At 52.2% G+C, this 279,596-nt stretch overlaps 7 protein-coding genes, 1 long non-coding RNA gene and 2 pseudogenes across 49 annotated transcripts; 4 read left to right on the forward strand and 6 right to left on the reverse strand.

Moving 5' to 3' along the window:
* Positions 1 to 6,071: 6,071 nt before the first annotated feature.
* On the reverse strand, positions 6,072 to 10,958 carry BAG5 (BAG cochaperone 5). Of its 3 annotated transcripts, none has more exons than XM_047737210.1 (2): positions 10,691 to 10,958; positions 6,072 to 8,264 (listed from the first exon to the last, which is right to left on the reverse strand). In XM_047737210.1, the coding sequence occupies exon 2, from the start codon at positions 8,234 to 8,236 to the stop codon at positions 6,893 to 6,895; it is 1,344 nt and encodes a 447-aa protein (XP_047593166.1). In that variant the 5' UTR covers positions 8,237 to 8,264; positions 10,691 to 10,958; the 3' UTR covers positions 6,072 to 6,892. The 3 variants fall into 3 exon arrangements, with proteins under 3 accessions (XP_047593166.1, XP_047593165.1, XP_047593164.1); XM_047737209.1 differs by lacking the exon at positions 10,691 to 10,958 and adding an exon at positions 9,881 to 10,016; XM_047737208.1 differs by lacking the exon at positions 10,691 to 10,958 and adding an exon at positions 9,426 to 9,852.
* Positions 10,118 to 37,388, forward strand: LOC125104613 (cytochrome c oxidase assembly factor 8). Of its 2 annotated transcripts, XM_047737223.1 has the most exons (5): positions 10,187 to 10,376; positions 25,368 to 25,565; positions 26,289 to 26,352; positions 32,141 to 32,231; positions 37,004 to 37,388. In XM_047737223.1, exons 1-5 carry the CDS (start codon positions 10,254 to 10,256, stop codon positions 37,119 to 37,121), a joined length of 594 nt encoding a protein of 197 aa, XP_047593179.1. In that variant the 5' UTR covers positions 10,187 to 10,253; the 3' UTR covers positions 37,122 to 37,388. The 2 variants fall into 2 exon arrangements, with proteins under 2 accessions (XP_047593178.1, XP_047593179.1); XM_047737222.1 differs by lacking the exon at positions 32,141 to 32,231 and having other exon boundaries at positions 10,118 to 10,376.
* A 21,534-nt stretch (positions 37,389 to 58,922) lies between these two features.
* On the forward strand, positions 58,923 to 117,355 carry KLC1 (kinesin light chain 1). Of its 24 annotated transcripts, none has more exons than XM_047737185.1 (17): positions 58,923 to 59,060; positions 78,533 to 78,631; positions 79,025 to 79,286; positions 81,996 to 82,226; positions 84,964 to 85,042; positions 85,511 to 85,736; positions 89,652 to 89,739; positions 90,335 to 90,436; positions 92,868 to 93,041; positions 93,181 to 93,280; positions 95,544 to 95,593; positions 95,673 to 95,740; positions 97,653 to 97,761; positions 99,764 to 99,925; positions 107,033 to 107,163; positions 110,714 to 110,780; positions 111,825 to 114,643. In XM_047737185.1, the coding sequence occupies exons 3-17, from the start codon at positions 79,026 to 79,028 to the stop codon at positions 111,888 to 111,890; spliced, it is 1,914 nt and encodes a 637-aa protein (XP_047593141.1). In that variant the 5' UTR covers positions 58,923 to 59,060; positions 78,533 to 78,631; position 79,025; the 3' UTR covers positions 111,891 to 114,643. The 24 variants fall into 24 exon arrangements, 22 of the variants coding, with proteins under 22 accessions (XP_047593141.1, XP_047593145.1, XP_047593148.1 ...); XM_047737189.1 differs by lacking the exons at positions 78,533 to 78,631; positions 111,825 to 114,643 and adding exons at positions 116,651 to 116,723; positions 116,923 to 117,355 and having other exon boundaries at positions 58,930 to 59,060; XM_047737192.1 differs by lacking the exons at positions 78,533 to 78,631; positions 111,825 to 114,643 and adding exons at positions 116,651 to 116,723; positions 116,923 to 117,355 and having other exon boundaries at positions 58,930 to 59,060; positions 99,764 to 99,898.
* Positions 99,932 to 102,868, forward strand: LOC125104616 (uncharacterized). The gene is made up of 2 exons (XR_007128666.1): positions 99,932 to 102,448; positions 102,687 to 102,868. It is a non-coding gene; the product is annotated as an uncharacterized LOC125104616 (long non-coding RNA).
* Positions 102,855 to 102,937, reverse strand: LOC125105723 (uncharacterized; annotated as a pseudogene).
* On the reverse strand, positions 114,896 to 128,965 carry XRCC3 (X-ray repair cross complementing 3). 6 transcript variants are annotated; one of them, XM_047737215.1, is made up of 8 exons: positions 128,690 to 128,965; positions 125,591 to 125,705; positions 124,877 to 125,134; positions 122,976 to 123,113; positions 122,401 to 122,613; positions 118,244 to 118,398; positions 115,758 to 116,137; positions 114,900 to 115,657 (listed from the first exon to the last, which is right to left on the reverse strand). In XM_047737215.1, the coding sequence occupies exons 3-8, from the start codon at positions 124,929 to 124,931 to the stop codon at positions 115,429 to 115,431; spliced, it is 1,170 nt and encodes a 389-aa protein (XP_047593171.1). In that variant the 5' UTR covers positions 124,932 to 125,134; positions 125,591 to 125,705; positions 128,690 to 128,965; the 3' UTR covers positions 114,900 to 115,428. The 6 variants fall into 6 exon arrangements, with proteins under 6 accessions (XP_047593173.1, XP_047593171.1, XP_047593170.1 ...); XM_047737214.1 differs by lacking the exon at positions 128,690 to 128,965 and adding an exon at positions 127,598 to 127,636; XM_047737213.1 differs by lacking the exon at positions 128,690 to 128,965 and adding an exon at positions 126,000 to 126,888.
* ZFYVE21 (zinc finger FYVE-type containing 21) lies at positions 127,885 to 138,883 on the forward strand. 4 transcript variants are annotated; one of them, XM_047737218.1, is made up of 8 exons: positions 127,888 to 128,080; positions 134,479 to 134,529; positions 134,834 to 135,002; positions 135,301 to 135,376; positions 135,459 to 135,550; positions 136,056 to 136,109; positions 138,001 to 138,143; positions 138,316 to 138,883. In XM_047737218.1, the coding sequence occupies exons 1-8, from the start codon at positions 127,943 to 127,945 to the stop codon at positions 138,349 to 138,351; spliced, it is 759 nt and encodes a 252-aa protein (XP_047593174.1). In that variant the 5' UTR covers positions 127,888 to 127,942; the 3' UTR covers positions 138,352 to 138,883. The 4 variants fall into 4 exon arrangements, with proteins under 4 accessions (XP_047593175.1, XP_047593174.1, XP_047593176.1 ...); XM_047737221.1 differs by lacking the exon at positions 127,888 to 128,080 and adding an exon at positions 130,638 to 130,734; XM_047737219.1 differs by lacking the exon at positions 134,479 to 134,529 and having other exon boundaries at positions 127,885 to 128,080.
* Positions 138,884 to 139,829: 946 nt separating this feature from the next.
* Positions 139,830 to 229,275, reverse strand: PPP1R13B (protein phosphatase 1 regulatory subunit 13B). 8 transcript variants are annotated; one of them, XM_047737180.1, is made up of 18 exons: positions 229,134 to 229,275; positions 193,806 to 193,953; positions 186,137 to 186,256; positions 181,099 to 181,175; positions 158,517 to 158,618; positions 156,582 to 156,756; positions 155,648 to 155,844; positions 153,029 to 153,169; positions 149,638 to 149,818; positions 148,305 to 148,409; positions 146,273 to 146,442; positions 145,417 to 145,918; positions 143,623 to 144,398; positions 142,869 to 143,009; positions 142,659 to 142,792; positions 141,929 to 142,095; positions 140,803 to 141,002; positions 139,830 to 140,135 (listed from the first exon to the last, which is right to left on the reverse strand). In XM_047737180.1, exons 2-18 carry the CDS (start codon positions 193,951 to 193,953, stop codon positions 140,094 to 140,096), a joined length of 3,378 nt encoding a protein of 1,125 aa, XP_047593136.1. In that variant the 5' UTR covers positions 229,134 to 229,275; the 3' UTR covers positions 139,830 to 140,093. The 8 variants fall into 8 exon arrangements, with proteins under 8 accessions (XP_047593136.1, XP_047593134.1, XP_047593139.1 ...); XM_047737178.1 differs by lacking the exon at positions 229,134 to 229,275 and adding an exon at positions 228,188 to 228,348; XM_047737183.1 differs by lacking the exon at positions 229,134 to 229,275 and adding an exon at positions 227,365 to 227,621.
* Positions 166,849 to 169,423, reverse strand: LOC125103768 (single-stranded DNA-binding protein, mitochondrial-like; annotated as a pseudogene).
* A 41,703-nt stretch (positions 229,276 to 270,978) lies between the features above and the next one.
* Positions 270,979 to 275,905, reverse strand: ATP5MJ (ATP synthase membrane subunit j). Its single transcript, XM_047737224.1, has 4 exons — positions 275,770 to 275,905; positions 272,512 to 272,635; positions 271,767 to 271,790; positions 270,979 to 271,156 (listed from the first exon to the last, which is right to left on the reverse strand). The coding sequence occupies exons 2-4, from the start codon at positions 272,633 to 272,635 to the stop codon at positions 271,122 to 271,124; spliced, it is 183 nt and encodes a 60-aa protein (XP_047593180.1). The 5' UTR covers positions 275,770 to 275,905; the 3' UTR covers positions 270,979 to 271,121.
* Positions 275,906 to 279,596: the final 3,691 nt, after the last annotated feature.

Genomic DNA, 279,596 nt, shown 5'->3' on the forward strand with positions numbered 1-279,596 from the left:
CACCCCATCCCTCTCCGCTGTCCTCCTGCCAGCTCCGGTGGGGGCCGTTTGCAGTCCTTCACTCTGACAAATAGTTATGGGTTGGTCAGGTGCTGTTCTAGGAACTGACGATCCTGCCAGGAAGAAACCAGTTTTGTGACCTTAGAGTCCATATGGAGACAAGAGTGACCAGCCATGTGCTGTGGCTTCGGGCCGCGGGACTCCCCGCCGAGCCCGGCTGGCTGGATCGCCACTAGTCTTGGCAGGTGGTGCGTGCTGTCGGTTCCCGCTGCCCTGGGGGTTCGCTACTGGCCGCTCAGCGGTCAGACAGGACGTGCTGAGGACCGGGGACTGGAGCCAAGGAGCGATCCTTTCTGCAGGGCCGGCCAGGAGGAGGTCACAGGGCTGCCTGTAACCAGGCACAAGATGGGATCAGTTCCATTCTCTGCCCTCCCCAGGGAAACAGAGCGACCCAGACGGTGAGAGAGAAGGGTGGCCTGCACCCAGACCTCAGGGGTCCTGGGGGGACCCTCCAAGCCCATTCCCATCCCCGTGAGCTCTGGTACAGTGTCCCTCTTGGCAGAGGGTTCCTGCCTCTACCTGACACCCTGGACCTTGGGCACCTTGCTGTCTGGCCCCGGACTGGCCAGGAAGATGACAAGACCAAGGAGGCCACAGCGTGCTCTCCTGGGGGAGGGGCTCCCTTCTGTGAGGGCTGCCTGTGTCCCTTTGGCTCCTCACCTGGCTAGGTGCTCAGCCAAGGGCAGTTGGCCAGTGGCGGGGGTAGCAACACAGCAGCCTGGCCAGTCCTTTCACCACACAGGCCCTGGTCTGGGGGCCCCTGGGCAGGGGCATGAGGTGGTGACTATAGGGCAAGTTCCTGACCGCGACACCAGGATCCCAGCTGCAGGTGCAGAAGACCAAGTTTCTTCGAATCCTGAGGAGCCGAAAAGCAGGTGATTTTATTTAAGATTTCATTTTCTAAGGGGGGCCTGGGTGGCTCAGTGGGTTAAGCCTCTGCCTTCGGCTCAGGTCATGATCCCAGGGTCCTGGAATCGAGCCCCGCGTTAGGTTCCCTGCTCAGCAGGGAGACTGCTTCCTCCCCTCTCTGCCTGTCTCCCTGCCTACTTGGGATCTCCGTCTGTCAAATAAAATAAAAATCCTTTAAAATTTTTTTTCTTTTTGCAACATGGTGCTCACTCCTGCGCCGAGCACGAGTGTCGTCTGCCCTACCGACTCCGCCGCCAGGCGCCCCGAGGCAGCTGATGGTGAACAGCCCGTGGAGCTACTGGAATCTGGGATTTCCCCCTCCTATTCAGCAAGTTCTTGAACAGGCGTTATGCAGAGAACAGTACTTCCCAAGAAGAGTTCACTGAAAGGACACGGTGAGTCTGGCAGGCAGCGTGGGGTGGGGTGGCCTGGCGCCCGCAGTCTGGCCAGGTAGGAAGGTGACGGGACCATCCAGCTCTGCGTCCCAGGCCCCTGGAGGACTGGGACGGGGACACTCATGTCAGCGTGAGGACTGGCCATGTTCGCTTGGGAAACAGGCTGCAGGGGAAAGGCTCAAGAGTTTAAAGATTTTATTCTGAGAGAGCATGTGAGCACGGGGAGGGGCAGCGGGAGAGAGACAGAGTCTCAAGCAGACTCTTTGCGGAGCGCGGAACCAGACGCGGGGCTCGATCCCACGACTCTGAGATCATGACCTGAGCCGAAACCAAGAGTGAGACGCTCAACTGACTGGGCCACCCAGGCGCCCTGCAATGTCTCAAGTTTAAAGGATTATTGTGTAAATCAAATGGCCTGTGTCGTGACTGTGCAGTGAAGACGAGATGTGGGGGCAGGCAGTGCTGCTCGAACTAGGTGCCACGGCCTCCTGGCAGCTCAGGAACGTGCTCGGATCCAAAGAGAAGTAGGAAGGAGCTATTTTTCCGGTTATAATTCACAATGAAGAGCCATGAGGACAGAATAAGACGTTGGTTTGAGACAGTATTTCTTTTGAAGTTTTCCAATTAAAAGGGATGCAGGGCGGGGGCAGGGAGCCTGGCTGGCGGTTGGTAGAGCACGCCACTCTTGATCTCCAAGCTGCTGTTTGAGCTCCATGCTGGGTATAGAGATGACTTTAAAAAAAAAAAAAAAAAATATATATATATATATATATATTTAAAAGATTCTATTTTTTGAAAGAGAGAGGGAACACAAGCAGGGGGAGCGGGAGCAGGCGAAGCAGACTTCTCGCTGAGCAGGGAGCCCGATGCGGGGCTCGATCCCAGGACCCTGGCAGCGTTGAAGGCAGAGGCTTAATGACTGAGCCACCCAGGAGCCCCTTAAAAAAAAAAAGGCCACAGGGTTTATTGATGTTTGGAGCCTAATGTGGTGCTCATGAGCCAGAGGCCTCCTCAGCTGTCAGCGCTAAGGGCCCACTTTGTGGGAAGACACTGAGACTCAGCCGGAGAGCTGAGATTCCGGCCCCAGCCAGAGCTCTCAGCCGATCCCCCAGGCGGGCCGCCGAGTTCCCGGGCTGTGCACAGTGCGCCCAGGAGCACCTGCAGGTAGGACCTGCCCTCCAGGTGAACTGGAGCAAGACTCTGCTGAGCGGGTGCTGTCCCAGACATGTGTGCCTTTCCTAGGTGCCCTGGACGCAGGGCAGTCCCCTGGGCAGGTCATGTCCGGAGTGTCTGATTCATCCAGGAGACACGCTGAAGCTGCCTTGGGGCACTCCCGAGAATGAAGAGTGTGTGAAACACCTCACACAGGGACTGGTGCGGGGGCTCGGGCCGGGACGGTTTGGGAAATGAAGCACTTACAGCGAAAGCAGGGGCGCCTGGGTGGCTTGATCAGTAAGCATCCGACTGGATCTCAGCTTGGGTCTTGACTGAGCTCGGCAGACGGTATGCCAGAGACAGTCGCCCTCTGCCCCCGCCCCTCCCCGCTCGCTCTCAGATCAGTCACAGCAGAAGCCACCATCACACACGTCCTGACCACCTGGGTACCCTCAAACTCGCACCCAGGGGCCCAATCTGGGCCTTGCCCCAGCCCCCTCCGGGGTTCCTCCTGAGCCCCCTCGCTCGGCCTCCCTGGCCCATGACGCCCCCTGGCCTCAGCAGAGCACACTCCGCACCCTCCCAGCTCGTGACGCCGGAGTCAGATGGGAGCGCCCAGCACGGCACGCCCTCTGCCACCCTGGCCAGACTGTGGTTTCTTCGGGGCCACACGGTGACGGACCCGCTCCGACCGGCAGCACAGCACGAAGCACGCAGCAGCAGCTTGACGCATGGGTTCCGATGTCCACGAGGAGTGAAAGCCTAGTGTGCTACGGTGCCTCTGTGTGTGGCGGAGCGTTTATTTAAAAATTTCCAGTTTCCCCCAAAGTATCCTTTTTTAACCTGTACAGTTTGTTTCTTGTCACTTCTGGGCCTCGGGCTCATTCGCATGGCTGAGTAGGCTGCCCCCGTCTCTATGTGGGTCACCTGGAAGACCTTCGCAGGAGAGGCGGCAGCAGAAACGTGCTGGCAGGAGGCTAGAAGCAGAACAAGGTCCTGCTTTCATGTAACAGGCGGAAAACGGGCAGGGAAACGGTCCCAAGTGAGTGGGACTCATCCTTGCTGGAGGCGGAGCAGGGAGGTGGCCGAGGGCTCAGGAGCTCTAGAATTACCTGGTCAGAAATACCAACTCTCTAACGCGAACATGAGCTTCAACAGCACACCCTAACTCATGCCTTTTCTCCAGGGAGAGGAGCTTCCCAGTTTCCCCACTTTGCTACAGGTAAGGTCACCTCCTGCGTGCATGGGCTCGGGGGCAGAACGGGAGACCACATCTCCCTTGGGCCCTTCTCTGGTCCCCACACTTCTGTGACTGCTTACGTGAATGGCCACCCCTTCCTCTGCCACAGGACTCTGATCCGTGCTCCGTGCTGTCACCTCCTTAGGCCACTGCCACCAACTGGACCTGCGACCCCCTTCCCCATGCCTGGCCCATTCTGCCAAGAAGACATCATTCCTCACCCGGGCCGGACAGCAAATGAAGGTGCATCAGAACAGAACTCACACCTCAGACTCACATCCTTTCGCCACTGCAAAGATAAGCTAAGAGATTTTTATTGCATTAATAATTAAGGGTATACTAATATCTCAAAATACTGATTTCAGACATACGATTACAATAGTCATACAGCGAACAGAGTGGGGACAGGAACCAGCACGCTGGGGGGCACATCCGTATTGTACATCAAAATCAATGGCAAATATTTCTCCAATTATTCTTAGAAAAATACTAGACACATTAGAAGCTGAAAAGCTTTGCTTAAAGACATCCTGTAAATACAGGATGAAGCTTAGACCTTCAAAAACCAGGTAAAAATTGGCAAAGTAAAACACATGAGAAACACTGGTTAAAGGTCTCACACATACTAACCAGCAGCAGATACTGTACCAAGGCATCGTAGCAAAATAAAGCCTCCCACCGCCCGTAGGAGACTGGTTCGTTCCGTCTGTCTTCATCACTACTTCGTTACAGGTAGACTGACTTTAGTCTAACTTGGGTCAGGACTGACCTGAGAGCAAAGCTGTCTCACGTGAGGTAAAGAAAGCAAACATTCCCAGCCAGTTTTTGCGTGAACATGGATTGTACTGTTTAATGCAGACCCAAGGCCAAACATTTTTGGGGGTAGGTTTTACTTCTATTACAGGTTCTCTTCATGTAAGATCATAAAAATACAATACAGTGTCACGAGCCCGATTTCAAGTTCCATGCGGCAGCCCCCTAGGAACACGGACAGCTCCCAGCTGCGGACAGGGAAAGCTCAGTCCGGTGTCGCCAGCGTTCCTTACGGGAGAGTCATCAGGTGCAAGAACTAGAACAGGTCGGACAGGAGACGTCATGCCTGAAGTCACGCAAGGATGACGTGATCCCCTCCACGACCGAAAGAACCCACACGAGAGCGCGCACTGGCTCCCGAGACTCCCCTCACTCACAGGCGCAATCAGAGCTCACGTCTCTGGAAAAGCTAGGGATCACCTTGTTTGAAAGGAAACAATGGATACTTTAAAAGGAAATGCTGACACTTAACTTTCAAATCTGATTTTGAAAATGAAGTCAAGCCTGGGGCAGCACAGGCCTCAGGCACTTGAGTTTAGAAACTCCACGATTTTAGGAGCACCCAAGAGCGAGGTTACAGAAGGGCAGTCCTAAAAAGGACTTCGGCCAAAGTGAGCTCCCAGTGGTCTGCACCGGGACCTGCAGGCGCTAGGGGTGGGATGGGCAAATGGGAAGGGCTCGAAGTCCAAAGACACAAAAATGCCCTTTGATTCCACGATCCGCTGAGTCCTACTGCAACAGTTCTGGCAGGAGAGACACATCGAGGGCTTTTAGTTATCGGGCAACGCTGAGACAAAGCGGAAATCTCGAGGGCCACATTTTATCCTCCTTTCAGTAGTCAGGGCTATTCCCTTATCTCTTATTTTTAGCTGCCTACAGTTACCAAATCAGTATCTCTGAAAGAAAATGACAGAAAATGACTGCCGGAGTCCAAGAGCCGTCTGTCCTCTAGTAGGGTTATTGGGTGAGAGGTGACAACAGCAAGTCTGTTCGCCACCATGCGGGGACCGACACGTTATCAAGGCACTTGAGAACACTGGGAAATTCTTTTCTTCCCATCAACTGGCAGCCACAGAACCGGGTCCCCAGAAAGCAAGTATAGACACCTGCATGCCCTTTAGCGAAAGGGAACCCACCACGCGCGGACAGACCTTACTGGCTCTTTCCGGCCCTTGAGACACCTCCACGTGCCACTGACGTGAGCTCCTAAGCCCAGCGGGTGCTCAGAGCTGCTGTCACTGCTCACCCGGGCGGGAGATGTTCTGATGCCGGGGCCGCGCCCCTCCTCGGGCAAGCTGGCGAGGTCTGGTCCCGCAGAGCTACTCGCCGCCACTATGGAAGAGCACGGGGTGTGCACAGGGAGTCCGTTGGCGACGGAGCCTCGAACAGCAGCAGCCTGGGACGCACCACACTCAGGCACTTCCGGGAGGCTTAGCGCCACCGGACAGCGGCAACTAATCTCCAGCTTTCGGGATCTTGCCACAGGGATGGGTGTTTCCTTTTAAGGTCTCCTAACGTCACTTAAATGTTCCCAGCCTTACTGATGACCACTGAAAACTGTGAATTCAGAGTTTACAACAAAAACTTGAAGGTAATAACTTGGTGTTTTTTATCCCTTCTTCAGGGCAGTCTCAAAGGTTTTTTTTGCTACTAATTTTCATAATTTTCTTATGTTGCACAGGAAATAAAAGAGTTTCCCCTCTAAAGGCAGAGTATGGGGGAAAATACAGACACCATTTTCCAAACAAAAAACGCTTATGAAAAAAAAAAAACAAACAGAAAATCTGAAAACAAACAAAAAACCCCTCACCCTATTAACTTGGGTTGAACCAATCAGGCCTCGGAAACAAAGGAGAAAGCCCCCAAGCTCTGTGCTGTAGGTAGCACAACAGAACATACCATGTCCGCTTTACGTTTGGACCTTACTTCTAACCAAACATCTCCCCGTCTCCTAATCGTTCCAGCGTCCTGTCAGCCTACGTCTGTATCTAGATCCTGAAAGGCCTGCACCCCAGTGCTTGCACAGCCCCCTTAAAAATGACAAAAGCTGCCCGTCACTTTCTGATTTAAACCCCCCCCCAAAACCACACAACATACGGATAACGATCCAAATAGAAAAGTTAATGTGCTGTAATGACATTTGTTTCGCAACATCAAAAGCAGCAGATACTGAATATAATTTGCTTAAACCATAAAAACGGAGACTGAAATCTGCATGTATAAATCACATCTAGGCTCCGCGAACTGACAGTTCTCCACAAACACGTAGAAGTATACATAAAGTGCAAAACAGGAAGTACCACCTGCGAGACGGCAGCGTCTAGTACTCCCACTCGTCGGACTTCAGGTCCAGATAGCTGAGGATGTTCTGGGCGAGCTTCACCGCCTGCTTCCTGGCGGCCTTACACCTTTCTTCTCCTTGTGGGTCCACGGCGTCCAGGGCCAGCAGCTGCTTCGTGAGTAGCTCTTCTAGCCGGATGTAGTTCTTATCGGTTCGGTTCCCATCAAACGAGAGAACTTCGCCCTGGATCTCGGACAAGTTGCCCAGGATGTCCCAGACCGCTTTATGGGCTGGGTGCTCCTCGCAAGCCAGCGTCTTCCTCTTCTCCAGGGCCTCCTTCAGGTCAATGTAGGTTATCAGGGTTTGCACCTCAATGACCGCCCTCCTCCGAGCCTCCCGGATGCAAGGGTTTTTCTCGAGACTGACCTCATCCAACTGCCCGATCAGAGCCTGCAACTCCATCTTGGAGCTCAGGTACAACTCGGGAGGATTCTGTGCTTGAAGAAGTTCATTTTTTATTTCTCTCATTCTCTTGAGGACCTTTTCTATTTTTAAAATGGAATGATTCTGTCCCAGGTCGAACGCGTAAGTAGTATCTGCTTCCTCTTCCAAATCCAAATACTTCAGTAATTTGTTGATATCTTCCACCACCTCGCGCCGGTAGTTCCTGATTTCCGTCCGCCCGCACACGTCCAGCGCGTCCAGGTCCGCGATCAGGCCCGAGAGCACACAGGATAGGTGCCTGCAGGTCTCGTTACTGTTCACTCCCATGAGCAGTGCGATCAGGGTGCCCCTGGCCTTGTTCACCTCACACATCACCGAGTTGATTTTGGCGACGGAAGGATGGGCGTCCTCGGAGAGCGGCAGAGAAGGCTGCTTCTTCACGCAGTCTTCAATGATCTCCTGCACCGCACATATTTTGGTTAAAGTGTGATACCTCGCTTTCCGCAAGGAGATCTTCCCTCCCGTTTTGACGTGTGTCAGCCTCAGGATGATATCCTGGATGCCTTCTTCAAATTCGTCAGTCACACAGTTGCCCCCACTGTAAAAGGGCACAATCTTCTCCTTCACCAGGGACTGGGCTTCTTTAAAGATGTTCTCTATTTCGATCCGGTGGGGGTGGTTTGCGTTCTGCTCCAGCTCTTTGAGAAGACGCTCTGTCTCTTGGGCCGCCCTCTTCCTCGCTTGCTGAATATCTCCTTTTCCTTCAGTATCTACAGAATCTATTTCAAAAAGTTGTTTCGTTAGAAACCTCTCCAGTTTCTTGTAATTCTTGTCATCTGACAGACCACTGAAGCCAATTACTTGCTGTTCTATGCTTTTTACTTCCTTTTGGATTTCCTGAAGCCTACTGATAGCAGGATGTTGGTTTCCCATATCCATACTTTTGTTGTGTTCGGTTTTACAAGCACTATAAAAAAAAAAATTGACGAGAATGCCAAATTACACAACATTGCTACAGAAAGATAACCGTATACTCATTTATTCTGAAATTCTCTTTAAAAAGATATATTCAAGAAAAAGGGCCCATCATTACTGCGATCTAAGCAGCCATACTTAAGTAGAGACAGTGACTAATCCACTTTGCTGAAAAGCACCTTCACACAGCCGTGATTAAGAGCAGACAGGAGGGGTGCCTGGGTGGCTCAGTCGTTAAGCCTTTGCCTTCGGCTCGGGTCATGGTCCCAGGGTCCCGGGATCAAGCTCCACATTGTGCTCCCTGCTCAGCGGGAAGCCTGCTTCCCCCTCTCCCACTCCCCCTGCTTGTGTTCCCTCTCTCGCTGTGTCTCTATCAAATAAATAAATAAAATCTTAAAAAAATAAAAAAGCGGATAGGATACTGCAGTGGGGAATGAGCTGGAGCTCTGAGCCTGTGAATGTCCTGTGTCCTCAGCCAGAGCAGAGTAGTGTCTGTGCGCACGAGGTCAACCCCTAGTTTGGAAACAGTATAGGAATCTCAGGTAACGTTAACCTCGGCCCTGGTTGTTGGCAGGAGCTGGGCACCTTTGTCGATGTACAACAGCAGCTCGTTTCACCTTCAAAGCTAACCGTGCCATCCCAGCACCTCCCTGGCCCAAGAGCTATTCCTAGTTTCCAGGAAAAGGAGCTCTAGGTCGAACAATTAGCAGCAGTCACCCCCCAAGAAGTCCCGCTTCTGCGTTCCTCCTCACCCTTCACATGCTTCTGCAAAGCCACCGTTTCTCCCCGCCTGCTGAGTCGCTCACAGATTGTCCCTCCAATGGAAAGGAAAGGCGACTGGCACCGTGTTCAAAGTACCACCTTGGCCTCTGGAGGGATAGGACCTCCCCAGGCGCCACCATGCTCCCTTCCCCACCCCCCACCTGTCAGATGCGACAATCCATTCATTAGCCTCCCACTGAGAGGCCGGAGTGGCTCAACGCATCCCCCCAAGCTCTGAGTTTCTCCCGCCGGCTCACGGAGGAGGACGGACGATCAGCGGACACCAATCCCTTGTGGGTGTCCCGGCCAGGAACAGGCCTCCGGAGGCCCCCAAAGGGCGGGCTGCCCGGCTTCCTTGCCCCCTTCTCGCCCTCCCCTGCCAGCACTTTACCCAGAAGAAATCTAAGCTGGTTTGGTCTTGGTTTCCCGTGGGTGAGGTGGCGAGGTGGAAGGTCAGCCCTTTACGGGGTGCGGCACCGGAGCTGGGCCCCTAGCTGCATCCCTCTCACCCCTGCCGGCTAGGTCTGAACCCGGCGGCCGGTGAAGGGGCCGGCGGTGGCGCGGCAGCTACTGGCCAAAGCGGCCGCTCCGGGGGTCTCACTCGGACCCCCGATGCGCCCGCCGGCCCTGACCTCACAATGGCCCGCGCGGGGAGGGGACGGCCGCGCTCGGCCGGGCCGCCGAGCCCCCCGGGCGGGCGGAAGCCCCGAGAGGGGGGCGAGCGGGCCGGCCCGCGTCGGACGCAGGCAGGACGCTGTGCCTGGCCGAGGACCCGTCCGGCGGGCGCGGGAGGCGCGCCGGCGCAGGGGTGGCTCGCGGGCCCTCCCGCCGCCGCGCCGCGCTTACCTGTGCCGCCCGCGCCATCGCGCGCTGCGCCGCCGACGCCCCGCGACTCCGCCGCTCCCGCCGTCGCCCTCCCCGCGGCCCCGCCCCGGGCCGAACAGCGCTCGCCCTGGGAAATCGTCCTCCGGCGCCGCGCCGCGCCCGCGCCGAGCCCTCCACTACCGCTTGGCCCCGCCGCCCGGAAAGGCCCGCAGCACAAGAGCAGCCACCGGCCTCCCGCCCCCGCGCCGCGTCGCCCGCGAGGCCAGTCTTACGCAGGGAAAGCGCACGGTCGGCCGCGCCGTTTTCTCCCGCCGGCTTTGCGACCGTGCCGTAAGGCAGCTCCTCGCGCCGTCGCGGCTCTGCCGTGCGCTGCGGCCATCGGGGGACTTTGTCCATGGCGGCCCTGCGGCCTTCGAGGAGGGTACTTGTCCCTCCGCTTTGCCGCGTCTTCGCTGGCCTCGGCTGTCAGCTCGCCCCCGAGCGCGGCGCGGAGCGCAGGGATGCGGCGTCCGGCCGGGTAAGCGGGGGTCTTGCAGAGGGCGGGCCGGGAGGGTGAACCGCCAGTGGCGACGGACCCAGGGACACCTGTGGGCCCCACACCCCTTTGTGCCCGGCTGCGGCGTCAGCCGAGCTCTCAGGGAGCAGGGCCCGCGGGGGGCGGGGGACGGGGGCGCGGAGAGGGAGCAGTCGGCCGCTTGAGGGGTGCCCGACCTCCCGGCCTCGGAGCCCCCAGGTCTGGAGGGTCTGGAGCCGAGGTGTCGCCGCCAGCCCGGGGACTGTTGACAGAACCTCCGCTGTTGCGGCGGAGGCCTCTGGCGAGTGTGTACGCACCTTCTGTCTTCTCGAAGATGGTTGTTAGAGTGGAAGAGCGCCTCATGGGCGCAGCGTGTTCTGTCGTTTTGGTCTGCGTTTTCACGTCCTCCAGATTGCTAGTGGCTCCCTGCAAGCGGTGGCACACCTCGCCGCGCCTTGTGGGAAAACCGCTCGGATAGTTTTCCTTGCCCTGAAGCTGCATACGTGCGTGTCGCGGATGGCAGGTTCATGTCCATGCCTGCAGCGACAAAGAATGACAGTTCTTACTAGTCGCACGTCTTTGGGGAGGGATGTTGTGTCTGCGGGGTCCTGGGCTTTGAGTCCAGCCTCCCGTGACAGTGCTCCCCGAGGTGCGGAATGGGCTGCAGATAAGCTGTTCAGACAAAGCCCACCTCTGCCAACAGCCTGAGGATGGAGGCGGGAGAACCTGCGGTAAAGAGAGCCGGTGAAGAATTCCAGAAGGCGTCCGCCTGTACATTTTCATTTCCGCGAGTTTGTTGCTGTTAGCATGCTTCTGTAGACCCAGCTTCCAAGTTCCGTCTAGCTTCCAGTTTCGGCAAGAAGTTAGCCGGAGGACTGGTCACCGGCTCAGTTCCCAGTTACAGCGGCCGCAGCTGTGACTTACATTCCCGCAGCATAGAAACCGGCAGCGTCTCGGTCTTTGGGCAGGAGCTTATTCTGCATGTATTCCAAACCGCATCTACAGCTGCCCCGAGAGTGAGGACTTACTTTAACTTATTCCAGAACTAGTGCTGGAAAAAAGAACACACAAGGGGCTCCTGGCTGGCTCCGTTGGTGGAGCATGCGACTCTCGATCTGGGGACTGGGAGTTCGAGCCCCCACGTTGAGTGTAGACGTTACTTAGAAATAAAATCTTGGGGGGAAAAAAAAAAAAAGAAGGTAGAACCCACACACAGTTTTCTTTATTGCTCCCTAGCCTTTGGTTAAAGCAAATCTTACCGTGGGTCTAACCCTCAGGGTGAGACCTTCCCATTGTAGTCCCAAAGTGACTAGGGAGCTGGTGTCTAAGCCTGTGACGGTGTTGATTGTGATGATGGGGAGTAGCTGGCCCAGGACTCAGACCTCGTCCTGTTCTATCATTGTGACCTGTGGTGTTGTGTGTTTTTTGTTTTTTGTTTTTTAGGATGTGTGCCCTGTTATGCTACGTATGTATGGAACTTAAAGGAACAGTTTACTTTAGGGCATTGTGTGTTCCTTTGTGTTTGGTCTTGTCTTTGAGTGTTTGCGGAGTACACGGCTGGTTCTCCAGATAATTAAATTCCTGCAGCACGGAGAGATTGTTGTCTTTCAGACTTTGATTTTAAATGTTAGGTCTTCTCAAAAGTAACATGTTGTAAACCTTCTGTTTTCTTTATTTAAGTAGATATATTTCAATCCTGTACGTTTAGTTCACACAGCATATTTTTAATTACGTTTTTAAATTTAATTCTAGTACAGTTACCATACGTGTTATTAACTTCACGATATAATACAGTGATTCAGCACGCCCACACGTGACCTGGAGCTCATCACAGGTGTGCTCCTTAAGCCCCATTCCCCACCCACCTCTCCCCTGGTAACCATCGATTTGTTCTCTGTAATTTAAGAGTCTGTTTCTTGGTTTGTCTGCCTCTTTTTTCTTTCCTTTGCTCACTACTTTTTTTCTTTTTTTTTTTTATATTTTATTTGAAAGAGAGAGAGAGAGTATGAGAGGAGAGAGGTCAGTGGGAGAAACAGACTCCTTGGTGAGCAGAGAGCCCGACGTGGGACTCGATCCCAGGACTCTGGGATCATGACCTGAGCCGAAGGCAGTAGCTTAACCAACTGAGCCACTCAGGCGCCCCTAATTTTTTACTTATTTTTAAGATTTTATGTATTTGACAGAGAGCACAAGCAGGGGGAGAGGCCGAGGGACAGGGAGATGCAGGCTCCCTGCAGAGCAGGGGAAGCCCCATATGGGACTCAATCCCAGGACTCCAGGACCATGACCTGAGTGTAAGGCAGTGGCTTAACCAACTGAGCCACTGAGGCACCCCATCTAGTTTTAGAATAAATAAATAAATTACAAAACAAATCAGCTCTTAAATTAAGTGTTCTCTAGTCACTTCACACCTCTTTATTCTTTACCTATGGAGGTTACATCTTTGGCTCCTAAACTTGTTTACACATTCAGAAGACTAAAAAAAAGATGTGATTGGTCTGGGATGTGGCCCTGGCCTCAAGATACTTATTTATTTTCTTGGTTTGGCTATTTTCCCCGCCCCTCTCCCACCCAGGTTCATTGAAGTATGACATCAGGATTTTATGGGGGTGTCTAATATGGGTCACAAGTTAGAGAACCGCTGGTTACATGATATGCATTCATATTCGCTTGTAGTCCTGAATCTCATTAACATAGTAATAATTAACATTTATTGAGCATTTGCATGCCCCGCTCTGAAAGCTTTGCGTAGTTTTTAAATTTTATTTTATTTTAAAGATTTTATTTAATTATTTATTTGACAGAGAGAGAGAGAGAGAGAGAGAGAGCGAGCGTGCACACAAGCAGGGGGAGAAGCAGGCTTCCTGCTGAGCAGGGGGCCCAGTGCGGGGCTCCATCCCAGGAACCCGGATCATGACCTGCGCGGAAGGCAGAGGCTTAACCAACTGAGCCACTCAGGAACCCTGAGCTTTGCATATTTAGTTTCTTTATTTTCACATATCAATGAAGGAAATGCTTTTATCATCCCCATTTTACACATGAGAAGATTTAAAGCATGGACAGATTGAAAAATATCCTCAGGATCACAGTGCTTGCACATGGGGAGTATCTGTGTTGTACTTCCTGTATCTGGAAGATAATGAAGTAAAATTTTTCTTCTAGTAATTGTGGATAAAAAAAAAATAACAAACACGCCCTCAGCATGGAGAGGCAGTATTTACAAATGAACAGTAGATGTGCTGATCCCCTGTTTTGCTTACATTTGCATTAAAGAGAATGATCTTCAGCCCACACCCCCAACACACAAGTGTAGATTCCCAGTAAATATGAGGAAGTTAAATGCCAGATAAATGAGAAGCTGGTGAGAGGATTTTAAAATTAACATGGATATTTCTAGTATTTAAAAAGCTTTCAGTATGTTTGTTGGGAAAAAAATGAAAACTGGGGCAGAGGACTTTAAAATCCTGTGGTCAGGGGCCCCTGGGTGGCTCGGTCAGTCGAGCTTCTGACTCTTGATTTCGGTTCAGGTCATGATGTCAGAGTCCTGGGATTGAACCCCACATCCTGTCAGGCTCTAGGCTAATGGGTGGTCTGCCCGTGAATTCTCTCTCTTCCTCTCCCTTTGCCCCTCCCCTCTCTCAAATACATACATAAATCTTAAAAAAAGTTATATGATTAAACTCCATTATTCTCAAGACAAGGGTCCAGGGCCCAGAGAGGTGGAGTGACTGGCCTGGTGTTACCCAGCAGGGCTAAAGGGAGCCATTCTCACTCTCAGTCTGGTGTTTTCGTTTCCCCATGTGCTTTTTCATCAAGTGAAGCAGTTACAGGGTTTCCCCTTATTCTGTTAATGTGCACAGTTGCACTCATTTCTTTTCTTATTACTTACAGGAAATTTAAAACATGCAGAATGGGCCTCTTGGGTGGCTCAGTCATTAAGCGTCTGCCTTGGGCTCAGGTCATGATCCCGTGGTCCTGGGATCGAGCCCCGCATCAGGCTCCCCGCTCAGCAGGAAGCCTGCTTCTCCCTCTCCCGCTCCCCCTGCTTGTGCTCCCTCTCTCGCTGTGTCTCTCTGTCAAGTAAATAAATAAGTACAATAAAAAAAACCAACAACACAACCATGCATAAATGGAAGAATATAAAGAATTGCTCCCTGTACAGTTAGCTACGGGGGTGCGTTTATCTCATCTTTACCCCACCCATCCCCCTCCCAGATCGTTTTGTGGCAAATACCGGAATGCATGTTTCATTTGTAATTGTTTCCATATGTAATAACTAAAATATTAAAATTCCTTAATTCCAGCAAATATTCACTGTTCAGGTTTTTCCAATTGTGTTAAGGATGCAAAGAAAAAAAAGAAAAAAGGATGCCGACAAGGTCTGCACATTGCAGTTGATTGATATTCTCTCTCTCTTTTTTTTTTTTTTAAATTTATTTATTTGATAGAGAGAGATCACAAGTAGACAGAGAGGCAGGCAGAGAGAGAGAGGGAAGCAGGCTCCCTGCTGAGCAGAGAGCCTGATGCCGGGCTCGATCCCAGGACCCTGAGATCATGACCTGAGCTGAAAGCAGAGGCTTAACCCACTGAGCCACCCAGGCGCCCTGATTGATATTCTCTTAGTTCTCTTTTACTCTGTAGGTTTTGATCATCCGCTTCCATTTTTCAAAGCAGTTTATTTGGGAGCAGGGGCAGGATGTGTCCTGTGGAATCCCCACAGTCTGCACCTTGCTCTTGGCGTCCCCCTGGTCTGATTTATGTCCTTCCATCTGTGTGTTTTCTGTAAATGGAAAGCTGTAATCGAGAGCCTTAACCACGTTCACATTTGACTTTTTTTTTTTTTTTTTTTTTTTGAGACGACTGCTTCTTAGTTGGGGGTTTGTCTTCTTCCCTTAGGATTGACTGATTTTCTGATGTTAAGTTTTCACGCGCAGTATAAACGCGTTTGGTCCTGATGTGCTGGTCTTTTTATGTACTGCTGACTGTGGTGTGCCGATCTGTCTAGCCTCTGTCTGGATGGGAGATGGGGGACTCCAGCCCTCCAGAAGGTCAGACTTTCAGTTCCCATCTTTGACGTGTCTGGATGACAGACCAGGAAACACCTGCAGGAACGCTGAAATTTGCCAACATTTGCTCCTTTCATCTTTGCCCGCTGGTTGCCCCAGTGGCCGATAGTGGGACACTTTAACTCAGGAGCTTTGTGGTACTTACGGCCCGTCTGGGAAGGAGGGCTTGGGGGAAAGTCTTCCATCCCAGATCCTGCCTCGGGGTGGTGCGCAGCAGAGTGGGAGCGTGTGGGGAGAGCTCGGGGGCCTGCTGGAGGGCCCGAGGGATGGAGAATGCGGCTGGGCGTATCAGCAGGACAGAGCCCAGCTCGGGACTGCCTGGCTGGCAGTTTGCAGTCGGGAAAGTGCGGAAGGTGAGTGCCCACCAGACACATGACGGGAACAGTCTGACAAGCAGGTGCACGCACGCTCCTTCCTCTGTGAAGAGGGAGCGAGGGCCAGCTGCTTGCCAGCAGCGCTGCTGCGAGGTTCCGGCTTGCACCGCCCGCCTCCCATCCTGCTGAGACGGCTGCGCTGCTCTGAGCTGACTGAGCTTTACAGGCCGATGCTGTGAGAACCATAAATTACAGTGATTACTCCGACCTCAGAGACATTCTTCCTTTTACAGAAGGACTTTTTCCTCCCCCAAGCCCCTTCTCCTCCCTTTTAAATAGCAGCTCTGGGATGTGCAGAGACAGAACGTGTATTTATAGGGGAGAGCGGAAGAGGGGCCTCTGCCACAGTTGAGATGGAATCGCTGGGATGACAGTGGAGAGCTGAGCACGGCGGACACAGCCCGCCCCTCGCCCGCAGCGCTCGTGAAGCTACAGACGAGGAGGACCTGAGCTCTCCTGGGGCCTCTTTGAGCTGCCTTCATCCCGTGTGGGTCGCTCGGAAGAGCCGTGAATTGTCGGGGTGACTCCTTGACACTTCCTGATATGCAGCCTGCAAGGAGAGGCTGGGGTATGGGTCTGGAAGGTGGTAGAACTGGTGGAGCACGGTTGGGGTGACACCTGTCCATCTGTCTGCGTGCTGCTGTCTGTCAGTATCCTCGGTCAGCTTGGGGGAGGGGAGGAATCCCCGGCTTGGGATGGAAGTCCGCAGGGGTGAGCCTGGGGTGGCCATCTCTGTTTCCACCCACTTGGTCCCTTTGTCTGAATCACCTTTAGTTTCTAAGACTAAAGGCTTTGGGGCAAAAGCCCAGAAATATTCGTGGAGGGTTTTTCTTTTAAAGGCTTTTTCTGAAACAGTGGAAACCACAGAGATCATGTATTGTTCTTAGAATGCGGAAGAAATGTTAAAGATTGGCGGCACGCCGTCTCGCTGTAGCTGAGAAGGACTGTCAGGCCAGGGTAGTATCAGATCCGTGTCCAATGACAAGCAGCAGTTTCAGGGCTTAGGGAAGCAGATCAGGGTGTCTTTCTGCCAGCAGGGCCCTGCTGCTGTCTCCCAGCAAGCAGGAATTCAGTCCCCTCTGTGGAGTCGCCGCCCCTTCATCTGGAACTTTCCACCTGGCTCTGTCTCTTGTGAGGCGTCCAACTGCATGAGAGAAGCACTTTAGAAGTACGAGGCCGAAGAAAACATGATCCGGTGTGAGATGTCTGAACCTGCAGGAAGAAATGAATGTAGCATGAAGTCCGACCGAGCACGGCTAGGGTGCAGCAGGCCACGGTCTGTTGGGGACCTGCAGCAGTCATGGCCATGCAGGGGTGACGGCAGTGGCTGGGCTTGTCCCATCGTGCCGCCCCCCCCTCAGTCCGCCCGTCAGTCTGGCTCCCACATCCCCTGCAGCTCTGACCGGTCCGCCTACACCAGCCCTGCCCTGTTCTCCCACTGTGTGTGAATCTTGCTCCAGAATGCTCACCGAGGTTCCGCTTCTCTGACTCTCCAGACTTTGGAAAGTCTGGAAACTTGTCAGGAACTAACAGTTAACCATCCTCAAGAACCTCAAATATATGGGCGCCCGGGGGGCTCAGTCATTAAGCGTCTGCCTTCGGCTCAGGTTATGATCCTGGGGTCCTGGGAACAAGCCCCACATCAGGTTCCCTGCTCGGCGGGAGGCCTGCTTCTCCTTCTCCCACTCCCTGCTTGTGCTCCCTCTCTCGCTGTCTCTGTCACATAAATCAGTAAAATCTAAAAAAGGATGCAAGATGTGAGGGACACTGGACAGCGATGGTATTCGGCGCCTCAGAACTTCTGGACATTGCTGCGGTTCAGCAATTCCGATCTCTGACTTGTTGGCTGTCCTTCCACCAAACAGTTCATATAAATTGAGCTTTTTTTTTTTTTTTAAAGATTTTATTTATTTGACAGAGACGCAGCAAGAGAGGGATCACAGCAGGAGGAGTGGGAGAGGGAGAAACAGGCTTCCCGCCGAGCAGGGGCCCAACGTGGGGCTTGAGCCCAGGATGCTGGGATCATGACCTGAGCTGAAGGCAGACGCCCAATGACTAAGCCACCCAGGCGCCCCTAAAGTGAGCGCTTTGAAGATGGAGTGGATTTCTTGCATAAACAGAGAGAGAGTCAACAGGAATGATTAAGCCTGGGAAGAACATTGTTCTGACAAGTGTGGGTCCCGACTGGAGAACAGACAGATGCAGTCGGGGCCGCCGCGGGCTCACAGTCTGGAGCGAGAAGCAGGAACGAACAAGCGCTGTGGGGAGCGTCGGGAGCGCCTGGAGACCTGTCCTTGAACCTGAGGTCTGTGACCGTGAGCAGGAGGGAAGGGAGCAGGGAGAAGTCACAGGTCGGGAGGGGCTGAAGGAGGCTCCTGTGGGTGTGGGCAAAACCCCAGACTGCCAGGCCACGGGAGGGGTTCGACTCTGTCCCGAGGGTAATGAGTAACCACTGAGGTTTTAAGGGAAGGGGGAGCATGGCTTAATGGGGGTTTGGACAGATCGCTTCGCTGTCTCAGTGGCTGTGGAGCCCGAGTAGACGGGAGGGTGTGGTCCCCAGGCAGCTGGAGCGGCTCAGACCAGCCCGTCCCAGAATTGTCTAGGGGACGGAAACCCGGTGCTGACGATCGTGCTGACGATCGCTGCCTCACACACTGTGAGCCTCACGGCAGGAGAAGCTGGGTGCGGCTGTTGGAATACTTGAGTCCTGGTGTGTGGGGGGAAATGCCACGGTTCAGTGTCGCCTGGGGCCAGGGCGGAACCCAGGCCAGAATTGTGCAAAGCTTATTGTTCCAGCCCTAGACACTAAGGCTTCTCAAAGGATCGCATGTGACTCTTTCTAACTTTGATCAGAGGTCTTGCCTCTGCGAGAAAGTTCCAGTTACGTAAGTGAAAATACCGGCCGCGATCCTGCCGTAAGCTAACTTGAAACAGAAGTTGTCAGTCGCCTAGCGTGGTGCTGCAGAACCCCAAAGGTGATAACAGGAGAAGTGTTGGGGGAAGCCACGGAGTGTGCTGAGAGGCATTGCTCAAAAAGTGAGGTTAGTTGGGCAGATCTTTTTTTTTTTTTTTTTTTAAGATTTTATTTATTTGACAGAGAGAGATCACAAGCAGGCAGAGAGGCAGGCAGAGAGAGAGGAGGAAGCAGGCTTCCCGCTGAGCAGCGAGCCCGATGCGGGGCTCGATCCCAGGACCCTGAGATCATGACCTGAGCCGAAGGCAGCGGCCTAACCCACTGAGCCACCCAGGCGCCCCATTGGGCAGATCTTTTAAGGCAAAAACCACACAGTTAGTTTTAGAACTGTGTCTTTAAAAAAGTTTTTCCTTATTCTTTTTCTTTTTTTTTTTTTTAAGATTTTATCTATTTATTTGACGGACCTCACAAGTAGGGAGGCAGGCAGAGGGGGGGGAACAGTCTCCCCGCTGAGCAGAGAGCCCGATGCGGGGCTCAATCCCAGGACCCTGAGACCATGACCTGAGCCAAAGGCAGAGGCTTAACCCACTGAGCCACCCAGGTGCCCCTGTTTTTCTAATACATATACACTTAAATGTTGGCTTGCTTCTAGAAGACATACAGGAAACAAACTTTGCCATTATGTTGATAATTTTGGAAGTCTGTTGGGTTTCATCTGTCTTCTCATAAATTGTATTTAGGAAGATGAAACCATTCTAGGTATGTGAACGAATGGTGTGAGCTGTGGTTCTCCACGGTGCTGAGGGTGGGGGTGGGGGGGACATGCCGCTTTCCAGGCCGCTTGGCATCTGGTATCAGAGAAGCAGTAGGTGCTAGAAAGAGTGGTTTGACCCCTTCTGTTCTTCCAAAAGGCCCAACCTCAAGCTCCTGGTGAAAGACACCCTCCCTCTCCCGGGAGGGAAGGAACCTTCTTGATTAAAATAATTCTCATCTTCCTCTAGTCTCCCATGTATTTCAGTTACTTTTCCACAGTTGGTGCTTTTTGTTCAACCTGGTGTATCAGCCCAGGCCACTCTCTGGGTCTTCATTTCCCCCGGGGGCCTGGGCACATGTGAGACTTGGGTGTCTTTTTTTTTTTTTAAGATTTTATTTACTTATCTGATAGAGATCACAAGTAGGCAGAGAGGCAGGCAGAGAGAGGAAGGGAAGCAGGTTCCCTGCTGAGCAGAAAACTGGATGTGGGGCTCAATCCCAGGACTCTGGGATCACGACCTGAGCTGAAGGCAGAGGCTTTAACCCACTGAGCCACCCAGGTGCCCCAAGAGACTTGGGTGTCTTGTGTGGATTTGTCTTAGATCAATTTAACTCTCAGGTCCAGCTGCAGACCGCAAGGGGGGTATGGGAGGGAAAGCTCTGCCTTCTGCACAGTATAAAACTGTAAATATTTAAACTGCTTTTTGACTACATTTCCATAAATCTTCTTGAGTAACCTGGTTAAGGAGGTGTGCAGGGTGTTATGCGCCCTGTTGAAGAAAGGCAGTGGGGAACTGGGGTGACCAGGCGAGTGCATTTGTGGTGGGATCCAGAATGGGGAGTGTGTGCAGGCACGTGTTCAAGGACGCACTTAGCACTCACACCCCACTGTAAAGAGAGCCACTCGCTGCGTTTTCAGGAATTTTGCTAATAAATGGCCGTTACTGATAATTATATACTGAAATAAATTCTATTAAAAGCAAAGATAATATGTACTTAAACTCTATCACTTCTGTTTATTTTACTACATTTTACAATGTTCTCTGCTTGTGAGGTTGTTTATGACTGTTGTATCTACATGGTAGAAACACCATATAATAATAGGCTGCTCGAAACTGTCCATGGTGGAGGTATTTACACCATGGAAATCCCCAAATGTGCTAAACCAGGGCTCAATTTATTACTTGGTTGATTGACTTGACCTAGGGAAGTGAGGGAGAAAAGCTAGGAAGAGAGCTTGAATTAACAGGTGTGTCTTGTCTGTTACCATTACACTGTGAGAAGCCCCAACTGAGGAAGTACTCTTCTAGCGTTCGGAAACAAATTTCTCATGTCATTGGCAAATATGGCTTGTTTCATGTTTATCTTGTCCTTTTTTTTTAAAAAAAGATTTTATTTATTTATTTGACAGATCACAAGTAGGCAGAGCAGCAGGCAGAGAGAGGAGGAAGCAGGCTCCCCGCCTAGCAGAGAGCCCGATGAGGGGCTCGATCCCAGGACCCTGAGATCATGACCCGAGCTGAAGGCAGAGGCTTAACCCACTGAGCCACCCAGGCGCCCCTTTTCTTGTCCTTAATACCGAGTAACCTGAGTCTCAAGTACACTCACTGACACTAGCACTCACAGGCCTGGGTTGGCTAGTAATAGATTTCGGCAGAAATCAGCGAAGGAAGGCAGTGAGAGCGCTTCCCGGCTCCGAGGACAGCTACGGTGAGAACAGAGGTACAGTAGCGTGTACGGAGGAGTGCTGACAAGGACGCAGAGGACACGGAGGGATGGGAACCCTGTGCACAGCTGGAGGGAACGTAAAATGGCGCCGCCGCTCCGGGAGAGTTTGGCGGTTTCTGAGGTACAGCACAGAGCCGAGTGAACCAGCAGGCCTCCTGCCGTGTGTGCGGCGCGCCACAGTCTACCTGAGCGGCCGCAGCAGCACTGGCCATGATAGCCCGCGGGGCGCCTGGCTGGTGCAGGCCGCTGGGCATCTGTCTGACTCTTGGTTTCTGTGCAGGTGGTGGTCTTGGGGTCGTGGGATCGAGCCCCCTGCCCGACTCCGTGCTCAGCTTGGCGTCTGCTTGGGATTCTCTTTCTTTCCCTCTGCGCCTCCTGCTGGTGCGTGTGTGTGCTCGCGCTCGCTCGGCGCTCTCAAAAGTAAACAAAAATCTTAAAAAAAAAAAATAGCCCCCTGGAAACAATCCAGATGTCCTCAGCTGATGAATGGATAAAACAAATGTGTACATCCATGCTATGAAGTATCCCTCAGCCATAAAAAGGCATGAGGTACTGATGTGTGCTACAACCTTGAGAACCGTGGTGTGAAGGACGCCTGGAAAGAGCACAGACTGCACTAGTCCATGTACGTGAAATGTCCGCGATGGGCGAATCCATTCAGGGGCAAAGTGGGGCTTTGGTTGCCAAGAGCTGGGGAAGGAGAATGGGGAGTCACTGCTGGGAGAGACAGCTGCCTTCTTGGGGCGGGGACATGTTCACGATTGGCAGTGGTTGCACACCTCTGGGAACACGCTAGAAACACTGAACTGCATTCTTTAATGGGGCTAATTGTATAGTATGTGAATCCTTTCTTACCAAAGCTGTTGTTAAAACAGTTGATGAGAACAGTTTGTAAGAATCAATTGGCTGTGGAATTTATGAGGAAGAGTATCATAGTTCATTATTATTTGTGAAGTGTGTGCCGCACATCCCGGTACCAGCCAAGTTATCTTCCATGTCCCTTAAACATGTACCAGCTCACTGGTGAGGGGCGGCCCCACCGAGTCCTCACCGTTGCCCCATGCTACTCTCTACTCCGCGGGCTTGCAGCCCCCAGATCCACCCCCAGCCACAGCAGAGAAAGGCTCCTGGCCCCTCTGCCCCCACAGAGTCCTCGCATCGCCCTGGAGCAGGCCTGGGGGTGAGGTCCCTCCTCGCACCCCTCTGGGGGCCTCCTGTGACGTTGCTCTGGAAATGTTGAATTGCAGGAACATCTGCACATCTGTCTTGGCACTTTTCCAAGCATATTTTTTCCGTGAAATAACAATACTTTAATCTGTGATCTTTGACATGCATTTAAGTTAAACATTTGTATAACAGGCTTTGAGTGACCATTTTCTCAATTTAAATTCAATGAATCAGCGTAATGTGTTACTGGTTTCCGAGGTGGAGGGGGGCGATTCATCAGTTTCACAGAACACCCAGTGCCCGTCACATCGATGTGCCCTCCCCAATGCTGTCACCCCATTACCCTGTCCCGGCACCCCACACACGTGGTTCTTCAGCTCACTTCTCAAGGGCTGAGTCCAGGGGCCTGAGTGAATGTGCGCCCACACTGGGACAGGAAGGTGCGGACGAGATGTGGAGCTGAGCGTCCGGGAGCGCTTTTGCTGGGGCCTCTCCTTCCTTCCCTGCTGCTCGTGCCAGGTGGGCCGTCATCAAACCCCGGCCACATTCTGTGGGCAAAATGATTAGCTTTTATTTCTGCTATTCCCAATTAAATTGTCACTGAGTAGCCACGTAGGCAAAAAATCTGCTGTAGGTTAACATTTGCGAGCCCTGCATCTGTTCTTAGTTCCTTGCATCTAGAAATGGTGAGCCTGACGTACTGAGATGCCCTGAATGCAGCGCCTTCCTGAGGGAAGAGGAATGTTCATCGTGTTCATTGTGATATTTTTTCGGGGTTTGTAAGTTTTAAGCATTCTTTTAATTGACTTTGAGGTGTAATTTGCATACAGTGAAATGAATACACCCATTTAAAATGTCCATTTGGTGAGTTTTTTTTTTTTTTAAGATTTTGTGTATTTATTTGACAGAGATCACAAATGGGCAGAGAGGCAGGTGGGGGCAGGCGGGGGGTGGGAAGCAGGCTCCCTGGTGAGCAGAGAGCCCAGTGTGGGGCTCGATCCCAGGACCTGAGACCATGACCCGAGCCGAAGGTGGAGGCTTAACCCACTGAGCCACCCAGGCGCCCCCTTGATGAGTTTTGACAAACACGAATCTTTGCAGTTTTCGCCCCAGTAAAAGAGTGAGGCCCACCCCCCCCCATCTAGCAACCACCCGTCTGATTTTTTCTGGAATGCCACACGATGCAGTCCCAGAGCACATGGTCTTCCGTGCCTGGCTCTTCCAGTCTGTGTATTGTTTGCTGACTCCTCTGTGCTCCTTTCTGTTGCTGCGGGGAGGGTGCATGGGAGACACTCTGTTATTGGAGGTAGAAGGCAGGGTCAGTAGTGTGTTGTTGTTTTAAATAACGTAGAAGAGATTTCTAGGGGCACCTGGGTGGCTCAGTGGGTTAAGCCTCTGCTTCCCCCTCTCTGCCTGCCTCTCTGCCTACTTGTGATTGCTGTCAAATAAATATATATATATATATATATATATATATATATATATATATATTTAGAAAGGAAGGTTTAGAAGAGATTTCTAAATTGAGTGGTATTTTCCCCATGAGTTTTGGTTACATTGATCTTTTAACGGACAAATGAAAGGCTAGTCTTTTGATTATTCAAGTGATCTTTTTATTTTAATATCGAGTTTACTGAAGCCCAGTTTATATACAACAGTACTCACTGCTGACAGAGGTGTGCACCACACTGCAGTTCAAGGTAGAGAATGTTTTCATCAGCCCAGGAAATTCCTTGCTAGTCAGCCCCTCCCTCCACCCCAGCGCCTGTGGCCTGTCTCCCCACAGGGTCCTATGAGTAGAATACCATGGTACGCAATGTCTTGATGGTCTTGATGTGGCTTTTTCAGGGAACACGAAGCGTCTGAGATTCACGTGTGTTGCACGTAGTTCTCTGCTGTTGAAGAGCACCCATTGTGTGGACACACCGTGCTTTGTTTTCCACTCACTAGGCTGTTTCCAGCTTTGGGCAGTTATAAATAAAGCCACTTCTAGCAGTCACAGATGGGACAGACATTTCTGTGAACACGCGTATTTGTTCGTCTGGGATGAGTAGGTAGGAGCGGGTCGCTGGGTTGTGTGTGAAGTGTGGTTTGCATTCCCACCTGAGATGTGGAAGAGCTCCTGTGACCCGCGTCTTCAGCAGCCCTGCAGCGTTTCTGGGCACTTCCGGGGTGGTCTTGGCTGTACTGAAAGATGTGTGGTGGGCGCCTAGGTGGCTCAGTGGGTTAAGCTTCTGCCTTGGGCTCAGGTCATGACCCCAGGGTCCTGGGATCGAGTCCCACGTCCGGCTCTCTGCTCAGCAGAGAGCCTACCTCCCCCCCCACCCCGCCTCTCTGCCTACTTGTGATCTCTGTCTGTCAAATAAATAAATAAAATCTTTAAAAAATGTGTGGTGTTACCTCATCGTGGTTTGGATTGGCATTTCCCCAAGGACAGTGATTCTGGCCATGCTTTATGTGCTTATTTGCCATTTATATCTCCTTGGAAGAAAGTTTTATTTGGCTGATTTGCTCATTCTTTAATTGGATTGTCTGTTTTCTTGTTATTGAGTTTGAGAAATTTTATATATTCTGGGAACAAATCCTCTTTCAGATTTGCGTGTGTTTTCTCCCAGTCTGTGGCTTGTGCTTTTGGTGTCGTAGCTAAACAGTCATTGTCCAGGGTAAGGTTGTAGACACTTTCTACTGTTTTAGAAGTTAGAGGTTGTTATAGTTTTAGAGTGACCCACTTTGAGTTTGTTTTGTATATGGTGCAAAGTAAGCCCGAGATGGTTTTTCTGCGTTCGGGCTGAACTAGCCTGGCGCCGTGGTAGAGCGTGCTGTGCGCGGGACTCGTGTTAGTAGTGTCACGGTTATCTCAACTTGGATGTCCTCTGACACATGGTCTTAAACAGAGGAAGCCAATGAGGGACTTTAATAAGTCTAGACTGTTCGTTATATAATGCTAGGGATTCATTTCGTTTATGTTAAAACCCTGTGCATTTTGTTAAAGGTCTCAGGATTCTGCCCTCCAAGAAAATCTTGCCATGATTGGATAGGACCCCCAGATAAACATTCAAACCTTCGACCCGTTCACTTTTACGTCCCCGAAAACGAATCACCGTTGGAACGAAAGCTAAGACAATTAAGACAAGAAACACAAGAATGGAACCAACAGTTCTGGGCAAACCAGAATTTGACATTTCGTAAGGTAAGCTTAGAGCAGAGGCTGGGTGAGGAAGAACGAACAAGGGTGGCCACGTGGGGGCACTAAATCCTTGGTCTTTGCTTTTCTGCCACTTGGTCCTGCCTCCTCCCTTCCTCTCCACCCCCTTCCCTCGCTCCCTCTCGCCTTTCTCTCCCCACCTTCTCTCATACAGCAAACGTATGTGAGTGGATGTATGCATATGATTTTTAAGTCAGTATTGTAACTGTATGTAGAAATAGTGATCATTGTAAAATCACAGATTTTGAGACTTTCAAGTATTAAAAGAAGTAGCAGAGCCAGAACTAGAATATGTGTGTGTGTGTGTTTATGAAAATACAGGTTTTTGTGATGTGATTTCATTCTGAGAATTCAGAACTCTTAACAGCATATTGTTAATGAACTATATGAGAAAGAAGTAGAAATGCTCGAATCCAGAAGGAATGTATTTAAGCTTTATATGTCCTACTGTTGGGGCAGGCTACGTCAGATGGACTATATTCATCTTACTCTGTGGATTTATAAACAGACAGAACCTCCCAAAGTTTATTAAACATCTTGTTTTCAAATCGTGCTTCAAGCATGGGACTTTGAACCAAATTCAGTTGGCTTAAACCGGTTTGCAGATGGGTCCTTTCTCAGAAATCTCCAGAACACTTTGAGCTGCGTCCTAGCCTAGGAAAGACAGCAAGACGAAGAAAGGGCATTCTGATGGTTGTCTTCTTTTAGGAAAAAGAAGAATTTATTCGCTCAAGACTAAAAGCTAGAGGCCTGGAACCCAGAGCTGGATCAGGTTTGTTCCTTTGTCCTTTATCTGCTAACGTGGTGTGTGTTTGAGGAACTGCGTAAGATAAAAAGAAAGGATGTGAGGGGCGCCTGTGTGGTGCAGCTGGTTGAGTGTCCGACTCTTGTTCATGATCTCAGGGTGGTGAGACCCAGCCCCTGACCGTCGGGCCCCACACTTCGTGGGTAGTCTGCTAGAGATCCTCTTCCTCCCTCTGCCCCTCCTCCGTGCCCCGCCCCCCAAAGAAAGGATGTCCGAGGAAGGAGAGAAAACCCAGGGGGTGAGTTGTGGTCTCCTTTGGAACAGGTGCTCTGAGCGTGTATGGTGGATCTGCTCTCCTTCTGCTCCCTCTTTTCCCCTTGGGGGAGATCATCCCTCTCCTGATTTTAGGTCTTGCTGATCGATGCCTTCCCTTTGACCTTTGAGCTTATGTCCCAAGGTCCCATGGTTCTGTAGCCTTTGCTGTGGAAGAGCGCCGTTTCTCCCCTGGACCAGCTCCACTCCATGCCTTCTGACCTCAGCTCAGGGTGGCGCCCACCAGCCCCTGGGAGTCACAAACGTCACGGAAGTCCTCCTCAGAGCCCCCCCCTTTCCTCTGTGAGGATTTCCTCATGCACATTTCCCAGCACTCGGACCGCTCCCTGACTTTGATACATCGCTTTCGTTCTGGTGCTTGCTAATTCTGTGACCGCCATGGTAGCTTTCTGATTGGTTCTGTGACCTCCAGTCTTTAAGTCAGGAGTCGGCGAAGTTCCTGTAGAGGGCGAGATAGTAAATAGTCTCATTTTCTGGGCCGTGTGGGGTCTCTGTCTCGGCTCTTAGGCTCTGCCGCTGTGTGAAAGTGGCCATGGAAAATACGTAGACTAATGGGCGTGAATGTGTCCCATTAAAACTTTATTCTGAGAGGACGGGCCGTGGGCCGCATTTGGCCTGCGGGTGTAGTTTTATCAACTCCTGCCTCAGATTCACTGTGCAATGTAGCCAGACCATCCTTCCCCAAGTGCAAATTTGACATTTGTTGCTTAGCCTGGGTTTTCAGACTCCGCATGACTACAGAATGGTGGCTGTGCTCTGGGTCCAGATTGAGGGCCCCTGACTGGCTACTCTCCGCACCTCGTCCCCCGTGCCGTGTGCTGGATGTGGCGAGAACGCTGTGCTCCTTCGGTCTCTGCCCCCTGAGCCGCCTGCTCTTTTCTGGATAGAAGATCCAGTGCTCGGAGTAACTTTGATCATTTTCTCTTGCCGTCGGTGTTAGGCCTGAATAACATTTCATACTGTTTGTTTAACAGATTTCTACTGTCAAAACGTGATTCTCATGGAAAATCAGAAAACCATTGACCCTAAAAGTCATGTCTCTCGTTGGGCTAAAGCGCCGTTCCTTCTCTCTCTGCTAATCCTTAGCCTGGCCAGGATCTGTTCAGGATAGAGAGCTGGGGAAGCTGGACCGCACTGGTGGCAGGCTCTGCCATTGGCTGTCATCAAGGTGCTGTCTTGGCGGGCTGGAGCCGGCGGGAAAGGATGCTGGGTCCTGACAGTAAGTGGAGAGTAACGGCTCACAATTTCAGACCCCGGCTGTGCTGGGTGCTACGCTAAGTCCTTTGCCTGGGTCATGTGTTTTAGTTCCACCGTGACCCAACGAAGTGGGTCCTGCTACTTTTGGCATTTTAGAGATGAGGAACCTGAGGGCAAGGTATGTAACCAAAATGACACAGTAAGTAGAGGGGCCTAGATTCTGGCCTAGTGACTTGGGTTCCCGGCGCCTGTCTGACGTCACCTTGCCATAGTGGCTCTCAGCTTACGCTGTGCTGTCCTGGCCCCGGACCGTGGTCACAGTCGCCACAGCCCTAAGGGAGGGGCATGCCAGCCTCAGGAGTGTGCCGTCAGGATCGTCAGGGTCAGGGAGGCTGTGACATAACCATTCTCTTAACAGATGGGAGAGGTGGTTTTGAGTCTTGTTACTAATATCACAGAGTTCCTGTTGATGGCATTACCATGTACTGAAAGGTTGGGCTTAAATCAGATCTTTTAATTAACTTGGTAATGAAACAGGAAGGAATATATCAAGGGAAGGGACACATGAGGGGAGGCACCCACTCTCTTAGCATTTCGACAGTTTCCAGGCTGCGGTGATGGTAATGTGGGGGGTAACACAGGCATGTCGCCTCCATGGGACCAGAGTACACGAGTATAGGGGTCCTGCAGACTGAGGGAGGAGGAGGTTTGTTCTAATTAATGATGATGGAAAATCTACTTCTGGCCCAAAAGAGTAAATTTGGATTCATGGCCCCTATAATACAAATAGATTCCAAATATTTCAAGAAGTTAATTAGTAAAAATCAGTTATTTATGGATTAAAAGTTAAATACGGTATTCTCGATTGTAGAAAGTTTTGTTGTTTTTTTTTTTAAAGCTTTTATTTACTTATCTGACAGAGATCACAAGTAGGCAGAGAGGCAGGCTGGCATGGGGCAGGGAGCAGGCTCCTGCTGAGCAGAGAGCCCAATGCGGGGCTCAATCCCAGGACCCTGGGATCATGACCTGAGCCAAAGACAGACGCTTAACAACTAAGCCACCCAGGTGCCCCTAAAATTCACATTTTATTTACAATTAGTAGTAGTCAGCATTCACAAGATTGTGCGACCATCACCATATTTCATTCCAGAACATTTTCATCACCCACAAGAAACCCCATTTCCACTGTCAGTCACTCCTGTTTTCTTCCTCCCACCAGGTCCTGATGGCCACTTATCTACTTCCTCTCCTTATGGACTTGCCTGTTCTGGACCTTTCCAGATAAATGGAAACATATATTATGTGGCCTTTGTGTCTGCTTTCGCTCTTTCTTTCTGTCTTTTTTCTTTTTAAGATTATGTTTGTTTATTTGAAAGAGGGGCAGTGCGTGCGAATAGCAGGGCGGTGGGGGAGCAGAGGGAGGGGACATGCAGACTCCGTGCTGAGGGCAGGGCCTACCATGGGTTCAAGTCATGATCCAAAATCAAGAGTCGGACATTCAGCCGGCTTAGCCACCAGGTGCCCGTATGTCCGCCTTCTTTCACTTAAGCGCATGTTTTCAGGTTTCGTCCATGTTGTAGCATGGACCAGGATTTCAAAGATTTTTTACGGCTGAATAATACTCTCTGGTGTGGATAGACCACATTTTGTTTGTCATCAGTTGATGGACATTTGGGTTGTTTCTGCTTTTTTGACTGTTAGGAAGACTGCTGCTGTGAGCGATTGTGTATCATACCTACAAGTGGAATCGCTGGCTCATATGGTAACTCTGTGCTTAACTTTTTTTTTTTTTTTTAAAGATTTTATTTATTTGTCAGAGAGAGAGGAGAGCGAGCGAGCACAGGCAGACAGAATGGCAGGCAGAGGCAGAGGGAGAAGCAGGCTCCCCGCCAAGCAAGGAGCCCGATGTGGGACTCGATCCCAGGACGCTGGGATCATGACCCGAGCCGAAGGCAGCTGCTTAACCAACTGAGCCACCCAGGCGCCCCTGTGCTTAACTTTTTGAGGAACTGCCAGGCTACTTGCCATAGTGGCTGCCCTGTATCACGTTCCCCCCGGAAGTATGTGAGGGGTGAGGGTTCCGGTTTCCCCATGTCCTCCCCATCATGTCTTACTACTGTCTGTTTAACCATCCTAAATTATGGTCTACGATTATAGCTGTCCTGGTGGGTGTGAATGGTATCTTACTGTCTTTATTACTTGAATTTCCCTGATGACTAGTGATACCAAGTCTCTTTTGTGCTTTTTGGAGAAATATCTATTCAGTTAATTTGCCCATTTTTAAAGTGGGTTATTCTTTTTTGTTGTTGTTGTGATGTTGGTTTTTTTTTTTTTTAAGAATTTTTTTTAAAAGATCTTATTTATTTATTTGACAGAGAGATCACAAGTACACAGAGAGACAGGCAGAGAGAGAGAGAGGGAGAAGCAGTCTCGGAGCCCAATACGGGGCTCAATCTCAGGACCTTGAGATCATTACTGGAGCTGAAGGTAGAGGTTTAACCCACTAAGCCACCCAGGTGGTGGCTTGCCACCTTACCACCCCAAGAATTTTTATTTATTTATTTGACAGAGAATGAGAGAGAGAGAGAGAGAGCACAAGCAGGTGGAGTGGCAGGTAGAGGGAAAGGGAGAAGCAGGCTCCCTGCTGATCAAGGAGCCCAATGCAGGGCTCGATCCCAGGACCCTGGGATCATGACTCAAGCTGAAGGCAGACACTTAACTGACTGAGCCAGTCTCTGTGATCTCTGTCTGTCAAATAAATAAATAAAATCTTAATTAAAAAAATGACGGTGTGCGGCGCCTGGGTGGCTCAGTGGGTTGAAGCCTCTGCCTTTGGCTCCGGTCATGATCTCAGGGTCCTGGGATCGAGCCCCACATCAGACTCTCTGCTCAACGGGGAGCCTGCTTCCTCCTCTCTCTCTGTCTACTTGTGATTTCTGTCTGTCAAAGAAATAAATAAAATCTTAAAAAAAAAAAAAATGACGGTATGGTGCTGACACAAGGACGGACCTCAGAGTCCAGAAATAACCACAACCATTCACGAGCAGCTGATTCTCAGTGAAGGTAGCAAATCAGTTCAGTGAGGCTGGTGGTTGTGTGTGGAGCAGCCTCTTCAACAGATGGTTATGGAATACTTGAAGGCCACATACAAAAATATAAAGCTGGTTCCCTACCTCACACCATATACAAGCACAACCTCAAAATGGGTCAAAGACCTAAATGTGAAAGATAAAACTAAAAATCTCTTAGAAGAAAACAGACAAATTTTCATCTCCTTGATTTAGTCAGTACATTTTATTTTATTTTATTTTTTTTAAAGATTTTATTTATTGGGACGCCTGGGTGGCTCAGTTGGTTGGACGACTGCCTTCGGCTCAGGTCATGATCCCGGGGTCCCGGGATCGAGTCCCACATTGGGCTCCCAGCTCCATGGGGAGTCTGCTTCTCCCTCTGACCTTCTCCTTGCTCATGCTCTCTCTCACTGTCTCTCTCTCAAATAAATAAATAAAATCTTTAAAAAAAAAAAAAAGATTTTATTTATTTATTTGTTTGAGAGAGAGAGAGATCACAAGTAGGCAGAGAGGCAGAGAGAGAGGAGGAAGCAGGCTCCCTAAGCACAGAGCCCAATGTGGGGCTCGATCCCAGGACCCCAGGATCATGACCTAAGCCGAAGGCAGAGACTTAACCCACTGAGCCACCCAGACACCCCGCTTCCTTGCATTTTTACATGAATTTTAGGATCTGGTTGTCAGTTTCTGCCAAAAGCCAGCTGGGATTCGAGAGGGATTTTATTGAACCTGTGTGTCAGGTTCATCTCAGCGGTGTGAAGTCTTTAAAACCGTGAACATTGGAGTATCTTTCCATTTATTCATGTCTTTCATTTCTTTTAGCTGTGTTTTGTAGTTTTCAGTGTGAAGGTCTTACACTTCCTCTCAAATTTATTCCTGGGTCCTTTATTATTTTTGACTCTATTATAAATGGAATAGTTTTCTTCAATATGTATATATGTATATATGTTTCAATTAAGTAAACTGTGCCCAACATGGTGTTCAAACTCATGACCCCCAGATCAAGAGTTGGATGCTTCACTGAGCCACCCAGGCGCCCCTGGAATTGCTTTCTTAATTTCATTTTTGGCTTGTTTATTGCTGGTGTGTAGAAAAATACAGTTGATGTATGTATTTTGATCTTATATCCTGCAACCTTGCTGACCTCTGTTAGATCAATAGTAGTTTGTGGGTTGTCCCCATTAAATCTTAATGTTTAAATTGAAATTAATTTTCAGGCCAAAAAGCAACATTAGATGCAGAAGAAATGGCTGACTTCTACAAGGAATTTTTAAGTAAAAATTTTCTGAAGCACATGTGTTATAACAGGTAAGTATTTTTTTCTTAAAATCTGAATATTATATCTGTATAGGGTAGGATTATTTTATTATTTGTATTTAGTGAGATTTATGTTTATATTAAAGGTAGATGTTGCCATAAACTTAGTTTTTACACTTTTTTTTTAAAGATCTTATTTATTTATTTGACAGACAGAGATCACAGTAGGCAGAGAGGCAGGCAGAGAGAGGGAGGCAGGCTCCCTGCTGAGCAGAGAGCCCGATGTGGGGCTCGATCCCAGGACCCAGAGATCATGACCCGAGCTGAAGGCAGAGGCTTTAACCCACTGAGCCACCCAGGTGCCCCTAGTTTTTACACTTTTAAATAAAATTGATAGCTTAAAGATACTGGTGTGGCAACCTTATGACAGTTTGTACCCCTTGTGCTTGGACAGTGCTTTCCACTAAAGGGAACCTGGGCTCCTTGGAGAAGCTGGTCTGAGGTGGGAACAGCGCAGGATGAGTTGAGACACCTTGTGTGTCCAAGTGCGGAGGCTTAGAGACTAGCAGGGTCACAGGAGAACATCACAGGAGCCAACTGGAGGGGCTCCCGTAGGCCAGGGTTGAAGCCACTTCAGCTGTGTAAAGGAAATGACTGCTGTGGATCAGGTACGCATCAAATACGCAGACGTCTTTGCAGTCATAACAATATTGAAAAGCTCAGTCATCTCTGGGAATAGCTAGGCAGCCAGCTGTATTCTTTGGATTCTAAAAATTCATAAATAGGGGCGCAGTGGGTTAAGCCTCTGCCTTCGGCTCAGTTCATGATCCCGGGGTCCTGGGATCGAGCCCCACATCGGGCTCGCTGCTCAGCGGGGAGCCTGCCTCTGCCCCCCCCCCCCCCGCCTCTCTGCCATACTTGTGATCGATCTCTCTCTCTCTCTCTCTCTCTGTCAAATAAATAAATAAAATCTTTAAAAAATAAATAAATAAAAATTCGTAAATAAAAGAATCCAAAGAAAACACACCTTTCTTAGATCAACTGTATTTCTGGGTAACCACATGAAGGAGCATTTTTCTTTGTAGAAGGATGACAGCTAATGCAGAAGGAGTGGAGGAATTAGAAAGTTAACATTTTCCAGGGGCGCCTGGGTGTCTCAGTCGTTAAGATCTGCCTTCAGCTCAGGTCATGATCCCAGGGTCCTGGAATTGAGCCCCACATCAGGCTCCCTGTTGAGCACGAAGCCTGCTTCTCCCTCTTTCTCCCCCACTGCTTGTGTTCCCTCTCTCACTGTCTCTCTCTGTAAAGTAAATAAAATCATTAAAAACATTTTTTTTAATTTTTTTTAAGGATTTTATTCATTTATTTGACAGAGTAGGCAGAGAGGCAGGCACAGATAGAGGAGGAAGCAGGCTCCCTGTGGAGCAGAGAGCCTAATGCGGGGCTCGATCCAAGGACTCTAGGATCATGACCTGAGCCAAAGGCAGAGGCTTAACCCACTGAGCCACCCAGGCGCCCCCATTTTTTAAAATTTTTAAAAATTTTTGAATTTTTTTAAATTTAAAATTAATTTTTTTTTAAATTTTAAAATCTTTTAAAACAAATTAACATTTTCCCAGTGAAATAATGGATCTGGGTCACAGTCAGTCATAGCCGCTATAACCATCAGGTAGGAAAGCTGGTGGGGTTTTATAACATGGGGGTCAGGGTGACGGCTCCTGAACCCTGGAGTGTCTTCTCGTTGTACACAGTGGGGCATCTGCCACTGCGTCTCTGTGAGATGCAGGAGGAAGTGGGGGTACCACCTGTGACATGTCCTTTACGAAAAAAATGGAGAGGACTCTAGGCAGACTTCCAGACTTAATACCAGTTCACAGGAAAAAGGTGAAGGGTGTATGGGGTGGGGAGTGAGGGGTTCATAGAAGATCATGTTTAAAATGATAGCCTGAAGGGGCACCTGGGTGGCTTAGTGGGTTAAGCCTCTTGCCTTCGGTTCAGATCATGATCCCAGGGTCCTGGGATCAAGCCCCGAATTGGGATCTCTGCTCAGCAGAGAGCCTGCTTCCTCCTCTCTCTCTACTTGTGGTCTCTGTCAAATAAATAAATAAAATCTTAAAAAAAAAAAATGATAGCCTGAAGATACAGTCACAAAATGTTGGAAATTTTGGAAGAACAAATGATCTAGTTTCAACAGGTTACTAATATTTTATTTATTTTTTTATGAAGATTTTATTTATTTGAGAGAGAGAGCGCAAGCAAGTGGAGGGAGAGGGAGAAGCAGACTCCCTGCTGAGCAAGGAGCCAGATGCCGGACTCGATCCCAGGACACCAGGATCATGACCTGAGCCGAAGGCAGACACATAACTAGAATTTTAAACAGGAGGGGGATCCACTTCAGGTTAAAAGAGGCTTCGTGCAGTGTACAGTCCTTCTTTGTGTCCTGATGCAAACAAACCACTGTAAAAGATACTCCGTTAGAGGAAATTGAACAGTGGCTGTATATTAGTCTGTACTGATCTGTTATTGTTCATTTGACCAGATGCAGTGGTAGTATTGTGGTTACATGTTTTTAAAAAGTGTGTGCTTTTTTTTTTTTTTTAAAGAGAATCTTTTTAAAAAAATTTTATTTATTTATTTGACAGATAGAGATCACAAGCAGGCAGAGAGACAGGCAGAGAGAGAGGGGGAAGCAGGCTCCCCGCTGAGCAGAGAGCCCAGTGCGGGGCTCCATCCTAGGACCTGAGCTGAAGGCAGAAGCTTTAACCCGCTGAGCCACCCAGGCGCCCCTAAAAAGTGTTTTAATGATACATAATATGTATTTTCAGATGAAATGATAGGCTATGATGTTTGAGATTTGCTTTAAAAGGTAATAGCGGGGGGCGCCTGGGTGGCTCAGTGGGTTAAGTCACTGCCTTTGGCTCAGGTCATGATCTCAGGGTCCTGGGATGGAGCCCCGCATCGGGCTCTCTGCTCAGCAGGGAGCCTGCTTCCTCCTCTCTCTCTGCCTGCTGCTCTGCCTGCTTGTGATCTCTCTCTGTCAAATAAATAAATACAATCTTTAAAAAAAAATAAAAGGTAATAGCGGCAGTGTCAGGATGGGAAAGGGGGGTAAAATCTAGAGAAGGGTGGTAGTGGTGGAGGCCGGGCGAGCCCACAGGACCAACATGCAGGCGGTGAGATCAGTCTCGCAGCGTATGCATAGTGGGGCTAGTGCAGTCATGTTACCCTGAGCTCATGAAGTTACTCAGTTGAGCCAGTATTGGTTCTGTTTCTCTGGACCTTTGATTTCTGATGTGGCCCCGTAGCGTGTTTGAAGCACGGCTCGTCTCCGGTGAGCTGGGTACGCACCATGTGGGGTTCAGAGCAGACAGGACCAGCCTTACCCGAGGGCGGGTAGCCAAGGAGCCTCAGCGTCCCCTCCTGTGCTCTCGCTGCCTCCTGACCCCGCCTTCCCTATGGAAACGGGAGGAGCTGAGTTTCCCTGCACTTGTCAGAGCGTTGGTGGAGTGGACCCGGCTCTTCCTTAGTGACGTAAGAACCGTCATCTCGATGGGTTGGAAACCTTTCTTGTTCATTTAGGACACTGCTTCCCACTCACAACATCACTGAAGGGGATAGGCACATAAGGTCGTTCCCCTGAGGAGAGGAGCTTTCTATCCAGCCAGTGCAGAGGCTCCAGAAAACAAGTGCTTTTACCTCTTGCCGTTGCTTCTTTGGAGCCCTTGGTCCGTCTCCTTCTGTGCTGAGACCCAGTAAACCGTTGGAGTCTGGTCTGAAATAAAAGTCCCACGTGCCCTCGCTAGCTCATTCACCTGAAAAGCACTGGTACTTACTGGCATTTCAGCTTCCAGGGGCTTAGCATCAGAAGAGTCTGGAGGGGCACCTGGGTGGCTCAGTGGGTTAAGCGCTGCCTTCTGCTCAGGTCATGATCTCAGGGTCCTGGGATCGAGCCCCGCATCAGGCTCTCTGCTCAGCGGGGAGCCTGCTTCCCCCTCTCTCTCTGCCTGCCTCTCTGTCTACTTGTGATCTCTCTCTCTGTCAAATAAATAAATTTAAAAAGTCTTAGTATATGTGCTGCAGAAGCGAGCACAAATTTAAAAAGTCTTAAAAGAAGAGTCTGGAATGTGTGCATTCTGTTTGGAAAACCTCCCGAGCTTGGCCCATTCAGTAACATGCAATTTTCCGGCATGTTTCGTACAATAACTCAAGGGCAGGTGAGCTCGAGACTGTGAACTCTATCCCAGTATTTGCACGAGCAGCTCTGGGACTCTCTGCTTGGAGACACAAGTGGCACAAACTCAGATCATTTAGAAAAGGAGGGTGTGGAGTTGATGGTGCCGGCACGTGTGGTGAGTTAGCTGACGTCCGCAGAGTGCTCTGTCTCGTGCTGCTTGTGCACATGAAGGACCGGGATGGTCCCTGATGAGTCTTGCCAGCCATTAGCCCAGGGGTTATGCTCCCATCACGCAGCAGTCATCTCTCTCCAGGAATGCCATGGGACTCTGGGCGCCCCAGGCTTCTCTCTTGGAATCTTTTAGCAAAAACTAGAGGACTGCAGCAGAATGGGAAAAGGTGGGGGTTGGGGTACACGGGACATTCACTTTGTGGAGCCTTATTCTTGGTCTTATTCAAACCGGTGGGGGAAGGAAGGCTCTTATGGCCCATTTAGTGTTAACAAGGGCAGAAAGGGGAAGGGACAGTGGAGAGAGGTGGAGGGTAGTCAGAAGGACTTGCCTGTTGGCTGGGAACTCCCCTCAGAGGCCTGGGCACTAGTCCGCAGTTACTGGGGAGATGTCACATGTGTCTCTCCTGTTTCTCTGTAGAGACTGGTACAAGCGTAATTTCGCCATCACCTTCTGCATGGGAAAAGTGGCCCTGGAGAGGGTTTGGAACAAGCTTAGGCCAAAACCAAAGGAGACGGCACCTAGGAGCCCACCCTGACCTGCCCACTCGGACCCACCCACCACCGGTGTCCGAGTTTCCTGGAGAAGCGGCTGCTTTGGGAATCCATTCCACAAGGGCTCTAGAAACTTGTAAGTGAGCTGAGTCCCACGCCTGCTTTTGGGGGCCCCTTGGCTTCTGTCAGCACAGGGTGGACTGGCAGAACAGGGGGCCTGGTGAGCCATGGGCTGTGTGACTGTCCTGACTGTGGATTCCAAGCTGGCCCTGGGTCATGGACATGATGTTAAATAAAACCCAAGCACCGTGTACCCGTGTTCTGTGTTTTTTAATTTACCAGTTTAAAGTAGAACAGTATAAAAATATTAGTGCACGCTGACGTGCATGTTCGACTCCACTGACGGGAATGATTTGGAAACCGGCCGCTGAGTGCACCGGGAGCTGGCTGCAGTCACACGCAGTGTGCTGTCCTGTGCCCAGCGGGCTGTGAGTCCTGGACACCCCAGTCCGTGCCCTAACGATCCGTAGCTGTCCGGGATGCTTGCACCTGTGGATGTGGACGCAAGTGTGGCTCCTCTGTCAGAGACGCCTCAGGTGATGGTAGAGGCCCCTTGGAGCACATTCGCCCGTTTACTCTAGTGAGGTAGAGCCTCAGTTTCCAAAGCTTTACTGAACAGCTGGCTACTGGATCATGTCCCTCTGGTTTTCAAATTTAAAAAAAAAAAATTGGGTGGGGGGTGCCCGGGTGGTTCAGTCGATTAAGCAACTGCTTTCAGCTCAAGTTTTTTGTTTTGTTTTTTTTTTAAAGATTTTATTTATTTATTTGACAGAGAGATCACAAGCAGGCAGAGAGAGGAGGAAGCAGGCTCCCTGCCGAGCAGAGAGCCCGATGCGGGGCTCGATCCCAGGACTCCAAGATCATGACCCGAGCCGAAGGCAGCGGCTTAACCCACTGAGCCACCCAGGTGCCCCTCAGCTCAAGTTTTGATCCTGGAGTCCCGGAATCGAGTCCCGCGTCGGGCTCCCTGCTGGTGGGGAGTCTGCTTCCCCCTCTGACCCTCCCCCATCTCACGTGCGCGTGCTCTCTCCTCTCTCTCATTCTATTCCTCTTAAATACATGATTTTAAAAATCTTAAAAATTTTTTTTTAAATTTTATTTATTTATTAGACACAGGGAGATCTGCCGAGCTGAAGGCAGAGACTTAACCCACTAAGCCACCCAAGTGCCCCTAAAAAAAATTTTTTTTAAAGATTTATTTATTGGGGCGCCTGGGTGGCTCAGTGGGTTAAAGCCTCTGCCTTCGGCTCAGGTCATGATCCCAGGGTCCTGGGATCGAGCCCCACATCGGGCTCTCTGCTCAGCGGGGAGCCTGCTTCCTCCTCTCTCTCTCTGCCTGCCTCTCTGCCTACTTGTGATCTCTGTCAAATAAATAAAATCTTAAAAAAAAAAAGATTTATTTATTTGCGTGAGAGAGCAAGTAGGGGTGTAGGGAGAGGGTGAAGGAGAGCGAGAATGTCAAGCAGACTCCCCGCTGAGTGCAGAGCCTGAGACAGGGCTCGATATCACAACCCTGAGGTCATGAACTGAGCCGAAACCAGGAGCCAGACTGACTGAGGCACCCCTCAAAATCTTTGTATTTTTATTTCATTTATCTGTTTTTTTAAAGTAAGTTACACACTCAACATAGGGCTTGAATTCAGGATCTCGAGATAAAAGTCACATGCTTACTGACTGAGCCAGCCAGGGGCCCTTAAATTCTTTTGAAATCAGTATTATTATTATTATTATTTTTTTAAGATTTTATTTATTTATTTGTCAGAGAGAGAGAGGGAGAGAGAGCGAGCACAGGCAGACAGAATGGCAGGCAGAGGCAGAGGGAGAAGCAGGCTCCCTGATGAGCAAGGAGCCCGATGTGGGACTCGATCCCAGGACGCTGGGATCATGACCCGAGCCGAAGGCAGCTGCTCAACCAACTGAGCCACCCAGGCGTCCCAAAATCAGTATTATTTAAAATAGGAGTGTATGGGGGTATCTGTCTGGCTTCATTGGTAGAGTATGTGGTTCTTGATCCTGGGGTTGTGAATTCGAGCCCCACGTTGGGGGTAGAGTTTACTTACAAAATAAGATGGCATATTATAAAATGCTGAGGCTCTGTATTAGATCCTGGAGCCCTGTGACATGGGGGCGTCACTGCCTGCAGGAGAAGGAGACACCTGCCTTGACCGCAGGGAGTGGGCGTTCGGAGCCAGGCCTGTTAGCAAGCCTGCCCTCTGAGGCCTGAGTAGTTAACTGGACTTAACCAGAAGCTACTTGGTGAGCAGTTTCTGTTGCAGAGCGAAGCACGATAATACAGTCTTAAGCCCCGATTTCTTCTGTGGCTTCTAAAGGTGCTGGGAGCAAAGATTATTTCCACAGAGAAAACTCAGAACCCAAAGGAAGCATGTCACCCTCTCCTTCCAGGGACATTTTCAAGAGCCTGTGGCTGAATGGGGTGTGTGTCTGCCCAGGAGGACCTCGGTGCTGCACGCCACCAATGCTGCAGCGTGTCCCCGGGAAGCTGTGTGGGCACAGCCATGCCCCAAGTTCTAACCCGGGTGCCCAGAGGGTGGCATGTGTGCACCCGACTGCGTGGAACCTGGGGTTCCGTAGAAATGCCCGGGTCCTTCCTTTACACCATACTGCGGAGCTCAGATTCTCAGCCGGTCACCAGAGCATGGGGTGCTGGGTGAGTCCTCAGACAGCTGAGAGCGAGAACTGGCAGGGCGCGAGCTTCTCATCCTCCTGTAGCCCATCAGCTTCACTGGCTGGCCTGAAGGTCATAGAAGATCGTCTCTGTCCGGGGCGGCGTCACAGTGGCATGCGTGGCAGCCTGCGGTGTGTCGCTGCTCTTCCTCCTCCTCTCCCTCCTCTCCTCCTCGCATGCCAGTTCCTCGGGACTCTGAGGGTGACTTTCTGTAGGAACAGCGAAGCCAAGTGGACCATCCGGGCCCTTGGGGGGCTCAGTCAGTCGGGCATCCAGCTCTTGGTTTCAGCTCAGGATCAAGGCTCCGAGCTCAGTGGGGAGTCTGCTTCTCTCTCTCTCTCAAATAAATAAATCTTTTTTAAAAAAAAAAAGGACAAGTGGACCATCTGAAAGAAAATCAGTCTTCCAGGAAGTTGAGTTCCAGCCGGTGGTCGAGGTGTGTGTGTGAGCGCAGTGTCACAGACGGTGCAAGACACGCCGTGTTCCGTGTGACTCTGCGAAGGCAGAGGGATGGTTGGAAAAGCTCACGTATCTTGTAGCCTGTGGGACTGTTGAACAGCCATACGTGTGTGCTGTTGGTGAAAGGCCTTTCGGACACAGGTGTGTCCTGGATCCCACTCTGAGTTGCTGAGGTCGTGCTGTCTCGGGGTTCTCAGTTAGCCGGTGTTCCAGAAAACTTCTTTCCTGGACCTTGAGCCCACGGCCGCTGCCTTTCGGCCGGTGGTGTAGAGCTCCAGCGTCCGTATTTCCCTCGTGTGAGAGCTGTCCCCAGCTGTCACTCTTCTCGGCAGTCTTCCCAGTTTACTCCCTGATATCCTCATGGGGCAAGTGTCTTGGGATTTCAAGGAACAGAAACTTACTCAAATGAGCTCTGGTCACAGGCAGGGGGTAGGTGACCATTAGAAGCCAGAGACCTCCAGGGGCGCCTGGCCGACTTAGTCGGAAGAGCGTGGGACTTTCAATCTCAGGGTTGTGAGTTTGAGCCCCACTTTGGGCTCATAGAGATTACTTAAAACAAACAAACAACAACAACAACAAAAAACAAACTTAAAAGAAGCAACAGCCAGAGATCTCCAGAAACAGAGCACCCAGACCTCTGTAGTGGGAACGTGCGATGCCCCGATGTCTGTCAGGGGCATGGATCTCTTGGGCCAGCTGCTGCCTTCTAAGAGTGGGCAGGCCTTGGGAGGGCACAGGGTAGGCAGAGCGACCGAGGTGACAGAGGGCTGTGCGTAGACTCCAGGTCCTATCCCCATCAGGACCCCTCAGCTCTGAGGCCACAGGACCCCGTCATAGTTCCAAGGATGCTTGCTTTTAAGAGTGACTTGAGGGGTGCCTGCGTGCCTCAGTCATGAGGCGTCTGCCTTCCGCTCAGGTCATGATCCCAGGGTCCTGGGATCAAGCCCCCTATCGGGCTGCCTGCTTGGCGGGAGTCCTGCTTCTCCCTCTCCCTCTCCCCCTGCTGTGTTCCCTCGCTTGCTGTGTCTCTCTCTGTCAAATAAAATCTTTTTTTTTAAGTTTTTTTTTTTTTTTTTTTTTTTTTGGACAGACAGATCACAAGTAGGCAGAGAGGCAGGCAGAGAGAGAGGAGGAGGCAGGCTCCCTGCTGAGCAGAGAGCCCGATGCGGGGCTCGATCCCAGGACCCTGAGATCATGACCTGAGCCGAAGGCAGCGGCTTTAACCACTGAGCCACCCAGGCGCCCCTGTCAAATAAAATCTTTAAAAAAAATAAAATAAAATCTTAAAAAAAAATAAAGTGAAAATTGTAAAAGTGAAGCTTCCTTTGATAGTTGCTGGTGGGAGCTCGCCCTGGGCTGGGAGGGGGGAGGCTTGCTACATCTCCACACCTCTGGGGTGGGATGATGGGGGCGCTGGGGGTGCGGGTCGGCTGCAGGTTAAGAACTGAGCCATGGAGTGCCCACAGGTCCGTTTGCACCGACCCAAGGGGTTCTCTTAAATTGTTTCCACTTGACATAAATTACACGGTAGTTAGTCAGTGAGCACTGGCGGCGGAGTCCAGGCGCCTCAGGACCTAAGGCAGCCGCACTCCTGGAAATCTGGGTACTGTCCTGCGGCTACAGTCACATTTAACCTGACTTGTACTGTTTACCTGTTGCGAGGTTCTGAGTGCTCTGAGTGAATGAACGGGCAACAACGGTGCTCATTTCTGCTTTCTTGGATCTTAGACATGTAAGTTTAAATGATTGTGGTAAACGTTACTTTAGGTCACAAATAAATGCAAATGTTTCATTATTAAGGTGATTTTGACCCTAAAATATGTATATTCAGTTAAAAAAATTAGGTTGTTTTAAGATGATTTTTTTTTTTTTTTTTTTAGATTTTATTTATTTCAGAGAGAAGACAGAGACAGAGCACAAGCAAGGGGAACAGCCCGTAGAGGGAGAAGCAGGCTCCTCGCTGAGCAGGGATCCTAATGCCGGACTTGATTCCAGGACACTGGGATCATGACCCAAGATGAAAGCAGACACTTAACTGACTGAGCCACTCAGGTGTCCCTTAAAATAATTTTCTACCCTAGCCATATTCATGTAAAGTATTTTTGTAGGCTTTAAATAATTACAGAATGAAGATTATCTCTGTGATGTATTTTATACTGCTTTTCTCTGAATGTGTCTCTGATAAATTAATGTTTCTGGGGGCACCTGGGTGGCCTAGTCGGTTATACCTCTGCCTTCGGCTCAGGTCATGATCCCGGGGTCCTGGGATTGAGTACCGCATCAGGCTCCCTGCTCAGCGGGGTCTGCTTCTCCCTCTGCCTGACGCTTCCCCTGCTTGTGCTCTCTCTCTCTTTCTCTCTCTGACAAGTAAATAAATAAATAAAATATTTTTAAAAATTAATGTTTTGGGGGGCGCCTGGGGGGCTCAGAGGGTTAAGCTTCTGCCTTCAGCTCAGGTCATGATCCCAGGGTTCTGGGATCAAGCCCCGCATTGGGCTCTCTGCTCAGCAGGGAGCCTGCTTCCTCCTCCCTCTCTCTCTGCCTGCCTCTCTGCCTACTTGTGATCTCTGTCAAATAAAATAAATAAAAATCTTTAAAAAAAATTAATGTTTCTGTTTTCTGAGATAAAAAGTAAAATAAAATTGAGTTTCTCCCCCTCTATGTGTTAGGTGCTATTTGTAGACATCGTATTTTGTTTTGTTTTATTTTAGATTAGATTAGATTTTATTTGGATTGATTTTTTTTTTAGAGAGAGAGCTGCAGAGAGCATGGGTTGGGGGGGCCAGAGGGAGAGAGAATCCCAAGCAGGCTCCATGCCCTGCACAGAGCCCGATATGGGGCTCGATCTCATGCCCTGAGATCATGACCTGAGCGGAAATCAAGAGTCAGACGCTTAACCAACTGAGTCACCCAGGTGCCCCATGATTTTATTTTTGAGTACCCTCTACACCCAACATGGGGCTCAAACTTAAAACCCAAAGATCAAGAGTTACGTGTTCTACCGACTGAGCCAGCCTGGTGTCTCCCATTGGTTTCTTACTTGCTCCTGTTTCCCCAAGAAAAGAAAATCCAGGTGTAGCCATCAGAAGTACAGGGACTTGGAGGTCACTGACAACAGGAAGTCTGATTGCAGTGTTGTTTCTTGTTGGGTTGTAGTCCTGGTATCTTGGACAAGTCTGCCTCTGAGAGGTACAGTGACGTGTCCTTGTAACACAGTGCCATCGGACTGGCCTTCCAGAGCAGACTCATTTGCCTCAGGGCCCATCAGCAGGCCTCGGCTCCCTGGTTTGTGGGGGTACACGGCTGGCTGACCAGCCGGCAGGACTGCCCTGGTGTGTGGGTACGTGTCTGGCGTTCAGCAGCCTTCCCACAAACACTCACTGTAGAGTGACTAACAGAGCTGTGCCAGAGGGCTGGTTTCTGAGCAGGGGAGGGTGGAAAGCCAGCTGCTGTCAAGAGTCAGGAGGCCTGGCGCCAGTCCAGAGTTCAAGCGGGATACACCGTTGGTCCCCTGTGTGTCCCAGAGCTGTCAGCACACAGTGGATCTTCAGGAATCATCCACCAAGTAGCAGAGTGTGGGAGACGCTCCTGTTAGCCCATCCCCGCATGTCCCCACGCTTGCACTCACTCTGTGCTGGCGACGTCACACCAGCTCCTTCTAGAAAACCTCGTCCTGGTTGCAGAGAAGCCTTGTGCTCAGGAATGGGGCTTAACTGGCTTTGGCTTTGCGTGATCAAAGTCTCTGTCCCTCCCAGGGCGCAGCTTGGACGAGCCCTTTTTCCGGCCAGCCCTCGAGGCTGGTCCCTGGAGAGACAGCGGCTGTCTGTGGGAGAGGCTTCCGCCACCAGAGGAGGCGGAGAGCAGAGAACCATCCTGGGTCCTGCACAGCAGCCCTCTGTTCTGTATGTTTCCGAAGACTTCTGATTAATGGGGAAATAGCAAAACTTACCGGCAATTGGATGGTAACGTTTTGTATTCGACGATTTTCTTCCCCCCATGGCAGGACACCTTGCTTTTTTCTGTTTGTGTGTGTGTGTGTTTAAAGATTTTTTTTCTATTTATTTGAGACAGAGAGCACGAGTGGGGGAGGAGCAGAGGTAGAGAGGGACCCAGACTCCCCACTGAGTGGGGAGCCAGAAATGGGACTCAGTCCCAGGACCCTGGGGTCATGACCTGAGCCAAAGGCAGACAGATGCCCAACCAACTGAACCACCCAGGGACTGCTACGGTTTTATTTTTAAGTAAAATTAGCACTCCCGAGATCCAGCCACGTGCTCTACCAACTGAGGCAGACAGGCATCGCTGCTTTTTTCTTTTTTTGTAAACAAAGTAAAACACGATTAGTCACGTTCTGCTGACCCTTTAACAAGGTCTCCGGTGAGGAGATGTGCAGGAAGGTGACCACAAGGGGGAGCTTCCTTTACGAGCCAGTTTCCCCGGAGGGAGGCTGGGGGTTCTTGCTCACAGAGCTCACATGACGGGGGACCCGCTGGGAACTGTGGGTTCGTGTCATGGCCACATTCCCCCCGCTGTCGGGAAGTCCCGTGAGATCCCCTCAGCGCAGTCGGTGGTGCGAGGCACATTCATGCTGTCATGCAGCCGCCACCGCTGTCCCTTCCCTGAACTGTCTCCTTTTCCCCAAATTGAAACTCTGTCCCCATTAAACACTAACCCCTGTCCCCCTCCCCAGCCTCTGGCCACCCACACTCCACTTTCTCTGTGAATTTGAACATGCTGAGGACCTCATGTGAGTGCAATCACACAGTATTTGGTCTTTTATGTTTATTTCTTTTTCAGTAAGCTCTACACCCAACTCGGGACCTGAACTCAGGATGCTGAGATCAAGAGTTGCGCGCTCTACTGACTGAGCCAGCCAGGCGCCCCCAGTATTTGTTCTTTCAGGACTGGCTTATTGCACTTAGCATGACGTCCTCAGTGTCCCCCATGTGGTAGCGTGGAGACAGGTTTGTTTACAGATCGGCCGACTGGGCCCCCGTCTCCGCTCTGGCCTCTAACCCCCCAGCCTCAGACATTCCGCTCGGAGTTCTGTGAGGACAGCACGGTCTTCGCGTCCGCATTTCCTCCAAAAATGCTCATGAGCACCTCCTGGGTGCCAGGGGCCATCTTGGGCCCCCTGCCCGTCTTGTGCCCCCAGTGTCCTGTGCCCACGTGGTGGGGACAGCCACGCTCCCTGCGGGGCAATGCCGCTTCTCAGACGGTCTTCCAGGAAACTCATTTCTGTCCTCTCACCGCTGAGAAGGAATCGATCGGTCTTGCAGGAACGTTCAGGCTGTCGGAAGCTGCCTTTGTAGCTGCCTTTGTAGCTGCTCAGCTATTGATCTGCAGTGATGAGCGCCCACTTTGTCCCCAGTCCGTCCTGGGGTGGAAAAGTACAGGAAGAGCCCCCGGAGGAGGGAATGAGAGAGGCGGGTGAGGTCGGTAGATTTCCGGACGGGATTTCTGTGCAGGTGTGTGGGGGCCGGGAGCCCTGCCCCCACCGCAGCACACACCCAAAGACAAGTTTGCCGTCGGAACAGATGCACGGTTTGGTGCAGAGTGGGAAGATGAACACTGGGCCAGAGCTGTAGGCCGTGGGCACAGGCTTGTGAAAGGTTAGTCCATTTGCCGGGAAAACCAGTGGGCAAACGAGACTTTTATTTATTTCATGTACATGTGTAGGTATTGTGGATTTATTTAGGACTCCTGGGTGGCTCACTTGATTAAGCGGCTGACTCTTGGTTTTGGTTCAGGTCATGATCACAGAGTCCGGGAATCAAGCCCCCTTTGGGCTCCGAGCTCAGCAGAGAGTCGGCTGGAGACCATCTCCCTCTCCCTCTCCCTCTGCTTCTCGCCCGCTCACGCTCTCACTCGGAACTCTCTCTCTGTCTCCCACAGTCAGTAAATACGAGAGAGCGCGACAGCGCATGCAGGGGGAGGGGCGGAGGGAGATGGAGAATCTCCATCGGACTTTGCTAAGTGCGGAGCCCAGCGAGGGGCTCCATCTCTGACCCCTTGAGATCATGACCCGAGCTGAAACCAACAGTCAGATGCTCAACTGCCTGAGCCACCCAGGTGCCCCAAGATTTTTATTTTAGAAAGAAAGCACCACCCCAGCCTGTCCTCGATGCCTCCCCAGGCCTGGCTGCGGTGGTCGGGATGTCCACTCTGACGGGAACATGGCAGGACACCTCTCAGAGCCACCTGCCCGGACCCAGCTCCTGCACTGTGGACAGAAGGTGGGACCTCGTGCCTGCACAGGGTCCCGCTACATCTGGCGGCCTCCAGAATCTCACCATCTGGTCATGGAGGCGTCCAGCCCGGAGGACACGGTCCCTGTGGGGGCACAGTTGTGGCCGCCTTCACCTCTGTCTTCCCCGCCCCCACCCCGGCCTCCGAGAGCTGCCTGGGCTGCCTGGCACAGTGGACCTTGGCCATTAGAGGTGCTGGAGGAAGGCAGCTGTGGCCCCTGGCCCTGTTCCCAGTTACCGGAACAGGAAGCAGCTGTTGCTCTCTGCCAGGCCCCATTCTCAGAGCTTTATTTACTTGGAGTCGGGGCACCCCCGGAATTCCCGGAGGTGTCCTGAAGGCCTCTCCACCGAGCCTAGGGCCTCTGGCCAGACCCCTCTATCCAGCTGCAGCGTGGAGTCAAGGCTGTGGGCACGGGCTGGCTCAGGCAGCAGAGCATGCGACTAGGGCTCAGGGCTGTGTTCAAGGCCCACACTGGGCATAGAGCTGACCCTAATAAGGGCGGGGCGCCTGGGTGGCTCGTCTGGTTAGGCAGACGACTCGATCTCAGCTCAGGGCTTGATCTCAGGGTTGCAAGTTCGAGCCCCGCATTGGGCTCCATGCTGGGTGTGGAACCTACTTTAGAAAAAATTCTGGGGGTGCCTCTCTCTCTCTGCCTGCCTCTCTGCCTGCTTGTGATCTCTGTCAAATAAATAAATAAAATCTTTAAAAAAATCTGCTGAAGAAACAACAACGTGTATGTAAATTACTAAAGTTAATTTCATTTGCTATGCCTTTTTTACTGTGGCTACAAGGCCACTTTATTTTTTTAAAGATTTTATTTATTTATTTGACAGAGATCACAAGTAGGCAGAGAGGCAGGCAGAGAGAGAGGAGGAAGCAGGCTCCCCGCTGAGCAGAGAGCCCGATGCAGGGCTCCATCCCAGGACCCTGGGATCATGACCTGAGCTGAAGGCGGAGGCTTAACCCACTGAGCCACCCAGACGCCCCTACAAGGCCACTTTATTTATTTATTTATTTATTTTAAAAAAAATTTTTATTTATTTATTTGACAGAGAGAGATCACAAGTAGGCAGAGAGGCAGGCAGAGAGAGAGGGAAGCAGGCTCCTCGCAAAGCAGAGAGCCCGATGCGGGGCTCAATCCTAGGACCCTGAGATCATGACCTGAGCCGAAGGCAGAGGCTTTAACCCACTGAGCCACCCAGGCACCCCTACAAGGCCACTTTAAATGACACTGTGGCTCACAGGAGTTTCCCACTGGGCCGTGCTGCTGGAAAGGAGCTGGGCGAGTGTGACCCACACGGAGAGACTCACCCCAGAGAACCCTCACCCCAGAGAGCCCTCACCCCAGAGAGCCCTCACCCGACACCAGGACTGAGCTGCAGGAGGGCTTGGCCTCATGGGGTGACACTCCAGCCGAGCTTCGGCAGGGGAGCTCCTTAGCCCGTCACTGAATATTTCCAGATTGAGTCCCCCACCCCAGCCCCTGGCACCTGCCAGTCTACTCTCTGTTTCTCCTAGGAGTTTCCTCCACAGGCGTGGCCAACATAGGAAAAGCAGCCCTCGGCTCACCTTCCCGGAGCAGGCAAGGCAGCATCTGACCGTCTTGACTGTCCCCAAAACAACATCTGCCAGGACAAGCCGGGGACAGGTCACGTCCCAGGCTCTAGGACAGATCCACACTGAGAACCTTCCACCTCTCATTTGCCTCATCTGTAGAATGAAGCGTCACCAGTCTGTTTCCCGGAGATGGGCTGACCGTAGTGGGACTCCCAGATGTGTCCCTGTCCTGAGTCCTGTACCCAGGAGCATGCCCTCACCGGGCAACAAGGACTCTGCAGATGTAATTAAGGATATCGGGATGAGATCATTCTGGATTTAGGAGGGGCCCAACATCCAATGACAAGTGTCCTTAGAAAGGAGAGGGAGATCTGTGACACAGGTCCACGGAAGGCCATGTGACAAGGAGAGAGGCTGCACTGATGTGTCTTCGGAGCCAAGGGGCTCGTGGTACCACCAGGAGGTGGACGGGCCTGGAACGCTCCTCACTTCGAGCTTCGGAGGGCACCAGTGCTGCCTGCAGCTTGGTCTCTGAGGTCCGGCCTTCAGAACTGTGAGAGGACAGACAGCTGTTGTTCGGGTGCCCCTGTTTGTGGCCGTTTGTCACAGCAGCTCCTGCAGACCTACTCTGACGGTTCCCGACTTAGAGCTAATGACCGTGGCAGAAGGAGCTCACGGCGTTTTGGAACAAGGTGGCGTTGATGTGTAGTCCTGGGAAAGGGGAACGAGATTTATGTCTGATGGATCAGCAGCTTCTAGAAGGAATCAATAGATGAAAATTTCCACGAGCCCTGCCAGATCTCTTTCTGAATCTCGCCTCCAGAGCTGAGGACGTGGGGAAATACTTTAATCTTCCCGAACCACTGAAGTGGGCCCTCGACTTTGGTCCAGCCACTGGTCTCCCCTCTCCTACCCTCAGTTTCTCCATCTGTAAAGTGGGATGGTGCTCATGGAGAAAGGGTGTGAGCACACAGGACAAGGGTTGTCTGTGCAGAGCTTCTGTGTTCTGGAAGTGGACAGGGGCCCAGGCACAGCCCAGCCAAGGGATGCTTGCCCCCAGACTCTCTGGAGGCTGGGGTTTTTCCTTTTTAGCCCGTTGTGAGAATATATGCATTTGTGCATTTCCTTCCTTGGTGTCGACCTTGTTCCCCCTTCTACCCCGCAGAACTGAGCAGAGCCTGGCAGAATTCGTCCCAGGATACCAAATGCATGCTGGGCTGACAGCCAGCCTTCTCTGGGGGCGGCTGGGTCTGGGTCTGCCTGGCTTGGTCTCCCCAGGCCTGGCCTTTACCTCTGCGCAGGGACACGTGCAGTGGCTGCCTGGGTGGGCTGGGCGTCCGCTGCTCCCGGGGCGACCCTCGAAGCCCATCTTTGGCTGGCCTCCTGCCCCCAGGTCCCCTTTCTCCTGAGCATTTCTGGAGTCATGTGGCCTGGGCTCGGCCAACACAGAGACAATTCTGATGGGAGGAGGTAAGTGACCATCTTCTTCCAAGCATGATTGTGAATCCACCAGAGCATACGGGGACCAGGACATCTACTAAGAGAAGAAACTTGTGTGAATGGTATTCATGGGCGCCTGGGTGGCTCAGGGGGTTAAAGCCTCTGCCTTCGGCTCAGGTCATGATCTCGGGGTCCTAGGATTGAGTCCTGCCTCGGGCTCTCTGCTCAGCAGGGAGCCTGGTTCCCCCCTCTCTGCCAGGCTCTCTGCTTATTTGTGATCTCTCTCTCTGTCAAATAAATAAATAAAATCATTTTTAAAAAGAAAAACAAACCAGTGTTCATAATTGCACTTCCTACGTAGACAGGCGTGACGGGCATCCAGGAGCTGCGGGAGGGAACGAGGAAGCCAGCCCAGGGTGGGACACGGGCCCCAGGGGGCTTTCACAACCCAGCTGGGTGAGCCAGACCAGTGTTGGCGTGGACAGTCTGGTCTTGGAGGTGCCCTGCTGCACCCCTGCCCCTGGGATGCTGCCCGAGGGAACAGGGCTCAGTGAGCTCAGAGAGCCACCTGCAGGACTGTGGCTGCCCCCAGCCTCCCCTCCCCGTTCCCCACCCTGCAGCAGCCCCTTCCCAGGGTGGGCCCCATCAGCTAAGTCAAGCAGTGCAAGCTGTGCTCCTGGCCAGGTGGGGGTCCCAGTGGGCTTCGGACCTGGGACATTGATTGATGGGTGGGGGGTGGGAGGCTCCATCCTTCCGGTTTGAGGTGCAAAGGTGTGATGCTGGGACTGCGGTAGCAATTTCTGCTCCCACGAAGGGAGCCAGGCTGAGACTGGATAACATACCAGCTAGAGGCAGAGGCTAGAAAGCCACAGGACACAGAGCCCCCCACCCCCTTGGCAGGATCCAGAAGTTCAAGGCCCCCTGCAGGTGGAACTGGGGAGGGGTGAGCAGATGAAGACCAGGATTTCCATCAGGAGGTGTGAAATCCACTTCCTGGGGTGTTCTTGTTCCCCTTTTCATTCAGCTGAGCTCCACTTACTGAGAAGCTGCCTAGGCCCTGGGGAGGGGCAGGAGATAGCAAAGGGATTACGTGTGGTCTGTGCCCCAGAACACTGAACAGCTGGGAGGGACCTGGTCTGAGGACCAGGAAGAGCAGGGAGGAGGCTGTGTCCTGCGGAGGGAGCACCTGGAGCCATGCGGTCGGCAGCTGTCAGGCACTCAGCGATTAAAGCCCCCCCCCTCCGAAGTCGCCTCCTCGTAGAGATGGATAGCATCCGGGCCAGGAGCAGCCTGTGCTGATTCGGGGACAGACTTGGCACCTGCGTGGCTATTTTTGTCTGAAAACTGGAAGGCGCTCTCCATCTGTGCGTCTGAAGAGCCCCGTTCTGTCCCTGAGCAGATACTGTCCCTTCTGGAATCACAGCCATCGAAGGCGGAGACGGGGTTGGCTAACATATTGTGGGGGCTTGGGCTCCAGAGTTCTGCAGAAGCAGAGCCTGTGGGGTGCCTGATAAGCAAGAGAATCCTCTCTGGAAAGGCCTGGTGACCACCCTCTGGGGCAGCCTTCTGTGGGGAGTGCAGAGCGGAGGCCAGCAGGGTCCCTGGGAGAGAGGACTGGCAGGCTGCCTGGAGGAGGTAGATAGGAGCAAAACCGGGAGAGGACCCAACACAGTGAGGCCCATGAGTCCATCTGTGACCTTGGAGGCGAAGGGTACAGGGCAGTTGGGGCAATAGCCCTGGCTTTGGAACCTCCTGCCGTCCTTGGGCTCTGGGCCCCAGACAAAGAGCAGCCCCAGCCTGCCCCAGTGGTGCAGTGGCTATAGGAGACTCCAACTTCTGGCTGAGCCCCTTTCCCCAGAAGGCACCCCCAAGCCTCAGCCATTGGCACAGGTGCCCCCCAGGGGTTGGGGTGGAACCCAGGGCCAGTTCCTGCCCACAGACCCTCATGATGTTCCTAGGAGGCAGGTGGACAGGGTGATCACCCCCACTTTACAGGGGAACAGATGAGATCACACCATCGACAACTAGGGCTGTGGCCCGATCTCCTGATTCCAGCCAAGTGTGGGTCCTCATGGGTCCTAATTCAGGACAGAATTCAGTTCCATTCTCTTTCTGCTGCTGCCTCCTTTAACACTTTCTGTGCCCATCACCTCACCACACATCTTGATGGGAGCCACAGAGATCAGCCTCACCTCTGCCGTGGAGGGGAGGAAGTTGCTGGGGTTGGGGCATCTGGGTGGCTCAGTCTTGAAGTGTCTGCCTTTGGCTCAGGTCATGATCCTGGGGTCCTGGGATCCAGCCCCTCATGGGGCTCCATGCTCAGCGGGGAGTCTGCTTCTCCCTCTCTCTCTGCCTGCCACTCCCCCTACTTGTGCCCTCTCTCTCTCTCTCTGTCAAATAAATAAGTAAAATCTTAAAAAAAAAAAAAAAAGGTGCTGGGGCGTCTGACAGGGTTATTTGTATTCTTTTTTTTTTTTTTTTTTAAGATTTTATTTATTCATTTGACAGATAGAGATCACAAGTAGGCAGAGAGACAGGCAGAGAGAGAGGAAGCAGGCTCCCCGCTGAGCAGAGCCCTATGTGGGGCTCGATCCCAGGACCCTGAGATCATGACCTTAACCCACTGAGCCACCCAGGCGCCCCGGGTTATTTGTATTCCTAATGGATGTCCCCTAACCCCCAGGTGGCGGCTCACGAAGGGCCATGTGCTGGGAGTGTGCTGGGGGAATGGAGAATGTCAGACAATGTGCCAGTTACTACCACTGTAACAAACCATCCCAAACCATCCCTCTGAGTTTGTTGGGCTCCGACTGCGTGGTCAAGGATTTGGAGTGGACACATTGAGGACTGCTCCTCTGTCTCAAAGGCTGGAGCGACACAACCGTGGGCATGTTCACTCACATCTCTGACGGTGACACTGGCTGTCAGCGGAGCACCCGCACAAGCGATCTCTACGTGGTCTCCCCGTGTGCCTGCACGGGCTTCCTCCCAGCAGTGCGGGGCTGACTCCCAAGAGCGAGCTTCCCCAGAGAACCAGCTAGAGACAGGGGCCCCCTTTAACTGTGTCACTTCCACTGTACGCCAGCTTACCCAGAGTCAAGGAAGGGGACAGAGACTCCACCTCTCCATGGGAGGCGTTTCCAAGTCACATTGTAAGAAGAATGTGTGGGATGGAAGATGTTGATGGACTTGGCCATGTTTGGAAGATGTCGTCAGGCATGGGAGGGTCGGAGCCTTTGAGTGGTGCCCACCAGAGGGCCCATCCTAAGTCCGCCCACTCGTTCTCTGTCTTCTCTCCCAAGATGGTGGCTGGTGGAGCACGTAGTCCAACATTTTAAATCATGGCTTTGCAGGGGCTTTTGTACCTCAGGGGCTGGGCTGTCACTGAGGAAATCTGTCCCTTCCTAATAGGAAGCTTCCAGGCTCCCAGCCACCATGTGTGTCGTCCGGGGGTGGGGACCCTGCTCCAGCCGCTGAGAGGCAGCCCTCCGAGCCTCTCCCATTCCTACCTGCTTGGGAGCCTTGGGAGAGGAGGTGCTGACTATCCCTTGTGGTAGGACATCTCTTCTAGGATGTCCCATACAGCAAGCTGCCATGCGCGGACTGCTTCTGCATCACTGCCAGGTCGGGAAACTGCCAGGTGCTTAGGGAAAAGGTCTGGAAGTCTCTGAGAAAATGAAACATACACCTCCCGGTGGCTAGTAGCTCCATTCTTAGAAATTCACTCCAGAGAAATGAAAACGTGTGTTTCCCAGAGACTCAGGCAAGGGAGCTCAGATCAGCTCTATTCTTTTTTTTTTTTTTTTTAAGATTTTACTTATTTGGGTGCCTGGGTGGCTCAGTGGGTTAAGCCTCTGCCTTCGGCTCAGGTCATGATCTCAGGATCCTGGGATCGAGCCCCGCATCGGGCTCTCTGCTCAGCGGGGAGCCTGCTTCTCCCTCTCTCTCTGCCTGCCTCTCTGCCTACTTGTGATTTCTCTCTCTGTCAAATAAATAAATAAAATAATAAAATCTTTTTTAAAATTTATTTATTTATTTATTTTACAGAGAGAGAGAGAGAGAGATCACAAGTAGGCAGAGAGGCAGGCAGAGGGGATGGGGGAAGCAGACTCCCCGCTGAGCATCGAGTCCGATGCAGGGCTCGATCCCAGGACCCTGAGATCATGACCTGAGCCGAAGGCAGCGGCTTAACCCACTGAGCCACCCAGGCACCCCGGTCAGCTCTATTCTTGTTAAGCAGAGCTGGACTATATACAGGGGAGTGGCAGGACGGGTGGGCACAAACGCTGCAGGCTGAGTGACAGGGGCTGGGCCCAAAAGGCACACACTGTGGGATTCTCTTTCTGTAAAACGCCAGAGCAGGCAAAACTAAACTAGAGTAAACAAAACAGAGAAGAGAACAGTGACTGCAAAGGGGCGTGAGGGAGGGGTCAGCAGTCCACCTCTTGATAGGCTTCAGGGACACATGTCAGCTGGATGGTAACTTTGGACGTGTGTGTTTCACACGCGCTCATCGTGGAAATGCTCCCCGAGAAACAAACGCCGGGCTCCATTCATGAGACACACACGCCGGGTGTAGGGGTGGAGCGGGAGGGCTGGAGAAATCAGGGACAGGATAAACGGGGCGAGATGTTGACTGTAGTGCACAGTGTGCACTCTACGTATTTTTCTACACGTTTGAATATTTTCATAATAAAATGGGGGGGATCCCCAAGGAGAATGTCCGTTTTCCACGACCTGTGCCTAATCCCAGGTGCCCAGCTCCCAGTGCTGGTTTCTCATCACGTCCATCACACTAGACCCCGTTGTTTCTGTGACAGACGCTCTGCCCGCTCCCAGGTGCGGGCGTCACCCTTTCAGATGGCCGCATAAAATGGCTCAGGTCTGCAGGCCACGTACTGAGGAAATCCAGCACGTCTTCTCATTTGCCTCGTGGTTCTGTGAGAGGGCATGTCATAGGCTAGTCTCCTGGGCACTGGGAGTGCCACGGCTCTGGTGCAGAGACACATTTGGCTCCCCAGTGGGTGCTGAGTGTGCAAACACACACTCGACGGTGGTGCTGCTCCTAGAGCAGGACCGCTGCCCTTCTTGCTTGCGTCCGAGCGTCAGTCCCCATCTGGAGACATCCTGGGCCCTACGCACAGGGCTGTGTGAGGGGCTGGACCATCCAGGATAGCTTCCCTTACGGCCTGGCGTCCCCAGGGCCAGCCGGAAACGGGCTCTGGGCGCCAGGATGGCGGGGCGTCTCTGCAGGGCAGTGCAGGGTTTCACAACAGTGAAGAGCTCCTGGCTGGGGCCAGGAATGGGCAGCCTCACTCCTGGGGAAACAGGCTGGCCCGGACTGTAGGAGGGCAGGGGCGAGTCAGCAGTGCCGTGGGCCTGGGTCATTCTCTCTGGGGACCCTGGGCACCCCTGGGCAGTCAGGCTTCCCCAAGCAGGACCCAGGCCTAACTTGCCCTACATTCAGAGAGAAATGGGAGCCAGAGAGGCTCAGGGTCCTCCTCCTTCCACCCAAAGTGCTGCTGTTCTCGCTGGCCCTGCGACAGCAGTCCGGGCAGCTTAATGTCCCTGCTTGGGCTCCAGTTCCTTAAAGGAAAAACACCCCGCAAATCCGGTAAAGGTTGTTTTCCGAAGCTGAGCCTCAGGACCAGAGAGGGTGTGACCTGGGCGGAGAGCGAGGCTGCCCAGCCCAGAGTAGCCCCGGCCCGGGTTCCGGTCCCGATGCCAGGCCTGGCCGCCCCTCCCGCGCCTGGCGTGCCGGCCACCATGTCCGAGTCTCACGGAGACCTGAGGGTGGCCAGACTCAGCTTGGACCGGGGTGGGGTGGGGGGGTGGTCGTGGCGGCTCCCGTGCTGGAGGGGGCGTGGAGGGGCGGTACTCAGGCTGGAGGGTGCCGGGGGAGGCCCCCAGATCAGGGGTGTGTGTGGGGGCGGTCCCCAGGCTGGAGAGGTAGTGGGGGGAGGTTTCCATGCTGGAGGAGCGGGAGGTGGCTCAGCGCTGGAGGGGCATGGTGGGGCGGTGCCCTGGCTGAAGGGGTCCTGGGAGAGGCTCCTAGGTCAGAAGTGTGCATGTGGGCGGTGCCCATGCTGAGGGGGCGAGGGGAGGCTCCCAGGTCAGGAGTTGGGGGGCGGTGCCCAAGCTGAAATGGGGCGGAACCGGGTGGGAGCGTCGAGGAGGAAGCACAGCGGGACCCGCGGGAAGCTGGGGGGTGGATACCGCCCACACAACCTGCGCTTACCCTCTTCCTTGCCTGTCTCTCCAGGGGTGCGCGGGCCCCCCTTCTCTGGCCGGGACCGCCCGGACAGGTCGCCCCAACCAGATCGAGGACACTCACCCAAGAATGACTTCCCACCCCCCCCCACGCTGCCGGCTTTGGGGACTCCTTCCCCCCACCCTCTCCTCCTTAGACCCTAATGGACTGGGGTATCCACTGGGCAGCAGACCCCTGGGGATCAAAGGGAAATCCCAGCATCCCATTCTCCTCCAAAGGGCTGCTCCTGGATAGAGACATCCACAGGCAGTTACAGTGAGAAGCAGGACCCCTCTCCATGCTTCAGCTGAGACCCATGATTGACTGTGCCCTTCGTTCTGTGTCGGACCGGTTTCCTCCCTACACTTCTATCACTGGGCTTCAGCGGCCGGGTCCTTCCCTCTTGCCATGTCAATGTCCTTCTTCCAAGGAATCCCCTGACCCTTGAGGGTCACAGAACCACCCACCCGCAGCATCTGAGACAGTGCTGAGCTTTCCATCTCAGCTCCACAGCGGCTGGCCCGTGTAGGGGTGTCTGTTCTCCCCCTGCCCAGCTTCACACCTGACACCAGTGGGACTCAGTAAATCTCGGGAATGGAGACTGTACACTCCTGAGTCATCCCTGACTCCCAGGTGCCTGGTCAGCAGCAGGAGTCTGGCCTGTGGCTGTTTTCACTCTTCCTTGACCAGGGGACTTCAGCCTTGGCTTCATCTGGGTCCTGTAGGCGCCTCCAAATCTGTACTCTGCACAGCCCCAGCCCCAGTTTTAGTCTCCAGGCTGTCTGCTGATCTCTCTGCTTTCACAACTGAGAAATGAAAGGGTCAGAGAAGGAGGGTAAGGAGGGCAGAGGACAAGGCATCTACGTTTGGGGAAAGCAGGAGGAAGGAGAGACAGAGACAGAAGAGGAGAAGGAGGTGGCCCACTTGTACAGGCTGCCTTTTTTCAAAAGGGGAGAGCGCTTAAGGGAGCAAGGAGGGAGCCTGCTCCAAAGGTCCAGTGCTGCCCTGTGGACCACAGCCCCACCCTCCAGGACCCTGGCTGACCCCCTGGGACCCTGGCTAGCCCAGCAGGCTCTTGGTAACAAGGATGCTCAAGGCCACCAGGACTCGTGCCAACCGGTGTGTGCTTCCCAGGGCCCCGGTCCTCTAGGTTTGTGGGGAGGACAGAGAATGGATTTGCCACCCCCGAGTAGCCTTGCTGAGGCTTTCCAGCACAAAGGCTCTCCTCAGCTCTGCTAGTGCCCACATAGGAAGTGTAGAGCGGCTCCCTTCTGATTCCCAGAGCCGAGTTAATCCTTGGGAGCAGCAAGCAAACCATGGGAGTAGCAGTGCCTCTCGGAGTTCCTGAGGATCAGAGGATTGAAAGCCGCTGAGAATGCCCAGGGCTGCCCAGCGATGGTGGGTGATTGTTAGTGTCGGTATGAGACTCTGAGTGAGGACGGCCCGAAATGCCTGTGCCCCAGCCCCTGGCCCCGGACGATGGGTACATGACAGCATTTCCACGAGGGAAGTAGCAGGATCCCATTCAGGGGACCTGCAGAGGTGGTGGATGAATTGGCCTTTTCTCCCTCTCCCCATCACTCCAGACTCATCCCTGCCTAAGGACCTTTGCCTGGAGTGCTCTCCCTCCCCGTTTAGCTCAGTTTAGGCCCCTTCTGGTCACTTAGGCGTTCACTCTGCCCCACCCTTACCTTACTTTTCTAGCGCAGCAGGCACTGTGTGAGCTGGCGCGGGGTCTTACCTATCCTCTTTACCAGCACACCTTGGCTCTCATGGTGGGGATCACTGCTGCTCAACAAGTATTTGTTGAGACAATAAAAGAATGAGATAATAATAAAGCCTAAACAGAGTGACAGCAGTGGGGATGGAGAGGGATGGACCTCAGCAATATGCAGGAGACGACTCATTACAAGAGGACATCAAGCATCTCAGGTTTCTGGGTGAGTGGAGGGGACAATCGCTAAGCCCAGAGTCATAGAGAAAGGAGCCTCCCTGCTCCTCTCTTCTCTAGGGCACCTGATGGCGGCCAGTGCCCAGCCCCTCACGGCCTGTAGAAGAGCAGGTGGCAGCCTCGCTGCCGTGGGGCCAGATCACTAAGGGAGCGTGGGAAGGTGGTCTGACTGCTTCCCCCTCGCCGCTCCCGGCTGGCCTTTCCGCGCTGACACCATAGACCATAGCGCTGACACCGTGGTCGCACCCCCTGACTCGCGCGGAGACTGTGTCACTCCAGGGCCAGAATGGCCGCGGGGGCCGGGGTGGTCAGTTTGAAGAGCGCAGCGGTTGGACAGCAAGTGCGTGGCCGAGGCCTCCAGGCGAACAATGCCGCAGGGCCCCGCACCTGGCGCGGCCGCAGCGCCCGGGGGCGGGGGGGTGGTCGGGTGAGCTCCGCCGCGCCTTCCCCGGAGCCGGCCGGCGTGCTCCGGGCTGGCTGCTGAGTCAGGCGCCTGTCGCGCGAGGATGCAGCGGCCGGAGGCCGGGCGCGCTCTCCGGCCTGCAAGGACTGCCCTTCAGGCGGGGGCTGCAGGTCGGGGCGCGGCCGCCATGCGCGGGGGGCGGCTGCGGGGCCGGCAGCTCTGCCCTGGCCAGGCCCTGGCAGGGCGGCTCGTGCGAGGCCTGAGTGGCCGAGGGGAGCGCCTGGAGGCTCCTCTGGAACTCTGATTCTCGAGGATCCTGGGGCAGCGAGGGACCAACGATGTGCGCGCGGCCCGGGTCTCGACCCAGACTCCCTTTCCCGGAGAGGCCTGCGGGGTAGCCGGGCCGTCAGGGCCCCTCCTGCGGGCTCCCGGGAGTCGCACGCGTGAAGACCGGGCTTGGCACACAGTGACCAGCCCTCGGGAGACGAGCGCGCAGGAGCGAGGGACGCGGGCGCAGCTGTCCAGGGCGGTGCCGCCCCGCCCCAGCGCCCCCTTCCTGCGCGTCCGCGGGGCTCCGCGCCGCGCCCCGCCCCCAGCGGCGGGCCGGTGACGTCACGGCGGCGCGCGGCATTGTGGGGCGGGAGCGCCGAGCCGGGGGAGGGACGCCGAGACGCCATTTTCGGCGGCGGGAGCGGCGGAGCAGCAGGCGGGCGCGGGGCGGCGGCTGCGGGGAGGAGCCGCAGGGGACAGCGCTCGCGGGCGGTCGAGGATGCTGCGGGGCGGCCGCGCCGGGGCCCCTCGTTCGTGACCGCGGCGTCGCGTCTGAGGCAGCCGAGGCTGCGGGCCCCGCGCGGTCCTGCTCCGCGCACGCGCCCCGCGACCTCTCGGAGCTGACAGCGCGAGCGCGCGGCCCCGCGGGAGCAGCACGGTGAGTCCTCGGCCCCCTTCCCGGCCGCGCCCCTGTCCCCCGTCCTCCCGCACGGCCGCTCCCGACTGTAGTCGTCCGGCCCCCGCCCTGACCCCGTCCGCGGCGGATCTTCTTCCCCGGCTCGGCCCTGCCCGGGTCCTCCTCCGCGGTCCTCCCCCGCGGCGCGGCCCCTCCGAGACTTCACCCGCGGACACAGCCCCTTCCCCAACCCGGTCTGCGGCCCCGGCCCCTGCGCGTGGACGGTCCCTTCGGCGCGTCCCCGGCCCCGCACCCCGGCTCGGGCGCGCTGCGCGCGGGGCGGCGGCTCGCGGGAACAGCTGCGGACCCCCGGGCGGCGCGACTGGGGCGGTGAGTACGGCAGTCCCTGGGAGCGCGGCGCGCGGGGAGGGGCGGCCGGCCGGGTGGCTTTGTCCGAGTCCTCCCTCTTCCTTCCGGCCCCCGCCCTCTCCCGCGGCACCGCCCTGGGCGGGCGCGCCTGTCAGCTCGCGGGGACGGGCTGCGGACGGGCTGCCGGGCGGGCGGGGAGCGCGCGGGGTCCCTGGCGCGGGGCGGGGTCCCTGGCGCGGGGCCGGTTTCGCGAGCCTCCTCGGCGATCCCCGTCTTCCAATTGCCAGACGCGAAACGCTTCGTCCGGTGTCCACCTGGGCTGGCGTCGCTCGCACCGCTTCGCTTGCGACCTCCGCGAAGCGGTGGCCAACTCGGTGCGCCTCTGCCCGTGAAACCCGACAGCATCGGAAAAGTAGCCTCAGTGCCTGGGGGTCGGGGTGGTTTCCTGAAGATCGTAAGGTTTGTAGACCGGGCAGTTCCGTGATGGAGCTGTTGAAACAGCACATCGGGAATTCGTGTTCAGCGTTGGATAAGGAGTATTTGCAGAAATGTCTGTAAAAAGTGTGAGAACACGGGAAATTGCGGTACTCTGTTTACACTGTCTTGTAGAAGGGCAGTTCTTTGATTCCCTGCTTTGGTTAAATTCTGAGGATTTCTGGGTATAGCGTGACTAAGCTATTGATCAGAGTCCTTAGCTCAGCGTACATGGCACTAGTTGGGTGAAGATCCGATGGGAAACTGGGGCGAGGTTCTTAAGTCTCCTGATCTTGTTACAGTTCTGGATTTACCTCTTCCAGGGATTGGCAGCGAGCTTCCATTAGGGTGGGAAATGCGGTTTCATTGTTCTGTTTCCTACCTATGTGTAAGCATACAGTGATACTAAATATTAAAAAGTTCATATTGTGGGGAGCTGCATGTGGGAGGCCAGGCCCTCCTAAGAGCCGGTTTCTCCCTCATCAGAGAATGCAACATCATGGTGCAGTGGAGCCTGGCAGCCCTGGGGTGTTAGCCAGGCGGGCGGAGGGCCGGGGGTGGTAACTTCACCGTGACCTGGCGCATTCACTCTGCCTGGAGGTGCCTTCTGGAAACACTAGACAACACAAGAGAAGGTGGAAGGACCTGCCTGAGAGTCAGGACAGAACCTACAGGAAGGATGAGGGGGAAGATGCCACTGTGGAGGGGGCAGATAGTATCTTAAGTATTTTAAAATAAATAAAAGCTTAGCTTTAGATATTTAAAATTATACATTTTGCTTTTTAATTTTTTAATTTTTAATTTTTTATTTATTTCAAAGAGAGATTGAAGTTGGCAGAGAGACAGGCAGAGAGAGAGGAGGAAGCAGGCTCCTCGCTGAGCAGAGAGCACGATGCACGGCTCCATCCCAGGACCCTGAGACCATGACCCGAGCCGAAGGCAGAGGCTTAACCTACTGAACAACCCAGGCGCCCCTAAAATTTTATGTTTTAAAAAAGTATATATTTTTAAGCATGTTTCATAATGTTGATAATAGATAAGCCAGTGTGTATATTTCCACATGGGACTATAAAAGTCAAAAATTGATTAATTTGAAGGATTTGTGTAACATGGAGACATAAATGAAATATGATAAGAAACCAGAACTTTATATAACAAGGACGTGATCAGTAATATCCCAAACAGAAGTACAGGCAGGTTTTAAGTGTCAAATTTCAGGACGTAGAATAAAAATGATTAGCCTATTTAATGGTGAAAGCATGGTCTTAAGTGGCTGTTGAGAACCAGCTGAATGACGGGTGCTGTGCTAAGTAGTTGGGGACACAGAGATAAAAGACCCTTGCTGGCCTCTAGGAGCTCATAGTCTGGTGGGAGAAAGGAAGTGGTTGGGGACCGCAGGTGAGGTTAGCTACTGTGCTGAGTGCCCTGAGAAAGTGGTTCTGGGTATGAGACACGAAGAAAAGAACAGTTGGCCAAATGTGAGGGGTGGGATTTGGTAATGGCCATCCTGGAGGACATAGGCCTTGAATCGGTGCTGGCGTATAGGGGACTGAATTTAGGAAGGGTGAGAGTGGAAAGGAAAGATCAGGGAAGGAAGGCAAGGAGGATTGGGGGATTCTTTTTTTTTTTTTTGTAAAGGATTGGCGGATTCTTGAGTGCGGTAACAGAGCTAGTATGGCAGGTGATTTGAACCAAATGAGACTTGATGAGAAGCCGTTAGCCCCAAGTGAGGACTGAGAGCTCCTGACTTAAGCGAGGGATGATAGGAACAGTGGTACAGATGGACTAGAGAGGGCTTCATGAGTTACGGTGGCCCTGACTTGGGAGTGACCAGTCTAGAGTAAGGGCAGGGCTGCAGTCCAGAAGAGATGGAGAGGCCGTGTTCACAGCCAGAGCGAGCTGCTAGATCTAAGTTGGAGTGATGTGTCACTCCTCTGCTAAGTTTTGGCCGGTGTCCTAAAAGCACTCGGCCCCCATGTCTTCCCTCAGGTACGCACAGCAGGCTCATCCCGAGCCTGCTCTTCTGCGGGTCACTGGGTCCCCGCCTCCCCACGCACCGTAGCCCTTCTCACTACAGTATTCCTTACCATTTTACTGTTGGTCTCTTTGACTTAACACCCATGATCTCCGCTGGGGCAGGGATTTTGTAAATGCCTAATAAATGTTTATTGAACGAATGCATCTAGAATTACTTCCCTTTCTCTAACTTGGGTGGCTCACCGGCTGGTGACACCCATCAAAATGGGGAAAACAGGAGGAGGGGGAGATGGTGAGCTTGGTTTTGGATAGATTAAGTTGGAAGTGCTTTTGGGGTGCCCAAGTGGACCGGTAGGCAGTTGGAGATGGAGGTCTGGAGCTCAAGACAAATGTTTAGGCTGGAGATCAAGACTGGGGAGACCTCATCACCTTGTTGAAAGCCAGGGGCTCTTCCGAGAGCTTCCGACACTTAAAGACGGCAGAGTCGCCCTGTGTGCAGGTGGAGGAGGAGGTCGGTGTCAAATTGGCTAAGAGATCAAGGAAGATTTGGATGGACAGAGCTCTTGGATTTGGCTTCTGGGAGGTTATTAGTGGCCTTTAAAATTTTTCCTCAGTATATTACCTCCTAAGGCAGGCGTGCTAAGGCATCCTTCTGTCTTTCGGCCCTGCAGCCTCACGGTTAATATATTCTTCCCTCAAAATTAATTCAGAATTTACTTTTGTCTTAACTGTTTTTAAAAAATGTACTTATTTTGGGACACCTGGGTGGCTCAGTTGTTAGGCATCTGCCTTTGGCTCAGGTCATGATCCCGTGGTCCTGGGATCGAGCCCCGCATCAGGCTCCCTGCTCAGCGGGAAGCCTGCGTCTCCCTCTCCCACTCCCCCTGCTTGTGCTCCCTCTCTCGCTGTGTCTCTCTGTCAAATAAATAAATGAAATTAAAAAGAAAATAAAAATAAAGTACTTATTTTAGTTGAAGTTTAGTTGACATACAGTATTGTATTAGTTTCAAGCGCACGGCGTATTCAGTGGTTCCGGACGTTACAACATGTTCACTATGAGAAGCATAGTCACCATTTGTCAACATACAGAGTTATTACAGTATCATGTTTTAATTAGTTTTTGAAGGCAGATGAAAGCAATTTGGGTTTGTGCTTTTATTTATTTTAAAAAAGATTTTATTTATTTATTTGACAGAGATCACAAGTAGGTGGAGAGGCAGGCAGAGAGAGAGGGGGAAGCAGGCTCCCCGCCGGGCAGAGAGCTGGATGTGGGGCTCGATCCCAGAACCCTGAGATCATGACCTGAACCGAAGGCAGAGGATCAACCCACTGAGCCACCCAGGCGCCCGGGTCTGTGCTTTTAAATACGTTTAGTATGTTGCCCATACTTCATAAAGTGAGTAGGTGAATATCAATAGAACAAGCATTTTAAGCTGAGTTAAGTGCGTATGTAAAGTAGACATTTCCTTGTTCTAAAATACTGCAGTTACCTCAGTTTTAAACATGGATTGTTCCCTGGCTGATTGCATAACATGGAAGTTTTTGTCCCAGCTTCTCTGAAGCTCACTATACCACAACTAATAAAACCAGTAGTAGTGAAGTTAAGACTGAACCAGGTAAAATCGGTGCTATAATCCCCCATTCTACTGTGGGTGAAACTGAGGGCAGAGAGGGCAAGTTACTTAAGCCAGAGTCCAACAGCTGTGCTGTCAGGCCTCTAATTCAGGTATTTGTGCTCGTGCATTTCAAGCTGAACCACTTGCTGTCAGGAATCACAGTGACGCCAAGCTCCAGTTGCCTTCATCGGGGAAGTCCTTGGCCAGCTCTTCCGTATCAGAAGCCCAGGTGATGCCGCGTGGCTGCGGTGACTCCGTGGGCTTGTGGTCTCACGTGGACTGTTCCAGGCACCGCCTTGTCACTGGACTTGTGTTCCCCACTGAGGCTGGCTTAGAGTAGGTGATCGGTAAAAGCTGATTGAGCCTTCATTTCTGTGGTGAATCCACAAGGGGGTGTTTTCTTAAATTCACTTACTCTGCCTATTTAAAAAGGATTCGTATTAATCAAACAGGAGAGGAAATGTTAATTTCTATTCTTTTACAATTGTGGTAAAAAATTAAGTATATTTACACGGTTGTGCAATAGATCACTAGAACCTTTTCATCTTGCAAAACTGAAACTCTGTGTCCATTAAATAACAACTTCCCATCCTCTACCCCTACCCCCAAACACAGTTCTACTTTCTGATTCAATGAATTTGTCTACTTTAGATACCTCATATAAGTAGAATCATACAGTATTTGTCTTTTCTTTTTTTTAAACATTTTATTTATTTATTTGACAGAGATCACAATAGGCAGAGAGGCAGGCAGAGAGAGAGGAGGAAGCAGGCTCCCCGCCGAGCAGAGAGCCCGATGCGGGGCTCGATCCCAGGACTCTGGGATCATGACCTGAGCCAAAGGCAGAGGCTTTAACCCACTGAGCCACCCAGGCGCCCCAGTATTTGTCTTTTTTTAAGCTTATTTTATTTTTTTAGTAATCTCTGCACCCAACATAGGGCTCGAACTCCCAGTCCCAGAACGAAGAGTAGAGCATTTGATCTTTTGTGACTATTTTGATTTAGCATATTGTCCTCAAGGTTCATCCATAATTTCTTTTATTTTTGATAAAATATTAAGTTCTAAAGCTTTTGTAGTATGAAATTTGTATTAGATTTCTACTTATTATGGAACATATTATTATAATTTTAGTGGCTTAACACAGTCACGTTTATTCCAGTTAACTGCGGGTGAGCAGCTCACGTGTCTGCAGTTGTGTGTTGGGCCGCATTTGTCTTCCGAAGCTCGCAGGGCTCTCGTAGGCTGTTGGTGTTGTGGCAGAATTCAGTTCTTCTGGTTGTAGGATTGGTGTCCTACTTTCCTTGTTTCCTGGCTGTCAGCTGGGGACTCTCTCAGCTCCTTGAGGTGGCCTCCTCCATCTTCGAAGCCAGAGTGGAAAAGCTCCCACACCCTGAATTCCTCTCACACTTTGAATCTCTGACTTCTTTTGTGGCTTCTAGACCCAGATTTAAAAGGCTTATATGAAAAAAAAAAATAAAGGGCTTATATGAGGGATGCCTGGGTGGCTCAGTCAGAAGAGCATGAGACTTTTGTTCTCGGGGTTATGAGTTTGAGCCCCATGCTGGGTATAGAGATTACTTAAAAATAAAATTATTAAAAAAAAAAAGCTTAAAAAATACATAAAGGGGCATGTGGTTAGGTCAGGTCTACCAGGATAATCTTCCTGTCTGTTTTTGTTTTTTTTTTTTTTTTAAGATTTTATTTATTTATTTGGCAGAGAGAGATCACAAGTAGGCTGAGAGTGAGGCAGAGAGAGAGGAGGAAGCAGGCTCCCCGAAGATGAGAGAGCCTGATGTGGGGCTCGATCCCAGGACTCCAGGATCATAACCCGAGCCGAAGGCAGAGGCTTTAACTCAGGCACCCCTAATCTCCCTTCTTAAGGTCAAGTGTTTTGGGGCCTTAATTACATCTGCTACAGAATCCCTTTACAGCAGTACCTAGAGGGACTTGATGAACTGGGAGACGTGTGTACGCAAGGGCCCAGGAATCTTGAGGGAGATGAGGCATCTGCGTACCACATCTCATTTTATTCTGTTCTCGGAACAAAACCATTTTTAAAAAAAATTTTATTTATTTGTCAGAGAGAGAGAAAGAACACAAGCAGGGTTAGCAGCAGGCAGAGGGAGAAGCAGGTTTCCTGCTGAGCAAGGATCCCGATGCGGGGCTCTATCCCAGGACCTTTGGGCTCATGACCTGAGCCGAAGGCAGATGCTTAACCAACTGACTGAGCCACCAGGCGTCTGTGAACAAAGCCATTCTTTTTTTAAAATTAATCATTTATTTAAATATTTTATTTATTTATTTGACAGACAGAGATCACAAGTAGGCAGAGAGACAGGCAGAGAGAGAGAGGGGGAAGCAGGCTCCCTGCTGAGCAGAGAGCCCGATGCGGGACTCGATCCCAGGACCCTGAGATCATGACCTGAGCCGAAGGCAGCGGCTTAACTCACTGAGCCACCCAGGCGCCCTCTTTTTTTTTAATTTAAAAAAATTTTTTAAATTTTTTTTTTTTTTTTAAGATTTTATTTATTTATTTGTCAGAGAGAGAGAGGGAGAGAGAGCGAGCACAGGCAGACAGAATGGCAGGCAGAGGCAGAGGGAGAAGTAGGCTCCCTGCCGAGCAAGGAGCCCGATGTGGGACTCGATCCCAGGACTCTGGGATCATGACCTGAGCTGAAGGCAGCTGCTTAACCAACTGAGCCACCCAGGTGTCCCAAAAAATTTTTTAAATTTTTAAAAAGATTTTTATTTATTTATTTGACAGACAGAGATCACAAGTAGGCTGAGAATCAGGCAGAGAGAGGAGGAAGCAGGCTCCCTGCAGAGCAGAGAGCGTGATTCTGGGCTCGAACCCAGGACCCTGGGATCATGACCTGAGCTGAAGGCAGAGGCTTTAACCCACTGAGCCACCCAGGCACCCGAACAAAACCATTCTTAACCATCTTTCAGTTACTGTTGGGAGTTAGGATTGCTGAATATGTCCAACAGTCCACAGCCATACCACCCTTAACGTGATCTCTGAATATGTTCAACATTAATGTTAGCAAGTTCTGCTTTTTAAAAAAAATTGAGGTATAATTTACATACGGTGAAGTGCCAAGATCTTAAATATATTGTTCATTGTTTCGATAAATGTGTATCAAGATACAGCCCAGAAAATTCCTTCATGCCCCTTGCCAACATCTGTCACCCCCCACTACTCCTTGGCAACAGTGATCTGGTTTTTATAACTGCAGGTTAGTTCTGCCTATTCTAGAATTTCATATAAATGAGATGATACAATATTATATTCATTCTGCTTTTTTCACTCAGCATAACAGTTTTGAAATTCATATGTGTTGTTGCCTGTGTCAGTGGTTGGTCCCTTTCTAGTCCTGAGTAGTGTTGTGCTGTATGGACCTATACAGTTAAGCCTGAAGCACGTCTTGGGGGGCCCTTGTTCTTGTGGGAGACCACGTGGACAAACATTTTAGTTTCTTCTGCATAAATACCTACGTGTGAGGTTGCTCGCAGGATAGATGCAGCGTTAACTCTCTTTATTTATGTAGAGAGCTAGCGCGTGAGCAGAGGGAGAGAGGCGCCCCCCCTTATTAGCTTTTTTAAATATACCTGCTTTTTTGAAGTGTCTGTTGCATCTTTTACCTTTTTACAAAGTCAGGTTGTCATTTTATTATTTTTTTTAAAGATTTTATTTATTTATTTGACAGACAGAGATCACAAGTAGGCAGAGAGGCAGACAGATAGAGAGGGAGGTGGAAGCAGGCTTCCTGCAGAGCAGAGAGCCCGATGTGGGGCTCGATCCCAGGACACTGGGACCATGACCTGAGCCGAAGGCAGAGGCTTTAACCCACTGAGCCACCCAGGCGCCCCAGGTTGTCATTTTATTATTGAGTATAGGAATTCCTTATGTATTTGAGCATGAGTCTTTTTGCCAGGTACATAGGTTGCAAATATTTTTTCCCAGTGTATGCTTTTTGGCTATGCCTTTTAATAATTTTAAATTTTGATGAATTCCACTTCATCTATTTTTAAATTTTTTTAAATATTTATTTATTTATTTGACAGAGAGAGAGATCACAAGTAGGCAGGGAGGCAGGCAGAGAGAGGAGGGAGCCTGTTTCCTCTCTGCAGAGCGGAGAGTCCGATGTGGGGCTCAATCCCAGCACCCTGGGATCATGACCTGAGCCGAGGGCAGAGGCTTTAACCCACTGAGCCACCCAGGCGCCCCTATTTTTAAATTTTTTATATGGTTTCCGCTTTCTATTTTGTGTGTTTTGAAATCATTAAAAGATGAATGCTCTTTTGGAAAAACTCATGGTTCAAAAAGATATAAAGGTGTGAGTTGTCTGTTTTCTCTTTTTCTTTTTTTTAAGTTTTTTTTTTTCTTTTTAAGATTTTATTCATTTGTTTGACAGGCAGAGATCACAGTAGGCAGAGAGGCAGGCAGAGAGCAAGGGAGAAACAAATTCCCCGCAGAGCAGGGAGCCTTGAGGAGCAAGAGATTCCTCAGAGGAGCCCTTGAAGATGTCCGGACCCTGCAATCATGACCTCAGCTGAAGGCAAACGCTTCACCGACTGAACAGTGCAGGCACCCCTCCCCATATATATATTTATATATACACTTGTGTGTGTGTGTATTTAAGATTTTATTTTATTTTTTATTTTTTATTTTTTTAAAGATTTTATTTATTTATTTGACAGAGAGAGTTCACAAGCAGGCAGAGAGGCAGGCAGAGAGAGAGGAGGAAGCAGGCTCCCTGCTGAGCAGAGAGCCCGATGCGGGGCTCGATCCCAGGACACTGAGATCATGACCTGAGCCGAAGGCAGCGGCTTAACCCACTGAGCCACCCAGGCGCCCCTTTTTATTTTTTATTTTTAAAGATTTTATTTATTTATTTGACAGAGAGAGATCACAAGCAGGCAGAGAGAGGAGGAAGCAGGCTCCCTGCTGAGCAGAGAGCCCGATGTGGGCTCGATCCCAGGACCCTGAGATCATGACCTGAGCCGGAAGCAGCGGCTCAACCCACTGAGCCACCCAGGCGCCCCATTATTTTATTTTTTAAAAGATTTTATTTATTTATTTGAGAGAGAGAATGAGAGAGATGGAGATCATGAGAGGGGAGAGGGTTAGAGGGAGAAGCAGATTCCCTGCTGAGCAGGGAGCCTGACGTGGGACTGCATCTCGGGACTCCAGGATCATGACCGAGCCAAAGGCAGACGCCTAACGAACTGAGCCACCCAGGCACCCTTTAAGTTTTTATTTTTTTATTTATTTTATTTTATTTTATTTTTTTTTAAAGATTTTATTTATTTATTTGACAGAGAGAAATCACAAGTAAGCAGAGAGGCAGGCAGAGAGAGAGGAGGAAGCAGGCTCCCAGCTGAGCAGAAAGCCCGATGCGGGGCTCGAACCCAGGACCTGGGATCATGACCTGAGCCGAAGGCAGCGGCTTAAACCACTGAGCCACCCAGGCGCCCCTAAGTTTTTACTTTTAAGTAATCTCTACACTCAGTGTGGGGCTTGAACTCACAACCCCAGCATCAAGAGTCTCATGCTCCGGGCGCCTGGGTGACTCATTCTGTTAAGTGTCTGCTAGGTCATGGTCTCAGGGCGGTGAGATCGAGCCCGGTGTTAGGCTGGGCACTCAGTGGGGAGTCTGCTTGACATTCTGCACTTCCCACCATGTGTGTGCGCATGTTTCTCTTTCAAAATACAAAAATAAATCTAAAAAAAAAAAAGTCTCATGCTCCTGACTGAGCCAGCCATCCACCCCTTAAAAATATGTTAGTTGCCTTTCTTTAGTTAGGAAAGAAAACTATTCCATATATGTATCTTTGATTAGCACTTTAAATATGTAAATTTTGTGTTATGATACTATGTTTTGTTTTTATTCACTGTTTAGTAAGAGATCCTTGAAGTCTTTTTTTTGTTTTGTTTGTTGATTTTATTTATTTGACAGGGAGAGACACAGCGACAGAGGGAACACAAGCGGGGGGAGTGGGAGAGGGAGAAGCAGGTTCCCCACAGAGCAGGGAGCCCGATGCAGGGCTCGATCCCAGGACCCTGGGACCATGACCTGAGCTGAAGGCAGAGCCTTAACGACTGAGCCACCCAGGTGCCCTGTTACGATATTATGTTAATTTGTTTTTCATTTTGAAATAAAAATGGTGCTTTTTTTTTTTTTAAGATTTTATTTATTTATTCGACAGACAGAGAACACATGTAGGCAGAGAGGCAGGCAGAGAGAGAGAGAGAGAGAGAGGAGGAAGCAGGCTCTCCACTGAGCAGAGAGCCCGATGCGGGGCTCGATCCCAGGACCCTGAGATCATGACCTGAGCCGAAGGCAGAGGCTTTAACCCACTGAGCCACTCAGGTGCCCCAAAAATGGTGCTTTTTAACTACATAATCAATACTCTCTATATTTATTTTTTATTTTATTTTATTTTACTAACATGTAATGTATTATTTGCTTCAGGGGTACAAGTCTGTGAATCATTAGTCTTACACCATTCACAGCACTCGCCATAGCACATACCCTCCCCATTGTCCATCACCCCACCACCCTTTCTCTCCCCTTACTCTCTGTATTTATATTTTTTTGCCCCGGACTCCCATAACACCCTGTTTTGTAATCTGTTAGTCACACTGTCCGATGAAGGTGTTTTTCCTTTTTGTTGGCTCAACCAGAGACTTGTAATAGAGACATCTGCAGCATTTGGGCTTACTCATTCATGACTTAGGAAGAAGCATGTTCTCTGTTTTCATGTAGTTCCCTGTAGTTTGTCATGCTTAAAATTTGCATCTGAAGAGATGGGTCTGTGGGGCAGATTGAATTACTTAGTCCACTGTCTGGCTATGGCCAGGAGCCATTGCTCAGGGGTGCGGTGGTGGGGGGGGGTGTTAGGCACCTGATCAACTGTGGGGGACATGGCCGCCTTGAAAACTCTTTCCTTAGGTGCAGCATGGTCATTGACAAGCGAAGTGAACTCTCCCTGGGCTGCTTGCACACGTCACACAGTAGTGTGGTTAGGTTATCGTGGAGTACATAGAGGTGGCGGGTTTCAGAACAGCCGCATGCAGCCGCCTCCTGAGCCTGACTGGGAAAGGGACCCAGGGAGTCCTGACAGCCTTTATTCCTTGGGTTCTGCAAGGGCGTTGGCGACAGACTCATCCGAGAGGCAAAGGCAAGCTTTTGTTTTATCCAGTGGGTTATAGTTTTAAGATGGAAACAGGTTCAGAATGGCTGGTGTACTTACGGAGTCTTTAGTATTAAAACATTTTGCCTTTTTCTCTTGTGTGTGCAAAAAGTATAAATTTATTGCTCCACAAGTAAATTTGTATTAAGTCACATCAGTGTTTTTCTCAGTCATACTCAAACAACTCAGGATTTTCTAATCTTTTTCATGTTCCTTTGGGCATGATTTAAGTTCCAGGAACATACATAAGGAAGGCGTTTGGCATTTTATGCTGGCATCTGCTGAGAGTTATGCCTTTTTTTTTTTTTTTTTTAAAGATTTTATTATTTATTTATTTGACAGAGAGAGATCACAAGTAGACGGAGAGGCAGGCAGAGAGAGAGAGAGAGGGAAGCAGGCTTCTCGCCGAGCAGAGAGCCCGATGTGGGACTCGATCCCAGGACCCTGAGATCATGACCTGAGCCGAAAACAGCGGCTTAACCCACTGAGCCACCCAGGCGCCCAAGAGAGTTATGCCTTTTTTTTTCAAAAATTGTTTATTTAAATTCAATTTAGTTAACATATACTGTGTTACTAGTTTCAGGGATAGAATATAGTGATTCATCAGTTGAATACACCTTACAGATTTTTGTGATTTTTAGACCAGTATGATTCATTCATTCATTTTATTCTTGTGATTTAAGTTTAGAAGAGGAGATAAAAGGGTTAGATTACATTAGGTTAGGTGAGGTTTGAGGAAGATGAGATTGGAGGAGATACAGTGGTACAGGTAGAAGCTGATGGGTCGATAGTATTTCCGTTCCGGAACTGCTTTGTGGCCGGCCCTGTCTCTCTGCTGCCTCTGGCGGTTTGTGGTCCATAGATGAAGTTTCTGGTCAGGACTCCCCGGATGGAGCACATTCTCCCTTGAGTAGAATTTCCTGATTCTTATTTGGGAAAGAGTAGGCAGTGTATAGTTGGGAAAGTACGTTTGTTATTATAATACAGTGTTATATTTAAAAAATAAAGTGACTCACTGTTGTAAGCCTACAAAGGGGTATAACATTTCTATTTTTACCCAAAAATGTCATGTTTTGGAAATGATTGAGACCCCCAAGGAGACCTTTTTGGATTTGGCTTAAAATATGAACCCTAACTTTGTTATGGAAGCTGGGGAAGTGACACTCCTCCTCCACACACTGTAGCCTTACCTATTTCACCAAAACAAAAACTAAACATCAGAAAATTCAAGAATTGTTTTTTTTCCCTTTTTTTTTTTAAGATTTTATTTATTGATTTGACAAAGATCACAAGTAGGCAGAGAGAGAGAGAGAGAGAGAGAGAGAGAGAGAGAGAGAGAGAGAGGGGCTCCCCGCTGAGCAGAGAGCCCAATGCGGGTCCCGATCCCAGGACCCTGAGATCATGACCTGAGCTGAAGGCAGAGGCTTTAACCCCCTGAGCCACCCAGGTGCCGCCTTTCCACTTTTTTTTTAAAGTAATCCCTACACCCAGCGTGGAGCTTGAACTCAAAACCCCAAGATCAAGAGTCACATGATTTTCCAACCAGTCAGGTGCCCCAGTTTAACCTCTTCTTAAGCAAGTAATATTCTTCTTTTGACTTTGCATTATGTAATTTTTGTTCTGGGGCACCTGGGTGGCTCAGTAGGTTCAGTGTCTGACTCTTGATTTCAGCTCAGGTTATGATCTCAGGGTTGTGAGATCGAGCCCTGCATCAGGCTCCGTGCTGGGTGTGGAGCCTGCCCCTCCCCCCCCTATAAAATATGTATATATAATTTTTGTTCTGAAACTTCAGAACCAAAAACATATGTACATTTTTACTTAAAATATTACCATTGGTCACTTTGCTTTTTAGTCACAATAGGTAAGGTATTATGTATTTGGAACTTTCTAAATAAATTGAAGAGGGCTTGAGACTTTCATTTATCAGAAGGGGAGCATAGGATTAAAAAGATTGAGAAATGAAGTTTTCTGTGATTTCATGACAAAGCTAAAATAGATTACATCCCAAAGTTGGGTTTTATGTTTTGTTTTCTTTGGTGTGCATCATTAATTAAAAAAAAAAAAACAAAAAACTTCTGCATCTGTTACTGAAATATTTATATATGAAAGAATTCACCAGGTACTCAAACCCCCAGAAGAAACCCTGATGAACCAGTTAACAGTCACTCACCACCCATCTCTCCCTCCAGCCCTTGGTGCCTCTGATCTGTTTCCTGTCTCTGTGGACATTTCATATCAATGGAATAACGTAATACGTGGCCTTTTTTTTTTCTTTTTTTTAAAATAATTAAAAAAAAATTTTTTTTATGAACCTATAATGTATTATTAGCCCCAGGGGTACAGGTCTGTGAATCGCCAGGTTTACACACTTCACAGCACTGACCATAGCACATACCCTCCCCAATGTCCATAACCCCACCACCCTCTCCCTACGCCCCTCCCCCTGGCAACCCTTAGGCCTTTTTTTTCCTTAAAAGATTTTATTTATTATTTTGAGAGAGAATGAGCAGGGGAGAGAGGGAGAGGGAGAAGCAGGCTCTCAGCTGAGCAGGGAGACTTGGGACTTGATCCCAGGACTCTAGGATCATGATCTAAGCCAAAGGCAGACACTTGACGGACTGAGCCACCCTGGAGCCCCAGAATGTGGCCTTCTGTGTCTGGCTTGGTTCACTTAAGTAAATGTTTGTGAGGTCCAGCCGTGTTGAAGTTTGTATCAGTATTTTGTTCCTTTTTTTTTTTTTTTTTTTTTTTTTTTAAGGCAAATACTACTATTCCACTGTATGGGTAGACCACATTTTGTGTATCCATTCATCAGTTGATAGAATTTGGGTTATTTCCACATTGAATAATGCCAAAGTATGGGTGCAAAAGTTCTGCGGGGCGCTTGGGTGGCTCAGTGGGTTAAGCCTCTGCCTTCGGCTCAGGTCATGGTCTCAGGGTCCTGGGGTGGAGCCCCACATCGGGCTCTCTGCTCAGCGGGAGACTGCTCCCCCACCCCCTGCCTGCCTCTCTGCCTACTTGTGGTATCTGTCAAATAAGTAAATAAAATCTTAAAAAAAAATATTTTATTTATTTTTATTTGTTGGAGAAAGAGAGCACAAGCAGGAGAAGCAGCAGAGGGAGAGGGAGAAGCAGGCTTCCCGTTGAGCAGGAAGCCCAACGTGGGGCTCAGTCCTGGGACTGAAGGATCATGACCTGAGCTGAAGGCAGACGCTGAGCCACCCAGATGCCCCTGTCTCTATGTGTGTGTGTTTAAACCTTATTTACCACATCAGCTTTTTACTGCTTCCTGGCAGAATTTCACATGCTAAAACCAGGGAAGTAAAGTAACCAAAATGATGCTCTTTCCTTCTCTGGCCTTTGCTTTCTTTTTGTTAATTTTTTTTTTTTTTTTTGGACGCAAGAGAGAGAGTGAGCACAAGTAGGTAGAGCAGCGGGGAGAGGGGAGAGGGAGAAGCAGGCTCTCTGTTGAGCAGGGAGCCCGGTGTGGGGCTGGACCCCAGGACCCTGGGATCATGACCTGAGCCAAAGGCAGAGGCTTTACCGACTGAACCACACAGGTGCTCCGTTAATTCTTTTTTTTTTTTTCTTAAAGATTTTATTTATTTATTTGAGAGACAGAGAGCATGTGTGTGTTTTCACACACTTGAACTGGGGAGGGGTTAGGGAAGAGGGAGAGGGCCAAGCAGACTCTTCCCAAGTGTGGCCCAGTCGAGGGTGTGGGGGCAATCCCCTGACCCCGGAATCACAACCTGAGCCAGAATCAAGAGTCCACTGCCAGGTGCCCCTCTTGTTGTTAATTTTTGAGAGGGGGGTAAGGTTCGGTAAAATTTGTCACACTGTTGAAAATTGTATTGCCTGTTAATTTTTTTTTTTTTTTTAGGGTTTTTTTTTTTTTAAGATTTTTTATTTATTTATTTATTTATTTGACAGAGAGATTACAAGTAGGCAGAGAGGCAGGCAGAGAGAGAGGAGGAAGCAGGCTCCCTGCCGAGCAGAGAGCCCGATGCGGGGCTCGCGGGGCTCGATCCCAGGACTCTGAGATCATGACCTGAGCCGAAGGCAGCGGCTTAACCCACTGAGCCACCCAGGCGCCCTTTTTTTTTTTTTTAGTTTTTATTTGTGTATTTGACAGACACAGCGAGAGAGGGAGCACAAGCAGGGGGAGTTGGAGAGGGAGAAGCAGGCTTCCCGCTGAGCAGGGAGCCTGTTGTGGGGCTCGATCCCAGGATGCTGGGATCATGACCTGAGCCGAAGGCAGACACTTAACATCTGAGCCACCCAGGCGCCCCTTATTTATTTTTTTAAAGATTTTATTTATTTATTTGACAGAGAAACACAGCAAGAGAGGGAACACAGGCTGGGGGAGTGGGAGAGGGAGAAGCAGGCTCTCCACCAAGCAGGGAGCCAAAGGCAAACTCTTTTTTTTTTTTTTTTTAAATATTTTATTTATTTATTTGAGAGAGAGAGAGATAGTGAGAGAGCATGAGCGAGGAGAAGGTTAGAGGGAGAAGCAGACTCCCCGGGGAGCTGGGATCCCGATGTGGGACTCAATCCTGGGACTCCAGGATCATGACCTGAGCTGAAGGCAGTCGCTTAACCAACTGAGCCACCCAGGCGCCCCAAGGCAAACTCTTAATTACTGAACCACCCAGGCGCCCCCCAGAACTTCCCATTTTATTTGGATTTTACTAGTTTTCTCCTAATATCCTTGTTCTGTTCCAAAACTCCATCCAGGACACCACATCATGTCACGTTTAACCATCGTTTTTCCTGGGTTGTGGAATTTCTTAGACTTCCCTTGTTTTTGATGGACTGAGTCACCCCAGTGCTCCCTTAATATAGTATTTTTAATAATTAGTAACCTTTAGGTATAATTTAAACTATAAAACATCCAGGGGCACCTGGGTGGCTTAGTCAGTTAAGTGTCTGCCTTCAGCTCAGGTCGTGGTCCCAGGGTCCTTGGATGGAGTCCTGTGTTGGGCTCTAATATCCACAGTCTGTGTTGATGTAGATGAGAAGTAAATAAATGAAGGACGAGGCAGAGAAAAGACACTGTCCCATACAGAACTCCAGACACCTCATCCTCCCTCTTTAGGAGATCCACTCTGCCCAGCTCTCTGAGTGTGGGCTGCTTTCTAAAGACAGTGTGGGAAGGAGTGGATGTGTGTAGCAGACGGAAGCCTGCACAGCCTGCCCCAGCCAGGTGATCAAGACTTGGCTTGGTCAGTCGTGAAGTCGGGGGGTGGGGGCCCACATGCGCTCTTGCTGTGATGTGACGAGAATGGTACACATGCGGTTTTCACAGATGGTTTTGTAAGTGTGGATTTATGCCACTCCCTTGCTCCCCCTTTCCCTCTCCCTAGAAGTAACTGTTTTTACTACTTTTAAGTGAAATCATTCTTTTTCCATAATTACCACCATTTCTAATGTTTCTGAATAACAGGCTTATTATATTACCCAATTATTATTTTTTTAAGATTTTATATTTTTAAGTAATCCCTACACCCAGTGAGGGGCTCACACTTAACAGCCCTGAGACCAAGAGTCACATGCTCCACTGACTCAGCCAGCCAGGCCCCCCAGATGATTTTTACTGTTTGACTTCCCGTTCTAGATATTTAAGACTTATGTCTTTCTTTGCTTCTCTTCACCACACAGGTGTACCCTTTGCAGCTCTATAACCTCCCAATAAAATTCTAATTTTGTTTTTTTTGTTTTTTTTTTTTAAGATTTTATTTATTTATTTGTCAGAGAGAGAGAGAGAGCGAGAGCGAGAGTGAGCACAGGCAGATAGAGTGGCAGGCAGAGGCAGAGGGAGAAGCAGGCTCCCTGCTGAGCAAGGAGCCCGATGTGGGACTCGATCCCAGGACTCTGGGATCATGACCTGAGCCGAAGGCAGCCTCTTAACCAACTGAGCCACCCAGGCGTCCCTCTAATTTTGTTTAGATCAGTCTTTTTGTTTGTTTGTTTTAAAGATTTTATTTATTTATTTGACAGACAGAGAACACAAGTAGGCGGAGAGGCAGACGGAGAGAGAGAAGCAGGCTGTCCACCCAGCAGAGAGCCTGATGCGGGGCTCGCTCCCAGGACCCTGGGATCATGACCTGAGCCGAAGGCAGAGGCTTAACCCACTGAGCCACTCAGGCCCCCCTTGTTTTAAGACTTTGCTTATTTATTTTGGGAGAGGGTGTGTGTGTGCATGAGCGGGGCAAGGGGAGGGAGATGGAGAAAGTCCGAAGCAGGCTCGGCTAAACTTGACTGGAGGGGGGTGTTGATCTAAGGACCCTGATATCACAACCCAAGCCAAAACCAACAGTTGATGTTTAACTGCGCCACCCTGGCATCCCTTGCTACTCCTCTTTAAACCTGCCCCAGCTGGTACAGCCACTCTGGAAAACATTTTGAGTTTCCTCAAAAGTTGAAAATAGAGCTACCCTACCACCCAGCAAGTGTACTACTGGGTATTTAGCTAAAAGATACAGATGTAGTGATCCGAAGGGGCCTGTGCACCCCAGTGTTGATAGCAGCAGCGTCTACAATAGCCAAACTGGAGAGAGCCCAGATGTGCATGAATGAATGGATAAAGAAGATGTGGGGTGTGGAATATTGCTCAGCCATCAGAAATTGAAATCTTGCTGTTTGCATCCATCCACGACGTGGATGGAACTAGAGGGTATTATGCTGAGCGAAATAAGTCAACCAGAGAAAGACAGTTGTCCTGTGATCTCATTCGTGTGGAATTTGAGAAACAAAACAAACAGGATCATAGGGGAAGGGAGAAAAAAATAAGGTGAAATTGGAATGGGAGACAAACTCTAAGAGGCCTTAATCACGGGAAGTAAATGAGAGTTGCTGGAGGGAGTGGAGTGAGGCAAAAAGTATATAAAATTTTTCCTGTGCGGGGGAGGGGGTATAAAACCCTCTGCCCCTCCCCATTCTTTTCTGTTTTTTATAAACAGAACTCCCTCTCTTCCCTTCTTTGCAGAGAGAGGACACTGTTTTTACAGTTGATAGGATTTAATTTTTTTTTTTTTAAGATTTTATTTATTTGACAGAGATCACAAGCAGGCAGAGAGGCAGGCAGAGAGCGAGGAGGAAGCAGGCTCCCCGCTGAGCAGAGAGCCTGATGCAGGGCTTGATCCCAGGACCCTGGGATCATGACCTGAGCCAGAGGCAGAGGCTTTAACCCACTGAGCCACCCAGGCGCCCCAGGATTTAATGTTTTTTAGTAAAGTTTTGAATTTTAATTCCAGTATAGTTAGCCAGTGTTCTGCTTCAGGCGTACAACGTGCTGATTGAACCCTGCAGGGGCTCCGCACGCGTGTGCTCCTGAAGCACGGGTTTGGTGCTTCGGCGTCCTTTCCTGCGTGGGCTTCTGTCTCTCCGTCCAGGCCTGCACCACGCGGTCGGCCAGGGCCCAACACCGTCCTGGGGATGTGATGTAGTGGGACGGGTACAAGATCGAGGCCTTGCCTTTCCGACAGGGCTTGCATTCAGGGTGGTACGAACGACACGTGACCGCACACGGGACCTCGGGGAGTGCTGAGTGCTCCGAAGGGAGTCACGCTGACCCGCAGTCTGACTTCAGTGCTGTCAGTCTCCTGAGCCGCTTTCATGCTCACCGTGACCTTTTCTTCTGTTTAACTTAATTAGGGGGTTTAAGACCTATTAGTTTCAGCAGTCACGGGTGTGCTGACACTGTTTTATATGCCCCTTTCCTTTTTCTTCCTCATTTTATTATTTTAAAGCCAGTTCCAGACACTGGAATTTGGTGGCCTCTCGGCTAGTCGGATCCCATAGGCATGCTTAGCCCTCGTCCTCCTTGCGTCTTTACAGTGCTGATGGCCCTGCTCACGCCACTCTCTTGCCGTGTTTCAGACGGACCTAGTCCTTCTCCTGCTACTCGGGTTGTTCCCATGTTCCTTTGCTGGTTTTCTTCCTTCTTCCAACTGTGACCACTTCTCAAGGCTTTTTCTGGTAAATATGTTACCAAGAATTTACTGTCCCTTCTGCTTTTCATTAAGGGGGAAAAAGCTTGCAGACATTCAGAGAACTCCTGTTCACTGAGGCTTTGTGCTGTAGAAATGCCATTTGAATGTTTTGGTATTTTTAATCTTTGGCATTAATTTCAAGTGTTGTCATTTTTCCCATTAAAAAGAATTCAGGCATAAGCCAGAAAAGTAATTAAATTGGTCTGCAGAGGGAAAAGAGAAACAGTACAGTATTTCAGCAAGTCACAGATAAACACATTTATTATTCACCTATAAAAATGTTAATCTAAAAGTCTTCACACAGTGTATTTTATTAGAGATGTATCATAAATGACACCTGTGATGAAATGCCTCATCTGTTTTCCTTCCTCCATTCTAGAATGTACGACAACATGTCCACGATGGTGTACATAAAGGAAGACAAGTTGGAGAAGCTGACACAGGATGAGATTATTTCTAAGACAAAGCAAGTGATTCAGGGGCTGGAAGCTCTGAAGAACGAGCACAATTCCATCTTACAAAGTTTACTTGAGACACTGAAGTGTTTGAAGAAAGATGATGAAAGTAATCTGGTGGAAGAAAAATCAAACATGATCCGAAAGTCTCTGGAAATGTTGGAGCTTGGTCTGAGTGAGGCACAGGTATGAATGAAGTCACCTCCGACAAGAATAGGAACTTGACAGTCTGGAGAACGGAGATTTTGTTTTGAAATACGTGGTTTAATGAAACTAGAGGGAAGATACTTCTAGGATAACAGAGATCAGCTTGTACAGTATATAAATGATGATTGATTTGGGCATGTCTAAATTTTAAAAAGCAGAGCCAAAATAGAGGTAACCTTGTCATTTTGGATTTGATTTGGCTGCATGTATCCAAAAACGAAATCAGTGGCTTAAACATCGTAGACATACATAAAGAAATACCGAGGTAGGCTGCGCCCGGAAGGGTTGTGTAGCTGCATGGTCGTCAGGGACACACAGGCCTCTGCATTGCGGTGCACACAGTCTTTTTTGTGGACTAAGATGGAGCTCCAGCCACAGCCACCTGACCCCATTCTAGGACAGGAAGGGTATACCTCCTCCCTTTACTTCCTCCAGCTGGTGCACAACACTGTTTACTCGCCACACCCCGTTGTGAGGGAGCCTGGGGAATGTTGCTCTGCCTACTTCAAGGTCCACATTCTTAGGCCTAAGGGAGAAGGGAGAATGGATATTGGCCAACAGCTAATAGTTTCTGCAGTTCTCCAAGACGAGATTGTTATATATATTTAACTAAACCTTTGTTTTTATCATGTGGGACATAGAGGTGAAAAAATTAGAAACATCTGGGGGGCGGGGCACAGTTGGTTGAGCATCCAGCTCTTGGTTTCAGCTCAGGTTGTGATCTCATAGTGAGATTGAGCCCTGCTTCGTTGTGGGGAGTCTGCTTGAGAGTCTCCCTTTCCGTCACCCTTCCCCCTAAGATCAGTCAATCCGAAAAGAAAAGAAGCCTCTTGTGGTAGCCCTGCCCCTTGATAATGTGTGGTTCTGCCAGCATGTTTTAGGCAAAATCACATATAGTAAAATTTGGCTTTTTTCTTATTAGCTTTCCTCTTTTTTTTTTTTTTTTTTTTTAAAGATTTATTTATTTGAGAGAGTGCGTGCATTGTTGGGTGGGGCAGAGGAAGAGGAAGAGAATCTCGAGCAGATTCTGTTGGGAGCGGGGAGGCCTCGATCCCAGGACCCTGAGATTATGATCTGAGCTGAAACCAAGAGTCAGACATTGAACCTGTTAGTTCCCCCCCAGGTGCCCCTTAGCTTTCCGCTTTTAAGCGATGAAAGCTGAATAGGGCTGCTGGGTCACTAGTTTCCACTTTCATGTAGAGAACACAGTTTGTCATAGTAACCGTCCAGACCCTGATTTTAGAGTTCTTCATCCCGACTCTGTGAAAGACCTCATTGTAGAATTTTAACTTTGCTTGGTTATTGTGAATGTATTATATGGCATTTTCTGTTACTGAAAAGTGATGTGAATACGGATTTCCTTTTTAGTTGGGCAGATATTAGAGTTAAGAAAAGGAGGAGGAAAGAGCCTCACCTTCTGGAGTTTAGGTCTGAAAGGTAGGAGGATAGTGGAGGGCAGGGCAATTGTGTTGTCTAAAGAGAGAACAGACTGGAGCCAGCTTTGCCCAGGTGTTTCTGCTTATACACTTCCCAGCGGCGTGCTGATGCCTCAGGCAGGTCTGGTGTACTCAGGCAGAGCCCTGGGACAGTCACCAGATTTTGTGACGTGGTCCTAAGCTTAGGGATACACCAGTGTGTTCTGATTAGGCGGCTAGCTAAAGATTTCTTCCCTTACCTTGGAACATCAAAGATTTGTCTGCATGCCCTTCCTTAGCTCTGTCACCTGCCCCTCCTGGAGGGACCGGCACTCTGTACACAGTGCGTGCCTGTGCACACACTCTTACATGGAGAAGCGCCTCTGAGAAATGATGTCGGAGCCACCTAGGTAGAAGGAGAGAACATAGAGTCTTGTCAGAAGAGTAGCTGTGTGTCCATCACTGGTCCATGTGAGATGCTGTCAAACAGAAGAACAGCATCTAGTTTCTGTAGATGGTCTGAGCATGTGATACTCTTTTTTTTTTTTTTTAAAGATTTTATTTATTTATTTGACAGAGATCACAAGCAGGCAGAGAGGCAGGCAGAGAGAGGGGGAAGCAGGCTCCCTGCTGAGCAGAGAGCCCGATTTGGGGCTCGATCCCAGGACCCTGAGATCATGACCTGAGTCGAAGGCAGAGGCTTAACCCACTAAGCCACCCAGGCCCCCAGCATGTGATATTCTTTACTGTGGCCCCCTCTGTAGCTGAGACTGAGGGTGACAAGGGAAGTCATTGGCATTTGTACCTGTCTGTCAGAGCACATGTGTGCAGTAGAAGTGAGAGCTGCAGGCCCAGGATGCCTGCGTCGGCGGGGGTGAGAAGCGTGGGAGCGACGCTGCAGCCCGTCAGCGTTTCTTTTTTTCTTTTGAATATTTTATTTATTTATTTGACAGAGAGAGAGAGATCACAAGTAGACATTGAGGCAGGCAGAGAGAGAAAGGGGGAAGCAGGCTCCCCGCTGAGCAGAATGCCGGATGTGGGGCTCGATCCCAGGACCCTGAGATCATGAAGGCAGATCATGAAGGCTGAAGGCAGAGGCTTAACCCACTGAGCCACTCAGGCGCCCCATTTTTTTTTTTTTTTAATATTATTTGACAGAGAGAGAGATCACAAGTAGGCAGAGAGGCAGGCGGGGGGGGGGGGGGGGGAAGCAGGCTCCCCGCTGAGCAGAGAGCCCGATGCGGGGCTACCGTCAGCGTTTCTGTCTCCCCAGGTCATGATGGCTCTGTCCAACCACCTGAACGCTGTGGAGTCTGAGAAGCAGAAACTGCGTGCGCAGGTTCGTCGACTGTGCCAGGAGAATCAGTGGCTGCGGGACGAGCTGGCCAACACGCAGCAGAAGCTGCAGAAGAGCGAGCAGTCCGTGGCTCAGCTGGAGGAGGAGAAGAAGCACCTGGAGTTCATGAATCAGTTAAAGAAATACGATGACGACATCTCCCCATCCGTAAGTGGCTCCGTGGGAGCGCAGCGCTGACAGCTGACCATGTCGTCAGCTGCTTTAGTCCAGCTGTGTTGCCCTTCTCTGATGATTGCGTTGAGCCACCAGAGGTTATGGGTCTTGGGGCTTAGTCCCTGGGCAGGTCACATGCTTTTCACAGGTGTGTTTTAGCGCAGTGATCAGACACGTGCACACAACCACTACGGGTAAGGCACGATGCAGAGGGGCACCTCATGAGGTTTTCCCCGCTTGAGAACCCATTGAGTCTGGCTTCCAAGCTCATCACGATGCTGGAACTTTCCTCAGGTCGGTGTGCATCCCATCCTGTTGTCTAGAATCCAGACTTGGGACTCCCCCTGTAGCCGGTGGTGCTCCGGACACCTTTCTCTCTGAAACTCTTTCTCCTGCTGCTGGGACTCTACCTGTTTCTCTTGCCTCACCCATGCCGCCTCCTTGGTCTCTCTTGCCCACTTACTGTGTGTTTGGAATATTCCCGAAGGAGCTTGGTTTTCTCCTTTTTCTCTTGGCTCTCAGGCTGTTCTTCTTGGTCTTGTTTTTTATCTACCGTTTATATCTGATTCAGTTAACTGAAAAACAATTTTTTAAATACAAATTTTGGAGTAATTTTAGATTCACAGGAAAATTGAAAAGATAGTAAAGAGAATTTCCATACATGCTTCACCCAGACTCTCCTCATGTTACATCTCCCATCGCCAGAGTGCGCGGGTCTTCATCAGCTCGGGCCATTGCGACGGAATACCACAGTTGCGCGGCTTATTCCCACAGTTCCAAGGTCAGGATGTCGGCACGGTTGGGTTCTTGGTGAGGGCCTTTATCCTGGTTGTGTCCTCACGTGGCCTTCCTTGGTGCGTGCAGAGAGAGGGAGGTATCTAGTGTCTTTTTTCCTTTTTGTTAAGGAGACTAGTTCTATTGTGGTGGCCCCATCTCTGTGACTCCATCTGACCCTCATTACCTCCTAAAGGCCCACCTCCACATGCTATCGCCTGGAGGGCGAGGGCTTCCGTTTGTGGTTTTTGGGGGACACGTTAGCCCACAGCACCTTGCTTTATTAGCCCGAATGTAATTCTCCCTTGCTTTTGATTTAGAAGACGTATTGCTGTGGGTTGCTGTGGGAATAAGAATAAATGAGCTACAGATGGCAGCCCGTGATTCGCCTAGAATACTGGATGATGTTGTAGGGTTTTGTTGAATCAGAGACTTTTAAAACTTGTTATTTTGAGAAAATACTGAGCTTGGAGAAGAGAGCTAACAGAGCTAATTCTGCCTGTCCTTTCGGGGTGTACCTGAATGATGGTTTCTTCTGAATGCATTGGAGTAGGCAGCACAGGTCATGGCACACTCCCCGGCTGCTGCTGGGCGCATTTCCGTGGCATGGGGACGTGCTCGTGTGTAGGCGGGGCCGGCTGTGGTCCGAAAGTTTCACATGGACACGGTGCTCGTCTGCACGGTGTCCTCCTCGTCTTAGCGGAGCCCATCATGGCCTTCTTTCACCATGCCAGGAGCTGGTCCGTGACCCTATGTGGCACTCAGCTGTCACGTCTCCTAGGCTGGCTTTCATCTGAAACAGGTCTTTTTCAAACAGAGAAAACAGTTTTTCTCTGCCTTTCATGACACAGATGGTTTTGAAGAGTACACGGGTCAGTTACTTCGTGGGTTCCTCAGTCTGGGTTTGTCTCATGTGTCTCTCTGTGTTTAGATCATGCGTCCCAGACAGGAGTAGTATCAGGATGAGTCTGTGTACGTCTCACGTGACCCCTTCCAGAGGCAAGGGAGGATGATGCTGACTTTCCACTTGGTCAGGCTGTTGTCTCTTCTCTCCCATTGTGTCGTCGTGGTTTTTATCCCTGCACTAATCAGGGATCTGTGGGGAGACTCGAGGCACAGACTTAAAGCCAGCAGGTTTCCGGGGCACCTGGTGGCTCAGTTGGTTGGGTGTCTGATTCTTGCTTTTGGGTCAGGTCATGGGCTCAGGGGATCTTAGGCAAGGGATCCAGCCCTGCATCGGGCTCTGCACTGGTCATGGAGCCTATGCGGGATTCTCTCTTTCTCTTCCAGTAAATAAATAAAATCTTTAAAAAAAAAAAAAAAAAGCTGGTAGGTTTTAGGTTGCTCTTAGGAGTCCTGTGGTGGTGGTGTGCAGGGAAGGGGGACTTGAGCCCTCCAGTTCTGTGGCGTTCAGTGATGGGCCATTTTAGTCTGTTTTTACATATTTGGTTTCCAAATAAAATTTATTTCAAGGAAGAGTTTCCCTGCTGTATTTGAACTTCTCAGAATGTTGTGAAGAACCTGAGGCATAGAGATGCCGTCATGGTCGTCGGCTGCCCTGTGGTCTGCATCTTGGGTTTGAGTTCTAGTCTAGCAGGCTCTTTATTACTGTCTTCTAAATCGGTAGATAAGCCAAATTGTGGTTAATCCCATATTTGATTTACTTTATTTTTAACGATTTTATTTATTTATTGAGAGAGAAGGAGAGACCGAGAGAGCATGAGCAGGGTGAGGGGCAGAGGGAGAAGCAGACCCCCTGCCAATCCAGGACTCTGGGATCATGACTCAAGCGGAAGGCAGTCTCCACCCACAGCCACCCGGACGTCCCTATATTTGATTTTTAAAACCGGTTATCCTTTCTGAGATTGTTTTGTTAAACTGATATTTGTATGAAGGATTTCTGGTGCAGGATTTGTAGTACTGGTAAGGCTGAAGTTCTTCCGGATTGGTTTTACAGGAGGACAAAGACACTGATTCCACCAAAGAACCTCTGGATGACCTTTTCCCAAATGACGACGACGATCCCGGTCAAGGAAGTAAGTTGGCGAGGGGGAGCGGTTACATGGCAGCATGTACAAACAGAAGGTGGCTTGTCCTGTCCTGATGTGATGGCCATAATTAGTGGGCGTCCTGGTGCCGGTAGCTGCTTCCCAGAGGCACGTGCACACTGGTCACCCAGCATTTCCCAAGACAACTTCAGGTGTTTCTTACCGGGACGCAGTAGATGTTGGACCAGCCCCTACGACGAACCTGGGGCCCGAACCAGCAGTTCGCGTGCAGTGTGTGCATTCTTGCAGTGGGAGACAGGCAGAGTTGGTCGGGTGCTGAGGGGAGCCTCCCTGCACTGTTGGGGGCATCACACTACCTCGACACGTGACTTGCAGCCCCCCGCGTCAGCGCAGCTCGGGTTTGCGCAGCGTGGGGGCCAGGCATCCCCCGAGACCGGAGCTAGGGAGGAGGGGTCTGACTGACGCTGTCGCCTGGCTCCTGTTCCTTGTGTGCAGTCCAGCAGCAGCACAGCAGTGCGGCGGCGGCCGCGCAGCAGGGCGGCTACGAGATCCCGGCGCGGCTGCGCACGCTCCACAACCTGGTCATCCAGTACGCCTCGCAGGGGCGCTACGAGGTGGCTGTGCCGCTCTGCAAGCAGGCCCTGGAGGACCTGGAGAAGACGTCCGGCCACGACCACCCAGATGTGGCCACCATGCTGAACATCCTGGCCTTGGTGTACAGGCTAGTACTCATTCTCTGCTCTTGTTTTCTCTACCCACAGTATTTCTGATGAACTTGGAGGGTTTGAAGTACGTTTCTGTAAACCTGTAGAAGCCTGCTTTGCTGGCTTCATTGGTCACGTCTCTTCACACAGCCGTGGGGTTAAATTCAAAATACTGAGCCAGCTCTGTGGCAGAGTTACCGCCCTGTGCGACACAGACTGCCCAGATCAACCCCGTCGGCCGCCTGCAATAGCCCACGTGCGCCCTTCACTCGGGCTAGACTGAACCTCTTGCCTTTTTCCGCCAGGTCCTGTGTACCACGTTTCTTTTGTCCGGAATAGCCTTCCCACCCTTCTAGGGCCTTGTTAGCTCTCTCCCCGTTCTGAGTCTCGGGTCCCACTTGCCCTTTGCCCCTGTTGTGCCCCCAGAGCCCTTAACCCTTGCCTCTTCTCTGGCACTTCTCACTGTGCTTGGCGTTGGGGGTTCTCTGAATTTTGTTCCGTCTTCTCCCAGAACAGTGTCCCTCAAAGTTGGGGACCAGCTTGTGTCCTGTCCGCACTTCTCACCTCACGCTAGCGTGCTTCCTCTCTCAGGAGCCCTTGGTGAACACCTTGAAGGGAACTAAGGAATTTTCCCTGTGGCACAGGGAGTGATGTGTTGGAGTCTTTTGTGTGTGTCTTTCAGCTGAATTCAGCTGCAGTGAGTCGCGACGGAGAAGGGAGTGGTTCTTCGCACAGCAGGATCGGTTTGCTGTAGCCCTTCCAGTTTTGTGGGTTGGGATGAACACATTGGTGTTTCTTCTCTGGTTTGATTGTCCCCATTTGACATTTTTGTCCCCCAAGTATGGGTCAGACTCGGCTGCTTCCCGTGGGGCCCTAGAGATGAATGCGTGTATGGTTCCTGCCCTCGGAGAAAGTAGGACATTGATTTTCAAGTCAGGAGAATTCAGGTTCTGTCTCTGCTAGACGGCCACAAGACAGAAGATGTTGTCCAGAGCCCTTAGCTTTCCTGAGCCTCAGTTTTCTTATATCTGAAATGGAGGCCGTTGTACTGTCCACTCAGAGGTCCAGGGGAGGACTGGGGACATGTGACGCGTAGGGTTGCCTGGCAGACGTGAAACGCTCACAGGACGTTCTCAAGGAACTGATGGCCTCGTGTCGAAGAGAGGCTCTTTACATTCGTGTGCAGTTATAGGAGCAGGAGACCGGGTTCTGCTAATAGAATAACACAAAAGTTTTCATGGAGCAGAAAGATCCCTTCCAGTTGAGGGGCTAAGGGAAGGATTAAGGGAAGGATTAAAGGAAGGGCGGGAGCAGCACTCGGCCGGGCCTCGGAGGGCTGGTGGCATTGGTGTGCGGTGTTGGGTGTGTTTGGGGCTTACTCCTGAACCTTGCTGGCAAAGCTTGACGGCACCTGAAGGACAGCGGTAAGAGATGGGGCAGGGAGAAGCGGGGCCTGACCGCGGAGGTCCTGCGGGCAGTGCTGAGGGGTGCTGGTGGGGAGCAGTGGGCCCCTGCTCGGGTGTTGCCAGAGTCCCTTTGGCCTTGTGCGTAGGATGGCGTGGTGACTGGGGCCTGGAGGCAGGGCAGGATCCTAGGGATATGGAGCTGGGGTCTGAGCAGGGATGCGGACGGTGCAGAGGGAGAGGACAGAGAGGGGCTCAGGGAAGAGAAACAAACTGCTGCAGCCGTTCCTAGAGATGAGTGATTTCTTCACAAAACAACACCAGAAAGCAGGCAGCCTTTCCCAGCATGTCCGCAGCCCTGGCCAGGGTCAGCCGAGGTCTTCTGGGCAGCGCAGCGCACTCTCGCGGGTAGTCTGGACCTTTCTGAGCTGCCCTGTGGGTGGACGTTGAGGTGGTTCGAAGATCTTCACTGTTAACGTAGCGTAGGGACTCGGGGATTTCATTCCACTTTCATTCCAAAGTTTTAAAAATGTGTCTGCACTGGGGTGCTGGCTGGCTCAGTCAGTAGAGCATCCGACTCCTGATCTCAGGGTCGTGAGTTCGAGCCCCGTGTTGGGAGTAGAGGTCATTCAAATAAATGAAGCTTAGAGCAATTTGTGTGTGGTAAAATGAAGACTTTTAGCCAACAATAGACATTACTATTATAAATGAGTTAAATAAAAAATGCACGTAGTGTTTCTGTTGTGGGTTGTAGGCGTGCTGCTTCCTCGTTTACAGTGTCCGGCAGCGGCAGTTTCCGGGCCTCGCTGCAGTCTGGCGTTTCCCTTCGTGCTCTGGCCAAGGGGTTTGGTCCATCAGAAGTCAGAAACAAGTGCAAAGCCATCTGCACGTTCACGTTCTCGTTCAGGACTGCACCCCGGGGCTGGCCTGTAATCTTCTCCGCTTTCTTGTGTTAGGGCACGTTTAATTTTAACTCTTTGGGGGAAGAGCATAACATACTGATAAACGTCTTTAGAAGTTTTGTCTGAGATTTTGGCTTTTTGAGAATCGGTTCCTGCAGTGGGTTAGCGTCTGCACAGTCTACACCTGGTACCTGTGGCCACACTCCTCAGGCCGGGGGCGTCCCCTTTCCCTCTCCTGCTCCAGCCGCGTTTCCCGGTGGGCGGCGAGGTTTGTCCCCGCGCTTCAGCAACGGGAAGCACGGCCTTGTGGTTGCCTTCGTGCTTCCCTGTTTGGATATTTTTAGTCATTTTTGTCCTTCTGTGACTCTTCCATAATCTTTCGCATTTTTCTGTTAGGATTTTCCTGCGTGCGGCGGTGTAACTTCTGTTTTCATTTTCAGTTTGAATTTCCTGGTCAGTTGAGTGCAGACCCCAGCACCAGAGTTCCTGGGGCGCGGCTGGTTTCTTCGTGTTCCGGCTAAGGGCGACGATCGTGGGTTTTGGGCCACGCCTGGGAACCAGTGCCGTTGCTCTTGGTGTCCTCTCGCTTTGGCTAATTAATTAATAGCCGCTGACATTTTCGGGCCTGCTACAGTTTGGAAAAGTGCTTGGTACCCCTTGCCTCTTTTAGCTTACACAGGCTTTTAGGTAGTTCTTGTTAACTGGTTTTAAGTGTCTCTAGTAGTTCTCGAGACTTTCTGTCATACCTGCTGATTTTCACAAAATGTTTGAGCCAGTTTGTCGTGTGTTGTAGGGTATTGGGAGAAAACAACCTCAGCACCCTCGGCCAGAGTTAGCTTCAGAGGTTCCGGGGGTGCACTGACCCTTTGCGTGTCCCGCAGGGGAGTCTGGCTTCTGCAGGGCAAAGCCTTGCCGGGCAGCTCTTAGACACAGTTAAGGAGCACGTGTGCTGGTCTCACGGAGCGAGTAACTTCTGTGATCACGTTGTCGGTACCAAAGCAAGGGGTCAGAGGCTGGGGCTGGGCTTCTGTCTTAACGGCAGTCAGGAGCCGCCACCTCTCTGCTTCCTCAAGCACACAGTGGCAAGGTGTGTCGCGGATGAACACACTGTGACGTATTGTATTTATTTTTAACAAGGTTTTGCATTATATGCACAGCATATCATTAGCTTCTTAGAGCAACTCTGTGAGTTAGGTAAGACACTTTCTAGACGGGTTGACTGGGACTGTGGGGGGCTGCTTAATGTCCCAAGGCCTTGCAGGCCTTAGCTGGCAGAGCCTGGGATTGAACCCTGGGATCAGTTCTGTCTGATAGCAGGTGAAGCTCTGCCCGGCCTTCTGGACCAGCTCCCATACTCTGCAGTACAGTGCTGTGGTGTGGGGGCAGTGTCGTCCCCGAAACCTGGACGGGAGGGCCAGGTTCCAGAGCTAATTGGGTCTGATTCCAAGTTCCCGTTCATTGGTGGGATCTTTTTCTTTTACACTGGCGGTATTTCTGATCATTTTAATAGTGGACTTTTATTTTTTAAATAGCTCAAGTTTAACTTTTATTTCTGTAGTTTCAAAATTGCATTTTAAAAAAGACGTAAGTTATATCCAAAACACTTAACGTGTGCTTTTCAATGTAGAGACCAGAATAAATACAAAGATGCCGCTAATCTGCTGAACGATGCCTTGGCCATCCGCGAGAAGACTTTGGGCAAAGATCATCCTGCGGTTTGTATATCTGGTTCTTTCCTTTTTATATTTTATTTTCCCTAATATTTTTTTTTTTACCCAACTCATTTTAATATTAAACTCAACAGGGAAGGTTTAAGAGCTGCCCTTTGACTAGAGGTGCAGGTAGGAGTCCTCACTCGCTCGGTCCCCGCGCTGAGCTCCGGCCCTGGAGGCTCTGATGCTCGGCCTGTGCGCGCACATGCTAATCTGTTCATCACCACTACTGCCTGTGGATCACGTACTGTATTTTTTTATCCGAAATCAAATTGCATGTACTTCTCTAAATTTTTTTCTAAAGAATTTATATTTTTCTTAAAATCTGGCCAGATTTGCAAGCAGATCTATATTTGGGTTGGCTTTGTGGCTTCCAGTGAAATTAAAAAAAAAAAAAAAAATCAAGATCACGGTGTTGTTGATTGTTTAATTTTAGTGTCTCTGGTTCACTTAGTGTAACCTGTAGCGTGTTGTGAACTGCCCTTTGTTTTTCACTGAAGTCCTGTCCCCTCGCTCCATGGAGAGCACGTCGCCGAGCGCGAGACAGGTCCTGGCGCTACCGCTGCTTACAGGTCTCTGCTCATCCCTCCGTTGGCAGGTGGCGGCGACTCTGAATAACCTTGCGGTGCTTTACGGCAAGAGAGGGAAGTACAAAGAGGCCGAACCGCTGTGTAAGAGAGCCCTGGAGATCCGAGAGAAGGTGCGGGCAAAGACGCGCGCTCATCTTGAGAGGCCACGTTTGTGCTTTCTAGTATTTCAGGTTTTGTGTTTTGAGGAGTGACCCCTGTGGTACGTTGTGACTGACCATTTCCTGGAAGTAACTCACCTGGTAAAAGCTGAGGTGGATGGCCCACAAAACGCAGCCGGACGAGCCCACTCAGACTGGGGTTCAAAAGGAGTGAGTGGGTGTTCAGGGACGCTGCGTGGTGCAGTCCTTAAGCATCTGCCTCTTGGTTTTGGCTCAGGTCGTGATCTCAGGGTTGTGAGATCGAGCCCTGCATCGGGCTCTGTGCTCAGTCTGCTTGCGATTCTCTGCCCTTCCAGCTCGTGCGCACATGCAGCTCCCTCGCTCTCAAAAACAAATAAATAAATCTTAAAAAAAAAAAAAAAGGGTTGGGGGAGTGGGTTCGGTCTTCGTGCCCTGCCTGCCTGATGCGGCTAGAAATGACTGCAGGAGGAGGAGCCCCCGAGGACTGGACGTGGAGGGCATCTACCGTTTGACAACAGGGCATGTACTTGTGGATAAGAAAAATATTGAAATTGAAAAGTGAAGTCACCAAATATGCTTATAAAGCTTAAAAAATGAAGTGATTTTCAGAACTAAAGTTTGGCTGAGAAGTACACATTCCATCGCTGTCCTGGGTATTAGTCCAGCGGCTGCAGCCTGTGCTAATTAGGTGTTGGGGAAACGTGGCTTGGTAATCTCAGCAGGCAGGGGCTCTGGTGTTAGGTCCAGGCCATGAATGACCAGGGGTAGTATTTTAAATTGATATTTTCTGTGATTATTTACCAGTGATACTGCAAGGTCATTTAATTTTTGGCCGTATGGTGAAATTGGGAAAGGGGAAATAAAAGGGGCTCCTCATCAAATTATACAGGAAAACTTTTCTCATGCCACCATCTGCATGATACCTACGAAGTAAAATGGTCAGATTTTGAGCTGACTGGGGTGAAGTCGAAGACATGTAAGTATCCAGTGAAGGATCATGAGCTCTGTTCAGTCATCTGCCAGGTTTATTCATGCGTAGTTGCTTTCGTTCACTCATGTAGTAACGCGTGCAGAGGGTTCTGGTTGGTGAGAGCTGGTGGGCCTGCTCCTTGCATGGGGCTCGGCTGCACGGGCCTCTGGGTTAGAGCTCTGGGAGCGTGCAGAGCAGGGACTCCTGCAAGCCCAGGGTGTGCGGGTGCACCGGGGACGGCTTCCCACAAGTGCTGAGTGTTGGAACTGGGTCTTCGGTAAGTCCCCCAGGCAGGGAGGGGAAGGGCATGCAGAGAGCGATGGGCAGGCAGCATGCCGCACTGGGGACATCGGTGAGGGCACGAGGTTGAGAGAATGGATGGGTTTTCAAGGTAGTAGGGAGGTGGTTTAATATTTATTCATCTGTGAGTCAGCACTCTTCTAGGTACTGGGGTTACGCTGCTGTAGGAGATAGAAATTGTACTGTTGTGGCTCGCATTACACGCACTGGGCAAAGCCGTACCACACAGGGGAATAAGATAGTTTTGGGTGGTGATACTTGCAAAGAAAGAACAACCAGGGTGCCTGTGAGTTGACCCGGGTAGAGATGGGCTGAGGCTCCCTTGAACTGGATGGAAGGAGGTGTCCCCTCTGAGGGTTGAGCAGTTAGTGGGGGGTATAGCTGGGGGGCCTGGGAGAAGGACACCAGGCATGTGGGATGGGAGCTCCAGGAGCCCTGAAGGTGGAGTTTGAAATATAAGGGCTGTGGTTTGGGGTGGGTGCAGAGGACCTTCAGGTCTTAGTGGGAAGGGATATGTAGGCTGAATTCGAGAGCTGGAGATTCCCTTCGAAGGTTTGCATGCATAGGAGAGAGTCAGGTGCGATAGCTCGGGTCAGAAGGGGCTCTTCCAGAACTTGGGCGTCATATCGATATAATTTTTATACAGCCATTTCCTAGTTTCAGGCCATGAGTTCTAATGGCACCTGTGCTAGCCCCCGTGTGGAGTTACTGTAAGGATGAAAGGTTGAGAGTGTGTAGGGAAATCAGTATAGTCTCTTTTTACCCAACAAGAGTATGAGTTCTGGCTGTTTTTCTTTCTCTCTCTTTTTTTTTTAAAGACTTTATTCATTTATTTGACAGAGAGCCCAAGTAGAGGAAACAGGGGCAGAGGCAGAGGGAGAAGCAGGCTCCCCACCGAGTAGGGAGCCCAATATGGGACTCCATCCCAAGACCTTGGGATCATGACCTGAGCTGAAGGCAGCCGCTTAATTACTGAGCCACCCAGGCGCCCATCTGGTTTTTTTTCTTTGTGTATAGTGCGGGACTGTGGGCCTGGACGGTGGGCACAGCCACGGTTGTGTTGAGAAAGGACCCTTCTTGTAGTGGGTGGAGAACGGACTGGATGGCACTAAAACAAATCGATGCATCTAATATACTCTTTTTTCTTCGCAGGTTTTGGGAAAGGATCACCCCGACGTTGCCAAGCAGTTAAATAACTTGGCCTTACTGTGCCAGAATCAGGGCAAGTACGAGGAAGTAGAATATTATTATCAAAGAGCCCTTGAGATCTACCAAACAAAACTGGGGCCTGATGACCCCAATGTGGCCAAAACAAAAAATAACCTGGTATGTGGACAGAAGTGCACTCTGTAGGTAGAGCCCCAGTGCTGCCCTTTTGACCTCTGAGCTTTGTGTCACTTAACCTGTAGACAGGAATGTGTCTTCTCTACATATGAAGTTACTAAGTACTTTATTTTATTTTAAGGCATCCTGCTATCTGAAGCAAGGAAAATTCAAGCAAGCAGAAACACTGTACAAAGAGATTCTCACTCGTGCACACGAAAGGGAGTTTGGCTCTGTAGATGGTAAGGACCCTGCTTTCGCTTCTGAGCAGACACAGTTGTTCGCGTGCATTAAAAATGGTGATTCCCAGCTGGAACTCGGTAATACCCAAGTCATCGTCTCATTTTCAAGGTAGAATTTAATTGAATTTTAGAAATGATTTTGCCGATAGCACTTAGAGGAGAGGATGCGACACAGTCTGAGTGTCATGGGCTCATTCATTCATCCGCCATCCAGTGAACACGCGTGGTCACCAGGTACTCAGTGGGTCGCGTGCCTTGTGGTCAGGGGTGATGGGCCAGCTGCGCCCCGTCTCTCTGCGTTGCCCTCTCCGGAGTCCAGGCTTTGCTCTTGCACAACTCATAGCACTAACTCCAGAAAACCTCTCCGGAGGCATCGGTGCTCTGTGGATTTACTGTTATCCTGGTTCTCCCAGTGCCAGCAGGGACAGTAGCATCAGCACCACGTGGGACCTGTTGGAAATGCAAACGGTTGACCCCATCCCAGGCTTGCTGGGTTATTTGACTGTCTAAAAGAGCCAAGGCCTGTCTCCATATTCCTTAAAGTGCTATGGGTACTTAATATACAGTTTTGGGATAAATATTTTAAAAGATTTAAAATGTTTAATGCAACAGTTTTATTTGTGTGTTAAGTAAGGCATTTCCCCCCTGCGTCAGGTGTTCCGTAAGGCGTTGGGAATGAGGAGTGTTGTTACTGGTGTGCAGGAAACCTGAGGCTGCACAGGGAAAGCGGTTTTGCTTAATAAATGTTTTTGTTTGTAGAGAGTTTCTAGAAACCACTTGGGAAAAGTCTTTGGAGTGTATTAGTTTTTTTCCCTCCTTCGCTAAGTGGAACAGTAGGTCCTTTTTACTCTCCGTGCACAGGAGGCCGCCGGCTCAGGGCGGGAGTCGTGGGCGGGGGCAACAGCCCGCCCCCAGCCCCAGAGGCCGGTGCATTGTGTAGTGATTCCAGGGCATTTCCTTGATGCCTTTTAAAAAAAAGCTCTGTTCTTGGGGGATACTTGTTTCCATAAGATTCGCTGGCTTCTTTTCTAAAAACAGAAGCATAGAGTCCAGTTGAGTTCTAGTGAAAGCGGCTTTCCTGTGTTTGCCCTCCGTACAGATGTCACATGCAGGACACAAGGTGCAGATGTGTCCTGTTGCCGTCCACGGGTGCCCTTTGGGCTCCCGGGCCTGCTGGTCATGGCGCGCCCGCGCACCGGCGTCACTCTTGGGGTCCCCGCCCGTGCACCCTTAGCTTGCTGCGGGTTGGCTGCCGTGGCGGTTCGCGTCGCTCGATAGCTCCCACTGCGCTCCGTGCTGTTCGTAGGCCTCAGATACCGTTCGCTCTCCTATAGCCGGTATTGGAATCGGGTTTCAGCTTTCTCCTGTGACGTGGCAAGTCCTGATCACACGAGGAGCCGTGGACTGGTCTTCCCAGGAGGCAGTCTCAGTGTGTGAGCGTGTTCACTCTTCCAAACAGTCCGGTGAATTTCAGGAGCGAGGATGCGGTAGCCGAAGTGGCTTGTCCGAGGTCTGGTCGTCAGTGAGGACGGTGTGAGCACTGGTTTCTTCCTCTGGAACTTGAGATCGGTGCCTGTGGCAGGAATCCTTGAAAGGTCACGCAGAGATGGCACGTCAAAGTCACCCGTGATGTGGTGTCTTTCTGTGCTGGTTGATTTACGTGCTTAAGCCGCACTTCACTTACAGTCATGTTTACTTATCTTCTTCATACTTGCACCTCAGGCATTTTCCCTATCAGGAAAATTTGTCAGAAACTTCACTTTGAGCTTGCTTGTGCTCCATGGTGTGGGCACGCTGCGGGTCGTGTAGAAACTTACAGAGTGTCATGGTTAAGGTTCTCAGAAGTTAAGACGACTTTAAGAGAATATCGATCAGTATCTTTCTCCACTCTGCTCCCAGCATCTTACCTTCTCTTAGCCCCTGTTTAATGCTGGCGTTCGGGAGTTCGGAGTAGCCACAGCGGTGTGTGAGCATTTTAGGGGTCCCAGCGTATTTGTCCACTTGTTTGACAGCTGCCTGCCCTGTGTGGGTACACGGGCTTGTGTCTACGCGTGTGTCCAGGGCGCCGCACGTGGACAGCCGTCTGCTTGTCTCTCCCGCCCTCGTAGGCCCACCGTGAACTCCTCTGTCCGGGTCCCAAAAACGAACGCCTAAGGAGGCTCATGCAAGAAACGAGAACTTGGCAGTCGCTGAAACTCGGCAGCCTCTGCTCGTGGGCTCTGTTGTGCCGCACTTTGATAGTATGGTGTTTTTTCTCCCCTAGATGAAAACAAACCCATTTGGATGCACGCTGAAGAAAGAGAAGAATGCAAAGTAAGAATACACTATTTTGAGAGGTTTTCTAAATTGGTTATATTGTTTTTAAGGTAAATATTCATTTGTTACGATTTAGGGAAAGCAAAAGGACGGCACATCTTTTGGAGAGTATGGCGGTTGGTACAAAGCCTGCAAAGTTGATAGGTATGTCTTTTTTTTTCTTTATAAAAAATTTTATTCACTTTGTGGGGCGCCTGGGTGGCTCAGCTGGTAAAGCAACTACCTTCAGCTCAGGTCATGATCCTGGAGCCGAGAGACCCTGCTCGGCAGGGAGTCTGCTTCTCTCTCTGACCCTCCCCCTTCTTAGGCTCTCTCTCTCAAAGAAGTAAAATCTGAAAAAAAAAAAAATAAAATTTTATATATTTTAGATTAGATAGAGCAAGAGCAAGCAAGTGAGCAGGGGGAGGGCAGACAAGGAGGGAAGGACAAACAGACTCCATGCTGCGTGCAGAGCCTACCACAGGGCTCGATCTCACGACGCTGAGATCATGACTCGAGCTGAAATCAAGAGTTGGACGCTCAGCCGACTGAGCCACCCAGGCGCCCCAATAGGTACGTCCTTTGGACTGAAGAAACAGAACTGTCCTGGAAGGTGCTCGTGCTTTAAGATTACCTTGTAAATGACTGAACATGGCAAGTTCCTTCAGGTGGTTCGTGTGCACAGTCTCCCACGTTGTTCCCAGATTCCAGTCAGGAAACCCGTAACTTTGTAATGAGGTCATGTACCTACACACAACTCACTGCAATGTTGGTGAAATTCGGCTTCTGTCCAGTACCACGGCTCTGCCCGAGGCCAGCTGCCAAAGCACAGGAGGAGGAGGTAACGAAGTAGGAACCCAGTATGCAGGGTGGCCTTGGAGCAGACTCTGGAGACTGCAGGACTCTGCAGTCACGTGTCTGGCACACAGCAGACCCCTACTCCTCTCCTCGCAGCCCTTCGCATCTCTGGGGAGTGTGCAGCTGCAGGGGGCAGTGTGAGACCCTCCCCTGCTGCCCTGTGAGCCTACGCTGCCCGCACCTCTGTTTTGTCTCCCGACTTGAACACCTTCCTGGCAGACTTTTCCCTCTCATAACTGTAACTTCCCCTAGAAGATCAGTCTGCCGGTCATCTGTTCCCGGAAAGTTCTCTGAACCCTCTTCTGGGTCCCCCATAGCACTTAGCATAAGATCCGAAATTTATAGGCTTTGTGTTTTCCATTGCTATGTAAATGTCTCAGAGACCTGGGGTATAGCTTCTTTATTTCTGTGCCGTAAGCGCTTGTCATGAACAAGAAAAGAGAACTGTGGAAGGACGCATGTATACGAAAAGCACCTAGGTGTATTTTTAGGTTTATTTCTAGCTTTTTCTAAGATTGCTGTGAGGAGTACAGCAGTGCCCATCCCCATGCACACTGTTCGCTCTTCACATGTGTGGCCCTCGCCTGCCTCCGGCCCTTTGCGCTTGCTCTCCTTCCCCTCTGCTTGTGGACAGGGGGAGGTGTAGAGCAGCATCAAACGCCGCATCCTCTTTACTGCCCACCGACAGAGCAGCTCTGCTCCGGGGCAGGCACGATGGTCCTCAGACCTAGCACACACACTTCTGTTGACAGGGGCTGGCGGATTGTGAGAGCAGCTGTGGCCTGCAAAGAGCACACGAGCATGTCGTGCTGGTTGCGGGGCTCAGCACAGCGGGCCCTGGTCCTGCAGAGGGCGTGTCGGGGGCAGCCCCACTGCTGAAAAGTAGGCAGGTGGTCCTTTGGGAGAGAAGAACTTTTCAGAGGGACGCCTGGGTGGCTCAGTTAGTTAAGTATCCAACTCTTTATCTCAGCTCAGCTCTTGATCTCAGGGTCTTGAGTTCAAGTCCCGAGTTGAGCTTCATGCTGGGCGTGGAGCCTGCTTAAAAAAAAAAAAAAAAAAAAAAGAAAGAACTTAACGGAATTTTATAGTTTAAAAAAGTACTGTAGAAATTTAAAAAATACTTCTCACAAACATGTTGGTTAGTGCTTTAGATTTTGTGCGGTTAATAGTAGTTCTAAAACTTGTATTTAGTAAGTCTGTATCTTATGCTTTCTTACAGTCCAACTGTTACAACTACTTTGAAAAACCTTGGGGCACTTTACAGACGTCAAGGCAAGTTTGAGGCTGCAGAGACATTGGAAGAAGCCGCCATGAGGTCCCGTAAACAGGTCAGTGACCTGCTTCTGTTTTTAACTCACCTGTTGGGCCTTCGAGGGTAATGACTCTCTTCTATATGACTCGTCAAAAGCTTGATTTAGAAACAGAAAATATTTTAGTTTGCGCAAGGAAAGTTATATTGTTTAAAAGGCTTGACTGTGACACCAAAAGCATAAGCCGCAGAAGAAAAACTCGATCAGTTAGATTCACCAGCACGAATTAGAAATGTTGGTGCACTTAGGACACAGGAAGGTGAAGACCCCCACAGAAATGGGTGGGAGTATTTGCAGATCACATCTGATGAGGACCTAGTACCCAGAATGTGTAAAGATAGAAGGATCTCCTAGTTTAGAAATGAGCGACGGAGCTGGATAGACGTTTCTCTGCTGACGGCACACGAATGCCCCCACGCGTGTGAAGAGATGCTCCGCGTCCCTCGTCAGCAGGGACGTGCAGATCCGACCACTTCACAGCCGCTGAGGCTGGGACGGCGCGAGTCCAGAGCAGACAGGAAGTAGCAGGTGTGAGGGCAGGACGGAGTGGCAGGAGCCCCCGTGCGCCGCCGGTGGGCTGTCGTGGGCTGGCGCGGTCACTGCGCACTCAGCGGTCCGCTGCGAGGTCGGACTTGGGCTGAGATGCCGTCTGTGGAAGCTCGGGAACGGCGTGCTTGCTGCCCCGTAGCGGGGAGGCTGCCGGGTGACGAGGGAATGCACTACTCTGCGCGCGTGCGCGTGCCAGCAGGCGAGACTACCTAAAGGGGGTTTCTTTTCGGTTTCGGTTTCTCTTTGGAGGATCGGAGAGGCAGGTGTGAGTTTTCCCCCTTCCTCCGTGGTATGTGTGTCGGTCATTGTGTGTTTGTTTATGGCCACTTTTTGTCTGAGATTAAAATAGCCCATTTATGCCTGAGAGCTCTTTTCTTTCAAAAGAATCTGTGTAGTGATGAGGGCAGACCCGGTAGCAATGCTGTCTCCCGCCCGTGCCCCTTTCTTCAGGTCTGTCACCCTTCGGGGGTCCTCTGGCTCTAGAGGGCTGCGTGGGGGAGAGCGCCCTGTGGCGTCGGCAGCCTCCTGGGGGCCTGCTGTGTGCGGGCCGTGCTGGGGAAGCCGGGTGGCGTAGGCCGTCCTGGTGCTCAGCCTGGCCCGAGGGTGTGCCCACCGCTCATCTTCAGGAGTCTTGCCCGTAATCCGGGCTTCGTTCTCAAGTGCCGGGATAGTGTGTATCCGATGAGCCAAGTCGGGGGCCAGGAGTTGCAGGAATTTAAAGGAAGGGGTTGGCCATGCTTTACCGGAATGATGCCCTCCTGCCGGCTGAGGGGCCACGGTCTGCCTTACTGTCAGAGTCCCAGCGGCACGGCGTCTGCTTGAGGTGTGTGCCTGTTGGGGAGGAAACTCTGAAAGTCGGTACAGGTGTCACATTTGCAGGAGCTGCTGGGGTTAAAATCCCACTTAGAAGAGGGAACGTGTCGTGTCTGGGTCTTTTGAACTGAAATGCGCGCGGAGAACAGTCTCGGCCATGTTCGTGGTGCGGGGATGTTTTAGCCCGCGTGTGCGCGGGGCCCTCCCTGCCGAAATGAGGCGAGGGCTTGCTGCTCTCCTCTCTCCCTGGTGGGAGTGTTTCCCAGCATCCTACCGCGAGGCTTGGCGAGCAGAGAAGTGGAGGGAATTGCACGCTCGCACGCCTGCCTCCCCGGTCCCGTCGTGGATGTTCATTGCTCTCGGGCACAACACCCCCACTGCTCTGTCCACCGGGCCTGTTCTGGGCACAGCGTTTCCTTGTGAATACTTACGTGTGCAGATCGCTCACGGGGGCCCAGTATTTGCTGTTCTTTTAAATCTGAGGTAAGCTCTATGAAGAGTGAAATGTCTTTAAGTGTATGTTTCTGAGAATCCCTCTTCTGTGTTTAAGTGCTGTTTCTGGGTGTTTCTTCCCGGGAGAAGCTCAGCTGTCCTAGAAGTCCTTCGTCAAGCTTCCTTCTAACGGCTCCAACCCTTCCCCCCCTTGCCTGGCTCACAGGGTCTTGACAATGTTCACAAACAGAGAGTAGCCGAAGTGCTGAATGACCCTGAGAACATGGAGAAGCGGAGAAGCCGGGAGAGTCTGAACGTGGACGTGGTCAAGTACGAGAGCGGCCCTGACGGAGGGGAGGAAGTGAGTATGAGCGTAGAGTGGAACGGGGTAAGTACAGTACACAGCCGCCGGCGTGCTCAGGCGGGCGCCGGTCTGTCGCCGGGAGGCCGCCTGGCCCCGGTGCCCAGCAGGACTGCTGTCCTGCCATTTCCTCTGGCTCACGTGCTAGACACTGTCCTTTTCTCAAATTAAGTATGAATTAAGCTTTCTGTAAGTGCTTGCCTTCTGCTAATAACGGAGTCTGCTACTTGTTTGAAGTGGTCATTTTCTTCTCTGTAGGGACCCATGAGAGCTGTTTGGCTTCCCTTTGAGCACTGAAATGCTGATTGAGTGTCCTGGTTACTTAAAGCCATGAGCCATAATCCGTAACCTGGTTTTATTTTAATATTAGGATTAATGTGGCAGAAAACTAACTTGCTTTTATCACTTAACCCATTTTCATTGCTAACTCCAGTGCTCCTAATGTCACTGACCAGGCTGCTGTAGATTTGTGAGAATTACTCTAAATTCCTTAAGGGGAAGTCCTATTTCAGACAGAGCGGGCCTCCAGATGAGAGCGCTTGGGGCGGCCGCTCTTCACGGCCCCCCTCGGTGCTGACCACCGTGTTCCCGCTGAGGGTCCCGTGGCTCATCTCCGCACAGTCCTCTGCTAGAGGTTTCGGATCCAGAACACGTGCCCGGGTTTGGAACATGTCGCTCCTGGCCAGGCTCTGCCTCTGGGTTTCCCTCGTTTGCCCTTGTGGAGGTTCTCACCACTGCTGTTTCCCCAGTGGTCGCCGAAGAGTGCGTGGCCTCCCGGACATTGTTTCCAGCAAATGTCGGTCACACGGGGCAACGCTTTTGTATGTTGAGCTGGTGTCTTTGGAATTTTGCTTTTACCAGGGAGAGTTGAATGCAGGATTAGGTGCCCCATCAAAACGTTGTATTATTTTTCTTTGAAGTTGCAGTAGGTGCAGTTCGATTAGGTAATTTTGCAGATGTTTTGCCAAATAGTAATCTTGGGCTTTCTTATACTCTTACCTTTTGAATGTATTTATTTGGGGGATTTTCTGTAGCTGGAGTGGTTTGGTGAGGATACAACATTTTCTACACAATAGCAGAGGCCAAAATTTCAGGGAGGGCGTCTTTTTGACGGTCTTTATCTGGCGGCCGCCTTGCTTCGGTGTCTCCCATGCCAAGACAACCAATCAGCATCTGCTCTTGCGTTCCCCCAGCGGGCAGTAGTCTAACACATCAGCGACAGTGGCCAGGCCTCCTCTCCTGCGTCTGGCCACACTGTGTACTGTACTGCCCCTGTGATTCCTGTCGCCCTGCATGCCTCGCGTAAAGGGTCACATCCCTTCCCTGGTCTGTAGACGCCAGGCTGCAGGCTTTGGTTCTCTTGAATGAAGTTCTGGAGGAACTTTTTCTTGAGACAGTATTTCTAGGTCAATCCTGTCGTGCAATCCCGTAAAATAATTTACATTGCAGAGTTCTGTTACCGTCTTCAAGGCTGAGACTCGGGTGAGGCAGAGCTGGTTTCCGCCCAGTGTGCAGGGCTGGTAGGCGGCTTCCTGTGGGCTTCCTGTGGGGCCTACTGCCGGAATCACGGGTGCAGAGGGCACAAGCCGTCTCTCCTCTGAGTGCATTCTTGGCCCTCCTTCCATTTCACATTTTCTGTCTCGCTTTGGACATGCTCACTTAGCACACTCACACGGGGTGTGGGCACCTTTTTACTTGACTCTTGGACACTAGAGGCTCTGCGTCTTCCCCAGAGGCCATCGCAGGGCTTATCGGTGGGTGGCGGTGGTCCACGGGATGAAAAAACGTAGATCCCAGATCTTAGGTCATCCCGTACAGTGTTCCGGACTTTCCTTGAGCCGCAGAAGGGGCCCTTTCTTCTCAGAGAGTCTGAGATCAAGCAGCAGGCGACTCTGGACCTGCCTGGGGGTAGCGCCTGGGCTGCTGTGCTCACCGCCGGCCCCTGCGGCCCCTGCTCAGACCCGGCCCAGGCCAGCCTTTGCGGGAAGGCCCGGCTCGCTGGTTCTGAGGAGGTGGTGCTGAGCTCTCCCGACTTCAGGCCGGACTTCCATTTTCAGAGCGTACTGTGCTGGTTTAAGAAGGGGCAATACAGGCAGTGCGCACACCAGGACTTTTTTCAAGTCTGCCTGACGGAGGTGGAGGTGTCTGTAGCTGAAGGAGCCCCGTGTGGATGTCGCCTTCAGTCTGGATGTCTGCACTGCGCCCCATGTCAGGCTTTGCCCCGGTGTGAGACTGAGCGATTCAGGCCCTCAGAGTGGGAGTAAGGCGTTCCCTGTGGTGACGAGGCACGTGGTTGAGAGCAGCTGCCACCCGCATCGTTTACCTGTACACGATTTGGGTGCCGGGCCATCCAGACCAACTGGGAACAAACTGGGAGTTTAGGTGCTGAGGCTAGACCCATCTTCTGTAATTTCGTATTTCAACCTGGTGTTCTCTAAAGGTGGCTTCACAGTTCTCACTGGTGCATGTTATTCTAGAAACTTGTCACACACTTACAGTGAGAAAGTGCCACCTAGATTGTATCTTATATTGGAGTTCACTAGATTTTAGGTTTGTTTTTTTTTTTTTTTTTTTTTTTTTTTTTTTTTTTTTTTTAAAGATTTTATTTATTTATTTGAGAGAGAGACAGTGAGAGAGAGCATGAGCGAGGAGAAGGTCAGAGAGAGAAGCAGACTCCCCGTGGAGCTGGGAGCCCGATGCGGGACTCGATCCCGGGACTCCAGGATCATGACCTGAGCCGAAGGCAGTCGTCCAATCAACTGAGCCACCCAGGCGTCCCAGATTTTAGGTTTTTAAAGAAGGATTTCGGTGCCCTTTAAAAAGTTAACTGCTATCGCAGGGAGAAGCCTTGTGTTGCCGTGTGGGGCAGGCGCTCCTGCGGCGGGGCGGACGGCAGTCCCGTTCTGTTGGCGTAGCCGTGTGCAGGAGCCCGTGTATGTGAGGGAGTGTGGTTGGTCCCACCATTCAGAAGTTTTCAATTAGCAATAATTGTGCCTCGGATAAACCTCAGTGGCTACGATACTGCCACTGCGCAAAGCTCCAGCATTCAGAAGTAACATGAAAATCAGAGGGCAGTGCGGGCCGAGGTCGAGCAGTCTGGGTTCTGATTGTGCCCTGCAGCGGCCAGGAGTCCGGGTCCGCACAGAATTCCGTGCTGTTAAATACCGGAAAAGTAAGGTTACTGAATATACATAATCATTCATATGAAATTTCTGGATCAGGTTTTTAGGGAAGTGCAGTTCTGTTAAGTACATACCATTAAGATGGTGATTAAAGGACTGGAAGATGTAACTTCCTCACGCTTATTTTTGTATAAAGTACACAGAGCTGAAAGTCATTGTCAGGGTAAGTCTGAGTTCTCTCTTCTGGTCCCATTAAAGATGCAAATTTGTGCACAGGAATCCTGTTTGGCCAGATTGGATTCCCTTTACTTTACCCGCTGTGCATATGGCTGCCGTCCCCTCTGAGGGCTGTGGCCACGTCCCTGGAGTCTGGGCCCCTCGTATGCATGGGATTCCCGTGCTGTGCCATTACGCAGCTGTCCCACTAGGGCCCCAGGAAGCATCACATCCTCCATTCCGTCTTCTCTACTCTGTCCTGTTTCTGACTTGCCAGTTCCCAGCAAGGCCCTTCTGGAGGAGCCCACCCCTCCTGCACCCATGGGAGTGCTTCTTTTCCCAAAGATACTGAACTCGTGCCCAAGATGACCGAGGAATGGGATAGTACAGACTGTTAATTAGAAATGGAGTTAGTTTTAAAAACTGTATTAGGAAGGGGCGCCATCCTAAGCATCAGTCGGTTGAGTGTCTGCCTTTGGCTGGGGTCGTGATCCCCGGGCCTGGGATCCAGCCCTGCATCGGGCTCCCTACTCAATGGGGAGCCTCCTTCTCCCTCTGCCTGCCTCTCTGCCTCTGCTTGTGATCTCTGTCAAATAAATAAAATCTTTTCTTTTACTAAATAAAATCTTTTAAAAAATTGTATTAGGAAGACAACAAGAGTATAACAAAGAAAAAGAACAAAGAATTACTGCCCTTCGTTTCTTTCTTTTTTTTTTTTTAAAGACTTTTTATTTATTTATCTGACAGACAGAGATCACAAGCAGGCAGAGAGGCAGGCAGAGAGAGAGGAGGAAGTAGGCTCCCTGCCCAGCAGAGAGCCCGATGCGGGGCTCGATCCCAGGACCCTGGGATCATGACCTGAGCCGAAGGCAGAGGCTTAACCCACTGAGCCACCCAGGCGCCCCTGCCCTTCGTTTCTTAGCTTATACGCTACAGTGTTCATTTCTGTTCAGAAACCCACTTCTTTAATGTTAAGTATTCTTTCTTGGCAATACAGAGAAGTAGACTCTTTTTGAAAGAGTTAGAATGCGGGAGACCTCCCAACTCTCCAGCTTTTACTGAATAGAAATCCACCCGGGTTTGGGGTGGGGTTTGGGGTGGGTTCTGCTGTTGCTCCCACTGGTTCTGGAGGGTGAGTGTGAGGAGGGGGGTGGGCAGCCTGCTCCCCCCCACCTTCCCCAGCCAGGTGCTGCCTCCGGAGCCCAGCTCCCGTGCACCTGCTGCAGGGCGAGGGATGGGGCCGGGGAAGTCTGTGTGTGTCCCACATGAAGTGTTTCCGGAATCGGGTCACTCCCCTGTAGTCTGCAGAGTGGCCGGAGAGGGATAAGGAGCACTGCTGTAGTGTAGCGATGGATTCTGAAACGAACTGCAGAATTGTACTGTTTGTGGAATAACAGTTGAATGTTCTTTCTCCGAAAGAGCAACAAGAACTTATGTTTTCTTGTCCTCCCAGCATTTGCGGGGAGTTGGTAACAAATCTTATTTTTCCATTTTAAAGATGAGAAAAATGAAGCTCGGGCTGGTTAAATGATTTGCTGAGCGTCCCATGGTGAGTCAGAGCGGGCGGGGGCTCGGTCCCTGCTGTCCGGGGCTTCCATCCGGGACCACTGGGGTTCCGGTCTGCTAGATGGTGCACTGCTGCCTGTGGAAATCCATTTCCTAGAATTAATCTTATTTTGGATTATCAACTGCATGTTTAAAATGTGCTAAAGACTAAAGTGACTGGTTTTTTCAAGTTTTTGAACTGTCTAACCGGTTAGAGCTCTTAAGAGAAAGTCCCCTCTGATGGCAGAAGTCCACAGGAGTTCAGGGGTGTGAAAGGATTCCTCATGAAGTTAAAGGTTTGATGAACGGCCTCTTACGTGCAGCCTTAATCTTTTGGTCACTGTCGATGTTTCTCAATATGGAATCTCCTTTCTGTACAGTTCCTGGACCTCGTGATAGTAAGTATCCTGGAGATTTCTAGCACAGTGCTAATCCACGCTCTGGGCGCGGAGTGTTACTTTGATGACAAGAGTGACTAGTCGTAAAAGGCAGCAGACGGCCCTGGTACCTCTTGGTACTGGGCTGGTAGAAGCAGGCGGAAGGTGATCCCGGATACTAGAGGGATGAGAAGCACTGCCGAGATCTGTGACCTAGAAATACTGTAAGCCACGCTGCGTTCCGTGGGGGCTGGCTCTGTTCTCACAGCGGGCTCACTGGGCTCTCTCTCCGTTTCTGTCTGACAGGCCTAGCTGCCTCATGTGACGCTCACACTGTCTCCTGCATGACGGGCGGCTCCTCCTCCAGCTTTCCTTCTCTCTCCAGTGCTGACTGCTGTGTTTAGCAATCCCCTAGGATTCTTGTCAGAGCGCCACCTCTCTGTGACTGGCCATTCCTTTCGGTGCTGCTGTCCTTTTTGGGGGGTTCCTTATCTCTGTATACATGTAGCTTTGCCAGATATGTACTTAGTAATATCAACTGTGTTAATAAAAACCATTTACTGTGTGATACATGAGTTTAAGAATTAAGAGCGATTAGTCGTTCACTTTGATCAAAGGTAGTTAGAAGTCTCCTGCAGGTGTTAATGCCGTGGCATGACAGTGACTGTGGAACTAGCTAGGCCGTAGGAATAGGGCATGTACTGCTCCCGTTGCCCTCTGAGACCCGGCGGGGCTGCCCGTGCCCCGGGCTCTCCCCTTAGGATCTCGCTCAAGTAGCATTTGCTGTGTAGTCTCTGTGACATTTTGGCAATTTTGCTTTTCTCCACTAATCTTTAAGTGTTCAGTGATTTGTGTATTTGTGTCTTTCTAACTTCTAATAAACTCACTCCAACTGACCCGTGTCTTGGTGTCTGTCTGCCCGGTAGAACGTCTCACTCTCTCCGTGGAATGCGGCACTGCGTAGCTTCTTGAAGGAACGGGGCTGCTCTTAATCTCACTGAGTGATTCATTCTGAGAATAAAAGTTGCTCATACACACAGTTTTTCAAACTCTGGTTCTTGATTTTCATACCCAGATACCGCCAAATGTTTCACTGAGTACCTGGGCCACTTATGATGCCAGCTGGTCACCTCCTACAAGGTGTCAGGGGGGTTCAGTTACTGTATGGAATGACTGTTTTATTTAATTTCCAACCACACTTACAGTCAACATTTAATAAAACTTTTTCAGAAATGTACCAAAGGGGCACCTGGCGGGCTCAGTTGGAAGAGCGTGTGGCTTTTGATCTGTGGGGCTGTGAGTGCAAGCCCCACATCGGGTGTAGATCATGCACGCGTACACGCCTCAGTAAACCTGATGAAATTTACGGAAGAAGCAGTACACCTAAGTGTGCTGCCTGTACATGCCTGTACACGAAAGTGTTAAAAAAAGCTGTCTCTGTCAGCCCTCACTGGTGTGGGTCCAGTCCTGTTAAACGGGGACCAGATGCTTCTGTTTTTACTAAATGTGGAATTTGATTCGGGTGATCTTCCAAGAAGCAGCCTTAATTTTCTTGAGACTTTTTCCATGTGTGACCTTTTGTTTCACCAAAACAGCGATATGATTTTTGGGGATATTACTTTTTGTTTGAACTTCTTCATGGTCAGAGGTTTTCGTGATCATCGGATTGTCTTGACTGAAATTTAAAGTGGGTAGATTTCTATTAAAGTGTATTTACAGACATGGCAAACGTAATTTCTATAGCAACCGTATTGCCAGCAGGTCACAGACAAGTAGGCCAGCCGTGGTGTGAGTTCTTGTTTGCATTCAGCTTTGCCTCTCAGGAGGCCAGGACGGGCCGTCTGCAGTCTCACATGTGTTCACGTCTCTTTCAGGACGGCTCGGGATCTTTAAAGCGCAGTGGCTCCTTTAGCAAACTCCGGGCTTCAATTAGACGCAGCAGTGAGAAGCTGGTTAGGAAGCTGAAGGGAGGAAGCTCTCGAGAGAGTGACCCAAAGAACCCCGGGTAATTATCTCCCTGCAGCCCCTGCTGACCGCCCCGCCGCGGCGGTGTCCCCGCTGCTCCTCGCGTCCCCGCCCTGGGGCTGGAGCGGCTCCCGCGTCCTCTGGGGCTGGCAGAGAAGCGCCGTGAAGCTTCCGCAGAGGCTGGGAGGGCGGGGCTTCCCGGCCCGTGCGGTTCTGCGGTTTTGTTGCTGCTGGTCCAGAAGAGCTGTAGCACCGACCAGTGGGAGCTTTGTATGAAAACACTGAGCACGTTCACTTGTTTACTCTCGGTAGCTGTTCCTTCTCTTTTTAAATTACTGTTAGTGTAAATCCTTTAAAATTAGCTTTTAAAATCTTTTTAAAATCGTACCAGTAGCTGTGGCTATAGGAGACTCACAGGCATTAATGCAGGGAGAGTAATGGTTTTAGGTAGGAGCGCAGTTGGAGGACTGGAGTGGAAGGAGTTCCTTTAGGAATTGAGAACCACAGCCCAGATTTTCCATGTGTTTAAAGGACGTAGACTCGTGAGTCTTGGAGTCTTTTGAACAATAGCATTGAAGTTGTCAAAGGACTTTGGTTCGGAGGCACTCTGTTCTTTGCAAGACGCAGCGGAGTGTTAGCGGTCTGCCCCGGTTTCTGGGTTATTTCTGGCGTGAATAGCGTCTTGTTTGGGACGCGTTTCTCACAGAGGCACTCTTTTGTCCGCTGTTTTGTGAAACTCTGAATTCCTCAGTGGTGCCTCCTTTTTAAAGATGGAGTCGAGTAAAACTCTGTTGTCCAAGTGACTCCACTTCCCCGTCCGTGGGCAAGGAGTCTCCCGCTGCTGGACTGGGAAGCGGGGCCCCTTTGCACAGCGTGTCAGAGACCGGAGGTGACAGGCTCTTCCAGCTGCCTGCTGTGTCATTTTGAGGGGCGTCCCGTCTCGTTCTGGTCTCCGTCAGTGAGGGCCTACCTCCTGCACCCCTGGGCCCCCCAGTGCTGCTGTGCAGGCTCAGCCCCCCAGCTGGGGAGCAGAGGCCCAGGTCTGCTGTCCGCCCTGTGCCCCCAGGTGTCTCTGCTGCTGGACACACACATTTTTTTGATGGCGTGTGTGGCAGGACAAGGAATTTGATTTGACTAGGTGGCTGTCACCCTGCTTCTCAAGGACGTTTCCAAGCCTGTTTCTGAAGAGGGAGTCTGTGAGCGCCACATGTTTGTTGTGAAACTACCTGGGAGATGCAGTGTTGAAAGCCAGCCGGGGCTTCTGGAAGGATGTGGGGCTGAGCAGCAGACTGCTGTCCTGTCCTTTTTTTTGTTGTTCTGTCCTGCTCTCGGCACCAGAGCCTGCCGCCCGATGGATGAATGTGCGTCCGGGAAAGGAAATTGCCTTTGGGATAAAGTGCGTGTTTTAAAAACTTATAGAACTAAACGAAAGGTCACTCTCTGCCCCATTTTTGTTTTGTTTTGTTTTTGTTTTCTGGCCACGTTACGAGGATCCGAACAAACCGTTGAACAGTTGCGTAGCGTATGTTCCTGGACTGGATCTGATGTGCGGAAGTGACCTGTCCCCGCGGTGCTCTCTGTGCGCCATTGATTGGCTCCTCCAGGGCAGACACGCTGTGGCCCTTGGCGGATCTGGATGTTCTGGAGCTTTTTAAATGCAGCGTCCAGTTCTGGCACTAAGTCCGTGACATGGACCTTCCTTCCCACGTGACAGAGCTCAGTTCTGTCTCTCCCTCCTGTGCCGCCTTCCGTCTCGGCTGTGACGTGGCCGTGCAAGTGCTCCCCGGCATGGGGCTGGCCACGCGCGTGCACGCACGTCGTCACGTGTAGTATTGGAGGTGGGCCCTCACTGAACTTGATGAAAACGTCAACGGCTCTAGGAATTTTGTCCCATAAAATGCATAAAACTGAGTCCTCTGTCCAGGTAAGAGTAACTGTGTATTCACTGGACCAGTGGCTCTCAGACCTGAGCATCAGCGTCTCCGGCGGGGTCTGAACAAACCGCTGGGGCCCCAGCCTTCAGTTTATGGTGCAGTGGGCCTGCACCCCCCCACCCCTCACACCACTGACCTTTCTAGCAAGTTCCCAGCTCATGCCAGCACTGCTGGTCCAAGACCACATTTTGAGAACCCGCAAGTCGGTGTTCTTCCTGTTCTGTCCACCATGGTGGAAGGGAGGGGTGTGGATGTAGCTCGCTGCGCCAGGGGGAGCCTTGCCGGCAAGGTCAAATTGTCTTTACTTGCGTCTTGTAAGGAAAAGAGTGTGAGGAGGAGTAACTCTCTTAGAAAAAGTCCATTGGCCACTTAAATAATAAGAATTAAGTGTGCAAGTGCACCAGTGTGATTTGGTTTGAATTTTGCTTTGTTCTTGAGTAGCGCTGTGTAGAGGAAGCTTGTGCAGAATCTAGCTGCACTGACGTAGAATTCATGGGGTTGTCGTGTTTGTGTTTGTCCTGGCTCGGGGATTTTGGGAGTGAATTTTACTTGAGGTTAAGTGAATTAAGGTCTTTGCTTTTGGTGGAGCTCATTCAGTGAGAACGTGGTAAGTACCCGCCTTTCGCCGGGTGCGGTGCCCATGGTGCTGGCGGCCACTCGGGTGGGGACCTGGGCCCGCGTGCCCATTCCCGGCGCTCAGACGCGTCTGGTCGTGCTGACCCTTCACGCGCGCTCGAGCCTCACCGCCGCGCGTCAGCTCCCAGAGCAAATGCTCACACTGCTTGTGTCGAAGTCGCTTCACCGTTGTATTCCTGTTGCGGACGTTTAGAAAGAACCCTGGATATCCGTTCTTTTATCTTTCAAAGCCAAGGTGGTTTTCTGTTGGAGGGCGTGCCTGCTGGCGGTGGGCGAGGATGGTAACGTGGCCGGCCCCCGTCACGTTCAGGGTGTAGGTGATTTGCAGGATGGTCCATCAGGTATTCTAAGGGTGTCAAGTGGGAGAAAAAGTAAATACACATTTAAATGACTAGATTTCCTTGAAGGTAAAGCCATGAAATTTGTTTCAAATTTTGGTTTGAAAGCAGAGAAATCCTAGCTTCTGAGTTTATTTGGCTAATAAAAAATGTTTCCTTTTAAGATAAAAACATAGTGCATGAGCACATAGATATGTATCAGATCTTAACACTGAGCTTCAAGAGGTCTTTTACATGGTCACAGGGCGAGCAGTGAGTTTGGGGGAAGCGCCAGGCTCCCTCCTTAAAACTGACCTGACGTGCCCTGCAGACTCAGGCCTAGCCAGAGGGCTGGATGGGCAGAGCTGCTCGGCTCCTCCGCGAGCCAGGTGTCACATGGGGGACGTGTAACCACGTGTGGGGTTTCCACACAGTGTTTCAGACAGTACGTCGCTGAGACAGACACAGGGAAACTGCTTTTTCTCTACTGGAGTTTACATACGGATACCCCTGGGGCGTCCCTGTTAAGAACTGGGCAGACCCCCCAGTCCCAGTGAGATAAAGGCCCACGCTCCATGAGGGATGGCTCCAGGGACTCCGCACGGTGACAGAGGCCTTGGAGGGGTGTCTTTGCTGTGTTTGCTGCTCTCAGTTGACTGACACGCTGGTTTGTCCTTTTGCATGTCCACTGCCCTGTTCACAGCATGAAGCGGGCCAGTTCCCTGAATGTCCTTAACGTGGGTGGCAAGGCCGCTGAAGACCATTTCCAAGTAAGGAGCCCTGCCCCACTCAGTGCCCTTGACTACCTGGCTGAGGCTCGCTGGGCAGCCGCAGGCCCTTCCCGGCACCACTGCCACCTCCGACGGCCTTGGGGACACTTAAGTGTCTCTGGGTCTTAGAGAGGTGGCATAGTGATATTTCCGGATTCTGCGTTAATTTGATTGCGTGAATTGTGGGAATGTGCGTGTCATGAGCGTTCTCCACATATTCACGATCTTTAAATGGTTGGATTAAGCCAATTAAAATTTAAATATTCTGATAAAGTAGTATCAGAACTTGGCCACTTAATGTGTATTATTAATTTGTATGATTTTTAGCCTCTGGTAAGTTTGTAACTAATTCATTGTCCATTTAAGCTGTTGTTCAGTGTTTTAAAACCATTAGACCTTTACTAATGTTGTAACTGACATATTGTCACTTTCACACCCAGTCTTGAGCACTTTCTTTGGTGTCCCAAGGCTTGCATGAACCGTCCCCTTCCCATTTGAAACTGTTGGTCCCTTCTTCTATTCTGATGTTCCATTTCTTTCAACATCTGGTGTGACTGTCCGGGTGTGGCCAAGGGTGCCGAGCGGACCAGGCGGTTGAACCGGCAGCCGTACTTCCGGCAGGGAGAGCCTGACGGAGCCGGTGACCACAATTCCTGGCGTTGCACCTCTTAGCAGCCCCGGTCCGGCTGCTCACCTCTTGGACACTCGCTGGCGGTCGCAGGCCTCCCTCCTCAGCCCCCAGCACCTTAGGAGCTGGCTGTTCCCAGGGTGCTTTCTGCCAGGCCCCCGGGCAGACGTGAGGTGCTGGCAGCGCTGGGCCGTGCGCCCGGAGCACGCCTGCTCCTGAGAGCGGAAGTTGTGGTTGTCCCAGCGGTCCCGTGCTCATGTCTCAGTGCTGGCCTGTGCCTGGGAGCGTCACGGTGCCCGAGTGCTGACTTAGGAGGTGTCCTGCTGTGATGGTTAGTGCTCAGATCCCTTTCGCCGGCTTCCTTGCCCTCTGGAGTACGGGTGAAGTGTAATTTTTTCATTTGTTTTTTCACGCAGGAACGAAATACTTGTCTGGCAGACTCGCGAGCTCTGAGTGCCAGCCACACTGACCTGGCCCACTGAGGGCCGAGGCAGAGCTAGCTAGAACCCCCGAGACTAACGAAGCACTGAGGCCCGCGGGCTTTGCCATGCCCCTACCCACTCAGCAGGGGCCCCCCACTCCGGGGTTGCTTCCTTTTCTAGCTAGTGCTGTCCGCCGCCTCTTGGAGGTTTGCCCCGAATTCTGTTAAGCTGTCGGCGCTACTAGCGACCAAGAGGGGCCGAAGTGTGAGCGTGAGACCGGCCGGGCGCGGAGGCCCGCGGAGGCCCCGGCAGGTGGCTGCAGCTCGTTGGGAACCAGCCGCTGCTCCCGGGACACTTGTACGCTCTGCCACTACACCAGGATCGGTTGTAAATGTTCACACTGTGTTAAGGCTGTAAATTCAGGCTTTGGAACCTCGCACTGCACCCTTCTACACTATGCATCTGATGGCCTCTGGCAGCGCCCCCGGGATTCAGATGGGTGTTTGGGAGCAGGAGAGATGGGTGACGCACTGGTGGGTTTGGGTCTCGGCTGAGCCCCGCTCCTTCAGTGAGGCCGCTCTGAGCGCCAAGCACACAGGGATGTGGGTTTATTTTTCAAAAGGTTTTCTTTGTAGAGTTAAGTAGCATGGGGTAGGTTTTGACGGGAATGTGTCCCGGTCCACCCTGCAGCCCTCCCCGGGAGGGGCTGCGTGAGGCTCCCTCTTAGGTTCAGAACATTCTGAGCAGATGACGGGGTTTGTGACTGCAGATGGCAGTGGTGGTGAGAAGGGGGACGTCCAGGCCAGCAGGCGGGAACGGGGAGATGCAACCTGTAGGGGAGGGGATCTGGGAGACGTGGTGCTTCCCGGTGACATGCTGCAGGTTGTGACTTTAATGTTATGTGGTGTCACCGCCAGGACACGTGCTTTTACCTGTTCCCAGCCACCTCTTCCTCCTGAACTGCACTTTGCCTGGGTACGTGTGAGGGGGTCTTCCTGGGGGTCCCCCGGTACTATACGTGTCCTTTGGGGGCTGCGGGCTGGGAATTTGCGGAGCGTCCCATCATTTAAGACCACAGGAGCACGTGGCTGTGTGCCTGTTCCTGCCCAGAGATCGGTGCTCTGTGTTCTGCCTGCAGGTGCCCGTGGGTCTGGCTGGGGGGCTTCCATGGCCGCCCCCCCTTTGCGCAGCACCCGACTGTCCAGTTGCTGCAGGTTCTGGTGGTCCGGGAGTGCTCTCCAGGGTTGGTTTGCACGTGGGATGGGTTGTGAGATGCTCAAGCCAAGAGAACAGCAGAGCCGTGTCCTCGCTTCCCTTTGAGGCGCAGGGGCTGCCGGGGCGTGATGTGACCAGTGGGGAGGGCCCTGGGAGCTGCCCTGTCCCCTCTGTCCGAAGGGCTCTTCTCAGGCCACGAAGCTGATCTGGTGCCTTGGAAGCCTAACCTGTTTTCCTTAGCAACACTTGTGTCTGGAGAACATGGGGCGGAGAACAGGATTTAACGTCCCGCTGGCAGCAGGGGGGCCTTTGTTGAACCCTCCCCGCCTGGGAGCCCTCGGCGCTTGGTTCTCTGAGGGCCAGCATTGCCTTGTGGGGCTGTGAGGAAACGCAGCTGGGTGAGAGAAGCCAGACGGCCTCCCGAAACCCAGGTCATCGAAACTTCCATGTCTCTGGGGTTGCTGCCTGGAAATCTGTGATGTCTGATTTCTGAACTTGTATCAAAACAGAATGAGCCCGGGTATCCCTACTTCGTGGATTCGAACATTCTCGAAGAGGGCAGCAGTGGGGGTGGCTGTCCCTCCTCCACAATGTTTTCTTTTCCCAGTGAGGGGACCCTTAGAGTGGCAGCCAGCACCCACTGTACGTGCTTCCTGTCCAGTTCGAGCCCCTGGCCGGAGGACAGACAGGAGCTGGCCACCGTCTGCAGAGCCCCCTCCACGGCCTGTCAGAGCGGGGGAGGCAGTGGGAGGCCTGGGTCTCCTGACCCTCCCGACTTCCCCACGGCAGCCTGTGGCGCTCGTCTTGTGTTTACAGTATCGTAGGGAGTCTGTTACTTCCTGGAATTGAAAAATTCCCGTCATTTGTTTGTTCAGAAAGCTGCTAGAAATATCATGTAAGAGAAATTCAGCGTTTATGGTGACATACTAATATTGCTCCAAAACATCCTTTACGGCTCCCAGAACGTATCGTCCATCACTGTAACCTCATAGGATGTTTCTGGAGGCACGTTGCATAGATGAGGCTGATTTCTGAGATGTTTCTATCTGCCCTTCCTGCTGACCACCGCACCGTGTAGTCCTCAAACTCCCGAGAACTCGAGTGCGGTGAAGCAGCGACCAAGGGGGAGCTTCCCGTCAGCCGAGGGAGTCTCGTCAGGGCGTACCGGCATCCTGCGCGTGCCTGGGGCAGGCAGAAAGACGTGCACCATTCCACATTTGTCCCCATCGTCCTGGGGGAGAACCCCCGGGAGGGACCCCAGGTCTGCGAGGCCTGTGCGATGAGCCTTGAGGAGAGCATGGGATGGAGGGGACGGTGCAGGGCCCCGGCCACAGAACTCTTTGGGGGTCTGGGCCGTCTGTGTCGCGGAGAGACGCGCTACTGCAGGGGCGTCCCTCTGGGATGGGTGGGCAGGGGGCCCAGTACTGACAAGAGTGTGGTGTGCGCCCCCCAGGGGGAGGCCTGTCTGGCACGTGTACCTACAGTCTGCGATCGTAGTTTTCTCACTGTTCGTGTGATTTGCTTAGAAAATAATTTGGGATTGTTTATATTTAATTACAAAAATAAAATGGTTTATTTCCTGCTGCGAAGTTCCTGCACTTGTACAAAGGCTCTTTTATAAAACTGCAACCCTAAAAGGCCTCTTTCCTATTTATACCAGCCATTCCTGACCTTTTGAGGGCCACAGACTATTTTAAAAATGGGATAGAAATTACAAATGAGGGACGCCTGGGTGGCTCAGTGGGTTAAGCCGCTGCCTTCGGCTCAGGTCATGATCCCAGCGTCCTGGGATCGAGTCCCGCATCGGGCTCCTTGCTCATCGGGGAGCCTGCTTCTCCCTCTGCCTCTGCCTGCCATTCTGTCTGCCTGTGCTCGCTCTCTCTCCCTCTCTCTCTCTCTGACAAATAAATAAATAAAATCTTTAAAAAAAAAAAAATTACAAATGAATGTTTCTGCTCTAGAAAACGTCCAAACAGAAGGAGTCTGCCCAGTTCCAGGGACCTCTGCCTCCACCTCCAGTACTGGGTCAGGCACGTGCCTGTCTTCCCGGCACTAGCCCGGGCGGGATGATGGCCAAGTCACTTGACTGTTCTGTGCCTCAGTGGCCCCGAGACCACCCCAGGGGCGGTGGAGAGGACCTGCAGCTGTGGGGAGGACTTACTACCTAGGCCAGAGCCTGGCAGAGAGTGAGCTGTGCACAGCAAAGGGGTCCAGGGTCCACCGTGGGGAGGCCTCGCCGGTGGCTCTGTGTGCACTGCCTCCCTGCCGTGGTGGTGGTCGCCCACCCAGACCCGAGTCTCCGTCAGGCCCTTGTGCCTGCACAGCGGGGAGGGCTTGGCCAGCATCCGCCACTGATCTGGCCATGCACTCCATGGGCGCTGTGTCAGCAGGACTCGGTCCCCGGAGTCCCTCGCACTCCCTCTGCGTTGACTGTGTAGGAGCAGGATGAGGGGGGCAGGTGGGGGGCGAAGATCACCCTCAGGGTGCGGTCCGGGCGGCCAGGTGCGGCGCGCCCCCCATCCTCCAGGCGATGTCGGCTCGCCATCAGCCTCATCAGGAGCTGGTGGGACCAGGTCATTCCGAGAGCCGGGGAGACGCGCTCGTCCCAGGGGCTGAGATGGAAGACAGGGCCAGTCGTTACTTACAGAACTGTGGGGGTCCCAGTCCCCCACCCTGCACCTCTGCACTGCCCTCCTGCGCCTCTCCACTCACCTCTGTGGCCCGGGTGCCGCGCCCTGCTCCTCTGTGGCTTCTGTCACCTGGAACGTGCAGACTGGGGTTAACTGCTGCAAAGACCCCACTGCTTCCCCCCACCCCGCATCGCCCCTAAACCATCGGCTGAGGCTGTCTGTGGTCCGGGGTGCTGGCCGGGCACCCACCTGGTTGACGCAGAGCACCGGGCTCCGGAAGGTGCAGCTCAGCCAGCGCAGGGCACCGCCCAGCGCCTGCAGACGCCGGGCCCTGGGGACCGAGGCTGCGCCGTCAAACTCACAGCGGAACGGGGCTGCCACGGAGTCGATGACCACCAAACGGGCCATCCCCCGAGACAGCAGCACAGGCACCTTCTTCCTCACGCACTCCAGCAGGGCATCCTGCAAGCCGACGGTACATGGTGTCACCGCCTTTGCCGCCCGTGTCTCCTCTTCTGCCCTGCGCCAAGGGACCCCTCATGTCCGTCCCCTTCCACTTCTCAAGTCCCCTGTGGGGTTGACAGCCCCTCGGGCCATCACCATGACTTGCCCTTCTCCTGTGGCCCCATGCCAGGCACTGACCCTGGATGCAGCACCACCGGAAGGTGGACTCGTGACCACCACGGTCCTGGGGTCATAACTGCTGTCAGGCAGGTGTGGGGGCAGCACTGTTCCCTGTCCAGTGGAGGGAGACAGTGGGGTGGGGCTGCTTCTACTGGGAAGACCCTGGGCTGTGCCCAAGCAGGGGGACAGGTACAGAAGGCCCCCCACCAGCCCTGCCCATCCTCCGGGGCCTCAGGTCTGTTCCTTTGGGGCCACCTGCCCTGCTGGCTTGGATTCGGGGCCTGGTGCTAGGTGACCACACATTGGCAGTCTACCCCCGAGTGAAACCCCGTTCTATGCTTCTGTCTCTAGGGTGTCCCCAATAGAGCCTCTTTTTGTGGAAAATGACAGCAGCAGCAGTGGTCTCGAGGACGCCAGCGGTAATGTGAGTTCCCCCCTTCCTGTCCCCACGGGTGCCCCAGCCTGTCCCCCATAGCAAGGGAGGCCCTACCAGCGCCACCAGCCCCTGCCAGGTGACACGGCAAGACGGTGGGAGCTTCCTGCTCTTGAGCTGTTTCTGGAACCGCGCTCAGGCCACCATGGGTCTTGGTGGCCCTGGCCCTGACTGCAGTCTCCTCTCGCAGTGAAACCACATCCGGCCTGGGAGACCCAGAACCATGCTGCTCGTGTGTGGCCAGAGCCAGCCCTGTGACGGCCAGAGGACAGCCATCGAGGCTGGAGGGCCTTGGAGCTGGGAGCCTGCAGCACTAACCTCGTCTTCTGTGTCCCCGTGCCCCGGCGCACACGGTCCTACTAATAACCGCGCTGCTCGGCGGGGTGCGCGCTGCTTGCAAAGTCATGGCCACGCTCGGCCCCTACAGGAGGACAGGGTGGGCACGGCCTCCCTCCTGGGCTGTGGTTCTGGGGAGACCTGCAGGCCAGCCGTGTCCTGACCCCCCGTGGAGGAGGCTGCAGCTGTGGGCCCCATGGGCCACAGCGTCCTGGGTTACTTCCCCAAGCTCTGTGTGATATCCTTTATTGTAAATTTTTTTAAAAATTAAAAGTTTATATGCCTTATCCTTTCTTTGCAATTTTTATAACAATCCTTAAATGGGGGGAAAGCCCACTGGGATCTGGGGGCTCCCTCCAGTCGAGTGGACGTCCGGGGCAGCGGTGCTGCGGGGGGAGGCCTGCCTTACTCTTTTTGGGTGTGCTGGTTTAGTCTTCCCACCTTTCCTCGCGATCCTTTCCACTCCTGGCCATCCCTCCACCAACTAGTGTGCCACGTGGAAGCTGGCCGGGTCCCGGAGCCGCTCTCCCTGCCTGCTGGACCTGCCCTGAGCTCCTGGCCCTCGGCCCTCTCCCAGAGGACTCCTGCACTCTTATCTGTCCACAGGCAGGGGTGTGTCTCTTCATGGTGCTTCCAGATCTGCCCCCCACACCCGTGCTGTGGCCAGGTGGCAGTCAGCCATCCGAGGGGCTTGTTGGAGCTGGGGGCCTGCTAGGTCCTGGCCAGATTGGGGGGGCTCCCGTGTCCTGACAGGGGGCTTTCCGCTCGGTCAGAGACAGAAGTAAAACCCAACACAGGCTGCTTTGGCTGGGACGGCTGGCCATGGGTGTCGCAGGGTGGCCAGAGAGCAGGAGGCGGTGGGAGGGGGTCCCCTGCAGCTGCGGCCTTTTCAAGGGGAAGGAGCGCCGTGGCCAGGGGTGCGGGTCAGGGTCTGCAGGCGGCGTGCTGAGCATCCTCGCTCATGGCTGCCCTCCCCCGCTCCCTGTGGGTGGGGGGACGAGTCCTCCAGAACGCCCAGTCTGACCTGAATTTCGGGTATGCGATCACGTGGACTTACACGTGTGGCCCGTGGCAGAGGCGTCTGCTGACGGCTACATGGGGTGGCCCGGCTCTCGAGTGCGGCTGTCGCACTGGACTGACTTCCCCTCGGAACTTGGGGCCAGAGAGACACTCACCACGTCGGCCACGTGCTCGATGAAGATATGGTCGCCAAATTTCATCCTGTCGACCACGTCTCCTGGGACGTCAGTCCGCAGGCGCCGCTGCTGAGCGATGAGCTGCTGCAGACGCGGGTCGGGGAAGACGTCTTCCGTGCAGATGTACACGGCCCCTGGGGAGGCAAAGGGCCCCTCCTTTCAGACACCCTGCCCCCTGCTGACAGGATGCACCCCCGGGGACCCCGGCCTATCTCGAGTGGAAGCCAGTGGGGCCTTTCAGCAATGCCCCCCCCCTGCACACAAGGGGACGCTCGCTCTGAGGCCCCACTCAGGGCGCCTCCCGCCATCCTGGGCCATACGGTGACAAGCATGCCTGTGTGTGACCGGAAAAGCCGGTCGGCTAGCAGCAGGCCCCGTGCTCCCAACAGCCCAGACACCCGGAGGCAGCAGCCCGGCCCGGGCCTGGATCCCCACACGGGGAGCGGACCCCAAGACCACAGCGAGAAAGAACCGGAGGCCGTCCGAAGTCAACCCGAGCGTTGGTGGGAACGGATTTTCAACCACGGTCCCCGGCAGTTCAACGACAGGAAGAACGGTCTCTCCCACAAGTGGCGCTGGGACAGCTGGGTCACTGCCACCGGAGGATGGGATCGGACCCTCCTCTCTCGGCCTGCGTGGGGGCTGCCGATGCACCCCAGGCTCCGAAGATGACACGGGGAAGCCTCCGCGACCCCGGCTTCTCGGATGTGACTCAACAGCGCAGGAGCAAAGGCAGAAACCGGACCCGAGCAACACGCCACCGTCAAGGAAGCGAAGGGACGACGCATCTGGAGAAGACGGAGAAGACGACGTGTAAACCCCGCGCCCGGGAGGACCCGAGCAGCCGCAGCACGCGGAGGCCTCACGCTCACCACAAAGCGCGCCCCGAATCGGAAACCGGGCAAGGACCTGAGCAGACCTTTCTCCCCCGGAGCCGTGCGGAGGGCCGGCGGGCCCACGGGCAGAGGCCAGACGTCCCGGTCACTGGAAATGCCAATCAGATCCACCGGGGGACGCCACCACCTGCCCGCGACTGGGGCTCAAATCCCCACGTCCCGCGTTGGTGGGACGCGTCCAGCAGCCCCTCACCTGCTCGGACACAGCACTCGCATGGACCGCGCGCTCCTGGGCGTGCGTGTGCTCCCGAGAGCTGCGGACGCCCGTGCTCAGAGCAGCGGTGGCCACAGAAGCCCGGGCACGCAGCGAATGACACGTTCCGACAGAACCGTACACACATCGCGCCAGGCGAGGGGAACCCGGGGAGGCCACGACACAGGAGTCCACGTCCAAGAGATGTCCTGAACCGGCGAGTCCCTGGAGCAGGAAGCCGAGCTGGGGCTGCCAGTGGGCAGTGGGGAGGCCCGTGAAATGATCTAGAATCAGGCAGTCGTGACGGAAGCACGGCTGTTTGCGTGCACTAATGGCACCGCGTCGTACGTTTGATTTTATGGCACATGAACCTCGTCTCCACTTTTAAAACACGAAATGGCCGGTGTCCGGTGGAGCACTGGCCGCACCCCCCAGGATCCCGAGTGGACCTTTGTGTCCCTCACCTGCGTCGGTCCCTGCAGACCCAGGCAGGGAGCCTGGACGAGCCGGAGGACGCACAGCACATACGCGCCCGCGTGTGCCTGACCTTTAACTCCGGTGTAACCGTGTTTCGGCAGAATCTCAGGCCTGCGGACGGACGCGTGGCGGGACAAGAACCATCCGGTCTGTCCGGAGCGAGCGGCTGACCGTCAGCCTCTCCTTAACCTCTCTGGGCACGATCCAGACTGTACTTCAGCGGAGACGCTGCCTGGAGACGCGCCCTGGAGACGCGCCTAAGCCCCGACCCTGGCTGTCCCGCGGCAGCTGGGAGGGAGCGCGCTGGCCCGTCCGCGGGGAGCGGACTGGGCGGGAGGTTCCAAGCGGAACCAGGTCTGTGTGCGGCCCCGAAGCCCTTTCACCCGCCTGGGCGTGTGGCTGGGAAAGGCCTCGCTGTGCCGCCCTCACCTGCGACAGGCCACGGTGGTGTCTCTGGGGTGGCCGCAGCACAAGGTGGCGGTGGGGGAGGGGCTCCACGAAGTGCAGGATTCCAAAGTCTGGAGGACCTTCGCCACCTTTACAAGATTAGGGCTTTCAGATCTCATTGGGTTAAAGGAGTTACTTTGTCAGGAAAAGGGCATGTTGGACCCAACCTTTAATGTTGGTAACCTCGGGGCTGCCTCGGGGGACGTGCCCCTCTGAGACACCCGTGTGGGCGGCCCACGGCCTGGCATCGGACGGATGTCCCCAGAGCCGCCTCGGCCACCCAGCAGCTCGGCTCCCCACAGCCTCACGTCCGCTCTTGGTTCTTGACGCACTTGCTTCTGTCTGGCAGACGTGGGGGGCTCCGTGCCCTCTGAACCCCAGGGCAGCCCACGTGATGTGACATGGCTGTCACCGAGAGTTCCTGGGTGGCATGGTGGCAGTGGATTGAGATGCCCCCCGCCCCCGACCAGCAGTGGACAAGGCAGGCTTCTCCAGCGGCAGGGCCGCCTCAGGCCGGGCTTGGAGCGAGCGTGCAGGCCACTGAGGGGCCATGCCGGGCCTGTCGTGTCTCGGGATGGGGCACAGGCTCTGCTGCGGGACATCTTCGGGGCTCTGGCGCCAGGACGGGTGCAGCTCTGGGGACCCGCCCTTGCAGTGCCCTTCCCACACCCCCAACCCAGCCTGCACCGGATACGGACCCAGCCTGGACACAGACGCCAACGGTAACTGCTCGCGTGACCCGTCCAGGAGAAAATGGATCTGCAGGGACCCCGCCAGGGCAGAATGGCGCAGACCATCATGGAGTGAAGGAGACCAGGCTGGGAGAGCTCCGCGGTCCAGACTGCGTGGCCAGCCCTGCCCTCCACCCTCAGCCTGTCTGGGGCGCAGCCCCCCACTGGGCCCGGCGGACACGCTGGCGAGCACAGGGATCAGGGCGCCCAGCTCGTTTCTGAGCAGACACAAGTCTGGAATCACTGCAGCACTTTTGTGGCGTAGACGGACGACCCACTTCCGAGGCCAAGTGCATCTACCCAGCACCAGTGTCAGACGCCTGCCCCTTAGGCCCTCCTGGGCTGCGCCCTTACCCAGAGACGTAAGGACAAGAGTGACACACAAACACCTGGCTCTGGTGGGAGTAGCTGCTCCACACAGTCGGGAGAGCCCTGCCCGTGGCCAGGGGACCCTGCCCCTCACAGCTCACGGTGCTAACGGGACGTGGGAGAGATTGCAGACGGAGCGGCCCGTGCCCCACGGGGGCGCCCGCAGCCACATGGACCAGCGTGTGTTCCCGGCGTGTGTCCCCAGCGCCAGAGGTCTGGCCCCGGCCGCGTCCCCAGTCCACCACGTGGCCCAGCCTGTCCAGGCAGCAGGGTGAGCACGGTGGTGTGGCCGGGAGGGACCCTGGAGTGTGGGCGGCGAGGCAGCCATGTCACGAGCACTCTGGTTACCTCACGCTTGGTAAAAACAATGTAGATTCTGAGTGCTTGGGAGACCAGCACAGGCAGCCTGAAAACGTCCCCCTGCCGCTTTGCTTGTGCACATGTCACCCGTGCGGCAAGCAGCGCGAGGGGCCCGGTCCAGCCCCCGCTACTCTGGGGCTGCAGCCCGCACGCCTGCTCTGGAAGTGGCGGAGCGAAACACGGCTTGCCGGGCCTCCACCTCTGAGCCCAGTTGGCTGGCAGGCTGGTGGCGTGAGTGCGTGTGTACGAGTGTGCGTGTACGAGCACGTGTGTGAAGCTTGGTGGTGTGCATGTGTGTGTGAGTGCGTGTGTACGAGCGTGTGAGCGAAGGCCCAGGAAGCCTCGGGCCAGGCCCGCAGCCTGCGAGGGGACGGTGCCCAGCCGGAGCCAGCCCTACGGGCCACCAGCGAGCAGGAACAGGTGAGCGGCCACTCCCAGAGTGGACAGGTCGCCGCGCCCGTGGCCCTGGGGCCCCCAATCTCCTGGTGGGTAGAGGGGGGCAGAACTGACAGCAGATGTGAAGAGGAAGGCAGAAGCTGGGAAGACCCCAGAGGCACGTCGGGCACAGGTTCCGTGGAGGGCAGTGTGGCCCCCCCGAGAGCTACTGGGCAGGGCCCCCCCAAATTCCATCCCCCGCCTCAGCGGCGGGGGGCAGCCACTCACCAGACTCCAGGCCCCCGTGCCGCCGCGGGAACTGCACGGTCAGGCAGAGCTGCAGGGCCAGCTGGGTCTTCCCGGCGGAGCTGGGGCCGGCCAGCTCGGTGAGGCCGTCGGAGGGGAGGCCGCCGCGGAGAAGCCCGTCGAGCACGGGGCAGCCCAGGCTCAGGCGCTGGGACCGCGCGGGGCAGCTCTGGTTCTGCCGGTACAGATGCAGCGCTGGGAACGCAGGGGGGGCCGTAGGGGGTGTCAGGCACCACGTGGTGGGAGGACAGGTGACCTCGGTCACATCGGGGGTGGGGGTAGGGTGCCGGCAGGCAGGGAGGAGGTGGTCCTGGCCGGGAAGCTTCTAGCGGCAGTGTCTTGTGGCACCTGTAGGCGCTGGGCTCTGACTGCCCACTCACCCCGCTTCCCGCAACCCTGCGCCGGCTCCCATCTCTTTTGGCCCCAGAGCTGACTCTCCGAAGCAAGGGTCCCCAAGGCTCCCCGTCCGCCTCACAGGTCCCCACCCTGACGCTGTGACCCGGCCCTGCAGTCAGTCCTCCCCAGGCACCAGGGCAGAGCAGACACTCCGCGCCCACCTGTGAAGACGCCGCAGCCGCGCAGGCATGAGGAGGCCGTTCTCAGCAGCTGCTGCACGTCGAGGCTGGACAGGCGGGTCAGTCTCTGCAAGTCTGGTCCGGAATAATGCAAAACCTCCTTCGCCGACTTCAATTTGGCTGAAGTTATACAAATAAATTACAGGATGGGCTCAGACTAATACAAGGCAACACAGCAAGTTTCAGGACTACTGTCCTCCAAATCCGGGCACCTGACAGGCAGGCCCATCGATCCACTTCCCAAGGCTCTGGGAGCCCCTGGGTAAAGTGTGATGACAACAAGGAAGACGGAGGGGGTTGGGGGTGGGGGGGTCCCATGTCGCAGCAGGAGCAGCAGGAGCCAGAGATGAGGGGCCTCTCCCGAGGGCCCAGAGCAGTGGCTGCCACCCAGTTCCCTATCCCAGAAACATCTCTCAAGAAAGGGGGTTTCTGTGGCCAGGCAGGCCCACAGGTAAGGGGAGGCCAGAGGACGATCCCAGGGCAGGGTGAGGACCATGCGTGAGGGAAGGGGCACAGGAAGGAAAGCTGCGCCGAGTTCCAAACACGCATCCCTGGTACCAGACCACCGGCCTGGTGGGGAAGGCGGGATGGCCGGTGGGACAAACAGCAAAGAAGCCGTGAGGGTTACAATGCCAGCGGGCGACAGCTGGGTGGGGAGTGTTAGGGAGTGAATGTGTCCAAAAGGTCTGGTATTTGGGCAGAAGAGTGGATAAATGAGTTTTGAACGTGGATAAATACAATACTTCAAACTAGTAGAAAAAAAGAATGCTGAAAATATACCCAATCGATCCAGAAGAAGCCAAAAATGGGAAACTACCACAAAAAGAAACAGGAAAAATAGCTCCGCATAATAAAGCAGACTTCACCCCACACTATCAGGAACTACCGTAGGTAAGCATGCGCCGACACTGCAGTTCAGACAGACAGACGGACCGCGTGAGAGGAAGAGCAAAGCCAAACCACCCACGAGCTCTGCGAAAACCAGGAGCCAAGGATGAAGAAACAGGACCAGGAGGTCGCGCCCGTGCAGGACATCCCATGCGCTGCACCAGCCCACACGTGTCCTTGGGCGTCTGTGTGATATGACCAACAAGCATCCTGATGCTGAGGCTTCCCCGGCGAACGCCCCAGGGGACGGCAGGGGTGGAAGGGATCCCCGGATCCCGGCTGGTACAGGGTAGCCGGGTGGGTGCGCCAGGACACAAACAGAACGGGTGAGCTGTCCAGCCCTTCGAGCATTCAAGGACGAGGGCCGGGTGCTTGAGGGACATACCGGACAATGAGGGCAAAGTCAGTAAGACATACACAACAACAGCACTGGAAAGAAGGAGGCAACGGACAACTTTGGGGGAAAGTAACAGATGGTACAGGAAAGGAAACCGTCTCAGCCTCCCAGGTTAGCAGCAGTTGTTCCGTCCCCGGTCAAAACCGTGATGGCCCAAACTGTTCCAGTTGTGAGGGGAGGAGTGGGAGAAGCAGGGTCACAAGCAAGCCAGTCGTCATCAACGTGACGCACACCCTGTGAGTAATTGGGCAGACAAACCGAGCACAGCGACATAACCACACGTTTAGAAACCCGGACGCAAACACAGAAGAAATCGGTAATAGACTCGTAAGTGGTGTGCGGAGTTCCCTCTCAGTTTTTAGACAATAAACATATATTTCCTTTGATGAAAATAAAATTAACTTTAAAAAGGCCCTCAGTGAAACACACACACACGACTAAAAACCCGCAGCGCTCCAGCGTCTGTCACTGATGGAGACCGGCCGTCTTGGGGAAGGGGACGTGGACAGGCGCTCCTGTGGACTTGTTTCATGTGCCCTGTGCATGCGACCCTGCACACGTCTCATCCAGCTGCCTGATCCACATATCAGTGACCTACCTTTCTTGACCGCAGCGATGATTCTGGGGTTCAGGTCCAGTTGGTCCAAATCCATCTCATGAGCTTGACCACGAAGGTGTGTAACTTCCCAGGGACACGAATTCCAACCCTCTCGCTGTCACTGCAAAAAGTGCCCAGAAGCCGAGCACAGCAGAGTGAGGGTGGCCTGGGTACACAGTCCTCTGTGAGACGGGTTCCCCGTCAGCCCTGAGGCTGGAGGAGAGACTTCACTGTCGCAGGAGAACCACCGAGGTAAGTCTAAGGCAAAGCGTTTGTTCGAGCAACCACTTGGTAACTTAGAAACCATGAATTCCAGGGGCGCCTGGGGGGCCCAGTGGGTTAAAGCCTCTGCCTTCGGCTCGGGTTGTGATCTCAGGGTCCTGGGATCGAGTTCCGCGTCGGGCTCTCTGCTCAGTAGGGAGCCTGCATCCCTCTCTCTCCACCTGCTGCTCTGCCTACTTGTGATCTGTCAAATAAGTAAATAAAATAAAATAAAATAAAATAAAATAAAATAAAATAAAATAACCGTGAATTCCAACACACAGATGGATGTGTTTGAAGACGTGCCCCCGGGTCACCTGAGTCCTAAAGGCCTACACCCTCCGTGGCAGGCCCGCTGCAGCCCCTGCAGAGGGGCAGAAATGAGCACGTGCTCCCGCCCCAAGGCCCGGCCGGGGGACCCGGTGTCCAGGCGAGCACCCTGCCTGGACCCACCTGTTCGGAGAGGACGACGCAGGCAGGTGGAGATCACGCGTGCTGCGCTCGCGGGAGTGAAGTGTCTTCTACGTTCTCCAGTTTAATCTCCCCCAAGTGTGTCTCCAAGGAGAATCTGGAAAGAACCAGGAGAGTGAATGTTGAACCTTGTAGGATACTTGCGAGTCGGGAGCTCCACAACCACCAAGCTGTTTCGGCGGGGGACAGTGGACACTGTCCCGCCCGCCCCTGGCCGGCAGCCCTTTCCTGGCCCAAGCCCTAAAAGCCGCAGGGCAGAAGCCTGCCCCCTCCCCTGCTGGCGGCCCCACGCAGCCCGGGAGCCCAGAGCAGCGAGGCCGAGAGTGCAGCAGGGCGTGCAGGAAGGCCAAGGCCCGCAGCCACTCAGGCTGAACCCGGGGTCGATGTCTACCAGCAAGGCCTCTGCTGAGGGGAAGGTCACTGGCCCTGACGGACGTAGACATCACCATGTTGATTTTAGAGCTCCAAGAACCACGTCACTTGCACCGTCCCATTTGCAGCCACCCAGGGAAACCGGTCTGGCACTCAGAACTGATGATACGGTCAGGGATGGCCACGGAGCCTGACGCCCAGGCGTGACCCCACCCTGTGATCATGACCGCGGCTGCAGGAAGGCGCTCACGAAGGCGCTCACGCTCCCGGGCCCACCCCGGCCTGTGGCAGCGCTCCCAGGCCAGGGCTGAAATTAATGTGGCGGACGCTGGTGAGGACACCGCAGAGGCCCCGGTCCCCCGTGGCCACCAGGACCGCAAACTGGAGAAGGATGGTTGCATCTCCGCCAGAAAGAGGCGCCTGAACCCAGGGCCCCAGGGCCGGTTGCCCACAGGGAGAGGCGACGGGGACTGCGGCCAGCTCCAAGAGGTGCCCTGAGCGTGGGGAAGGTGTGACGCTAGATTTCTAAGGACAGACACAAGCAAGAGTCTCGGCCGCAAGAGCAGCAGTAAGTTGTCAGAGGGGCTGCGGCGCCCTCCTGGCTGGGCAGGGGGAGGAGCTTCAGGAGTCCCGAGGCCCAGACAGGAAAGGGGAGACCCGGGGAGGCACCACCCAAAACCACCTCCAGGTCAGCAGAACACCCGGACGAAACACCAAGCCGCTGTTTCCAAATTCTGGAGAAAGTGTGTGTCCTTCCCTTAGACCCGGGGAAAGCCCGGGAGTGACCCCCCGCGGCAGGCTGGGCCGGGATCCGGTGGTGAGGAGGGATGGCCGGTGGAGGAAGGTTCTAGCTGAGGCTGCCCCGGCCACCCGTGGAGAGCCGCGAGGCTGGGAGGAGACTCGGATCCAGACTGGGATCCTGACCAGCAGCTGCACGCGGGGCAGGAGACAAGCCAGGGGAGCGCCGCGCCTCAGCCTCATGATGGGGGAGCAGGGCATCGGGGAGCAGCATGACCACGGGGGCGGGGCGCAGGTGGGTGCCCCGACCCCCGCCTCCCTGAGGGGTAGGGGCCGAGCCAGCCCCCCGGGCCCTGTGCTCCTCCCACGGGCGGCTTCGCGAGCACTTCGGTTACTGCTTATGGGGGACAGGGACCACCACGGCCGCTGGGTGAGGGGACAGAGCTGCCTCAGGGAGCCACGGTCTGCATGAACGTTAGGGTCCGTGTGACTGCGGAGAGCCCTGCGGGGAGGCCCCTGTCCCCGGGCTCCCTCCCTCCCGCTTCAGGGGACTCGCGGCAGCGGGTCCCACGCGCCGCTCGGCAAGCTCGGAGCTCGGAGCGGCCCAGCCGCACTCCGGGCCGGGACTCGGGTGTCCAGCAGCCGCCGGAGCCTGCAGGAAGGCGCGGCCGCGGGACCCGAACCTGCTCCAGGGCCGGCCCCCGCCCCGCCCCCAGCTCCGCGCGACTCCCCGCCGGCCGCCCCCACCGCCGCGGGCCCCGCAGCCCCCTCTGCCCGCTCGCGAGCTTCGCCGGCGTGGACGACCCGCGACCCCGCCCGGGGCCCCGCTCGCCGCGTACCCACCCCGCACGGCGACCTCGCAGCCCGCCGCCAGCTCACCCCGCGCCGCGCTCGCAGCCTCGCGCTGCCCCGCCCCTCGCAACCTCCCTCTCCAATACGAGCCCGGCGTCCCGCGTCGGAATTGCCAATCAGAGAGGAAGCGGAGCTACGACGCAGACTAACGGACCAATCCAAAGTCTCAATCGCCCCAGGGGGCGGGGCGTGCTTGGGCGCGTCCTCCCTGCCGATTGGTGGCCGACCGCAGGGCTGAAGACCGCGGCTCCGATTGGCCCGCGCTCCGGGCCGGGCGTGGCGATTGGACGCGGCCCGTGTCATCCACGCGGGCAGGGCGGGGCTCCTGGCGGGGCGGGGGTCCGGGCGGCTGGCGAGCGCTGTGGCGGCGTCATGTCCTCCGAGGTGGCCGCGCGCCGCGATGCCAAGAAGCTGGTGCGCTCCCCCAGCGGCCTGCGCATGGTACCCGAGCACCGCGCCTTTGGCAGCCCCTTCGGCCTGGAGGAGCCGCAGTGGGTCCCGGACAAGGAGGTAGGTCGCCGCCGTCCGCCGGCTTCCCGACCCCCGTCCGCGCTCCGCTCGCCCGGGACCCCCCGCACCCTCGCCGCGCCCCCCTTCCGAGCCCGAGGGCCCCATATATGCGCCGCGGGACCCCCCGCAACCCCCGTCTGCGCGCCGGGACCCTCTTCCGCGCCCGGGACCCGCGTCCGCGTCCCTGCAGCCCGCACCGCTGCTCTGGCTCCTGCTGGCCTCCCGGGCACCCCCACGGCTGCCCTCGGCCCCCGCGCTCCCGCCGCCCGCGCTCCAGCCCTTCCGGGGCCTTGGGCACTGCGCCCTCCGCCTGGTTCCCTCTCGGGGAGCCTAGGCTCGCGCATCCCCACCCCCCGCGCGGAGAGCGCCGGGCACGGGCAGCCCCTCCCGCCCGGTCCGGGCTCTGCCCACCCGCGAGGTCCGGCGGGGCTTCCGCTTGTTGGTTGAGCCGCTGAGCGGGGCTCGCGCTCCGCGGGGCGGGGGGGGGGACGGCGGCCAGGCCCCCTGCGCGCCCTGGGGGGGCCCTTGCGCGGTGCGAGCGGAGCGCGGGGTTTGAGCAGGAGGCTCCGGGTGGACGGTGAGGAGGGCGTCCCGGTTAGGGGACCGCACCTGCTTGGAGAGGCGGGAGCAGCTGTGGCGGGAGGGCGAGGCCGGGGTGGCGCCGAGCAGTCCCCGTTGGCCGGGTGGGTGCGGCTCCTTCGCAAGGCCGTTCGGTGTCCACAAGCCAGCAGCTGTTGATTCCCGGGGGCCGGGGGACAGACGCCCGTGCGTCCTGTAAATCCCAGGCCCCGGAGGGAAGTTGGCAGCCCCTGATTGTCGGGAGTGCGCTAAGTGACCCCCTGTGTCTGGTCAGCCCCCAGCCCCCATAGTCGCTGTCGGGCCGCAGGCTTTCCGCGCAGGAGTGAAATAGGTGTCTGGTGTGGGAGGAGGGCAAGCGGCCAGAAGCTGGGGAGTGGCCCGGTGCAGGGCCGCGGGGAGGAGGGGCCAGCCTGGAGGTCAGTGGCCCTGCCTTGGGCCTCCGGGGCCTCCGCCCCTTGTTGCCCTGTGTGAGCGCGTTCTTTTCTGTTGTGCCCTCGGAGCTCCTCGGCGCTCCTCCTCGGAACTGCATGTACCTTTGCTCGCAGGGCCTGCCTGGTTAGGGCTGTGGAAGGATGAAAGTATCATGTCTCCCTCCCGGTCATACCTGAGTGTGAAAGTTACTGCGCTCCGGGAAGTCCAAGTAGCATGGCTCGAGGTGGGGACAGGCAGGTGACCCAACGTGCAGACGGGGGTCGCTCGCTTCCGCAGTGGGGGAGGGGTGGTCATGACTTCGAGGCCGGACTCTGCACCTGTGCACACATCACCTGAGGCCAGATGGTGATCTGGTCGCCCATGTGTCACGGAGGTGAGGGAGTGGGAGGCAGTATTTTTCCATCAAGCCGCCCCCACCCCGTAGCTGCAGGAGACATCCTGTCCCTGACCAACCCCCCGTGAATTCCCCGTGAATTCAGGGACCTGGTGGCCGGCAGTGAGAGCCATCTGGACAGAAGCACTGTGGGCGGCCACACTGGGTTAGCGGCTGGGGTGACTGCTGCCCCCCTGGCTCTCTCCCGCATTGTGCCGTTTCCCGGAGACACCGCCTGTGTTTTCCTGCCTCTTGGCCACTGCTGACCACAAAGTGACAAGAGGGGTCTTCTGGCGGGTGCTGGTGCGCTGGGTGCGAACACTCGAATCCGGGAGGTGTCCCTCCTTCTGCAGGACGTTGGTTCCGGAGCTGAAAGGGTGGCAGGCGTTGCTCCAGAGCGCCCCCTGCCCCCGGTTTGTCCATGGAAGAGTCAGGCCGGGCCCTGGAGGCCTTCCCGTGGGTGCAGGGGGTGGGGGAGCGGTGCTGGGGGGGGTTGTCCGAGTTTCAGGAAGTAGAGTTTGCAGCCTCCTGGGGCATGATCCAAGAGTCCCGAGTTTTTAGCAGAGAGTGTTCTGGAGGAAAAGAACGTTGGCATGGGGCAGGCAATGTGGGCTAGGAGCCTCCGGAAGCCTTGGGGAGGGGTGTGGCAGCTCCTGCTCTGCCACCAGTCCTGGGCCTGGCATTGTGGAAGGGATGCCCCCTGCTGTGCGCTGCCCGCTGTGCTTCTGGACCCCCTTTGTGTGCAAGGGGGACACAGAGCTTGCGGTGCTGGTGGTGAGAAACCGGTTTGTTTATCCGTGGTGGCTGGGGCTGGGGGTTAGGGTTGGGCAGACGGGGCTGGACGGTGTCCGGTAGACCCTCCACTTCAGTTAGCAGCATTGACGTGTTAGTGGGCGGCCTTCCGAGTGTCATCGTGGCTCTGTTTTCCACTGGGTCACCCTGAGGCCAGTCCAGTCCACGTCTCTTGTACTTTGTAGCTGCCTGAGCCCATGCCAGGTAGTTAGTTTGGGCCTGTGAGGGACATCCTTTAAAAGTATTACAAATTTGGGGAGCGTGTATGCCGTGCATGCACAGAGAGATGGTCTGTAGCCCTCCGCTTCCCCCGGGGGTTCCCGCGAAATAACCATTGCTAAACCCCGCTGGCGGGGGCTGGCAGGTTTGCGGGGAGCCTGGCAGCGGCCTCGGACTCACGTGAATGGTGGTGGAGACGGGCTTGCGGTGGGCTCCCTGGGCACGCGGCCGGAGGGATTGTCACGAGCAGAAGGAGATGGTGAGTTTCACCCTTAAGAACCCTGCGTCTTGCCCGCGCCCCCCCCCCCCCGCCCAGTCTTCAGCCCCGAGTGTAACCAGTGATGACGGCCGCTCTGTGTTCTTGTTCTGACACTTGGATTCTCTGTAGACACGGAACTTGGGAGGGAGCACGCGGGGGTCAGGCAACCCCGAGCTAGGAGAGGTGGTGCTGGATGGGGCTGTTGGCGGCCCGGGAAGGAGCCGCGGCTGCGGGAGGGAGACCTCGGGGTCCACCAGCGTCTCAGGCCAGGCGGGAGGGACCCCAGGCGGGCGGAGGCCCACGTGGAGGCAAGGGCAGTGTGACCCTACATCAGGGGAGGCGTCAACCCGGGTTGATAAAAGGATAAAAAGAGTTACTTTTATTAAATCTCAACCCTGAGTACACAAATGTTTAATAATCTCCATGAAGAAATGCACGGTTCACCGCTAGGCCTTCTACTGCCCCGTGAAAGGCAGTGGCTGCCCTGAGCAAAAGTACTCGTGCAACCCACTGTTTGAGTTACAAGCTGAACTAGCCACTTAGTTGACACAACACCGCTTGGGTTTTTTTGTTGTTTTCTTTGTTTTTTTTTAAGATTTTATTTATCTATTTGACAGAGATCACAAGCAGGCAGAGAGGCAGGCGGAGAGAGGGAGGAAGCAGGCTCCCCGCTGAGCAGAGAGCCCGATGCGGGGCTCGATCCGAAGGCAGAGGCTTAACCCACTGAGCCACCCAGGGATTATTATTTTTTTTTAATTAAACATTTTCTTTTTAAGCAATGTCTACACCCAGCGTGAGGCCCAAACTCATGACTCCAAGTTCAGAGTCTCCCGCTCTTCCTCTGAGCCAGCCGGGCACCCCTAGACAGGATTATCTTTCAATACAAGTATTTTAAATTTTATTTTCTGTTTGCTTCTGAGGAACCTAAGACACAGCGCTGTGTGAGGGTCGGAGGGTCTGGTCCTGGCGGCGGGTTGTGGGTGTCATGGGGTGTGGCACGGGGGTCCCCTGAGCCCTCAGGCTCTTCTTGTGCAGTCGCCTTTGTTGACGCGCCTTCAGAGGCTCCCAGCCCCGCGTCTTCTGACTGTTCTGATGTGGAGGGGAGACCCTCCGTCACCTGTGTGCTGGGACTGCTTCTGGAGGGGCCCCTCGCGCCTCTGGGGGCTCCTCCTGTGAGGGTCGGGCAGCGTGGCAGGCCTCTCGGCCGCGCAGAAGCGCGACCCTGGGGTTCCCGAGGCGCACTTGTTCCAGGGCCCGGGCTGCTCTTGGCTCCTGCATCCGCCACGGGGCCACCCAACCTGCCAGGAGTCCGAGGCCCCAGAGCGGGTGCCGGGCCGGGAATTCCGGCCCCAGCCGCCCCCTCCTCCGCGGTGCGCAGAGCCCCTCCAGAGGCCACCCCTCACCACCAGCTTCCTCCATCCAGTCTGCCGGGTGAGAGGCCCTGGGCTGAGCGCGGGGCCCCAGGAGGCCAGGCTGGAGCCTCCTGTTCCCCGGGGCTGTGTCCCCGGGAGTGGGGGTCGCAGTGGGTGGCCTGTGCAAGGGCTCAGGCAGCACAGGGGGCTGTGGGCACATGTGCACCGTGTGCATGACCCTTCCTCAGTCCCTCATGGGGGGCCTGCCCTGGAGATCCCGTGTGTCGGAGCCTCAGCCCTCTCCCACCCTGGTGGGGACCACGCAGGCCAGGCCGTGGGGGGCGGGGGCGGGCCGCACGTGCTTTCCAGGGCCCCGGGCCTTGGAGTCGCCCAGTCTAGTTCGGTGTCACCACTGTGGGGCTGGGCTGGTGCCTGTCGTGTTTGCTTGCTCTGGGGACAGTTTCTCAGACGGGGCATCTGGTGTTTGGCCGTATTTTTACTTTGGTCTTTTTGCCTGTTGCTTTCTTGATTTCATTTTCTTTAGATTAAATTGCTCTGCTGATCATTTTCAAAGTTGAGTCTTTTCTGTTACGTGGTCAGCAAACTCCCTTGTTGAACGGCCGGTTTCCCGGTCTCCTCGCTGCTGCCTGATGAACTTCTGTGTCACTTACACTGTCAGGGAGCATGTTTTAAATTCTGGATGTGATTGAGTTCAAAAGTTGGCCCTTCAACTTGCCCGAACACCCCAGCCTTACGCTTAGAAGCGAGAGACGGAGGCAGTGGGGAGGGAGAAGGAGGGCGGCACAGGCTTCCTGGTGTGCCCTGGCCTCGCTGGAGGCTTTCTCCGTGGATTCTGTGGCTGGCACTGCGGGGGCCACGTAGAGCCCGCATCCTGCCACATGTAGCCTTCCAGAACTCACAGAAGGGAGAGCAGTGCCGGGGATGGAGAAGGGAGAGGCAGTGGCAGGGGATGGGCAGATGCAGCCACGGTGCGGTGAGCAGCCAGCTCACACTCAAAGCCGCGGGGGACTCCGTAGATGGTTCTGGAAGGCCAAGGTGGACCAAGACCTGTGTCCCAGTCCAGAAGGCAGTGTAAGGACAAAGAGGAAACGAGAGAATGTGAGTCAGCGGATCTCAAAAGGCTCAGACACCACTCCCGGTGCGCGGGCTGTGGCCGCAGGGTGGCCTCTGGGAAGGACAAGGGCCCAGGCCCCTCCGGGAGTGGCTGCACGAGGCTGGCGCTGCCGGACTCCGGAGCCACACAGATTGGCAGGACTGGAATCTCCCCGGAGCTCGCTGTTTGCCCGGCTTGGGGGAGGCCAAGGCCCAGAAGGACTCGCAGAGCAGGTGCGGGGAGGGCGGTTTGAGCCTGGGGGTGGCACGGGCTGGCGAGTGGCCCGGCTGCCCCTGTGGCTGAGGGCGTCTGACCAGAGTGAAGACGGTCAGTGGGGATGAGGGAAGGCCCGGCTGGGCAGGACTGGCTGTCCCCGAACCGATCCCGCTGGGAAGCCCTCCTCCCTGCCTGGGGGGTGGGGTGTGGGGACCGTTGCCCTGAAGCCTCCCAGGGGTGCGGGACCGGCTTTCCCACTGTGGGGAGCCAAGCTTCCTCCAGGCCCGGACCGCCCTTTGGGGCTTCTGGCAAAACCGGAACCAGCTCTGTTCGCTTGTGTTAACGGAGAGGCCTGAGCTCGTCCCCTGTCCTTGGTGCCCGAATAGGGCCTCCTGTCCCGGGAGTGCATGGGTGGGGAGGCCTCCCCTCTGTGCCCAGCGCCCTGGTCTCTGCCCTTCTGGGGCGCCCATTGCCCTGAGCCCCGGTTTGGCTGCTGTCGTTCCCTCTGGTTCCTTCCTCCGAGGAGCGTCCGGGAGCATTTCCAGGCCTGGCAGTGACTGAGGCGAACCTGCCTCCAGCCCACACCATCTCCCGTCCCATGCGGCCTCTTCTGCACACACGTGTGGCCGCGTGCGGGCCGCTGCCGGCCGGGCCTGCCCCTAATGTAGCCGCAGCGGCTGCTCCCGGCCGTGCTGTCTTGTGGTCCTGTGACACGGTCCTTGCTTCCAGCACCAGGACAGCCCCAGTGTGGCCGTTTGGGCTCTGACCACTGCCCTGGCTCGAGCACGCTCCAGGGTCCCCGAGATGCCATCTGAGCCATTCCTTGCCCAGAGCTGCTTGGGCTCGGACTTCACTCGTGCCCTTGGTGTCCCCCCACGAGCCCCCACGGCCTGCGGCTGGGGGGTCACCCGGCCTGTGGGGCTCCTGAGCTGGTGGCCAAGCCTGTCGCCCTGTCTCCGTCACGCTGGCAGCCACCCCAGCATCTGGGCTGGGAGGGGCGGGAGGGGCACTGTCCCCGCCGCTCAGAGCTGTGGCCTGATACTTAGTCGTTTTCCCTCCCAGTGCCCGAGGTGTATGCAGTGTGACGCCAAGTTTGACTTTCTCACCAGAAAGGTGAGCTGAGGCCACTGGGGGGGGGCCCAGGCCACATCACACCACTGCCGGGGGCGGGGGGTGCCGCGTGTCTGCCTGAGGAGAGCGGACCGGGACTCGGCCCGGGGCCCGAGCGCAGCTTGCACACCCGTGTGACCGTGCCAGGCGCGGCCACACACGCGGGTCTTGCTCTCCGAGGGGTGTCCCCTCCGTGGAGGTGGGGCGTCCCGGCGGGTGGGCAGTGGGACGCAGAGCGGCCCTCACGGCGACCTCATCGCTTGGTGGGGGCCGGCCCTCTGCCCCCTCACCGCCGCCCCGCCCGCAGCACCACTGTCGCCGGTGTGGGAAGTGCTTCTGCGACAAGTGCTGTGGCCAGAAGGTGCCGCTGCGACGCATGTGCTTCGTGGACCCCGTGCGGCAGTGCGCCGAGTGCGCCCTCGTGTCCCACAAGGAGGCCGAGTTCTACGACAAGCAGCTCAAGGTGCTCCTGAGCGGTAAGCCGGGGCCTGCGGGCCTCCTCCCGCCTCCCCCTGCCCTCCGCCCCTGCCCCCTGCCGCCGGAGCCGGGGCCTGGCCTGCGGGTGGAGCCCCTGGGGCCTTCTGGGAAAGGACGGACGGTTCCTCGGAGCTTTCGGGGTGCACAGAGCCTCTCCCAACAGCCGCGCCCCTGTTCGTCCTCCATCGCTGTGGTCTTGCCTGGGGGCGCGCGTCCCCGGGAGCAGCCTGGCCGGGCCAGGGAGGGCGAGGCGCGAGAGGAGCCGCTGTGCTCTCACGTTTGTTCTTCTGCTCCCAGGAGCCACCTTCCTCGTGACGCTGGGAGACGCCGAGAAACCAGAGACGATGGTTTGCCGTCTGTCCGGCAACCAGAGGTAAGAGGCAGGGCACGGCTGGGCAGGGACGGCACTATCGCCGTGACCCCGGGTGACGTGCTGTGGTCGCTCTGCTCCCTAGGTACTTGCTTCTGGAAGGGGACAGCCGCCACGAGATTGAAATCGCGCGCATCTCGGCGGTGCAGGTCCTCACGGAAGGCTTCCCGGCCGGAGGTGAGCGCCGCGCGGGCGGGGAGGGCGGCGCGGTGTGCGGGACCGGGTCTCGGGGCCTCGTGCTCGCCCGCCCGGCGTCCTCCTGGGCTTGTGTTTAGTGTCTTCAGGAACCCGCCCGGTAAACGGGGCTGCACGCGTCCGGCAATGAAGGCGAATCTGCCCGGACGCGCCCCGTTGCTGTTGGCCTCGCGCCGAGGCTCAGGCTCCCGGCGCCGCTGGCGTCGCCCTCGTGCTCAGAAGGCCTGAGCGGTGGCTCGTTGGGCACCGGGGCTTCTGCTCCTGTCAGGTGTCTGTGAAGTGAGATCCCCTCACGTTTCCCTGGGGAGCTTCCAGAGCCTTTCGGGCCGTCTGGATCGTTCCATCTCGCTCTGTGCTTCGGTAGCGGCTTTCCGCGGGACAGTCCGCGTCGGCCGTGCAGCGTGCGGGGCGCCCACGCGACTGACCCTCTCGCTCTGCTTTCTGACGGGCGCTCGTTCTCTCCTGCCTGCCTGCCCTCTTGACGTAGAAAAAGACTCTCCCGCTTACAGCAGCCTCCCGGGGAGCCAGCCCGTCTCTGAAGGTCAGCCCCCCGCCGCGCGCCACTCTCCCCGCAGCTCCGAGACCGCGCCCCGGGCTCTTTCCTGCGTGCGCGCGGTTCGGCCGCGGGTGTCCGCGCCGGTTCGGGAACGAGATCTCGTCGGACAGCGGGGGCGCGGGGGCGCGGGGGCGCGGGGAGGGCAGAGGGAGAGGGAGGAGCGGGCTCCCTGCCCAGCAAGGAGCCCGAGCTGGGGCTCGTTCACGAGCCCCGGGATCACGACGTGAGCCGAAGGCAGCTGCTCGTGTCCGTTGACTTGAAAGGGGTTGGGCCCAAGACGTGGGTGCGCCGCGCCAGCGAAGTATCCCAGCGGCAGGAATGTAGTTCGTTTGCCCCGTTTCGCAGTCCCAAGGGCGCAGCTTTCGCCAGTATTTCGCAGCCGTGCGTCCCCGAGCTGGCCAAGGCCGGGGCAGCGGGACGCTGGGGGCGGCCTCCCTCCTGGACGCTCCCGTGCCTTCTCGGCCTGCTCCGCGCCTCCGTGTGAGCCCCCGAGTGGGCAGTGTTCCCTGCCTGCCCCGCGCACAGGGCGTGAGGCCAGCACCACGCCGGCTGCCTGGGGCAGGTGGGAGTCGCAGACACCCAGGTACAAAGGGCAGGGTGTGGAGAAGCCCGGCTGCCCCTCGGCCTGCCTCCTGCTAGGAAGCCCCGCCCAGGCCAGGGAGAAGGCCGCCCCCTAGTGGCCTGCTGAAGCCCCGTCCTCTTTCTGGGGCCGCATGCCCCCTTCTGGCAGTTTTGGGGGTGCAGTGAGCCCTGCTCTGTTGGAAGTTTTTTTTTTTTTTTTTTTTGAAGACTTTATTTACTTGACAGAGAGATCCCCAGGAGGCAGAGAGAGGAGAAGGCAGGCTCCCTGCCCGAAGTTTTTTAAAAGCGGAGAACGCGGTCTTCCCCGGGGTGGGTGGCGGGGCGGCACGGTTCCCAGCGGGCGGCAGTCCGAGGAGCTGCTGGGCGGTCGCCGTTCTCGGCTTTGCCAGCTCCGTGGATTCTCACAAAGGGCAGGAGCAGCCAGAGGCGACGGGAAACAGAGCTGGGGCTGTGTGCCACGTAAAGCCAGAGCCATGGTTGGTGCCCCCCTCCCACAGAAGTGGGCACTCCCATAGGGGCCCGGTCAGGGACTGGCCTGGCGACACGCACAGACCGAACGGGGCTCATGAGAGGTTAGCTGAGGTGGCCGGGACAGTGCTTGACCGTTGCCATCGTCTGGTGGCCAGGCCCCCTCAGCCGTCCAGTGCCATCCCCAGTGCACAGGCCTGGGGGAGAGGCAGGCGCTCAGGTCTGACCGCGAGAGCCGTGTCTGACGGAAGGACTCTTCCGCGGGCCGGACTCCTGCTCAGGACGGAGTTCTCGTCCTGCATCGCAAAGTCGAAACGCCGTAGGTAGACTTGGCCGTGAGGCTCGGCGTGCGCGGGCTTCTCTGACGAGCCGCAACTGAGCGCGCCGGCCTGTTCGTGAGTGGCGGGTCCTTGAGCTGCCGGCCTGGCCGTGGGGGCTGCTCCCCGCCATGGCATCTTCGCAGGCGCTCACGCACGCGGGCGGTGTCGGCACTCCTCTGGGCCTTGCTATGGCCGGTGTGCCGCGGCCACGCGGGACTGGTGCGCGCACGGAGCCAGCCAGTTGTGGGGGCTTCCCACCCGCGGGAGTCCCCACGCGGGACTGGCTGTCGCAGTTGCGGTTCACTGGGCTCAGGGACGGGGTAGGATGCATCCCGGGCCCTGGAGGGCCAGTCGGGGAGATTTCTCGCCCGTCCTGTGAATCCAGGGTCGTCCACCAGAGGGCCTCCGGCGCCGGCGCGAGCGTGGGAGGCAGGCGCGCGAGGCCGGGTGGAATCCTGGGTGGTTGAGGTCCCCGTGGGCCTTCTTGCTTTGTCTCCCTTTTCCAGGAGGCAACGTACGGCCCACAGGCATGTCCCTGCAGTGCACGGCACCAGGGGCAGAGGGCACGACCCAGCTGAAGCTGACGGCCGGGGAGGACGCCAGCGCCAGCCGAAGGCAGTCGACAGCGTGGCTGGCGGCCATGCACAAGGTACTTGGGCCGAGGCAGGCAGGGCGCACGGGGTGGGGTGGGGGGGCTGGACCGTTCTGCTTCGAGCGTGGGCCCACTTTTCCCCGAGGCGGCCCTGCCAGACGCAGAGGGGGTGCCCACACCAGCTCCAACCAGGCACAGGCCCAAGCATGCTTCTCTGGCCCCGTTCTAGGCCACCAAGCTCCTGTACGAGTCACGGGACCAGTAACCGCGCAGGACGGCCCGCCGGCGTGGAACCGCGGGGCCTGCTCTCCGCACGCACAGGCAACTAACCCGCCACGGGCTGGGACGCGCAGCTCGAGTGTTGGGGAGGCGAGCGCTTGCTTAGCCGGTGCAGGTTCACGGTTTACTGATGCCCTGAACGGCCTCACGCTTTAGAGTTCGTCACCTTGTCGATACTTACCTGGAGGTGGGAGAGGTGGAGTCACACTACTGCCAACTATTTTTAGCATACCTTAAACCACGTTTTTATGGGTGCCCAGGTTTACTAGAAGGTTCTGGTCCCCCCGTGGTCCCTGGCAGCACGAGGACACATGCTGCTTTCTGGGTGGCCCGAGCCCGATCGTAGGCCGCTCGCTTCCCGCATCACTAACCTGGGCTACGAGCAAACCTTTGATACTCACTGAGGGGGAAGAGCCAGCTTTGCTTTTTGTACTTTTCACTTACCGTTTCACTTTATTAAAGTAATTGTACAACAATTTGTATATAAAGCTTATGATTAAAACCTATTTTGAAAATACGGATCGGGTCTCGCCTCACCATGTCCCCAGCCCCCGCGCTTTCCCGCTGCCGCCCCGTCGGGCTCCCGAACACAAGACTCGCAGCCGCGGGGGAGAGACAGGCTTTATTGGGCGTCGTTACAGGGCGGCCGCGGCGGGGAGCTCGCGGGGGGGGGGGGGGGGGTCCTGGTAGGGGGGTGGCGGCCCGGCACACAGTCCGTGCTTGAGGGGGCCTGGCTACAGCAGCGGCTCTACAGTTAAATTATACACAGGACTCATACATGGAAAATAAAGCCTAAGGGCCTGGCTTTTAATGAGAAAAAAACATTTCCAATATTATTCTGGTAGTTTCGAATGGTCTAGTCAAAAAATACTTTTGGTATAGAAAAGTCTGTCTGTACGTACAGTTCCACCTGGAGTCTGGATGGGCCAAGGTTATCACATCACAGCAGGCCCACGCTGCCCCCCTGCTGTGCAGCCCCCCCCCCCACGTGTGCCCCACCCCGGCCTGTGGGCTGCTGCAGGGAAGGCAGTGCTGTGAGCAGAGGAGGGGACGGTGCCATCTGGGGGCTCCTGTTTGCCACTTGGTATCAAGGGCTCTGGCGCCTGGGCCGTGGTGACCCGGTCCAGCACCATCGGCCTGCGTGAGGGTGACTGACAGCAATGCCCGGACACACGCATCAAGCACCACCACTGACAAGTTTCCACACAGGGGCTCCTTTGGTAGGGGAGGGAAGAGATGTGCGTGGTGAGGGTGGCAAGGGCGGTGGGGTTGCTAGGACTTCGGTGACAGGAGGGCAGGCTCGAGCAGAGGGCACACCTCACTGTGGGTGCAAGTTTTCGGTGTTGGGGTGGGGGTGACACTGGGAACGAAGGACGGCCTTGGGGCCAAGTCAGAGGGTTCATCTTCATTGGCAACCAGCCAGGGATAAATTATAGGGCTGCTTATTGGCAAAAGGGACAGTTGTTTAGAAAGCTGGATATTTATTTGGATTTACAGTAATTGGCAAAATTCAGTCTTCTTGGAGGCGAAAGTACCTCTCCCAGTTATGGGCAAACTGAAGACAGGGCCTCACCCAGAAGCTGCGGGAATTTCACATCGCGGACGCCGTCTGCTAAAGTGAGCACCATTATCAACCGTGTCCGGCTTCAGCTTTCCTGGAGAAACGGCGGAGCGACCTCTCTGGCGGCCCCTCGGCTGGCGAGCCCGGGCAGTGCTCCAATGGCAAGTTCAGGCCAGCGTGCGCTGTCGGGGTTTGATCCGCGGATACAACTGGGAATCAATGGGGACAGTCAGGACAAGGCCATGGTCCCACTGAGCAGGAAGGGGCGCCCAGAGGGCCACACGGCCGGCCGCCCTATCAGGCCACCTGCCACCCCAGGTCCCGACTCCCTTTATAAGCTGTGCCCCTGCCAAGGGCAGCCTCTCCCAGCACCGGGTACCATCGAGAACCCGCGCTGCTGGCTGGAAGGCTCCCCGGTGCACTTCGGCACAAGGAAAGGCGCACCCTCCCGCCTAGCTAGGCATGTGGGCCGAGTGCAGGCGCACCTGCTCTGTCGCGGGGTGGAGGACAGTTACCAACACCACAGAGGGAGCAGCCGGCCCGCTCCCCACCCAGGGACGCTCCCACCCAGAGACTGTCAGGACTGCAGACAGTTGTGGCGGGGCGGCGGGGGGCTGCTCGCCAAAGCTCCTCTGTCAGGGTACTTGTGGCTCCACAGCACCCACCCCCGTGGCCCCTATGGTGTGGTGTCCCCACCAGCCAGAGCCTCCTGCCGCCGCTGCAAACTCGTCCACTAACACAGATGACACTGAGGGTGGCAAATGGCCATCTCTCCCCACAGGATCTGCCCCTACATGGAACCCCAGATGGGAAGAAGGGGACAGGACCCCCAGGCTGCCCAGGCCGACCCCGGGGCAGCGAGCGCACAGTGCTCACCCCCAGCAGGTTCTTGGGCACGTAGCCCTCCCGGTCCCCGAGGCGAGCCCACCACCACTCCGTCTCGCTCTCGTCTTTGCGCCGCAGGATGGTGATGGCGTCCCCCTCGTGGAAGGACAGCTCATCGCTGTTCTGGGCCTCGTAGCCCCACAGGGCGTACACCACTCCTTTGTTCATCACGCCTAGCTTCTCCTGCACCCCTGGGATGAGAGAGCAAGCAAGTGGTCAGGGGGCGGCAGGGGTCCCCCATGCTCTCCCCACCCTGTCTCTGCATGGCAGGAGTCCGGCTCCTGGAGTGCTGGGGCCTGAGGCAAAGGACGAGGGGCTCCCTAAGGTCATCCTTACAATTCCCACTGGGGACAATTTCCCAAAAGTCAACTAGACCGTTGCCTGACTGCCCCTGGGTATGGGGAGCCCTCACAGTGGCGGCCGCCACTCCCCGCCGCCACACCATGGCCACCAAGCCGGCTCCTGCATGGAGTGACTGCAGGGTCCCTGAGAAGAGCTGGGGGCTGACGGCCCCGCCACCTGCTGCCGTCCTTCTCCTGGCATGGCTATTACTGCGACTGGGGCCTCGGGAGCCTGGGGCCCACTTCCCTTTGTCACGGTGTCCCCAGGGTCAAGTGTAGGGCTAGGCCCGAAGGTTCTCGAGTTAGGTGTGGAGGAGACGACCCGCAGGTGTTTAACCCCAGGACAGAGGGCTGCTCCGATCCCGAAGTCTGACCCCTTGCTCAAGTGACGGTACACCAGAACGAGGCTTGCTCCTCAAGCGGCACACTCGTCGTCGCCCGTCATCACAGGATGGGGACAGGGGCTCCCACCCTGGAGTGCCCTGGTGTGCCCCAGAAGCGGACAGACGGCTGCTGCCCAGCCCCCCGCGCCCAGCGGCGGCTCCGCCGGGGGCCCGTCGACCCAGAAGCAAGTGCTTCTTTGTCTTTAGCGATTTGGCGAGAATCTTCCTGACAACGTGGGTTTTCAAAGACGTTTTTAGGAATGGGCCTAAGGGACAGCGCGACCTCCATTCTGACGAGACCGGTGACGGATGGGGGGACCGCTCGCCAAGCGGAAACAAGCTTCTCCCAGGCCAGCAGCAGCACGCGCACGCCGGCGCCGTGCCCCTACGTACCATACAGGAACTGGGAGCACTGGATGTAGCCTTCCTCCATCTCCTCACACTTGTCGGCGGCCGTTTCGATGTCGCTGATGGTGGAGGCGAAGATGGCGGCGCCGCTCTCCACCAGCTGTTTGCAGAGGTGGACGCTGTTGCAAGAGGCTGCGCAGTGCAGCGGCGTCCTGGAACGGAGAGCGGGTGAGCTGGCCGGCGGCCTCCAGTCCCACGGGTGTCGGCCTTGGCCTTTTTCATGGCCTGGTGTCTCCTCACCCCACATCCCAGACCGCACGTGTGCCGCCCAACAGGCCGGGCGCCGAGGCCTGCAGAGCAGCCCACGACGTGCCCCAGGGCTGCCCGTGCCCTCGAGGGGCGGCGGCGCAAAGCCGTCAGCTGTATTTCACCACAGTGTAAAAGACCCAGGTGTTCCAACCCCCCAGACAGGTGCCTGACGTTCCCAACCAAATCCACAGGAGACCCCGGGGCGGGCCCCGCGGCAGGAGGGCCCCGCAAGCCGCGATGCGAATGTGCAGCTGGAGCGGCCGCGGCGCTTCCTTTCCGCCCGGGCGTCCGACCGCCTGAAACCAGCCGCAGAGTCACAACCTGCCCAACGCGCCGTCCACGATCCGTTCTGCCCAGAGCTCGGCGAGAGGAGAGCCTCTTACCCGGGGACCCAGAGGGCAGCCGGGTGGGCGGTGGCCGGCCCCTTCCTGCCCCCACGCAGCCCGAGTGCCCTGGGGACCCTCACCAGCCATCGCTGTCGGCGGCGTTCACGTTGACCCCGAAGTCCAGTAGGAACTTGACGATGTGGTGGTGGCCGGCGCAGACGGCATTGTGCAGGGGCGTGATCCCTTCGTCGTTGGGCTTGCTGGGGTCTTCCACCTACGGACACGGGGCGCTGTGAGCCCCGCGTCCCAGCACACGGGGCAGCCCAGCCTGTGGCTACGGCCCAGCTCACCTCATAGATGATCCTTTGCACCAGGTCGAACTCCCCTTCCAGAGAAGCATCGAGGAGCAGCGCCAGCGGATTGAACCGGACCCTCAGCCCGTGCCCCGTCCGCTCCGAGTTTGGTTTCTTCAGGTTGGTCCGCTTGCTCTGCTGGGAAGGAAGCACACTTTTGATTTAAAAGTCACGCGCCAAGGCACCCAGCCCCGGTGGGAAGGAGGGACAGGGACGGAAGGCAGGGCCAGCGTGTGTCCCCGGCGGCACCAAGCAGCCCCTGGTGTTGAGAGGAGCGCTCACTCCCGGGGCCCAGCCCAGCGCTCCGGGGCAGAGTGGCTCAGGGGCCGGGGCCGGGCTCCTCAGAGGAGCCGTGCTGGCGAGTGAGGTGGGTGACAGCCACGCTCGGGGGTCAGCAGCTCATTCCTCCTGATACAGCAGACTCCCACTCCCCGCTCTCTGCCCCAACACTGACCTCCCACCAGGAAGCCTGTCTAGAAGGTTCTTCTCCTGGCCTGCCCTTCAAATTCCAGCAGCAGCTTCCTGTCCTGGGGGAAATCTGGGTCCTCTCGGGAGAGCCCTGCCACCCTGCGTGCTTCACAGCCCCACCTGTGTACTGCTGTACTATCCCCGCTCTTGGCCACAGGGAGGGAAGGCACGAGGGTCTGGCAAGCCCCACCGCCCCCAGCACTACGGCTAACACAGGCAGGTGTTCTACAAACAGAGGCAAGCTGACTAGGAAGCCGTGGCCCTGGCCTAGGACGACACCCACCGTAGAGGCTCCTGGTGGGGGCATGGAGGGGGGCAGTGCTGGGGGGACTTGGTCCTCCCCCGGCGAGGGGGCCTCGGCCCCAGGGCTAGGGACCTGCTCCGTGGGTGGGGCCGTGGCCACGTTGTTGTTGTCATCTTCGGCAGGTTCGGTCGTCTGGCGGGTGCTCTGGGGACAGATGAGGCCCCCCGGTTCAGGGGAAAGGAGCTCGTTGTCATTGGCGTCCGAAGACGGGGCTGGCTCAGCGAGGGCCGGGGCTGTGGGCTGGGCGGGGCTGGCCTCTCCCAGATTCCCATTGGTGGTGTTTCCATTGTCCACGTCGGCCAGCGTGCCCATGAAGTCCTGCGAGGGGCTGGGCTGGTAGAAAGGGGTGCCCTCCATGCCCCCTGCCAGGGTGTTGAAGCGCTGGTACAGCAGCTTCTGGATGTTGGGCCCACCGGGGCCCTCAGGCTCGGTGATGGAGCTGCGCTTCTTCAGAGGCCGCGGCGCGTTGGCCAGCTTCCGGCGCAGGGCCTCCAGGTCGGCGTCGCTCTGGTAGCGCAGCGGCGAGTGCACGATGGGGGTGAGCTTGGTGGGGCTGAGCGGCCGCGGCAGGCTCTCCACGGCGCCGGTGCCCGTGCTGCCGTCTCCAGGGGGCGCGGGGCTGTCCTGCTCTGGTTCTTTCTCAGCGCTTTCTGAAGGTGGTTGGGACTGCGACGCGCTTGTGGCCAACGACCCATGGAGAAACGGCAATGGTGACGGGGACGTCGAGCCGGAGGGCAGCACGGGTTTGCCATACACTGGAGGAGACATGGAGGGCGGGGGCCAGAAAGCCCCTGTGACTGCAGGGCCATGGCGCGGCTGTGGCCCATCGTAAATCCCCCCAGGAACCCTCTGATCACACAGCCCCCTCCCCCTGCTGACTCCTTCTGGAAGGCAGACCGTCCCCCTCACTGGTTTCTATAGTTGAGCTTCCAGACTCTGCGTTTTTTCAGATGAAAAGAAAAAGTGGTTGCAGACCCGGCCTCCCCACTCCAAACCAACCCTCCTTGTTTCCTGGCCAAGGAGGAAGACACCATCCCCAAACACCATCTGCCCCTCAGGTGGTCTCGTGCCGTGGCACACGGGAAGGCTCTGCCTGCCAGCAGAGGAGCGGTCGAGAAGGGAGCCAGAGCCCCGCCACAGCAGAGCTTCCGCACAGTGAGCTTCCGCCGGGGCTCAGGTAGCTGGGCACTCCCAGTTGTCTGGAAGCTGCGGCCCACGCCCAAGAACGTGGGACGAGGTCCGAGCCCAGCTGTGACTCGTAAGACCCTGCTGTGCAGGTCACAGTCCCCACCCGCCCTAGGATGGGAGAGACCAGGCTCTGTTCTCTGCCCCTCACCACGGCCGGGCTCTTCTCCCCCACGGGCTGTACAGTAGGGCTCCCCCAGCAGCAGACACACTCTAGCCTTGTGTCCAGGGGCCTGGCTCAGCCTCTGCCAGATGGCCAGGAGGACCACATCCGGGCAGAACCCCCACCAGGCCCTGGAAAGCACACGTTTCCACGAAGCAGGAGAAAACGAGGCATTTCTGGGAGCCGGGCTTCCCAAGTACAGCAGGTGCCTCGAGAGGAAGGGAGAGCTTCCTACGTGAGCCCGCCGCAAAGCAGCCTGGCGCATGCCGTCCTCCTCCCCAGTCCCACACGGGCATCTAAGGCCACGCTGTGCGCAAGAACCCAAGCTTTAAGGCTAAATAGTGCGTGGCCCGCATGTAAGGCTATGGGTTGGCATTTTAAGTCTAATTTGTTGGCCCCAAGACAAGAGTACGAACCCACCGTACCTGCTCTCACAGACTTATTTAAGGTGCTGTGTGCTGCTGGCTGGTAATTCTTAGGAGGTGTGGCTTGCTGGAGGTACATGGAGTATATGGAACTTGAATTCACTGTCTGGGGTCCTTTCCTGGGGGACTGTGGTCTTGACCCTTTATCAGCCAGAAAGGGCCTAATAGCCACCGTCAGTGGGAGGTCAGGTTTGCTGTCTCCAGCTGGAAAGGCGGGCGGCCCCACCGGCGGGTACGTGGGACTTGGCGGCACAGAAATCCTCTGCTGGATCTGCTGTGAGGAGCCCGGCGGGGGACCGCTGACTGCAGGGGGCAGCGGGCCGGGTTTCTGCCGACTGGGCAGGCCGGCGCTAGGCCTGGGCAAGCTGCCTTCCTTCCTCCTCTCCAGCGAGTTCGTGGAGCCTGGGCCCACAGGCGCAGGACTCGGGTACGTCCCATAGCTCGGAGGCGGCTGCTTGCCGACACCGGGGATGGGGGGTGGCACTTTACCCATCTCCATGCCCTAAATTTAGATGTTAAGAAGAAAAACAAAGTCACCCTTTGAGAAGTTAAGCATATTTCTATCCACAGTCACAAGAGGATGCAAAGTAGGACTTGTACTCCTTCCAGCCAGCATGTGACCGGGCACAGCCGCGCCGCGGGACTCAGAGGGGCAGGCCGGAAGCACTCCAACACAAGCACTTACACCGCCGGCCGCGCAGGGCCTCGGGCTCCCCGAACCTCCTCAGACTGGTTCGTGTTTAGACAAGGATTAATTTGCCTCATGAAACCTCTCACCCCTTACGTGAAGACGGAGGCCGAACAGGGACACAGCGAGGATCTTACTGGTGTTTTGTGATAAAGACGAACAGCTTACCGGCTTCTCCGTGGCTCCTAAAGTTGACAAGGGCGCCGGCTGGCTGGAAACGGCCCCCTGCTTGAGGGGGCCCTCCACGCTCGAGTCCTTCCAGTCCGCTCCGGCAACCTGCGTGGGCTTTGCCGAAGAGCTGGAGTTCTGCTTCAGTGCTGGCCAGTTTCCATCATTGGCTTGAAGAGAACACAGCATTTGAGTACAACTCTTCCTGGGATTAGCTGAACTAATCTAAGAATAACCCCTTGCCAGAAGCAAAGATCACCTGGGAGCCGCACGGGCCGGGGGTTCCCCGAGCCAGGTGGCAGAGCACCCCTCCCCGCACACGGGCGGGCACGCGGCAAGCCCGAGGGTGGCATGTGCTGGCCAGCATCACTCTCACGTGCACAGAGACTCGACGGCTGTGCACGGACGAGGCTGCTGCGACGCCAGCAAGGGGCCAGAGGACCGTGGAAACCTTCCTAGGCCCCTATCTAAATACAGGTCACATCTGCTACATCGACACCAATAAGTAAGCATCACCACTTCCTTTTCCAACTTGACTTATAAAACCAATTACATACAGCAACTGAAAAATTTTGTCTTTTGACTTTGTAACAGGTTTGACCTGAGCCACATGCACGGTAAAAGAAAAATCTGACTTTAATCTGTTAGGATAATTCAAGATCACAAGAAGCCGGTACAAGTTCCCACTGATTGGAGCAGCAAGCTATCATTTCATTGCAGTGATTGGAAAGCTAGCGGAACCCATGTTTTAGGAAAGCCACTGAAAAGTTTTTTTTTTCCCCTTAAACAAAGCATTTTCCAAACTGAGAAAGGCTGCAGAAGCAATCTCTCCTAGCAGTCACAGTGACATAAAGAAGTGACAGCATCTGGAGGGGTCAGGTTATAGCCTCTGACTCGGGCTCCCATTTGTCTCCAGGGCAGGCACTGGTGTGGGACTGGACCGAAGTGGGAGAGACCCCAGCTGTCAGCCACATGGAACAGACAGAAGTCAGCAGGGACTGTTTTGGGCCCTTCTAACAGGAACAGCACCTCCTCCCTCACCCCACCCACCAGCACGAGCAGGTGGGGACAAGGCCGAAGCAGCGGGAGATCACTCATCCTCAGAACAGTGCTGCGAGAAGAGCTGTGACTCATGAGACAGGAGGAGACGCTCCCGCGCACTCTAACCGCAGGTGCGGACAGCGGCTCCTGTGCAATGAGGGGTAAGAGCCTCGGGGTGCCCTCCTGTGGCTCCAGGCAGCAGGATCCAGAAAGTTCCGACCAGGCTGCAAGGGTGCTGGTGAGGCATTCCAAGGCCCCGGTCCAAACCACCCCCTTGCTCTGTGTGACCGGTCAGCCTCTTCCAGGCAAGAAGCATGTGCCCCTTCATGTCATGTACTTTAGAAATGGGGGATATGGGGGCCAGAAGCACACGGGTCACCAAGGACACTCAGCAGTGGCCACACTGGGCTGATAGGGAAACAAACAGCGCTCCAGCAGACTCAGGAGCAGGGGGGACCAGCCCCGGGGTCTCAGAAGAGTGGCCAGCCAGCTGTTTCTGAAATCCACAGCAATGGGAGGTTTTACGGAAATCAACCACAGAGGGACTGTGGATGGAACGGGGAATTTCCTTCTTCAGGATGAGGCAGGGACGCAAAAGGAAAACTGTTTTTCCTTCTTTCCTTCCTGTTTTTCTGTAAGTTTTGTTTTCCTTATAAAGGATTATAAAGGGACACTTCCCTTCAAGCGTGACAGGAGGTTCTTGTATAGGAGCTAAATCCAAAGTCTTTAACGAACTCAGGAAATCATCTTAATTTCTTCCAAACCAAACTGACAGCGCCTTGCTGTGCTGGCATCTGGCGAACCGGTGCTGAGGAGGGGCCAACATGTGAGGCCCAGCCCAAACCTCACACCTGCCTGTGGAAGGAAGTACGGCATTTCCCCCAAATCTAGATGGGACGAGCAGACCTTCATCAGTTTGGAAAACAAATGATTGTGGGGTTAGCGGCATCAGAGAGGCCGGAGCCCCCACCGGGCTGGCCGGCCGACGTACGGTTTGCAAACGGGTCTGCAGAGCACCCTGAGGAGCTGCAGTCGGGCCCAACGTCGAGGTCTGATACTGTCCACAGGCTGGTCACTTTGGGCTTCCTGTGGCCATCTGTGTGACACGGAACCACAAGGACAGTCGACAGTGTGAGTCCGAGTCCCCGTGGGGAGACCGCTCCTCCCAGCTCCGCGCCTGGCCTGAACTTCCCCAGTGTGGGGGGGCACAGCTTGCGTCCGGTTACCCTGCACGGCAGCGGAAGGACCTGGGCTGCGGCTAAACTTCTGAGGGACTCGTTCTCCAGGTTCCGTAAGGGCGTCTCCTCCCGGCAGCCCCGTCCAGCACAGCCCTCCAAAGAGCGGGGATCGGGAGGTGTCCTCAGCTCGGGAAGTGTTCAGAGGGGAGTCAGCAGAGAAAGAGCCGGCTGTGCTCACTAGCCACCGTCGGAAACTGACAGCTCTCCACTCCCACCACGGAGTGGTCCAAACTCCAGATCACAGCTTCCCGGGGGAAAGCCGCCACTAGCGCTTCGCACGGACCAGGCACTCCGAGTGGCCACCGAGACACGGCCCCAGACAGAGCCGAGCCGGGGTGCGCGGCCCCTCCTGCCTGGGTCAGAACCAGCCCCGTGGCCCCCAGCCAGCGTGGGAGAGCTGCTGCTGCTGAGACCAGGTGCCGGCCAAGAGGCCACGGGCACGCTGAAGATTGCACAGATGTACCGACGTCAGCCCCCGCATAGCCCAGGACTGGCGTCCCAAGCGAAGGAGCGCCGTCCTGTCGGTACTGCGCCCCGTGATCCCGTGCGCTGCTGGGAAAGGCCGCAGCCCAGCAGCAAGACAGTCTCCCTGCGAACAAGAGCTGCCTTCTTCTGAGAAAGGAGAGCAGACTCTCGCCGGGGAGCCTGACCTGCCCTTGGCCGGGAAGCAGCCCAGCAGGAGAGCTACGCTAGCACCGTGCCGGTGCCGGTCAGGCGGAGGGCCAAAGCGACGGTCTGTCGGCTTCTGCGTCGCTTACGACAGTGCTGAGCGGGGAAAGCAAGGGCAGCCCCCGTGCACTGTTTACGGACAGGCTGCCCCTCTGCCGGGGAGCAGCAGGTCTGCCCGTGGTGCAAAGGATACGGTCTTAAGTAATTCGTGTTTTGAAAAGCCACAGAGTAAAGACGTTTGGCTCAGTTTAGGGTCATATTATTACCAGGGTGGCACACAGCTCCCCAACCGGCCAGAAGACAAAGTGCCCTGGGGGAGACAGAGTGTGGGCGGAGCCCGGGGTGCACTGTGGGGACCTCCTCTGAGGCTGCTGACCTCCAGGGCTCTCCCCCAACACGAGGACGCAGGCCGCTCACCAGATTTGGATCTTCCGTGGGCAGCGCTCGAGGCAATGGTGAGAGACTGGGGCTTTACGGGGTCCCCGGGGACAGAGTAGCTGCCGGCGCTGGGCACCTGGATGTAAGGCCCCACTGCAGCCACCCTGCCAGGCGTGCTCAGCGGCGACTGTGGGGACGACGTGCCGTTCACCCGGCTCAGCTGCAGAACGGGAAGAAACAGGAGTTAAGGTTCTAAATAAAAAGCAATCACAAGCCTCGTGGGACGGTTTGCTCTCATGTGAACCACTCACTAAATCGCGTGCCCAACTGAGGAAGCCCCATCATCTGAGCCACCGGTATCTAGAACGGGCAAGCGCTGAAAGGAGGGCCACACCCCCCAGTTCCATACGAGCGATCCTCGCTGAGCCCCCCACCGTCTGTGAGCTAGGACAGACAGCAGCTGACGGCGGGACAGCATGGCTTCCCAGGACATCTCCACGGAGCCCTCTCTACTGGGAGATACTCTCTGTCCCCTAGGTGGGCAGAGGCGTCGGTCACAGCCTGGGCTCTGAGCGGCCTTCAAATCCTGCTTTGCCACTCACTGTGCTGCCCTGGGCCAGTGCGATGACTTGGCCTCTCTAACCCTCTGTGCCCCTGTCTGTAAAGTTGAGATTTGGCTTCTTCTAAGGACTGAACAAGCCATGCTGGGCACAAGGACTGGGCCTGGCACCAGGCAAGGCTTTGGCCAGCCCCGAAGACGATTCTGCCATTCTCAGCAAGGACACTGCGCTACAGCCAACGACAGTGATCACGTGATGCTGACAACATGAGGGTCCGTAACAGGGACTGAACTGGAGAGTCACTGACACCTCAGGGGCCCCCAAATAGGCTGTGAGAGATCCATAACCTCTTATGATTGCAAAATTCTGCATACGTGAGCATGCGCCATGTTGGGGAGAGGGTCCAGGACTTTCCCAACTGCCCACAAGGTGCCTAGGAACTTTGGGTGGAGACGCACGTATGCCACGGCACCACCTTCTTCATGAAGATCACTTGCAGTGTCCCCTGGGAGGCAAGAAGGAACGTGCACCCAGCCGTCTGTGACGCTCAACCTTATGTGTCAGCTTGCTGAGGCCACGATACCTAGAGGTTTGGGCAAACGTGTCTGGAGGCTGCTGTGAGGATACGCTTAGCTGAGACATTTACAGCGACAGACTCTGAGGGAAGCCATCGCTCTCCATAACGCAGGCCTTTGGTGAAGGGCCTTGGGAGACAAAGACTGATTGCTGGGACAAGGAGGGAACTGGGCCTGCAGGTGGCCCGCCGACGGGAGCAGTGGCACGCGTGGTCCCACGTGTCCAGGCTGCGGGTAGCAGGTGCGCGCCCTCTGTGAGCCCATCACTCCAACTCCATCTCCGCACCCACCCAGCCCTCTCCCCGTGCCCCCTCGTTCCGTTTCCCCAGAGCCCCGACTGCCAGAGCGCACAGCTGAAGAGTGCCGGGTGAGCGGGCGTGGACAGCACACACACTTCCTCTCCCACAGCCTCGTTTTGCTCACCAAGACAAAAAGGAAAACCATTATTTGGAAAACAGAGTTACCCGGATTACCCACTGACCCTCTGGTTAAAAACAAGATCAGACTGATTTCAGAGAAGAGCTTTCGCCTGTCACCACTGAATAGGGCACTCAAACAAGGGGCAGTGCCCTCCTCCGGCACCTCCTAACCAGCCCCCCACCAGGCCCCTGCTCCTGGCTAAGCCCCAGAGCCCACATTCGCTTCCCGAGAGCTGCTCAGTGCAGCAGTGGCTGACAAGAGGCCACCTGTCACCTGCGAAAGCACTAATTATGGAGCGTGGTCGGGGAGCAATGTCCCGGCTACCTGACTACCCGCTCCTTCCAATCCTGACGCCACCCGTGGAAGGCAGGCCAGGTGCCACGTCCAGCCAGACTTGGTGCACCCTTCTCCCACACGCTCTTGGGATGCTCGTGCTCACTCTAGTGCCGAGAGTGATGGCAGGACGTGGGGGCACCTGGCCCGGTAAGGGGGTTGGTGAAAGGGGCTGCAGGCCTTGGGACATGCGTGTTCTACTGAAGCTGCAAAAGGAGCGAGGTTACGGCCTGGGAAGATACCCATGTTGCAGTTAAAACAAAAGAGGAACAGAACAGTGTGAATGATATCATTCCTACAATTCCATTTTCAATGAAAAATTAAATACCTTGTTGTCTGTATCAAGCAAAAGACTAGAATCCTTAAAACTATCATCCTTGGAGAATCAGAGTAGGGTGGAAGGGACTTTCATATTTTCCTTCAAGTATTTCTGTAATGTCTTAATTTTTAAGAGTATTTATTACCTTTGAAATACCAAATAAAGGTTTTTAAAAAGCACTAACCCTCAGTTTGTTTCCTATGATCAAGAGTGTCTTATGGGGGCACCTGGGTGGCTCAGTCATAAGTGGTTGCTTTTGGCTCAGGTTATGATCCCAGGCTCCTGGGATCGAGCCCCACATCAGGCTCCCTGCTCCGCGGGGAACCTGCTTCTCCCTCTCCCACTCTCCCTGCTTGTGTTCCCTCTCTCGCTGTGTCTCCCTCTGTCAAATAAACAAAATCTTAAAAAAAAAAGGGGGGGGTGTCTTATGGTTTGTTTCCCTCTCTGGTTGGTTTCATCTTCTTTCATTTTTTCCTCTCTTCCCCTATGATCCTCTGGCTCCTTGTTCCTTAAATTCCACATATCACTGAGATCCTATGATAACTATCTTTCTCTGATTGATGTATTTTGCTTAACAGATGGAGGGTTGCTGGAGGGGTAGAGGGATGAGGTAACTGGGTGATGGACACTGGGGAGGGTAGGTGTTGTAATGAGTACTGGGTGTTACATAAGACTGATGAATCACAGATCTATACCCCTGAAACAAATAACATGTTAATTAACTGAATTTCAATTTAAAAAAACAAGCACTAATCCTTTACATAGCACTTTGCTTGAAGGTTTACAAAGCCCTCCCACAGGGTTATTCTAAGATTCCACATGATGACTGCTGGGCAGGCAGGACATGCCAGTGTACAGCAAGGACACGTGTCTACACAGGTCAGGGAGTGTGCCCACATGGCACAGCATACAGTGGCAGAGTGGGACAAGCCGGGGCTGCAATGCCAGAGCCACAACCCTCCATGGCGGGGACAGAACTGCACAGGGCAGGGGCGGGGGTCCGGGGAACACCGGCTGTGGCTGCAGACAGCGGCGGTTTGGCTTCCGCCCGCCAGGAAACGAACGCAGCTTTGGAAGGAGAGCCTTTCGCTGCTGTCATTTTAATATATGTTTCATCAGCTGTGGCAAACGGGGGACGCAAAGTGCCATCCCAGTGAAGACATGCCCCTGCACAGAGAACCATTCCTAGTTCATCTCACGCAAATATTTTCTTTCTCACATGCCTGAATTTTCTTCCCATAGAGACGCTCACGCAGCTCACTGATCCGCTTGTCCATCACGGCCACCTCCATGTTGCGTTTGTTCAAGAGTTCCTTCTGCTGCTGGAGCTTTGAAGTCTGTTCCTGGTTAAGCTGGTTACGAATCTGCAGATTACAAAATACAACTTTTATGATTTGTATTAAACAGTCATATGCTTATTCCCAAAGAAAGCAAAAAAAAGGAAAGAAGAAAAAGCAACATCAAGCACTTGTGTGTATTTATGCACGTGTGTGTGCACTGTTGCCCATGCGCTCAGCAGTTCACAGGTACCGCACAGATGGGGCCAGGACAGAGCTCTTCTGTCTCTGCAAACACACACGTTCTTGGGAGCACCTGGAACAACTCGTGCCTGTGATGACTGTGAGAGACCCTGGGAATGGTGTGTCACGGACACCCCCCACCCCCGCCCCGGGCACATCCTCCAGGGACCCAAGCACAGATGTGCACCCCATCGCACACAGTGCACTGAATGAGTGCCTTGGGTGGAGGCAGCAGGAAATTCAGGAAGGACGACCTCGCTTGTCCACTGGGATGCACGGCTCTCATTCTAGCGGACCACAGCCAGCACTTAAAAATGAAGTACAGGGGCGCCTGGGGGGGCTCAGTGGATTAAGCCTCTGCCTTCCGCTCAGGTCATGATCCCAGGGTCCTGGGATCGAGCCCCACATCGGGCTCTCTGCTCAGCAGGGAGCCTGCTTCCCTCTCTCTGCCTGCCTCTCTGCCTACTTGTGATCTGTCAAGTAAATAAAATCTTTAAAAGTAAATAAATAAAAATTAAAAAAAAAAAAGAACCACCACAGAAGGCATCAGCGTGCACAGTACACACAAGGTTAAGTCTTGTGAAGCTCTCCCAGGTGCACATGTGTGCTAGAACACGCATTTGCGTGTGTGCACCAGACTGGAGGCAGTGCACTGTGAGGTCCAAGTCGCAGTCAGAAAGCCTGGCAAATGGGCACATATGAGTAAATTCACCACACTCATCACCCAAGATGTCCTTAAAAACTCTGCACTTTTAACAATTGCTTAAAATGTAAAAGAAGTCTTAAGTTCCTGTATTTTATTTCTCTGCATCTATGTTAGAGAACTTAACAGCAACAAAAGCAATTTTACTCTTTGTAATATTATATATATATATATATAGATATAGATATAGATATATATATATATATAGATATAGATATAGATATATATATATACACACACACATATATATATATATTTTAAGATTTTATTTATTTGACAGACAAGCAGGCAGAGAGGCAGGCAGAGAGAGAGAGGAGGAAGCAGGCTCCCTGCTGAGCAGAGAGCCCAATGCAGGGCTCGATACCAGCACCCTGGGATCACGACCCAAGCCAAAGGCAGAGGCTTTAACCCTCTAAGCCACCCAGGTGCCCTGTAATTATATATTTTCATTTCATAAAATGATATAATAATTTCTCTGGCAAGTGCTACTATAACTGCAAAACTTGTTCCTGGCTTCTGAGTGCTTGTGTCCTCCCTAAAATTCGTGTGTTGCTCTAACATTTCAGGTGATCACATGGGAGGTGGGGCCTTTGGGGTGATCAGGCTGAGGTGAGGTCCTGAGGGCGGCGCCCCGTGATGGGATTAGCGCCCTTGTAAGAAGAAGGAGAGAAACCAAGATGTGGGGATGCCTGGGTGGCTCAGTTGGTTAAGCGGCTGCCTTCGGCTCAGGTCATGATCCCAGCGTCCTGGGATCGAGTCCCACATCGGGCTCCTTGCTCAGCGGGGAGCCTGCTTCTCCCTCTGCCTCTGCCTGCCACTCTGTCTGCCTGTGCTCATGCTCTCTCTCTCTCTCTCTCTAACAAATAAATAAATAAAATCTTAAAAAAAAAAAAAAAAAAGAAACCAAGATGTGGGCACACAGCAAGAAGCCGGGAAGCAGACTCACCGGGAACCCAATCTTGGGACTCCCAGCCCCTGGGGCTGTGAAAAATCAACGTCTGTGCTTCAGTCCCCTGGGCTGTGAGGTCTGTTAGAGCAGCCCTAGCTGAGTGGGACAGAGACACCTATCTCATCAAAACACAGTGTACACAGAAACCCTGAATATCATCTAAAGCTTAATTTTTTTTCCTAGTTCATTACAATGCCAATTAAATTCTGTATTGAATTTCTGTACTGAAAACATGCTAGGTGAAAGATGCCAGTCACAAAACATGACATATTGCATGGTTTGCTCACATGAAATTTCCAGAATAAGCAAATCCAGAGAGACAGAAAGATTCATGGTTGCTTAGGGGGTAGGCGTACTGCGGTGATGGCAAAGAGGCACGTGGCTTCTTTTGGGGATGATGAAGATGTTCTAAAGTTGATCGTGGTGGTGGATGCGAGCTCCAGTGAAGACACTAAAGCCCGCCTCATAGTACCCGGCATACGGACGAACTGTATGCTACGTGAATTATTTCTCAAAGTGGTTTTAAGAATTCCTTGTACTGAGTACAGTTTGTACCTACTATTACCCTAGGATCCATTCACTTGTTTTCAGTTTCTGAGGCTTCTGCCCACACTGGGAAGAAAGCCTGAGAGATGTTTAACGTCACCGCTCCCCAGACCCAGCAGGTCACCTGTAGCTCCTGGCACAGTCTCTTCAGTTCCGCCGCCGCCGGTCCCGCCAGCTTGCCGCTGTACGCCGGGAGCCCGCTCAGCTTGCCTCTCTTTAAATCTTCCAGCTGCTGACTGAGCTGATCAACTCGTAAAATCGCAGTCTGCACTTCCTGCTTCTTCTCCTGGAACATGGCGCTGAACCTTTCTATCTCAGCAGCTACAATTTTCCAGCAATAAAGAATAAAAAACATCATTTAGTTGATACACTTTGTTTTCCTACCATTCTGTCATTTTGGCTCTGGGATTTCGTCTTCATTTCTATACATTCAACTCAGCTCTACCATCATCTATGGCCAGACCTTTGGGGGAGAACTGTGATATGCAAAATCCAACACACTTTTCAACACGCCTCTGGAGCACGATGTGACTGCCCACTTGGCTGACTCCATGTGCACTGACGGCCGGTCCAGAGGCTAGCCTGGCCAGGCCACTTAGGAATCTCAGTGCACCCACAGAGCAAAGGCTTCGTAAGGGCAGGAATCCAAGTCTGTCTTGCCTGTCAACATAACACAAAGTAGGTACTAACTGAATTGAGAAAACAACAAAAAATCTATACGTTCAGAAAAAAAAAAGTGAGCATTTGTATGGTTTATCTTACTACCCAGATGAAGTTTAAGCTGTTCAATTACAACAGACCTTCATAATGAGCGCGGTCTTGTGGCCCTGCAGCCCTAGTCCAGAGGGCAGCTAATAAATGACAAATGTCACCAAGGACCTTCCCAGACCATTTAACCTAACTGACCCCGTCCTTTTAGATGCAGGTGACAGAGCAAAGCTTCGGGGCACTTCCTATAGCAAGATCGGACACAGGTCTGTGTGAAAGTGTCCGGAGCTGGACTCTTTCATTTTATCCGTGCCCGAGTGTGGGTGCTGAGCAAGGCCGTGCAAGCGTACATAGATTGCCGTTCATAATTTTGCTGTAGTCTACTTGTCCTCTCATGGCACGAATTTTCTTCAGCTTATTTTCCTGGGCTTCAACTCGTTCTTTTAATTTCTGAAGCTTCTCGTTCTCAGAAACAGACTGCTGCTGGCGGCGTTCCTGCTGCTTTAGGAAATGTAAACGCTGCTCCTAGCAAAAGAGGAAACAGGGAACTGCGAGAACCGAAGACATGATCACCGCCACACGTGCGAAAGGTCTGTGCGGCTCCCACAGGCCAACCAACTTAATGAGTATTAGAGAGATGTCCGCGCCACCTTGCAAACACCAGCCCACACAGAACCGACACTGCTGGGCACATGTCGGTGAGCAGTGCCGAGTGTGCGCAGATGTTTCCAGGTGCCGTTTACCATGCATGCTGACCTACACCGCTCAGCTAACACAGACGCTTCCTCAGAACATCTCCCAGCAGGAGAACGTCAAGCCTGCGTGGCCCCAGCGCTCACACGACTTCCTCTCCTTCCTGGGTGGGAAGCCCCGTTCAGCCCTCGATTCGTGCTGTCGGGTTAACGTTTCCTGCTGCCAGAAAGCAGCTTCCCAAGGCCCCTTAGTTACCTCTGAAAGGAAATGGGCACTGACCAGCGTAGGGTCTTGTATCGAAAACAGACACGGTGATCGGTAAGGAAATAACCCTCTGATTTGCTGAGTTAACAATGGACAGTCAAGAAATGCCTGTTTTCTTTAGAGATAGTTTCTTCAAAACTAACGGAGCACTCTACAGTCAAGTAAGGACAGGACAGTCCTAAAATAAGACTATGTGTAATACTCTTCAGTAGTCTTTCCCGATTCATGTGAAGACACACTTTGAGGGTAAGAGTCGACATGAAATACTCATGGTCCTAGACGTATGCATAGAACAGACCTAAATAAGGAGGGGACTAAGTGTGATGATGCAGGAGTGACAGGATTCTAAAGTCGGGAAACACCTACCTGATATGTAAAACACACACTTGTGCTAGCATTCACTTGTAATTCACACTGCTGAAAATACCCAAGAATCTTTTTATTAGTAATACTCTTGGATCAATATTTGAAAAGGAAATAAAAAGGCAAACTAGAAAATGTTGTAATTGTGTAATACTATGTACATTTCATCTTAGAAATCTTGTTAATGGGAAGAGATACTTCCCAATTAACTTAACTCTTGTCTTTAATTCTTGTAAATCCAATAAACCTTGTAAGACAACTTCTAAAAACACGCCCAACTGATGCTGTTACATGCCCACAAAGCAGGGGCTAGTACAATGAAATGCATATGGCCGCCTGATAAGTGAGAACATCTGGCTTTCAGGTCAATCTCTCTCTGAGAAAGCAACATGAACCCAGGCAGAAATGTTTTCATATTCTCTTTGTATCGCAGTTTTTCATAGCAGTTTCAGAACATTTGAGATCATTACAACATGAATATTCTCCATGCACGAGTGACAGATCTGATTTTTTTAGTCCATGACAAGAAAAATTTCAAATCTGGTTATAGCATTTCACTGACAAATGCAGAACTCAGTATATAAAAAAAGCATTAACTGCTTGGTATCATAATAAACCAAACAAAGTCCGTGTAGAGTGGCATGAGGGGAAGCCTGGATAACCAAGTGTCATTTTCTCAGCGGCCCCTGACCAGTGTCTTCACCCAAATTTCATCACCAGTTGGAGAACGAAGGTCAACCGTTTCCTATTCTGGGTTGTGTGAATAAGCGTGTGAAGGGTCTTGCTCTGATACCTTCCCAACTTTAAGAAGCTACAATATTCATTTCTCATTACAGAAGAGATCACAAAGACAGAATATGGTCCTACTTACAAGTGGAACCCATGAATGCAGTAAATCCAATCAAAAACAACCATTAAAGAACACCCTTTTTGAACAATTTCCCACCTCTGCTTTTATAACTCACCTTGGCAACCAACATTTGCTGCTGATTTTCAATTTGCTGTTGTTGTCTGGCTGCCATATCCTGGAGCTCGGAGAGGGTAAGCTCTACACGTGCGTTTCCAACCTACAGGGAACAAAACGCGTTCAGGCCGCAATGCAGGTTTACCTGCAGGCCTGCGTAACCGCTCTTCTCTAGTGTCAGAACACATACACATCAGGATCTTAAAACCGCTTTCCTTCTAGAAGTTAGGATAATACAAATTAATTGTACAGAAGAAGTTTTCTTGCTTGGTCAGCTTTTATTAAATAGCAGCTTTTAAAAATATGCCAGAGACTGTATTAAAAAGGGACCCAACTTGTGGGAATACAAACTGGTACAGCCACTGTGGAAAACAGTATGGAGTTTCCTCAAAAAATGAAAAATAGAATCATCACTGGGGCACCTGGATGGCTCAGTCAGTTAAGTGTCCCAACTCTTGATTTCCACTCAGGTCATGATCTCAAAATTGTGAGCTTTAGCCTTGCATCAGACTCTGGGCTAAATATGGAGCCTGTTTAAGAGTCTCCCTCTCAGGCAACCCTCTTAGTCCTCTCCCTCCTTGGGAGCTTCGTACTATCACTTTGCTGGCGCTCAATAAACCTTGCTTTGCTGCCCACCACAAAAACAAAAACAAACAAACAAACAAAAAGATTCTCCCTCTGCCACTGCCCCTCCTTGCCCCACATCTCATGCTAAGAAAATAAATAAAAAATAAAAATAGAACTACCATATGATCCATCCATCTATCCATACATACATACATGCAATTTTGCAATTGCGTAATCACCCAGAGAAAGTGAAAACGCTAATTCAAAAAGATATATTGACCCCTATGTTTAAAGCAGCTTTATTTACAACAGCCAAGATACAGAAACAGCCCAAACGTCCATCGATAGAGGAACGCATAAAGCTGTGGTATACACATAATGGAATATTACTCAGCTGTAAAAAAGAACAAAACTTTGCCATTTGCAACAACATGGATGGACTTAGAGAGCATAATGCTAAGTAAAATAACTCAGAGAAACACAAATATTATATGACTTCACTCATATGTGGAATTTAAGAAACAAAAGAACAAAGAAAAAAAGAGACAAGCCCAAAACAGACTCTTAACTATAGAGAACAAACTGGCGGTTACCAGAGGGGAGGGATAAACAGGTGATGGGGGAAGAGTGCAGTTACTCTGATGAGCACTGGGTCACGGACAGGACTGCTGAACCCCTATATCATATACTTGAAGCTAACATAATACTGTATGTTAATTGTACTGGACTTTAAAAAAAGGGACCCAACTTTAAGCAAACTTTTGCAAATGTGTATTTAAAATGACATTTCTCTTTTCCTTTTTTTTTTTTTTTAAAGATTTTTATTTGTTTATTTGACAGACAGAGATCACAAGTAGGCAGGGAGGCAGGCAGAGAGAGGGGGAAGCAGGCTCCCTGCGGAGCAGAGCGCCCTATGTGGGGCTCAATCCCAGGACCCTGTGATCATGACCTGAGCCGAAGGCAGAGGCTTAACCCACTGAGCCACCCAGGCACCCTCTTTTCCTCTTTTTGGACTGATTATTTAAGGATATATTTGAATAAATGGGGATGTCAAATGTTTTGAGGAAACACAACCTAAAAAGAGTGCAGGTGACTCCTGAGGACAAATGTCATCTTCACCGCAGCCTGGTCTTGAGAATCCAAAATATATGGAACATTCTAAAAATACAAATAACCTCACTAAAAATGCCATATATACGGCTTAAAGCAAGGACTGACTCGTTATTGACAGAATCATATCTGTGAAATGAATACACAAAGGTAAGATCTAGAGGAGTGGCAACTGATGGCACTGGACGGCATGTCCCTGTCCTCTGTTCATGATGACAAACCACAAATCAGGCATTTTTACCATGCTCATCCTGTGTCACACACCGGACTAGGTACCCTCCATTAATGAGCCTGTCGTGAGCCTCACAGGGACACTCTCAGGGAAGCACCACTGTAGGCCCACACTAGAGATGAGAGAACAAGCAGAGAGAAGTTCGCCCAGTGTGTCACAGGTGTGACAGCCCGCGTGGCCGAGCAGGACGCAGGGCCCTTGTTCTCCACCAACAGGGCAGCACGCTCCTCTTGACTGTACACACTGCCTGCATGGAACTCCCCACGTTACACACAGCGTATGGCCTGGTTTTAAACACGTCTGTGTGGGGACAGGAGGAGCCCTGCGCTGGGTGAGGCATCATGAGGGAAGGTGAAGGGACACGCATGGGGCAAAGAACCGCGAGGGGGCAGAGCTGCAGTCCCAGCCGCGCTTCTCTTCCCCCAGCCCCTTCCCCGCTAACCGTGGGGGTGCCAGTCTGTCCCCAGACCACCACTCTCTGCTTCCAGGTTCATCTGTACTCTCAGAACTCTTTCACCTTCCGGTCTTTGGTGACCCCCGTTCTGCTGACTCCAGGCGTCCCCATATCTTCAGATGTTCAAGCACGTTCTTGAAAAATGCAATCAGCATTTGTTCAACAATCTCCACTGGAACCCCCCGCCCCTTTGCAAGACCAGACACTGCAAACTGCCAAATACAGAGAGTTCCATTTGAAAGAAATTTGTTTATTCTACCAAAAAAAAAAAAAAAAAAAAAAAAACAAAAAAAAAAAACACCCAACGCCAGGCAGAACCATCAAAATGCCTGAAGTTTGTTTTAACTCTAATAATGGGTTGCTAATTTCCACCTACTACATTTTCTAATCACCATAACAGAAGATATTTTTAGAAACCTCCAGAACTTTTACTTGTTAGAAGTATTTCTGACAAAAGCTATGTCCATTCACCAACTCTTTCAATTTACATTAATTTCTTAATTTTACAACTCAAACAAACAGTCTTTGGGCTCTCCTCCCTATGCCAGTGGCTTATAGTAACAATGAAAAGATCACAAGGAGACATTCAAATGCTCATGTTGTGTTGTTTATGGCAACACTAAACGGCTGTAATAATTCAGGAATATCTTCCATATATGCTAATATACACTGTAATTCTTTTAGGAGATTTTATTTATTTATTTGACACAGAGAGAGAGATCACAAGTAGGCAGAGAGGCAGGCAGAGAGAGAGAGGAGGAAGCAGGCTCCCTGCTGAGCAGAGAGCAGGACCTGGGGCTCGACCCCAGAACCCTGAGACCATGACTTGAGCCCAAGGCAGAGGCTTAACCCTCTGAGCCACCCAGGCGTCCCTATACACTGTAATTTAAAAATATTGTATTGAATAGATCTTACATACAGAAAACTATATACTGTACAGCTTAATGAATCCTTTCAAAGTGAACATCCCTGTGTAACTTTTTTATTTTATATTTCATTTTAATTCCAGTAACAACATAAAAAATAAGGACGGCTTCGCAAATCCTCATGTCCTCCAGGGGCCGGTCTCTGGATGGCTCCGCTCTTCCCGCACACACGCTGCCACAGCCAGCACCAGCCTGTGCGACTTCCCTGTCTTCCCAATGGGCGAGAAAACCACCAGCCACTGTCAACTTGTAAGTCAACAAAGACGCAACATGTAACCTGTTAGCATATATTCCCTTAACTGCCCAATGTGAATATTAAACAAAAAGAAGCTCCATTTCAGCTATTTAAGAAAACGAAAACCTCAGTGCAAATTCAATCCTTGTATCAGGGGCTGATCACGGTGGATTCGCTCCCGGCCAACTCGGGCCTCCTGGCGAGTGTCGATCCGGCGGACGCACTCGGGCTTCAAACCAGGGGCCGAATTCCCCGCTGCTTTCTCTTCGCCGCACGGAGTACGAAGTCAGAGCGCGCTCCCTGCGCTCACGGAGTCCGTCCGGCAGTCACCTCGGGAGTCCCGCACCGGGCCGCAGAGGACCAGCCGCCTCCCCGAGCGGCAGAAGCGGGCGCGCGCGCCCTGGGGGCAGCGCCGCCGGCCGCGACCAACGCGGCGCAGAGGACGCCCCCGGCAGCCGCAGCCCACGCCGGCGCCCGTCCGCCTGCAGGCCCTCCCGCAGCAGTGCACGGCGGCTCCGCACTGCGGGGAGAGCGTCCGCGTTCCCCCGCGCTCCCATCGCCGCAGCGCACGTGGCCCCCACCTCCCACCCCCACAAGAGCAGAGAAACCCGGAGGCCTCTGACGCCCCGCCCCCACGATCGCTTCTCCGGTCCTGTCCGCTTCTGTCTCCAAACTTCCACAATCTACTCACGAAACGATAAATCGAGAGACTCGCTGCTCTTACAGTGCGTTTACACAAAACATCTTTTAAAAGATTATTCATTGGGGCGCCTGGGTGGCTCAGTGGGTTAAGCCGCTGCCTTCGGCTCAGGTCATGATCTCAGGGTCCTGGGATCGAGCCCCGCATCGGGCTCTCTGCTCAGCGGGGAGCCTGCTTCCCCCTCTCTCTGCCCGCCTCTCTGCCTACTTGTGATCTCTCTGTGTCAAATAAATAAATAAAATCTTAAAAAAAAAAAGACTATTCATTTATTTAACTGATCACAAGTAAGCGGAGCAGCAGGCGGGGGCGGGGGCGATGCAGACCCCTGCTGAGGGCCCTGAGAGCCCGACGCGGGGCTCGATCCCAGGACCCCGGGGCCATGACCCGGGCTGAAGGCAGAGGCCCGGCCCGCTGAGCCACCCCAGCGCCCCCACGCGTAAGTACCTGCCGGAAGGCTTCTCCCAGGGCTCCTCTCACTGATGAGGGACTCGACAGCCTCCTGGCCCGGCCCGCTGCGGGCCCTGCGCACCCGGCGCCCTGTCACCGCCCCGGGCCCAGCGCCGACGCCGACCACGGCCTGCTTAGCGGATTTATACACCGGCCGCTCCCGCCCTCACGGCCCTGCGAGGCTGTGCAGCCGGCGCAGCCCAGCCCCGAGAGCCGGAGCCCGGCGCGCGCACTGAGCCGGCCCGCGCCCCCGCCTCGCCGGCCCATCCCGCTTTCCCGCGAGCCGCCGCAGGGCCGTGCGACGGGCTCCCGGGAGCTGGCGTCGTCCGGGCGCGGCGCACGTGCCCCACCGGCCAGGACAGGGCGCGGCCCTCGCCACGCCGGACGCCGTCCCGGCCGCGGAGGCTCACGTCGGAAGAAGTGAAGCGCGGCTTCTCGCTGCTCGCGGGGAATCTGACGGACTGAGAAACGATCTCGCAACGGAAGCCATCGGGTCGCTCCTCAGATCGACCTGCGGCGCCAGAACCCGAGCCCAGTCCCCCTTATACTCACACGCGCGCCGCGACAGCTTCGCGCCCGCCCCCGCGCGCGAGGACCCTGACCGGAGCCGCCGAGCCCGCCCGCGGGAGCTCGCAGCAGCCGCCGGCAGCGCGCCTCCCCCCTCGGCGACTGGCGGAGTCGTCGCGGGAACCGCGGGGCTGCAGACGAAAGTATTCTCTTAAAACCTCCCTCCCCAAAACAACGAACCCAAGCGAGCGGCTAAGCCCTCTGTACGTCCTTCCTGACTTTACGAAAATTTCCAGTAAAGCTGTTATTTCGCGACACTCCAAATAGCCAAACACAGGGGCACCTGGCGGTCAGGCGTCTGCCTTCAACTCAGGTCATGATCTTGGGGTCCTGGGGTTGAGCCCCGGTCGGAGCTCAGTGGGGAGTCCCTCTCCTGGCCCTCAGCCCTTCCTCCTGCTCATCCTGTCTCAAATAAATAATCTTTTTAATAAAGACTTTTTATTTTTATTTTTTAAGATTTTATTTATTTGACAGAGAGAGATCACAAGTAGACGGAGAGGCAGGCAGAGAGAGAGGAGGAAGCAGGCTCCCTGCTGAGCAGAGAGCCCAATGTGGGACTCGATCCCAGGACCCTGAGATCATGACCTGAGCCGAAGGCAGCGGCTTAACCCACTGAGCCACCCAGGCGCCCCTAATAAAGACTTTTTAAAAAATTTATTTGACAGAGAGAGACAGCGAGAGAGAGAACACAAGCAGGGGGAGCGGGAGAGGGAGAAGCAGACTCCTACGGAGCAGGAGGCCTGACGGGCCGATCCCAGGACGCTGGGATCATGAGCTGACCCAAAAGCAGATGCTTAACGACTGAGCCAGGCAGGCGCCCCTCAAATAAATAATCTTAAAAAAAAAAAAAAAGCAAAAATAAATAAAAATGTTTCATTTTGGGGGGCGCCTGGGTGGCTCAGCGGGTTGGGCCGCTGCCTTTGGCTCGGGTCATGATCTCAGGGTCCTGGGATCGAGCCCCGCATCGGGCTCTCTGCTCAGCGGGGAGCCTGCTTCCTCCTCCCTCTCTGCCTGCTTGTGATCTCTCTCTGTCAAATAAATGTCAAATAAAAAAAAATGTTTCATTTTTTATGGTCTTAAATTTAAGATATTAGCAACTTTAAAAAATTGATAAGCATATTCTAGTCCATTTCATACACAAAACTTCAAAAATACCCATACTGTATTTTCTGTCAACAAGTTGGGCTTAAAAAAAAAAAAAAAACCCAAAATATCCATACTGAGAGGTAAACAAAATGGAATGACGACTAACTAGTTTAACAAATACACAGTGAAACCAATGTTTACTTTTACTTATCATTATTATGGGGGGCAGGGGAGAGGGAGAGAGAATCTGGAACACATTCCATGCCCAGCACAGAGGCCGGCAGGGCTCAGATCAAGACCCTGAGACCATGACCTGAACCAAAATCAAGAGTTGGATGCTTGACTGAGTCGTCCGGGCGCCCCCATGTTCACTTTATCAGCTTTACTGAGGGGCAGCTCACAGGCAATAAAACGCACCCGCGTGAGGTACACCGCTGGATGAGTTTTGTCCCCGGCCCGTCCCCTGCACTCCTCACACCACCGACCCCTCCCCGCGCGCCCGCAAGCACAGACGTGGGGCCTGTCGTTGCGCCCTGACAGCCTCGTCTGTCCGCTGGAGAAGTCCGCACAAGCGGGTTGTGCAGAGCTGCCGCGCCGGCCTCCCTCACCCCAATGCTTCCGGCATTGCCCATGTTGCTAGGCGCACCAGTAATTTGTTCCTTTTTACTGCTGGGTAGGACCCTGCTGTCTGCATAGACCACACTCTGTCAGTCCATTCACCTGTTAACGGACCTGTGGGGTGTTTCCGCTTTTGGACTGGGACGAATAAAGCGGTCGAGTATCCATGTGGACAAGTGTTCTGGCTTCTCTTGGGTAACCAGTGTCAAGAAAGTAGACCAGGTGGGGTGGGTGGTACTTGTGTGTTTGACTTACAGAAACTGCCACATTGTTTTCCAAAGTGAAGCCTGCCATTTTATAACCCTACAGGCACACAGGAAAGTGCTAGGTTCTCTACATCTTTACCCAACACTTGGTGGTGTCAATGTTTACATTTTAACTATCCCCCCCTTTTTTAAAAAGATTTTATTTATTTATTTGACAGAGAGAGATCACAAGTTGGCAGAGAGGCAGGCAGAGAGAGAGAGGGGGAAGCAGGCTCCCCGCCGAGCAGAGAGCCCGATGCGGGGCTCGATCCCAGGACCCTGAGATCATGACCTGAGCTGAAGGCAGAGGATTTAACCCACTGAGCCACCCAGGCACCCCTAACTATCCTCTTTTTAAACAAAAAAACCTCTTGGTAAAGAAAGTGTTCCATAAATGGCATTTGGGTAAGTAATTTTATTTTTTAGAAAGATTTTATTCATTTATTTGAGAGAGAAAGGGCACAAGCAGGGGGAGGGGCAGAGGGAGAAGCAGACTCCCCGGTGAGCAAGGAGCCTGATGCTTAACCGACTGAGCCACCCAGGTACCCCTAGATAAGTGATTTTATTTTATTTTTTTTAAAGATTTTATTCATTTATTTGACAGAGAGAGATCACAAGTAGGCAGAGAGGCAGGCAGAGAGAGAGAGTGGGAAGCAGGCTCCCCGCTGAGCAGAGAGCCCAATGCAGGGCTCGATCCCAAGACCCTGAGATGATGACCTGAGCCAAAGTCAGAGGCCCAACCCACTAAGCCACCCAGGTGCCCCTAGATAAGTGATTTTAAAAAGCATAAAAATGTCCATAATTTTAAAAATGTCCAAAGAAGTGATCAACACCAAACATACTGTGACCAGATTTTTTTTTTTTAAGATTGTATTTATTTGACAGAGAGAGATCACAAGCGGGCAGAGAGGCAGGCAGAGAGAGAGGGGGAAGCAGGCTCCCTGCAGAGCAGAGAGCCTGATGTGGGACTCGATCCCAGGACCCTGAGATCACGACCCGAGCTGAAGGCAGAGGCTTAACCACTGAGCCACCCAGCTGCCCCCTGTGAAAATCTGTGACCAGATTTTCAATAAATAAGCTAACAATAAATAAGACTAGTCAGAAGTTAGATAAGGAGAGCGCCTGGGTGGCTCAGTGGGTTAACTGTCTGCCTTCGGCTTGGGTCATGATCACGACCGGGCTCTCTGCTCTGGAGGGAGTCAGTTTCTCCCTCTGCTGTCCCCTTCTCCATCTGTCTCTCATGAATAAACAAGATCTTTAAAAAAAAAGGTAGGTAAGGAAAAGGGGCTTATTTCCCAGGCTAATATCTCATTTGTACTAAGCCACGGCTCCCGAAGCTACCATATGCCCAGGCTGTCACAACTAAGATATTCAGAAAGACTGTGCCTCACTTGATAATTACGGTTGAAATCTCTGGATCACAAGTCAACAGGTAACACGGCTTTAATCAAAGGTATTCTTTTATCTCTTCAGGTAATGTTATAAATAGAATTTTGAAACTGGTGATACAATAACTCAGGCATTAAAAACAAACAAACCACTGCGGACAATGACGCGGTACATGCACGTCTCCCGCCCCACGCCAGTCACACCGTGAAGACCTCGCTGTGTCTTCCCACGCACCAGCAATGCAGTCTGTCAACAGGTGCCCGGTGTCTTTTTCTAACACGTGCAAAGAACTTCTCAGAGGCAGCGATTTTATTTACGGAAACAAAAGGACGCAGTCACCTGGCACGGTGGCCCTTCTGTTAGTGACTCTTCACACAGCAGTTCCTGAAAAATTATGCTTTTGCCAGACTTTTATTTTTCTGGTATAAATGATTTTCATTCAAAAACACACTAAACGCAAAAACAAACAAAAAAACACACTAAATGCCCTCTAAAGAGAGATATTTTGACATGACAATTTCAGGCAAACGGCCGCCAATTTACTCAATCCAGCCGCTCGTCAGAGGAGAGGACATGCCTTGCCCAGACGAGCCCCAGTGCTGTGCTGTGAGCACGTTCCAGGGGACAAAGGGTGGCCGTCTCCTCTGCCCTCTGGTCCACTGAGCTCGTGGGTTAACTCTGTCGGTTTGAAGTGCTCTCTCGTTTGGCTTGTGCTACCCTAATGATGCTTTCCTGTACTGTAACTTAATTTTTTTAATATAAAATAATATTTCAATTCTTGTCCTTAGGAACTAGAAAGACCATACAGGATTTGGAAATGAGACTGTACCAAGCAATGGCCAAAGGAGACTCGTCCACTCTATGCATTCTCTGGTCTGGTCACTCAGAAACACGACGTTACCAGCTAGGATGCTGTTGCTTGCCTCCTCGCGTCATTTCTACCTGTGTATTCAGCGTGGTCCACTCTCCCTTGCACACAGACCTGGGAGCCCTTCCTCACATCCTGGCGCGCTGCATCTCCGAGGCTGGGCGGGTGCCGATCTGCGCCGCACTGTCTTCTGACATCACCCACTGGTGTGCTTCACTCGCCCCAGACCGTCACGTCTCATTTGTCACTAGAGAAAATACTGTGACTGGGTTTTCCCTTCCACCTGTCTCATGACGGGGTCCTGACCCACTCGCCCCAGCAGCTGCACACGGTTCAGAGATCTTTCAAGAACCAAGCTGCTATTTCAGACGCACGTCTTACAAACTGACGAAACGCCTGTAAGACAGGTCTTCGAAACACGGCTTCTGTTTGCTTTTCCTACAATCTAGTCTTTGGTCTTCCCACGTAGCAAGGAACTCCTGGCTCCCTCCCTCCCTCCTGTAACTTTATTTTTAAGCTCAGTTTGAGTGCAATCTCCCCCAAAGTTGAAAAACTGGTGAAGAAAATGATGTGAAAGGAAGAATTTACATCTCGAAGCCATTCCATAGAGGGACGCCTTCACGTTCCCCGCCGCCGCCACCCATGCCATGAAGCCTTTCTTCACCTCCTTTGGCAAGTACAACACACTCTCACTACATGACATTTTAGTTTTCAAATGTATCTATGTGTTGCTTACTATTTATGTAAGAAAGTCTTCATTGTTCAATTCATACATTATACACTTGTGAAAACGATTTGGGAATCAAGAGCCCATGTTATTCATTCCAAGGCTATGTATTAGTTCTCTGTTGCTGATAATAGATCACGTCTAAATTCAGGGGCTTAAAACACAACCAATATTCATTATGGCTCACAGTTTCTGTGGATAAAGGATCAAGGAGCAGCTTGGCTGGGCAGTTCTGGCTTAAGATTTCTCATGAGCCTGGGGCACCTGGATGGCTCATTTGGTTAAGTATCCAACTCTTGATTTCTGCTCGGGTCATGATCTCTGGGTTGTGAGATCAAGCCCTGCATCAGGCTCTGTGCTGGGCATAGAGCCTGCTTAAGATTCTCTCCCTCGGGGCGCCTGGGTGGCTCAGTCATTAAGCGTCTGCCTTTGGCTCAGGTCATGATCCCACGGTCCTGGGATCAAGCCCTGCATCAGGCTGCTTGCTCAGTAGGAAGGCTGCTTCTCCCTCTCCCTCTCCCCTTGCTTGTGCTCCCTCTCTCACTGTGTATCTCTCTGTCAAATAAATAAATGAAATCTTGAAAAAAAAAAAAGAAAAAGATTTCTCATGAGGTTGAGTCGAATGTTAGGGCTTTAGGCTTGACGAGTTGGGAGAATCTGATTCCAAGATGGCACACTCACGTGGCTACCAAGCGGACCTCTTCACAGAGCTGCTTGCTTGAGTGCACCCACAACATGGTGGCTGATGTCCCCCAAAGCAAACAGTCCAAGAGGGAGCGCCACGGGAAGCTATCTTTAATGAATTAGCCTCAGAGGTTACATAGTATCACTTCCTCCAAATTCTGTTAGGAGCAAGTCATTATTATGTCTGTGAGAAGAGGGGAATTAGACTCCATCTTTGGAAGAGAGGCATTTTATTTTATTTTTTAAAAGATTTTGTTTATTTATTTGACAGAGAGAGACAGCAAGAGAGGCGAACACAAGCAGGGGGAACGGGAGAGGGAGAAGCAGACTCCCGGGGCTTGAGCAGGGAGCCCAATGTGGGGCTTGATCCCAGGACCCTGGGATCAAGACCTGAGCCGAAGGCAGACGCTTATCGACGGAGCCGCCCAGACACCCCGAAGAGAGGCATTTTAAAGAATCTGCAGACATATTTTTAAAACCGCCACATCCATTTACTGTAAAGTCTCACGAAGACTCTATACGTCTCTCATTCTGTTACTGGCTACCGGCAGTAGTTTGGTTGTTATTCCCAACAGCACTGTCACCTACGGAGCGAGGGGATGTTTACGTTTATGGGCGTATGTTTCAGAGAGCTAGCTAACAATGCAATCCGTAGAGGTTTCAACCATAAATTCTGCTTTCATCCTCAAGGACTAACCTAAATTCCTTGGCAGTCAGTCAACAGAAAAGACTAGCGGATTTTGTCAGCAATTAAACACCTACCGACTACTGGGTCACCTCAGATGTCAACCCTAATCCTGATATGCTGATTTTAATACTCAACTAAGTAACTTCACCCTTGGCTATAATAGACAAGAATGTCATTGTACTATTACTTGGGCAAAGAAAACTCCCCAAGCTTTCAAGTCGTGATGAGACGCCGTGCTCGCGCTCCTTGCCCCTGTCCTCCTTGCCCCTTTCTGCACTGGCTGATGCGGAGACTGCAGAGGCACCCTTGGAGGGCTCCAGCCCTCCAGCCCTGCTTTCTCTCAGAGGAGCCCCAGAGCCGCCATTCCCCAGGTCAGATTCACATTTTGATTTGCAGGCCTAGCCAGCACTTCTCCCCCGCATGTCTAAAACCAAACTCCCCTCCCCTCCGACCCTGGCTTCCTCCCTCAACGTCTTACTGTCAATCAATGGCTACAACATTTCCCCCAGGAACCTCGGCCTCACCTGTGACTTCAGCCTACGTGGCTGAAAACATAAGTTGTTGCTCAGCGCTCCTGATCACTCTCATATCCAGCTTTCCTCTCCATTCCAGAGCTGACACTTCCCACCTTCCTACTTTTGCCCACATTATTCCTTCTGGCTGCAAAGCCCTTCCTAAACTCTACCTGTCCTTCCAGGCTCTGTGGCAATACCATCTGCTTCCCGAAGCTTTTCCTGATCCTCTACAGATAATCTCTCCTACAATTGTTCTGACCCTCAGGATCTGACATCACTTCCAGAGACGTGAGAGAACTCTTTCCTAACGAGTTCCGAATTCTAGAGATGCAACTGCACGTAACGCGCACTCGCACGTTGTCTCGTTAACTCGAGCTGGTGGCTATCTTACTGACCGCTCACACAGCGCCTCTGGGGGAGCTCCGCAGCCCCACAGAGGAGAAAGCTGAGCTCCGGCAGCCGGTTGAGTGGCTCTCCCGAGCCCAGCGGTGCAGGAGCAGCAGTGCCAGCAGCTCAGCCCGGGTCTTCGGCCAGTAGTGGATGCTGTCCCCTCACACGGGATGCGCTGGCCCCCACTGCTCTCAGAGCAGGGTGCGGCACACACACGGAGGACTGCCCCGACTACCAGTCATCTAGAGTTTCAAAGGGCAAATGTTCTACCAGATGCCATATGCTGATTATTAGTCTGAAGCGGATGAAAATGCTGTTTTTAGGGGCGCTTGGGTGGCTCAGTTGTTAAGCATCTGCCTTCGGCTCAGGTCATGATCCCGGGGTCCTGGAACTGAGCCCTGTGTCAGGCTCCCTGCTCAGTGGGGAGTCTGCTTCCCCCTCTTTTTTTTTTTTAAGATTTTATTTATTTGACACACAGAGAGAGATCACAAGCAGGCAGAGAGGCAGGCAGAGAGAGAGGGGGAAGTAGGCTCCCCGCTGAGCAGAGAGCCCGATGCGGGGCTCGATCCCAGGACCCTGAGATCATGACTTGAGCCAAAGGCAGAGGCTTAACCCACTGAGCCGCCCAGGCACCCTCTCCCTTTCCTTCTCCCTGCTCATGCTCTGTCTCAAATAAACTTTTTTTCAAGAAAGAATGAATTAAAACCTCCTTTCTTCTAAATTGTATTATAGATGTATGCCTTTTGAGCTTGTGTCTCCATGATCTTGAAATTCTTCTTTCCCGGTATTTCCTTTGGAAGTAAGTCTCTCTCTGGGACTCCAGTGGTGAGTCTACTGTCAAGTATACATTCCACAGTGACCGCACAGACCTCCCCATCTCCAGTCTCACTCCCAGCCCTCTGCCGGGCACAGAACTCTCACACCAGCACCAGAGGCTCTCTCTAAAACGCAGCTCATCCTTTCCCTTGCTTACTACCCTGCAAGAATAAGTCCAGGCTCGGTGCAGTGAGGATCCGGCCCCTCCCCTGACCAGTACAGGTCAGCTCTAGTCCCCGCTCAGCGTCACCCCCACCTTCCTCGTCCCCACATCTTTTTTTTTTTTTTTAAAGATTTTATTTATTTATTTGACAGAGATCACAAGCAGGCAGAGAGGCAGGCAGAGAGAGAGGAGGAAGCAGGCTCCCCACTGTGCTGAGAGCCCGATGCGGGGCTCGATCCCAGGACCCTGAGATCATGACCCCAGCAGAAGGCAGAGGCCCAACCCACTGAGCCGCCCAGGCGCCCTCCTCATCCCCACATGTACACTCCACTGTTACCAACGTGTTTTCCACTCTCTGCCGCCCACAGCGCTTCACGTTCTTCCCCGTGTCCTAGCAGATGCCTCTGATCTCCAGCTCCCGGAAATCTCTCCTGAGAGCCACCTCAGGAAGTGAATCAGATCAAATCCGATTATTTCGGTGTCTTGTTCTACTTTTCCTGCACTTCTCATGCTGTGCTGTGATTCGTTTACCCACCTATCTCTAAAAACACCCTTTCGTTCACTGTGGAATGTGAATCAGTCTTCAAGCAGCCACCACTGAACAATTTGCCTGTATGTCTTTGGTCTAAAACCAAAATAAATTGGATAGAATTGTTTTAAAAAGAATAAAGAAAGAAATTTTAAGCCCAGGTAGTAGTTATCTGTGTGGGTTTTTTTAGTAATTCTTTAACCTGTGTGTATTTCACACATTCTCTGTATCACACTAAAATGGTAAAAAAATAATTAGATCAATCAGCCAGGATCCTTTCTGATAATTTAAAAGATATTTGCTTAAAACTTTAATGTTTTCTGTTTTAATTTTTATTTGTTGGCATAACTGATTTTTTAAAGTATGAGAGGATTCTCAGTATGACGTCACTCCAAAAATGACAAACATGTCAAAAATGAAACTCTGACAAAATAATTAGGATAAGATCTATTTATCCCCACATAATAGTCTCGATCCTTTAGTCATTTCTCTTTTTGCACATCTCACCACAGCTGTAAATGTTCAGGTTTGGAGAGCATTTTTACCTGCTCACTTAGCAAACAAAAGAAAACACCTGATAATGATATCAAGATAGATTATAAACATGGAGTCTTACTTGTATCACAAAAAATACTCAGTAAAATTGAGTCTAACATTTCATTATATTCTGGAGCTGCAACACTTCATATTCCAACAATTATTAAGCCTCACAAATCGGAGTCAATTAGTATCCAAAATACTCCCCAACCCCTGTAATAAGACTATAATATGCTATTTTATCTGATAAAGTGAATTACTCTTATGATTAAAATTCACCCATAGGTATGCCTGGGTGGCTCAGTGCGTTAAGCCACTGCCTTCGGCTCAGGTCATGATCCCAGGGTCCTCGGACTGAGCCCCGCAACGGGCTCCCTGCTCAGCGGGGAGCCTGCTTCTCTCTCTCTCTGCCTGCCTCTCTGCCTACTTGAGATCTCTCTCTTTCTTTGACAAATAAAATTAAAAAAAAAAAAAAAAAAAAACTTCTTCTCTTCTGTTTGAATAAATAAATAAAATTCACCCATATAAAGTCAAAGTTTGGTTTGACCCATGTTTATACCCAAAGCAAGTGGCTAAGAACAATGAGGGCTGGGAAGACCAGGAGGAAAGTAGGAAGCAAAACACCATGGGAACTGCTGTTTCCCACAGTACAGCCCCCAAGACACACGGAACTATCCTCCTGATCATAACACCTATGAGGCAAGATAAAAAACAAACACCTACTTTTGAAAGCACCACTGGGCTGCCACAATGGTAAGGAAGTTCCGGGGGGGTACCCGAAGTTCTGGGTCACAAGGGAACGCTGCGGCTGGCTTGCATCCTGTAGGTCTGCGCCTCTGTGGCCCTATCACCTCCTTGTGCCTGGCTCCCAGGTACACAGGCAACTGCTGGTCTACCTTCTGCTACTACTAGTCAGTTTACATTTCCTAGAGGATTTTTTTTTCTTTTTTAAGGGAAGGGGGTGATAAGGGCAGAGGGGGAGGGAAAGACAATCTTAAGCAGGCTCCAGCCTGGTAAGGGGCTTGATGTCACGACCCTGAGATCATGACCTGAGCCCAAATCAAGTCGGACACTTAACTGACTGAGCCACCCAGGCGCCCCTACGTTTCCTAGAGTTTTATACAGAGGGAATCAAGCAGTATGTACTCCGTGGTCTGGCTTCTACCTTCCAGCATAATGATTTTGAGACCCATCCATGTTGCCGTGTGTATCAGTGGCCTGCACCTTGTCACTGCTCAGTAATATTTCATTATATGGATATGTAATGCTTTTCATCCATTTACCTGTTACTAGACATTAAGGTTGTTTCCAGATTTTGGCTACCACAAACCAAACTGCTCTGAACAACCATGTACATGTCTGTATGGCTGTCTGCTTTCTTTTTGCTTGTGTAATTACTTTGGAATAGAATTGCTGGACTGCATAATAGATTCATGTTCAAGTTTTAAAAAAATATTCATTCATTCATTCATTTATTTATTTTAGTCAAAGAGTGAGCAGAGCAGGGGGAGGGGCAGAGGGAGAAGAGAGCACGAATCCTAAGCAGCTCCATGCCTAGCATGGAGACTGACGCAGGGCTCCATCCCAGGACCCTCAGATCATGACCTGAGCTGAAATCAAGACCAACTCAGGCGCCCCGATTCATATTCAAGTTTTAAAGAAATTTGTTACACTGTTTACCAGTTTTTTTTGTTTTTTGTTTTTTGTTTTTTTTTTTTACCAGATTGTACCATGTTATATTCTCAACAGCAGTATTTGAGAATTCTGGGCTCTCCACATCCTCACCAACACTTGTTAGGATGGGTGGCTCAGTTGTTAAGCGTCTGCCTTCGGCTCAGGTCATGATCCCGAGGTCCCGGGATCCAGCTCGTAATCAGGCTCTCTGCTTGGCAGGAAGCCTGCTTCTCCCTCTCCTGCTCCCCCTGCTTGTGTTCCCTCTCTCGCTGTTTCTCTGTCAAATAAGTAAATAAAATCTTAAAAAAAAAATTTAGACATTCTAATAGGTATTAAGTGGCATTATTGTGGGGCGGGAGAGCCGAGCCGGGGGAGGGACGCCGAGATGCCATTTTCAGCGGCGGGAGCGGCGGAGCAGCAGCAGCTTAAAAAAAGACAAATACTGGGGCGCCTGGGTGGCTCAGTGGGTTAAAGCCTCTGCCTTCGGCTCGGGTCATGATCTCAGGGTCCTGGGATGGAGCCCAGCATCGGGCTTCTTGCTCAGTGGGGAGCCTGCTTCTCCCTCTCTCTGCTTGCCTCTCTGCCTGCTTGTGATCTCTGTCAAATAAATAAATAAAATCTTTAAAAAAAAAATCCTAATTTCATTAACCCCCAAACCACTAAACTACAATAAAGGCATTTTGACATCGAATAATAGAAAATCATAGAAATGAACTAGCAGGAGAGGAGACCACAAAAATGTTTGGAGCTGAAAAGAAAACGAATGGGAAAGGCACTCGAGTGGGCCTGTGACCACCTCAAGCTAGAAGAGCTACGACTGGACGAGCCCTGGCACATCACAGAATATTTGTCTTGAGAACTGGCAATACCTTCTGATTCTAGAAGCAGCAGAATTCTACTTATTTATTCTCCAGACACTCGAAACTTCACCTGATCTGGAGACAGGAGGTACAACTGAGGGCAGGCACCATATGTTAAACAGCATGACCAAGTCCCCATTTTAGTAACAAATGCTTCAAGAAATAAACTGTCACAGGGGTGCCTGAGTGGCTCAGTGGGTTAGGCCTCTGCCTTCAGCTCGGGTCATGATCGAGCCCCACCATTGGGCTCTCTGCTCTGTGGGGAGCCTGCTTCCCCATCTCTCTCTGCCTGCCTCTCTGCCTACTTGTGATCTCTCTCTCTCCCTGTCAAATAAATAAATAAAAATCTTAAAAAAAAAAAAAAAAAGAAATAAACTCTCACAGGTATGGCCAATTGCTTTGACAAAGGTACCAAGACAATTCAATGGAGAAGGAATAGTCTTTTCTTTTCTTTTAATAATTTTATTTTTTTTAAGATTTTATTTATTTATTTGACAGACAGAGATCACAAGTAGGCAGAGGCAGGCAGAGAGAGAGGAGGAAGCAGGCTTCCCGCTGAGCAGAGAGCCCGAAGCGGGGCTCGATCCCAGGACCCTGAGATCATGACCTGAGCCGAAGGCAGAGGCTTTAACCCACTGAGCCACCCAGGCGCCCAAGGAATAGTCTTTTCACCGAATGCTGCAGGGATAACTAGATATTAACAGGCAAGAGAATAAATCTGGATCCCTGCTTCATACCAAAACCAAAAATCAACTCACAATGGATCATAGCCCCAAACGTTGAGAGCTCCAGCTATAAAGCTCTTAGAAGAAAGCAGAGGGGCCGGATTAACTGGCCTTGGCAGTTCACCACACAAGCAGGAATAAAGCAGGAACTGACTCATTGTTTAGTGTGGCTGGCCGAGAAAACAGGAAAAGCACTTCCAGGACACCTAAGGAAAATGGTGCCGTGCAGAAGCGTTTACATGGCAAACCTGACACCACTCTCCTTACAGACGGTTTGAAGGGAAGCCCTGGGCTGTCCTCTGGGAACTCAGATTTTGGGAGGGTTCCCACCATTCCCAGAAGTGATGAGAGAAGCTTGCTGAACCTGAACTTGTACACTTGGGGCTCCACTGAGCTGCACTGGCCGACAGCATGTCACACCTGTTGCCATAGCCGGTTGTGGCAGACTGAGCACGTCCTGTATGACTCCACTGGGGAAGGCCTCTTGGAAGCTGGTGCCTGGGGTCCTCAGACTTCACCCCACACGCCTTTGCGCTTCACTGAGCTCGCCCCGTAGCCCGTCACTGCGGTCAAGCAGAGCTGTGAGTACAACCAGCTCCTGAATCCTATGAGTCCTCCTGGCAAATCGCTGAAACTAGGGGTGCCTGGGGGGCTCAGGTGTTAAGCGTCTGCCTTCAGTTCAGGTCATGATCTCAGGGTCCTGGGATCGAGCCCTGCATCGGGCTCTCTGCTCAGCGGGGAGCCTGCTTCCTTCTCTCTCTTTCTGCCTGCCTCTGTGCCTACTTGTGATCTCTGTCAAATAAATACATAAAATCTTAAAAAAAAAAACCCAAATAAATAAAACTGCTGAAGCTAGGGGTGGTCCTGAGGACCCGTGCCGCAACTAATATACTAAGAGAAATCCATTTGCTTTTCGGTAGCATACAGTCAAACCAGATTCCCAGAATTCTACTGACAAGTACGTTCTGAATGCTTAGGACAGTGTGTGCATGTGACCCAGAGCCCCCAAACCCGGCAGGGCGGCACGGGCATTCGGGAGTTTTGTGCGTCCACCCCAGGCTCACTGCGCCAAAAATTCAGCCGTGGCTGGGCGTTTATTTCTTAGAAACCCTGACTTGTTGACCTGCAACTTTCGTAGAGCAGGACTTCCTGACCTTCTTGCCCAAGCAGCTGCTAACGGGCATGAATCACACCAGCTCAGCTTCCTGTCCTCTTCCAACCCACACACGCCCTCCTCCCTCAGCGGCAGCTTGATCCAGTCCTTGCTGCTGGGACGCACAAACCAGGTTCAGCGCCATTATCTAGGGTACATAAAGAAACAGTGTTGGAGAAAGATTTTTTTTTAAAGATTTTATTTATTTATTTGACAGACAGAGATCACAAGCAGGCAGAGAGGCAGGCGGAGAGAGGAGGAAGCAGGCTCCCCGCCGAGCAGGGAGCCTGATGCGGGGCTCCATCCCAGGACCCTGAGACCATGACCTGAGCAGAAGGCAGAGGCCCAACCCAATGACCCACCCAGGCGCCCCTAGAAAGATGTTTTTAGTATCTTATGAACTTTAAAAATGCACGTAAAAGTGCCTTGTAGACATTAAGAACTTTACGAACATACTGTATTACTGGCCTTAACAGGCAGATGTATGCACCATAAAACACAGCAGCGTCTTTGATGTGATGCTTCCAGTGCAAAGTTATACTTCCTGACAGCTCTCTGCCCTCCTCTAATTAAAAACTCACATAAAGGCCATAGGCACACTTTTAACTTTGGTTTCAGATTTCAGCTTTGTTGATTTTTTTTTTTTAAGATTTTATTTATTTATTTGTCAGAGAGAGGGAGAGAGAGCGAGCACAGGCAGACAGAATGGCAGGCAGAGGGAGAGGGAGAAGCAGGCTCCCCGATGAGCAAGGAGCCCGATGCGGGACTCGATCCCAGGACGCCGGAATCATGACCTGAGCCGAAGGCAGCCACTTAACCAACTGAGCCACCCAGGTGTCCCCAGCTTTGTTGATCTTGAGATATAAGCATTATCTCCGTGTTAAGAAATAACTTCATCAGGGAAAGATCACAGACGCCTCACATTTAAACATCAGCACTCACTTTACGGGGGCACGTGGGCGGCTCAGCTGAGGGGGCGTCTGCCTTTGGCTCGGTCATGATCTCAGGGTCCTGGGACTGAGCCCTGCGTCGGGCTCCCTCGGTCTGCTCCTCCCTCCCTTTCTGCCCCTCCCTGTTCATGCTCTCTCTTGCATATTTTCTATCCAATAAATAAGTAAAATCTTTTTTTTTTTTTTTTAAAGAACTCACTTTATGACTGGCATCCTTTCCTCCTGAGCCCCTTACCTGTACCCCCCGCCCCCCAGCACACGGCACTGTCCTGAAACAATATACTGGTTTCACCTTCCCGAGAGCCCCTCAGGTCATGGGCAATCTTAGAACTCAAAAGAATCTTCCAAATTCAGTTGGGCAAATAAGTTCTGAATGCTTAGGACAGTGTGTGCATGTGACCTGGAGTCCCCAAACCTGGCAGGGCAACACAGGAGGGCATATGGGGACTTCTGCAGGCCTGCCCAGACTCACTGACTCAAAAGTCCTGCCAGTGGGGTGTGGGCCTTTTTTTTCCTTAAGACTTTCTGAAGCAGATATGCCTGGTAGAACCCCACAGAGGCTCTACATCTGGTGTGAACAAGCATGTCAGAAGGCAGGCAGGTGAAGGGGATTTGTGGAACAGTCTTTAGAAATTGGAGGCTAAGGAACGAGAATTCATAATCTTTTTTCTTTTTTTAACATTTTATTTATTTATTTGTTAGAGAGAGAGAGAATGCACAAGCAGTGGGAGCAGCACACTCCCCGCTGAGCAAGGAGCCTGATGTGGGGCTCCATCCCAGGACCCTGAGACCATGACCAGAGCCAAAGGCAGACACTTCACTGAATGAGCCACCCGGGTGCCCCTCTTTTCTTTTTTTTTTTAAAGATTTTGTTTATTTATTTGAGAGAGAGAGATCTCAAGAGAGAGCATGGGGAAGAGAGGAAGCAGCAGGCTTCCCGCTGAGCAGGGAGCCCGATTTGAGGCTCTCTGAGCTGAAGGCAGGCACTCAACTGACTGAGCCACCAAGCTGTCCCAGGAGAATTCACAATCTTGACATCACAAATAGTTCTGAGTGGCACAAGGACTATGACACTGGAGCCAAAGAGAAGAAAGTATAACTTAGTGTGCCACTTGCCTATGTGGTGAATAATATCTGCAGAGTCTAAAATTATAAGCCCTACTAAATGGTTTTCAGGAGGCTTAATTAGTCAGATAACAGTACAGATATTATTAAACTTGACAACATAAAAGTACAACTGAAAGAACCGGAAGGTAGGAGGGAAAGAGAAAGTGGATAAAGGGGACGGATGCTAACACCCTCCTCTTATAAGGAGAGAGGCCTGGAGATCCGGTTTAAGTTGATAGTACAAAGAAACAGAGATATAAGGTTAACATTTAAAGTCATAACAGTAGGGGCACCTGGGTGGCTCAGTGGGTTAAAGCCTCTGCCTTCAGCTCGGGTCATGATCCTAGGGTCCTGGGATCGAGCCCTGCATTGGGCTCTCTGCTCAGCAGGGAGCCTGCCTCTCTCTCTCTCTCGCTGCCTGCCTCTCTGCCTACTTGTGATCTCTGTCAAATAAATAAATAAAATCTTTAAAAAAAATAAATAAAGTCATAACAGTAGCCAATAAAAGAACTAAACTCACAGTTCAATAATACTAAGTTGGGAAGCAGAGAGGCAAAGTCACTTGCCCAAGTTTAGCTGGCGAGGAGATGTGACTACGGGTCCTGCACGCTCCAGCCTCGGGCTATGCCAGGAAGTAACCTGCCCAACGTCACACACCTGCTTAGCAGCAGAGCCGGAAAGAGAAACTAATTCTCGGGGTGCCTCTATGGCTCAGTTGGTTAAGCGACTGCCTTTGGTTCAGGTCATGATCCTGGAGTCCCGGGATCAATTCCCGCATCGGGCTCCCTGCTCGGCGGGGAGCCTGCTTCTCCTTCTGACACTTCCTCTTCTCGTGCTCTCTCTCTCACACTCTCTCTCCCTCAAATAAATGAAATCTTTAAAAGAAAAATAAGAAAAAAAAAGAAAAGAAACTAATTCTTTAGCCTAAAAATTATTTGGAAAAATTATTCCTAAAATTTCCAGGAAAGACCATGTTGAAAATTTCTCTCATTTGCTCCTTGTTCATTCCTTCATTCGTGCTCGTTCTTTTCTCGGACACATACACACACACACACACACTCGCCACTTCTTAAAAAGAGCTCCTCTACTAGACTCACTTCCTCCCTTCCCCTCCACATCAGGCCTGTTCTCCAGAGCTACACCAGCTGACAGAGCAAGTCCTCTCTGCAGGAGGCAACTATGAAGACTTCCACCCCCAGCCATTTTGTCTTTCAAGACCCGACAGAAGGATGAAGAGATCCACACAAGACACGGGGTGAGCCTGCCTGCTCATCTCTGAGTCTAGAGACTAAGACCACCGGCTTCTGGGGGCCGGGCCACGGGCAAGAGCACCAAGCACAAGGTGAGCAGCTGCTGCGCGGGGACAGGCTGAGGCCACAGGCTGAGGAGGGTGCCGAGGCCGGGGCTAGGCTGGGGACCAGAGACCAGCCAGGATGTGGGCCAGACCGCAGACCGCCAGAACCACTCAGTGGCCTGCGGAACCTCACAGAAACTTGTGAAATACTCAACAGAAATGCCAATCTACCCCCAAAATAAGACTTCAAAAATAAATTATAACCCAAACTCATTACTACCTATAAAAAGCAATTCCAAAATTTCACCTTGATTCGCTAGTACTTACGCCATTTTCTGTGCGTTTCTCTGCAGGTACATTTATTACATTCCTCTGAGTTCTCTGCTCTTGGGTCTGACGGCCGCCTAGAGAAATGAAAGGGCCAGACTTACTAAAAGGCCAGTAAGAGGACACCCTCCCATCTCTTCACTTATTTAATTATTTATGCAGCACAAGTACAATATACCAGGATGAACAACTCAACCCTTGATACAGTTGAAAAAAATGCTTTATAGTTAATTTTTATAAAGTTGTTTAAATGAAATTTCTTCTTCTGTTTCAGGATCTTGAAATGGACTTATATCAAAAGATTTCTAACACTTAAAAATGGTCAAGATGGCAAGTTTTATATCACGTGTATTTTACCACAACTAGTTTTTATTAAACATTTTTAGAAAACTTTTTTATTATAGCAGGGACTAAAACAGAACTTAAAATCCAGCAGTAAAAACATCGGTGCGCAGAACTGGTCTTCACTGGTAGGCTCACAACTGACATGAGGCATCAACCCAAATCAGGCAGTCTTAAGAATTCTCCCCTGCTCCATAACAATTAAAATACTGCCCAAAAAAGGCTTCAGACTTAAACTGTAGAAGTTATATGCCCCGTCGTATTTTTTAAACAAAATGAAGTGTGCTGCACACGTTATGTGCACCTGGTGACTCTGACGTCACAGCAGCCGAAGCCTTTGACGTGTGCAGCGCCGCCCCGGCCCACTCAGCTCTACAGCAGTTACCTAATGTGATTTGAGAATGATCACACCTCATAGCCTGCCTTACTACCTGAAATCCCTGCCTTCAAAGGCACATGAACTTCATGTTAAAAAGACAAAATAAAACACAGGAAAACACTTTTTCTTCTCTTTCCTATTACTCTGAAACATTTGACGAAAAATGCTATCATGGAAGCATGGCTTGCTTCACCTTAAAGCACACATTCTCAAAGCCAGTGATATTGTCCCCAAGGGGCAAGACTGGTCCTTAGGGAACAGAAAATATCTTATTCTTTTTATGTACACAGCAAAGATGCGCGGTGCGTAAACAAATACACAGTACCTCTGATGGGGAAAGATGACGGACAAGAACAGAATGTCGGAAAAAAGGGAGAGAAAATTCAAAAGGGGTTAAACAGACGTGAGGGGCATGGCGTGAGGCCGAGCACAGTCCTACAGCCACGACAGCCTCTTCACAGAGTCCAGTTTCCTAGTAGCAGGATTCATTCTCTCTCTCTCTCTCTCTCTCTCACACATACACACACAGCCACAGGTTTCCCTTAGAGTATGGCATCTGTCAGTTCACAAGGTAAATTAAATTCTTAGTTATTCTTGGTATTTTTAAGGAATACGGTATTCAGGTTAATTTAATATTCTAGAATGTCTTCCCCTTCCCCACAACAAGCTACCAAGAAGTTAGAGTACTACGAAACATCCAACATCAAGTTTTACCAAGTGCCGCTCCATCTCCACGGCAAGGATGGCCTTACGGTTTGGAGTCAGCAGACAGCAAACAGTAAGGGATGACATTTGGCGAGTGCTTCTGGGGCATCAGCCCCACTGAACCCTTCACCAGAGCACCTCACCAGCTGCAGTCACGACCCCATGCAGCGCGTTGAGGAGGACACGGGGGCGGAGGGCTGGGAAGTCACTTGCCCATGACACACACCAAGAAGGCAGCCTCGCCCCCGCCTCCAGCACGCCGGCTCCTGGGTCCTGCTTTATGCTCTGGCCGTGGCCCTCACCGAGGCACTTTACACTCCAAGCTTGCTCCCTCAAGTGTAGAAGGTGACCGAAGTGAACGTCCTCTATGCTCTCCTCTAGCTTCCAAATACAGAATTCTCATCACTCTGGTGAGGGGGCTCCTTCCCTTCTCGGGATGTGTCCTACAGTTCTACACAATAAACACTCCAACGTCATCCCCTTCAAATACTATCAGTTGGTGACAACTGCCTTCCACTTAGCTCTGTGGGAAGCACAGAGGAATCATGTTCTTGGATCCTCAACTCTAGCTGTAAACCGGAGAAGCTCAGCGAACAAAAGAGGGGACAAAGCGCCCTTAAAAAAAAAAGATTTACTTACTTGAGACAGTGGGGTGGTTGGGGCAGTGGGGAGAGACAGAGGGAGAGAATCTTTTAAGCAGACTCTCCACGGAGAGTGGAGCCTGACGCGGGGCTCGATCCCATGGCCCAGGGGATCATGACCTGACTGGAAAACAAGAGCCGGACACCCAACTGACTGAGCCACCCAGGCGCCCCCCGAAGGACCCACCATCTTACTCCTCGGGCTCTGAGAGATAGGCGCAGTGTGCATAAGCACAGGCAGAGGAAACCCGGCAGAGGGGAGAGCACTGTGGGGGTCTCTTGTGAGTCGGGCCCACAGAACATGAAGGTGCGAGAAGGGACGTGACTGAAGGGAAAAAGAAGGGACGAGGAGGCTGAAGAGATGGTAGGGTCCTATTACAAATGCCATCTAAGCCAGGCTGAGGAGGGTCAAGCAGGGAGGCAGGGACTTTACTGGAAGGTTCTACAGATCAGTGCAAGCTGTGATGAATTTGGTTCTTCAGTCCTTGACGGACAGTCCCTAACAGTCTCCTTCCTGGGAGCTTCCTTCAGCCTGGTATCCTGCACGCTCCCTCCACATCCTGCTCGACCCCTCAAGGTCCCCAGTCTGCCTTTTGCAAACACGCAGCTCTGTGCTGACAGTGGTCCTCTGGGCACCGCGCAGCCCAGCAGCCCCTCCTCGCAGGATCTGCCGGGCCAGCACCCAAGGCGGAGCTGCACTGCACGGGGAGGCCGCAGCCGAACTGGAAGGTCAGCACTGTCACCTTCCTTAGGACTCTGAACAGTTCAAGTATCCCTAATGCTTTCAAACATTATAAAATGAGAATAAGACCTTCCTCCCAGCTCACCACCCAGGACATTAACAGTTATGCGCATATATTGTATCAGTAAAAGTAAAATATAAAACTTTTAATTTAAGTATAGCTAAGTACGGGGCACCTGGCTGGCTCGTCAGTTAACCGTCTGCCTTCAGCTTCGGACATGATCCCAGAGTCCTGGGATCGAGCTCCGCATGGGGCTCCCTGCTCGGTGGGAAGCCTGCTTCTCCCTTTGCCTGCCGCTCCCCTGCTTGTGCTGTCTCTCTCTGTCAAATAAATACATAAATCTTAAAAAAAAAATACAGCTAGGTACAGGAGGGGTAAAGTATTAGAGAGCTCAGGCAGAGAGCTAAAATACATTCTTGGCGCTAGAATAGCGCAGCTGTCAGCGCATCTCGCCCTCCTCCCCGGGGGGCTTTTGCCCTGAGGGGCTGGGCTCCTGTCTCAGGTACAGGGAGATGAAGAGCTGGACCTGGGGCCTCCTGACTCCAGAAGACTGCGGACAGATGGGGGAAGAGCCAGAAGTAATGAGACGCTGTCAAAAACAACACCGGGACAATATTTACCACTATGGAAAGATGGTTTTAAAGTAGCTTGTAGCTCATCCTAGGAGCAAAATGTCCTTTATGATAAAATATAAATAAAAGGGGATAATTTGCAATAAAGGAACCCTTTTACAAAAGGATGTCGCTGTTTATTTTTTTAAATACCAGAAGTAAGCCACAATCACAGTTAAATAACAAGTTAAAGGTCGCTTAACGCACAATGTATATACAGGCTTTTACAAAAAGATTCTCTTATTTTGTTTAAATTCTAATTCAAAAATAGGTAGCATATTCCCATGGTTTAAAATTCCAAAGGAACAAACAAGTATACAATTAACTATCTGCCCTCCCTGCCCCGCAGCCTTCCCCTAAAGCTAGCAATGCGACCAGTTTCTTACAACGCTTCCAAAGACATTTTACCCACGTACGAGCCAATACAGGCGCACAGAATTAGACTTCTGTCTCCGTCACACAGAAGGCGGCACCACGGGCACGAGGTTTTGCGCTGTGCTTACTACCTTAGCTGCTCAGGAGATGGTGCGGGTCAGGGCACAGAGCTGCTTCCTTACTTCGGGCTGAGCGGCAGCCTACTGCACGCACGCACCGCCTCCTCTGTAACCTGATGCCCACGGCGGGCATCAGGCCACCCCTGCTGGCCGTGCTCCGAGAGCGGCCGTGCTCCGCGAGCAATGTTACGTCGGCCTCATTTTGCACGTGTGCAGGCGTAGCTTTAGGGTAAGTTCTCAGAAGTGAGACTGCTAGGTAAAAGGTTTGGTTCTTTGGGGAGTTTAACAGAGGTCGCTAACCTGCCTCTCTGCAGCAGCTGCCACCTGGCACTACGGCAGCATCGAGGACCTCCCCACCAGCACCACGTTAGTCAATGCGCTCGTGCTCGCCAGCGAAACGGGCGAAACAGATTCACTGTTTTCCCTACATTTCTTTCACGAGGAGTAAGGCTGAACATCCTTTCACACAACCTAGGGCTGAGTGTATTTCTTTTCTGTGACCTTTTTAAAAAAACTCATTTTCCTTATCAATTTTTAGAAACTCATATATAAATGTAGTTAGCCCTTGCACTACGAGCTATAAATGCTGTTTCCCAGGTTATACTTTGTCTTTTGACTTTGCTTAGGGTAGTTATTGCCACACAGGTTTTCTTTTTTGGGGGGGGGGGTCTTCTTTTCTCAATAATTTGGTTTTCTAGTCTTCTATAGCTTAGTGTTATACTTAAAAAGGTCTTGTTCACTCCAAGAATTTTTTTTAAAAAACATTTCTCCGAATTTTTCTAATCCTTTCATGGTTTTATTTATTCTTAAAATCTCGATATTTGATCTATCCAATATTTGTTAAAAGCAATAAAACAATGTCTTTAAACAGGAGGCCTCCTCACGTGTCTGAGTCTATCGCCTGACCAGCCTGCAGCCCAGGGAACAAAGCGAGGCCAGGGTGGCCAGTGTGGAGCAGCTGCGGACGCCGTAGCCAAGGTCATAGAAACGCAGGACGCCAACTCTCCCTCCCACCGCTTGTGAGTGAAGGGAAAACAAAGATGTAATTTATTTTAACATTTATTCCTATTTTATTTAAATGAACTATGGCAGGAATTAACAAATGGGGAAAGCACTTATCTACCTTGCTCACTGCTCTCGGTGGGGGAATCCTCATGTCGAAGGAAAAACTTCACTTCTTCCCTGCGAGGCCCCCACTTCTGAAGATGTTCATACATCATGTGATCAAAGGGTATGGGACGCTCTAGAAAAAAAACACATTTTACTTATTCCAGAAACAAAATGTCTCCAACCACAAGTAAAAATACAGATTTAAATAAGTGTATACACATGCATTAGAACTCAAAGATATTGTAAGCATTAAATTTTAACTTTAATGAAGTGAAAGCAGGAGTATGAGTTCCTGGGAAATAATTTAGGTAACACGTAAGCACAGGGAGTGTACATAAAAGCGATTTTGCAACATTAACAGAAAAATGGCCTCTATAATATTTATTTATCAGGAGGCACTGTGCCTCCCACTCTTCAAAGAAACACATTAACACAGTGGTTCAGCCTCGCCATTCATTAAAGTGTTGCGTGTGGCGGGCAGACCCACGCAGGATGGACTGGGCCCCTGCTGGCAGCTTAGGCACCAGTGTCGTGAGTGTGGCCAGCACCCGCAGAGACCAAAAATTACCCAGTTGATAATAAAAATGAAATTCTACAGAATCAAATGCACTAATGTACTTCAAATAGTAAAATAAAGCTAAAAACCCCCTCACTCACAGAGCGGCGACACCCGTCACTTGAGAAGGGCACGAACACAGCTGTTAAATGTATGAGGCCCCACTTCGTAGGTTTCATGCTAGGCCACTTAGAACCACATCACGTGTACAGACAGAAGCCAAAAACCTGGGTTGTTTGCCTTTTTCTTAGTTATTTGAAGAACTATTTATAATTTGGATACTAATCCTGGGTTGGTTATATTGAAAATAGGCTTGTCTTTTAGTTTCGTTTGGTGTCTTCTGTTAGAAGTTTAAAAATTTTAAATGTAAGTAATTATCAATCTCTTCTAATTTTGAACTTTTTTGTACAATAAATCCTCTCTACTCCAAGGTCAAAAGTATAGTCCATATTTTTTTCCTACAAATTATAAAGTATTGCTTTTCATTGTCTTTATGGAACTGATCTGATTTTGTGTTTCATCCTTGAATTGTCAATTGTCGCAGCATCATACGCTCACTTGAGTCTGCTTCCCCTGGAGACTGGTGATTGCCACCTCCGGCCGGCTTAGGCCCCCGCGGCCCCAGTCCCTTCCGTTCTGTTCTGTGGGCTATCACTCCTCCTCGGCGCAATGCCAGTCTTCACTAAAGCTATTGCTTTATCACTGCGTCTGCCAGCTGAGGTCCCCTCACGTGGCTTATCTTTAAAATAAAACTGTCTTGGCACTGCTTGGCCCTTTGCTCTCATATATCTTTTATTTATTTATTTTTAAAGATTTTATTTATTTATTAGAGGGAGAGAGAGAGAGATAGTGAGAGAGAGCATGAGCAGGGAGGAGAGGGAGAAGCAGGCTCCCTGTGAGCTGGGAGGGAGCCCAATGCGGGGCTCGATCCCAGAATCCTGGGATCATGACCTGATCGGAAGGCAGACACTTAACAGACTGAGTCACCCAGGCGCCCCTGTTTTTATTTTTTTAAAAGATTTTATTTATTTATTTGACAGAGACAGAGATCACAAGTAGGCAGAGAGGCAGGCGGAGAGAAAGGAGGAAGCAGACTCCCCACTGAGTAGGGAGCCCTATGTGGGGCTCCACCCCAGGATCCTGAGATCATGACCTGAGCCGAAGGCAGAGGCTTAACCTGAGCCACGCAGGCGCCCCCTCATATATCTTTTTTTTTTTTTTAAAGATTTTATTTATTTATTTGACAGAGAGAGATCACAAGCAGGCAGAGAGGCAGGCAGAGAGAGAGGAGGAAGCAGGCTCCCTGCTGAGCAGAGAGCCCGATGCGGGGCTCGATCCCAGGACCCTGAGATCATGACCTGAGCCGAAGGCAGCGGCTTAACCCACTGAGCCACCCAGGCGCCCCCCCCCATATATCTTTTAAAGGAGCTGCTAATCAAGTTCTTTTTCTAAATGTATGCTTTTGGGGTGCCTGGGTGGCTCTGTGGGTTAAAGCCTCTGCCTTTGGCTCAGGTCGTGATCCCAGAGTCCTGGGATTGAGCCCCACATCGGGCTCTCTGCTCAGCAGGGAGCCTGCTTCCTCCTTTCTCTCCGCCTGCCTCTCTGCCTACTTGTGATCTCTGTCAAATAAATAAATAAAAATCCTTAAAAAATAAAAATAATAAAAAAATAAATGTAGGCTTTTGAATGTAATCATATTCATTTATTTATAAATAAAACTTGGGGAGATCCAAAATCTCTGTAAACTGAGTCTTCTAAGGGCGCCTAGGTGGCTCAGTGGGTTAAGCCTCTGCCTTCAGCTCAGGTCATGATCTCAGGGTCCTGGGATGGAGCCCCACATCAGGCTCCCTGCTCAGTGGAGAGTCTGCTTCTCCCTCTCTCTCTGCCTGCCTTTCTGCCTACTTGTGACTGCTCTGTCAAAAATAAAAAAACAGGGGCGCCTGGGTGGCTCAGTGGATTAAAGCCTCTGCCTTCGGCTCAGGTCCTGATCTCGGGGTCCTGGGATCGAGCCTCGCATCAGGCTCTCTGCTCGGGGGTGGGGGGGGAGTCTGCTTCCCCCACCCTCTTTCTGCCTGACTCTCTGCCTACTTGTCATCTCTCTCTGTCAAATAAATAAATAAAATCTTAAAAAAAAAAAGTAACACTTTTAACATATATAGGCCTATAAAAAAAGATTTTTTTAAAGATTTCCTTTCTTTCTTTTAAAGAGAGAGCACATGAGAAGGGGGAGGAGCAGAGGGAGAGGCAGAGAAATAGAATTTCCAGCAGACTCCTCGCTGAGCACAGAGTCTGACGTGGGGGCTTGATCCCAGGACCCTGAGATCATGACTGGAGCTGAAACCAAGAGTCTGACACTCAGCTGACTGAGCCACCCAGACACCCTTGAGGATCACTTTATAACAATTAAATCCAATTTTGTCCTAAGTCAGTTATTTAACAAATTTGTTGCTTTCATTTATGAATTAAAAATTTCAAAGAAAAGATTATTTTCAAGAAAAGTAAGCTAAGCTTCACCGCCCTTGTTTTAAATAATAAAGGCTCCCTACAACATCATGCTTGAGTGAAAGGGGAAGCAAAACAGCCCTATGCATCTTACATAACAGTGTCTCACATAATGGGAATCTATGATAAGACTTTCAGGCATTCTTAGATAAGGCAAAAATAAAATGAGTAGGAAACATAACAAAAGGAAAAGCTGAAGGTTCTATCTCCATACCTAGTTCACAATAGAGCTGGCCCTTCTCCCGGAGCACAAGTACGGCAGGCTAATATGATAAGCTAGCCAACCTGACAGATTGTGATGGGCTGACCTGTGTCCCCCTACTAATTCACACGCAGAACTCTTTTTAAAAATTTTTTTAGATTTTGTTTATTTATTTGACAGATAGATCACAAGTAGGCAGAGAGACAGGCAGAGGTGGGGGGTGGGGGAAGCAGGCTCCCTGCCGAGGACAGAGCCCCATGTGGGGCTTGATCCCAGGATCCTGAGATCATGACCTGAGCTGAAGGCAGAGGCTTAACCCACTGAGCCACCCAGGAGCCCCATATGCAGAACTTTTAACCCCAGAACTTCAGAATGCAATCCTTTGGAGACTGGATCTTTAAAGACGTAGTAAGTAAAAATGAGGTCACCAGGGTGGGCTTGATTCCAATGTGTCCTCATATGAAGAAGAGACTTGAAGAGATTAAGACCCAGACATGCACAGAGGGAGGACAGAGAAAAGGCGGCATCTGTAAGCCAAAGAGAGAGGCTTCAGGAAAAACGTAGCCTGTCAACACTCTGACCTCAGACCGGAGAATGAACGCCTGGTGTTTAAGCCCCCGAGGCCGTAGTACCGCACTACAGCAGCGCTACCGGACAACTCTACAGAGCCGCAGAGACAGTCCCTTCTCCAAAGCATGGACAACGCCGGTGGAGCACACACTTCTGGCGCACTGATCACACTCAGACACCACGAGCTGTAGATGTGAGAATTTTCATGCAAGGAGTCTCTGAAACCTGAAAATTTCCGTAAGGGTTTCTCTAGGGTAAAAAGATAGAGAATGGCTATTCTAAGTGCTTTCCCTCTTCCTCTGAATCTTACCCACCAGAAAGTATCTCTGAGACCCAGCTTTGCCGTCTGTTTTACTCAGTGATTTAAGAATTTACTGAGGGAAATACGAAGCCAACAGACAAGTTCCTGCCTTCAGGAACTGTAGTCCAATGAGAGATACGAAAACTACTGTGTTCTGTTCTGATAAATACTATGACAGCATTGCAGCACAGGGGAGGTACACTTAACACCCGCTGAGACTCAAGGAAGGGATGAGAGGCAAAGAATGAACAGAAGTTAGCAAGCAAAGGGAGGCAGGTGCTAGGGACTGTTCTAGACAATGACAAGAGCTCACACAAAAGCCAAGGCAAATACAGTACACCAGCATGCCGTGACCCTCCGCTGTGAGGTGCTAGTCCTATTCCTAATGAGGTAAAACAATACGGTATGATTTCAGGTGGGCCTGGAGACAAGGACAGCACCAACCAAAAGACTCCTGTGAGAGGGACCAGCATTCTCAATGGCCAGGGACCTTCTGGGGCAATGATACTTGCTGAAGGAGATTATTCCCTCCCAGAGAAGGCAAAAGATGGGGAGAGGGAGGTGAAGACTTAGAAGTGGTAACAAGTCACAACGAACAAGAGTGCTAAAAGGCTAGGGAAGAAGCAACAGTGAGACAATGATCAGGCTCTCACAGCAGTCCCCCAACAAACTGTCATTACTTAACTGTCCCCCCTCCCCATGCCCAGCTTCCTGTCACTGTTATCAGTGTTATCACTGATAACTGAGGACCTACTCGCCTACCTCTGGTTTAGTAATACTCCAACATTTATCAGAGTTGAATTCCTCTCCCTGTGCCCTTAAATCTTTGCTCTGGGGGTACCTGGGTGACTCAGTCATTAAGCGTCTGCCTTCAGCTCAGGTCATGATCCCAGGGTTCTGGGATCGAGCCCCGCATCGTGTTCCCTGGTTGGTGGGAAGCCTGCTGCTCCCCCTCCCACTCCCCCTACTTGTGTTCCCTCTCTCACTGTGTCTGTCTCTCTCCCTCTCTCTCTGTCGAATAAATAAATAAATTAATTAATTTAAAAAATATTTGCTCTGAATTCTAAGGATAACATTAAAAGCACAAGACTTTGGAAGAAAATATTTAAAAATCATATACCGAACAAGGGATTTGTGTCTAGAATATATAAAGAACTCTTACTGGGGAGGTACTGTACAGCATGATGACTTTAGTTAATAATACTGTGATGCATATTTGAAAGTTGCTAAAAGAATAGATCTTGAAAGTTCTCGTCACAAGAAAAAATTTTTTTGTAACTGTGTCGTGATGGGTGTTAATGAGACTTACTGAAGTGATCATTTCACAATATATACAAATATCATTAGGTATGTGAAACGAATATGTTATATATCAATTATACCTCAATTAAAAACAAAAACTCTTATAACTCAATAATAAAAAGACAACTCAATTGGGGCGCCTGGGTGGCTCAGTCGGGTAAGTGTCTGCCTTTAGCTCAGGTCACGATTCCAGGGTCCTGGGATCGAGCCCCCTATCAGGCTCCTTGCTCAGTGGGGAGCCTGCTTCTCCCCTAACTGCCACTCTCCCTGCTCGTGTTTGCCCTCTCCTTCTCTGCGTCAAGTAAATAAATAAAATCTTAAAAAAAAAAAAAAAAAGACAACTCAATTAAAAAATGGGCAAAGGATCTAAATAAACATTTCTCTAAAGAAGATATGCAAATGAAAAAAAAAAAAGAAAAAGATATGCAAATGGCCAATAAGCACGTGAAAAGATACTACATATCATTAGTCACCAGGGAAATGCAAATCAGAACCACAATGAGATACTGCTCACACCCACTGCACAACTCTGAGAGCACTGACATGACTGAATCGCACACTTTCCGTGGGTGAAGAGTATGGTATGTGAATTTTATCCTAATAAAGCTACTTAAAAGAAGTGTAAACCTTCAGTGATTGTGCCTAAGTCCCCTTTAAACTCTCACATTTGGATGCTCTCATGATCACCCCAGACTCAGCGAGTTCCAGGTGATCATTCTTGTCCTCCCCAACTCAGACCCGTCCACACCCACCACCTCTGTTTTCCCACCACAGAAATCCTCTGGTACTGAAGGTCTTTGTGCAAGCTAGCTCGTCTCTTCCCTGCTGCCTACCTTCTCTCACTACCAGTCCCTCAGCTACCTCAGAAGCACACCGTGTCTGTGTTTTCTTGTCCTTCCTTCTCATCACCTCCCTTGCTGAGTAGGGCCTATCTACATTCAACCTCTCCTTTAGAATCCAAGTTATTCTGCAGAATTTTTTGTATTCAGTAATCATATTATTTATGCTGATCTTCTCTGCCCAGCTTCGAGTAAGAGCCAGTAGAGTCAGCCCTCAAACAACACAGAGGTTAGGAACGCTGACCCTGTGTGCAGTCAAAAATTCACATGTCGGGGCGCCGGGGTGGCTCAGTGGGTTAAAGCCTCTGCCTTCGGCTCAGGTCATGATCCCAGGGTCCTGGGATCAAGCCCCACATCGGGCTGTCTGCTAGGCAGGGAGCCTGCTTCCTCTTCTCTCTCTCTGCCTGCCTCTCAGCCTACTTGTGATCTCTGTCAAATAAATAAATAAGGGGCGCCTGGGTGGCTCAGTGGGTTAAGCCGCTGCCTTCGGCTCAGGTCATGATCCCAGGTCCTGGGTTCGAGCCCCACATCGGGCTCTCTGCTCAGCAGGGAGCCTGCTTCCTCCTCTCTCTCTGCCTGCCTCTCTGCTTACTTGTGATTTCTCTCTGTCAAATAAATAAATAAAATCTTTAAAATAAATAAATAAATAAATAAATAAATAAAATCTTTAAAAAAAAATTCACATGTAACTTTTGACTCCCCGAGAACTTAACTGCTAACAGCCTACTGCTGGACAGTAGCCTTACTGACAACATAAACAGCGGATTCACACGTAGTTTTTATGTTACAGGTATTACATACTGTGTTCTTAGAGTAATAGCTAACTTCTTCCTTTTTTTGATATTTACTATGTGGTTCATCTGCGAGTTTTTCCAAACTGCTGCAAATGCCCCCAAATTTTCCAATATATTTACTGGAAAAAAAAATCCACATACAAGTGGACCTGAGCAGTTCAAATCTGGGTTATTCAACGGTCAACTGTATTTGCTCTTCACAATTTAGTAAATATTTATCAAGGGCCCACTGTTTTAACAGGTTTTATATGGAGGGGAAAGAAAAGAGTGTTTCTGCCTTGAAGTGTCAGAGGGGAAAAGCTGATGAACAACTCGGTACATATCAAACATAACTGTACAATCCCAGAGGACAGAGAACTCACGTGATTCGTAGTGAGGTCAAGAAAGATCTCACAGAAGAGCTCCATCTATTTTCCCACTTATCTCCGACAGCACTAGTAAGGGTCCAATTATATATCTTTTACAAAACGCATCTAAAATCTTATCCCCATGTAATGTGATTTTAATTAGTCAGTTCCTCATTACCACAGATAACTAAGAACCAGAAGCAAAATCTTGCATTTGATAAATATTACATTTTATGTACATAGTCATCCCTACAGAGCTTAATACATACCATTTCCCCTCCACACTTCAGCTAAATGGCAACTGCCTTCTCCAGGTTCCTTGCAAAATTCTACAACATCTCGACATGTTGTTTCTGGTGTTATAGGAACTTCTGTTAGAATCTGTTCGTTGTTGCTCAAGAACACGGTTAATATCATCTGTAAGAGAAAAGATTAACAGCTACAACTTTGAGTCATTATCATAACGGATTAGTCTGTAAATTTAAAGCAATCCCCTCTATCTCCCACTCCTCCCACGCACACCAAAATGCCTACGGGATCAGTTTTTGGAAGCAGGCTAATTCTAAAATTCATGGCTGGTTCAGCTGAAACCGCAGCGACTCTTGATCTTGGGGTTGTGAGTTCAAGCCCCACACTGGGTGTACAGACTACTTACACAAATAAGAAATAAAGTTAAAATTTAAAAAATCATGTAGAAAAATTAAAATGTAAAACAAGTCAGGAATATTCCAAAAGAAAATAACATTAGAAGGAAACTAGCATTACCAGATACAATAAAGCCTCAAAATAGTAATGCAGTAGTAAATAAATATATCAATGGAACAAATATGAAGTCCAGAAACAGGAAATGGTAAATGACGAAGGAGATATCTCAAAATTGAGGAAGGAAAAAGACTGCAATGAGTGATGTCTGAACAATTAGTATTCCCATCTGGGGGGAAAAAAAAACTGGATTCATACTGCATTTCATTTACCAGCAGAGACTCATACAAGATCAAATATTTAAATATAAATCAGAAATTTATAAAAGTTCTAGAATAAAATCAGGTAAATTCCTTTTTATAACCTTGGAGTACTGAAGCTCGTTCTAGCTATAGCTCAAAAACAAGGCACTATAAAAAAGACTGATATATTCAAGCAAAAAAGACAAACTGAGGGAAAAACATGTGCATATTACAAATAACAGGCTAACCTCCTTAACATACAAAAGGCCCCTAAGGGGGGCCTGTGGCTCAGTTGGTTGTGTTTGGCTTGGGTCATGATCTCAGGGTCCTGGGATCCAGCACAGCCCTGAGCCCTGCTCAGCGGAAAGCCTGAATCTCCTTCTCCCTCTGTCTCTGCCTACTTGTGCTCTGTCAAATAAATAAATAAAATCTTAAAAATAAATAAAGCCTCCTAAAAATTGATAGCAAAAAGACCAAATATCCAATTTATTTTTAAAAATTGGCTAAGAAACGCCTCACTGATTCCATCAGTGGAGGCTGTAACTCTGGATCCTGGGGTCATGAGTTCAAGCCCCACGTTGGGGACAGAGTCTACTTCAAAAAAAAAAGTTTAAAAAACTGTCTGGGGATATACAACAATATATCAGAATAAAATGCAAATTGTCCTTAAACATGAAAATACAGTATCATGTATTAAAAGAAACTGTCCAATATTTTAAAAAAAGATATCATGTATTTATTTGAGAGACAGAGTGAGCAAGAGAGAGAGCCCACAGGGTAAAAGGCCAGGCGGGGAGAGAGAAGCAGACTCCCTGCTGAGCAGGGAGCCTGATGGAAGGCTCCATCCCAGGACCCTGGGATTATCACCTGAGCCAAAGGCAGACGCTTACCGACTGAGCCACCCAGGTGACCCAGTATTTTTTTTTTAATCTTAAAAAAAAAAAAAAAAAAATCCTACCATTTTGATCTAAGATCTAAAGCAATCATAATGGAAGGGATTTCTTTAAAACATTACTCCTAAAATACAATTTAAACCAAGGATTTTCTTTAATCAGTATTATGAAATGTTTATTCTTTGTTCAAAGTCAGAAACAAAAGCTCCATTTGTCCCCAAATCCTCCTCTCACTTAAAATCTCAGCCGCCAGTTAAGTATTTTAGTTCATTGTTCAAGTAGTTTTTTTCTTAGCAGTGTCCTAAATTCCTAAATTTTGAAATTAAACATCTTTAGATTGATGGTCAGATGGTACGTAACCGAAACTGGTAACAGCTTTCAACTGGTTTTCTTGCCACCAACGTCCCCTCAGTCCAGCCCAGCCTCTGGCTCTGCCAGTTCACTTTCTGAATATAAATCAAATGAAGTCACCACCACCCCCCGCCCCCTGCCGGCTTAAAATACTCAGGAGCTGACCAGCAGCCCTTCCCAAAGAAGTTTTTTTCTAGTATATAAACAGGAAACAGGTTTCTTTACTGAGCACTTAGGAGTCGAATGTTCATGTGAACCTGGACTTTTTCCCCCAGAGACTCTTCTGGGGCCTGGATTTCCTTGGAAAGCCTTCTGAGAAGGCCTCCAGACTACCGGCTGAGCTCCGGCTCCCAGAAGAGCAGACCCAGTTATACAAAACTTCCTGGCCTCCCAGGCCCTGCCCCTACACACGCTGAGCCTTGCTCCCTGAACTCCAGCCCAAGTTCTCTCCGGCTGCTGTCCCTGCCCGACCTGCTCGCCTGCAAACTCCAATTCACCCCCCAAAATTCAGTTCACAGGCCACCGCCTTTGCAAAACCTCCCTTCACCACCTCCTCTCACTGAGGAGGCGACCTCTGTCCTCTGCGTCCTAGTTACTCTCACACCTATCTTATTACATCATAGCATTACGAGGTCTCCCCCCTGCTCACCAGGCTCCAAGCGACCAACTTCGGGACCGTCATTTCCCCGGGGCCTAAGCAGTACCCGAGCCCGGCTGTCGCCACACGAATATCCGGCTGACTGCACGAACCACCCGGAATACAAAGCCCCCGCCGCACCGCATGACGGGGGCACCGCGGCAGGTAGCCCACATGCCGCCTGCTCAGTAAGCAAGCATTGCCCCTCCGGCTCCTCTTACATATTACACGTACGTTGGAATTTTACAAGCAGTTAAACAGTTACGTCTGCTCGCTAACCCATAAGAGGAAATGATTGAATTGGGGACTTCTGAATACTGAAATAAACAGCCTGGAATCTATAGAATTTGGAATAAAATAGTAATTCCTGGATCCAGTACAAACAAGTCCAGAACTGAAGGGCCTTAATGCTTTCACAGTTTCAACAAAACTGGAATGCATTTTCGCTCTTGTTTACACATATTTTACACTTCTAATGATACATTTCGTCATTTCAGAGAAAATGGTTTTCAAGATCTAATAATATATTTTCCTAAATCATGCTTTATAAATAAAAATTTCGAATTAGTGAAACTATTTTTTTCTTTTTTCTACTACCTTCTCTTTAAAGGTTAACACCGCTGCTCACTGGCAAGCGGCCGAGTTCGTGCCCCGCTTCCCTCAGCTCCTCAGAGCACCGACTCCTCACCCCGTGCCTGCTGCAGTGCCCGGTGCTGTGTTCACAACACCACGAGGCAGGGAATGTTGACACCGTCATTTGCTTCTGGGAGACAGCAAGAACTGGGGTGGGCACAGACCGCGGGCGCCACACGGCTCCGTCAGCACGGCAGGGCCCGGGCTCACTTGCTCTGAGCAGCACCGTCCCTGACGAACATGCTGTCAGAGTGAAGGACTGGACGACGCTATTTTGGGACACTTTTGAATTACGCAGACTTTTCAGCTCACAAGTAAGATCAACATGGTGGGTTGGGGAGGAGAGGCAGAATGGCACAGTTAGGCGTCTGGACATTCAGCTGTAAAAGCTAATTCATCCAAAATTCACTAAGCATTACCTCAGCTTTCAAGCTTTCTGTTATAGTCTTTAGTAAACCCTATCTTTTCTAACCTTAGCAAAATTCATTTCCTCTAATCTCCAATTATTCAATCAAAGCTAATTTCATTATAATCATGACAGATTTAGAAGCTTTCCAGATGAAAGAAGTCGGCGTTGACCTGGATGGTACAGACTTCCCTACACCATCACCTAAAATTAAACTGAAAAGGCATGTGACTGTCATTATTCTAGCAAGATTTCCTTCACTTAAGAAACTAAACATCTTGGGGCGCCTGGTACTGGGTGGCTCAGTCGGTTAAGCGTCTGCCTTCCGCTCAGGTCGTAATCCAGGGGTCCTGGGATTCAGCCCCAGCGGGCTCCCTGCTCAGCGGGGAGTCTGCTTCTCCCTCTGCCCTTCCCCCTGCTCATGATCACTCCCTCATCTGCTCTGCTCTCTCTCTCTCTCAAAAAAAAAAAAAAAAAAAAAAAACAACTAAATATCTCCAACAAAAATATTATATTTTGGGGCGCCTGGGTGGCTCAGTGGGTTAAGCCGCTGCCTTCGGCTCAGGTCATGATCTCAGGGTCCTGGGATCGAGTCCCGCATCGGGCTCTCTGCTCAGCAGGGAGCCTGCTTCCTCCTCTCTGCCTGCCTCTCTGCCTGCTTGTGCTCTCTCTCTCTGTCAAATAAATAAATAAATAATCTTAAAAAAAAATTATATTTTATGGATCCTAGAAGCACATTTTGTTTTGTTTACATTTTAACATCTCTGAAACCATAACATATCTTAGAACTGATACCTGTCACAATCTGACAGGTAGTGTTATTTTTTTCCTTTTAATAATAACTATAAGACAGAAAGAAGAAGTGCAATAGGATTGGGGAACTAAAGAAAACAAGTACAGAGAAAAAGAAAAGTTAAAGCTTATCCTTCCTGAAAGATGAATATGCTGAAAAGAGATTTTTGGGGTGCCTCGGTGCCTCAGTGGGTTAAGCCTCTAGGTTCAACTCAGGTCATGGTCTCAGGGTCCTGGGATCGAGGCTCTCTGCTCAGCGGGGAGCCTGCTTCCCACCCCAGCCCCAACCCCGCCTGCCGCTCCATCTCCTTGTGATCCCTCTCTCTGTCAAATAAATAAATAAAATATTTAAATTTAAAAAGAGAGATTTGGTTAGCCACACTTAGAGAAAACTGCAAAGGTTTTCATACTGTGCGCTGTAACACACACGGCAGGTAAGGACTGGACACCTACTGGCCCCAACCACCCTTCAGCCCAGACGAGCCACGGCCCACAGACCCTGTGCTCCCTGCTTCCCCTTCTCAAACACCCACACACGTCCGCCTCCTCTTGGGAAGTTTTCCCGACACCGATGTTTGCCCTTCCTGAACCAACCTGAGCGAGAGCCTCCTATTCTGCTGATGACAGACTGCGGCTATTTCCAGTGCCGCATTCTTACACTACATAATAGGTGTTTTCTTGATTACATCCTCTACTGGAACACTGTGACTCATGGGAGTGACTTGTAACCCATTGCCAGGTTTTGAAATCAAGCTGCATGTATACTTATTATCTTTTTTTTTTTTTTAAGATTTATTTATTTATTTATTTGACAGACAGAGATCACAAGTAGGCAGAGAGGCAGGCAGAGAAAGAAGGGGAAGCAGGCTTCCTGCTGAGCAGGGAGCCCGATGTGGGGCTCCATCCCAGGACCCCGGGATCATGACCTGAGCCAAAGGCAGAGGCTTAATCCACTGAGCCACCCAGGCGCCCCTTATTATTCTTTTTAATCAAAACCCCCAGAAATATGCATAAGGCCAGTGATGGCAGGACTAGTGTGCTGGAACTCAGAGCCCAAATACAATGGGGCCCCATAAACATGCTCGGTGAATGAGGACAGGCCGGCAGGCAGGTAACTGTACAACCGTCATGAGTAATCTGAGATGCCACTGTACCCTTTTCAAGAACACCGGAGCTACATAAAGAAAATCAACTAATCACTAATAACCACAAACTTACGTATCTACATACATCTACATATATCCTTTAAAATGTTTACAAACTTGGGGACGCCTGGGTGGCTCAGTTGGTTAAGCAGCTGCCTTCGGCTCAGGTCATGATCCCAGCGTCCTGGGATCGAGTCCCACATCGGGCTCCTTGTTCTGTGGGGAGCCTGCTTCTCCCTCTGCCTCTGTCTGCCACTCTGTCTGCCTGTGCTCGCTCTCTCTCTCTCTCTGACAAATAAATAAATAAAATCTTTAAAAAAAAAAAATGTTTACAAACTTGGTATTTAAAGGATGATCCTGGTCTAAGGAAATCAAACAAAGCACAAAGTAGGGATGCATATAGACGTTATAAAACAGGAACTATCTGCAATATACACATGTGTCAAATGACCACAGGGTACACAATGTTACACAACGTTACATGTCCGTTATACAGTGATGCAGTATTCTATGTCAATTGTATCTCAGTAAAGCTGGGGGAGAAATGATCCTTAACAACAAAAAAGGAACTATCCTATGATGGAAAAGTCAGGTTATAACCAGTGTTGAGGATGTGGAGAAACAAACTCTCATGCACTAGTATGGGAATATAAACTGGTATAGCCATTTTGAGAAACCGTCTGTTCAGTTTAAAATGTTAAACACAGATCTATCGTATGACCCAGCAACTGCTCTCCTAGATACCTGTCTTAAGTGGATAAAAATATATGTCCATACAAAGGCCTGTGTGGAAATGTTCGTAAGCAGCATTATTCATAATAACCAAAAAAGAGTCAACAATCCAGGGGCACCTGGGTGGCTCAGTGGGTTAAGCCTCTGCATTCGGCTCAGGTCATGATCTCGGGGCCCTGGGATCAAGCCCCACATCGGGCTCTCTGCTCAGCAGAGACCTGCTTCCCCCTCTCTCTCTGCCTGCCTCTCTACTTGTGATCTCTGTCTGTCAAATAAATAAAATCTTAAAAAAGAGTACACAATCCAAATGTCCATCAGCCAATAAATGTGGTATTATTGTACAATGGAATATTATTCAGCCATAAAAAGAAATAAAGTACTGACTTAACCAGGCTGCAAAATGGAGGGACCTTAAACGCATTATGCTACATGAAAAAAACAATGCTTACACAAAAAAATCACATATTATATGATTCCATTTATGTGAAATCTCCATAACAGGTAAACCCACAGAGATAGAAGCTAGGTGAAATGGAGAGATTTTAAACAGGCACAAAATTTCTTTTTAAGGTGACAGAAACATTCTAAAATTAGACTATGGTGATGGTGGCACGACTCTGTAAATTTACTACAGATCACTGAATTGTTCATTTTTATGGTATATAAATTATGCCCCAAATAAAGGAAAATGCCAAAACTATAAACATCCAGAAAAGGAAACGGGAAATTCTACTTATGTGATACAAAGAAGCCTGAAATAAATGAAATTCTGTCACTGGTTCTACCACTGCTTTTGCTGTGACTGCCTGCGGAAGCACCCCTCCTGCCTCTCTGGGCCATGGCTTCTCACCAGCAGCTCAGGAGACAATACGGATAGAAGATACCCTTTAGGACGTTTCTCCGAATTTGCTGGCCCTCACCCACTCGGGTAAAACCTTAGATCCCTTAGCCCACCAACCCCACCTACTTTCACATCTAGTGGAAAAGGAATGCAGAGACAACAAAGGTAACAGGAGGAATAAAATGACAAGAGCTATACCACACTGCAGCTACTGTAGGTTATAAATACCTCACCCAGGAGCTTACAAGTAAGTAGCTTATAAAAGTCACAGAAAGCACCACCTGGAGTGGGGGTAAAGGATCATCAGAAGACCCTTTCAAGTTTTCCAGTGAGCTCTGTGCCCCAGTATGGGAATCCACCTTTGCTCCCTTCTGACCCTAACATATTGTAACACTGTTCAACTCACCAGTTAAGAATCTCAGAAACATTAGGGCTGTAGGGAAAACTAAGTCTAAGACCCCCTCTTGAATGTCTCATCCCACTTCCCCAAATCAGCCTCTCAAAGACTGAAAGACACCTGCGAGGGGTCCCTTGCCCACTCACACAGGGGAAGGAACATAAAATGAAACAGACCAGGGAGGTGCCCTTGACTCCCTCCTCTCTCACCCTCCACAAACAACACATCAGGAACACTGTGGACCCTAACTTTAAAGTATACCCAGACTCTGACTGCTCCTTTGTGTTGCAACTCCCCTGGCCCAAGCCACCACTACCACCCTGCCCCACAGCTGCAAGAGCGCCTGAACTGGCCCATTTTCCCACTCTCGCCCTTCAGATACATCACTTCACTCAATGCCCTCGGGTGGTTTCCTACCTTTCTCAGAATAAAATCTAAAGTCCTAAATCCTGTCTCCGAGGTCCTACATGAACTGCATCACATACACACCACTTGGATCTTACCTCTCACCACACTTCCCCCTTCACTGCCCTATCCCAGCCACAGGGGAAGAACACATTTTCACTGTTCTTCCAACAGAGGAAGCCAATTCCTGCCTCAGGGCCTTTATACCGCGTTTCTCTACCTAGACCATGCTTCCCCTCAGCTACTAGCATGGCTGTACTATTCTCTTTCGGGCTTCCGCTCCAATGTCACCTCATCAGAGGAGCTTTCCCTATCAATCTATTTAACACAACACTATTCCATCACTCAGTCCCTTTACTATCCTGCTTTTACTTTCCTTCCCAGCACTCACCACCACCTAAACTATGTTAGATGTCTATGTCTCCTTCCACTGGAACACAAGCTGCCCGAGAACAGAAATTTTAGTTTACTGTGGTATCACTAGTGCCTGCAGCACTGCTCAGATCACAGTAGGCACTCAATAAACTTCTCCAATTATATATAAAATGTTTTTCAACAGGTTGAGTTATGAAGGGTAGGCGCCTGCCTTCTCATCAAGGTCTCTACAGAAAGAGACTGACAACAGTTTACCTCTAATCAGTGAGTTAGTCGACATCAGAGAGAAGGAAAAGAAACTTTGAAAAATGCTAGTGTGAAAGTCAAGAGCCTATACACACACGTGATACTGCCTTGGCAGATTCCACCCAAACCTGGAGACGCACGGGCGGCCCTCGCTCAAGCTTCCCTCTTACCACAAGGTGGCACTGCAGAGTATCAGGGAGTGACTTCCCTGCCCCTCTCAGATTTGGGAGGAGTAAGATTACTTCCAAAGAAAACAGAGGAATAGTTCAATAAGATCATGTTAAGTTCAATATCCAAAACTGGGATTTGCATTAGTTTGGAAAAAAAAAAACAGAATTGGCCTTTGGAGAGCAATGAAATTTTTTTTCTAATAAATGTGAAGTATAAAACTGCAAGGGTACATATTTAACTCTCTTGAGAGGACAGATATATTTGAATATCTGAGTAGCATCTATTCAAAGTTAAATGTCCAGGGGCACCTGGGTGGCTCAGTTGGTTAAGCAGTTAAGGGCCCAACAGGGCAAGGACAGTATCCGCTCTAAGCTCCTGCTGATCAGCGTAGGACTCGTTGCTCAGAATGGCGGCTGCTTTACTGACACTGTCCATGTGGACATTAGGGAAGCAGAAAAATACAGATTTTCAAGCCACAGGCTGTGACCTACTAGTAGGCTGTAAGATCAATTAGCGCCTCAAGGGCCAGTTTTGGTTTTTAATGAAATATAACAACAATACGAAACAGTGTTAAGAGAACAAAATGACAAACCATGGACTGGGAGAAAATATTTACAAAATACATATCTGATAATGGACTTACATCCTAAATATACAAAGAATCCTTATAACTTGATAATAAGAAAACAAATCAATCAAAATATGGACAAAAGATCCTAAAAGATCAATTAAGACATTGATGACAAACAAGCAGAAAAGATGCCCAACATCACAGATCACTAGGGAACTCCACATTCAAACAACAGCACCACGCACCTACTAGAAAGGCCGCCCCCCAGCACCCTGCCAGCACTAAATGCCGTGAGGAGGCAGAACAGGAGCTCACTGGTGGGAATGTGAAATGATGCAGCCACTCTGGAAGGCGGCCTGGCCGTTTCTTACAGAACTAAACATACTCTTACCATATGATTCAGCAGTGGAGCTCCCTGATGTTTACCCAAATGAGTTTGAAACTTACATACAAAAACCTACACAGGAACGTGTATAGCAGCTTTATTCATAACAGCCCAAACTCGGAAACCACCAGGATGTCCTTCAGTAGGTGAATGGGTAAAGGAACAGTGGTTCACCCAGATGATGGAATATTATTGAGCAATAAAAAGAAATGAGGTATCAAATCACAAAAAGAAACAGAGGACTCTTAAATCATACTGCTAAGTGAAAACCACCAGTGTGAAAAGGCTACACGCTGTACGGTTCCAACTCTACGACAGTTCTGGAAGAGCAGACACTATGGAAACGGTAAAAAGATCAGTGGTTGCCAGGGGTTTTGGGGACAGGGAGGGATGAATAAGCAGAGCATAAAGGGTTTCTAAGGCAGTGAAAATACTCCATATGATATGGTAACGGCGGAGAGAGAACATCATTTGTCCAAATCCACACAACTATACGATACAAAGAGTGAACCGCATGTGAACTATGGCCTTGAGTTAATAATAATTTTTCAACATGAGTTCATCAATTAACAAACGTAGCACATTAATGCAAGATAGTAATAACAGGGGAAACTTGGGCGCCTGGGTGCGTCGGTCAGTTGAGCATCTGCCTTCATCTCACATCATGATCTCAGGGTCCTGCGATCGAGCCCTTCATCAGGCTCCCTGCTCAAATGGGAGTCTGCTTCTCCCACTCCCTCTTTCCCTCCCCTCAGCTTGCGTGTGTGCACATGCACTCTTTCAAATAAATAAATGCAATCTATAAAAAAAATAATACAGGAAACTGCTGGGGCTCAATTTTTCTAAAAAATAAAGTCTATTAGCATAAAATACAAAGTGAAACAGTACACTACACACAGTAAGGTAAGTGTGGTCCCCTAAACTTCCAACTATATATATTTACACAGAGAGATGTGTGTGTGTGTGTGCGTGCGTGTAAGACTGGGTCATCTTGCAAGAGGTACTGTTGGGTCATGGTCAAAGGTGGGTCATGGTCGAAGAAGATTAACAGATACTGCTCTCAGGGCCTCACAACACCCAACTACATGAACACTCACTGTCTGTACTGCCATCACCATTTATCAGTGCTTATTATCAGGCCCTCATATGCACTTCACACATTCTCAATTCTCACAACAACTCTGCAAGACAGACACCACCCTTCATTTTACAGAATAAGGCCACGAGGTGTGCAGAGGTTAAATAACTTGTCCAAGATCACCGAGCTAATTAATACCAGGGTGAGAAGTGACCCTGGTCTGACTCTAAAGTTCTGCTCTGAACCACAACTTTAAACGGCTTGCTATAAAATACAGAAGGAAGGAGCAAATGTTTTCATAAATACATTCCTACTTATAATATACTCCCCATTATTTAATAATTTCTCAATTAACTATGTTTTACCTACTGTTTATATTTGAAACTATCTGAAATGCAAAGTTAATTATTATATAAGGGAACCAGAACAAAGAATCATGCATTTTTTTCCCTAATTAATCAACTAACTATATAGAGTATCTGGTTAAAACCATGTAAATGTTCTAACTAAATTTTCTTAAGCTTTCAAAAATTTAAATTAGGTATACCCTAAATTCTCAGAATACAATTTCTTCCATCTCTATACTGCTTTATAAAGTTCAAGAAAATACATTCTTATATGTTTTTCTTAAAACATATATATCTACTCCTAGCTACATATCCAACAGAATTAAAAACTGTCTTACACAAAAACTTGAACAGGAATGTTTACAGTAGCTTTATTCACAACAGCCACACAGTGTAAACAGCCCAGACTGAAGAATGATTAAGCCAATGCAATGTAGTTACAGAATGGAACACTGCTCGGGCATAAAAAGGTATGAAGAGAGTGCTACAACATGGATAAACTTTAGAAATATAATGCCAAGTGGATGCAACCATATACAAAAATCACATAGATGATTTTATTTACATGAGGTGTCCAGACTAGGCAAATCTACAGAGGCAGGAAGGACAACAGTGTGCTTGCCTGGGGCTGGAGGCGGGTGTAGTGAGAAATGGGGAAGGACTGCTAAGGGGTACAGACTTCCTTCTTTCTGAGGCAATAAAAATGTGCTCAAATTAGGCATGATGATGGCTACCTAATTCTGTGAATGTATTAAAACCAATGAATTGTATACTTTAAAAGGGTGAATTTTATTGTATGTGAATTATATATCAGTCTAGTTGCTATTTAAGGGGGGAAAACATATCTAGCTATGCCAATTATCCAACCTATATAACCTATACAATCAGTAAAATATTTTTACCAATGGAAATAACTTTAAATAAACACATTATCCCCCTGTATGATTTTTCTTTTCTTGACTAATAAACATTTATATTTGTACAAATTTTTTTTTCAAGTCTATCAATATCAAAAGTACTAATTCTTTTGTTAATAGGGAAAAAAAGCTTAAAACAAAGATATTTAGCAAAATAAGGTCTCTGAAGAACACTTTAATATAATCATGTGTATAGATGTACCACAGTCATTTCTATTCATCTCCTGATATAAAATCATAATACAGATTACGAAGGAAACACAAGTCTAGTAATACCCCTAACCTTTTACAAATGACTATCCATTTTCTCTTGCAGATTTGAGCCAGCTCTTGAATACCACGATCCTACTTTGAATTTGCTTATAATGCTCTGAGTTACCATTCTCGAAATGTTTCTTCTCATCTTAAGAAAACTAAGCAGAGGTGAAGTGTGGAAAACAAAAGTCCACTGCCTAGAGATTATCTATGCCATTTACAAAGGAAAAATACTTAAATAGATGTCCCTTGGGCTTTGTGGAATCTAAATCCAGGCAGTAATGACATGAGCCATGATAAGACGTCCTAATGAGACAAGACAGACCACTGTTGTTACAGCACAGTGAGACGGTAGATAAAGTTTCACCTAATTTGGCGAGTTCCAAGGAAGAAAAGTTCAGTGTTAGCATTGTTCAATAACAACTGTAACCAGGACCTAGAAATCACTATGAAAAGGAAAACTAAACTTAATTTACTAATCTCCATATAAAGCTTGTCATAAAAGACTGCTGAAGCTTTGTTAACAACTTTAAAAAGTGAAACCTCAACATTTTAAGTTTTCACAATAAGTGCCTTGCTCATATTTTATGTTTAGAAAAATTGCTTGTTGGAGGAAGGGTACCCACACAGAGCTACACATTTTCTTTTTTTAAATTCTACTAGTATTTTAAAATATTGTTTAAAAGATTTATTTTTTCAAACACACACATACCTACACACACACACACACACACACACACACACACACACACACACACACAGTGGAGGGAGAGAGAGAGAATTTCAAGCAGACTCCCTGGTGAGCACTGAGCCTGACATGGGGTTCATCTCGTGACCCTGAGACCATGACCTAAGCTGAAATCAAGAGGTGAACACCTAACTGAGGCATCCATGTGCCCCTCAAGTACTGACCTATTTTTTTTTGTTTTGTTTTTAATTTATTTATTTGACAGAGAGAGAGAACAAGTAGAGGGGAATAGCAGGCAGAAGGGAAGGAAGAAGCAGGCTCCCTGCAGAGCAGGGAGCCCTATGTGGGGCTCGATCCCAGGACCTTGGGATCATGACCTGAGCCAAAGGCAGACGCTCAACCAACTCAGCCACCCAGGTGCCCCAATACTGACCTATTTTAAGTTTATCTATCTATCTATGTCATCTCTATACACAATCTGGGGTTTGTATTCATGACCTTGAGATCAAGAGTTGCATGCTCTTCTGACTGAGTCAGCCAGCACCTGTAGTATTGACTATTTATTTACTTACTTTATGTACAATTAGCCAGCAGATGGTATACAAGTTTTTTATATTGACATATTTTAGATGCTTAAAATGAGAATAAAGTTTATAACAAGATATTTAACATACAAGACTTCAACAATTTATTGATAATAAGAACAGCTATTATTTCCATGCTTACTATGTTCATGGACACACCATTTGTTTACCCATATTATATCATTCGATTCTCCCAACAGACCTAGAGAGCAGGGTGCTAAGATGATCCTGCCACTGCAGACAGAACAAAGTATTGCCCAAGGACACATGACTAAGAAGTGCCACAATGTCTGACCCAGGAATGTCTGACTCCAAAGCTTACGTTTCTACTCTAATAGTTCAAGAATAAAACAGTGCTAAAATTCATGAACACTTACACACACACACTTTTCGAGTTCTTCATCTTGATGAAAGTGTAAGAAACAATCTTTATCCAAAAGTTATCAGATAAGAACATAAACTCCAACTACTTTTTATAATGGAAGAATTCACTTCATACATATAATTTACATGTACCTTTGAAAAGCAAAACATTATTAAGTATGAATTTCAGGGTGAATTGTAAAGATTCATTGTAAAACCCAATATGAAGGTACTCAACAGCCTGAACTGCCTCCAGGCCAAAAAACAAACAAAACAAAACAAAAAAAACTTACTGAATAAGGGCTAAAAGGAAAACTTTGATGCCTTGGCGCTCATATGATCATATGAATTCACCTCTTTTATGAACCTGGCATGGGTTCATAAAGATGTGGATCATGACGATTCACCTGAGATTTGGGTCTGCTTAGATACCAGAAGAGCATTTACAAAAACATGAGGACAATTTGCAAAATTTCAACAGCATTCCTTTTGAAGACAGAATTGTGTATTCCATCACTCACTAAAAACATCAGGCTACACAGGAGTTTTCTTATTATAGGACTATAATTTTTACCTTTCCAAACAATATCAATAACTTCTATTTTGGAGAATGACTCAATTTCTGAATGTTAATATTGTCAGGAAGTCATGCATTTTCAAAAGGGGAAAAGAATGAGCACTCTCTCAGCACCTACTAGACAATCATACACCAATTTTTTTCCCCCCGATGGTGGGGTGGGTGTTGGAGAAGAAGAGAGAGTCTTAAGCAGGCTCCATGCTGGTCATGGATGTGGGACTCAATCTCACAACTGCGATAGTTTTCAGATGGCAATTCCCTCCCCTCCTCTCTGGGGCCCACACCTGGGCAAGTTTCCAGGGGGCACAGTTATTTTACATGCCCATCTCTCTTGCCACTGCGGGCTCAGTGAAGGAAAACATGACAGAAAACGTTTCTTATTCCACGAGTATCACTGAGCACCCACTTCATCCTGCAGATTCAGTGCTGACAAAGCAGACAGGGTTCCTGCACTTGGGGGGATCTGATTATAGTCTGGGGACAGAGACAAAATAAGTAGATCTAAAATATAGTATGGCTGTGATATACCCTATGAAGAAAAACAAAATAGCCAAAGGAGACAGGGAAAAGGACAATTTTAATAAGGCGTTAAAGAAGGCCTCCCAGAGTGAGGGAGTCCTAAGCCCGCGGAAAGCTGAAGGAAGAGCCATCAGGCAGAGGAAAGAGTGCACAAGCCCCAGGGCAGAAGGAAGCTCCGTAAGGTTCAGAATCGAGGGGTCAGCTTGGCTGGAGCAGAGAAATCAAAGCGAGGAGAGTGGGGGAGCACGGGTAAACTGCTAATTACGCTTTTGCTCAGAGGAAGATCACAACGAGCTCAGAGGGCTGGGAGCTACGAAGTGGCGTGTTTTACCGTTAATGACTTGCAGGCTCACCCTGGTGGCTCTGCTGACAACACGCAGCGGGGAAAGAGCACAGAACTAAGACGGCCGCTCGGGAGGCAAACGTCAGAATCCAGCAGACGGTGAGCGCCGTGGAGGTGGTACAGAACAGGAGCTGGCGGACTGGGAAGGTGCTCTAACAAGATCTGCCGACAGAATGGACGTGGACGGCAGGAGACAGAGGCCGTGCCACGGCAAGGAGGCCTGTGCCGGGTCAGCGGCTCAGCGCTCCCATCAGGTCTGTCCAATAAAGCCCCTCTTTTCTAAGATGCCGAAAGCAAGAGTTGGGTTTTTGCCACTCGCAACCAAAATGACCTTAATTACTAAAATGCTTATCATTTTACAAATGAGAAGCCTGAGGTAGAAAAAGGTTCCGTACTCATCGACTAGTCCAAAAAAAAGAAAAAAAATCGAAGTGTTAGTCTGATATTTGGTAAACCTGAAAATCAACTATTCAGAAAGACGAGAAGAAAGAGAAAGTGCTCGGCTCTCGTCCAAGGCACCAGAGTTAGCAGGTAGCGGAGACCGCCTATGAACGCAGGTCTGACTGGCTCTGAAGCCTTGCTCGCTCCACCACACCGTGGGGCTCCCGGCCGTGACCAGGTCCCCTCTGGCGGCAAGCAGGCACAGAGGGCTTAACCCTAAAGCAAAAGCAACAGGGCAGGTGCGGAGGGAGCAAAGGTCAGCAAGAACACCACTTCAGGCCCAACCCATCACCAGGCAGGAGAAGCAGGCGTCTTCCGTTAGGAGAACGCCTCTCCTCTCCCCCCATCCCGTAGGGACAAGAACCACAACAGCTCCGTTTGGCAAACATGGGGAAATCTCAGCTCGGGACCAAGTTGAAAGCTCTGGCTGTTTCTTTCTTTTTTTTTTTTTTTTTAAAGATTTTATTTATTTATTTGACAGAGAGAAATCACAAGTAAGCAGAGAGGCAGGCAGAGAGAGAGGAGGAAGCAGGCTCCCTGCTGAGCAGAAAGCCCGATGCGGGGCTCGAACCCAGGACCTGGGATCATGACCTGAGCCGAAGGCAGCGGCCCAACCCACTGAGCCACCCAGGCGCCCCGCTCTGGCTGTTTCTATCAAAGAGGAGGGAAAAAGGAGTTCAGGTTGATAGACCACCTTTCCTGTAGTCTTACCCTCTGCCCATACCACCACAGAACAGTTTTCTTTCCCCTCTGATCTCAAAAACAGCTCATGTATTACTGCTGGCTGAGCACTCAGAATGTTCTCACAAGGATCCATATTTTAACACAAAAATAAAATAGTGTTTCTCTAAGGTAACATTCATATTAGTCCTACTAAAAGCATAGATTTTAAGCTGCAAATCTGAGATGACAGTACATAAGGGCCTCATATTTTTTTCTTCAACAGTCACTAAAGTTGTTTGGGGAAAAAAGAAAAGATAGAAAATTTTCGTGGTAATTTGAGTTATTTTAGATTAAGTGACCACTTGCTTCTTAATCCTTTCGTAAGCATTCAACTAAAAGGGGCATGTTGAGAGCTTCACTTTTAAGGCATCATAAAGATCAGTCATCAAATCTTAGAGCCAGAAGGAACATCATCTAACCACCACTCTTTTCCATTTTACGGATGAGGAAGCAGAAGCCCAGGGAAGGAACTAATTTGTTAGGTTAATAAATCTTATGAGTAACAAAACCAAGACCGAAATCAGCTCTCCTGACTCTCAGCTCAGCCGGCTGCCTCCCTCTCCGCGCTTGATCTCGTTCCACTGTTTTGTTGTTGTTGTCATCATTACACTGTTTACATAATATTAAATGACAAGGTCTGAAAACTGTCCAGTAAGAAGTCTGACATACAATATTCTCTCAAATCTAATTTCCTCCGTCTCTTATTTAAATACCTGATACCAATTTCGGGCACTAAAAAGGTTAGGAAAACCCCCAGAACTTTTAAAATTATAGAAATCAACTAAAATTAAGTCACAAAAGAGAACCATGAAATAAAATCAACACATAGGAACACATAATCAAATGCAAACTATAAAGGGTAGCTGATCACAAAATAGGCCTATAATACACCTTGAAAATATTACAAGAGGGCTCCCTAAATACCAATGCCTCCTGGAAAATGTAAGCTAAGTGACATGATTTTGTTAAAAATAAGTCTGGGCCACCTGGGTAGCTCAGTTATTAAGCATCGGCCTTCGGCTCAGGTCATACAAGCCCCACATAGGGCATCAGCTCCCGGCTCCGCACTCTCCCCCTCCCACTGCCCCTGCTTGTGTTCCCTCTCTCGCTGTGTCTCTCTGTCAAATAAATAAATAAAAATCTTTATAAACAGGGGTGCCTGGGTGGTTCAGTGGGTTGGGCCTCTGCCTTCGGCTCAGGTCATGATCTCAGGGTCCTGGGATGGAGCCCCACATCAGGCTCTCTGCTCGCCGGGGAGCCTGCTTCCCCCTCTCTCTGCCTGCCTCTCTGCCTGCTTGTGATCTCTCTCTGTCAAATAAATAAAATCTTAAAAAAAAAAAAAAAAAACCCTTTATAAATAAATAAGTCCAAGGACTCAACTGGGCTGTAACTGAGGTAACCATATAATTAAGAACCAAACGTGGCCACTCTGAGTGGAAAAAGGAGCTAATGAGACAGACAGCCAGGACAACAGACAAAAACCAAGACCTTCCCCTGCATATCTGGATGTGGGGCGCCCAACATAAGTCATTTCGAAGAAAAAGTACATTGTTTAATACACAACAAAATCCCAAGAGACAAGTACCACAAAGCAACAAATCTTTTAAAAATCAGGTCTAAAGAGGGCACCTGGGTGGCTCAGGTCATGATCCCAGGATCCTGGGATAGAGGCCCACATGGAGCTCCCTGCGTGGCGGGAGGCTGCTTCTCCCCCTCCCACTCGCCCTGCTTGTGTTCCCTCTCTCGCCGTATCTCTCTCTGTCAAATAAATAAAATCTTTAAAAAAATATTGTAAAAAAATCAGATCTAAAGAGAAAATAAAACCCCACAGAATAGATTATTTTTCCCAGTAAGAGTCATTCCAACTATCTATTTTACTAGCAAGATGAAAAGTAAACCTTATAAGATGACCTACCAATTCTACCTCCAAAAAAAAAAAAGACTGTCCTATCCTTCACCCAAGAGGGTCAAGGAAAGAACCATTTATGACACGCAAGTGAAAGAGGCGGGTGCATTAACCCCATTTTACAAATGAAACAGGGTCCAAGAGAGGCTTGGTAGCTTGCTCCAGGTCCAAACCCAGGGATGACTCCAAAAGCCTCCCACGGCACACTGCCCATCCATGAAAATCCCAGGTGTCTTCTGGAACAGGCATCACAACTTGGCAGGCCACCTCTCCCTGCCTTCGAGAAAGGGAGGACAACGGTCTTATTCTCAAGGGAGGATGAGGGAAGGGACGGGCGGAGAGGTATTCACAGGCGCTCAGTACACCCGGTCCAGCCGCAGGACTTGGCCCTTTCACCCAAGGACAGCAAGAGCTCATGGATCACGACGACTCTGGTCCCCAGATGTGGGCTCCACAGGATAACCAGGATCCTACCCTGAGGAATCAACTGACCTCGGCAATTCAAACTGTAGAACCCAAATTTAACCTTCAAGGATTTTGCTGTCTTCTTCCTCCTTAGCTGCCACGTCTACCAGTAACAGTAATGGCACCTACTTCCTGACAGTGTGTGTCAGACCTCATGCGTTCTCCATGCATATCATTCAAGCCTGCCAGAATCCTGGCAAGAAGGTTTTTGTTCTTTTTTAACTATTATCTTTATTATTTTTGGGGTGGCAAATTAACATATAATTTTTTGTGAGTCTAACAATAGAGGAAATAAAAAATAGTCCTCCTCATCACCTGCACTTGAAACAACTGGTATATATCCCTTCAGATGTTTTCTACACCACAAAACTCTTTTCTTCTGTTCTACAGTAAGACCAAGGTAAGCAGAATGTTGGGTTTTCAGCTAGCACTATATTCTGGGCATTTTTCCATAAGAATATACACAGTTCTACTTCACTCTTTTTTTAGGTTATATATTATTTTCTCTACATGGCTATAGCGTAACTTATTTAGAGACAGGCATCATTCCTTTCATTTTACAAATGAGTAGATAAGCTCCCACAGGTTATATAACCTGCCTAAGGTCACACAACCAGTGAGTGGTAGGCTCAGGGTCGAAACCAGGCCTGATGGCACAGCCTGCGTACTCTCAGTCCTGTTCCACGGCCTAACTGTACTGCGAGTTTCCGTTAGCTGGACTATGAACCCCCTGTAGACAGCAAATCAGTTTTTCTAAGTGTGTGGTGCCTAGCACTGTGTCAGCAAATAAGAAAGGTTATTTGGTGTATAATTATCCGCAGAGTGTCACTGTTTCGTACAATGTTTGGCTTCCCTACTATATCACTCATATCCTTCACAGTGCCCTGGCATTTAATGGGACACAACCGTATCTGTTGAAAATACAAGCCCAACACCAGCATAGAACTGCCCCCCACTCTCGGCCTGGTCCCTTGGCCTCTCTCATTCTCAGAACTCATGTGCAACTTGGGCTCAGAGCCCACCTGCTCGTCTAGGAGCTTCCCTTTCATACGCCCTCTAACTCAGCTCTAAGCTCGCATCGTGAGAAGTCAGCACTAGGAAAGTTACTTGTCTGACCCCTTCTTACTTTATAGTAACAGAGATCATAAACAAGTAAGGCTTCAACCCACAAGAAACCAAAATTTTCGAAACAGAAGTCTAAAGCACTTCAGTGTAGATTATGCTAGGTATTACTGGGGGAGGGAGAAAAGATATGAAAGCAGTGAAATTTTGCAAAGATCTACATGTCAGTTTGAGTCTGGAAAAACTGAGAATCCTGAGTTTATAGTCTTGTCCTGCCTGACTCCACAGCAGTGCAGAATTTTGATCTTGGTAAACTCCAGCACCAGATTTCTCCTCTATTAGCCAATACCTCATAAACTGCTAGAAACAGGTTCTTCTATGTATCATTAGCCACAGAACTTCAGATTAGAAGACTTTAATAACAGTTTTTGCATAATAAAAAAGCAGGCAAAGTAAAAACAAAAGTTCATTTTTCCATTAAATTTAGTCATAGAACTTAGCTACTTTGACTTTACTACCAAAAGCATGAGCACCTACTATTATTGCTACTATAAAAATACCCCATTTTCGGGGCACCTGCGTGGCTCAGTGGGTTGAGCCTCTGCCTTCAGCTCAGGTCATGATCTCAGGGTCCTGGGATTGAGCCCCATGTCCACAGAGAGCCTGCTTTTCCCTCCCCCTCTGCCTGCCTCTCTGCCTTCTTGTGATCTCTCTGTCAAATAAATAAAATCTTAAAAAAAAATTAAAATATCCCATTTTCTCCTCCCAGTTACCCCATATAAGCTTTAGAATCTAATTACTAGCAACTCCCCAAAAGGAATATGAGACACCGGCTGGACCATACGGTATTTTCTATTAACAATGATATTTGAGGATTTAATTTGTGAGGCCAACAACCACATAAAGACATTAGAATTAGGCTCTCAGGTTGGCTTGTTTTACCTTCTGCAGCAGAAGAGACACAAGAAGCCAAATCCTGTCTTGTGAAGCAAAGTGCTACTTTGTAAAGAACACAAATTGGACACATTTACAGAATCACTCATTCATTCATTTAGCGCATTTACATAGCCCAACCTGGCTCTGGGCCAAGCTCAGGGCACACATAGTCAACATCTCCACTGTCACTGAACCTGGAGCTGAGAGAGACAGACAGCAGGAAACTGCAGTGGGAAACTGCGGAGCGCCATGAGATCCCACGGAAGGACTGCCTGATCCAGATGCCAGTGTCAGGACATACTTCCCAAAGGAAGCAACATGTAGGTTGAGACAAAGGAGTTTGCTGAGAGGAGTGGCGAATGGGTATGGGAGCCAGGATATGGGTAGACTGACTGTGTTCTAAATGGAGAGAATCTGTTTAACTGTCCCACTGACTGGGCAGGAAGATGAAAACTGCGGTGATTAAGGAACCCCCTCATCAGGCACTGTTTTCTTCTATGCCAGGAACTTGACGTTTAAATACCCAAACCATAATTTGGTTATGTTTCCAGTTGCACTTAACTCTAGAAGGTGATAAAGGACTTCCTCTTAAATGCCTTCGACTTTCTACATAACTATCTTTTCATATTTTGGTTTTACTTTTGTTACCCTTCCACCCTACTTACGAATAATAGCAATAAGGTAAAACTCTCAAAATAATTCAGTGTTGCAAAAGACCAAGGGGAAAAAAATTAGAACTAAGTAGTCTCCCCAGACATAGTACGGTTCATGAAGTATTTTCAAGAGAATTTAATTATAACAGTACTAAAACCATCCCTTCACATTTTCCTAATTTTAATTGCAATCCTAAAATTCTTTAATTATTAATGACACCATTTCTGTGGTTGTTAAGCATCCTCAATGTTGCAGCAAACAGGAAAGTTACTCAAAGACATCAATTAGAAAGTATCCCCACCAAACCACAATTCACATTTTTTTCTTCACTGTGAAAGATGTTAAATGCCTATCTGAAGTTAAGCAGCCTCCAAAGCAAGGACGTCTTTAAAATGTACTGCACCAAAATCATTTAACATTTTGGGGATAACAGCACACACCCATACGGCTTCGCATACGCCAGGCACTGTCGTACATTCTTTGTACATAACAGCTCACGTAGAGCTCACGAAGCCTGATGAGGCGGGTACCGCGACAACCCAACTTTACAGATAACACTGAGACACAGACACATTAAGGAACTCATCCAAGATCACAGAGGTAGGAAATGCAGAGCCAGACGGTCCGCCCCCAAATCCAGGCTCTCTAACACCTGCACTCTACTGTCTCTCAACAGTTCTTCAAATACAAAACCAAAAACTAGTAAATAAAAATTACAATGAAACACCAGCCACCTATAATCCTTGAGGTATGTTTTGAATGATGGCACTCTCTGAGTAACTGAGAGTCTAGTTCCTTTGAGGCCAAATCTGAAACCGAGCCTGTCCATGAAATGGCCACACCAGCCAGCCAGACACAGAGCTACTGAGAACTTGAAAGATGACTAGTCTGAGAGGAAATGTGCTGGATGTATAAAATATGTTCTGAATTTGAGAGGCTCTGTATGAAAAAGGAATATAAAGTATCTCACTAATAAGGTTTTTTAATTTTTTTTAAAGATTTTCAAGTAGGCGGAGAGGCAGACGTGGGGGGGGGAGCAGGATCCCCGCTGAGCGGAGAGCCCGATGCGGGGCTCGATCCCAGGACCCTGGAATCACGACCCCAGCAGGAGGCAAAGGCTTAACCCACTAAGCCACCCAGGCGCCCCCCAATAAGGTTTTAATATTAACTACACGCTTACATAATTTTGGATATAGCGAGTTATATTCGTCTCTTTACACTTTTTTAACATGCTATTAGAAATTTAAAAATCACCTTGTGGCTCCCATTCTGTTTCTACTGGACAGAGCTCATGTAAAATGTACCCAGCCGCTGTCTACATCACTGGTATTATTTACTCTTTTCTTGATGACTCAGTCATCAGGAGGAACTTTAACCACCATCCTGTGTGTAATCTGTAATCTGTAATTGTGATTATCTTCGGTGTTGACGGAGGTCAGGCTGCCCACCCTCAGACCGCAACCGTAGGTTGTGCTTAAAGTGTGTCTTTCTATGGTTCCCAGCAGACTGCCCGCAGCTACACTCCCCCCAGCAGCCTCAGATACAGCGTCTGAAGACTGAGAAGCCAGGTGAATCAGGGTTATGCAACACGAGTGCAGGAAGGCCTGAAGAGGGTCTCCCACACACTGGCTTCAGTGCTAGATTCTTCCATGACTCTTTTGACGGAGCAGAGGCCCTTTTCTGCCTCGACTACCTGAGTCCTCCCATAGGCTCTACACACGTAGTACCAACTTGAACTTAGAGTGGAGGACTTTACAACTCGGCTCAAAGTCCTGCAACAGTAGTTTCATCTTTTTTTTTTTTTTTTAAGATTTTTATTTATTTGCCAGAGAGAGAGAGAGAGAGTACACACAAGCAGGCAGAGAGGCAGGCAAAGGCAGCGAGAGAAGCAGGCTCCCTGCCGAGCAAGGAGCCCAATGTGGAACTCGATCCCAGGACCCTGGGATCATGACCTGAGCTGAAGGCAGTGGCTTAACCAACTGAGCCACCCAGGCGTCCCAACAGTAGTTTCATCTTGAGAAGATGAGTACGTTCTGGAGACAGATGGTGGTGATGGTTGCTCAACACTGTCAATGTACTTAATGCCACAGAACTGCACGCTTAAACACGGCTAAATTGGTAAATTTTATGTTATGTATATTTTACCACAATTTAAAAAACACCCCACAACAGTTTCATATCTTTCTTAGGATCAAGTTCAAACTCTTATGCAGGGCACACATGGCCCTCTGAATCTGACCTGTACCCACCTTTCGAGCCTCCCTCATTTCAACTGGCCTCATTCTCCCGGCCATCTCCCCCAACACATCACGCAGACTCAGATCTCAATGCCTTGTACGTGTTCAACTCTCTACCTAAAGCCTTTCCCCATCATCTCTACCCCCTCCCTCATCCTTGAAATTCCACGCAAACATCACCTCCTCTCTGGAAATTCCCCCGACATCCTAAGGTTGGGAGGACTCCTCTTGCTGCTGTGCTCTGCTGTACCCTATGCTCCACCGCTCTTAACGATTTTTACCTTGTTGGAATGACACTTTTGTTTACATGACTGTTCCCCACTGGGAGCTCACGAAGAGCAGGCCCGTGCCCGGCCCTGGCACAGAGCCAGCCTATAAGCGCTGCCCTAAATGCCTGTTGAGGCCATTCAGTAAACAAGTACTTACTGGATGCTTATCAGGGAGGCCCCGTCCCAAGCACGGGGGCTACTGCAGTGAAAAAAGAAAACAAAGCCCCGCTTGCATGACGACATCCCACAAATGCCATAAATAGATGCCAGGGGGACATAAGTACTATAAAGAGAAATAAAGTAAAGGGAGGGGCATTTTATATGGGGTGGCCTGGAAGGTGCCCTCTAAGTACAGACCAGAAAGAAGGGGTAACTTCCAGCTCACTATAGAGCACGAGTGAACTGAATCTTACCCTGGTTCTAAACTGTGGTCTAGAAAACAAAAGGTACTGGAAAGAGAAGGTAAACTTTAATTTCCAAGAAAAGCAAGCCAATCGTCCCCTCTCTGTCCTAGCAACTTGAGAGATTTTGCCATTACTGCCACGTTCTCTCAGCATGAAGAACATAAGCATTCTACCTCAGTGGGATAAAATGCACTTAGGGTCCTTTTCTGACTGAATCCTGCCCACCATGAAGCCTGCTGGTTGCTAGAGAAAACTCAAGAGAACATTTATTGAGTACTTATTCTGTCTGTTAACAGAATGCTCTAAGCATCTGACAATCCTCACTATGGCTTTCTGAAACATCCTGCTATTAGACTCATTTTAAAGAGGAAAATAAGCATGAAGAGGTCAAATAATCTGTCGGAAGTCACGGGCTGGCAAGCGGCAGAGCCCGAATGTGAAACCTGGGCTCAAGAGTCTGAGATGATAACCACTAGGCATCTGTTTCACATGTATTTCCTATCACAAAACACTCTTTGTTCCTACTGTCCGGTTCATTTTCTTGTTAACCCTAAAACTGTCACATTTTTCTTCATCCTTTTTCACATTTTGCCCAAACCTCATTTCTCATTTCCAGGTCTACCACAAAAATCTCTGTCTATATGTTGATCATTTGTGAGGTTGATTATTACTTACTAATTTTATTTTCAAGACTGCCATTAGAAATGTAAACGTAGCTAGAGTAGAAAGCAGAATCCAAAGTATCAGTGCAAAGACAGCTCATACTGCTACACACAGTGTGCATGCGCATGGGAAGCCTTCCAGGTGCTGAGAGCACAAAGACGGAGGAGGTCAGGCCAGCCCCCGCCCCGGGAAGCTCCGGCGGGTCCAGTGGGGGCTTAGGCAGGGGCTGACTGACAAGTACAAGGCACGATGTGTGTGGTATGCCACAGATGCCAGGCAGCGACCTAGAATGCCTAAACCACAGCATTAAAAACCACTTAATATTGGGCAAGTGATTTTTTTTTTTACTGGGTGTGTTTATTTTACCCTAAGATCTAAGAGTAACCTCTTTCTCAGTACAGCAGGCGTCTCAAGCTCCATACAACCAAAATAAAACTCAATGGTCCCCTTAAGCCCTGAAAACCTATTCCTTCTCAAGTGGCCTTTATCTTAAAGGAAAGACAAGCCTGGCTGCTGAAGCCATAAACCGGTTATCCTCAACCCCAGCCGCTGGACTTCCTTCCTGCCTCTCTCAACCGCACACACTCACACCCACGCGCGCGCGCACAAGCAATCACACAGTCCATCGGATCTGTTTTACCTACTGACTGGATCATTCTCTTCTGCAGGTCAAAGCTGGTTTGCACCAACTGGTCTCCTAACCGCTCTTCCTGCTTCTTTTTAATCTCCCTTACTCCACAGTCCACTCTCTCTGGCTTCAGAATTATCCCTCTTCAAACAAATCTGATCACACCATTCCACTTTTTATAAATGTTTGGTGGTTTTTGATGACCCACAGGATCACGTGTGAACCCCACTACATCACACACAACCCTCTTCACAAGGGGTCCCACGCTACTCTCCCCATTACATCTTCTTTCATTCAACAAACTGTCACTGAACGCCAACCGTGTGATCAGTTCCTGGCACAGGTGCTGGTGGTAAGTGGCACAAAAGAAGACAGCTTCTGCCCTCGTGAAACTTACGGTCTAAGACAAGAAGAGACATTAAGCAGTCACACGAATGAGTGTTTAACACTGCAACAGCGGCAAGTACCACAAAGACACATCAGGCAAAGTGTTCTGAAGGAGGCAGTGGTGATGGTTGGACAACCTTATGATGACGCTAAAACCCCCTGAACTGTAGAGGTTACGAGGTGAATTTATGGCATATAAATTACAGCTTAAAAACGCACTGGGTTGCATACCTCTATTGGTATATCTGGCCAACGCAGAGACGGTGAAAGCCTCCCAGAAAAAAACAAAACTTACCACAAATAACTAACATTTACAGAGCATCTACTACACAACAGGCCCCTTTCACTGTAATAATCAACCTGATCCTCCTGACTACCCTACAAAGTTGCTATTACCCTCAGTTTAAGAACTGAAGGTCCCGGTAACTTTACCCAAGTCAAAGAGCCGAACGGTGATGACAGAATCCACACTTAGGCCAACTGACACCATGACCCACACTCCTACCTACTACATCTAGGCAATACCTACTACTCAGAACTATCCACGATATAAAAAGTAAATCACTGTTTCATTTCCTTCGGTAGAAATTTATCATAACTTCTGTCTTTAAAATAGCCTATATGAGGGCTGCCTGGGTGGCTCAGTCGGTTAAGCATCTGACTCTTGATTTCAGGTCATGATCTCAGGGTCTTGAGATCAAGCCCCGTGTCAGGCCCCTAGCTCAGCAGGGAGTCTTCTTGGGATTCTCTCCCCCTTCCCCTGCTCACACTCACTCTCTCTCAAATAAATGTTAAGAATCTTTAAAAAAAGAAGCCTAAATGAATAAACTGTGAAGTCCTACAAGATCCTCAACTCCCCCACCACCATCACCTTTCTGATTTTATCTCTCCCTCTCTCCCTCACACACTCTGCTCCAGCCACGTAGGCCTCCTTTTCTTTCTCCAGTATGCTGGGCATGGTCCTACCACAGGGCCTTTACATCTACCTGAGCTAGGATGATCACAGTCATGACATATATTTTAAATCATGATTCCGCCAAAACTTCAGTTAACATTTTCTGTAGCTATACTAACAACAGTACTAGCAAGATCCTGTACTGAACTATACACTAATATTTTGAATGTCATTAATTTTAAAACAACCTAATTTTCCCAGTCTTTTATTGTTCTACATGTCACCATGCAAGGATTTTTATTTTACAAAATCCAGTAACAGTAGATTTTGCTTACCAATTAGTATGAACAATCATACAGCTACATTTGCAGCAAAATAAAACAAAGCAATTAAGCCAAGAAAGTGTCACAATAGAACTTGATTACCACCATTCCTAAGTTCATTTCCAGAACCACAGTTTGTGAAATAACTATGGCAACAACACTTCAGGGCACCAAAATACCACCGAATTTTGCTGCATTGCCCATCTGTGCAAACACACACAAAAATACATGTCCACAACCAGTTATATAACTTCAACACAATAACATGATGACAATTTAAGTTCCTGTCATGCTAAAAATCCAAAGTAACTCTTGAGCATATATATTGGCACAGACTATTCAAAGTGATGCTAAGAAAGGAAAATTTACATTTACATTCAAATAAGAATTGTCCCCAAACTTAAGATGATAGAAACTATCACTTCTTATCAATAAGATTTACCTTGGTAACACCAAAGAAAAAAAAATCCCAAATAATCTAATTTAAAATGGGCAAAAGTCCCCTGGGGATGAAAATATATGTTTATAAAAAATAAAATTAAAAATAAAATAAAATAGGCTAAAGACATGAACAGACATTTCTCCAAAGACATACAGACAGCCCAGAGACACACGGAAGGATGCTCAGCGTCACGTGATGGTCACACCATCAGGAAAATGCTGATCCGAACCACAATGAGAGAGCACCTCACACTGGTCAGTGGCTAAAATAAAAAACACAAGAAACAACAAGTCTTGGTGAGGATGTTAAGAATAGAAACCTTAAACACTGTTGGTGAGAATGTAAACTGGGCAGCCACTCTGGAAAACACTACAGAGTTTTCTCAAAAAATTAAAAATAGAACATATGATTAAAAATTCTACTCCTGGGTATTTACCCAATGAATACGAAAACACAAATTTGAAAAGATGCGTGCACTCTTATGTTTACTGCGGCATTATCTGCTCGTAGGCGAATTATGGAAGCAGCCCAAGTGGCCATCAATAGATGAGTGAATTAAGAAGATGCTGTGTCGGGGCGCCTGGGTGGCTCAGTGGGTTAGGCCGCTGCCTTCGGCTCGGGTCATGATCTCAGGGTCCTGGGATTGAGCCCCGCATCAGGCTCTCTGCTCAGCAGGGAGCCTGCTTCCCTTCCTCTCTCTCTGCCTGCCTCTCTGCCTGCTTGTGATCTCTCTGTCTGTCAAATAAATAAATAAAATCTTTAAAAGAAAAAAAAAAAGAAGATGCTGTGTGTGTGTGTGTGTGTATATATATATATGCACGCGCGCGCACACACACACACACACACACACACAATGGAATATTACTTAGCCAAAAAAAAAAAAAAAAGGGAATCCTGCCCTTTGCAACAAATGGATGGAGCTCGAGAATATTATGCTAAGTGAAATAAGTCAAAGAAAGACAATGATTTTACTCATATGTAGAATTTAAGACACAAAATAAAGGAACAAAGAAAAAAAGAGACAAACCAAAACCAGACTCTTAACTCTAGAGAGAACATGCGGATGGTCACCAGAGGCAGGGGTGAATAAAACGGGGGAAGAAGAGTATACTTTTGCGAACACTGAGTAATGTGAGAATTGTTGACTCACTTACTGTACACCCGAAACGAATATAACACCGCATGTTAACTATACCGGAATTTAAAAAAAAATTCACCTCAGGATTCTTTTAAATAATAAGCTCTGTTTGAGCTGAGCATAACAGGAAAAATTTTGCAAATTTCAATTCACTAGCACCCCCAGCAAAGTGCTTGGACTACAACAAACTTCCCTAAGTGACTGGCACAAATATTAGGAGCAAAGGCTTCGAGTCAGCTTGTTTGTTTTCAAACCTTGCTCTACTGCTTACCAGCTGGAGGACCTTAGCCAAGTTTCTCTACCTCCTGAGCCACAGTTCTCCATAAAAACAGCGATACCGCCACAAAACCTGTGACACAGGGCCTCAGCACCTAATGACAAATACCACAGCTACTCACGATCACCAGACTGAGCCACAGGAAGAAGCCAGAGCTTCCACTTTACGGCTCCACTTCGCACTGCAGCCTTCAGAAGAGTCGTCCACAAAGACGACTTTTAAGTTCAATAGAGCCGTAATAATACAAGCTTTTAAATACACATCTTTGTATGACCAAGGCTTTGCTTTTCCTTTTATAAATTTCTGGGCAATCTAAAGGCTAGAATTATTTTAAATGACAATATTATGCCTGTAATTTTTGTTTTAGAGAAACTAGTTTTCTCTCTCTTGCGAAAATAAAATCTTAAAAAAAAAAAAAAGGGCACCTGGGTGGCTCAGCGGTTTGAGAGCTGCCTTCAGCTCTGGTCATGATCCCAGGGTGCTGGGATCCAGTCTGGCATGGGGCTCCCTGCTCAGCCAGGAGTAGGCTTCTCCCTCTGCCCCTCCACCCGGCTGGTTTTTTCTCTTGGCAAAATAAAAACTTTAAAAAAAATAAAGGAAGAAACTAGAGTTAAAAAGAAAATCTTCTCCAGTCTTCAGGGTTTTGGCTACTGCATCAGGCTACACGTTCAAGCCTATCAAGTGACTAAATTATTAATTCACAATAATAGTGAACACCTACGGAGCTCTTATCTGCTCTACAGTACAAGGATACTTGGGCAGTGAACAAGCTTATATCAGGGCTGTCAAAACAAGTGTCCGGTTGCCTCAGCCTCTGATGCAGCCTGATTACTGCCCTTCAGGAAAGTATCTGCTGCGGATCAACCGCCGGACCAACCATGAACAGCTGGAAATCACCAAGACCAACTCACTTCACAGGTGAGAAACTGAAGCCCAAACAAATTAAGTCCAAGGGTCACAAGCTGACTAACAAGTGGGGACTAGAACCTGAATCTCCCTACTTCCAATTTGTCGTATCAATTACAGGACAGCTGGTGGGTTAAGAAAAGAAAGACCCATCCTAGTACCTCAGGCATCTTTGCTCATAGTTGGGAAGACAGCGAATACCCAAAATAAGTGAACGTTTGTTTAATGAGAACTAAATGTTAAGTACAAATTCATTTAACCCCTAGCTGAAACGGCTCCCAGGACAGAAAGGAGTGGAATCAGCTGGTCACACTACAGGGCGTCCACTGCAGGTGAGAAGCCACTACCAACATGACAGAAACACTACCACCAGAATGCCTGTCGTATGAACAAAACACACTGTAGAACCACTGAACTTCCTTTATTCACGTTAACATTCTTTTGGAAGAGAAGAGAGTACCCTTAGCGCCATTCCCCGGATACATGTCTCGCCTCTGCACAGGAAGTTTTACCAGCTGCGAAGCGCTCTCTCTCTTTTGAAAAGAGAGTGACCAATTGCTGACCAATGAGCAAGGCAGTTTTCATACTTTCGTGGTCTGAATCAGGCTATTTTTATTAATATTCTTATTTCTATCAAAGTTATCGAGGCGCAGCCTAAACGCTTTCAGGTCCGGATCTTAGGGAGGACCCAACGAGTAACCTTTAAAGTACAGCCCACTTTCTTCTCGGGAAAACATTGTTAAAATGTCATCCACTGACAAAAAGGTGAATGACTATGGACATCAGAACGCAAAACTATTTTAATAAGGGAAAATTCCAAAACATAACTTTGTTTAAAAGTAGAAAGTCCCAGGGGTACCTGGGTGGCTCAGTCTGTTAAGTGACCGACTCTTGATATCAGGGTCACGAGTTCAAGCCCCACACTGGGCTCCATGCCCAGCATGGAGGCCACTTAAAAGAAAAAAAAAGTAAATAGTCACGGAACTTCCCATAACAGGCAAATTGAAGTCCTCTACAAAGACTTTATTGTGTCAGATGAAAACGTGGCAGGATACTCCCATTTATTCCCAACAGCTGAGAGACTGGGTGCTACAGTAAACCATCTGATCAATTAAAAGTTACCACAGACAGGGACGCCTGGGTGGCTCAGTGGGTTAAAGCCTCTGCCTTCGGCTCGGGTCATGATCTCAGGGTCCTGGGATCGAGCCCCGCATCGGGCTCTCTGCTCAGCAGGGAGCCTGCTTCCTCCTCTCTCTCTGCCTGCCTCTCTGCCTACTTGTGATCTCTGTCAAATAAATAAAATCTTTAAAAAAAAAAAAGTTACCACAGACAATACACACTAACTGCCAATTTGCAAATAACTAAAAAAAATATTATAAACCTATGTTGTCCAAGATGGTAGCCATTGACCACATGTGGCTACTGAGTACTTGGAACATGCTGCTGTAAACTGAGGTGCACTATAAATGTAAAACTTCATCAGTTTCGCAGTGGATTTCAATGATTTAGTGTAAAAAAATAAAAAAGTAAAACACATTAGTAAACTTCTTCCTGTTGATTACTTGTTGAAACAATACTTCTGATATAATGAGTTAATAAGAGACATTACTAAAGGGGCGCCTGGGTGGCTCAGTGGGTTAAGCCTCTGCCTTCGGCTCAGGTCATGATCCCAGGGTCCTGGGATCGAGCCCCGCATCGGGCTCTCTGCTCAGCAGGGAGCCTGCTTCCCTCTCTCTCTCTCTCTCTCTCTGCCTGCCTCTCTGCCTACTTGTGATCTCTCTCTGTCAAATAAATAAATAAAATATTTTAAAAAAAAAGAGACATTACTAAAATATCATCATCTTATGTAGTTCCTAGAAAATTTAAAATCACATTTGTGTGGCTCACATTACGTTCCTATTAGGAAGTACTGCTCTATACAAAGTATGCAAAATATGATCTAATCTTCCTTTGATGATTCATCATGATGATGAACACCAACTATACAATAAAGAAAAATCTTGTTTATATCTTGGATACACAGTTTAAGACAGGACCAAGAAGGAATGGCATGTCCTTAGAATTGTATTAAATCTACAGCCAGCCTCAACTGTGTTAATGGAGGAAGGACTCAATCCTCCAAGTAGAATTTTTTAGGGATCTAGAAGAAATACAGCCCCAAAGTCTGCAAAAGAGAGACCAAGAGAAATACCATCTGTTTCTAGAAGGCATTTTAAAACAAAAGCAGTGTGGTTTTTTTTTGTTTTGTTTTAAGATTTTATTTATTTATTTGACAGAGATCACAAGCAGGCAGAGAGGCAGGCAGAGAGAGGGGGTGGAGGGAGCAGGCTCCCCGCTGAGCAGAGAGCCCGATGCGGGGCTTGATGCCAGGACCCTGAGATCACGACCTGAGCCGAAGGCAGAGGCTTAACCCACTGAGCCACCCAGGCGCCCCAAGCAGTGTGTTTTAAATAGTTAATAGACTTGCCTGTTTTTTCTAAAGTAGTATTCGATCACTTTGAGTATCATGAAGAAATTTCCCAACTGTAAGCAAACTTCTTAAAAAAAACCTGATAAAGACGAGACTAGGAACTCTAACCGTGGGCAACAGAGGTAAAACGTCTGCGTGTGCCACACGGAAAATGTAAGCCGGCTCCTTAACAGGGTATCACAATTAAACGCTGCACAATGATGAAACCAATCAAAATTTTATAACTACCCTTCAACATTACTGCCGTACACAGTGAAATCGACTGCTACGTGATTTAACTAACACCGCTTTCGGAATTCCAAGTCTAGATTTTTCAAATCTAACCAGCGAGAATTAGAGCGGGAACAGCTTCCAAATGCCGTATCTTGCAGAGGTTAAAATTAGGAACTGACAATTCAGAGCCACACTGGCAATAATAAATATGGGCGGGCACTCTGTCTGACAGCACTTTTGGACACATCACCCTTTCGGATCCTCAGGGCAGCCCTCAGACGCTGGTACGTTTTTATTCCTACTTCAGAGGTAACTCCAGGCTCGAGACCTTGCCTTGCTCAAGGTCACACAGCTAAAAAGTAGCAGAAGCAGCCCTCCTTCCGTGACAAGACGACCACGCATCGAAAACCAAATGTTCAGAAACCCAGCAGGCCCCGATGCCAAAGAAGGATCTAAGGATCAATGAGGTCAAAGCTTAAGGCTCTGTCAACACGATGTGCTGGAACGAGTTCAAAAAGGGGAGAAGGGATTATCAAGAGACAGGAAATGACTTGAAAGATGGGGGGGGGGGGGGTCTAATCTAAACGTCCTTGAGGGCAGCACCGCGCGAGAGCGGAGTTCAGGCAGCGAACGCGGAGAAACGGCGCCTTCCGTCGGAAACGCGACTCCAGTGCAGAAGCCGCCGCTCAAGCAGGGATTCCGCTGTCACTGTGCTGCAAGCGCGTTCGAGGATTTCACCTAAAATGAAGGCGCTCAGGAAAGCAGGGCATCGCGCCGGACACCGGCAGTCCTACCTCTCTTCCTAAGTCCTGCCGTCCACCTCCCAAGCAGCGCGGCCGCAAAGCCGGGAACTCGGCGCGCTCCGCGACCCGGACCGCAGGTGAAGGGAAGGGCCCACCCCCCGGCAGAGCGCGTCCTGGAGGACAGGACAAAGGCGGCACCGCCGCGGGCGAACCTCGCTCCACCTCCGGATCACAGCGACCGCAGGCCGGGGAACGCGAAACGCACCCGCCCCGAGCCGCGCGCGAGGGGGTTCCCAAGATGGCCCCCGCGACCACCCCCTGGGTGAATTGCTAAACACAACAGAATTTCCCACCCAGGGAAGGGCTGCGGAGATCCGTGGGGCGCCCGGCGTGGGAACGCCACACGGGGAGTCCACACCGCCCGCTCCGAACGCGAGCCCAGCGAACGGTAGGCGGGGGGGCCACGGGGACGCCGCGAGACCCCGAAACCGAGCGGGCGCCAAACGACACCCCCCGTCGGGCCACCCGCCGGGACGGGCTTCCCCTCCAGGGCAACCCTCAGCTTCGGAGGGTCGGCAGGAAGGGCCGAGCCGCGGCCGAGGGGGCGCCGGAGGTGGGGGGCCCCTCGCGATCCTCGCCGCGGCCCCGGCCGCCGACCCCCGGCCCTGGGCCCCGGTTCCCCGCCCGGCCCGTGCTGACAGCCCCGGCGCCGCCCCCACCTGCCCGCCCGGGGGGCGCCGGGGCCGGGCGCACCCGCCTGGCCACTTCCTTCCCCGCCCGCCCGGCCTCGCGCGGGCCCCGGGGGCGGAGAGCCGCGGGAGGAAGGAGGCTTGGCCGGCCGCCCGCGGAGGAAGCCGCCGCCGCCCGCACCCACCGGCATCATCTCGGCGCGGGTCCGCGGCGCCCTCGGCCGCCTGACAGGACGCTCGGCGCCGCGCCGCGCCCGCCGCTCCGGCCGTTCTCGCAGGCCGCGCGCCCGCCGCCGCGCTCTCGGGCCCTCAGCGGCGAGGCGGCGGCTGCGGCGGGCTGCGGAGCCTCACCGGCCCTGTCGCGGCCGCCGGCGCGCTGCGTCGCTGTCCCGAGAGCGGCCGCCACCGCCGCCTCCGCCCGACCGCCTTGCGCCGCCGGCCCTCGGGCTCTCTCCTCAGCCCCCGCAGGCCCCGCCTCCAGCGCGTCGCCCCACACGGGGCTAGCCACCCCCTCCGATTGGCTCGGCGGGGCCGGGGGCGGGGATTCCCGGCCCCGCCTGCCAAAAGCCGCTCTCGCGGCGGCCAGGTGAGAGCGCGCCCGTGCGCGTCCGCGCTCCCGAGGGCGGGCGCGCGGCGGACGCGTCGCCGCTGCCCCGCCCCCGCGTGGAGGCCTGCGGGCTCCGGGCCGCGCGCGACCGAGAGCACGGGTTCTCCGAGACCTCGGGAAAGGGAAAACGGAGGCGGGAAGAGGGCAGGGCCCGGGCGCGGCTCCGCAGGGAGCCACGCCAGGGCCGGGACTCGAACCTTGGGCTCCGGACGGCCGCCGGGGGCGGGGCTCATCCCGCGGCGACGGCGCGCGCCCGCGTCTGACCGCGGCCTGACCCCGGGCTCCCCGCGCCGGGCGCTGCTGTAGCAGGGGTCCGGGTCGGAGGGGCGTGGTGCGCCCACAGACATCCACGTGACCGGGCCCCGCCCTGCGCTCCGGCCCCCGGGGTCCCGCTCCGGCGTCCGCCCCCGCGGCTTCTGCGGCCTGCGGCGCCGTGCTCCCGACGGCTTTCCGGGCCTCGTGCCCGCACTCCATACGCGGCCTTCAGGCTCGCGATACCCTGGGCCTGGAACGCCTGTGACCACCTGTGCCAGCGTTCGTGCTGCTCGAACGACCCGGGTTCGAGCCCAGGCCCCATCTGTAGGGCCCAGGTCTCTTCCTACAGCCTTGCCTCCCCTGACACCTTCTTCTGGCCTGAGCGCCTGAGGGACGGGGACCAGGGCCCCGTGTCCAGAGCCCGGCGCAGGGCATGACACGCACCGTGTAGCAAAGGCCGCAAAAAGGGCAGGCACCCTTTCTGTGCCCTCCAGGCTGTGCCAATCATTTGAACCCCGGCTGAGACGAGATTGTGCCTGATGCACTCCATGGCCAGCGCTGAAACTTCCACGAGCACCCTGAACACGGAGGTCTGCTTACGGCCCAAACACCAAAGGCCATCAACCACCCTGCGATGGGCCTGGCTGCTTGGAGACGGCAGCAGGTCCCAGGGGCCTGTCCCATCCTCTGCGTCCTCTGAGAGCATCAAGGCCGGTGGGTGGGGCTGCGGGGGGCAAGGAGGGAGGAGGCCAGGCAGTAAACGCTGTCCTCTTCATGGGAAGCCACCCCTGGTCTTCAGAGGCCACAGCCGTTTGTATTTAAGAGTGTAGACTTTCCAGTTAGACAAACAGCCTCTGCCACGCCCTCACTGCACGATCCTAGACCAGCTACATCTTCTCTCTGAATCTCAGTTTACCCATCCCTATAATGGGCCATTACAGAGATAATGGTGGCTACCTCATGGGATTTGGGGAGGGTCAGACATGAGGTATGAAGAGCTCCTAGCACAGTTTGTGGTAGTGGTAAGTGCTCCATAAATAGTTTCCTGTAGTTACGCTATCATTAGCAAGCCGGCTTATTGTACCTATGTCCCTGGGAGAGGGATCGCCCAGGAAGTTTTAAACTTACACACGTGGGCAGTAATGGCTAGTGACACATCTCTTCTGGGACCAGGGTTTGGAGAGAGAAGAGAAAGCTCTGGGTAGTGGGAGGAAGTCAGGACCTGGATTCTAATCCCAGCTCTGCTTCTCACTCTGTGTGTGGTCCTAGGCAACTGGCACCCCGTCCTCTGGGGCTCCATTTCTCTCTGTGTAACCAGAGAGGGATTAGGTTCTGTGGTATCCAATGGCTTTCTAGCTCTGCCATGCTAATGTTCATGAATCGTGGGGTGGGTGCTGGCCCACTAAGCCAAGGTAAGGGGACGGGCTTTGCCAGAGCACTGCGAAGATGTGGCCCCTGCTTGGAGGTAGTCAAAGTGAGCCCAGTCTTCTGAGAAGGAAAGCCTAGCCATTGGGGTCCCACTCTTGTCTGTAGGACCCTTAGGTACAGAGAGTAGCAGCTGCCCTGCCCCCATGCCAAGGCCCCATCTATCCTCTAGGTAGGCATGCCTCCCAGGCCAGGCTGTTTAGTGACCCCATCCCTCAGAGGCTCCCCTCCCAGTCCCCCAGAAGGCTGGTTCTCCTTCTGTCCACCCTGCTGCACCCGTCACGCATCCAGACCAAATGTGTTGATGATTGGCCTCCCTGCTCTGACCTCCACGCCCAAATCATCCCCCACATGGACATAATTAGGTCATATGTGCACACGCCTGCCCGATAAAGCTCTTCTGTTGCCCAGACTCAAGTTCACAGGAGGTCCTTCAGGAACCACTCCTGATTGGGGGGTGGGTATAGGCTTTAGTGTAATGTAAGAAGATGGGCAGGTTACACAGAGATGCACACTAGCATATGTATGAGGGCTGAAATTTGCTTGGCAACAATCCAGCAAAAAGGGGAGGGGGGAGGCAGGGAGGAATGGCTGAACCATACAGGCAAATTCCTGGTAAGTGCTGAATATGGGCAGTGGGCATATGGGGTGGGGGGGTTGTATTTGTTCCTCTACCTGGTATGTTTGAAATATTACATAGTAAAAATGATTCAGTGCTCTTTAAAGCAAACACAAAGGCCATTCTGGGAGAAAAGCAGTATAGATTCGTATCTGCATGAAGGATTCTTTTTTTTTTTTTTTAAATATTTATTTATTTATTTATTTGATGGAGAGAGACACAGCGAGAGAGGGAACACAAGCAGGGGGAGTGGGAGAGGGAGAAGCAGGTTCCAGCCGAGCAGGGAGCCCAATGCAGGGCTCAATCCCAGGACCCTGGGAACATGACCTGAGCTGAAGTCAGATGCTTAACGACTGAGCCACCCAGGCGCCCCTGCATGAAGGATTCTTAAAGTAGAGGCTGTGGGTAGGAACAGGCACTGCACAGACAAGGGACAGAAATCTGAGCGAGACTTTTCACTGTTTTTAAAAAATAGACTTAAAAAAAATAGACTTTATTTTTAGAACCATTTTAAATTTACAAAAAAATTTCAAAGATAATATAAACAGTTCTCATAGCCTCCCTTGCCTCCCTGTCTTCTGTCTCATCAGTATCTTGCATGAGGATGGTACGCTGGTTACCACCAACAGACCTAGGTCAATACAGCAGGATAACGGCGGTCCATACTTCATTCAGATTTCCTTAGTCTTACCCAATGTCCTTTGTTGCAGGACCCCATCCAAGATACCACATTACCCTTAGTCGTCGTGTATCCCTAGGCTCCTCTGGGCTGTGACAGTTTCCCAGAGTTTCCTTGTTTTTTTTAATGACCTTGACAGTTTTGAGGAGTGTAAGTTGGGTGTTTTGTAGAATATTCCTCATTTGAGATTTACCTAATGTTTTTCTTTTTTAAAAAATATTTATTTATTTGACAGGCAGAGATCACAAGGAGGCAGAAAGGCAGGCGGTGGCGGGGGGAGTGGAGCAGGCTCCCTGCCAAGCAGAGAGCCCGATGTGGGACTCGATTCCAGGACCCTGAGATCATGACCTGAGCTGAAGGCAGAGGCTTAACCCACTGAGCCACCCAGGCGCCCTACCTAATGTTTTTCTTATCATTAGACTGAGCTTAGGGGATTCTTGGGGGAAGGCCATATGGGTAAAGTGCCATTTTCACCATATCCTACCAAGGTCACACGCTATCAACATGATGCATCACCATTCACGACCTTGATCTTCTGATCATTATTACTTTTTATGTTGGATTCTGGAACCAGATGAATATACCATGATTTTAAATTAAAATATAAAAATCTTAAGACCTATGTGAATTTGCAGGGGCTGCCAAAACGAAAGATTACAGAACGGGGGGCTTAAACAACAAAAATTTATTTCCTTACTATCCTGGGGGCTCGAAGTCCCAGATCAAGGTGGGGGCAGGGTTGGGTTTCTCTAAGGTCTCTCTCCTTGCAGATGGCCATTCCTTTGCTGGCTCTTTTCTCATTGTGCTTACATTCCTGCTGTCTTTCCCTCTGCCTATAAGGACACCAGTCATATTGGAGTAGAGTTCACACGTATGTCCTCTCTTTAAACTTGAGTCCCTCTGTAAAGGCCCTATCTCCAAATAGTCACATCGGGAGGTTATAGAAGGGTTAGGACTTCAACATATGAATCTTGAGGGGGTAGGGGCACAATTCAGTCTATAACAAGACCCCTCAGTAGGGCCACAACCCACTTTTTCAAGTTAACCTCCCATGCCCCAGCACCTCCCAGCAGGGATTGTACACCCCTGCCACCCCAAACCCTAGCCATTCCCTCCCCCAAGTCCTCATGCATCCGCCTTCCCGTGCCTGCAAAAGCACTCTGTCCATTTCCTCCCGAAGTGCTACCTGTTCTTGTCACAATTCAAATCCGTCCTCCTCTTCAAGGTTTTCCCAGATCCCTCCAGGAGAACTCATCTCAACCACCTTCTTCCAGACCGCTCAGTCCGACGTCACCTGTCACAACCTGCCACCTTAGAGCTGGCAACACACCTATTTGGCCTAGGGGTCAGTGCCCTCAGCTAACAGAGGCTGATTGGTTTTCTCCTGGGTGCCAAGCCCTGGTCCAGGCTGTGGGGACAGAAACTTGAGCAAGACAAACACGGTTCCTAAATCCATGGAGCTTATATTCTTGTCAGGGGAGAAGGTGCTAAGCAAGAACAGAAAGAAAATAACTTCAAACACCGGTTTAGTGTATTAAAAAACCAGTAAAGTCAGAAAATGTGACTGCTTTTTCCAGAAGAAGGTGACATTTGAGTTGAGACCCAAACACTCAGGAGGTAGCCCTTCAGGGCTCCTCAGGAGGACCATGTCAAGGAAGCGAAAGATCAGGTGAGAAGGGCATGAACTTGGGCAACTCTTGGGGCAAGCACTGGGGGGCTTAAGGGTGGAGCCGGGGAGAGTGAAGGGAGATGGGGTCCCGTTTGGGTTTGTGAGCCAGGAGAGTCTGGATTTTATATTAGTGGTTTTCCAGGGAAGTAGAGGGACCTAATTTAGGCTTTCCAATGCCCAGTGGCTACCATGGGGAGGGTGGCAAGACTGGAGGAGGGAGACCCCTTAGGAGAACCAAGGTGGAGGTGGCAGATTGGGGAAGGGAACTCCTTTCAGATGTGCTTTGAAGGGGGGGTTCTTAGATAGGAAAGAAAGGACCTGGGATGGCCCCCGAAATTTCGGCCCATTGCCATTGGTGGGGGCGAGGTGGGGACCAGCCTGCCCCATGCCCACAGAGCTCCATGCAGGCCTAGGGAACTGGCACTGGAAAGTCCAGTACTGGGGTCCTACTTTGCCATGCTGTCCCTGGGAAGGGCCACACTTCGGGACCCCCTTCCTCTGTCCAGCTTGGGCCACCCCACCTTGCCATCTACTCAGCCCTCCTCCAACCAGACATTGGGTACGGCCTAGGCCTCTCTCCCTCTGGGCCAGCCAACCCTGTTTCCCACTGCACCCGGTCCTGAGCCGCTCTCGCTGATTTAGCGGCTCTAGGGCCAGAAGGGGGTTTCCAAAGTGGAAATCACAGCGGCCGCCTCCCCAGTGGCTCCCCGCAGCCCTCAGGGCTCCCCACACCCTGCTAGGGTAGTTAAAGCCCCGGGGGCTCAGGAGCTCCTGTTGCCCAGCCTGTTCCGCTTCCCTGCCAGACCCTCGCCCACCTACGCCCCCACCCCGGGCCAATCCCTCCCGCTCGCGCTCCGCCCGCGAGCAGCCCGAGGGCCCCTATCCCGCTCCCGCCCAGGGTGGAGGCGGGGGCGGTGCGGGGAGGCTCGGGCTCCACCCTCCCGGTTCCCGGGGAAACCTGTTTCCACTAGTGCTGGCCGAGAACCAGCCGCGGTTCCGTTTCTCTGGCGGCGCATGAAGTGCCACTTCCGTCGTCAAGGCTGGAAGAGGAGGACACGGCCAGCGGTCTGTGCTTCTCGGGTTCGCGGGGCCGCGCGGGGTGTGGCGGCCACCGGGCCACAGCGGCGGGCAGAGGGGGCGCCCGGCTTGCGGGGGACCGCGGCCCGCCACCGGGGAACTGCGCCTGCACGCCCGGCCCCGCGCCCGGCTGCCGCCCCCCGCCGGGAGCTGGGGGCCGCGGGAGGGGTCTCGGGAGCTGGGTAGCGGCGCCCGAGCCCACCCAGGCGAGTGGCCGCCGCCGGAGCCGAGCTGCCGGGTCACCGCCCCGGGGTGCGGGGTGCGGCCTGTGGGGGACACGGCAATGGCTCAGCACCCGGGAGCCTCCACTCCTCCCTGCAGGGACTGCGTGAGGCAGGTCTCCCTGAAGCCCCGGAAGGGATCGCCACTCGTCCGCGGCCACGCAGCGGGAACCTAAGGTAGCGGGGGCGGGAACCGAAGCCCCGCGAGGGCCGCAGTCCGGGCTGTGGCACCCGGCGCGGGGCGCGCTCCTCCCCTCCGCGCTGCGGGCTCCGCCCCGGGCGGGCGGGGCGTCCTCGGAGGGACGGGGCTTCCCCGCGGCTAAACCAGGTGCGTGTACGCGCGCGCACATGCGTGCATACACACGAGAGCATACGCGCACACACCCTGGTCCTGGTCTAAGGCCGGTTACACACGCACGCATACACACACACCTCCACACACCCGTATGCACACACGCCCGCACGCATGCACACATGCAGATACAGACATACAAACACACACCCTGGTCCTGGTCTGAGGCCGGGTACGTACACACACACACGCATACACATACACATCCTTGCCCTGGTCTGAGGCCTAAACCACATCTTCCCCTCCTCCTGGGATCCTCCTGGGGCTCTGATGGGAAGGAGAGAGGCCTTTGCTATTGATTCATTGATTTCTGATCTTGAGGCTCCCAAGTTACATTCCCTGCCCTCACGGAGCTTGTTAGAGGTCTTGCCATAAAAGCAGTTTAGTCCCGGGTCTTTTGTTCTTCCCCAAGCATCCCACCCTAGGCGTGCCCTTCCCCCACTCCGCCATAATGGTTTTTTCCGTATGTCTTTCTGCGGGCTGCATCACCTCCTGGCAAGCCGCTACAGGGTGCCCTAAACGGCCCCCACCCCCTCACTGTGCTCTCCTATATTTCAGGTGCTTCCAGTTTCCACCATTATTCATGATGCTGTCACATCAGTCAGGGTCCCGTGGGAAAACAGATGGCTTCCGCAAATTAGGGAAATTCCAGGAGGGTTATTTACAAAGGGGCACTGCTTACAGAAGAGGGAGTAACGGAACCATAGAGAGAGGGCAGGACTCCAGGGCCAGCACAGGAGGACAGTTACCTCCCCCAGGGCTGGAGGGAAGTGGAAGGGGAGATCTCCAGCAAAGGAGTCCCCAAGAGGAGGCCTGACCTTGAGAGCAAGTGACCTGTCCAAGGCCCCCCACTGGGAGGAGCTGGGGTCTATTCCCTGCCCTCCCACCTAGAGGGTCTGTGGGTCTGTGGATGCAAGCAATTCATGGTGGTGGGCTCCCCAGGCAGGGATCCAAATTTGAAACCCAGTTATCACTTTAAATCCTGCACTCTGTCACACTTCCCACTGTTCTATGAACTTAGAATCCATTTTGCTATAAGTCATTGGATATTTTGTAGCTAGAAGTTAACAAAATATGCTTTCACAGAGTACCTATGAGCTTGGACTGTGAAGCTAGACCACCTGCTACTTGGTTCAGCTGTGTGATTTTGGCCAAGTTAAACAACCTTTCTGTGCCTCACTTTGCTCCTCTGTAAAATGGGGATAACAGGGTCTACTGCAAGGATTTCTGCCTGGATTACAGGAAACGATCGCTGTGGCACACAGGGAAGGGCAGGCGGGCATTTACTGTTCCCTGTCCCAGGTGAGACATTGCTGGCAGGCAGGGAGGGTCCCTGATCCCTGGATGAGGCACCATGCTCAGCATCTACTGATGTGCAGCCTCAGGTGCTCAGGCATGCCAGCCTGACCTTGAAATGCCCACAGCTGAAAGACCGGCTGCACGGCAGTGTCTTCCCTCTCTCACTAGCCCACCTCAGCCTCCTCCACGCAAACGTGAACACAAGCTAGAACAGGGCAATCTGTCCTTTTTGCCAGCACCGGAGAAGCCAGCCGGCAGTGGGGCTGGCCCTCCCGGCATGTGGAGACAATGTGGCCGGTTACAGTGCTTTGTACTGGGGTGCCTGAGACAGTTATGGACAAGTTCAGGAAACCCCTCCAAGTGAACAGGGACAGCACCAGACAGACCTTCCAGTGCCCCCTCTGGGAAATGCCCACCTGTTAGCCTGCCTGGCTGAGCAAGGAGGAAGGGTCAGCCGATCGAGGTGTGATGGATATGTCCAGGTCATGCAGAAGCCTTGCTGGAGAATGCTGCTCTTGAAAGATGGGTGTGGCTGGGCCACAAGGGAAATCAGTACGTGGGCACGTGCGCGAGCACGCATGCGTACAGGATACAGCCCCGCACTCCCTTCCCGGCTCCTCCCAAATGGGCTACTAATGCTCTTTACGTGTAACTTAGTGATCAGAGTCAGAAAGGCCTGATTCAAATTCCAAGTCAAAACCCAAACATGCAAAAGTGGGGACAAAATGGGACAAAACACCCAACTCTCTTTATGTTTAAAATGATAGTTGGGGGCGCCTGGGTGGCTCAGTGGGTTAAGCCTCTGCCTTCGGCTCAGGTCGTGGTCTCAGGGTCCTGGGATCAAGCCCCGAAGTGGGCTCTCTGCTCAGCAGGGAGCCTGCTTCCTCCTCTCTCTCTGCCTGCCTCTCTGCTACTTGTGATCTCTGTCAAATAAATAAATGAAATCTTTAAAAAAAATGACAGTTGATCCTTGAATAACGCAGAGGGAAGGGGCACTGACACCCTCATGTGGTTGATAATCTGCATGTAACTTTTGACTCCCCCAAAACATAACTACTAGCTAACAGTTACTGTTGCTGGGAAGCCTTACCAATAACATAAAATGTCAATTAACGCATATTTTGTCTGTTGTATGTATTATATACTGTATTCTTACAGTTAAGAAAACTGGAGAAAACACTTAAAGAAAATCATAAGAGAGGATACGTTAACGGTACTATTCTGTATCTATCAAAAAAAATCCATATATAGAGGGACCTGCATATTTCAAACCTGTATTGTTCAAAGGTCAACTGTAATTCTTTTTTTTTTTTTTAGATTTTATTTATTTATGTTGAGGGAGAGGAAGCAAGGGCAAGCAGCGGGGAGGGGCAGAGGCAGAGGGAGAGAGAATGTTCAAGCAGACACCATGCTGAGCACCGAGGCCAACTCGGGGCTTGATCTCACAACCCCAAGATCAAGACCTGAACTGAAATCAAGAGTCAGATGCTTAACCAACTGAGCCACTCAGGCACCCCTGTAGTTCTTATGCTTATAGAAATAATCATGGACTTGATTAATTTTTTAAGGTTCACTTATTTATTTTAGAGAGAGAAAGAGCGAGGATGAATGGTGTGGGGAGGGGCAGAGGGGGAGGGAGAGAATCTCAAGCAGACTCCATGCCGACCACGGAGCCCGATTTGGGACTCTGTCTCCGGAGACTGAGACCACGACCCTGAGACCAGGACCTGACCTGAGCTGAAATAAAGAGTTGGATGCATAACCTACTGACCTGAGCTGAAATAAAGAGTTGGATGCATAACCTACTGACCTGAGCTGAAATAAAGAGTTGGATGCATAACCTACTGACCTGAGCTGAAATAAAGAGTTGGATGCATAACCTACTGAGCCGCCCAGGTGCCCCTCCATGGTCTTGATTCTTAACCAGACAAATAGTTTGCAAATACTTCTGAGATAAAACAGCAGGTCCAGGCCCATCTCTGCGTTATGAGCCCTGGGGGCAATGCCTTCTACTCTCCCACCGTCTGTGTGCATGTGTGGTACCATCATGTTTGTAAATATTATGCTCAGACAGTTGTTGCTTGACTTTCAGTTCTAGATACTCTTGGTGGGCTCTCTACTCTGATGGATGAGAATTTAGCCATCTTACTCATCTGCTCATGGACAAATTTTCCCAGTATGGTAAAGTTTTGAAGTCATCAGGGGCAAGTATGCCAACAATTGAAAAGAGGGCCTTAGCAGTAATTTCTTTTATTTTTTTAAAGAATTTATTTATTTGAGAGGGAAAGAACATGAGCGGGGGGAGAGGGCAGAGGGAGAAGGAGAGGCAGACTCCCTGCTGAGCAGGGACACCCCCCCACTCCCAATGTGGGGCTCGATCCCAGGATGCTGGGATCATGACCTGAGCTGAAGGCAGACGCTTAACCGACTGAGCCATCCAGGCGCCCCAGTAATTTCTTCGACATCAGCCTTAGCAACATTTTTTTTTCCAGGTATGTCTCCCCAGATAAGGAAAATAAAAGCAAAAATAGAAACTTGGGACTACACCAACTAAAAAGCTTTTGCACAGAAGAAGAAACCATCTGCAAAACAAAAAGGCCACGTACAGAATGGGAGAGGATATTCGCAAATCATATATCTGATAAGGGGTTAATACCCAAAATACATGAAGTACTTATGCGACTCAGCACCAAACAAACAAGCAGTTCAGTTAAAACACGGCAGAAGACCTGAACAGACACTTGCCAGCACAGACATACAGACGGCCAGCAGCGCCGTGCGGAGATGCTCGCCATCACCCAGCATCAGGGAAGGCAGAGCAAAACCTCAGGGAGATCTCGCCTCACACCTGTCAGAATGGCTGGTATCAAAAAGGCAAGAGAGAACAAATGTTGGCAAGGATGTGGAGAAAAAAGAACCCTTGTGCAGGGCGCCTGGGTGGCTCAGTCGCTTAAGCGTCTGCCTTCGGCTCAGGTCATGATCCCAGAGTCCTGGGATTGAGTCCTGCCTCAGGCTCCCTAAAAGAGTGGGAAGTCTGCTTCTGTGTCTGCCCCACCCCCGACTTGTGCTTTTCTCTCTGGCGTGCTCTCTCTCCCCCAAATAAATAATTAAAATCTTAAAAAAAAAAAAAAAAGAAGAACCTTGTGGACTATTGGTGGGAATGTAAATTGGTGCAGCCACTGTAGAAAACATAGGGAGATTCCTCAAGAAAAATAAAAATACACTTAACATACAGCCCAGTAATTCTCCTATTTGGTATTTACCCAAAGAAAGTGAAACAGTATTTGAAAAGACAAATGCACTGCAGCATTATTTACAACAACCAAGATACGGAAGCAGCCCAAATGTCCATCGGTAGACGACAGATAAAGAAGCTATGGTATATTTACATACAATGGAATATTACTCAGCCACGAAAAAGAATGGACTCATGCCATTAATGACAACATGGATGGACCTGGGGGATTTTGCTAAGTGGAATAAGCCAGTCAGAGAAAGAAAAATACCATATGATGTCACTTATGTGGAATCTAAAAACAAAACAAAAAAGAGGCGTTGGGAATATGTGAAGGTCTGTGGAAACGGGTAAGTTGGCACATGCCGCAGAAAAGCCCTCCCTTAGGGCTCGGGCAGCGCGGTGTGGGGCCGCTGCTCTCCTCTCTGTGAGCAGCTCATCTGCGGCAGCCGAGGGCAAGCAAGAGGAAGTTGCAAAGATGCTCCCTTATGTTACAACTTTTTCCTAAAAGCCCAAGTGCTGAATCTACACCAGTTCTGATCATGCATAATTTGTCCTTTTAATACTTTCATGAAGAGGAAATAGTGAAGCCAGGAGTCTCAGCTTCGAACGTGGTTAGAGCCGACGGTATAATATTCAGAGACTGCTGAACATCTGCTCATTCCACACATTGTCCGACCCAGCTGCAAAATAAAGAAATCTGAGTAATACATAACCTAAAAAATAAAATTAGAAAAATAAATAACTTCAGCTGCTGTTAAGAAATAAATAATGGAAAAAAAAAGAAGAAATAAATAAATAATGGGGCGCCTGGGTGGCTCAGGTGGTTGAGCATCTGACCCTTGATTTGGGCTCAGGTCATGATCTCAGATCATGAGATCTTGATCTCAGTGGGATCGAGTCCTGCATCAGGCTCCATGCTGAGCATGGAGCCTGCTTGGGATTCTCTCTCTCCCTCTCCCTCTGCCAGTACCCACCTCACCCACCTTGTGCGCTCGTGCACTCTCTCTCTCTCTCTCTCCAAATAAAACCCCAACCAACCAACCAACCAACCAACCAAACACCATATTTTTCAATCTATAAAGAAAGCTGCCCCCAGATTATATTTTTATGGTTGATGAAACTGGTCTCTCTTTTTTTTTTTTTAATTTATTTATTTATTTATTTATTTGACAGAGATCATAAATAGGCAGAGAGGCAGGCAGAGAGAGAGAGGAGGAAGCAGGCTCCCTGCTAAGCAGAGAGCCCGATGTGGGGCTCGATCCCAGGACCCTGGGATCATGACCTGAGCCGAAGGCAGAGGCTTTAACCCACCGAGCCACCCAGGCGCCCCAAAACTGGTCTCTTATTTATATATTTTTTTAAGTTTTATTTAAACTTTTTAAGTCATCTCTGCACCCAGTGTGGTGCTTGAACTCACAATCCTGAGATTAAGAGTCACACACTCTTCTGACTGAGCCTGCCAGGTGCCCCCAAACTGGTCTCTTTTAGAAGTGAAGGAACAGGACAAAGGCCCTTTCCAGATATAAAGCTGACACCCAGGGATGCCTGGGTGGTTCAGTCAGTGAAGTGTCTGCCTTCAGCTCAGGTCTTGATCCTGGGGTCCTGGGATCGAGCCCCACATCAGGCTCCTTGCTTGGCAGGGAGCCTGCTTCTTCTCTGCCTGCCACTTCCCCCCTGCTTCTGCTCTCTCTGTCCCTCTCTGACACATAAATAAATAAATTAATTTAAAAAAAAAGAAGTGAACATCTTCAAGGGTCAGTGTCTCCAAGGAGGAAGCAGGAGCCTGAAGGCCAAGGAAGGCCCAGCTGGGATTTTAGATGCTAATGGAGGGGAAATGACCCCAGTAGTATTGTTATTAGCGTCATTTTTGTTTTTGTTAGGGATCTGGCTACAAAGTTCCCAGATGCAGAACACCACAGGATTTATAGGCAGCATATATAAGTAACTCTTATAACTCAGTAATAAGACAAACAACCCAATAAAAAATGAGCAAACAATGTGAAGAGATGCTTCAGCAGAGACACGGATGCCGTATACGCACACGGAAGGTGGTCCTTCGTCAGCACCAAGGAGGTAGCATCACACCCCTGCTGTCAAGGCTAAGCCCGGTGAGGCTGACCATGTCAGGTGTTGGTGTGCAGGCAGAGCACCTGGAACCCTCATATGCTGCTGGTGGGGACGCAAAAGGGTTTTGCCCCGTTGGAAAACAGTTTGGTATCTTCTTGTGGAATTTCATGTATCAGCACGCGCACACACACACACACGCGCGCGCTATGAGAAGCGGTCTCAGTGACTTACCTCGAGAAATGAAAAGATACATTCATCCAAAAACCGGTATGTGAATATTCATGTAACTTGAGTCATAATAAGCCCGACCTTGAAATAACCCAGCCTCCCTTCCCCTGGTGAATGCAGTAGTTTGCTACAAAGCAGTAGGACTTCAGCCATAGGAGCGAAGGAACTGATTTGACAGAGCGAAATGGATACATCTAAAATCAGCATCACGCTAAGTGAAGGTGGCAGACACGAAAGACCGTGCCCGGGTCCTTCCACTCAAATGACGTTCTGGAATGCTGGAAGATGAGGGGGAGCGGACTGCAGTGGGGTACAAGGGAACTTCTCAGGGTGACAGAAATATTCCCTACCGTGGTTGGTTACATGACGAGTCACACTTTCCAAACTCATCAAATTATACACCTCAAAAGGAAGATTTTGACTGTATATAAGTCATGCCTTAACTTCTTAAAAATGTTCCATAGATTTTTAAAAAAGATTTTGTTTATTTATTTGAGAGAGCACAAGCAGGGGGAGCAGCAAGGAAGAAGCAGACCCCCCCCCCCCCCCGCTGAGCAGGAAAATGGATGTGGGACTCGATCCCAGGACCCCAGGATCATAACCTGATCTTGACCTTAACAGACTAAACCGCCCAGGTTCCACAGATTTTTAGTAGTCTATACCTAACCCTCTTTTCTCTGTGAGCCCTATTATTTGGGTTCCTCTCAAGTCCACTGGACGGCTGTTGTCCTGGGACTTCGTCTCGCCCCTCTCCCGTACAGGGTACCTGTCTCCTAAACCCTTTATCTTCCTCTTTCGTGAACTTGCATCTTCTGAATGGTGAAGCACACCTTTCAGTAGCTTCCTGAGATAAGGTGCATGGGGGAAAATGTTCAGAGATGTTGCATCCCAAGTCTTGATTCGACTCTCACAACTGACGGATAGTTTGGCTGGATGTCAAACTCCAGGTTGGAAATCATCAACTATCAGAATTTTTGAAAGCGTTGACCCCATCGTCTTCTTGTTTCTGGTAGTTGCTTGGAAGCAATTCTGCTTCCATATTTCATGCTTTGAAGATGACTTGCTTCTTTTCCTCTTTGGAAGCTTCTGGTTTCTTTTTTTTTTTTAAGATTTTTTATTTATTTATTTGTCAGAGAGAGAGAGAGAGAGAGAACGAGCACAGGCAGACAGAGTGGCAGGCAGAGGGAGAAGCAGGCTCCCCACAGAACAAGGAGCCCGATGTGGGACTCGATCCCAGGACGCTGGGATCATGACCTGAGCCGAAGGCAGCTGCTTAACCAACTGAGCCACCCAGGCATCCCAGGAAGCTTCTGGTTTCTTATCTTTTCCCTATTTCAAGATCAAGTACCCCGACGTGGGTTTTTATCTGTTACCTGTGCTGGTAATGGTGGGGGTCTTTCATCAGGGTGTCTATATTCTTTGGTTCTGGGGGGTTTTCTTAAACTTCAATTATTTCATTTCTTCTGTTTTCTGGTTTTTGTTTTTTCATTTTTCCCCCCTTTGGGTAATTCCTGACATTTCAGATCTCAGATATCCTGTTTTAGTCTTTTACTTTCCTTATCTGTTGTTCTCCCCTTGTTCCTATCTCTGGCTCTTGGGAGAACTCTTCAGCATCCTGAAATGGTGATCCCAAGACCATCTTACCCAGTTTCGCAGCTTTAAATGCTGTTTGCAGATGCATGATTCCCACATTTATGTCCTCAGCCTAGACCTCCTCCCTCAACTCCGCCTTTCTTTCTCTAGACGCGCTCTTGGAATCTCTGCCTCCATATCTAATGGGCATCTTGGCTTACTAAGGCCAGAAGGGGATCCCTTTGTTTTAAATCCCTCTGGCAGGTTGCTCTGCTCTGAGAGGTCTAGCAGCCTCTCGAAAGAGAACCACATCCTTACCCACGTATGTTACCTTATACGGCAAAATAGACTCACAGGCGTGATTAACTTAAGGCTCTTGAGTTGAGGAGGCCGTCTTGGACCCTCCAGGTGCTTCCTAAATGCCATCACAAGGGTCCTTATAAGACTGAGGCCTGGGTTCGGAGGCAGGCGTGGGGGTGACAGAATCATGTTGCCGGAAGTGATGCAAAGAGGGGTCATGAGCCAAAGAACACAGGTGGCCTCCGGGAGCTAGAAAAGACAAGGACACAGATTTCCCAGAAGGAACAGCCCCACAGACCTTGGCTTGAGGCCAGTGAGACTGATTTCAAACTTCTGGCCTCCAGAAAGATCAGAGAATAAATGTGGGTCGTTCGAAACCAGCAGGTGTGTGGTGATTTGTCAGAGCAACGTTGTAAACGGACAACCCGCACCCCAACATGTCTGTGGCCTTCCTCTACTTGGGGGAGGGCGCCCTCCCGCCAGCCCCGTCTTTCTGGCTGCTCAGGCCAGAACCTCAGGGGCACCTTTGAGTCACCACTCCTCGTACCGTGTCCCAGGTCTGGTTCACCAGGACATTTTTTCGGCTCTACATTCAGCACCTCTCCAGAGTCTTACCTGTCTCGCACCCGCCTCTGCTGACACCGAAGGCCAGGGGGGCTGTGTGCCCCGCTGCAACCACTACGGGAGCTTCCACACCGACCCACCTGCTTCTGCCTTCGCTGTGCGTTGACCACCCACCACCTGCCCTCCAGTCCATCCTCAGTCTGGCACTTGGCATGAACATCTTAAAATAAGCAAGACCGCTTCACTCCTCTCTCAGAACTCTCACTCACGGCCTCTCCATCTCACTCAGCCAAAGTCCCTCCACAGCCTACAGGGTTGGCACAGGTTGCCACCTCCCCTCCCTTCTCCCTTCTTCCCAGCAACCTTCTCCATTGCTTACTCTACTCCAGCCACATTGGCTGCCTCGTTCAACTGTACCGGCCATGTTCCTACCTCAGGGCCTTTGCACTTGTCTCCCCTTTGCCACCACAGAAGTCCTTCTCTCAGATTCCACCTGACCAGGGCTAGCTGCACAATTGTGGGGCCCGTTGTGGAATGAAAACATAGGACTCATCATTCAAAGAGCTTAAAGAAAGCCTGTTCCTAAATGTACTAAAATAGAAAATATTTTTCCTCCCACGGTCTCTCTCTTGACCTGCCATGCTGTGGTGGTGGTGGTTTGTTGTTGTTGGTATTTAATATTGCCCTCTCTGGGGCCAGGGCTGCTTGCCATGAATGGAGACCCTGACAGATGACCAGGGCTGCACCCCCGGTGTGTGTACAAACCACGGGCGGCTGAGTGTGGTGTCAGGAAAGCCAAGGGAACCCGAAGATCGGAACCTCCATGCAGGAAGCACTCAGCACCTGGACTGGAAGTGGGTGAGAGGCTCGCCCCTGCCAAATCACCCGCAGAACGTGCTCTGTGGCGGCTAGCCCAGTGCGGGGACAGCCCCTTCCAGGGCCCACCCTGGGATGCCGTGAAGTGTGCGTGCTGTCCCTGACCCTCCCTGTGCTCGTGCTCAGGTCCCCGCTGGGGGCAGAGGGCGGCAGGGATTTCCGGGCTGGTGTGTGCACGAGGGTGTTGTGATGGCGCCTGGAACAACAGTTGGGGGGGAGAGGGAGATGGGCGGTGCGTGGCCAGGAGGCAGGGCGACAGCCCGAAGGGAGATGACCTACACGGGTTCCAACCCCCGATGCATGCCCCATCATTCTGTTGGTCTCACTTACAAAACACAAATTCCGGACTAAAACCATGAAGAGTTTCATGAGTTTGAGGGAAGGCCTGTGTGCACGGGCCCTGTCCCCCTCGACATCTCCCCGCAGCTTCCTCGGACAGGCCAGCGCACCCTCGCGGCCAGCGCTGGACCCTCCTGGGCTCTGCGTCTCTGCCCTGTTGCCGCCCTTGCCCGCTGCCGCTAGCCCCTCACTGCCGGGCAGTTCTGGAAAGCTGCGACCCATGGCCCACCAGGGCTCCTCTCCCTTTCTCAGCCCCGCCCTCCTCCGAACTTCAGATTTTTAGCCCTAAGGGCCAAGCTACTTTGCAGGCACCAGCCGGCAGAACGTGCCTCTCAGAGGAAAGTGTCCTCTGCCTGCTGTTTAGGTAAATGCCCAGAATCAGAGCAAAGTGCCTGCAGCCACCCAGCTGCTCGGTGCTGGTACTGGTGGGGACTGAACCCCGAGGCGGCCCCCGCACCCAGCAGGGACCAGCTCAGCTGTTCAGATCCTGGAGGCTCCGGTTTGTGCTGCGGGGCTCGGCAGGGGGGCCTGGACTCACACCACGCCCTGAAGGGGTGGAGGGACACCGACCGAGAGGGGCTGCAGCACGGGCCTGCATTCCAGAACTCTGCCTGTTGGAAGACTTCCCCGCACCTCCTGCTACCCCCTGACCTCCCCAAAGGCTGAGGGGGCTGGCCAGGTGACTGACGTGGCTCTGTGACGTGCTGGGTGATTCTTCCTCCCGTGTCTGCTTGGCCGTGAGCCCCCCAAGGGCGCTTTTACACACGTTATCCTTTCTCCGCGCCACAGTGCCCTGGGAAGGGAACACAGCTATCATCCCCATTTGAAAGATGGAAAACCAAGGCCCAGAGAAGTTTGGCAACCTGCCATCCCAGGTCCCGTGGCAGGAGTGGGCCTGGAGTCCCTGTTCCCCCAGGCTGCATTCCCGGTGCTCCCACACCTGCAGGCCGCTGTGACTGGCCCAGGGCCGAGCTGAACAGAGTGCCAGGCGGTGCCAGGTGGGAGGCAGGGCTGGGGGAGAGCAGTCATGCCTGGGCCTGCAGGCACTGGCTCGGGGCCTGTTGGCCTTGAAAACAATCCATCTGGGCACCCGGCAGCCCCAGATCTCTCATCTCGGAAGGCCGTGCATCCCCGCCACCGCCTAGCTGTGGGAAGTGGGGTGGGCCAATTCCTCCGAGGCCCCCCTTAGAGCGGGGCCCCTGGGCCCTAACCCCTGGCTCTCCTGCCCATGCCCTACTGGACCAGGGGCCACTGGCGGAGCTTAGTCCTTGCTGGGCAACATGCGGCCTGGGAAGTCTGGCTTTGCAGGCAAACCGAAGCAGTGCCTGGGCTGGGAGGTGGTGACGCTCCTGGGCCTCCCTGCTGCCCCTTTCAGAGTCCAACACGGGACTGGCCTGCCCGTGACCTGGGGGGTCCGATGTGCTGAATGAGGCCTGTGTCCCTGCTCCCTATTACCTCTGGCTCCCGATCCCCTGGACCCTCCATTCCAGGGTCTCTAGGCTCTGGTCCCACCCCCTTGTCACTCTGTGTCTCCTTTGCTCCTGTTGGCACCTGACCCCAGGTGCCCCTGCTTCCTCTTCCAGTTAGAGTCCAACTCTGTCTCCGGGAATAGCCCAGAGGCTCCCTCCTCTGGGATGCTTCTCTGATCCACCCACCTTCTCACCTGCTCTACCCTAGGCCTTTATCTTTCTAACCAGCCATGCCCAGCCAGGCACAGCCTCAGGGAGCCAGCCTTGCCCCCATTTCCTGCTCCAAAGCTCTGGACAGGGCAGAGGCAAGAGTGTGGGCTGGGCCGTAGGATCCCGTATTCCGGGGCCTTCCCTGGGCTTCACGGCAAGGGCTGTCCTGGACCAGCTGCCCCGAGGCTCTGGCTGGGCATGGCTGGCTGCCCAGGGCTGCAGGGAGGGGTTCACAGCCCTCTGCCCTCACTGGCTCCCCAGGGCTGTATCCCTACCACTCCTTGGCTCAGGGCCACTCTACAGGACTACTCATCAGCAGTGAGTGACTCCCACCACTCCGACTCCCCAGTCTCGTTTGTGAATTGGAGGTAATGAGATTGACCTTAAAGGTGCAGGCTTGTGCAAACCCAAGCTGCCCCGAGTCAGGCCTTTGCAGCTGCACTGGCTTCCTACCTGGTGGTGGCTCTGGGTAGCTGCTGCCAGTGGTAACTTACCCATTCATCAGCCCGCCAGTAAGCAAAAGCCGGGGCTGGGCGGGGCGTGGAGATGGGTTGTGTGTGTGTGTGTGTGTGTGCGTGTGTGTGTGCGCGCGCGCGCGTTTGCACCCGCACGCAAGTGCAGCAACCCCCAGCTCTCCCTCATTTCAGCCTTCAAGGGCAACTCTCCCCACCAAACTCCGTCTTCTGTCTTCTCTGTTCCTGCTGTGATGTGTGCCACCTTCTGACTATACACACCTGTTCCTCTCCCGTGTCTGCACCCCTCTGTGACCCCATCGGTCAACCAGGACTGGGCCCCCAGAAGTGTGTGGGGTGGGGAGGGAGGTGAAGAAGGATCCAGAAGTCTTCCAAGGCTACACAGGAAAGTGGGGCAACGTTGGGAGGCCGCAAGCCAAATGAGGGACCTTAAACCAGGTCTTTGGTTTGATCTCAGGTGGGGATCTGGGTTCCGGAAGGCTCCAAGAGCTGCAGTTACTGGTCAGTTTCAGGCCAGCAAGCAAGTGGGGCATCCTGGGGACACAGCTGTGTGCCGTCCTGTGCCTGCCCCGACGAGCTCAGGTGTCCCATTGGCAGCCTGAGTGGCCAGAGTTGGGGGGTGAAGCCACCGTGTACAAAGGACTTCTGGGAAGCTGAGCAGCACGAGTTCTTCTGGGTCTCCAAGGAAAGCGCCCGGCCCCAAAGACCTGAGGCAGGACGAGCTATCCGCAGGTGTCCTGAGTGAGTCCCAGAGGCTTGGCTTCCCCCAGTCCCCAGCCCACCCTTTCCCCACTCAGCTGTGCTATAGACTCTCAGTCTATCCAGCCCAGACCCCCACTGCCCCCCAGTCCATTCACAGACAGCAGCGCCACTCACTGGCCTTTCTGTCCCCACCACACTCTTCGATGTGCTCACACAGAAACTTGCTGAAGCCCGGATCTGATCAGGCTTCTGTCTCCCAGCTGCCTGGGGGGATCAGGTCCCCCTTTCCATGGCATTCAGGGCCCTCCCTCTCTCCCATGTCTGGGCTGCCTGGAGAGAGCAGAAAGGGGGTGTTCCCCAGGGGTTCGTGGCGGTGCTGAGCCTTGACCAGATGGGGGCAGCCAGTGCTCTGAACTGCTGAGCTGGGCCCAGCTGTCCTGGTCCTGGGCCTGGGTATGTGAGGTCATGGGCAAGCGCATGTGGGTGTATCCAGGCAGAGCATTGGGCAGGATATTCCTAAGAGCTTTTCCTGGCGGTGAGCCAGGCTTTTCCTCCAGCTCTCAGCAATTGTGATGGGCTCCTGAGGCCCACCTTCCCGCTCCCCTCAGTCCGAGGCCTCAGAGGACTGGCAGGATCCATGTGGCCTTGATCAGAACAACTTGTGGGGCACCAAACAGGGCCTCTGGCCCCCACAGATGGAGTCTCAGGGTCTGGCGTAATTCCCAGCTCCAAGATGACAGGAGCCACACAACTGGTAGGCTCTCCTTCCACGGCCCCGGGGCCCAGCCAGATCTGAGGCTAGAGGGGCTTGGCCAGCTCAGGCCCTGCTCTGTAGCTCAGAGACAGAACCCTCTTCTAGCCTCTCCAACCCAGAAGGGACCCCCACCACGGATACTGTCCTTGCGCTTTGGCCTTTGTCCACCAGACAAGAATGTGGGCCCCTCAGGGCTGAGGCCGCATTCTGGGTCCCCTTCTCTGCCCTCCTTGTTGCTTGGTGCTCCCCTGTTGGACCCAGCACACTATCACATGCCTGTCACTGGCTCGGACCACCTTTGGAGGGCTCTTCTCTGGGAGAAGGCAAGGACACCCCTCCTGACTCTGTGGCTCCAGGAGACCAGGCACGGGCGGTGGAGGTGGGCGGGAGGCAGATGGTGTCTCCAGGCAAAGCCAACTGCTGGTGCGCACCCTCGCTCTCGCTGTGTTCCTGGCAAATGGCAAACGGAGCCTGATTTTCCTGTTAACTTACATTTTCAGTTCCAAACATTTTCTAATTAACAAAGTGTCTTTTTTTTTTCTTTTAACAAAGTGTCTTTTTGATGCAAGCAGCGGGCTCACAGTGAGAAATCCCATAACACGAGGTGCTGCTTGTGATGCTGCTGCCCGGGGCGTCCATCCACCCCTCCCCCAACCACACCCTCCCCAGGGTCTCCTGGGGCTGCTCTTCAGGCTCCCTGAACTTGGTGCTGCTCACCGCTGAGCCGGGGCTCCACACGCAATGTCTGTCTCTAGTCTCCCACTCATCCGATTTCAGGCACCCTGCGCTCCTCCTGCGGGAGGCGGGACTTCAGTGTTGGGTTAGCCTTTACTTTTCCTGTTATGTTACTTTTATTCTTCTGCCCCTTAAAAAAAAAAAAAAAGACTTATTTATTTGAGAGGGAGAGAGAGCACTCCTGGCGGGGGCGGGGGGGGGGGCGGAGGGACAGAGGGAGAGACTCTTAAAATAAGACTCCCGTTGAGTGCAGATCCCTATGTGGGACTAGATTCCACCACCCTGAGATCATGACCTGAGCTGAACCCAAGAGTCAGGCCCTCAACCAACTGAGAGCCACCAGGCGCCCCTGTTCTACCACTTTTTTGGTGACTTCAAATCACGTCCTCTCTGCCATGTAACCTAGCGATTCCACTGCTAGTATATCCCTAAGAGAAATAAAACCACATGACTACTCAAACACCTGCCATGAGTGTTTGTGGCCGCACTGCTCATGACAGTCAACAGCTGCAAAACCCCAGATGTTCACCAGCTGAGGGATCGACCCATGAAAAATATCTTTTTTTAAGATTTTATTTATTTATTTGACAGAGAGAGATCACAAGGAGGCAGAGAGGTAGGCAGAGAGAGAGGGAAGCAGGCTCCCTGCTGAGCAGAGAGCCTGACACGGGGCTCAATCCCGGGACCCTGAGATCATGACCTGAGCCGAAGGCAGAGGCTGAACCCACTGAGCCACCCAGGCGCCCCTGGGGCTTCATCCTGACCTCAGATGGGCCCCAGCAGGGCCATGACCATGACCTGCTCTGTGACAGACAGCGGGATGGCTGTCTGCTGTCCTGGATGCTGGGATTACACGATGTTTATCATCGGTGGGGAAGTGTTTCCCCTCCCCAGTGGGGCTGGAACTAGTTCCTGCTGGGCAGGGCCAGTTGCCCTGGCCAGAAGCCTCCCTGCCCCTCTGCCCCAGCCCTACCGATACTGGAGGTTTAATCATTAACGGGCACGTCTGGCCTTTGGTTGCAGGTTGGAATTTGGGAGCTGAGCCCAGGAGCAATTATCTCTGACATATTATTTTATGTCAGATCACTTTAGCTGCCATTAGCTGATAGAGCTGCACTAAAGGGGGGTTCCATGAACCAGGACTGAACTCTTGGCCTGTGGGGCTCCCCGGGAGGTCACTGAGGGACCTGTCTTTTGAGGGCTGTGAAGTAGCTTGTAGAAGACTTGCTTGGAAGTGGCCTGGGGGTCCGCGCTGTGTCCTCACACCCCTCCCTGCATTGCCCCCGCGTGGGGTCAGGGGCTTCGCAGAGTGCCCAGAGGTGTGCCGGCTCTGGGCAGATCCACCAGAAGCTGGGCCCCTGCGTGAGAGGCCGGCTCTGCCTCATCCTCGCTGAGGCCGGGAGCCCCAGCAGCAGCACGACCTCCCGCCCTGGTGGTGGCTTCGCATTCCGGGGCTGCTGGCTGGAAGGGGCGGCTGATCCAGAGAGGCCCACTTGGGAGGCAGGGCGCTAGCTCTCCCCAGGGCTTTATTCACAGGGTCCCCTCCCTCTCTGTACCCTCCTAGCTCACCACTCCCCTACACCCCAGACTTGTTAGCTGGGGGGACCTCTGGAGTCTGGTGAGTTGACAGCTCACCCACCAGGAAGGGCTGAAAGGTAGGCGCGGGGTCAGGGCCGCAGTGGCTGTAGGAAAGAACGTTAGGGTTCAAAGCCGACGGCCAGGAAAGAATTCTTGAAACGTCTTTGGTGCAGAAGGTGGATTTATGAGAGCACGGGGACAGGACCCCAGGGCAGAAGGAGCTGCACGGGGTTGTGAGGAGTGACCCATTACATGCTTTCAAGTTGGAAGGGGGGTTAGGGACAGGGCAGGCCTCCCAGCAAATTTGGAAGCCGGTTTTCCAGGATCCCGAGGGGGCTAGCTGTTGTCAGAAAAGGTCGTGTATTACTGTTTAATAATAACTCAGTCATGAGGCCCTTCAGATGTGTATCAGTGGGTCATATGCTTGGGGGTGATGGCCAACTTGTATCTTGTCCGGGGGTGGGTAGAGGTAAAGGAAGTTTCTAAAGGAATTGTTACAGGTTCAAGCAGACTTACAGGGTCCTGGGGGTTGGGCTAATGTTCCCTTTTGTCCTTAGAAAGTATCAGCATCAGGGCAGCTGAGTTCCTGGAGGAATGTCACTCTGCCTGTTTCAAGGACTTGTCAATGAGCTGTAGGTGGTAAGGAAATGTCCTGATTTTTTTTCTGCCTTTGTTTCCCACATCAGAGTCATGGTTCTTCCCCAGCCAGCCCTGGGCCTTATCTCCTCTCTGTTCTTCCAGGCTTCAGGCCTTCCTGGCCTCCGGCCCAAGGCTGCAGCTCCCAGATGCTCCCAGAGGCTCTGGCTGGCCGTGCGTGGGGCTGGCCACGGCACCGGAAGGGCTGGCCGGGGCCGCAGGATGGGCACACCCCTGTTCGGGGCTTGCCTACTGCCCCCCTCCAACCGCCCCTCCCGGGAGCCTTCCTGGAATCCAGGAAATGAAGGAGGACTTGGGCAGGAGCCCCCCAGGGAGCTAACAGCCCTGCTCCCTCTTGCTGTGGGACTCCACACCCCGGTCCAGGCCCTCTCTCAAGGCAGGGAAGCTCAAGGGCAAGGCCAGTGGGGCTCGGGAGGAAGGGATCTTCCTGCCCTTCAAGCCCCGGCTGCCTCTCGCCCTCCTGCTTCAGGCTGGCCGCGGCCCTCAGCCACTCCTGGGTCCGGCTGCCTGGATTCCAACTGTTCACTAGTCTCTGTGGCTCGTGGGATCGGATGTTAAAGAACTTGACCCCAGAGAGGCGGCTGCACAGACCGGTGAGGAAGAAAGAGTTTGCAGAGAGTGGGTTGGTTATTTCATGGTTACATTCCAGGGAGACCAGATCAGGAGGCGTAAACAACACCTCTGGAACATTTCAAAGAAAACACAGCCGGGCGCCCCCACCCATCCCGAGGAGGGGCATTCTTGCCCAGGGGTGAGCACAGCCACCTGTCCCTGCCAGTGGGGCCCACACCTCCCACCAGGCTCCACACAGGGCCCGAAGGTGCGTCTCCCCAAACAAACAGGCCGTGTTATCTCCAGCGTCACACTGGAGCGGGAGAAGATATTTTCCAGATGTTCGGGAGCTGCTTCCCCTCCTGGGCCCTGCCCAGGCCGAGCTCGGGCTGAATGCTTTGTGTGGGCTCCAAACGGCAACGTTTGGGCCCTGGGGCAGGAGGGACTGGCAGGGAGCCACAGGCCTGGATGGGGTCCCTGCTGCCCTGTTTGAACTCATGGGCAGGTCTGAGAGGGCCGGCGCCGGGGGTCCCCCCCTGGCCTTGGGAACTTCCGACTGGCCGGGGGGACGGCCTGGCAGCAGCCGCTCCCACTCAGTGCCAAGTGGGACGGGCTGGGCGGGGAGGTGGCCTGGGAACCGGAGGCCTGCCCAGGGGCTCGATCAGCCCTTCCCCGCATACCTGACGTCTGAACACGGCCGAGATGAGCCAGACCCACCCGAGGCTTGGAGGTCTGGCCTCGGAGAGCAGTCTGGACGCTGCTGTTTCCAGGCTGTGGGATAAGGATGAGCTGTTGGTCGAGCTGATACCCTATTCAGCTCCTTGAGCCTCTGTCTCCTTATCTGAGAGATGGGGACGAGAATCCGGGCACTGCTTCGGGGCAGTCATGGGGACGAGGCCATGCAATCTGGGCGCCCTGGACGTGGTCAGAATTTAGGATGATGCTGGCCGTGTGCCCGGGCGGAGGGGACAGGATGCCTGGAACCTTCGAGGCCCAAGAAAAACCTCAGGCTCCCGGGCTGGGGTGTGAGGTCAAACGCAGAGGGCAGCAGAGGGCGGGTCCCGCGGGAGGGCCTCGGGGTGAGAGGGTGGCTCCTTGTCCTCAGCGGCCTGGGCCTGTCCGCCTCCCCTGGACGGCACAGACCTTCTAGCGGCCGGGCCCGGATTGCCTCTTCATTCAAGGCTGCCTGGAATACCGCCCCCAAAGTCCGATCGTGGGGTTCAGAAAATGTCAGTCTGCGAATCTGTCCTCGTCTCTTGAGGGTCTCCGGACCCTTGCTTGGTCCTCGCTGCCGCAGCCAGGCTGAGTTGCTTCCCTGCAGCCACGGTTCTTTACAGGAGAAGAAAACAAGGCTCGGAGTGCAAAGAACTCACTTGGAGTTCCACGGTGGGCTCCTGGCTTTAAACCCAAGGCAGATCTGGAATCCTTTTGTCGCCAGGACCTGGAGGGACCCTGACAAGACCACCCACAGCCCGCAGACCCGAGGCTGGCCAGTGAGGGCTCCGGCCGGCTGGTGGCCCTGGGAGGCCGCCGTCAGCCCCCACCTGCGGGCGTCCAGCCCCAATGCTGAGGAGGGCCCACCCCTGCAGGGGAGCACGGCCATCAGCATGGACCCTACCTCGGGGCCCCCGGCCACTCCCCATTCTCCCTCTACATGGGAGTCCTGTGGCCGAGCCTGGGCCTGGTCGCCCTGCCTGCAGGTCTCAGGTTTGGGCCCCAGTGTTGTCCCCGACACGGGCTGACGGGTCGGAATCTCCCTCCTGGAAATCGGACTCTGAATGGGCCACACCCAGAGGGAGAGCGCTTTCCTCCTCCATGCAAGAGTACTAAACCCGCATTTCATGGGGTGCCTGGGGGCTCCGTCGGCGAAGCGTGGCCTTTGGCTCAGGTCATGATCTCAGTCCTGGGATGGAGGCCCGTGTCGGGCTCCCTACTGAGCGGGGAGGTCCGCTTCTCCCCCTTCCTCTGTGCCCTCTCTCCCTCTCTCTTTCAAATAAATGAATAAAATTTTTAAAAGAACTTTCATTTTTGGACCGCATTGGCGAACGTGCACGTTCATATTCCCCGTGGGGACGTGTCCTCCCGTCCCCAAAGTTCGTTCCTCTCCTCTGACTGTGGAAGAAATGAGAAAGTTTCGGGGGCCTGAAGGTACCCCAAGTCGAGGCCTGAACCTGCTGCGTCTCGTGGAGACAGCAGGCGTCCACCTCAGTGCCACTGGCAAGCTGGCCCGGGACACGCGCCCTCCTCCCAGCCTGCCTCCTTTCCCGTGGGTTGCCCAGACCTGGTTTCTCAGTGCTCGTGGCAGAAGGAACTGAGAATGACCCTCTCACCATGACTGTGGCCCCGAGTGACACTGTTCTTCGTCTCTGCTGCAGCCCCCAAACCCCCATTTCACAAGTGAGGACTCTGAGGCCCAGGGAGTGAGCCGTCTTGCTGGGGCCCTGCTGGGGGTCCAGAGCCAGGCTGGGAGAATTCCCTTGCAGGTTGTCTTTTGGAAAGAGGGGGAAGAAGCTCCCCGCTAGATTTTTCCCACCTACTCTCCCCCTCCTCCCTGTGCTTCCCAGGTTTCCTCTCTGGCCCAGGTCCCAGCACAGTGGGGTGGGAAAAGGAATCTGGGGGTGAGGGGAGGCCAGGTGGGCAGTGGCTGCTGCAGGCGCCTCGGTGCCACTCCCTCCCGCACCCTGCATCCCTCGAGCCCTGCGGATCCCGGCCAACAGAGGCATCCCAAGGCTACCCTGTGAGAGGACGGTCCCCCATGGGACGTGTGTGGAAGCCAAGAACCGCCCAGCACCGTCAGGCCCTCGCTCACCCAGGACAGAGGCCACTTGTAGCCCCCAGGGCCCGGGGGGCTCCACCAGCCTCCCCCGGAAGAGGAAAGGATGCGGGAGGTGTGGGTGAGAAGCCAGAGGCTCTGGCCAGGTCAGGGCTGGTCCGGTGGGCTGGAGCGGGCTGCATTCTGAAGGCTGGGCTTGGGGATGCCCCACACCTGGCTGGGCAGGTCTCCCTCCCCTCACTCGTCCCAGGTACCTCCAGGTGGACACAGAACTGTCCAAGTCTCACGGGGGGCACTGCGGCTCATGGAGGTGGCCGGCCAGGGCCGTGCAGGAGCATGGGGGGGCTCGCCTTGGAGCCCTTGGGGGGTTGGAGCCGGGAAGAAGCCAGGTCCCAAGCAGGAGAGCCTGACCGTGCCTCTGTGTACCTGGGTCTCCACCTGTGGCCGTGGAGGGTCTGGGATGAGTCACACGCAGGGTACCTGGTGGGCATGGTGGGCATGTGAGTCTCCCTGCCCCCACCTGCTCCTCACCTCTGGCCCCCCCCAACAGCTGGACCCCCTGCCTCTGCTGTCTACCATTTCCTGGACAGGCCTGGAGGGAGGGTTGTGAATACCCCCAGGCACTAGCAGCTGCTGTGCCTGCCCCCAGTGCCCCCTCACCACCTCTTCTACCATAGGAGGAGGGTCTTGGGCTCTCCTCCCTCACCCCTGGGCTTGGGACTGAAGCTGGGTGCTGGGACAGGGCAGGGCGACCCCAGGGTTCTGTCCAGAGTGGCCGGAAGTCGTCTGGAGACCTGCGTTCCGTTCCCCCCATCCCCTCACTGGGCCAAGGAAGTCTCTGGGAGCTTCTGTTTCCCCATCAGCCACGTGGGAATCCCAGGTCCTGCCCTGCCCCCTGGAGAGTGCCGAGAGAGGGGCTGTGTAAACTGTGCAGTGCAGTGACAGCTGGCTGCCCCCACCCCCACCCTTAGCTCCCCTCCCCAACGTTAGCTGACGGGGAAGGTGAGTCACGGGTTGGGGGAGGAGGAAGTGGGAGGGCGGAAGCAGGCATCACAGCTGCAGCAGCCCCCCAGCCCTTTGTGCTCCCCAGCTCTGGGCCCACAGCCTGCCAGGGGCCCTGAGCCCAGGGTACCAGGGCCGAGAGCCACAGCCAGTAGATGGGGACGGTGGGGTGGGGGCTTCCCTGGAGCCATCGCACATGGGCCTCGAGTGGAAGGAAGCCCGTAGCACCTGCTCAGGGAGGTGACGTGTGAGCTTGAGGTAAATGAGACAGAAGGGTAAGCCTGCAGGGGTGTCACAGTGTTTGTGACTCTGGTGGATTTAAAAATTTACCCAAAACCTCCTACCATGGAAGTGGCTCTGGGCCTTTGGGGAAAGCTGCTTTGAAGTCCGAATTCCTCGGAAAGCAAGGCTCCTGAGGGGGCAGTGGGGCAGGCAGAGCAGCCCTGGAGGAGGGGCTGGGGGCAGCAGTTGCAGGGATGAAAGGATGAGGGGTTGGGGATAGGGTGCGTGCTCCTCTAAGGTGCTGTGGGTGCCTCACCCACCCCCCCCTCCACCCCTGCCCACAGGCTTCTCTCTGCCCACGAGGGAAACAGGCCTTCTGTCTGGGACAGAGTCAGGAGTGGGACGCACGCCACGCCGGGGAGAGCAGCCGAGGGCCGCCCCCACCCCCAGGGCAGCTCAGGAAGCAGGTCTGTCTTCCTGCCTCCCACGGCGGCCTGGGGAGGAGCGCCCGGGGCCCACAGGAGCTGCCGGCAGGCGGGGCCCTCTCTGCTGTGGTGGTGACATCAGTGCCCGGTGCGGGGTGGCCCGGCTGCCGGCTGCCTCGGGGGCTGGAGGTCCAGACAGCCACCCGACAGGCTCTCAGGGATGCCCGCCCCCGGCTGGCCTGGGGGATTATTACTTATTGTTTTTAAAGTGCCCTGTTGTCATTTTCTGATTACCAAAGCGATACCCGCTGGTGATAAAGACCTTTAAGCACTGTGTGGGCGGTTATGAGTTGGGTTCAGGGATGGGGAGGGGACGCACTCCGTCATCCAGATTCATCAGTATCAGCAGCTGGAGGACAAAAAGGATTTAGTCAACTTCCCCCAGGACACAGGAAGGAAGGGACGCAGGCAGACAGTCGGGGTCTGCACCCCGGCCCCTCCCAACCTAGAGTTGACCCCAAATGCTGGTGTTCTCTGCACAGCCCTAGTGGGGCGGGGGCAGGAGCAGGGACGGCAGGCAGTGTGGCGCCCGCGCTGGTGCAGCCCTTGCTTCTCTGGGTGGGACAGACAGGGGCTGGGCTCTTCTGGGCCGCTGGTGCTCCCCTGCCGCCCAGAGCCGGCGGGTGCATTCTGGGCTGGCGTGCATGGACCAGAGGTCACGCAGGGGAGGTGTACCTTGTTTTTCTGGGGCCCTGCTTTTAGGGCTGAGCCCCTCACTGCAACCTGCAGGTCACTGCATTCATTTTCATGTGGTCTCCCCGCGGGCCGCTGCTGCGGACATTGAACCCCATTTTACAGGTGAGGGGCTGAGGCCCAGGAGCGAAAGTCACACGTTACTCCGTAGTTGATTTGATTTGAATCTGGTATTGTCTGGCAGCGGAAGCCCCTGCCCTCTCCAGCTCGTCGTACTGCCTTGCAGGAAACAGGATCAGGCAGGCCGGGGTCACTGGCTCAAGGTCAGAAGAGACGAGGGCTGAGACCCAGGACTGAGATCCACCGTCCCTGTACTGCTTTGGGGTACATGGCACAGCCTGGTGGTAGGAGCAGGAATTCTGCCTTCAGATGGCCCAGGTCTAAATCCCGGTTCTGCTGAATGCTAGCTGTGCGCCCTTGGATGGGTGACTCACCCTCTCTGAGCCTCGGTTCCTCATCTGGAAGAAACGATGATGTGTACCCTACCTCCCGACTGAGGGGACCTGCTGTCTGGGTCTGTGGCTGCCGGCTGTGATCACGGAGGCGGGTGGAACAGGGGTAAGAGCGCCCACCGCAGAGCGAGGCCCACCTTAGCTCGAAGAGGCCACCCCTTCCCGGCTGGGGTACTGAGGAAGTTCAGAGCTGAGTGCTTGGCCCAGAGCCGGCACGCAGCCTCGCCTCACAGGGTGGTGATGGTGTTCCCACTGTCTTCCTTTCCTTTTCAGACACACTCACGAGGCTCTGGCAAGTCCTGTCTCCCCGCTGGCCGGTTAGGAGGATTCCAGGGAGCATCTGAATCCTAGAACCATTGCTGGTTCCTGGGGACCTGGGTCAAGTTCCTGCACATTCTTTTTCTGGTCAGACCTCAGCCAGGACCCATTTCTGGGTCTAAGGTCCTGGCCTGGACACCAGAGCCCCCCGGTCTGCTGGGGGACTTCCCCGGCCCTGGGATCCCCTGGTCTGTGGCCCGCATCCCTCCCGTCTGCCCGGCCGGTTTCCTGCTCTGCCCTTTCGTGGGGAACGTTCCAAGCCATTTCCCGCCTTCCAGTGCCTTGCTCACACTCTTCTCTCCAGGTCCTGACCTTATGACAAACTGCTGCTGCCCCTCTTTGGGGAGCAGGGGTTCCCAGAGGCCAGGGACCACCAGGCCGTGGGTGTGACCCCCAGGTGCCTAACATGTTTTTCCCAGTGCCCTCCTGGGGACTGCATTCCATCAGGCCTGAAACGCATTTCTCCCAGGACTTGGTGTGACCCTCTGGGTGACCGTGACCAGATCGAGGAAGCCTCCCTCAGAGCCCCTGCAGTGAGCTGGATGCCATGGCCCAGGGTCTGGCCTGCAGAAGGTCCCTGCTGTTCCAAAGTGCCCAGGGATGGGTGGATTGTGGACACACCGCAGTGTGGACACGCCAGGTTCTGGGCCAGGTAGGAGAGATTGGGAAAAGCATGTCAGGGGTCTTGGTGCCGAGAAGAGGGGAGCCTAAGTTCAGAACCCTGATGGGCGCTGCAGTCTACACTGGGTAGTAGTAGGGCCCTTAGAGTCTCCGGTCGGGATAGCTTACACGAGTGTTGCAAGGGCTTAAAAAACGTAGACCTCCAAGTTACCCGTTTTCTGTTGCTTCATTGGTGCTGGTGAACCAGATTCGCTGTGTTTTGCTGTTTGGCTAATTAATCTTGGTCTGACACGTTTTCTCTATTGAAGAAAGCATTCATGGGTGTTCGGCATGACAAATACCGTTGCTGGATTTTCGGGCCCCTCCAAACATTCAGGAGGCGCTAGTGGAAGCTGGGCTGGGTGCGAAGTCTCTCTCCGGGCCAGGCCCAGCTCGGAGCCGCCTCTGACCCCCAGAGTCCAGCTGGAGGCCGGCAGGGAGCAGGCGGGGGTGTTTGCCGTGTGATGATGACCTGGGTTGCGGCCGGGGGTGCAGAGAAGGCGAGAGTAGCAGGGCAGGAGGATACGGCCGCATCTGTTCTCCCTGTACCTTTGAAAAAAAGGTGCTTCTTAGTGTATAAGTGCGTCTTATCTATTTGAAATCAGAAGGTAATTCTTGAGTCTCATGAAAATTAAAATCCGGGAAGTCCATGCTGATGGACTCCCTTTGACCCGTCCCCGGTGCGCTCGCTGTCCCCAGTGGCTCGTGGTTTGGTTTTGGAGCACATTCTGTCTTCCCTTGTGTTACGCGCACATAAGCGTGGGCCCATATAGACGCATCATTTGGGTTACGTGCCCCTGTGTGTGCGTTTAAATCAAATGGTGTCATTCCGCAAGTATCAGCCCGTAAACTGCCTTGTCCCTCGGGCAAGCTGCGTCTTGGAGATCTGCCCCATCCGTGGGTGGAGACCGGCCCTGCCACCTACCACTGTCTTCCAGGACCCAGGGCTGCAGCGGCTGGCCGCAATGGGGATCCTCACACCCATTTTATGGATGAGGAAGTTGAGGCTCGGAGAGCTTGCCTGACTTGCCCAGGGTTACCTCCCAACGGCACTCATGCTGGTGGGGGCTGGGAGGGGCCAGCATGACCAGTAAGTGAGGCATAAGGAAAGCAGTGGCAGGTGGCAGGGTAGGGGGGATGGGGAGAGGGGGTGCACGCCAGAGCCCAGATGCCCGAGGTAGGAAACCGAGGCCTCCAGAAAGCTCGGCGACGCTGGCCGTCATTGGGGCGTGATGCTGGGGGGTTACGCAGGCGTTGCCCACCGCACGCTCTCCCTTGTCCAGCCTCCTGATTCTCCACAGCCTCCGAGGCTTGGACGCTCAGGGCCCTGCGCTGTTCGGTGCCTGGTGGTCCCAAGTGCACAGCAGCGTCCCCCATGGGAGAGGGTCCATTCCCAGCTGGACCCCAGCTCTGGGTGGCCTCTACTGGGCACCCATCCCCCAGGACTTGAGTCAGGGTGAGGCACATGCCAGGAAAGGCTAGGCCCCCTGGGTGGGCCGAGGGTGTAACCCACAGCATTCCCCAGGCAGGCCCTGCCAGCCGAGGTGCTAATTAGGGCAGACTTCCCGAGGAGGAGGAAGCGGCCTCCAGGCTCTCAGGCACTCTTTCCTCCTGATTCACCGCTGGCCTGCCCATGGGCTGCCTCGGAGTCAGCCGGCCTCCGCGAGCTTAGGGGCCCCGGCCAGGTCACCGGCCTGCCTCCACTGACCTACCTCCTAGGCATTTGTCAGAAAGAGGACAGGGCAGTCCCGAGGGGTGGGGTGGGCGGGGGAGACACTCAGGGTGCGGCTGCGTGTGTTCATCGAGCCAGCACCTGCACAGTGCCCTTGGCCTCGTTCTGCAGGGCTGCAGCCCGCCTGACCACGCCCTGAAGGGCCCCACAGTGGGCAGGGTCACCCGTGACATGGGAGGAGGCGTCCTAGCCTTCAGGCTGCTGGTCCTGTGGCCCCCCAGGCCCTCCTGCTCTGCCAGCTGTCTGGCCTCGAGAGCTACCTTTGGTCCTCCAGGTGTCTGTCCTAACCTGCCCCCTGCGGCGGCTCCCAGGATCAGACCGAACGCTGGGTTGGGAAGGTTGGGGTCCTGGAGTCTGTGGGCTGTTGCATGAGCCACACTAGCGGCCACCGCATTCTGAGCCAGCAGCTCAAGCCCCGGAGAATCCCGTGGGCTCACGTCTGCAGAGCAGCAGCTCTCGTGGAACATTCCGGAAACTCTCATTTTGTCAAATGTCACGAGTATTTTACGTGTCAGACTTTTCACAGAAGTAGACAGGGTTTCTAAGGGGCCTCTGGGTCCCCGGATCAACGATCAGCTTGTGCTCAGCCTGCTCCATTTATACTCTCTCCAGACCCTTCTCCCCATATTGTTTGGAATCAACCCAAGGAGTGCCTTTTTCTTTTTTGTTCCCCTGAAGTATAAGAGCCAGACTCACCCCCAGGAATTTAACAGTCATCCAGGCTGAGGCCCAGAAAGGTGTACTTTAGCAAGGATCCCTGGAGGTGTAGCGTTATGGCGGGGGGCAGGGGGTGGTGGTGAGGGGGTTGGGGGCAGTGCTCAGAGCCAGCAGACCTGGGCCATCACCTCCAGTAGGATCGGGAGGACATGCTGACACCCCACAGATGGTGGGACAGACAGTATGCTACCATGGCCGGCTCTGAGCCACCTCCCCCTGCAGGGGTGGAAAACCATGTGTGGAGATGGATCCCACCCCACACTGACCTGGGGAGGTCTGGGGGGTGGTTCCCGCAGGTCTGCCTGGAGGAGGTGCTCCAGCAGATTAGCCCAGCCCCATGTACTGGAAACCCACCCAGGACAGTGGCTAACTGGTCAACCACGAGGCCGCACATTCCCGGGGGACGTGCACCAGCCAGCTCCTACCACAGGAGAGCCCGGCGCTGGCCGAGCCGGCCGACAAAGGACGCTTTGTTCCCCCGTTCCAACAAACACTTCCCTTGGATATTGGCTCCCCCGACTCGGATGTAATATGGGGTGTGAGTTACTCTTTAACAGGCCACTTGATCCTGGCCTCCAAGCGCCCCTAAACTAATTTCCCGGAAGAAAGGCGTCCCCACCACCAGCCCCGGTGTTTTATTAACCACCCGCTGCGCGGTCAAGGAGAAGCTGGGCGCCTCCTGCGCCTGGAGCCCACCCTGAGAGGCCGGTGGCGCGCTGGGGGAGGAAGCCGCAAAGAGGCTGAGCGGCGTGTCCTTGACCGTCTGGGCCTGAGCTGAGAGGCCTGTCCCTTCAGCTGCACTTTGAGAGCTCGGTCCTGGGAAGAAAGGGGCACCCAGACGGCCAGGCGGCCCCTGGCAGCAGGGCCCAGCACGCAACCACCACGGCTGCCCCCAGATCTGCGCTTCTGGGTCAATGCCTCTGGGCTGACGCCCCAGGAGGTACCGACCTCTAAAGCATGAATACAACTTCACAAGCTTAGGGGCTTTACAGATCAAAATTTAAAAATGCACACAGGGCGTCGGTGATGGAGCGAAGGATGAGGGTCAGAGCTGTCTTGAGGGAAGGCTGGCCCCATGGTCCCCGCTGGCTGTGACATATAGTCTGGGACAAAAGGGTGAGTGGGCCCCTCAGCTGTGCCCCTCAGGTGTTTGGACCACAAAGGGAGGAGAGGAGCTGCCCATGGGGCCCCCCAGCATCTCGTCATTGTCGTCAGGGCCGAGAGCAGGAGGAGGGAGAGTCCTGGGGCAGGGACAGGTCTGAGGCTGGAGGGATGCAGAGAGCCTTGACCTCTGAGATACAGCTCTGGGTTCCAGGAGGCCCAGGGCCCCCACTGTCCCCTTTGGGCTCCCTGGGGATCCTCTGTCCTGCTCGGGCCGATATGAATGGGCAAACTGAGTGACAACATCCCAGGATGGATGTCTGAGGATACCGGAGCCCCCTTCTGCCTGCCTCAGTTTACAGGCAGAGTGGGGAAGCGAGGGGCAGAGTGGGTCAGCAGCTGGCATTTGCACAAGACGAGGGTAGGTCTGTGCTGTGAGTCTAGGATTGGTCAAACGTCCATCTTCTAGTAAACATGGATCAACACATTGGCTCACAGGCTGGGCTGGGCTCCAAAAGAAGGTGGCCCCTCTGTGGGAGGGGCCTGGTAAGAGCAGGGGCGCTCAGGTGGGGGGGCAGCAGGGGTGTTCTGGTCGGTAGTGATACTAATACCACCTCTGGCAGCATGAGTATTTGACCATGAACTGGGGATTGGAGGACAGTCCCTCTGCTGGGGAGAGGGGATAACACCAGGCAGGAAGGCAGGACCTCAGAAGCCCATCTCAGTGTTTGCTTCGGAGCTGGAAGTCTGGGGGCAAGCCCAGCCTGCTGGCGGGACACAAGGGGTAGAAAGGGAGACGACCCTGGGCCCGTGGCCTCCTCCCTCCAGGTACACCAGAAATGGAGCCCTAGGCCAGATCAGCTGAGACTCCCAGGCACTGGTGGGTGGGGCTCCTTGAATGCTCCCTGCCATGATCAGGGGTTGGGGGACAGGTGGGCAGGGAAGGGAAGGGGGGCGAGCATTCTGGTATCCAGCCCGACTCTGTGGCCCGGCTTCCTCTGACATCCAGACACTGGGTCAGAGGGGGCTTCTCTCCGAAGGATCCTGCCGTGTATTCGGGACGTTAGTCCATGCCCGATTCACTGGGCAGAAGGGCAGGTGACTAACCACTTTGCAGAAGGCTCTGCTCCAGGCTTCCTCAAAGGCAGGATCTTCCGGGTCAGGGGATCTTGAACTTGAATGAGATAAAGATCTCCTGGAGGGCTCCTTAAAGCCTAGATTCTGGCCCCTGCCCCCAGCCCAGAGTATCTTAGACAGCAAGCCCGGGATGGTCCTGAGAATTTGCATTTCCGACCAGTTCCCAGATGCCGCTGAGGCCCCGGGACCTCACGCTGAGCACCACTGCTGGGGCTGGAGGGATCCCAGGACGTAGTTCACAAACACGCGCCTGCGGTTCCTTGCAGAAGGGAACTGCGGCCTTATGAGGCCAAGCGAGCCAGACTGGCCTCTCGGTGCTCGGGCTCCAGGGATGGGATCTGTGGGGTGAGGGCAGTGGCCATGGGTCAGGGAGGGCCGTCCTGTGGGAAGGGGTCGAGGCAGGGATGGGGGATTCAGGGAAGGGGGCTCTCCCACCTGTCGAGGCCACGGCAGCGGCTCCCTGACCGGCGGTGGCTCGGCACACAGCGAGCGTGGACTTTGGAGACCTCAGCCTCCCTCAGCGGGGGCGCACAAGGCCGCTGGTGCAGGTTTCACTGGAAAAGCCACTCGATTTCCAGGCCAGACAGGAGAGGCAGACACAAGGCTCCTCTCTACCCCTTTTCAAAAGAGAGAAAGCCTGCCCTTCAGTTGAGCTGTCCGCACTGAGTCCTGCCATTGTCCCCAGCAGTGAGAACCTGAGCCTGGGGGACAGGCAGCGCTTCTGGGCACCTCGCTGTCCCCACAGTGGTCTCTTTGTGGGTCGGGAGAGGCAGTGGGCCGCCCGCCAGCCTCTTGGACGCTGCAGGTCCGGCCCGATGCTCCCGGGTCTCAGATTTGGGATATCGAGTCCGGTGAGGATGCCAGGGTGGGGGAAGGGCACATGGGGGGTTGCGGCCCTGCCCCCCAGCCCTCCCCGCTGGACCTCAGTGCAGCCCCTGTGTTCCCCACTCACTTGTTTGAAAGGGGTCTGGGGTCTCAGGCAGGGCTGACAGGAGCTGCCAGGGCTCCGGGAGAGACTGGGAGGCGGGGGTAGGGACAGGCTCCCCAGGGCCACGGAGGCACAACAAGCCACTCCAAGGAGGGGTTTCACAGGCGTCTGCTGTGCGGGCGGTGGCCTGAGCTGAGCACAAGTCTGGGGCAGTCAGGGGTCCCCGTCACGCTGGGGACGCGAACTCTTGGCTCCCTCCGGCTAGTCCTCGGAAGCAGGCTCAGACTATGGGTGGGCAGTGACGCGTCTGCCCCGCCCGGGTCCTCCCCAGGCCCTCCAGGCTGGGAGGGAAACCACCCTTGAAATCCTGGTGTCCTGACTGAGGAGGATGAGGGAGGATTGAGGGAGCTTAGCGATTCGGGCAGGGTGTGCGGGGCGGAGTGGGAGGAACGGACCTCATGGGGGAGTGTCTCCTGCGCTGACTCTGGGCTCCAGAGACAGGGTGCGCTGGGGAGTGGCCTTCAGCAAGGGACCAGCGACAGGGAGAGGACATTTAGGAGCGACACCTGGTGATGCGTAAGCCAGTATCCCCAAAGTGTGGTTCCAGGAACAATGCGCCTCAAGGTCAAATACATTTGGGTCATTCTTCGTTCAACCTGTTTTTCCCTCTTGCGGGACTTGGAGACTTTCTCTGGTCTTGGGATGCTCCATGTCCCACAGAGGGCGCAGGGCCCAAGCCCCTTCCTGCAGCGTGGGAATACGGTCCCCAGAGCACGCCCTGGGGATCCTGATGGAGAGGCCCACTCCCCACTCCCTCGTCATTCTTCCCGAGTAACTGTTCATATGGTCACCAGAGAGATCCCTTATTCTGTTTTACCAAGAACTAGGAAACTTTTTCTTTTTAAAAAAGATTTAGACATTTACTCGAGAGAGAGGGAGAGAGAGGGAGAGCACTCAGAGGGGAGGGGCAGAGGGAGAGAGAGAATCCTAAACAGACCCCACACCCAGCAGGTAGCCAGAGGTAGGGCTCCATCTCAGGACCCTGAAATCATGACCTGAGCTAAAAGATGTTAGCATTTCTGGAAATCTGCTTTTCATACAAACAGCTGCAAATGCAAGTTTACTCTCAGTGGGCTGGGTCAGGATTCCTGATGGGAAGGGTGGCAGGTGCCTGGCAGGAAGGAAGAGACCATAAAACGTGAGCTGGACGCACGAAGCCAGCTTATGAGGCTGCTACCTTAGCTGTCGCTGTAACGTGAACGCGTCTTATCATGGGCTTTCCCATTCGGAAAGACTGCCCCAAGACCCAGCTCTTAGCAACACTCTCCCCAAAGACTGCAACGAATAGAAAAAACTTTTCACAAGGCACAAAACCACCAAAAATACTTCATGCCGTATTTGGTATGTACTGGAATTTTTTAAAGTCAGCATTCCACTTTTATCTTTACTAATTTGCCCCCAGTTCTCCACTCCAACCCCGACATGGGGCCCTAGTTTACAGTTACTTCTGAGGTGGGAACGGCGTCTTCTACCCCCTCCTGGTGCCCGCTGCCCCCGTGCAGCGTGCAGCCGGCTCCGTGTCGGGCAGGCGTGCTGGCCAAGCGCCCCTCACCCTTGGTGCCCAGTGGTGGGGGGGGCAGTGCCACCTATTTTCCGCGTTCTCCGCACGAACGTGTGCCTGTGTCAGGCCGCGCGGCTGGGCTGGGGAGAGCCTTCTTGGGATCCTGGTGTTGCTTATGGAAACAGCAGGCCCTGACGACCTGCTCCCTCCCCCGGGGGCTCTTCCTGCCAAGCAAAAATCCACTCCCTCTGCGGACTGGAGTGAGATTGGCCCTGTTGGTTGTGGGGGTTGCTCTCCAGATTCCCTGATCTGTCCCCAGTGTCCTTGGAGCTACCAGTGCTGTGAGCATAGGTCAGGGGAGTAACCTCCTGCCAGGGCGTTGGGATGCCTGTGTGGCTCAGTCAGTTAAGCGTCTGCCTTTGGCCCAGGTCAAGATCGCAGGGGTCTTAAGATCGAGCCCCGCATCGGGCTCCTTGCTCACGGGGGAGCCTACTTCTCCCTCCGCCTGCCACGCCCCTGCTTCTGCTCTCTTTCTCTAATAAATAAATAAAATCTTTAAAAAAAATGCCACGGTGGTGGTTTCCACCTGCTACGGCTACCATTTGTCCAAGTGTGTTTAACTCTTTTTGTTTTTTTTAAAGATTTAATTTATTTATTTGACAGAGACCAATCACAAGTAGGCAGAGCAGCAGGCAGAGAGAGGGGGAAGCAGGCTCCCTGCTAAGCAGAGAGCCCGGTGCGGGGCTCAATCCCAGGACCCTGGGATCATGACCTGAGCCAAAGGCAGAGGCTTTAACCCGCTGAGCCACACCAGGCGCCCCCTAGTGCGTTTAACTCTTTGTAAAATGACCCGTCCATTCATTTATATTTTCAGCCCAATAGCACTCATCTGACATCGTGCGTCAGAAGTTTTACAAATTGCAATGCTCCACCTTTCCATTATGGAGAATGTGTTTTTTTTTTAACATAAAGATGGTAGGAAAAGGCCAAATATGTGTTATTTGAAAGGAAGAAAGCAAACCAGGCTGACCAGCGCAGGAACGGTTATAATCATGAACATTTCAGTTCCGAGTTGTAATTTTAAAATGAAAATGTTTTTGCTCGTAATTAAAACAGGAGTTTTCTGACACTTCTTTTTTTAAAAGGTATTATTTATTTATTTGAGAGGGAGAGAGAGAGAGCACGAGCAGGAGGAGGGGCAGAGGCAGAAGGACAAGCAGGCTCCCCACAGAGCAGACCGATTCCAGGACCCTGGGATCATGACCCGAGCCGAAGGCAGACTCTTAACCGACTGAGCCACCCAGGCGCCTCATGGCATTTCTTTCTTCCCTTTTGGACTTTGGCATTTGTTATCCCAGACCTGGAGGGAAACAAATGTAAACATTGATGCTAGCCCTTTTAGCAACAGCTTTTTGTGGTGTGGTAATGAGGTCACCATTGCCCCACGGAATTAACTAGAAGTTTACAGAGTGTTCCCTCCATTTCCTGGGGTTGCACAGTGGCAGCTCCTCAAACCGGCATTGTACTTCTGCTTGAGCGTTTTTGAAACAGGATTCACGGGGAGGAGTTCAAACACGCATACCGGCAGAGACTCGTGTAATGACGCCCCCCACCCCCGCATCCAGCAGCAAATCACGGCTGCCCCCATTTGGCTCTACCCTCGCTCCCCAGTCTATTCGGATTGGTTAATGTTGGCTCACGTATCTGAAGGTGGATCCCAGACATCGTGTGTCCCCTACATATTTCCGCCCGCGTCTGCTTGTCTGCACCAAACGCGTTTTCTGCAACAATCATAAGGCCGATACTGTCATTAACAAAGTAACCTGGTAACGTCAGTGCTTTCATGCCCCTTAGCACCCAGCCCATGTTCGAATTTCCCTAAATGTGCCGGGAATGCCTTCTGGCGAGGTCTGTGTGCGCAAGGATCCCAGCTGGACCTGGGGAGGGGCAGGAAACTGTGGGTCAGTCGCCTCTGCAGCCCCCTTCGGAAGCAGATGGTCTGATTGGGAACCCTGGCTCTACCAGTTAATTAGCTTGTCTGGTAACCAGCTAGTTATCCTTGAACTTGGGCTAATTGTCAAGACCTATGAGGCTTCGTCTGTGAAACGGGGTGACGGTGTGAGCTCCCGGGGAGTCATGCAGATGGACTGGGGGCCTGGGTCTCTAGAGATGTGACCCCGGGGGCAGGGACCACATCCTCCAAGGTGCTCCACCGTGGCTCCCGACCCCTGGGATGCACAGTGACAAGCACAAAGAAACATGTGCTTCCTCCCAGAGGCTCTCCCGAGACCCAGTTACAGCAGCAGGGGTTCGAGTCACACCTTCCGATGCCCAGCCCTGCCTGCTCATCCCTCTGCCTTTAAAGGACACCACGAAAGCCCGTGCACCAAGCCAGGATGGGACAAACGTGTGGGTTTTGGGACAAAAATGCCTCCTTGTTTCTTCTGGAAACTGCCTACTCCCTCCCATGGGTGAGGTGGAGAGGCCCTGCTCTCCCTCTGTGTGCTCCCCCCACGCCTGGCACAGGGCCGGAGCGGTCACCGGGTCACTGGAGGCCCCCGCCCCCGCATCTAGTGGGCTGCGGGCAGGCTCTGGCTCCACCTACCGGCTGCCTCGGGACACCCGCCTGTTCCGGCAGCGGGGACGAAGGCGGCCCCGTTCATACAGCAGGTGCGACCCCTGCTGGCAAGGCAAGGCTGCTGCTTCAGCTACAAAGGCTGCTGCGCTGAGGGTTTCAGTGACAGGAAAGCACTTGGCCCAGCAGGAAGATCATGTGCTTCACTTTGAAAGCATGGCTGATTCTTGGCCAGTTTCTGGGGGTGGGGGTGGGGTGTTTATCTTTGACATCCTCCCCCTGCCTTCAGGTGTCACCACAAACTGCCCGCTGCCGCAGGCAGCCCCCCCCCCTCCCCCCCCGCGCGGACTGGTCTTTCAGAGGATCTGCTCCGTCTCATCACAAAAGAAACGAAGTCCCTTCGTGAGACAAATCCCGTGGTCCCTCGCCCCACGCAGCTGGTTCGCAATGGCCTATGAAGTGTCTTCTGCAAAGCACTTAAGCACCAGACGAGGACCAAAGGAAGCCCGGGTGGGAAAGGGAGCTGCGCCCGCCGCCGGCTTCAGGGGCCAGCTCCCTGGGTGCCCCTCTCCCCCGTCCCTGGACAAGTGCAGCTTCCCAGAGTCCCAGCACCAGCCCTGACGAGATGACTTTGGCTCATCACTGCCATTCTCGGCCCGTTTTCTTGACTGTAAAATGGGACTACAGCTCCACCTAGCTTAGCTCCTAGGGCTGCATGAGCTAAGACGCGGACTGGCGTCCTGGGGCACCACAGGAGCAGGGGGGACGTGGACTGGGTGGACCTAAGGGCCCTGGTGGGTCATGTTCTTTGGATCAGTACTTTCCAGAATGTGGTCCCCAGCCATCAGCACATCCTGGCAAATGATGAGATACACCAGTTCTCGGGGGCTCCTTCCCAGACCCACAGAATCAGAAACCCTGGAGCCCACTGATTCCTAGTAGCAGTCTCCCCCGCCCTGCCCAGGCTCCTGCACAGAAGCCGCGGGGGTAACACTCACACCAACTCCGCAGCGCTCCACAGCGGGGAGCGGGTGGCGAGGCTGAAGGCGGGCTTTACCCCATTTATACAGACTGTGCAGGGAGCGGCAGGCATTTCTCAGGCCCAGACCCTGGCCAGACCTATGTCACATGCTGGAGACACAGATGTAAAGTAGGGTGGCCTCTGCCTTTAGGAGAAAGACAGCCAGACACCGGGACCCAGGCCTCACCTTTCTATTCCTGCAAACCGCTAGATCTCAAATTAGTCTCACTTCCACCCCTATTTCAATCTGGTTTTGAATCTTCCTTATGAGGGCAATTCTAGTGGCGCCTGAGCATCTCAGTGGGTTAAGTGACTGACTCTTGATTTTGGCTCAGATCATGATCTCAGGGTCGTGGGATTAAGCCCCGCCTCAGGCTCCACGCTCAGTGGGGTCTGCCTGGGATTCTTTCCATCCACCCCTTCCCTGGCTCCCTCTCCAAAATAAAAATAAATCTTAAAAAAAAAAAATGAAGTGCAATTCTAAGGGTTTGGTAATTGCCTTACATGGAGGCAAATACCACGTGGTATTTATTTCAGCCAAACTAGGAAAAACAGCTAAGTTTTAGATATTTTTACATTACGTACTTTGTCAGTGACTTCCTGATACAATCTTCTAGAGCTTATCCATTTACCCACATGACCTCATCCCTTACTCCTGCCGTGTTTGACAGTTCCACCAGTGGTCTTCCGTATCTCCCCTACCACCCGCCAGTGACTGTAGTGAGAACTGACGTGCCGCCCCCGCCACCGTCCCCACGAGGAAGCACAAGGCTCAGCGAGGTCACAAGAGTAAGTGGCAGAATCCTTGGTGCAGCTGGTGTGCGTCAGACCTCAGCAGTGACGGCCACCCCGAAGCCCCGAGTCCTACAGCAACGGGGATGGGTGACGGGGACTGCTCCGGGCACGTCAGGCACACGGGGGTGGGTGAGCAGGGGGCTGACTGCCGCATGACTGGGACTGCTTTGGGCACAGCGGGCGCACAGGGGGCAGGCGCAGGGGGGCTGTCTGCCATGTGACGGGGACTGTTCCAGGCACGGCGGGCATACAGGGGGCTGACAGATGGACACAGGCACAGGCAGTGGTGCACCTCAGTGACATTTATTCACGCCACACAGGACACAACATGTCTGTAAGTGTGCGCAGGGCTCCATGTTCCCCACTATCAGCATGCTGAGGCGCACACCAGACGGACACTCCATGCCACGCGCACTCCAAGTACAGCCGGTCAGTGATGGCCGTGGGCAGGCACAGGACTTGACGCTGTGGAAAGAGATGCATAACACAGCTACCGTTGAGCAAGAAAGGGAAACACGCGTGAGAGTTTATTACGTGAGTACTGACAAGTCAAAAACTGTAAACCACAATTTTCAATACTCTGAAGACACGTGAAGGGTCATTTCTACCCGGAGCGTCCGGCAGGTGTGAGGGTTTCGTGGGCTCCCCTAACGTACCCCGGGGGCTCACCTGCCAGCACAAGGCCGGAGGGGTCACCAGCCAGCCCTGGCTCTGGAAGGACCCAAATGACTACAGGTCGTTTGGGAAAAAGAGTGAAGACATGTCCAGCACCAGGACATACGTTTCACGGGATGGCTTCCTGCACAGCGAGCCTGGGCTGCCCTCCTGGTGGCAGCAGCGACCCCGTCTTTCTAGTGCCCCCACAAGTTTTACTTGGCCCAAGGGGGTGAGCAAAGGTCTTTAACACTCAGACTATAAGAACTGCAAAATTCTCTTTTCCATCAGGGACAACAAACTCCATGATCTCAAGGACCCCCACTGCTCCTCACACACTGTGAACAGCGACACACCTTGTTTTGAAAAGGTGTGACGGTGTTTTTCGCTCTCCATCCATTTGAAGAAGCAAAAATCTTACCTTTCAAGGCTTTACTTCTTTTATCTGAAATGAAAAGGAAACATTGGTTGTATCAATCAACGCTTTACAATAATGTGTTTGGTCAATCCATTCCTGAAATAGACACTGGGCTGAAAAGCTCACAGCTTGGGTAAAGTGGTTATGGGAGTTTCAGAAAGCGGGAGTTTCTCACGGTGCCTCCCAGCCAGGAAGCGGTACCGCCTCCACCGGAGTTTTCTATGAACACCTGAGCAGCCCTTCAGAATGCACAGGGCCCTCCACTCCTTCCCGTTCCCCAGGCTCCAGTCCTGCAGTTTCAAGTTTCCTCCCTCCCTTCTCTTCTAAACCAACTGCTTATTAACCTGTGATTGGCCTCGTGCCTGTTCCGCTGAGAACCAATGGTCACCCTGCCCCCATTTCTATTATGGAAACAGATAAAATATTCACACAATGGGAAAGGTACAGTAACACAGCACGTGCCAGGACACTCTATCCCTAACCACTCTTGCCCCCAATTCTTCCAATGAGGGGACACGTCCTACACATTCGAAACACCACGGTCACACCTAGGAAGCTCAGGGTCCCCTGTTATCAAGGCCTTGTTCAAATTTTCCTAGTTGTCCCCAAATGTCTCTAAGAGCTGACATGTACTCCCCACAATGCTCATTTCTGGATAAGAACCAATGTTCCTTCACAACAGGAACTGTGATTCCTTCTGAAAATGATTTGCATCCTGACTGCTAACGAATCGACATGAAGAACTTACCAGCACTCCTGATTTTATAAACGATGACACTCATCAACCCCATTCCTACCCAAATCTCTTGGTAAACCTGGGTATAGTAGGGCTTCAGGGGGATCCAAACATTTTTAATAAAGCTTTGAAGCATCTGAAAAGGAACACAGTGATAAATATTACCATGACGATCTTTTTTTTTTAAAGATTTTAAAATAAATAAGAGAGGGAGCATGAGTAGCAGGGAATGGGCAGAGGGGGAAATAGACTCCCCACCGAGCAGGGAGCCTGATGCGGGGCTCCATCCCAGGACCCCGGGATCATGACCCGAGCTGAAGGCAGATTAACTGAGCCCCCAAGTGCTCACCATGACCATCGTCTTAAAGCTAACTGGAAAGAGGTTCCCATATACTCTTAAATTTGACCGTTTCCTACAACTGCTCCACACCGGCCACTCTCTGGCAGCCATTCCCACCTGGCGTGGGGCCCCGCTCAGCAGCTCGTCAAGCTCCCCGTCCCCAGGCTGCCAATCTCGGCCATCTGATGCTCCGCCACCCTTCACCCTCATGCCCCAGAGTGCCCAGCCCACGCCATCCCCCAGGGTCCCGAGCGTTCCTCTCCCTCACAGCTGTTCTGCACTGACGCTACACCCCGAATCACACCGCACTCTTTTTTAAACTTTTACATTGAATCCCCAGCCCGTTCGCATCACTGCGAGAAGCGCTGCCGGCATCCGGAGCAGGAAAAGAACACGGGCCTAGTGAGACCCACACTCAGCCTCGCGGTCAGCCCCGGGCGCCGAGGCCACTTCCTGCGAGCCGCGTTACATCATCACTTATTTAATGAGTAACAACAGTTACCTAATTACTGGACTTGACCGGGAAAAGCCATGGGGCGCTGAAGTTCGCTTTTACGAGCAGGTCCCATGTAAGGCTTTTGATTACAACTTACTACAGACCTTAAAATCTGAGGCCCTCGTGTTCGCTGTAGCTTTGTGACGTCTCAAGCGGCCTGTCAAACAGCAGTCCTTCAAGTCACTGTCAGCAGTAACTAGACCAGGTACTTCGCATTTTCCTTGAAGACACTCCTTGGGCTTCAGTTAGTCATGCCCCTCATCCCCACCCCGGCCAGAGCCTCATCTACGTTCCTTTTCTCCACTAACTGGGTTACACGGAATCCTACTTCTCCTCACTCTTCTCCGGCGTGATCATTACCGACTCCACACCCGGGAACTCCGCACCCAGGAACCCTGCACCCGGGAACCGAGCTCGCACTAGGTGGCAGGCACTGTTCAGGGGCTGAGAGACCGGCTCCTAAGGAGCCAGAAAACTTGGGAGAAGGGTGGCCTTGGCAGAGGCTGCGTGTGTGCGAAGACCCCAGGTCAGGTCAGACTTGGAGAGCCTGGAGGGGGGTAGGGAAGCCACAGCGGCTGCCCAGATTCAAATCCCCTCACTTCAGGTGCCTCAGTTTCCTCCTCTGGAAAACAGGGATGCAAACACCGAGCACCCCCGAAGGTGCTCACGAAGAGGAGGTCCTCTGCATCTGGTACCGGCCGTGTGTGGTGCCCGATGCGGAGCGCGGTCACGTAAAACACCACGGCCGGACTCCGGGAGGGAGGGGAACTGGGTCATCTGTACCTTGCAGGCCACGGTGAAGAACTCGGCCTTTACTCTCAGAAGGTCACGCGAACCGAACGGCACTCGCGAGGTGCTTCCACACCCAGCTCCTCTCCGCTGCCCACCCCCTACAAAGCGGCTACCTGCGAGAGCCGCGGGACACCGCACGCCCAGACCTAGGAATCGCCCTGCCCCTCAGTCCTCAGTACTAGGGAGGACCTGCTCCAAGGACGGGTTGCCAGCCCTTCTGAGAAGAGGACGCACTCGGGCTGAGGCACCGTCCTAAAGACCAGCCAGCCTGCCTCCACCCCAAGCGTGACCCTGAAGGATGGGCTGTGTGGTCCTCCTGGAACTGCCTGCAGCGACGTCTCCCCTAAGGCGTCCTGTCCTTAGACTGCGATGCTCTGTCACTGCATGAGGATCCCAGAAACTAACAATTCTGCCCCTAGCAGGTGCCTGAGGAGGCCCAAGCAGGACCTGTGGGCGGCCTCGAAAAGCCGCAGGGGGGAGGCGGGGTTCGGGGGGACTGAGGACATGGCCCTCCTCTGAGCCTGGCAGTGACTGCGCAAGAAGGCGCTCCCAGGTCCCAGCGGGGCCGGGCTCCTGGGTTCCCATCCCAACCCTGGCGGCGTCCCCGGAGTTGTCCTTCCAGAAGGCTGCCCCTCCGCGATGCAGGGGCGTGTCCACCTGCCCCACAGGACTCTCGCTGGCGTGTGGGGAGGCCGTGGACCGCTCCGCTGGCCAGCAGCCGCGGCAGGAGCAGAAGGCAGCGCTACAACACGCAGCTGAGGGCACCGGACTGGGCTCCCGGTTCTAAGAGGGAGAACGCGGGGAGACGCCCTCGCGCCGGCCGGACGAAGTTCTGGATGGGAAACAGCGAAGCGCGCGGAGAGTGCGGAGGAGGAAGGCGCTGCAGAAACGTCAGCTACCGCTTCTGCTCAGGGCTGGCCCCCCGGTCCCTCTCCTCTCCGGAACCTTCTCGGACGGCCGCCGCCCGCGCCGCCAGCACTTTCCCAGCCCGGCCCGACTCTCCTCATGCTTCACCGGACTCGCGACCTGTCCCCACTACTTAAGGGAGGCCCTTCTCCCTCCAGCTCGCCAGCCGTGCGGCGGCTCCGGAGCACCCGTTCTTGCAAAGGCCCATCCTCGGGTCAGGGGGCGTCCGCTCCGTCCGAGTCTGGGGCGCACGCACAGCCGACTCCCACCTGCCCACGCGGGAGACCAGGTCTGCCCGACTCGCGGAGGCGCGGACCGGGATTCCAGGGCTCTGATCCCGTCGCGGCCCCGTGTCCCCTCCCCTGCTGCGGAGCACGGGTCCCGCAGGGCAGTGCGTGGCGGCGAACTCCGCGGAACCCAGGAGAGACGGTACCGAGCGCGGGGCGGGCGCTCCCGGCCGGGGTCGGGGCTCCATCCCTGAGCGCGCCGCGCCCTCCGCAGGTGGCCGACCCTGGCTCGCCCGCGGCGCGCTCCCCGTCCGAGAAGGGCAGCGGTTCTGCCCGAAGGACAGGGCGCGGCTGCCCGCGCCCCACCAGTCCGCGGGGCGCCTCCCTTCGCTGCCCGGGGGCCGCGGCAGGACCCCAAGGTCAGCGGGGGCCAAGCGGCACTCCCGCCCGTCGCCCCGAGGGCCCCGCCGCCCCGCTCGGAGCAGCCGGCCGCACCCCCGCCCACTCACCTCGCCGAAGACCCCTGGCTCAGACCGCCGCGGCGCCCACTACCAACCTCTTGGAAAGGTCACCGAAAGCGCAAGCGCCGCGCGGGGCCCGCCGGGAAGGCGGAAGGAGCGGTGGCGCTCGGCGGCCAGAGCGCCGCCCCGACCGTGTCTGCGCGCCACAGCGCCCCCAGCGGTCTCCCCGGTGCCGCAGGCCGGCGAGCCCCGAGCGGGTGTGCGCACGCGTGGCGGAGAACGGTGATTAACTGCTCCGGTGTGCCCCGGGCGCGGGACTTTCGGTGCTGAAACCGGACAAGCGGACGAGTTGGTCAACCTGAGAAAAGGGCCGTCTTTACGTGCTGTCTTGAAGGCCGAGAAGCCGTCTCCCCTCTGTGGTCTTCTCGCTTTCTGTGGATTAACCGTTGTGCTGTGCACAGGCTCGTGCGGGGCGGGACTCCCGCGCCTACCAGCGTTCATCGGCGGACACTGCTCTTGGCGGACACCGGCTTCGAAGACAGCCCTGCTTACTGCGGGCGAGGAAGTAAGACTTTGGAAAACTTCAGCAGAAAACTGGAAATTGTAAAAACAACCCCTCCCCGCAAAACCCAAAAACCGCTTAGGCGATCTGAAAACGAGCCAAATAGAAATTGGGCAGGTTTAATCTAATCTAAAAGATGAGATTAGAGAGCTAGGATACAGCAGGAAAGTCCCTCAGGTGTGTAATTGGAGGCTCAGAAGGAAAGGAGAGTGAGATGGCAGAAATATTAGGAGAGAGAATGGCTGGCTGAGAATTTTTAAAAAGTGATGGCGCAAAAACAGACCAAAGATTCAAAAAGCCTTACGGAAACCCAGCAGGCAGATCAATGAAAATAGACCAACACCTTGAAACATCATCATAAAATCACAGAAGACCAAAAATGAGGAGGAAAATCCCAATTGGCAATCTAGACTTCTATGCATACAGAATTTAACCTTCAATAAAGAAGACAAAGTAAAGACATTTTGGATAACCAAACACTGAGGGAATGATCCCAGTAGATGTGCAGTTAAAAAAATCAATACTCACTATTCATGCGGAAGGACAGTGAGCTCAGATGGAAGGACGAGGATACAGGAAGGAAGAACAACAAGCAGGGTCCTGCTTCGAAGGGACAAAAGCTTAGGATCAAATGGAAGCTGTATTCACCACCTGAAAATCTTGCTATTTTAGGACAGTGGTTCTCAAAGTGAGGTTTTGGGGGTTCCCAAGGACGCTGGGGATCAAAATATTCTCATAACAATGGTAAAATTTGGTGATTTGTCTTTTTGGCCAGAATTATCTCACAAGTGTTCTGTGGAGTTCTCCAGAGGCCGACTTGTGACATCACAACAGAATGAATACAGAAACAGATACGGGAATCCACCTATCCCCCATGAAGGCAGACATTGAGAGATCTACAAAAATGTCAGATTGTCACTCTTTGCACGCATATAGTGACTTTTCATCAAAATATTCCCTTTAACACCAAATGGGTTTATTATTGTTATTTTTAAATGAATAAGTAAACAAAGTGTCTCAGCTGTAATTCCTAGTAAAGTAGATGCAACTGACATGAACAAAAGCGCTCTAGGGGCTTCAGAGTGTAATGGGTCCTGAGATAAAGACCCGGTTTCTGAACCACTGTCTTGGGAAAGAATGTTTGAGACTTATGATATGGTCAGAAACTGCTGATGAGGATGAGCATTTTAGGAACAACTTAGGAGTATCCTCATAATCTATTTTAAGATAACAAAGTTTTTGAACTTCAAACTCTGCTTGAGATGAACAGAATTTTCATGTCTTTTGTTGCAAAGACAAAACACCCTATGAAAAATACATCTTCAAAGGAAACAACGTTTGAAGACAGGGCTACCCCAGATGTATGCAGAGTGCAGAATTCCATATTTTGCAGCTGAGAAGGTCAGAGAAGACATGAAGGTTCTTGGGACACAGCTTCTCCCACTTTGTCAAGAGTGCTGTTTGCTGGCACATTTGTCATTGTCTGAGCTGCTTGTTTTCCCTTTGGGTCTGTGACTGCGGACACCAATATGCAAAACTTCACCAAGGCTCATGGCTTCCTCTGTGCTCAGGTCTAAACGTCTACAAGCCTACTGAGAACTGTCAGACTGTCTCTTTCGACTTTGGACAGGAATGCAAGCTGAGCTGTGCTGAGTATGAAGCACCGATAACTACCATTCAAACGAAGGGGGTCAAAGCTATTCTCTGTGATGCCACAGAATGTTAGCTACTACTCGGGAAAATGGCAATGAAATGAGAACAAATTTTGGAACTGAAGCATCAGGTCAGTCTTCTTGTACTGTAGTTAAAAACTCAAGACTCAAGAGGACTGAGGCGACAGTAACCTGAAAGGTTCAAAGAACATAGGAAGGGCCTTCCAGTCACCTTACACATGTTAAAATAACTAACATAAAATAAGACAAGAAATAAGTGTTGGCAAGAGAAACACTTGGGAGAAAAAGGAACCCTTGAACACTGTGGGTGGGAATGTAAATTGGTGCAACCACCATGGAAAACAGTATGGGGGTTCCTCAAGAAAGTAAAAATAGAAATAGGATATGGTCCAATAATTCTAATATTGAATATTGGCCCAAAGAAAACAAAAACACTAATTTGAAAAGATAATGTTCCTCTATGTTCATTGCAGCATTATTTGTGATAACCAAGAAATGGAAACAGCTCAGGTGTCCATTGATAGACAAATGGATAAGGAAAACACATGTGTGTACACACACACCATACACGCGCGCACACACACACACACACACAGGACTGTTACTCAGCCATAAAAAAGGGTGAAATCGTGCCATTTGCAACAATGTGGATAGACCTAGAGGGTATTATGCTAAAATAAATAAGTCAGAGAAAGGAAAATACTGCATGATTTCATTTGTATGTGGAATCTAAAAAAATGAATAAAGCAACAAGCAGAAATAGACTTGTAACTACAGAGAACATGGTGATGGCTGCCAGAGGGAAGGGAGATTGGGTGAAATGGGTGAAGGGGTGGGAGGTGCAGGCTTCCAGTGAGGGAATGAATACATCTCGGGAGTAAAAGGCAAACAGTGCAGGGAATATAGTCGATGATGCTGTCATAGTGTCCTGTGGTGACAGACGGCAGCTGCACGTGTGGTGGGAATGGCCTCACATCTAGACGTGGAATCACTGTGTCACACACCTGAAACTACTGTAACATTGTGCATCAACTCTACTCCAATAAGAACAGAACAAGCCCCCTGGAGAGTCTCCTCGGGAAAGCAGAACTCTTTAGAAAAACAGCTGCCACCTGAAAAGGTGCTCTGATGCTGACAAGGGACGATGTGGTGTGGACACACAAATGTGAGTTTTGCAGTTGTGTGTAGTGGTTTCGATGTATTTTGGGCCATTTAGAACATGTGCTGGCCTTCACACAAAGTATCAGCTTACGGTATTTTCAGTCAATGCTGAATGACATACCGAGAGTCTCCGTGACTCGATGATCACATTTTCATTTATTGCAGAACAGGTTGCTTCCCATCGCCAGAAGATGTGTGTGTGAGGGACCCTTCTTCAGGCTGCGGTCTTCGGACAAGTCAGAGCAGAAGGGCCAGAGCCCGGGATAGAAACCAGAGGTGTGGTCAGGCTCGGGACCTGGGACCCCTGGGCCCGAACCAGGCTGGGCTCATTTTTCTGTGAAACACGGAGAACACCCCAAGCCCCCCGCCCCGGCCCAGGCTGCCTTCTGTCCGCGCTGTCCCGAAGCGGACCTCTTGCTTGCCGCTCTCGGAGCATTTTCCAGGCCCTAGCCAGCCTTCCCAAGGTTGGTCAGCGCCAC

The sequence above is a fragment of the Lutra lutra genome, chromosome 7, assembly GCF_902655055.1.
Source record: "Lutra lutra chromosome 7, mLutLut1.2, whole genome shotgun sequence".
NCBI classification, from domain to species: domain Eukaryota; kingdom Metazoa; phylum Chordata; class Mammalia; order Carnivora; family Mustelidae; genus Lutra; species Lutra lutra.

What these genes read in the sequence shown, in the direction of transcription:
- XRCC3 (XM_047737215.1), bottom strand. Translation starts at nt 124,931, where the DNA reads ATGGATTTGGACCAACTGGACCTGAACCCCAGAATCATCGCTGCGGTC. An exon ending in CGGCTGCGGCGTCTTCACAG is followed by an intron (nt 122,614 to 122,975) that starts GTGGGCGCGGAG and finishes CTGCGTTCCCAG; the next exon opens with CGCTGCATCTGTACCGGCAG. An exon ending in TCGAGCACGTGGCCGACGTG is followed by an intron (nt 116,138 to 118,243) that starts GTGAGTGTCTCT and finishes GTCGGCTTGCAG; the next exon opens with GATGCCCTGCTGGAGTGCGT.
- LOC125104613 (XM_047737222.1), top strand. Translation starts at nt 10,254, where the DNA reads ATGGCGGCCCTGCGGCCTTCGAGGAGGGTACTTGTCCCTCCGCTTTGC. An exon ending in AGAATTTGACATTTCGTAAG is followed by an intron (nt 25,566 to 26,288) that starts GTAAGCTTAGAG and finishes GTCTTCTTTTAG; the next exon opens with GAAAAAGAAGAATTTATTCG. An exon ending in GGAACCCAGAGCTGGATCAG is followed by an intron (nt 26,353 to 37,003) that starts GTTTGTTCCTTT and finishes GTTTCTCTGTAG; the next exon opens with AGACTGGTACAAGCGTAATT.
- ATP5MJ (XM_047737224.1), bottom strand. Translation starts at nt 272,635, where the DNA reads ATGCTTCAAAGCTTTATTAAAAATGTTTGGATCCCCCTGAAGCCCTAC. An exon ending in TTATAAAATCAGGAGTGCTG is followed by an intron (nt 271,791 to 272,511) that starts GTAAGTTCTTCA and finishes TTTTCATTTCAG; the next exon opens with ATAAAAGAAGTAAAGCCTTG. An exon ending in AAGAAGTAAAGCCTTGAAAG is followed by an intron (nt 271,157 to 271,766) that starts GTAAGATTTTTG and finishes CTCTTTCCACAG; the next exon opens with CGTCAAGTCCTGTGCCTGCC.
- PPP1R13B (XM_047737175.1), bottom strand. Translation starts at nt 194,109, where the DNA reads ATGAATTTTAGAATTAGCCTGCTTCCAAAAACTGATCCC. An exon ending in TGCTTCCAAAAACTGATCCC is followed by an intron (nt 193,954 to 194,070) that starts GTAGGCATTTTG and finishes TTTCTCTTACAG; the next exon opens with ATGATATTAACCGTGTTCTT. An exon ending in GACTGTGCCAGGAGCTACAG is followed by an intron (nt 153,170 to 155,647) that starts GTGACCTGCTGG and finishes TGTAATCTGCAG; the next exon opens with ATTCGTAACCAGCTTAACCA.
- BAG5 (XM_047737210.1), bottom strand. Translation starts at nt 8,236, where the DNA reads ATGGATATGGGAAACCAACATCCTGCTATCAGTAGGCTTCAGGAAATC.
- KLC1 (XM_047737185.1), top strand. Translation starts at nt 79,026, where the DNA reads ATGTACGACAACATGTCCACGATGGTGTACATAAAGGAAGACAAGTTG. An exon ending in CCAAAACAAAAAATAACCTG is followed by an intron (nt 93,042 to 93,180) that starts GTATGTGGACAG and finishes TTTTATTTTAAG; the next exon opens with GCATCCTGCTATCTGAAGCA. An exon ending in CCATGAGGTCCCGTAAACAG is followed by an intron (nt 97,762 to 99,763) that starts GTCAGTGACCTG and finishes CCTGGCTCACAG; the next exon opens with GGTCTTGACAATGTTCACAA.
- ZFYVE21 (XM_047737218.1), top strand. Translation starts at nt 127,943, where the DNA reads ATGTCCTCCGAGGTGGCCGCGCGCCGCGATGCCAAGAAGCTGGTGCGC. An exon ending in TTGACTTTCTCACCAGAAAG is followed by an intron (nt 134,530 to 134,833) that starts GTGAGCTGAGGC and finishes CCCCGCCCGCAG; the next exon opens with CACCACTGTCGCCGGTGTGG. An exon ending in CGTCTGTCCGGCAACCAGAG is followed by an intron (nt 135,377 to 135,458) that starts GTAAGAGGCAGG and finishes TCTGCTCCCTAG; the next exon opens with GTACTTGCTTCTGGAAGGGG.